The sequence below is a fragment of the Quercus robur genome, chromosome 11, assembly GCF_932294415.1.
Source record: "Quercus robur chromosome 11, dhQueRobu3.1, whole genome shotgun sequence".
In the NCBI taxonomy this organism is placed as follows: Eukaryota; Viridiplantae; Streptophyta; class Magnoliopsida; order Fagales; family Fagaceae; genus Quercus; species Quercus robur.
In genome coordinates, this window is record NC_065544.1 from 39,461,788 (window position 1) to 39,750,145 (window position 288,358).

General features: G+C 36.3%; 13 protein-coding genes across 24 annotated transcripts; 4 read left to right on the forward strand and 9 right to left on the reverse strand.

Annotated features, from left to right (window-relative positions):
* Positions 1 to 41,691: 41,691 nt before the first annotated feature.
* LOC126705671 (probable carboxylesterase 4, mitochondrial) lies at positions 41,692 to 147,496 on the reverse strand. Of its 11 annotated transcripts, XR_007648384.1 has the most exons (3): positions 146,557 to 147,493; positions 130,584 to 130,664; positions 41,692 to 41,805 (listed from the first exon to the last, which is right to left on the reverse strand). XR_007648384.1 is itself a non-coding variant. In XM_050404783.1 (2 exons), the coding sequence occupies exon 1, from the start codon at positions 131,545 to 131,547 to the stop codon at positions 130,585 to 130,587; it is 963 nt and encodes a 320-aa protein (XP_050260740.1). In that variant the 5' UTR covers positions 131,548 to 131,651; the 3' UTR covers positions 41,692 to 41,805; position 130,584. The 11 variants fall into 11 exon arrangements, 9 of the variants coding, with proteins under 9 accessions (XP_050260740.1, XP_050260741.1, XP_050260742.1 ...); XM_050404783.1 differs by lacking the exon at positions 146,557 to 147,493 and having other exon boundaries at positions 130,584 to 131,651; XM_050404784.1 differs by lacking the exons at positions 41,692 to 41,805; positions 146,557 to 147,493 and adding an exon at positions 41,848 to 42,160 and having other exon boundaries at positions 130,584 to 131,651.
* LOC126705672 (2-hydroxyisoflavanone dehydratase-like) lies at positions 41,848 to 43,239 on the reverse strand. The gene has a single exon (XM_050404792.1). The coding sequence runs from the start codon at positions 43,089 to 43,091 to the stop codon at positions 42,162 to 42,164; it is 930 nt and encodes a 309-aa protein (XP_050260749.1). The 5' UTR covers positions 43,092 to 43,239; the 3' UTR covers positions 41,848 to 42,161.
* Positions 49,391 to 50,567, reverse strand: LOC126705673 (probable carboxylesterase 5). The gene has a single exon (XM_050404793.1). The coding sequence runs from the start codon at positions 50,452 to 50,454 to the stop codon at positions 49,540 to 49,542; it is 915 nt and encodes a 304-aa protein (XP_050260750.1). The 5' UTR covers positions 50,455 to 50,567; the 3' UTR covers positions 49,391 to 49,539.
* Positions 56,420 to 59,618, reverse strand: LOC126705674 (probable carboxylesterase 3). The gene is made up of 3 exons (XM_050404794.1): positions 59,308 to 59,618; positions 57,849 to 58,105; positions 56,420 to 56,676 (listed from the first exon to the last, which is right to left on the reverse strand). Exons 1-3 carry the CDS (start codon positions 59,616 to 59,618, stop codon positions 56,420 to 56,422), a joined length of 825 nt encoding a protein of 274 aa, XP_050260751.1.
* LOC126705025 (uncharacterized) lies at positions 82,001 to 83,122 on the forward strand. The gene has a single exon (XM_050403987.1). The coding sequence runs from the start codon at positions 82,001 to 82,003 to the stop codon at positions 83,120 to 83,122; it is 1,122 nt and encodes a 373-aa protein (XP_050259944.1).
* On the reverse strand, positions 107,235 to 108,158 carry LOC126705026 (2-hydroxyisoflavanone dehydratase-like). Its single transcript, XM_050403988.1, has 2 exons — positions 107,680 to 108,158; positions 107,235 to 107,508 (listed from the first exon to the last, which is right to left on the reverse strand). Exons 1-2 carry the CDS (start codon positions 108,156 to 108,158, stop codon positions 107,235 to 107,237), a joined length of 753 nt encoding a protein of 250 aa, XP_050259945.1.
* A 7,279-nt stretch (positions 147,497 to 154,775) lies between the features above and the next one.
* On the reverse strand, positions 154,776 to 155,963 carry LOC126706059 (2-hydroxyisoflavanone dehydratase-like). The gene has a single exon (XM_050405318.1). It carries the CDS (start codon positions 155,820 to 155,822, stop codon positions 154,887 to 154,889), a length of 936 nt encoding a protein of 311 aa, XP_050261275.1. The 5' UTR covers positions 155,823 to 155,963; the 3' UTR covers positions 154,776 to 154,886.
* Positions 155,964 to 164,953: 8,990 nt separating this feature from the next.
* Positions 164,954 to 166,645, reverse strand: LOC126705782 (2-hydroxyisoflavanone dehydratase-like). 2 transcript variants are annotated; one of them, XM_050404981.1, is made up of 2 exons: positions 165,285 to 166,645; positions 164,954 to 165,164 (listed from the first exon to the last, which is right to left on the reverse strand). In XM_050404981.1, the coding sequence occupies exons 1-2, from the start codon at positions 166,161 to 166,163 to the stop codon at positions 165,123 to 165,125; spliced, it is 921 nt and encodes a 306-aa protein (XP_050260938.1). In that variant the 5' UTR covers positions 166,164 to 166,645; the 3' UTR covers positions 164,954 to 165,122. The 2 variants fall into 2 exon arrangements, with proteins under 2 accessions (XP_050260938.1, XP_050260937.1); XM_050404980.1 differs by having other exon boundaries at positions 164,954 to 166,644.
* Positions 166,646 to 185,941: 19,296 nt separating this feature from the next.
* LOC126705781 (probable carboxylesterase 5) lies at positions 185,942 to 187,163 on the reverse strand. Its single transcript, XM_050404979.1, has one exon. The coding sequence runs from the start codon at positions 187,018 to 187,020 to the stop codon at positions 186,100 to 186,102; it is 921 nt and encodes a 306-aa protein (XP_050260936.1). The 5' UTR covers positions 187,021 to 187,163; the 3' UTR covers positions 185,942 to 186,099.
* A 48,134-nt stretch (positions 187,164 to 235,297) lies between these two features.
* On the reverse strand, positions 235,298 to 236,348 carry LOC126706173 (probable carboxylesterase 1). Its single transcript, XM_050405488.1, has one exon. The coding sequence runs from the start codon at positions 236,304 to 236,306 to the stop codon at positions 235,329 to 235,331; it is 978 nt and encodes a 325-aa protein (XP_050261445.1). The 5' UTR covers positions 236,307 to 236,348; the 3' UTR covers positions 235,298 to 235,328.
* A 12,814-nt stretch (positions 236,349 to 249,162) lies between these two features.
* LOC126706267 (uncharacterized) lies at positions 249,163 to 254,906 on the forward strand. The gene is made up of 6 exons (XM_050405661.1): positions 249,163 to 249,643; positions 250,338 to 250,573; positions 250,653 to 250,911; positions 253,802 to 253,981; positions 254,094 to 254,249; positions 254,454 to 254,906. The coding sequence occupies exons 1-6, from the start codon at positions 249,614 to 249,616 to the stop codon at positions 254,625 to 254,627; spliced, it is 1,035 nt and encodes a 344-aa protein (XP_050261618.1). The 5' UTR covers positions 249,163 to 249,613; the 3' UTR covers positions 254,628 to 254,906.
* Positions 254,907 to 261,363: 6,457 nt separating this feature from the next.
* On the forward strand, positions 261,364 to 268,049 carry LOC126706266 (polyadenylate-binding protein RBP47-like). The gene is made up of 6 exons (XM_050405660.1): positions 261,364 to 261,994; positions 263,450 to 263,918; positions 266,043 to 266,125; positions 266,203 to 266,333; positions 267,257 to 267,353; positions 267,579 to 268,049. Exons 1-6 carry the CDS (start codon positions 261,527 to 261,529, stop codon positions 267,708 to 267,710), a joined length of 1,380 nt encoding a protein of 459 aa, XP_050261617.1. The 5' UTR covers positions 261,364 to 261,526; the 3' UTR covers positions 267,711 to 268,049.
* Positions 268,050 to 283,569: 15,520 nt separating this feature from the next.
* Positions 283,570 to 285,177, forward strand: LOC126706326 (uncharacterized). The gene has a single exon (XM_050405736.1). The coding sequence runs from the start codon at positions 283,796 to 283,798 to the stop codon at positions 284,948 to 284,950; it is 1,155 nt and encodes a 384-aa protein (XP_050261693.1). The 5' UTR covers positions 283,570 to 283,795; the 3' UTR covers positions 284,951 to 285,177.
* Positions 285,178 to 288,358: the final 3,181 nt, after the last annotated feature.

The following is a 288,358-nucleotide window of genomic DNA, read 5'->3' on the forward strand; positions in this document are numbered from 1 at the left end:
ATCATCCCTTTATGTTAGTAGGGGAAGCACTAATAAGATGGTGGAGTGGTACAGCCTTCTTGTCCTTGAAACTAAGGGCTATATCCGGGAGGTAGGTTTTGAGCCTATCATTGGTCTTCTTCTGGAGAAGTCTGCAAGTGCTACCTTAGTGCAATGCCTCATTGAGAGGTGGTGGGATACTACCCATACCTTTCATATTGCTGAGCAGGAGATAACAGTGATCCCCTATGACTTTTACCGCATGATTGGCCTTAGCTTTGAAGGGGCCATCATCAATTTGGTCGGTGTGTTGGGCATCTTGCTGGGTCTCGACATGTTGGGGAGGAAGTACTCCACTGAGACCATCTGCTACTTTGACTTGGTGTCGGATTACATGTTTTACCCATAGAGGACCATAGAGGAGTGTGTCCGTATGGCTAGGGCTTTCCTTCTCCATCTACTGGGGGCTTACCTCTTTGCCAATTGTGGGCAAATGGTGTCTTTGAGGTAGTTGACCCTCTTCCAGGACTTTGGAGAGGTGCGTAGGGCCAATTGGGGGCAAGCATGTCTTGCATCGATGGATTGTTAGGTATGGCCTCATAACTCCGAGCATCGATCTAGTTTTGAAGGACTTTCCTCAAGTTAGGGCTCACCTTATGGGGTTAACTTCGGATAAGGTAAGTTTTAAAAGTTATAGTTGTTCATGCTTTTTCATGCATTTCCTTTAGAATGCTCTTCTTCTAACCTTGTGCTATTATAGATAAACTAGGCCTCATGGGCCGACCAGCCCTTGCCTGCTACTCGAGACTTGGAGCTTGTTGCTCTCATTTCTTCGGAGATTACCAAACCCCTTAAAGGAGCGGGCTTGAGTGCGCTATATCTAGTGGAAAGGGTGCGATGTCAGTTGGTGGGTAGGGATGATCCAAAGATTCTGATGGACCCTTTTGAGTTATGCTTGCGCCACACTCCTTGACTGATGCTAAATACAACTCCTGGGGGAGCGGTGTTTCCTATGCCAAGCGGCTTCTTGAGGGGTTGGACTAAGTAGAGTTCAACATCACTCGCCTCATGCCTTCCCTTATTGTTCAAGTACATGCTTAATCTCTTTTTCACTCTTTTATTTCTTTTTTGTTTGTCATAACTTCTAATGTGGGAAATCGTAACAAGGGGGACCTACTACCGGTGAGCCTAATGATCCTCCATATATCCCTTGGACTATTTATGCCTATGGCCCGAATGGCTTTGTTCGGGAGTGTGTTGTGCCCCGCAACCCTAATATCATGGGCTGCCCTTTCCTTCCCAACACTCGAGCGGTGATTTCTTTCTTCCCTTTGTCCTTTCTCTACTTGCCAAATTTCTCTTTTTGCTTCAGTCACTAACCCTTCCTTCTTTGAATTGCAGCCCACTATCTAAGAGCATGAGGAGTTGGTGTGGCTGGCCGGGAATCTCAAGTTAGAGGTGACCAACTACTCGAGGGAGCTGTATTGTCATCTCATTTATTTCTTTTCTTTTTTCTTTGCCATGTAATTTTTGCCCACGACGTCCTTTGAGGAATTTTCGCCATGCCCATGGTTTTTTCCCCTAACTTTTGCCTAGACCGCCCTTTTGGGTTTTCCATCTAGCAAGATTCTTTTGCCTTAATTTTTGCCTAGGCCACCCTTTCAGGTTTTCAACCTAGCACGCTTTTGTTTTCTTCTTCTTATTTTTTTCTTTTAAATGTGGTATTTTCGGAGCCTGTCCATGTTAATGGGGTGAAACATCTCTTCCCCATCTAAATTCATGATTCTTGTAGTACCTCCAGACATGATCTTTTTAATAATAAAAGGCCCAGACCATCTTGGCTTCATTTTTCCTCTTGGGTCAAAAGTCTCGTCTCTAAGCACCTTTAGGACCAAGTCTCCTTCTTTAAGGTTTCTTGGTTTCACTTTCTTGTTGAATGCTCTAGCAATCCTTTTTTGATACCCTTGTGCATAATATTGTGCCCTAGCTCTCTTCTCATCTATCAAAGCCAATTATTCATATCTCACCTTAGCCCAATCCTCTTCTAGGACCTTGGTTTCTACCAATACCCTTAAAGATTGTATCTCCACCTCAATAGGAAGCACCGCCTCATTACCATAAACCAAAGAGTAAGGTGTTGTCCCAGTCGATGTACGAATACAGGTTCTGTAACCCACAAGGCAAACAAAAGCTTCTTGGCCCAATCTTTGTAGGTCACCACCATTTTAGCTAAGATATTCTTTACATTCTTATTAGTTGCTTCTACAGCCTCATTAGCTTATGGTTGATATGGTAAAGACTTGTGATGCTCAATGCCATATTCTTCCATGACCCTTTGGACTTCACCCTCAAAGTGGGAACCATTATTAGAAATGATCTATTAGGGTACCCAAATTGGCATATGATGTTGTTTTCTAAGAACTAAGCCACATGCTTAGCCTTCAATACAAAATAGGAGGCTACGTTCACCCACTTAGTGAAATAGTCGATTGCCACTAAATTGAGAATGGCCATGGAGAAGCTTTAGGAGCTATCTTTCCAATCACATCTATGCCCCAAATTGAGAATGGCCATGGAGAAGTCATTTTATACAACTCACTACGTGGTACATGGTTCAAGTTGGTATGTGTTTGACAATCATGGCAACTTTTCACATAGTCCACACAATCAGTCTCCATTGTATTTCAGTAGTACCCTATCTTTAGGATTTTCTTGGCTAACATTCTTCCATTCATATAAGGGCCACAGATCCCTTGATGAACTTTTTCCATTATCCTCTCGGCTTCTTCTCTCTTCAAGCAACGAAGGTGTACACCATCATAGGACCTTCTATAGAGTTGTCCTCCACATAGGATGTATTATGCTGCCATTGTCCTAATGGAACAACGTTCTCTCTTATTGTTACCATCCAGATATGCCCTTAGTTCCAAGAACCTCATGATATCATAGTACCATGGAGCTTTCTCTCACTCTATGGTCATTACTGAAGCTTCGGTCTTTCTTTTATGCATTTCCTTATAACTTTGCTCAAACTTCAAGGGTCGTGTCCATACTTTCTCGGTTATCTCAACCATGGAGGCTAAGGTAGTTAAGGCATCCGCAAATTGATTTTGAGCTCTAGGGATGATTGTGTATTCAATCTTGTCAAAGGTCTTAGTTAAGTCTTCCAGGTATTGTTGATAAGGCTTCAAATGTTCTTCCTTCACTTTCCACAACTTCTGTGCTTGAGCTATAACCAAAGTTAAATCCCCAAAGACTTTAACCTCTTTTACCCCTAATTCTCGAAGAGCTTCCATTCCAGCAATACAAGCTTCATATTCAGCTAGTTATTTGTATCTTCAAAGTTCAACTTGATTGCCAAGGGTATGTAAGATCCCTCAGGGTGATCAAAAGTACTTCTATCCCATTCTCATATTGGTTCATAGCTCCGTCAAAGTACATATTCATGTTTCTAACTCAACAGTCAAAATGTCCTCATCTAGAAAGCCTTCTTTACCATCTTCCCCCTCTATAGGATTCTTGGCATAGAAATTTGACACGACGCTCCCTTTGATAGTTTTTCTTGCCACATATTTCAAATCGAATTCTGCCAATAAAATCAACCATCTTGACAATCTTCCACTTAAAGCGGGCTTATCAAAGAAGTACTTTAATGGGTCCATTCTTGCCAATACCCATATTTGGAAGGGTAAAATGATATGTTTCAATTTCTGTATGGCCCAAACAAGTGCAAAGCATTACTTTTTTATAGGAGTGTACCTAGTCTGATAATCATGGAACCTTTTGTTCAAGTAGTATATGGTCCTCTCATTCTTCTCATCATCTTCTTGTACTAGCATACTTCCAACTGCATCGCCTATGATGGAGAGGAATAGGAGTAAGGGTTTCCCATGTTGTGGAGGCATTAGGATAGGTGGGTGGAGGAGATATTCCTTGATAAGTTCAAAAGCTTTTTCGCACTCATCATTCCATGTATGTGGTTCATTCTTTCTTAGGAGTTTGAAGATGGGCTCACATGTGATGGTGAGTTTGGCAATGAATCCACTAATGTATTATAATCGACCTAAGAAACCCCTAATCTCTTTCTCACATTTTGGTGGAGGTATCTCCAATATGGCTTTAATATTGCATGGGTCAAATTCTATCCCTTTATCACTCATTAAGAACCCTAACAACTTTCTAGCGGTTATTCCAAAGGTGCACTTTTGTGGGTTCAACCTCAATCTATATTCTTTAATCCTTTCGACGAACTTTCTCAAGTTTGTGGTGTGGCTTTCTCTATCATTGGATTTCACTATCATATCATCAGCATACACCTCTACCTTATTATGCAAAATATCATGTAGCAAGACTGTAGCCATCCTTTGGTAAGTTGCCCTAGCATTCTTGAGGCCAAATGACATTATTGTGTAACAATAGATTCCCCATTCGGTAGTGAAAGTGGTTTTGGTCATGTCCTTGGGGAACCATCTTGATTTGGTTGTATCTCGAAAAACCATCCATGAAAGACATCAAGGCACTTCCCGCCGTGTTATCCACTAAGACATCAATGTGAGGGAGAGGGAAGTCATCCTTAGGGCATGCCTTGTTCAAATCTCTAAAATCCACACACATCCTCACCTTTTCATCCTTCTTAGGTACAGGCATGACATTGGCTATCCATTCGGCTTGGTGCATGGTTTTGATGAACCCTACCATTAATTGCTTAATAACTTCCTCCTTGATCTTTAAGAGCCATTCAGTCCTCATTCTTCTCAATTTTTACTTGACGAGCGCCATATGATCATGAGTATCAATGTGATGTTGAGCTATCTTAGGGTCAATTCTAGGCATATCTTCATAGGACCATGCAAACACCTTTTGAAATTCCATGAGGAGTTTTTGGAGATCTTTTCTTTCTTTTTCATTTAGAGTTGAGCCGATTTTAATTAAATGTGGATTCTTATCATTGCCCAAATTAATATTTTCAAGAGTTTGTTCCGTAGGTTCAATTTTCTTTTCCAATTGTTTATTAATTTCAATTTCAATTTCATTTGAATCATTTAAGTGCAAAATTTCAATGTTATGGGACACATCAAAGTAAAGTAAGCCAAATTAGAATTCATCTTATTGAAAATATTGAAAAGTACATTGGAACTTACATTACAAAACTTTTTCCCTATGTTCTCAGAAAACCCAGCCTAAGTCCAATTATTAAGGGGCCCCATAATAGGCATGATGAATTTGGAAGGATCACTTGGCTCTTCATTGGTGATGGCAAACATGTCCTCACTCGACTTTATCATGGTCTTCATTGCTTCAACATCCATGTAGTTCACCATGTCAACCTCTTCTTGCATCTCTTTGATCACCACAGTAGGCTTTCCTTTAAAAGTGAGTTTTTCATTAAAGAACATCTCCCAACCTGGATACACCCTTCCATCTTTACCTACCCAAGGTTCAGGGAAGCCACAATAGGGGAAGTCTCCTCCTTCTTTCACGAAGTTCCCATTGAGAATGCTATGGTTTTTCTTGATTTCGTCACAACCTTCAAAGAATCCTAGACCCTCCTTTGTCACTTGAGTCTCAATATTGGGGAACTCAACTACCCATTTTCCTTCTCATCCAAGGCCCATGCCAAGCATGTATCCCATATTCTTCATCATTGCAATCACCTTATGGCTATAATATGGGAACAAGTCGGTAGCATACCTCTCATCCTTCAACCCATAGTTAGCCATATTCACGAACTCAAAGCCACTCATTTAAAGCTCATTCCCTCCTTTCTTGAGCCCATAAACTGGCGCTAGAATTTCCCCATCTCCAAGCACTATGGCAATCTCTCCTTTCCATGGGATCTTCATCTTTTGCTATAGTGAGGAGGGGATTACCCCATTGGGTGAAGCCAGGCCCTTCCCAAGAGAAGGTTGTAATTTGGGGTGATGTCCATTACATGGAATTCCACAATGGTTTCCATTGGCCCAATCTTACAAGGAGCCTTGAAAGTACCCATGACCTTCCTTGAAGTGTTATCATATGCCCTTACAATCAAGGGAGAAGGGATGATGATCTCCATGTCTAGGCCAACAGTGAAGGCAATCCTAAAAGGACAAACATTCAAGGCAAATCCATTGTCAATAAGCACCTTTGGTACCTTGGCACCCATGCATTTAATGGTGATTTGCAAGGGTCTAGTGAGTCGCTCCTTAGGGAGGGAGATCTTCATCGGAAAAGGCAAGGAGGGGGTGTGAGGAGCCCTTGACCACCATGAGTGTAAGGTTGAATTTATTCAACCATCTAATTGGCTTTATTCCGTGCAAAATTTGCTTGTATTTCAGCATTTAGTTATCCTGTATTTAGGTGGGTTTGTTGTAAGGGTAGTGAGTGAGATAGAGTGAAGTTTGCTCAAGAGTGTGCAAGAAAACAGAGACTCGCGGCTTGGCCTCGCGGGTGACTCGCGCCTGCAAGCCGCCAAACGCAGCACACGTGCCAAGCATGCCGGAAGGTGAACAGTCATGCTAGCTGGAGCACTACAGGACAAAACAGGACAACTAGCCATACGGTTATCTCGCGATTGGATCTCGCGGCTTGACTAAGTTGCGAGGTCAAGCTGCGAGCCACCCCTGTTTTGTAAAACCTGACATTTCACATTCCTCTCCCACTCCAGTATAAATACCCCTTTTACCCACAGATGTAAGAGAGCTTCTAGAGAGAATTTTGAGAGAGAAACCCTAAAGAAAAACAAGATTGATTCACCCACAATCTATACATTAGTGTCTCTTCAAATTCCTCAACTCTCTTCCTCTCCATTGTCAAATCCTTGAGAGGCTTTTTACCAAACCTTGTTCTCACCATATTCATCACTGTGAGAGGGCTGTTTGGATTTCTGGGAAGCAGTTAGGAAGGAACCAATCTTCATTGGTTGATGCTATGGTCTAGTAGCGGAATCCGAGAAGCTAGAAAAGAAAAAGGTTCAGCGCAATCTCGTTGGAGCAAGAAGCTTGGAGGGCTTAGGTGCACTGGGTAGATTAGGCTTGGAGGGTCTATTGCTGTCCATGTATCCCAACTATATTTTCTAGTGGATTTTTTACCTCTTGGAGGGCGGCGGAGAGGTTTTACGCCGAGGGCTTCGGTTTCCTCTTCGATAACACATCGCGTGTTGTCTTTGTGTTTGCATCTTCCTTCCCTTTTATCTTTGCCTTTTATTAATTGTTGTGGGTTGTGTTTTTAATTTGGCTAAGATAGTTTTTCCAATTCCATATTTTAGCTTATGTTAAGTTTCCGCACACTAGTTGTTTGACATAATGCTTGAATTGGTTAAGTTGTAATTTGGGGGTCTAAACGTTCAAGGGTGTTTATACACATATTTGAACTTTCAATGAGAGACAAAACTTCTTGTGGTGTAGTTTCTACAGGTACTTCTTTTCCATTCAAGGCATCTAAGAGAGCCTTACGATGTTTGAGAGACCATGAATAGGCCCCACACGGACACACAAGCTTAGGTATTTTTCAATTGCATTAAGACCCTATAATTCCCTCCTTTTTCATTGAGGTTCCAAGTGGGAGGTATGGGATTAGGCATGAGTGTGGGGTTTAAAGGCTTGATGAATCCTTTGGAGGATAGGTTTTCATATGCTTGGGTGACGGTCATTCCTAGGTTTGAAAAATCTTGGCGAGCTTTCTTTGGGTAGGCTAGTGTTTTTTGGGGTATGATGGCACTTACATTTATGGGATTGGGTGCTTTAGTGGTGGTTCCCCCTCCAAATGTCTTCTTGGTTGGAGGCATGCTTTCCCCTTTCTCCAATTGTCCATTATTGAGAGCATCTTCGATTCTTGTCCCTGTGGACACAAGGAAAAGTGTTGGAGTCACCACCTAGTTAAATGGTCTAGGAACCATGAATATAGCATCCTTTCAAGGAAGGAGCACTGATCTTACTACCAGAGTATGGGTTCAGAGTTTAGGTACGTTCTTGGGAATGTGTTAGGCACCCAAGACCACCCAACCCTAAGGTTGGCCTCTCATCATTGTGTCTTATATCTTAAACTTAATGTTCAATACTTGTATTCTAACTCACACAGACACTAGCATACACCTAAGCATACAACATGGCATCTTGCATACCAAACAAAGACATAAATATCCATCCATAAAGCATAAGAAACCAATCCGCAAATAAACAACCCTAGCATTTATCTAACATGGTACCAAAGCATATTCAAGGTAGTAACATATATAATTAAATTAAGGCAGAAACATGAGCATAAGGAAAGATTCAAGTAATATATGATTCATCCAAACGTTCACATTTGTCTTTAACACCAAAACAAGATCATATCACAAATTCATGAAAATTTTCAATGAAAGACTTACCTTTTACTTACCTTGCAGCAATATGACATTAATGCATGGGCATGTGAATGCGTGTTCATGGCATTAAAATAAGAAACAACATAAAAAACCCTAATCTAAGCATGCGATAGCAAACAAACATGTGAAAGAGGTAAACTAGAACCTATAAAGCCTAAAACATATATAAAGGAGGCTAGACAGAACAAACATGTGAAGGTAGAGACAAAACAAACAAACAAAAATTTTAGGGTTTCTAGGCAATGGCACCATGCATTCTAGAATAGGTTTGCGTGCACATAATCAAGCCTGCATACGCAAATCCTTACCCAGAAAACCTAAAATGCAGAAACAGAATAGAACTTTAAAACAACAAATATAACAACCTAACACATATTTTAAGCATACAAAAACTTAAACCTAACCTACAACGACATATTAAAACATATTCTAACAACAAACAAGGCAAGCAGGAGGATTTAAAGGTAGAAAGTAAAAGAAAGGAAAAAGAAAAGTTTAGACTCAATACCTCACACAAAAGCTTTCTAAGCTTGATTTTGACTGTTCCCCTTAGTTAAGTCTATTCACAAACCAATAAGAAAGTGATCAGCAACGTTAAACTAAAAGGATTGGAGCTAGAAAAGGTTCGAATCAAGTAAAATTGACTTCAGGGTGTTTTGTGAAAAAATCTCTTTTGATTCACTATTTTCTAGTGAATTTTAGGTTTTTCTTGTGGGATTTTTGTGTGTTTTGAAAATGTACCATGTAAGGCTTTATATAGTGGAAAAAATGGGGTTTGGAATGACTCCCAAATGATATGGGATTCATTTCAAACCTTGGCCATTATTGTAGAAAACTTATCTTTCTTATGCTTCTAAAACCTTAGCTGCGTACGTAAGAATTTGCCTGCGTACGCATGCCTTGGTTCGCATATGCAAGCCGTGACCCACGTACGTAGGCTAAGGGCCACTTTGGTCATTTTATTTCCATAAATAGATTTTTCTCATTTAAAAGGTTATATTTTTCATTTTAATACTCCTCAAGTCAATTTTATATTTGATTAGGCTCTAAACTGGCCTTAGGCCTTAGAGTTCAAGCATCATTGGAAATGGGGCCCCGAGTTGTAAGCAGTACAAAATGCGGTGTCTACAGTCCCACAATCACATAATTCTCCAAATGAGCTAATAGGAGACGACAAAAGCCTACTATTATAAACCAGAAGCAAGTTCTTGATGATCATGTTGATTTGGTCCTTCTCATTTGGCCTATTGACCATTCTAGACTCTTTGGTCTTCCATCTAGTCATGTATTCAGAAAATGTCTCCCCCACACCTTGCTTGTTAGTCTCTAAATCCCTTAGAGTCGCATCAATCATAGTGTTAAAGATGAATTGGTCCACAAACAACCCCACTAGTTCATTCCACACCTTAGTTTTGCTTGGATCAAGGCTATAGTACCACCTTGATGCACCTCCCGTGAGCGAGAGAGGAAACACATGGAAAGTTTGCTTCTCATCTAGCCCTTTCAATTCAGCAATGCTTAGGTATCTTCTTATGTGTTGCTTTGGATCCCTAGCCCCATCAAACTTTTCCGCATCGGAGATCTTGAACTTGGGAGGCAATGCAATAGGAGCCTTTGAACTTACTCCCCCCATGTTATAGAGGTAATCATCCATTCCTTGCGCCTTACGGAAGGCAAGTTGCATCTTCTCCATCTTTTCCCTCATAGCTATGGTTTCCGTGGTAAGCTTCTCAAATTTTTTGTTTCTTTCATATTCCACTTTGCCTTTTTTGTCCCATTCTTCATCTTCCTCCTCATCATCACGGATTTCCACATGTGGAGGTTTCTTGAGCTTAGATTCTTCCAACCTAGTGAGGCGCCCTCCCATTCTCTTAAGGGCTTCTCCATGTTCATCCAAAGCCTTAAGGATCTTTTGTGCCGTTGGGTCTTCCATGGAAGTTATTCATGGTTTCTTGGGGGGTTCCTTCTTCTTGGTGTGTGTCCTCAATCTTGATCAAGCGCCTTCCTTTCTCTCGATTCCAAATGGGGGTGGGGATGTGTTTTCTTGACTTTGGCAATGCAATGATGCCTGAAAAGAAGCCCCATTTTCATTAAGTTCATGTCCCAATTAAAAGTTTCCCTTTACTTTTTTAGATGTTCTTAGAAAATTCTTAAGTTCATTTTAATGAAGGCCCAATTACAATGTCACTCCCCTTCCTTTCATAGATTCTTACCCCTTGTTTCATTGGGTCTTGGTCTATTTACAATAAAGCTTTCATCTTACTTTCATGGGCTTTCATTAGAATGTACTTAGGAATTTTTCAACCCTTTGTCTCAAACTTGGGCTTACAATGTATTTATCACCTTTGGGCTTTTCATTCTTCATTCATCATTTCATCATTTTTTCTTGAAATAGCCCTCTAGCTAGAATACATTGTGGCCTTCCTCTCAAAGTCCATGAAATTCTCATAATTTTAGGCCTAGGCATGCAACAAGGATGCCCAAGATTACGGAGTTTCATTTTGGCTTTGTAGGATTTTGGATGCTAAGTCCATAGCATACTTGTTATCTTAGGCCTAAAGTCCCTTTTTTTTTCAAAAGGGTTTTTTCCACTTAGACTTGTGATAGCAATTAGGCTATGGTCTTATGAACCTTTCGAGTTAAGATATACTTTTGGATTTAGGGACAAGCCTCCTATATGTGAGAACTTCTTTTCTTTTATCCCATGACATCTTAGGGTATACAATAACTTTAGGGCCATCCCTTCCATTTTTATACCTTTGATTTGTCCTTTAGAATTATGTGAACACATGGTATATGGTTGAACAAACAAGAGATATATAAAGGGTTCCCTTTATGATAGGGTCGAGGATCTCTCTAGTGTGGGTAGGCTCCCTAAGGCTAAAGGGATAGACAAGTAGGTCACTCACAACTAGGTGGGCTATGATCTCAATCGAGGGCCTAAGTGGACCCTATAGTGGATTGGTAGCAAATCTTTAACGTACTTAAAGCCCATTATAGGCGATGACACTGATTGTGAGTTTGTGGGATGAACTTCAAAAGATTTGGGCCTGAATGGAGCCTTCCACCTTCCCACTCACCACCAACCGAAGTTAAGGGACAAAAGAACAAGTGATGTGTGTGGAAAACAAGTATTGAAATAATTTTTATTAAGGTTAAGAAAAAAGACACATAGGAATTAAACTCATCATCCCCAGTGGAGTCGCCACTGTGGACACAAGGGGGGGAGTCACCACCTAGTTTTTGCAATGGTCTAGGAACCATATGATAGCATCTCTTCAAGGAAGGACCTTTTGATCTTACTACCAGAGTATGGGTTTGGAGTTTAGATATGCTCTTGGGAAGGTGTTAGGCACCCAAGATCGCCCAACCCTAAGGTTGGCCTCCCATTGTTGTGTCTGATACCTTAACCCTATTAAAAACTAACTCAACACTTATATCCTAGATTCACACATACACTAACATGCATCTAGCACACAACATGGCATCTTTGATCCCAAACAAACATGCTTATCTATCCATCAAACCAAACAGAGCCAAACAAATGAAAGAAATCCTAGCGTTCATCTAAAACAAGGCAGTAAGCATATCACCAAAAGCAAGCAAATCATTTTATGAACAAGGCATTAACTTCATGCATAGATATCAAAGGAAGATTAAACAAATAACATGAATGTTCATATGAATGCATGACTTACCTTACTTACCTTGCAGCAACACAGCACCTATAGCACTGATGAATGGGCATGTGAATGAAGGGTAAGACATCAAAACAAGAAAGAAGCATAAAAACCCTAATCTAAGCACATGATAGCAAACAAGCATATAAAAGAGGTAAACAAGAACCTATAGAGACTAAAACCTATAAAAAAAAAAGGGTAAATAGAACAAACATGTGAAGGCAGAGACAAAACAAACAAACAAAAATTTAGGGTTTTTGGGCAACGACATCATGTTAGAATATGTGCCCTTTAAATCCTATTGTATGATGCTATGTATGATATTATGTATGATATTATGTTGTGATTAATAAAGTTATTTTATTATTATCTAAAATAATGGTAGCATGAATATTTGGACATTATCATATAGTCCATGAGATGCATAGTATGTGATTTAGTCACAGAAGATATAAATCACAAGTTCTTTGTAAACTCAGAATTTTAGTTCGTAGTCAGTGATGAAATTGGGCATTTCATCTGCGAAGATTATAACATATCAACGAAGATGATTTGTCTTGATCATGGAAGTGGAGACTTCTAGTTGATATGTTTTAAGTGTTAAGACATATTGAACTAGACTGCTATGAGATTTATTATTCTACTAACGACTGTTAAATGAATAATAAATCTCACGACTTTTATTTACATGAACTTTCAATCTTGAGAGAATAATGAACCTGATCATGAAGTGTAGGTTGTTTTGATATATCAGGAGTGAGATCTGAAGTCATGATCAAAACTTCAGTATGTTGGGCAGCTGCATTTAATGTTGAAGGAACATATATTCTCAAAATGGAATTCATAATTTCTTAACGGAGATATAAAATATTCCCTTGAGATAAGTTTAATGGGTTTGGTTATTCAAAGTGTTAGGCCTAACCACTTTAGTAAGAAGTTACTAAAGTATATATTTATGAAATTGGATTTCATAAATTTATGATGAATGACTTAAAGAATTAAATTGGGTACTCAATAATTAAGATGTATTTAGTAAGATGTATTACTACATGAAGGGGTTGAATGTATAATAAAGTCTTGGGATGTAATTTATTAATAAGGCCTAGAGTGCAATTATATTTATATAGTGGTATTAAATATAATTAATGATAATTTTGGGCTTGTCAAGAGTTGATAGAAAGACCCAAAACCCATTGGAGCTAGTGTCTTATTTGTCCCTTTTGGTCACACTCCAAGCCGCATACTAAAGCCCAATTGGAATGGCCCAAAAGGCTAGCCCAATTAGATAATCAGTTATATATAAAGAGAGAAACATATAGAATTTTCAGATGCATGAAATGGTGTGTATATGAGTGTAAGCCACTCTCTTATTTTTCCTTGAACACATACATATAAATTGATTGAGAAACCACACCTCTTGGGCATAAGTGGAATTGGAGTGAAGATTAAAAGTGTTCCCAATTACTTCTAATCTTTGGTTTTTGAATTTCACCGCACCAAGGTATGCTCTCTTGTTCTTAAATTCTAAAATTTACATAGTACATGTTATCAGTTGCGAATGAAGTAGATCCATTAATTTTCCGCTGCGTATGCTTTGTATGCGATACAAACTATGTTTTTCCTACACATCACACACACTAGAACAGGCCTGCGTATGCATAATCAAGCCTGTGTGCTCAAGCAAGATTATGTGTATGCAAGTCCTTGCCCTGAAAACCTAAAAACGCATAAATAGAGCAAAACTTTAAAACAAAGATCTAACAACCTAACGTGCACAAAACATGAAAAGAACTCAAAAACTAACTTAGACAGATATACACAAACATAAACTAAAAACAAAATTAAAATGCAGAAAGAAAAGTAGAAAAGAAAAAGAAATAAAGAGAAAGAGTTAGACCCAATACCTTAAGCAAAAACTTTCCAAGCTTGATTTTGACAATTCCCCTCAGTCAAGTCTATTTAGCAACCAGTTAGAAAGTAATTAACAATGTTAAACTAAAAGGATTGGGGCCAAAAAAGGTCCCAATCAAATAAAAATGAGTTGAGGGTGTTTTGTGAAAAACTCCCTTTTAATTCACTATTTTCTATTGAATTTTAGGTTTTTCCTGTGGGATTTTAGTGTATTTTAAAAATGTACCATGTAAGGCTTTTTATAGTTGAAAAAATGGGGTTTGGAATGGCTCCCAAACGATGTGGGATTCATTCAAAACCTCAGCCCCTATTGTAGAAGACTTGTCTTTCTTATGCTTCTAAAACCCTAGTTGTGTACACAGGAATGTGCCTGCGTATACAGGCCGTGACCCACGTATACAAGCCGAGGGCCACTTTAGTCATTTCATTTCCAAAAATAGAATTTTGCTCATTTAAAAGGTTATATTTTTCATTTTAGCACTCCTCAAGTCAATTTAATATCTGATTGGGCTCTAAATTGGCCTTGGGTCTTAAAGTTTGAGCATCATTGGGGAACAGGGGCCCAAGTCGTAAGGGGTACAAAATGCGGTGTCTACACATTTTTGAAGCTTACTCACTCATTGAGTACATTGATGGCACTGTGCCACAACCTAATTAGTTTGTTCTTGATGCTCAAGGTCAATCCACTATGAATCTAGATTTTCTAGCATGGAAGATCAAGGATAAGGCTTTACTTTCCTTGATTAATTCAACCCTCACCCCATAAGTATTCTTACTTGTTGTTGGTATTACCAATTCTCGAGATGTTTGGAACACTCTTGAACAGAGGTTCACTTCAACCTCAAGAGCAAATATCTTGAACTTGAAGCTTGAGCTTCAGAGCCTCAAGAAAGGAAGCAATACTGTGAACTTTCTACAAAAGATCAAGATTAAAAGAGACAAGCTTCTTGCCATTGGTGTTGCTGTTGACAATAAAGAATTGCTTTGTATTGTACTTTGAGGCCTACCAAAGGAATTCCCTCACTTCTATTCAGCAATACGCACCCGAAATACGCACCAGAAGTGATTCTATCACTTATGAACAACTTTCTATTATGTTGCAAAGTGAAGAACAAGCTATGAATGAGAATATGGAGGCTATTTCTTAATCTCTGGCCATGTCTGCTTCAAATTCCAAGCAAAATGGAGGAAATAACTAGAATCAAGGATCTGGTAGAGAAGGAGGCCATAATGGTTCTAACAGATGAAGAGGAGGTGGTAGATATAGCAACAATGGTGGAGGATCATCTAATTAGAATTTTAGTCCACAACAGAATTACTCACATCAGAACCAAAATTTCTCACTTTCTGGAAACCAATCTTCTAACAGTCGTCCAGTATGTCAAATTTGTTGAAAATTTGGACATCTTGCTCTTGACTGCTATCACATGATGGATTTTTCTTAACAAGGAAAAAATACCCCAACAATGCTTGCAACTATGGCTACAGCCTCAAATACTGCTATTACCAATAATCAAGATCCATGGTTGGTTGATTCTGACACTTCAGGCCATCTTACTCCAAATCTGAACAACTTGTCCACTTAATCTCAATACAAGGGCGTTGAACAAGTTACTGTGGGAAATGGTCAGTCCATTCCAATTAATCACATAGGTAACAGTTCTATTAACACTAAGTATCATAAATTCTTACTCAGAAATGTTTTACATGTCCCTAGAATTGCCATGAATGTTTTTTCAATGCATCAATTCTGCTTACATAATAATTGTTCATGCCATTTTGATGCTAATGAATTAAAGATTCATGATATTCCTAAGGGGAGAATCCTCTACAAGGGCTTGAGTGAGAATGGAGTTTATCCTATTTACTCAAAGCTCCATTGACAGCATCCTACATCCCAACATCCTTCATTCTACGCCAGGCTTCACTCATAACATCCTTCACAAGCACATGCATCAGTAGCTATTACTTCAGTGCCTTCTCCTTCTACTTTCAATGTTAATAAGTCAAATAAATGGTTACTTTGGCACCATAGACTAGGTCATCCTAGTGATAAGATTTTACTTTTTGCTATATCCTCCTTTGAAAATACTGATGTACTCAATTTAACTTCTGATGTTGTACAACATTGTATGCACTGCCTTAGTGGTAAGATGCATTAGTTACCTTTCAATAAATCCATTTCTAAAGCTACTAAGCTACTTGAATTAATTCATAGTGATGTTTCGGGCCCAACACCTCTTGTTTCTGTCAATGATTTTGTAAAGTTGTGATTTACAACTATGTTTTATGTTGGCTTTATTCCATGACAAAAAGTGTTGTAATTGCTTTAATTTTGTTCCTTGTATTTTGTGGGATTTTATTGTATTGGGTTTAGTATTAAGTTGGTGAAGACTCAAGCTTAATTGAAGATTAGCGCATTTCGCAACTAGCTCACAAGAAGTTCGCGAGAAGGGTTCCCGTGAAAAGGGCATGTGAGGAGCACATGACTGGAAGTTGAAGAGTCGTGCCAGGCTGTCGTTTTCACGAGTGTCTTGCGGGTAAGGCCTTCCCGCGAGATAGTTGCGAAACATTCTGCTTGGAGGATTTTTAAGTGTGACTTTCTTACCCTTCACCCATACTATATATACCCTCATTACCCACAAATTGTAAGGAGGCCATTCAGAGAGAAAAACACTAGATGGGTTTTCTACAACACACACACCCATCTTTTAGAGAGAGTGCTACTCATCCTTGGTGAGAAATCATTTTAACCTCTTCTCCTTCCCTCTCCCATTGTCATACCTTAAGAGGAGATTTGTACCCAAATACAACCCATACTTATTCAGAGTGTAGAGAGTGTTTTGGAGCTTGGGAAGCTTTGGGGATTTGCCAAAAGAAGCCGGTGAGGCTTGGCGGATGCAATCGGGCGTATTGCGGGATCCGGAAAGTTAGATAAGACACGGTTCCGAGAAACCTCATTGGAGTAGGAGCTTGGAGAGCTTAGGTACATGGGGTAGATTAGGCTTAGAGGGTCTCTTGCAATTCGTGTATCCCAACTTATTGTCTAGTGGATCGACTTACCACTTGGAGGGCGGCGGAGAGGTTTTTCACTGAGTTCTTCGGTTTGCTCTTTGATAACATGCCTCGGTGTTATCTTGTGGTTGCATCTCTCTTCCCTTACTCTTGTGCTTTACTTTTATTGTTTGTTATTCATGTTTATACAATAGAGTAGTTACTGGTTTATTGCACTTCATTTACTCTTGTTCCGCACTTAGATAAGTTAGAGTAAAAGCAATCTAGCCGTAATTTCTTTTAATTGGGGGTCTAAACAAGTTCTTGTGTTTTAACACATTTTTGAGCTCTTAGATTTCAAATATTATCTAGTGTTTGTTGATGATTATTCTAAGTTCTCTTAGATTTATTTGCTCAAATTCAAGTTTGATGTTTTCACTATCTTCAAATACCTTAAAGCAACTGTTGAGAATCAACTTAACTTGAAAATAAAAACTCTTAGAACTGATGGTAGTGGTGAATTTTCATCTAATGCCTTTTTTGAGTTTTGCTTGTCATAAGGCATATCCATCAATTCTCTTATCCACACACTCCAACACTGAATGGTGTGGCAGAAAGAAAACACAGGCACATTGTTGAGTGTTCTCTTACAATGCTATCTCATTCAAACTCCCTCTTACCTATTGGTCCTATGCAGTAGCTACTACCACACAGATCATTAACAGGCTTCCTACTCTGTTATTAAGTCATAAATCTCCTTGAGAACTTCTCTTTCAGTCTTTACCTGATATAACACATCTAAGAGTTTCTGGTTGCAAATGCTTTTCCTTCCTTAAGCCTTATAACACTCATAAGCTCCAACCTTATACCAGTCCTTGCATTTTTCTTAATTATCTTGCATACACCAAGGGATATATTCCTTGATCCGGTCTCCGATTGAATTTATATCTCTAGACATGTCCTTTTTAATGAAAGGGAGTTCTTATCCCCTAAGTCTTTCACTTTATCCATTAGTTCTTCCACTGATACTTCTTCTTTTAATGTTTCTGATTGGATGGCATATCTTTTACACACTTCTCCATCGGTCCCCATCACGTGTCTCTCAAATCTCTACTCCTATAGATACTTCTATTCCTTTTTAGTCCACTTCCCATATCACACCTACTACATCTGATCACACATAATCTACTTCACAGACACAGCATTCCCAAATCACTCCTCACTATTCTACATTTTCACCAAATTCATCTCAGTCTCCCACTACATCACTTGTTCCCTCTCTCCAACCTAACCCGACATCAATTCCATCTCCTATACAACCCTGTGAACCACCTGATCCCCTTCCTTTACAACTTCCAACCATAAACACTCACCCTATGATCACTAGAACCCAAGATGGTATCTTCAAACCAAGAGCCCTGCCACTAATTCTACTCCCATTGATTATACTCTTACTGAGCCTCCTACCTATAAGATTGCAGCTCAGTTCCCACAATGGTGCTCAGCAATGGATGAGGAGTTTGATGCTTTGCAGAGACAGAAAACTTGGATCTTGGTTCCTCCTTCTCCATCTCAGAATGTTGTTGGATGTAAATGGGTGTTTAAGCTTAAACACAATCGTGATGGTTAAATCAGCAGGTATAAGGCACACTTGGTGGCTAAAGGATTTCATCAACAATTTGGGGTTGATTTTGTTGAAACCTTTAGTCTCGTAATCAAGCCTCCAATAGTAAGAATCTTACTTTAGCTGTTCAATTCAATTGGCATCTCAAACAACCTGATGTTTGAAATACCTTTCTCCATGGAATTCTTAAGGAGGAAGTTTACATGACTCAACCCCCTGGTTATGTTGATCCTCAGTATCCTGGTTATGTTTGTAGACTTCAGAAATCTCTATATTGACTCAAACAAGCTCCTCGAGCTTGGTTTGAGAGATTTTCAACTCAGCTATTACATTTGGGATTTCAGGCTTCCTTGGCTGATTCATCTTTGTTCATTTTTAAACAAGGCAAGCTTCAAGCTTTTCTTCTTGTCTATACACTATTTTACTTAATGCCTTGATCAAGCAACTCAGCTAGGAATTTGAGCTTAAGGATCTTGGTAATTTGCATTAACTCCTTTGTCTTCATATAACAAGGAATTCCAAAGGGCTGTTTCTCAATCAAGCCAAATACACTTATGAATTACTCACTAAGCATAATATGCCTACCTCTAAGCCTGCTAAAACACCCTGTACTCCTCATCTCAAACTTATTCCTAATGAAGGTACTCTTCTCTCTGATCCTCATCCTTATCGCAGTCTTGTTGGGTCTTTGCATTATCTAACTTTTACTAAACCAGCTCTTAGCTTTGCTATGAATCAAGTTTGCCAGTTCATGTTAAAGATTACTAATGTACATCTGGTTGCTGCAAAAAAGAATCCTGCGTTATCTCAATGGCACTACTGATTATGGGATTTTTCTTTGACCTGGTCCCTTCAGTCTTTCTGCTTTCTCAAACTCAGATTAGGCTGGTGATCCCTTTGATTGGTGTTCCACAACTAGTTTCTTGGTCTATCTAGGCTATAGTCCTATCACTTGGATTGCCAAGAAATAGCTCACTGTCTCACATTCCTCCAGTGAATCCGAATACCGAGCTCTGGCATCAACAACAGTTCAAAATTGTGTTAGCTTCATCAACTTCTAAAGGATCTGGGCATCTTTTAGTCTACTTCCCCTAAGCTTTGGCGTGACAATGTGTTTGCCCTTGCTATTGCTTTGAATATTGTTTTTCATGTTAGGATGAAACACATTGAAGTGGATTACCACTTTGTGCATTATAGAGTTCTTTGAAAGGATCTTCAAGTCAAATACATAGCCACTGCAGATCAGCTAGCTGACATATTCACCAAGAGTCTTCCTACGGCTTAATTTCATTTTCTCCGTTCCAAAATCATGTTTGCTACCCCCATGATTTTGAGGGGGGAATGAAAAAGGAACATTAGAATCAAGTCTAAAACTGAAACAGGAAGAAGAGATCTTTTGAAATTAAGCCCAACAGCTAGCTAACGGTAACTAGCCAAACGGTGACGTTTCTCATTAAAGGGAAAACAACATCGTTTGGCGTGTCTTTAAGATGAGGTTTTGTTTTAAAAATTCAACACGACACCGTATTGATCATCAACCTCAGAAGTTCTCTTAGGTTGCTCTATCTTCATCTCTTCACTGGTAGCAAGGAATCTTTCCTTCTAGATTTTTCTAGTCTTAGGGTCCGTTTGGATTGAGCTTATTGTTGCTGAAACTGAAAACTGAAAACACTGTAGCAAAATAATTTTTAAATGTGTGAAAAGTACCGTGGGACCCATTTTTAATATTTTTAATGTGTGAACAGTGCTGCTATAGTACGTGAACAGTATTGCTACAGTACATAAACAGTAATTTTTGCCTTTGCACAGTAAATTTACTGTTCATGCGCTGAAAAAAAAAAAAAAAAAGGATAGAAACGCGGAAATGAAAACGTGAACGTTGGTTTCAGCTGAAACCAAACGCTCACTTAAAGTGTAACAGATTAGATATTTATAAAGTTAACAGAATTCTCTTATTTCAATAATCTCTCTAAAGCCTCTCTTCCTCTCTGTTTTCCATAGTTGGTTTTTCAAGCTTTCTTGTTTTCTTTTAGTAACCCCGGTGGGAAGCAGATCCAATAGAAAAACCTCCACCGTACATGTAAACTAGGATAGGGAGTTTCTTATTTGGGTCGGATATCTGGGGCATGAAAACACGGGCTGACACTGCAGGTTCGGGTGAGACTACTACATCTTTGGATCGAACACCCATGTGTGGGTCATCACTAGGGGCCACATGCTTAGCAACCATGAATTTTTCTACACAACCATCTTTGTATACTTTGAAGAACGGGAAGAATTCATGGGCTATCTCATGGTTGCTTGATGGTTCCAGTTGTGAATTGCAAGTAGGATGTGTTTAATGAAATTACAAAAAGAAAGAACGGTGAGATGCTAAAACTGGTGCACATATAATATAGTGTGTGAAGTTTGAGCTAGTCAATATGTCTTATTTGAACCTAGTCCTTCTCTTCTTATTTTTTCTTTTTTATATTTTATGGGAGAACTAGTCCATTTGTTATTAATGGCACTAAGAGCATCTCCAATAGATTAGCTATATCTATTTTTTGGAGAGAAAGCCCCACTATTCACCCTCCAACAGATTCTCTAAATCCAAAACTTTTCCAAATATTTTTTGAAGTTGCTACAGTGCTTCTCTAGATATAGAGAACACTGTAGCAACTCCGAATGAGTTTTTCTACTTAAAAAATTTACCTCAATAATAAAAAATAAAAAAAAGTCTTTCTCTCTCCTCTCATAGCTACAAACACAACAATCTTTCTCTCAAACATCTCTAAACTCAAGCATAATCATATTATCAGAATACAAACTCAAAAAAACAATTTTAAAATTAATCAAATCATAACAACATAAGCCAAAAAAGGAAAAGGACAGAAGAAAAAAGCCATCTAACGCATCTGGACTGCACAGTGACCCATCTCTCTTGTTCTTTCTCTCTATACCTCTTTTCTTTCTTTTCTTATCACAGCGAGAGCTAGTGAATGTTCTGGAATCAAGTAAAAAAAAAAAGAAAAAAAGAAAAAAAGAGAGCTAGAGAAAAAAAAAAAAAAAAAGAGAAGAGAATGAGAGCTCGCTGGAATGTTCTTGAATGAGGGAGAAAAAGAACACAAAAGAAGGGGGGGATAGAGATAGAGGACATGTGCGTGGAGGAGAAAAACAAGAAAAAAAGAAATGAAATGTATGGATGAAAGTGAAATGAAGAAAGTAAAAATAATATAAAGAATAAAAAATCCTAATTGAGAAATGCTACCACAATATTTTCACAATAAATTTTAAGTAACAGATTGTTATTAGTTAATATTAGTGAGTAAAAAAATAATTTTAGTGGTGGGTTCTGAATGTTCAAATAGTGTGTAAAACACCTTGAACGTTTGAACCCCCAAATTACAAATTATCAATTCAAGCTTATTATCAAACAATGTATGTGCGGAATATGAACATAAGCTTAAAACAGAATTGATAAAACAATCTAAACCAAATAAAATCACAACCACAACAGAAATTAAATGGAAAAGATTAAGAGAAAAGAGATGCTAATACAAAAACAGCACAACGATGTGTTATCGAAGAGGAAACCAAAGTCCTCGGCGTAAAACCTCTCCGCCGCCCTCCAAGCGGTCAATAATCCACTAGAGAATGAAGTTGGGATACATGAACAGCAGAAAACCCTCCAAGCCTAATCTACCTAGTGTACCTAAGCCCTCCAAGCTTCTTGCTCCAATGAGGTTATGCCAAACCTTTGTCTTCTCTAGCTTATCGGATCCCGCTATAGCCCATAACATCAACCAATATCAATTGGTCCCTTCCTAACTGCTTCCCAAGCACCAAACAGCCTCTTCACAGATATGGGTATGGTGAGAAAAGGTTTTGGCTAATGGAGAGGGTGAGAGTATAGGAATTTGGAGAATCAAAGGATGAAGATTGTGGATGAGTCAATCTTGTTTTTCTCTAAGGTTTCTCTCTCAAAATTCTCTTTGGAAGCTCTCTACAATACATGGGTATAAGGGGTATTTATATTGGTGTGTGTTTGGAATGCGAAAGGTCAGTTTTTCCCAAACAGAGTGGTTTAGCGACTTGACCTCGCAACTTGACTGAGTCGCAAATTTGAGTCGCGAGCTAACTATTTGGCCAGACTGGAAGTTTTGTCCTATAGCGCTCTAGCTCCTTTGCATGCTCTAGCTCCTCTAGGGGTATGACTTTTTAGCTCTTCTACATGCTTCACACGTGTGCTTGCTTTGGCTACTTGCAAATCGCGAGCCAGTAGCGAGATCCGGTCGCGAGGCCTTGTTGAGTGCACACTCTTGAGCTTTTTCTTCACACTCTCTCACATACTATCCTTACATGATTCCCACATAAATACAGGGTTTCTAAATGCTGAAATACAAGCAAATTTGGCATGGAATAAAGCCAACAAGATGGTTGATTAAATTCAACCTTACAATCTCCGCCTTTGGCTATTCTGTGACAAAACCCTAAAACAAACTCTAGACTTAATATGTGAGTTGAGAACAGTTGAACAAAACTCACTCACACCTAACTCTAACCACTACAATGGCTAGGGGCTGTGGAAACATATATAAAGCCCTCACAGCTCCAATACAAGGTACATAGATACCTCAAAAAGCACTATTAGTTATTTTGATACTCTGTTATTTCCCAAAAGTTTTCTTATACTGGCTTTGGCATTGAAGACGTTGTGGCAGGCACCACACCAGTGACCACTTTAGGGGAATTATCCTACCCTTCTCACGGTGACATTGATGAACATTTGGCTCCATTTGGACGTACTTACAACAACTGACGAATTTGCACTTCATCATTTGATATTTGTCTTTAGTTCAAATGATAAATCACAACTTTCAGATTATGAAATCAACCAACAAAAGTTTAGCAATTTTTTACTCTAGAGATTCAAATATTGCTACAGTGCTGGTGCTACAGTGAAGGCACCCCTCCCATATCTCACTCAATCTGTCTGTCACTCAATTCTATCTCTCAATTTTTTCCGTGTGATATTTATGTACAAATATCCAAAATAAAACGTAAACAGTGACTATTTGTATGAAATATATACACTAATATATGCGTGACAATCTTCATAAATGAAACTGGAAATTTTTAGAAAAAAAGAAAAAGAAATTGAGAATTTTTTATAAGGAGTGATTCGATGCGTTTGCAATCAATATAAGCATGCATGTACTATTGGACCGCCCGGAGTCAAAGAGTAGAAAATAGGAAAAGGATAGCATCACAGTCATCAAGTGCAAGATAGATACATTCATTAGTTAGGTTTTAAATTTTGAAAAAAAAATGGGCCAACTTGTGACCCGCCCGTTTTTTGAGGGCCAATCCGACCCGACCCAACTAACCATAGACTTGACCTAATTTTTAAACTTTTCTTTTTCCTGAAAAATATTTAGACTACATGCCAAGGTTCTAGTTGCATAGACATAGAGACACAAAGTACTGCATTGACACTATTTTTCCCATTTATTAAAAAAAAATACAAAAGGCGAAAGTATCTATAACTACACGTCTACACTACTAAACGTATAACTCTAAGTTAAATACTAAGTAGTGGAGAAAAAAAATACCAAAGGCAAAAGCATTTACAACTACACGTCTATACTACTAAACGTCCAACACTAAGTTAAACACAAAGTAGTAGAGGAAAAAAAATACAAAATGCAAAATCATTTACAACTACAGGTCTACACTCTATACGTTTAACACTAAGTTAAATACTAAGTAGTAGAGTTAATTACTAGGACTAAGTTACTAAAACTATGTCTAAATAGCACAAAACAAAACTAAAGTAAAGGAAAAAGCCCAAAAATCCTTATCATTAGTGAATTTTGAATCTGAAGTGTGTAAACTTAAAATATATACTTTTTGTGCCCCTTAAAATCTATCTCTCTTAAGTTGTAAATTTGTAATTATAAGCATTATGCTTGTGAGTTATTAGCATGGAAGATTTTGTTATTATGAGGGTAAAGAATTTTAGTCATACACAAAACTATCAGAATTGGAAAGATATTGAAAGTTTTATGTTTTGTTTGTTTTTCCCTTCACATGTATAATAGTAACAAAAATAGTCTAATAATAGTAGATGCTCAATTAACGAGAAAAAGAAAAAGAAAAGAAGAAGAAGAGAGGTATTATGTACAATTTGTTTCCTTGATTGATTTGATTCATTCTTTCTAAAAATTTGGCATTTATTTATTTATTTATTTTTATGTTTAAATATGGTTTGCCCGAACCCATCCGACCCGCAAACAACCCGATTGGTCCGACCTATTTTCAACCCGTTTAAATGACCCATTTTTAACCTGACCCATTTGACCTGCAAGCTGATTAACCCAACCCAACCTGACTGTTTACCATGTCTAGGTGTGAGTGGGACACTCAATTGGAGTCTATTGTCACCACAACATGGAATTACTCTTAATAATATATTATACTTTTTTTTTATATATAAGACAACTAATTTTTCTATACACGTGTTGGGTTGGAGTCTCTCTCATCTCCCATAAAAGCCAAGTATTATTGGATCCCCTCTATGTTATTGTCTAGAATATAGCAAAAATGAACAAAAAAAATTTGGGGAAGGATTAGTAGCAAATACGAGTTGCTATAAACAGTGTTATGTGGCAACTTATGAAGATAACATGTGTCCTAAGTTATGTGCATGTCACATGACTAGCTAAAGTAACTAAATTTACTTTACCATAGTTGGCACTTGGCGGTTATATCTCGAACAGCTTGGTTCAACAAAGCGAAAACACTCCTTTATCTGTCAATTTAGTCTTGACTTTTTCACAAAAATAGGAAAATAAAAAATAAATTACTTTTGAGTGTGATTGACTCATGGTTTAATTGGGAAGAATACATGGAAGTTATGGGTGGATTTAGTTGTAAATATAGCATTTGATTTGGATCAAATTTTGTGTTTAGAACTATCAAGGTAAAAAGAAAAGATTTATTTTTTAGCAGTTTGGCTTGAAATGGGGATTGAGAGTACAAAATGGGCCAATTTGTTTCTTGTTTGAAAGGAAAATTTGATTTGTTAAACTACCACAGAAGAAGACAAGTTTTGCTGATCCTAAAGAATGTATATTATGAGTTGTAGAGAGTTTAACAGCATTGGTTCATAGGCACTCGAGTTGCCATAACTACAAACCATACAGGTTTAACAATCAAATGGGGTACTAGAAATATGGCAGATAAGTCTAGTTTGATTCAGAAAATTTAGATCAGCCAATCTAGTGTTATCAAGCAACTTTGGTGCCTTTTTTTTTATAAAGGCGTGGACTAGTCTTCTGCTGACACCTAAAAACAAAACTTCTTGAAAACCATGGTTTCTTACTCTGATGCATGCTTCCACCATGGCTTCAAGCATTGCCCTACATGTTGACCTGGCTACACTACTATCTACACCAAAGAAAATATTATCACCCAGCATATTAACAGCTTCATAGGCAAAAGAACATCTTTTTGGTTTTTTGCATCTTACTTCTGGAATCTTATGATCAACTGCCATTGTCCTGCTGTTGGCTGATGTTCTGCATTTGGTCTTCCTGGACTTCTGTTATAGGTTGGCTGTTCATTGAAGGTTTCCTTGTACCTGCAAGACACAGATTGTGCTGTTAGAATCACATTTTATAGGATTAGGATTTATTCGTTCCTTCATGTACCACCCGATTCCTATGGTTCCAAATGGTCCACAAAGTTGTGAAAATAGCCTGCAAATATTCCATAGAGGTTGCTTCTCGTTTTTTGTATTTGGTGAGAAGAGAAGTCAGCCATTGTTGGACTGTTGTGTTGTTGAAATCAGATAAGTGGATGGCTAAAGTTGAACCATGCCAGCAAGCTCTTGTGAAGAGTGAATTTCAAATATCATATAAAACACTATGAACGTTTAGACCCCCAATTAACAAAATACCAGTTCAAGTTTAATATCAAACAATTAATGTGCGGAATATGAACATAAGCTTAATACAGAATTGATAAACAATCTAAATCAAATAAAATCACATCCACAGCAAAAATTAAATGGCAAAGATTAAGGGAAGAGAAATGTAAACACAAGGACAACACAACGATGTGTTATCGAAGAGGAAACCAAAGCCATCGACGTAAAACCTCTCCGCCGCCCTCCAAGCGGTAAATAATCCACTAAAGAATGTAGTTGGGATACATGAACAGCAAAAGACCCTCTAAGCCTAATCTACCTAGTGTACCTAAGCCCTCCAAACTCCTACTCCAACGAGGTTGCGCTGAACCTTTGTCTTCTTTAGCTTATCGGATTCCGCTATAAACCATAGCATCAACCAATATGAAATTGGTCCCTTCCTAATTGCTTCACAAGCACTGAAAATGTCTTCTCACAGATGTGGGTATGGTGAGAAAAGGTTTTGGTAATGAACCTCTCAAGGATGTAACAATAGAGAGGTTAAGAGTAGAGGAATTTGAAGAGTCTCTATGTGAAGATTGGGGATGAGTCAATCTTGTTTTTTTCTCGGGTTTCTCTCTCAAAATTATCTCTGGAAGCTCTCTACATTTCGTGGGTATAAGGGGTATATATACTAGGGTGAGAGTGGAATGTGAAGAGTCAGTTTTCAAAACAGAGCTGGCTGGCGGCTTGGCCTCGCAACTTAACTGAGCCGCGAGTTCCAACCACGAGGTAACTAAATGGCCAGATTGGACTTTTTGTCCAGTAGTGCTACAGCTGGCATGACAGTTCAGCTTCTCTGAATGCTTGGCACGTGTGCAACTTCTGGCGGCTTGCAAGCCACGAGATCCAGTCGCGAGTCCTTGCTTCTTTACACAATCTTGAGCATTTCTTCACTCTTGAGCATTTCTTCACACTTTCACACACACTACCCTTACATGATTCCCACCTAAATACAGGGTTACTAATTGCTAAAATACAAGCAAATTTGGCACGGAATAAAGCCAACAAGATGATTGATAAAATTCAACCTTACAATCTCCCCCTTTGGCTATTTCGTGACAAAACTCTAAAACAAACTCTATACTTAACATGTGAGTTGGGAACAGTTGAACAAAACTCACTCACACCTAACTCTAGAATCTGTGAAGCTCTTGAATCATATGACCAAGTATCTCCTGAAACACAATAACACAATATGATCATTGTATGTAGAAAAAATTGTAATGCATATGAGGCAAGCACAATGCGATCAAGTAAAATGGAATAAAGTAATAAACCATGGCTTGACCACACAAGCAATCACTACAAAATAGTGACCACAATGCTTATTCATACTTGGAATGAACATCTGAACATACAAGCTAATAAGCTCAATGCAAATCACTTGCATGTCCAACACTCAACCAATGCACAATACATGAAGTATATGCATCTAGGAACAAGATCCTACTAGGGCACAAGAGTGAGAGTACTTAAAGAAAATGCATAACATTTAGCTAGAAGTACTAGGAAACAAAGCATAAAGGCTGCATAAACACAGTACAAACCATAAAAGCCTACAAAACACATGGAAACAAGCCCGAAAAGCTTACAAAAGCAACATGAGTACAAAATGTACCATAAACAAGTACCACAAGATTCAAAAGTTTTAATAAAACAACCATGAGTTTAAACCAAACTATTAACCAAAGTGTAGCAAACTCATAATATAGACAGCATTATCCAAAGCATAAAACCAACACCAACAACAAAAACATAAAGTTAAAACTGAGGTAAAAATTGCTAAATGTAAGTTTTATGCAGGCTCCCCCTCAAACAAGCACTCCCCCTCAAGATCTGCCCTTCAAAAATTCTCCCCCTTTTTGACCGGAATGGCCAAAGGGTCACTGATGAGTGGAAAAGCAATCAAACTTTGCTGAGAGAATGTTCATCTGGTCTTGTATTGCAGCCAGCCTATCAGAATGCTCATTCTGGACATCTCTGAGTCCATCAATCCTCTCTAGGATAATTTGGAATGCATCTGGAGGTACAACTCATAAAGATGAAGCTCTACTCCTCTTGCCTCGACCTCTTGAGCTTGAAGCTTGTCCTGCAGCCTCTGTCTTTGTGTCCATGGGTTCACCTTTAGCTTGGTCACCTTCTTTCTCTTCATCACCTGGGAGACGAACTTGTATCCTTGTGATGGTCAGTTTGTTGATGGCTAAGGGTGTAGGCATGAGACTGATATCTTGAGGGATGGTAATTCCTTTTAGTCTAAAAAGCCTCATAAGAAGGTTGGAAAAAATCAGCTTGGCCCTAGAGGTTGTTCTAGTCTCATCCACAATTGTGTCAAAGATGTGAGAGTTGATGTCAATGAAGGTGTTTTCCTTGAGCTCCATGAGAAATATAGCTCTGGCATCATTGATTGTAGTTAGCTTCCTAACTAGGTACAAGTTGAACATCATGATGGTGGTTAGAGACCTCATGTCAGCTGGGAAGGCAGTAGTGTTGAGGCATCTCCTCTCTCTTGCTCCACTAATGCGAGATTGGACAGTTTCTATGGATAACATCATGTCCTTGTAGTTGGTGAAGTCATGGTCATCTAGTCCTTCAAGACCCAGCACCTTATCTATATCATCAGCATCTACAGTGAATTCCTTTCCTCTAATCCAACAGTTTAACTCATCTTCTCTCAGCAAAGCATTTGCATAAAATTCTCTAATAAAAGGCTCTTACACTCCAGCCAAGTCACTCAGCAACCTTTCCCAACCTCTGCCCTCAAAACAACTTGGAATGAAGGTGTCCTTCAAATCATTGCCCTTAAGTATAAAATCTCTATATCTTTCAAAATGTTGAAGAGACCTGAACTTGGTGTTGTCCATTTTTAGCCTTTTATCACTCTTCTTGGCAGTAGTCTTCTTCTTTGTAGGAGAAGGAGCCATCTGTAAACACAACAGACAATGCCACAAAACAAAGAACAATTGATGGACACTTAGAACATTAGTAACATGTTAGTGTCAAAAGAATATTGCACCAAAACAATCAGTCTAGACATAGTTCAGAGTTAGGTGTTGAATGAGAAAGCTCAAATTAGAAAGGTATAGAACAACCTATCAACACAACAACTCAGATAAGAACACTCTAGGGCACATTCCCAAGCACAAACTTCAACAAGCAATACTCAGCTGTATTGAAGCAGTGCATACCGCATTTATCCAAAAGAAAGTATATGTCTATGAGACATATCTTAATGATTATGATATGATCAAACCAACACAGAGCAGACAGTATCCTTAAGGCAAAAGTAGCATATATGATATCAAGAATCTATAACAACTAAAAGTCAAAACATTATAACCCAACCATCATAACTCAACCATATTGAACCAATTATACTCACAAACAGAGTATATAAAAAAAACAAATAGCATATGACAATGAGACCTATAAACATGGGTATAAGATTTACCAACCAGCATATATTAGTTTACAAACTCTAACAGTGAAATTAAACATGATAACAACCATAATTAGCATCCTAGAAACAAGATCAACCAAGCCCAAACACCCAAACTCAACAAACATGAACCCAGCCCATATCCGAAACCATAGATGTCACAAAACTCAGTAACGACTCACAAATCCAAGAAAACAAAGCTCAAAACATGAAATATGTAGTGAGAGAGAGAAAACCCATACCTTTTTCTTGAAGATTTGAAGTTGAAATGAAGCAAAAATGGAGGTTTTTGAGAGTGACATGGTGAGTTTGAGAGAGAGTTGAAATGGGGAAGACAATGAACAGTCACAAAAGTTCGAGGAAAAACTGAAAATATTTAAAAAATTAACCTATTGGCACAAAACACGTGATTTTCGCGATTGGGTTAAATCGCGAGCAAGTCGCCAGGACCAGTCGCCAGAACACTAAAGACACAAATTTTGAAAAAAAAAATTTCTAAGTGTTTTTCGCGACTGGAAGTTCTACTCGCGAGGTAAGCCGCGAAAATCTCTATGTACTCCTCACAGCTGGACCTTCCACCCGCGAACAAGTCGCCATATTGAGCCGTGAGAAACATAAAGACCCAAATTTTTGAAAAATATTTTAAGTATTTTTCGCAACTGGGACATTGACCCGCCAGTGAGTCGCGAAAAATCTCTGAGTGGGCTCGCGACTGGGGCATGCGACTGGACCAACTCGCAACTGAATCGCCAAAACAGGGTAACACTCTTTTTGAAATTTTGACAATTTTTGTAAAAACAAAATACTTTCCAAAAACGCACAAAAATCTTTTTGTGTTTGGTCAACAAGAATTGAGCATATGAAAACACATTTAATCAAGTACAATCACACAAATGAATATGGCATTCATTAAACATAGACTTGTGTGATGTGTGTGGATATCGTCAATGAGACAATCCTTAGTCTAATGTGAAGCTTCAATGATGAATTCAACCAAGACATACACAATTAGCACTAAATAATGTGACCCATCTCAATTATAGAAATATGCATATATGACCTCCCACAAAACTTGATTACATAACTTTAAAGCTTTTCATTTGGCTCCATATACATCATATCATTTGATCTTTTTGAATCAATATATCTCACTGTGAGATCGATGCCTGAAAATTTCGATATTTCAATTGATGAGCAAGTCTTTGACTTTTTGGGCATCAAACATTTTATTTTAGGTCGCTTTCCCTATTTCCTAGTCAAATACTAGTATGCACGACAGGCTTTTGCAGCTCATTATCTCTTTTCATTTGGAGATTTACATTTAAGAGCTCTTTTAAGCAAAAACAATAAAATAAATGAGTGGGAAGATATATAGGCATAAGTCTATGCATGTCTCAAGATCAACAAAACCATTCACTAATCATTCATGACAAGTTTGAAGATCTATTTACAACAGTCACATAGATGTCAAGAGTTCTCCCACAATGATATAAGTGCATAGGGAACAAGCTATGCTCATAGATGCACAAGGCCATTAGTACAAAGGTACAAGGCAAAACATGCTAAGAGACAAAACTCAACAAAGTCGATCAAACTTTTTGATTTTCTACTTTTATGTGTTTTTGGATTTTTGACACAAAAGGTTAATGATCAAAACCAGCAATGTAAAAGCATTTAAAGCAAAAGCAAACAAACAACCAATAATCAACTCAACAACCAACAGGCACACAACAAAACATAGTCACACAGCATAGAAAGTATTAATGCATGGACCTGTTATAGAGCTTATGCATGAGTACCCTTCATCACCCACACATCACGTGCATTTGGGGTGATATCCCTATAGGATTGGGTATGAGAGTTAGGACTTTCAAACCTTCTAGTGAAGCTTTCTAAGCAGTTGGTGAATGCACCAATCATCTTCATCACGTCCATCATTCCGGGATCACCATTTCGATCTCTTGATGGCTTAACAGCCCAAGTCCTCTTGTCATTTCTTGGTCCTCTTGACCTTTGATCACTTGCATTCCTCAATGCTCTCAGCTTATGACAATTGGGTCAAGTGTGCCCTTGAAGTCCGCAATGATGACACACATGGTTTGTTCTAGGACCTCTTTGCAATCGTGGAAGAGATTTTGCTCTAGCTTCAGATCTGACCACAGATTGATTACGGGGCTTGTTCAACACCCGCTGGTCAGCCACATTCTTCTTCTTCTCAACTTGTGCCTTCGCCACAGTAGGGGCAACTACAACCGGCTCTTTGGCCTTCACAAATTTCACTTCTTTGGAGATGTTCACAGTTGAACTACTTTCTCCGGTGTATCCTAATCTGGTTTTGTTGGAGAAGGTCTTTTGAGAGGAAAGGACATCGTCAAGCTTCTTTGTGGATACTCGCTCTACCTTGGCATTTGCTTGAACCACCTCCTGGTCAAGGAATTTACCTTGGTGTAAGCTTTGGTTAGCTCACCATTTAGCGTCTCTATCTCACACTTAGCCTCCTTATATCTCACTAGGAGACTTCTATAGTCCTCCTTATCTTTCTTCATCTTTTTCACAGCTGTCTTGGCCACTCTTGCATATTCCCTCGACTTCTTAAGGAGTGCATTGTAGTTCTCTTGAAGACCAGCTATATCTTCATCTTCTTCAACATCTAATTCTTCTACGATTCCTATGGATTCCTCATCACTATGCTCCCCAAGCTCTTCCACAAGCAAGTTCAAGTCCTCTGAAGACTCAACATGAGCAACAGTCATGAACGCTGAGAAATTCCCTTCTTCATCATAGTTATCCTCCGAATCAGAGGTGAAGGAATCTGAGTCATTGAGAGTGGTGGCATACGCCTTACCCTTCAATCTCAAGTAATTAGGACATTCCTTTTTGAAATGGCCATGCCCAGTACACTCAAAACAAGTGACTCCTTGAGTAGATTAGGACTCCTTCCCTTCTCTCCTTTTGAAGTCCCTCTCCATTCCGGAACTCATGAATTTCCCTCTATCACCAAATTTCTCACTGTTCTTGAACTTTAGAAATTTGCGGAAATTCTTTGCAAGGTAGGCAACATCCTTTTCGACTACATCCTCATTCGATGAACCGTGAGCGCCCTTTCATTTATCATCTTAAGAGCAAGTGATTTGCTTTTTCTTTGATTTGAAAAAGAAATCTCATATGTTTGGAGAGAACCAATCAACTCTTGGATTTTGATTTCATCAAGGTCCTTGCTCTCCTCAATTGCAGTCACCTTTGCACGGAAGCTCTCCAGCAATGAACGAAGAATTTTTCGTACAACTTTCGAGTCCTCTATTTTCTCTCCCAAGTTAAACTTGCCGAAGACCACTTCATTCAGGTTGCTATAGAAAGAGTCAAAAGACTCATCCTTACTCATTCTCAGCTCCTCAAACCGAGTGGTCAGCATCTGCAATTTGGTGTCTTTAACTTTCTTTGTTCCCTCGTACATGGTCTCCAATATCTGCATGCCTCTTGGCAATGGTCATGTGAGAAATCCGGTGGAACTCATCTGGAGACACGCCACAAAAAATAGCGTTAAGTGCTTTGCTATTAGCATTTGACGCCGCGAGGGCTGCTTTATCCCATGTGGATTTGGTTGCCTCCAGCTTTGTCCAACCTATTTCAACGGCATCCCAAACAACCTCATTTATTGAACACAAAAATGCTCTCATCCGCACCTTCCAAAAGGCATAGTTGCTACCATCAAAATATAGTGGAACATTTAAAGATTGAGACCGGTCCATCACAATGTGGGGTCAAGGATCACACTAAGGTAATGAAACCAATATAAGTGAACCCACTCTGATACCAATTGAATGTTCAAATAACGTATAAAACACTATGAACGTTTAGACCCCCAATTAACAAAATATTAATTCAAGCTTAATATCAAACAATTAATGCGCGGAATATGAACATAAGTTTAATACATAATTGATAAACAATCTAAACCAAATAAAATCACATCCATAGCAGAAATTAAATGGCAAAGATTAAGGAAAGAGAGATGCAAACACAAGGACAACACAATGATGTGTTATTGAAGAGGAAACCGAAGCCCTCGGCATAAAACCTCTCCGCCGCCCTCCAAGCGGTAAATAATCCACTAAAGAATGTAGTTGGGATACATGAACAGCAGAAGACCCTCCAAGCCTAATCTACCCAGTGTACCTAAGCCCTCCAAGCTCCTACTTCAACGAGATTGCGCCAAACCTTTGTCTTCTTAAGTTACTGAATTCCGCTATAAACCATAGCATCAACCAATATGAAATTGGTCCCTTCCTAACTGCTTCCCAAGCACCAAAAGGCCTTCTCACAGATGTGGGTATGGATAGAAAAGGTTTTGGTAATGAACCTCTCAAGAATGTAACAATGGAGAGGGTGAGAGTAAAGGAATTTGAAGAGTCTCTATGTGAAGATTGGGGATAAGTCAATCTTGTTTTTCTCTAGGGTTTCTCTCTCAAAATTCTCTTTGGAAGATCTCTACATTTCATGGGTATAAAGGGTATATATACTAGGGTGAGAATGGAATGCGAAGAGTCAGTTTTTCAAAACAGAGTTGGCTGGTGGCTTGGCCTCGCGACTTGACTGAGCCGCGAGTTCCAGCCGCGAGGTAACTGAATGGCTAGATTGGACTTTTTGTCTTATAGTGCTACAGTTGGCATGACGGTTCAGCTTCTCTGCATGCTTGGCATGTGTGCAACTTCTAGCGGCTTGCAAGTCACGAGCTACCCGTGAGATCCAGTCGCGAGTCCCTGCTTCTTTGCACAATCTTGAGCATTTCTTCACACTCTCTCACACACTACCCTTACATGATTCTCACCTCAATACAGGATTACTAATTACTAAAATACGAGCAAATTTGGCAAGGAATAAAGCTAATAAGATGGTCGATAAAATTCAACCTTACAAAGAGACATAACAGAAAGAGATGTGTTGTAGATTCATCATTTGCATTGCAAAGAGGATGCATGCTTTGGATTGTGATTCCTCTATTATTTAGGCTAAGAAGGTGGGCAATTTGTCATGCATGAGTTTCCACCCAAAGGTATTAATTTTCAAAGGAATTTTAACTCCCCAAATCAAGTTCCACATTCCTTCCTGTGACTGAGTTGCAGAGAGTATTTGGGATGCCCATAAAGTAGTTTCTTTTTCTAGGAAGCATGGAGATGAAGAATTCATTATTTCTTTTGTTTCATTTGCTGTAAGCCTTTAGCTTCAGTTTTATATGTGAAATTCTTTCCTTGGTGATCAATTTGTTACATTGTTGTTAGTCACAATTGTCGAGCCACGCTATTATGGAATGTATTATTTTGATTTGCTACAAATGGCAGTGGGATTAATACTTAAATGATCAGAAGGATGGCAGATTTGAGTAATAAACCTCTGCTTCATTATAAAGCTCTGCCTTTGCAAATATATATATATATATATATATATATATATAAAAGGCCTTAGTTGTTCTTGGCTGTAATTTTTTATGTGGTCCACTTAGTAATTGGATTTGTGTCTTGTGGATGCACATTGAATCACAAGTAATCAAATCTAAAAATATTTTCTCTTTTCTTTTCATTTTTTTAAGAGAATAAAACTAAATGGTGAGAGAATGGCTTAGTTGAGCCGAGCTCATTGTTGTTGCCAAGGGGTGATGGTGGCAAAAAAGAGTGGTGGAGTGAGAGAGAGAAAGGGGCTAGACCGGCAAAAATAGAGGTGGTTGGGGTTTCGTTTTACTTGGGTTGGTTAAGAGAGAGAGAAAGAGAAAGAGAAAAGCTGGTGGTTAAATGCTAACTGTGGTTAACTGAATTTGGTGACTTTGGCTAGTCATGTGACGTGCACATGGCCCAGGACACATGTTAGCTTTATAAGAGCATCCACATCAGTAGAGTTAAAAATTTAGCTATTTAGCACCTACAAAAGTCATTTTATCTATTTGACCTCTTTACTTTACAATGCAGCTAACATTAATGGATCTATATTTTTAGCTATTTGATTAAAATAATATAAAAAACTCATTAAAATAAAATAAAAAATATCCACTGCAACAACCTTTCATCCACCCATAATCACCTCCACTACCACTCCAGCAACAACAACCTCCACAACCACCATCACCAACACAGACAACCAAACCCACAAACAAAATAAAAAACCAAACCACCATCATAGTCACCAATCCAGCACCACAACCACCATCACCACGACAGCCACCAAACCCATAGAAAAAAAAAATTAAAAAACCAAACCACCACCACCACCACCACCACCACCACCACCACCACAGCCAACAAACCCACAAAAAAAAAAAAAAAATCAAACACCGTACCACCACCATAGCCACCACAACCACCATCACAACCAACACACCCAAATTCCAATCTGAGCAAAGAGAAAAGAGATGGATTCAAGGGCAACGGCAAAGGTGTGACTGGCGGAGGCAAGGGCATGATCGGCGGCGGCAAAGGCTTGACCTGATCTGTGAGATGAGAGAGAGGGATGAGAAAGAGAGAGGAGCTTTGGTCTGAGAGAGAGAGAGAGAGAGAGAGAGAGAGAGAGATGAGCTAAAACAGGAAGAGAAAAGAAAAAAGAAAAAAAAAAACATTATTTTAAAATTGGTGGTGTTGAAAATTTTAAATTTAACTCCACTGTTGTAGCCCACTTTTTAGAATTGGTAGTGCTAAAAATAGCTATATAGCTATTTAGCACCACTATTGCTAGTGTTCTAAGTTGCAACATAACACTGTTTGCAGCAAATCCTTACCCAAAATTTTTTATACCATTTCATATTTGCATGCGCAATTATTAGATCCCCTCTACTTTATTGTCTAGCATACAACAAAGATGAACAAAAAAAATTTAGGAAAAATTACATTGTCCATTTGTGATTTATTCGAAAAATATTTTGCCTACTTGCAGTTTAAAAATTGGCACTTTACCCTAAAATCCGTTTATCTCCTATTTCCCACCTCGGTTAAAAATATAGATAAATTTGAATTTTTGTTACTCTTTTTATTTCTCTCTCTTCCTAAAACATAAAAAACTAAAAAAATCAAGAGAAAAAAGATTTAAAAGTTAGAGCATGTTTTGGAGCAATCGGTTATGGATCGTTTGAATGCTTTGGATACTCAATCGAAAAAACATAGAGATGAATTATGAAGTCTCTTAAGTGAGACAAATCAGGAAGAAAAGCTAAGGAAAATCTAGAACAATTGGCAAATCGTGAACACAAACTTGTCTAGATATAGATCTTAGAGTCTATAGGTTTTATTAGACAATGCTCAAGGTGATTCAAGTCAAGATTCAAGAACATACAAGCTGCAGGAAGAAGTTTTCATAATCTGCCTGGTTCGATCGATCGAAAGACAGGCTCGACCGATCGAAAGTCGTATCTGCAGAATTTTAATTAAGCCCAAACAGAAGTTCAAGCCCATTTAGGATTAGGGTTTCTAATCTACTTCTCCCAGTATATAAAGGAAACCCTAAGCACGTTTTTAGGTGGCTTTTCAGAGAGAAAAGAGTGTGCCTCTTTTGTATTTAGGGTATTGTTCCTAAAAAGCTCTCTTATGTCTTTTACCGGTGCTATTCCTTGAAGAATTTCAAGATCCGGTATTGTAGAAGTTGTTGCCTTCTCTTGTCATCAAAGGTGTTGATGATCTAAACCTTCAAGGGTGGTCTTGGAGTCACAAACAGAAGAGTTTGTGTTGCTAAACCTTTGAGTGGGATCTCAAAGTCACAAACGGGGGTGTTTGTGTTTTACAAAGGCCAAAGAAAGAAGGAGTCTGTGGATTCGGAGTTTGCATGTGGTCGTGTCAGTAAGTTCTACTGGTTGGTAGCAATAAGAAGTCGAGCGTGGGGGCTTGTAAGTCTTATTGTATGAACTTCGATTCTTTCAAGATAGTGGATTCAAGTTTACCTTGAGGATAGCTAGGTTAAATCCTGCCCAGGTTTTTACCGGTTTGGTTTCCTGGGTGATCATATCTTGTGTTATTTATTTTCTGCTGCTTTGCATGATTTGATCTTTATTATTGTGATAACCTAGACTTGTTTAATTGGACTAAGTAACAACTTGACTAATTACCTAGGTTTAATCAATTGTTTAAGGGGTCTAAAAACTATCAAAGTATTAATGGCCCAACCATCACTCATGTGATGCATCCAATGATGTGGTTTTGTTCTCTAAGGCCTCTAGAAAAGATGCAGCAAGCCTAGTGAAAACTCTTGAAAAATATTGTAGATGGTTAGGGCAACCTATAAATAGAAATAAGTCAGGTGTTCTCTTCTCCAAGTATACCTAAAACCAAGCCCTAAGGTCTATAAAGGGTATTCTCCAAGTTAAAAGCTTAAAAAAGGATGCGATCTACCTAGGAGCACCGATGTTTTTGTCTAGAGCTCCCTCTAAGGATTTTGCTTTTCTCCAAGGTAAGCTCGAAGCTAAACTTACTGGGTGGAGAAGCAAATGTTTGTCTTGGGCAAGGAGAAAGACCCTAATCAACTTGGTGGCACAATCCATCCCCATCTACACCATGTCCACTTTCAATATCCCCAATAAAGTTTGTGACAAGTTGGACTCGCTAGCTAGAAGGTTTTGGTGGAAACCCTCTTAGCGGGAAGGCAGATTTATAGCTTGAGAGCCTGGGATAATCTTTACTTCCCTAGAAGTGTTGGAGGCCTAGGGTTCAAAAAAACAAAAAGTATCAACTCTGCTTTGTTGGCTAAACTGGCTTGGATGATAGCAGCCAAAAAGGATAGCCTCTGCATGAGGATCCTTAGAGTTAAATACAAGGTCAAAGAGGATTGGCTTTGGGCAAATGCATCTAAGCATGCTTCCCCCACTTGGAAAGCAATTGAGAAAGCAAGGTCAGTGGTCAAGAAAGGTGCCTGCTTCTTTATTGGAGATGGCGAATTCGTCGATATGTGGTTGGACCCTTGGGTGCCTTGGGTTCAAAATTTCATTCCATCTCCAAAGGTGGGGTCTTTGGTACAATCGCCTATGAAGGTAGCCCACCTCATCGATCATGAGCTCCACACTTGGAAAACGTCACTGGTGCTTGACATCTTTAACCCCAATTCAGCACATGCCATTCTGTCCATCCCTTTACCGTCAAGACCTAGACTTGATAAGCTCATATGGATTCCTGAATCCAAAGGTTGCTTCACGGTGAAATCCGCATACAATGAACTAATGCTGAATCTTCCTGCACAAGCTCCCTCTGATATGAATTGGTCCAAAATTTGGAAAATCAGAGACCTGGAAAGATTAAAAATGTTCTTGTGGAGAGTAGCTGTCAATGCTCTTCTCACAAGGGATAACCTTATGTGTCACATGGACATTTCAGACCCTTGTTGTGTCCTATGTAACCAAGAGGTAGAATCTACCATTCACTTGTTCTCTCGATGCCAAGCAGCGAAAGCTCTCTGGTTTGCGGCTTGCTGGGGGTTTAGACCAGATGAAATCCACTTTTCTAGCACTAGTGATATTATAAAGGTCATCCTAAATCCCCATTCAGCCCTCTGCCAATCCCAGGACTTTTGGAGAGTTACACTCAATATGGCACTCACTTTGGAAGAAATTTGGCATACCCAAAATGATGTACTTCATCTTAAAGGTTCTATTGATATTAATGTAGCTTGTTTAAGGATCAACACTAAATTCAAGGAATGCTCTCGGATTTTATCTCCTTGCAAGATTCCCTATCCAAATAAGACCTTTGTCAAGTGGATGCCTCCCCCTGTGGGCACCATCAAGCTTAATGTAGATGCAGCCATCTCCCAATCAAATGCGGCCTTAGTAGTAATTGCCAAAAACAAGCGTGGGGCTGTGCTTAAAGTCTGGGCAAAAATCATACCTCTTTGTTCCCCCCTTTCTTGTTGAATTTGAAGCAATCCTCTAGGCTCTAAACCTTGCTCATGGGGAAAATTGGAGGCATATTACAGTGGAAAGCGATTCAAAAATCAGAATTAATGCCATCTTGGACTCTTCAGGCATCCCCGTGTGGGCTATCTCTACTAAGGTCTTCAACATCAGTCAGTTGGCTAAGTCTTTTTCCTCTTTTCTTTTTGGTTGGATTAATAGAAGTGGAAATGCTATGGCTCATGTGACAGCAAACTACGCACTAGAATGTATAGGCTCTCTCTGTTTTGTACCAAGCAATCTTCCAACCAGTTTGGCTGCTATTTGTGAGGAAGATGCCTTAGTTTGTTTGCCTTTTTGAGTTAATACATTGAAGTTTACCAAAAAAAAAAAAAAAAAGAGGAAAAGGTTGAAGATGGCTTGTTAGAGAGTAATGTGGGACCTGATCCTAGTGCTAAGTCCAGTACCTATGGTGAGATTAAGACCAACCAGAATGCTTTGATTAAAAACTTAAATTTGCATATTAAACACACGAATGCTCTTATTTCCTTGTTAAATATGGTTGGGAGTGTTAGAAACTAAAAAGAATATGGATGGACACCCAAAGTAGGCATGTCCCTCTGTATACCTTAGGATAATTGTAACATCCAAGAGTTATGGAGTAATGGTTTGGATTGTTACTCTACCCCACTCAATATTAATGGAGTGGTGTGTATATAAACACCAAGAGTGGTACCCATTGAACAATGAACAAATTTTGCATTTCTCATAGTGTTTACAGAGTGTTGTGAGGCTCTTAGGTTGTGAGTTATGTTTGCATCATTCTAGTAGTGTGCAACACCGTCAAGAAACATTTTTTGATCTAGGTTATACAAATTGGAATCCAAAACGTATTTGAATAGTTGGTCTACGTGGAGGCTGGCTCTAGACAACATAGAACAATCTCAAAGCTCCTATGTGATCATCGGTTTAAGCCAAGAGAGGTATGCCAAAAAACCAGTTGTTTATACTCCGCTACAAGTCTTTGTTTCTTATAGGGAGTGCAAAGGATAAGACATATAAGGTCATTTTGGAGCTACTCACCTTGGTTTCCGATGAGAGTGATATTATTCGGTATCTATTGGGTAAGATGGGGTAGCGGTGAGGTGAGGTGAGATGCTTCTTCTTCTTTTTTCTTTTTCTTTTTTTAAACTTAACTTTTAGATTTTTTTTTTCTATTGATTTTTTTTAGATTTTTATGTTTAGGGAGGAAAGAGATATAAATGAGTAGCAAAAATACAAATTTACCTCTATTTTTAAAAAATGTGAGTAACGAGAGCCAAATGGAGCTTACTTCAGGTGTGTAAAGTGCCAATTTTTAAACAACAGGTAAGTAAAGTATTTTTCGGACAAACCACAAGCAGACAATAGAGATAGAAATAAATTTATACAATTTCATATTTGCATATGCAATCAAAGACAATAGAGATAAAAGTACGCTTAAGTGTGCTTAAAAATTGAAATTCAAAACTCAAAACTTCAAGGTCTAAACTCCGTTCCAAACAATCTATCATCACTAAAAACCACCAATAATAAAGGATTTTATTCGTAGCTAAAAATAATTAAACATTATGATATACTGACGTTTTTCTAATTGCCAATATAGATGAATGTTGTGCGACAATTTTATATAGAAAACTGCTGTACGTGTTATTTCTCATTTATACCTATATACTTGTAGTAACGAAATCGAAAAAAAAGAAAAAAAAAGGGGGAGAGCGGCAAACCTTTACGCACCCAGGACATCATCACCATATTCACTAAAAAAAATGGAATCCTCTTATCTTAAACTTTAATTTCTTAGGAAATATCCCACGAACTCTATATATAAAGCCAATCCATAAACTAATTAATTGGGGACGCCAAATTCAAAGTACTCAACTAACACATTTATTTAATATCACTAGATAACAAAGACATTCGTAGCTCACCACCAGAGTCCAATTACAACTCAATGTCTTCAAAACATGACAAACCAGCAACATTAACTTAGTTCTGATTTAATAAACTAATTAATTGGGGACGCCAAATTCAAAGTACTCAACTAACACATTTATTTATTTTTTTGAGAAGCCAGATCAGAGACCTGGAAACTTTATTCATCAACCCAATACTAGTGAACATCATGCAAAACTAAAGGGCCAATATCAGTTGGCAAATCATGCAGCCAAATCTGATCCCAACGTTTGACTTAGCTTTCTTAGCGAGAGCATCAGCCACTGAATTACAATTACGACTAACACATTTATTTAATATCACCAGATAACAAAGACATTCGTAGCTCACCACCAGAGTCCAATTACAACGCAATGTCTTCAAAACATGACAAACCAACAACAGTAACTTAGTTCTGATCTATGAAATCAACCATGGCTTTTATCAGTGGCCCAACCCTGTCGCTGCTGGGATTGAACAGAAAAAACCCATGTCCCTCTCCTTCACTCTCAAAATATCCCACACTACCATTCCAATCACTCTTTGCCAAAGTTTCATAATAAGCCACACCTCTATCTTTCAGCCCATCCTTCTCTACCACACAAACCAGCACTTTCTTACCAGCCATCTTCGACAAATTCAGATCCACTTCCGGGTACAGTATCGGATCCTTGAACCCGGCACTTGTTGGGTACATGTAATCAATCATTTTATCATTCTCTTTGCCACCAAAATATGGGTGCAATATGATTGTCCCAATGATATTAGGACCAGCCAATCCCGTAGCGCCAGCTTGGACTGCAACGTAATGGGTTATATTAGCCCCAGCACTCTCACCCCCCACAAAAACCCTCCCGAAATCCGCATACTGGTTCAACCACGGTTCGGGGCCTTGCCCATTTGAGTGGGCTGAAATCCACTGCATCGCGGCCCAAGAATCTTCATGTGCAACTGGTAGAGCATGCTCTGGGGCTCGCCTATAGTCAACGGAAATAACAACCGCACTAGCTTCTGAGGCTAAGGAAACAAGAAAGCTATGAAAGATTTTCATGGAAGGCGATCCAAGACAGAAGCCCCCACCGTGGTAGTGAACGACTAGAGGAAACTTCTGATCTGGGCCGTTGATTTTGGGGATGAAGATTCTGGCTGATACGCCTGATTCGGGTGAAACGACGACGTCTTTGGTTTGGACCCCGGTTTTGGAGTCTAGGCCTGTGGGTTCAACAAGGTCCTGACCTCCGTTGCCAAAACGGTCTGGGTACCTTTCTATGCGACCTTCTTTGTAGACTTTGAAGTATGGTGGGAATTCGTGGGTTGTTTCATTGTTGCTTGAATCCATTTCAAGAAATATGTGGTGGGTGAGTTTTTTTTTTTTGGGGTGAGTGTTTGAGAGAGTGAATGAGATATGGGTTTTGCAAATTGCAATTATTGGGTCCGAAATCGTATCAAAATGAGCATAATACTAAGGAGTAGGGGTGTCAATGTTCGACCCAACCCGCGAACACGACACGAACCCAACACGGGTTTTTTCGGGTTAGGGTTGGGCTTTAATGGGTTTGGGTCATAAACGGGTTGACCCGAAAGCGACACGATAAGAAAAGTGTCATAAGCGGGTCAACCCGCGTAATCCGCAATAGACACGTTTGACACGCCAATTTATTTGTGTCAACCCAAAATGACTCATTTAACACAACCCGTTTAATTCGTATAACAAATTAATATTTATTTTATTTTAGATTTGTCAAATACTTTTTATATCCAACATATATTTTAAATTTAAAAAGAAAAGTGAGTAATTATAAAAATTTACAAGGGATATAATTGGAAATTGAAACTTTACAAACCCTAGAACTACTAATTCTTTTTTTTTTTTTTTTTTTTTTGGCATAGAACTTGCACAAATAAAATTGGATGAGCTTGTGGAAGATGTTATGAATTTGGACATTAACAAAGAATCTATGGATGGTAATTGTGGTCATAGTCTGGATTAGTCTGCTGTTTGCTCAAATTCTTTCAATGTTGATACTTAGCATTTAGCGAGTTCCAAGGATATTATATTTTTGTTGAGCTATGTTATTTTATTTTTGTTAAACTTTGTTATTTTGAATTTGGGTTGAAGTGTATGCATTTCTATGGAGTGTAAAAAACTTATTTCTAGATGAATGTTATATTTTTGTTGAACTATATTATTTTGAATATGGGTTGAAGACTTGAAGTGTATGCACTACTTTTTGGGATGTAAAAAAAATTATTTCTAGATGGATGTTATATTTAATATCATGCAGGTTGAAATAAGTTGTGTTACATTCGTATCAACCCAATACCATTTGTTTATTAAGCGTGTCAAATGGGTTGGGTCAGGTCAACCCGCTTTATTAACAGGTCGAGTTAGGGTTGAAGTATCATGACACGATTATTAAATGGGTTTGGTTAGGGTTGAGCCATTTAGTCGAATACCCCTACCTCGACACGACACAAACCCGACATGCTAACCCAAATTGACACCCCTACTAAGGAGATATAGAAAATCACCAAACAACCAGGATATTAATAAAAGAGAGTAGCATGAAAAGGGTAATAATGTTACATTATTAAATTCCCTTATTAAAAAATGAGGAAACTCAGGAAAGTTAAAAGGTTGAAGATGAAAAAGAGAGGAAGAAGACAAGAAGTGGATGACAATTTTTTTGTAGATAATTCAAATAACAAATATTTTGTACAATTTTTTAAAATTTATTTACGTTTTCTTCCCTCTTTTTCCATTTCATGCAAGATGGAAAGACCACATAAATTTGGGCATGGTAAAATTATATGCTCTGCTGATCCAATCACTGACGTAAAGGACAGTTTTTGTTGTCTACATACAATGTTTCTCTTATCAGAAGGATATCCAATATCCCCATTTCTCTTCGTCTTGCAATTTGATGTGTTTTCTAGATTTCTAATCTACTTGAAGAGGAATGGTTCTACATTTACAAGCACTGAAAAGGTTGGAGTTGAAACACAATGTTTAATGATCCACTTCTATGAAAAGTTGAAAACCCATGGCATATCATTACATTGTTGAGAAAACTCTACTCTAGTCTAATGTGTAAATGATTTTTCCTCATTTAACTTTAAGCAATGTTTGCATGGACGAAACTAGGACTTAAGGTTAGGGGGCAGAAAAAAAAAAATGCACAAAAAATTAATCTACAAATATGTTCAGTAACCTACAAATTATTTAAGTACCATGCACACAACCCAACACTACAAACAACTAACTTTATTAAATCTCAAACAACAAACCAATTAATTTCAAAGTTATCTCAACTTTGATTTAATTTAATTTTTTTTTAAATACACTTACAGACAGGCACTAAGAGACAAGTACAATACATAAATATACCCCAGCTATTTTTAGAGAGGGTTTTACTAATATATATATATATATATATATATATATATATATAACTTTATTAAAGAGAGAAAGATGGAGCATCTTCTATCCCATTGCCTCTCTCTCTCTCTCTCTCTCTCTCTCTCTCTCTCTACTTCTGTGAGTTCAAATATTATAGAGTTCTCTGCCTCTCTTTCTTTTTTTTTCTTTGATATTTGTATTTAGTTCAAATTATAAATCACAACTTAGATTATGAAATCAACCAACAAAAGTTTAGCAATTTTTTACTCTAGAAATTCAAATATTGCTATAGTTAAGGGTGTTCGTGTTACGGTGCAGTATGGTTTTTGACCATTTTTAGTACTGCACTTTGCGGTGCGGTTTAGCCAAAACCATAACCACACTGCACCTTATTTTTGCGATCACATGTGCGATGCAGTGCAGTGTGGTACGGCTCAGAATTTAGCTAAAACCATAACCACACCGCACCTCATTTTTGAAGTCACATGTGCGGTGTGGTATATAAGATGCGGTTTGAATGGTTTGAAGCTGGTATATTTTTCAAATTTTGGACTTTTCCTGCCCAACCCAAAACTGAATTTTCCCTTTATTTTTGGCTAAGTTTTAAACTATTGAGCTAATTTTTCTTTATTTTGGGCTAGCTTTCCTAATCAACACTTGCTAGATTTATTAAACTAATTTTTTTTTTGTTAAAAAATAGGGTTATTAAACTATTAATAATATTTTTAATATTAAAAAAATAAATATATTAATATATAGAGAAGGTGCGGTGCGATGCGGTTTCTTATTATAAAATCGCAAACTGCACTACACCATGTGGTGCGATGTGATTATGTCATTTTGTGGGTAGTTCTGGTGTAGTTTTTATGGTGTGGTGAACACCCCTAGCCACAGTGCTAGTGCTACATTGAAGGTGCCCCTCCCATATCTCACTCAGTCTGTCTGTCACTCCTTCTCTTTAGCCGGTTTTCTTTCTCTTTTTTTTTTTTTCTTTTTTTTTTTTAATATTTATTTTGGTGTCTTGCATGTTATGTGTAATAGTGTGGGTGTTCTCCTAGACATGGTTTTCAAAACTGAACCGGACTAGCAGGTTCAACCGAGAACCGAACCTTAATCTAGTTCGGATATCATCAAAAACCGAAAATTGAAGAAAAACCAAGAAAAACTAGAAAATGCAGGTTCAACTGGAAAAACTAGGAATCAATGTGGTTAAACCGATTCTGGTAACTAAAGGGGGAAAAAAAACTAGAACCAAACTTGCGAAACTTCTTAAATCTACACTAAAATGATATTGGGGAAAATCTTAGATTTGTTAGTGAAAATAAAATGAAAAAGATACTTATGTTGATGAAATGTATGAGAAATCTATGCTTTGAGCCACTAAAATTAGATGTTGAAGAAGAACTTGTCTTGAGAAAGATTGGAGAGAAAGAGTCTGTGAGAGAATCATTGTGTCTTGTGCCATGAGGGGAAAGAAAAATGAAAAGATTTTGAATTTTGAAAGGTTGAAACTTTGAATATAATAAGTCTTAAAACTTAAAAGTACTGACTGATATAATGGTAGTAAGTGGTAACATGTGGTGCTAACTTTTAGGGGCAAGAAAAATAGAAGTAAACCGATATAAACGTGTGTGGTTGGGAAGTGGGGAAGTTGGGTTGGGAAGTCAATGACTTTTCTTGTCATCGTGACATTTGGTTTTTAGTTTTAAAAAAAGAGAGTTAAAGTTAAACTATTAAATTGTTATTTATAAAAAAAATAACAAACTTAGCAAATTATACTTTGTCAAATAATTACTAACTAAAAAAAAAATATTCTAACAAAATTATCTTTATATTTTATATATTTTCATAATATAAGTTATGAAAAATCAAAATTTACATAAAAATTATTTTAATATTTTAATTATATTAATTATGACATCATTGGCATGACCACCGATTTGACCATGGTCGGACTAGAAAACCGATAAACAGTATCTTTTCCAATTTTATGTCCGTACCGGTTTTTAAAACCATGTTCCTAGAGTCCTAATTAGAATCTGCTTAGATTTTTTTCTTTTTTCTTTTTTGTGCATGGGTTTTTTTTGGGTTGTTATTTGGGCTTAACTTTGCTATTGATAAATTTTGTTGTTGGGCTTGTTAAATTTATTTTAGATTTTAGATCAATAATTTTTGTTATAACCTTTAAAAAAATCAATGATATTGTTAAGGGGGAGTTAAGTGCAATTTTATTGAACCAAATTGCTATATATATATATATATATATACACACACACATACTAGTATTAAAAAAAAAAAAAAAAAACACATCCAACCATAGTTCTGTCCCTAAATGTTTGGGACATAAGTTTTTCATAATATCCTTAGGTGATAAGTCGTGATTGATTGAAATAATATTATTTGTTTAGAACATATTAAGGTGATATGTTATGATAGATAATAAGTTGAGATTGAAAAGACTTATTGTTTAAGTTCGTAACAACCCAACCTACCTAACATACCCTTCTTTGTTTCATTACATAGAAAACCTCTTTAGGGAATTAAGCAGATATCTACGAATTTGGATCTAAGTGTCTGAGTATAAATGCTGTTTGCCAAGGACTAATTATCTTGTTGAGGAGCTGTATAAGCCGATTATCTTGTTCAGCTTTGTAAAGTTGTGATTTCCAACTATGTTGTGTTGGTTTTAATTCCATGCTAAATTTGATTGTAATTTCTTCAATCATTTTCCTTGTATATATGTGGGATTAATTGTAAGGGATGAGTGTGAAAGATCGGTGAAGACTCAAGCTTCAAATGATGTACAAGTGGATTTTGCGACTGTCTTACAAGAAGCTTACCCATTAAAAGAGCCACGTGTAGAGCACATGATTGGAAGATGAAGAGTTACGCCAGGCTATACTTTTCGTGAGTGTCTCACAGGTAAGGCCAACCCGCGAAGGACCCGCAAAACATTCTGTTTGGCAAAAAGTTATGTTTTGCTATATATACTCTCATTACCCACAAATTATAAGGAGTGCTTTTTAGAGAGAAAAATTTAGAAAATACACTTGAGGGTTAGAGATTGTCATACCCACAATCATCTACATATTTCCTTGTGGTTTTCCTCAACTCTTACGTCTCCATTTCTATATTCTTGAGAGGTTGCTAGCCCAAATACTTACCACACCCATCCTGAGTGTAAAGTGAGATTTTGTTGCTACTGGGAAGCATTGGAATGAGCCATTTATTGGCAGATGCAATCGGGCAGAATTGCGAGATCTAGAAAGTTAGAGAAGATAAGGCTTCGAAAAGTCAGTTGGTAGCAAGAGCTTGGAGGGTTCAAGTACATGGGGTAGACTAGGCTTGGAAGGTCTTTTGTTAATCGTGTACTTCAACTTTATTCTCTAGTGGATCAATTTCGACTTGGAGGGTTACAGAGAGGTTTTTCGCCGAGTTCTTCGGTTTCCTCTTTGATAACACATCTCGGTGTTATCTTGTGTTTGCATCTCTCTTCCCTACTTTTTAAGCTTTCATTATATTGTCGATGATGGATGAATATGGCTTAGGGTAGTGTTATCGATTCATTGCGCTTATTTATTCTTGTTCCGCACTTAGTCTAAGTTAAAGTAAAAGTAATCTAACCGTAATTTTTAATTGGGGATCTGAACAAGTTCTTGTGTTTTAGCACAAATTTGAGCTTTCAAGCTTATTTTTGCTACTATTCATGAGTTCCACTACACTTTTTGATACTATTTATGAGTCTCACTATACTTTTTGATATTATTTATGAGTCTCACTATACTATTCAGCTTATTTTTTAACATTTTTTCTACACTTTCAACAAAAAGTTTTTAGTTTCAGCTAAATGAACTGTTCCAAATAGACACTAAGAACATATATAGACACTATGCATGCCTAAATGACATTAAGGGTCGATCGTTTTGGGAACAGCTTATTTAACTGAAATTAAAAACTTTTTGCTGAAAGTACTGTAAAAATAAAAAATAAAAAATAAAAAAAATGTAAAAATTAGTTGAATAATACAGTGAGACTCGTAAATAGAACCAAAAAAGGCATTTAGACACATGAATAATTGCAAAAATAAGCTAAAAACTCTAATTTCATCACTTTCCAAACACACTCTAACTTAAATCATTAGGTAAATCTCATAATCTGCTAATATTATAACGCAAAAAAAATTCATTATTGAAATATAATAGCGTGGAAATTCAATTAGGCAGCATTATCTATGTAACTATAAGACAAAACTTTAAGAATTTTATTTATTAGAGGAGAATACTTATTACACTACAAGTTTGAGACAGTACTCAACCAAAAAAGAAAAAAAAAAGAAAAGAAAAACACAAACACAAACACAAACACACAAACAAGACAGCAAGTGGGTCTAATTGTCCTTGATGAAAGAGGCCATACGTTTGACAAGGTCATCAGCCTTGTCACAATTTGGATTAAACAAATGAAAAACATGGTCTTCACCTTCGGTCTCCACAATCTCTACAGTCCCATCCCACCCACTTTTCTTCAGGACCTCATGGTAACTCTTACCCCTATCATTCAACCCATCCTTTTCAGCAACAAAAACCAGGACCTTAGTGCACCCCAATCTTGACAATTCTGAATCCCCAGCTGGGTATATTCTATGATCATCAGGCCCAGTACTTGTTGGAAAAATAAAGTCTAAAAATTTGCTAGGCTCATTATTCCCAAAATAAGGGTGGACCAAGATAATCCCAACAATCTTAACCCCTTCAAGACCATCAACCCCAACTCTCCTCACCATGTTGTGAGCAATAGTAGCACCAGCACTGTCCCCAGCTAAGAAAACTCGATCAAAATCTGCATGTTCATTGAGCCAAGCTTCAGGCCCACCAGAATTTTTGTGTGAAAAAGCCCATTGCATGGCTTCCCAAGTGTCATCGTACGCAATTGGAAGAGGATGTTCTGGGGCCCTTCTGTAATGGATGGACACAGCCACAACGTTTGCTTGAGAAACAAGGAGGTTAAGGTGGTTGTGGTAGTGAGGAGAGAATGGGGATTCGATGCAAAAAGCACCACCATGGATGTAAATAAGGAGAGGAAGCTTTTGGGTCGAGTTGGTAGTGATTTTGGGGAGGTAGATTCGAGCAGATACACCAGGTTCTTGTGAGATTATGATGTCTTTGGATTGGACTCCAGTTATGGGATCTGTGGTGGGTGGAATGGTTTCTGTGCCGAGGAGCCTCTCGACACGGCCGTCTTTGTAGACACGGATGAAGGGAGGAAAGTCATGGGCTACTTCGTTTGTGTTTGTTGAATCCATTGTTGTGATCAGTTTCGATGGAAATTATGTTAGAAATGACTGTCTTCCTTGGTTTATACGACAAAAAACTAACTCTCTCTCTCTCTCTCTCTCTCTCTCTCTCTCTCTCTCTCTCTCTCTCTCTCATATGATATCAATATTCAATAAATGGGCATGAGGCATGAAATTAACTAGCGGAACTCATAATTATGTGTAAGAGAAAAGTATACATTTATGATACACGTGTTAGTGAGTGTTGTTTATTTTTATACACATGCTTCTCATTTATTAAGTTTTGATATAGATGATATGTTATCATTTGATACAAAATATTTTTTCTTCTGTCTAAGATAAGAAGAAAATAGTAAATTTTCTTATTTAGTAAATGGAAAATAAACAAGGAAAAAAATTCTTGCTAGACAATTAATAGTATATACATTTCCTATCCATTGTATTCATAATTACATTTCTAAAAAAAAAAAAAAAATACTATATATATTCAGTATTACTTGTGTGATATTTACAATTTTTGGACAAATTAATATCCACAATAAAACGTAGACAGTGACTATTTGCATGGAATATATATACACTAATAAATGCATGACAATCCTGTTCATAAATGATAAATGAAATTGGAAATTTTCATACAAAAGAAGAAAAAAAAATTGGAAATGTTTAATTTGTAATGAGTGATCCAAGCCTCGATGCGTTTACCAAGGACGAACCTAGGATTTCAAGCTGGGGGCGCCCAGAGGGGGGGGGGGGTGATAAGGAAAAAAAAATTCAAATACGCATCCATATAGTATTAATAAACTATCAACTAAGACAAATACTCAAAAATATTGTTTCTTAATATATTAAGATACAATCATCTACCAACAAAAACAAAAGACACGAAATACAATTGTTTCTTAATACAATCATCTATGAAAAGGGAACTCGACGCTCTTTCAAATCTTCAAAATCATCCACGATTGAATCCAAACTAAATGTAAGAGCTATATCCTTTTCAATGTATAACATCAAAGAGTCCGTCAAAAAATTATTTTCCATTTTGTTTCAAATGTCAGTTTTAACAACTTTCATAGCTAAAAATGCTCACTCTGTAGTAACAGTAGAAACTGAAAGAGTAAGTACAAGTCTTACGATTCTATAAACAAGTTTGTAGTGTTCTGAATTTCTAGTTCTCACTAACCATTGACACAACTTAGATAAACTTTTCAATTTTTTGAACTCAAGATCTTGGACTACATTATGCTCAAAATGATAAAGCTCCTTCTCCAACACTTGTTTATTATAATCTGTGAAATCTTGTGGATATAAATTCTTTACCAACAAACAAAGATCACTATGTCTAAAAGATTTTAATGCCTTTCGACGTTTTAAAGCTGAGCTAAGCCTAAGTAACTCCATTGCATCTTCATTAAACTAATGATTTAATTCATGTAGTTGAGAATATATTGCAGCATAAAAAATATTTACTCGATAATGATGCTCAATTGTAACGTTATCTTGCTGATTACGAGCTCAACCTCGCCTCCCAACATAACAAGCATTCATGTCTAGGACATTTAGGCAATGCTTCTCACAAAATGATATCACAGTGGTGAGTAAGTCATTCGATCCATCATCTTTAAATTTTTGGATAAGTGCTTTAGTAGATGAAACTAAATGCATGGCATTTAAAATGTCTTGAGATTGGCTTTGCAAAGCTTGACAAAGTTTATCAGTGATCTCCATAGTTTCCTTCTCAAGATGCAAGATGAAGACAAATTCAAATGAAGTTAATCCATCATAAGCTGACTTTGCTTTTGCTTGATGTTCTCCATCACTTGCATCATCAATTATATTTAGTAAAACTTCAACAATTGAAGTAAACATCTTTAATAAGCTAGAAACTAATCTAAAATGTGAACTCTAACGTGTTTTTACAGGTCGTTGTAAAGTGCCAATTTGATTAAGTCCACTTCCAGTCCCAAGCTCTTCAACATCAATCAAATGTGCTTTTTCATTAGCATTGGCAACTTTCAGTTGCTCATTACGCTTGCATGAAGCATTAACAGTTTTGATCACCAAAAGCAATTTAAGAAAAAGCCCACTAATGGGGACAACTTATTTTGATACTTTTACTAATGCCAATTGTAAGCGATGTGCAAAACAATTGATGCAGTAAACATATGGGCAATCATTCAAAATCAAAGCTTATAATCCATTCCACATACCTCGCATGTTGCTTGCTCCATCATATCCTTACCCTCGAATATTTTATATATCTAAGCAATGTTGAGATAACAAAGAATATATCCCCCCGTCTTTAGAGTCAAAGCCATAGTGTCAACAACATGAATAAGCCCAAAAAAAGTTCTTTCACAAAGCCTTCTGCATCAACGTATCTAAAAACCATAGCCATTCGCTCTTTCATGGAATCATCACGAGCTTCATCAACCATTATGCAAAACTTTGCATTACCAATTTCTTCCCGAATGGCCTTCTTCACTTTGGCTGAGAAAACATGTAGAATTTCCTTTTGAATCCTAGGTGATGTGTAGGTTGCATTTTTGGGAGCTTTTTTCTATTATTTCAACAACCTTCTCATTCCAAAAAGTCACAATACCCAATGATTCAAGAAAGTTCTCAAGATTAGATGAACTAAAACTTTCATCTCGACCTCTAAAAGCTATAGCTTGAAAGGCAAGATGTCGAACAATAAAAATTGAGGCTTTCAGTTGCAATCGATTATTTGCAATTTGTTCAGTAGTGAAATGATCAACTACCCTTTGTAAATGCTGCCATTGGTTCATCAAATCCTTACACATTTGCTCAGCAACTCTATGAGCTGAGTTAAGATCTTTTCCTATATGACTTTGAAAATAACAATTTTTGTCCCCAACTTTTTTCCAATTTCTAAATCCACCAACAGTGAATGTATTTTGTCCCACAACCCCATTTGGATTATGAAAGACAAAGCAGGGTAGACAATAAATTGCATCTTTCGTAGGAGAATATTCAAGACATGTTGAATAATATTCAAACCAAGAAGCTTGAAAGCTACAATTGTGCTTTCCACTTTTTTTGTATGTCTCTAGAGGAGGTTGGTGCGGACCATTTTTAATGTAAGTCCGTCTAATTTCATCACGTTGATTAACATGATATTCCCATATTTGTTTGCGTGTTCCGGGATCATGATCCAAAGAATCAAGATCAACTTTTTGAAATTGTGTTTGAGAGATATGGTTGTTTTCCGGAATTGGGATATCGGCATTTTCTGGAATTGGGGAATGAATATTTCTTGGGATTGGAACATCGACATTTTCCGGAATTGGGGAATGAATATTTTCTAGAATTGGAACATCCACATTTTCTGGGATTGGAATAGCAACATTAGTTGTTGGCAATCCCACATTGACTTCTAAAGAATTTGAATACTTTCTTTTGAAAAAATCAAACATTGTAGTTGATTTTTTCATGATCTACAAATAAAATAAGAATCACTATTATTTTCTTAAATTTGTGTGACAATTTTCTATATTATATGATTTTTTTTTATTTTATCGTTGGTCTTTGCCTTTATTTATCTCTTTGTCTTTGTCTTGTCTCCATATTTCAGACACTAACCCAATCCCACTATCAACACTATAAATTTATTCAACACTACTAACAAAAACTTTTCTTAACTTTTTTTTTTTTTTTTTTTTTGTCACTTGTCCCTATTGTTGCCCAACTACTTGTCAACAAAGAACAACCAGACAAGCTATACACTATTATATTCTCTAATCTCTACAAACTCTCTCTCTCTCTCTCTCTCTATATATATATATATATATATAATATAATATAATATAATATAATATAAGAGAGAAAGTCACAAACACAATCACAGAGAGTCACAAAGCCAAAAAGCCAAAAAAACACAATCACAGAGTCATAGATTCAATTCACAATCACGGAATCACCAACATCAGTTCATCACTCATCAGTAAAAACACAAACACCACAAGTCCACAACACAAGCATAGATTGTTAGATTTTGAGATTCACAAATATTATATTAGGTTTTGAAGGAAATGATAGATTAAATACCTGTGAACTATGAAGGCTGGAGCAGTGGAGCAACGAAGCTGGGCTGGGTTGGGCAGATCGAGCAACCGACGACGGCGGCAAGATGGGTCTCTAGTTTGGGTATGCCGTATGCGATAGGGAGTTAGGGACGGGTCTTACGTCTACTAGGTAGCAAGAGATGGGTCTCTCTTGCGTGGGCATGGGCAGTGGCATCATAGTGTTAGTGATGGCATCATGGCATGGGACCATGGGAGTGGGACACTCGATCGATTGTAGTCTATTGTCACCATGTTACCTAACCCCAGAATTACTCTCTCTCTCTCTCTCTCTCTCTCTCTCTCTCTCTCTCTCTCTCTCTCTCTCTCTCTCTCTCTCTCTATATATATATATATATAAAGTTTAATCACAAAATTAGTAATAACCTAAAACTATAACCTTATTTAATATTTTTTTATTAGAGGTAAATTTTGACAAATTCACGATTAAATTACATATTCTTTTTATATCAGATATGCTAACTCAATAAAATAAATTGCAAGTTTTGCAGTTTAAAATTATACATAAAATATAGGCTTATAAATCATATACTGAATGATATTCAATTTACATAAAATTTGACATGTGTATTAAGAACGTAAAGAATATACAATTCAGCGGTTAGATTTTTAAAATATATAATAATGTTTATTTTATTGAGTAAGGTTATAGAGTTAGACTACAACTAATTTCGTAACTAAATTTTGTCCAATAAATTATACTTTTTTTTTTTAATATAAGACAACTAATTTATTATACATACAGTGGGTTGGAGTCTATCTCATCTCTCTATACTAGCCTAGTATCATTGCATCCCCTCAACTTTATTGTCTAGCATACAACAAAAATGAACAAAATTTTTTTTATACTATTTCATATTTGCATACGCAATTGAAGGCAATAGAGTTAAAAGTATGTTAAGTGTGCTTCAAGATTGAAATTCAAAACTCAAAACTTCAAGGTCTAAGCTCCGTTTCAAACAATAAATCATCACTAAAGAACCACCAATAGTAATGAATTTTATTCGTAGCTACAACTTTTTTTTTTTTTTTTTTTTGAGAAGCAACCCCCTTGGGTTAATGATTTATTAATGCATCCTTAAAAGATCAAGTTGATAAACATCAAGAATATCTGGAGGAACAGACTCCATCCAGACCAGAAAAGGATCTCTAATAGCCCGTCTAGCAAGTTTGTGGGCAACACAATTCCCTTCCCTATGAATATGCTTGACTGAAATAAAAGAAAAACTAGAAAACAACAACTTAATATCCTGCAAGATCATCCTTAATAACCATCTCAGAGTCACCCTCCAAGATCATCCTGTCAAACCCAAGTTCCTTAGCAAAAACCAGAGCCTGACGAGCCGCTAACACCTCCACCATCTCCACCGAAGCAGGTGATGGAATTTGTTGTGATAAAGCAGCCATAACCAATCCTTGCCCATTCCGGATTTTCAGCCATAAAGCAGCCATAATGCTACAACTATTTAAGCATTATGATGCATCGATATTTTTCTAATTGCCAATATAAGATGAATATTGTGCGACAATTTAATATAGAAAACCGCTATACGTGTTTTTTTTTTTTTTTGCTGACAGCTATATGTGTTATTCCTCATTTATACCTATGTACCCAGACCGTTTTGCTAAAGTCAAGGTACTCAAATAATTAATTGGTGATGCCAAATTCAAAGTACTCAACTAACACATATATTTTATTTTACTAAATAATAATATCAAATACATTCATAGCTCACCACCAGAGTCCAATTATATACAACAATTCGAAAGTCTTCATTAAATGACAAACCAACAACATTAACTTTGGTTCTGATTTATGAAATCAACCATGGCTTTCATCAGTGGCCCCACCTTGTCACTACTGGGATTCAATAGAAAAAACCCATGCCCCTCTCCTTGCTCTCAAAAACTCCTTCACTACCATTCCAACCACTCTTTCTCAGCCAATCCTTCTCCGCCACGCAAACCAGCATTTTCTTACCAGCCATCTTTGACAAATTCGGATCCACTTCCGGGTGCAGTATCGGATCCTTGAACCCAGCACTAGTCGGGTACAAATAATCAATCATTTTATCAGGCTCTTTACCCCCAAAATACGAGTGCAATAAGATTGATTCAATAACATAGACATGGCAAAATGGGTCAGAATTTTCTGACCCGACCTGAAAAATACCCGACTTGAACCTGATTTTTGACCCAGAGCAAAAACGGGTTGACCCGTGACCTAACCCGTGTTTTTGCAGGTCAACCTGACCCGACCCGGACCATTAAAAAAAAAATATTTTGGGGTAAAAAAAATAGTAAAATTAAGACAATATTGGTTTAATTGTTTGTTGTGCGCTTTAAGGAAACAATTGATGTATTTACATAACTGCATGTAAATTAATTGAAAGATAAATGGTTGAGCATTCTGTAATGAATAAAAATTTTTAAATATCAAATAGTAAAGTACATGCCAAGATAATCTAATTACAGTAGAGTTAAAAACATAGATTTAAAATTGTAGACATGTGTGAGAAACGTTCACAAGTGTGAAAATAGTGAAACCAAAGTAACAAATTAGCATAAATTATGAATGCTTAGACCTATTTTTTAACAATTTATGTCCAAAATAAATGGCTTTTCAAAATAAATTATGATATTTACTAGTGTGTGTGTATTGCTTAACAATGAAATGATATTCATAAAAGAGACCATGTATAAATAAGTAAGCAATCAAACTTTAATGTATATCTCAATTGAAATAGAGTGCCAACCACAATTGATAATAGATTATAAAATTAATTTTGAAGATAGTAAATTTCTTATATGTTTTTATTCTTTATCAAATGGGTTATCCAATAAGTCATTTGTAATTTTGTTTTATATTTTGGAATGTTGTTATTGTATAGAAATAAAATTTGTGTATTTGTTTTACTTATCTTTGTATTATTTTGTTTTAGATAGCAATGTTAGGATTTATATAATTTTAAAATTATTGAATAAGAATTAATGAGTTTAACTGAGTTCATTCTTAATATAAGTGGTGAATTCAAAATAATACATTTTATATCAAGTAATTTGTTGCATAACTTTTCAAATGGCAAATACATGTTGTTTTCTTTATTAAAAAAAAAAAAAAAATTTCATGTGAAAAATACGAGTCAACCCGACCCACAACCTGATTGACCCGAATTTGTTTTTAACCTACTTAAAATGACCCGTTTTTTACCTATGACCCGTTTGACCCATAACCCGTTTGACCCGACCTGAATCCGAACTCGACCCACCCGTTTTGCCATGTCTACTAAATAACACTAGGACCAGCCAATCCTTTAACACTAGCTTGGACTGCAACATAATGGGCTATATTAGCCCCAGCACTCTCGCCCGCCATAAAAATCCGCCTGAAATCCACGTACTGGTTCAACCATGGTTTAGGTCCTTGCCCATTTGAGTGGGCTGAAATCCACTGCATTGCGGCCCAGGAATCTTCATATGCACCTGGAAGAGCATGCTTTGGGGCTAGCCTATAATCAACGGAAATAACGACCACATTAGCTTCTGAGGCTAAGAGCATTTGCACTAGGACTTTCATATGCCATATCTTGGCAAATTTTAGCATTTTCGCACAAAAACCAGGCTGCATCCAAGCTGCTAATTGTAAATTTTTTTACAATATTGCTACAGCACCATTTTGCTTATACAAGTCACTGTTCACCCATTATAAACTTAAATTTCATTTTTTTATTACTCACTCTCTCTCCTCTGTCTTTCACGCTCAGCTCAGGCTCAAACACTCCTCTCTTCTCCCTCTTCTCTATCCGTGCAATCTGCTAGCCGTCGTGGTTGATTTCTCTCTCTGGTTGCTGCTGTGGGTCTGATCAGCGTAGTGGGTTTCTTGATCAGCGTGGTGGCATGGCGAAGTGGAGATCAGCGTGGCGGCACCTCCCTCTAACTGTGCTTTTCATTTCTCCCTCTTCTCTATCTGCTTGCCACCGTGGTTGCTTTCTCTCTCTGGTTGCTGCCGTGGGTCTGATTGGTGTAGTGGGTTTGTTGATCGGCGTGGTGGCATGGCGATGTGGAGATCGGCGTGGTGGCATGGCGATGTGGAGATCGGCGTGGCAGCACGATTGAGGTGGAGATTGGCGAGGTGGGTTTAGGTGGGTTCCGATAGGGTTTTTTTGTGGTTGTTGTGGCCTGTGTTTGGGTTTTTGGAGATCAACGTGGAAAGGGTGGCCTGTGTCTGGGTTTGTGGAGATCGGCATGGGCTTGGTTGTTGTTTGGTTTTTGAGTTTGGTGGTGGCATGGGGGCCGGTTTCTTGTGGCTGTGGCTATGGTGTTTGGTTGGTTTTTTCGCGATGGCTTTGTGGGTTTTGTGGGTGGAGGTGGTGGTGGGTTTCTCGTGGCAAATGTGGTGGTGATGGGTTTTTCACGGTGGTAGTGGTGGGTTTTTTGTGGCAAATGTGGTGATATAATGGTTTTTTTTTTTTTTTTTGTGTGGTTATGGTGGTTGTGGGTTTATTGTGGCAGGGGTGGTGGTGGTGGGTGGTTGAAAGAGAGAGCCTGTGAGGAAAAAGATAAAAGTGTGATGGGTGGAGACAGAGATTTGATTATATTATTTTATAGTGTAGATATATTATTTTAATGAATAGAATAGGAAAATAAAAATTGGGATGCTGGATGTATTGTAAAATGGTATTGTATAATTGATAAAGTAACTTTTTAAGATAGTAAAATAGGATAAAGTAGCATTCCCTTATGTGAATGCTCTTTGGAAACAAGAAAGTTATGAAAGACTTTCATGAAAGGTGATCCAATACAGAAGGCCCTACCGTGGTAGTGAACAACTAGAGGAAACTTTTGATTTGGGCCATTGATTTTGGGGATGAAGAGTCTAGTTGATACACCTGATTTGGGTGAAACGACGACGGCTTTGGTTTGGACCCCGGTTTTAGAGTCTAGGCCGGTTGGTACAAGGTCCTGACCTCCGTTGGCAAAACGGTCTGAGTACCTTTTTATTCGACCATCTTTGTAGACTTTGAAAAGTGGGAATTCGTGGGTTGTTTCATTGTTGCTTGAATCCATTGCAAGAAGAAGGTGGTGGGTTAGTTTTTGAGAGAGAGAATGAGACATGGGTTTGCAAACTGCAATTTATTGGGTTTGAAATCGTATCAAATTTGGCATCATCTAATAATATAATAATAATTGTAAATGTAAAATTACCAAACAACCATGAGGATATTAAGGAGAAGAGAAGCATGTAAATGGTAAAAATGTAATATTAATGAATGTGTCAATTTTTTTTTTATAGAGAAAATGTGTCAATTATACGCAGAGGAAATGACTAAAATGAGATAGGCTTACGTTTTAGAGTATTCCCATTAAAGATCTCAAAAAATTTAGCATTTAGCATCTTAAAAACCTACTTTATCTATTTTAACAACTCATTTTACAATTTATCCAACATCAAAGGTTTTATATTTTTTACCACTTCATTAAAAAAAATATATATATATATATATATATTTATATTATTGTGAATCACATCTCTTCCACTCCCCACAACCCACAACCCACAATCACAGCCACCACCACCCACAGTCATAGTCGTCGCCACCACCAGCACCCAACTCCTAACCACCAAAATCACAAACAAAAACAAACTCACAGTCACCACCAGGCAACCCAACCCACAACAAACCCAACCCAGCAAACCCATAGTCACCACCAGCCACCATCACTCACCAACCCACCTGCCACCACCGTACACCCCAACCCAAAATCAACCCACCACTAGCCACCACCACTACAAAACAACCCCTAAATCACAAAACTCAGCCATCAAACAACCAATCACAAAGCAATTACCAAACCCAACCATCACAAATCACCAATTACAAAACAACCATCAAAACCTATCCATTACAAATCACCAAATCACTAATCACTGAACAAAAACCCGGCCACCAAATCACAAAAACAACCACCATTACAAACACAAAATCAAGCCATCACAAAATTTCACCCACCACCAAATCCGATCCACCATCAAACTGTGACCCACAACCCAAACCCATCGTGACTGACCCACAGTGACTGCCGAAGCAATGTAACTCGCACCCATGGGAAACCAATGAGAGAGTGAGGGACGAGCAAGAGAGGGCAAGGGCGAGAGGGTTGGAGAGAGGAAGAAACAGAAAGAACCAATGAGAAAGAAAGAAAAAGGATAGAGGAGAGAAACCAGTGCAAGAGTGAAGAAAATGAGAAAGAAGTGAGAGAAAAGAAAGTCCGGAGAAAGAAGACAAAAGAGAGAATACTGAGAGAGAGAGAAAAGATATTTAATTGAAAACATATTAAAAAAATATTATTTTTATAAGATTTGAGTTACAGTGAATTGTTATAGATAGCAGTCTACTATAGCTCAACTTCTAAAATTTTTAACAATAACACCCTTGTTAGAGTGTGTTTTTTTGGAGTAAGATGCTAAAATTTAGCATTTTTAGCTTTTAACATCTTTAATGGGAATGCTCTTTTGTGTATATTTTAGGATGATCTATTCCCAGGGCACGCCTACTGAAATGGTGACCAAACCAAAACTCTCTTTTGTAAGAAAAAGCAACTACCGGATACTAAATTACACATAGAAAATTATTTACGTATCAAAAGACAGGAACCATAGCCTTTAACTTTTACAATCAAACAAAAGTTATGTTTATTATCTTATTACATGTCCAATAATCTTCTAATAAAAATATTAATTATTGTCCTTAAGATCAATTATTTACTCCATTTTCCTCAACAATATATATATATATATATATATATGTATATATACACTCCTTTGTTTTTTAATCTTAGGGGGCAAGGTAATGCAGGGTAGGCATGTAGAAGCAGTAACACACAATTACTACAACTCTTCCACAAAACCTAAGTTTTATAAGAAAACTAGGCTAGTAGGCAAAATATTAAAGAAAAAATTCCTAACAAACTTTTATTAATAAACTCATAACAATAATCAACCTCTCTATAAAGAGTATTTACAGGAATAGAATTCCTCCTACTTTTTTTAGGAAAAAAAATAATAATAAACCTACTTCCACTTGAGAAAGGAAAAAAAATTTAACTAGGAAAAGAAAAAACAATTAAAATCCTAGTTCAACTAAGAAAAGAATTTTAATTGAACTAGTAAAAACAAATAAATCCTAATTCCACTAGGAAAGAAAAAACAATATAAAATATTTTAATCTCCTTTAACCAATCTACATCATTCTCTTGAGGTTTGGGAAAACTCATCCTCAAATTTTGTGGCAATCTTCCACGATCAATTGGAATCTTGAATAATCCTCTCCATCCTACCCTTCTATGCAAGATAAGACGAATCAATATGCTACTTATCAATTTTTTCTCACTCATAATAAATCTTGATATACGAATTTTTATTCTTGACCTCTTTTGCCATATTGGGATACAAGAAATAAGTACAAAAAAGGAATCCATGCACACCTCCATAAACTTCATATTGCCTCCTCCACAAAGATTACTTAAAATCACTCATTCATGCCTCTTGTTGACTTCTATCAATTATTGTTCAATAAAATCCTCCCAGGTTGGATCAATAAATTTTCCATCAATCATTCCAAATTAATATTAAATACACTATCAAGAAATTTTTTGTTGGGAAGCTCATCAACCTCAATGAAATCATAATGTTTAATGTGTTCAAGTTCAAACTTTAGTAAATTAAAAATTCGCTCATCAATAGAGAATTCATCTATTGATGAACAAACCAATTGTACCAACATATGATTGTAATAAAAGAAATCAATAACCTCTTGTGCTTTAATGATTAAAGTCTCATCGATGATGTGAGTTATGGGCTTACCTTTTATGTATATGACTTTATTTTCATCAAGCCCAATCTTGTCTCCTTGACTATAATCTTTAGGATAGTCATCATAAATTGGTTGAGAATCCCAATTTACTGCACAAACTCTTTCAGTGTATTTATCATCCTCTTCGATATCACAGTCCTCCTCCTCAATATCGAGATATCGAGATCCTCCTCCTCCTTCACATAACATGGATTTGGATGAGAATTTTGAGGTCGATTTCCAACAGCTAAGGCGGTGAGCTGCTTTGAAAGTGCATCAAACCACTCATCTGTTCGTAAAAAGAACGCCTCTAATTGCGCATTGCGTGCAACCTCATCGCGTGCATACACGTCATTTATGGCAACAAGTCTTCCCCCACATGCTCCTCTTTGTGCTATTGTAGGAACCTAGCCTTACTCTAATACCAACATGCAACGTAGGCGTGTAGATGCAAAATCTGTAACACACAATTACTACAACTCTTCCACGAAACCTAGGTTCTACAAGAAAACTAGGCTAGTGGGCAAAATAATAAAGAAAACAATAATACACGCATAACAATAAGTTCTACATCTCTAACGAACTTTTATTAATAAACGTATAACAATAATCAACCTCTCTATAAAAAGTATTTATAGGAATAAAATTTCTTCTAATTATTTTAGGAAAGGAATAATAAACCTACTTCTACTTGAGAAAAGAAAAAAAAAATAACCAAGAAAAGAAAAAACAATTAAAATATTAGTTCAACTAGGAAAAGGATTTCAATTGTGCAAGTGTTACACCTTACCGAGCACATTTTTTAAGAATTGCACACAGATGTTTATGATTGACGAGTTTTAGTGGTGAGATGGTGTGCAGACCTTCTCTAAGTTGTGCATGTATCTAACCCAATATCTGAATCAATACATATTAGCCCATTAATCACTACAATTAAAAAGAATAAAAGAGTCTCTCTCCTTTTCAATGTGAGATTAAACATTCCACTAACTCTTTATCTTCCATATTAACTTCCACATATTTATATTTACGTTATCATATAAATGCATTTTAATTAATTAATATTAAAATGCTCCAACACATTGTTACTTGAATCCATTGTAACAAAAATGTGGTGGGTGAGTTTTTGAGAGAGAGAATGAGAGATGAATTTGCAAATTGCAATTATTGGGTCTGAAATTTAATACAATGATATAGCTAGTTTTAGGATCATAAATTATTCTACAATTTTTTTACTGCAACTCTAACATGGCAGATTAAGAGTGGTTAAGCATCACTTACACATGGATCTATTATATTTTATTCACCAATCACACTATGTTACGTTACAGTTGTGACAAAAACTTTTAAGAAATTTTGTTGTCCTAGACTTTTTCATATAATATATATATATATATATATTTTTTTTTTTTTGATGAATGACTTTTTCATATAATGTGCTGTGATTTGTAACAAATCTAAATTAGCATAATAATAATAATAATATTATTAGAAATGTCAATTATGATTGACAAGTTTTTTAGTGGTAAGATGGTGTGCAGACCTTCTCTAACTTGTGTACGTATCTAGCCCAATATGTGAATCAATATATATTAGCCCATTAATCACCACAATTAAAAAGAATAAAAGAGTCCCTCTCATTTTCAATATGGGATTAAACATTCCACTAACTCCTTATCTTCAATATTAACTTCCACATCTTTACATTTACTTTATCATTTAAATTCATTTTAATTAATTAATATTAAAATACTCCAACACATTGTTACTTGAATTCATTGTAACAAAAATGTGGTGGGTGAGTTTTTGAGAAAGAGAATGAGAGATGAGTTTGCAAATTGCAATTATTGGGTCTGAAATTTAATACAATGGTATAATTTTAAGATTACAAATTATTCCACAATTTTTTTGTTACAACTTTGACATGACAAGTTGAGAGTGGTTAAGTATCACTTACACATGGATCTACTATATTTTATTCACCAAGCACACTCTGTCACGTTAAAGTTGTGGCAAAAACTTTTAAAAATTCTATTGTCCTAGACTTTTTCATATAATATTCTTTTCTTTTCTTTTTTTCTTTCTTTTTTTGATGAATGACTTTTCATATAATGTGCTGTGATTTGTAACGAATCTAAATTAGCATAGTACTAATAAATATTATTTTTAGAAATGCCAATTATAAGTAGGAGGAAATGACTAATGAGATAGGTGCACGTTTTACACGTATATTTTAGGATCATCTAGATCTGTGCCCAGGGCACGGCAACTAAAATGGTGACCAAAATAAAACTCTGTTTTTAAAGAAAGAACAACCACCGGATACTATATTACATATGGAAAATTATTTACATATTAAAAGACATGAACCATGATAAAGCCTTTGACTTTTACAATCAAACAAACGCTATGTTTATTATCTTATTACATGTCCAATAATTTTCTATCAAAAAATATTAATTTTTGTTGTTAAGATCAAGTATATACACCATTTAAAAAAAAAAAAAAAAATTTAGGGGGCAAGGCCTCTCTAGGAACTAATGTAGCTCCATCTCTGATTGTCACTGCATTACTAATACAAAAATTCTAGGATTACAACTGTACATCCTTGAAGTACTCTTTATGTTTGGTATGCTGTAATACCTCCAATAATGGATTAATTATTCATGTGTAATAGAAATTCGGTCATTTGGTTGTATCTTTATTACAAGGATTAATTATTACATTGGAATAAGTATTCTTTCAATTAAAGAATAACTATTCCTCTTTAAAAATGATGTAATAGCTATTCCTTAGTGCATATAATAGGTTTTAAAATTAATATATTTCTAAAAATATAAAATTTCCTTACACATCTTCTTTTACAAGCTTTTCATATATAACAACCAAACTTATGAATAGTAATAGTTATTCTATTACAATGTCTTCTATTCTCAATAATAAAAATTACTATTTGTGGATTCCAGTTAACTCAACTGATAAAGTCTCTGATGGTTGTATAAGAGATCTGGGGTTCAATCCCTTCCTATACCAAAAACTGATTGGTGTCTTAGTTTGATGATAAAGAGCTATCATCAGGAGCGAATGCCATAGGTTGAAACTCTTTCTCAAAAAAAAAAAAAAAGATTACTATTCCTAATGTAATCTACATTCAATGTACTAATATATTATACTTTTTAAAGATATCTTATATATTATACACACATTGGCTTAGAGTATCTCTTTTTTTTTTTTGATAATCAAAAAATGGGGGCTTAGAGTATCTCTTATCGCTGTATACAATCCAAATATTATTGAATCCCCTCTAATTTATAGCCTAGGATACAACAAATGTGATTTTTAGCTGTGGTTAAAACCACGAACCTTAAAAATGTAAAAATCATAGTTAAAAATCCAAAAATGTTTGTACCAATTATTTTTAATTTATATGCGTAACTAAAATTATCTTGAAAAGAACATGAGAATAGGTCTATTAACGACACATAACAGAATTGTTGGTATAACAAAATTTATTTTAACAATCATCTGTAACAACGATTATGATGAGTACTATAGATTGCAAAAAGATCTTTCACATGAGGAATAGCCACGATTTAAAATCATCGCTAAAGAACCACTTATAGTAAGGATTTTATTTGTACCTACAACTACTTAAGCATTATGATATATCACTGCGTTTCCTAATCGAGTGAATTTTTTACGGCGGCATTATATAGAACTACTGTCCCTATGTGCCCAGGGAATCACAAGATTCACAACCGTACACGAACAAAAATTGAATTCTCTTTTCTATAAAAATATCGCACTAGCCCTCTATCTAAAGCAATGAAAAACTTAGGTGTAGACTGTGTAGTGCTGGACTCCTTAACCTAATCCATAAACTAATTAATCTGGGATGCCAATTGCTTCCAAAGAGTTCAACACAAAACTCTAAGAAGCATCATCTTTTTCTAAGACGATCATTTATTGTAAACTATTGGTGCAAACACAATAATAACGGAAATAGCGCAAAGAGAAACTAAATAATACTTTCAAATATTATTTATTTGAGATTAAAACACACACAACACTATTTGAACTGAGGCGCGTCACGTGTCTCTCCCAATATATAACAGCCCAACAAATGTTGTATGGCTAAAACAACTTCTCCACAAAGTATTCAAACTCAAAACTCCATAAAAAAGAACACCCTTCCTTACCAAGAATCTCTCCTAGATTAATTCTGATTAACTAGGGTAATAATTCTAATGTAGTGGGTGTTACAAGATTAATTGCTAGATATAATGCTGGTAGGTTGGAGTTACGCAATTAATGGATGAGATAAGAAGTTTCTAAAGAATGAAAATGCCCAAACAGATAGCCTCCTCCCTTCACCTCCCCTTGCGTACATATCTAGCCAATATCTAAAAAAATACACACATCAGCCCATTAATCACCCAATTAAAATGAATAAAAGAGTCTCTCTCATTTTCAAGATGGGATTAAATATTTCACTAACTCCTTATCTTTCATATTAACTCTTATATATTTACATTTATATTGTCATATAAATTCCTTTTAATTAAATTATATTAAAATGCTCCAACATAAACCAGCTTGGCTAACTAGAATTCCTATGACAATTTTTTACCATCTCTTAAGTTAAGAAAATAGTTTCACCTATAATCCTCCCATGAATAGAGGTAGTTTGATTAGGACTAATAAAATTAGGAATGCGTATTTGGCTTTATTAGTAAGAAGCTTGATCAAGCATTTGTACACAATATTACAACAAGAAATAGACCAAAAATCTAGAACTCACCATTTATTCATTTAGGGTATGTTTGGTTGGAGATGAAATAGAAATGATGAAAAAAAAAAAAGTGGAGAGAAAATATTTTAGGGTGCGTTTGTTTCGGGTGTAAATAGGATTGGGAAATTATTTTACACTATCATGCGTGTTTGGGTGCACATGCAAATAAGGTCAAACTAAAAATCATTTTTAGTTGACTATAAAATACCCCCAACTGACCCGTAAAACCTTTTACACATTTATTTTACATTCATTCTATTTCTGGACTCACACATTTGAAGAGAGAGAGTGAGAGAGAGCTCAAAAGGAACTCCACTTGAAGACAACCCAAGCACATTCGCCGGTCAGATTGCCATCCTCGTCCCTTCCACGCGACGGTGAGTAGTATTTTCCTCTTCTTCCTTTCTTTTCTCTCTTCTTCCTTGGTTTTTCTTCTCTCCTTGTCCATCCTCATCCCCTCCATCTTGCTCAAACCCAACTCCGACAAAGCAAGCCCAGGTCAAGCAATGCCTAAACCCAATCTACCCACCACAACTAATCCACACTGATTTGAGCATCCCAACACCCCATCTATCCCACTCCGACGAACTCCTCAAACCAATCCTTGAAATTTCCCACTTAAACCCACCACACCCCATTTGTCCCACTCTGATGAACTCCTCAAACCCATCTCTGAAATTTCCCACTCAAACCTACCACACCCCATCTGTCCCACTCTAACGAGTCTTCTCAAACCCACCACTCCCCATCCCTGTACCAGATCCGCTATTTATATATATAAATATATATATATATATATATATATATTTATTTAGATATTCATATAAATATATATATTTATTTATTTAGACATTCATATATATATATATATATATTCATAGTTATTTATATATTTATTTCTATATAAATATATGTGCATAATGTTATCTGTAATAGTGTTTATGAAGGTATATGGCAACTTGTGAAATTTTTTGGTAAACTGAATTTAGCATTGTTCTTGAATTGGACTTGTTACAATATTTATGTGAATCTGGATGGTTTAATAAAAACTAGGCATGGCTGTATATACTGATTGTGTTAGAGATTACGTTGTTGTGTTGGTTGACAGGGTGTGCTGTGTTGTTTTGTCATTGTGCTATTCTATACACTGTGTAATGTCTTAAATAGAACGCTTGTTTATGTACCTCTTATAGCATAGTGTTTGTTATTTTTAGATGAAGAGAAAAACCAAAGCAGCAATTCTTGTCTCAGTTGCATCTATCCTCCTTGTGGGGCTTGCATTGTTAAGGAAATTGCAGCGTAATCGGCTATGTAGGGCACCTTATGTTAATCATGCAGCTGAAAGAGAGCATTACATAAATAGTATTTTGCACGAAAGTGAGAGACATTGTGTAAGTCAAATTAGGATGAAGCCTATAGCTTTCCACCAATTATGTGACATCCTTACTTAGGGGCAGCACATACGACTAACTATTCACATGTCCGTTAGGGAGCAAGTGCAAATTTTCTTACACATAATTGGTCATAATGTGAGGTTCTGTGTAATTGGTAGTTAGTTCCATAAATCGACTGAGATTGTTCATAGATATTTTAGGGTCGTCCTTAGGAGGATTTTGAAATTATATAGAGCTCTAATAAGACTGCCTAGCGAATATACACCCCGAGAGATAAGGGATAGCATAACGTTCTACCCATATTTTAAGGTAAATATTAGAACTTTTGTGTATTTTTGTAATTGTGAAGATTTTGTGTATTTTTTAAACCATTATATCTGTTGAAAATTAGGATTGTATTGGAGCAATAGATGGTACACATATTCGTGCATCTATCCCACCTAAAATACAAGGAAGCTTTTGTGGTCGCAAAAATGGAACCACTGAAAATGTTTTACCTGCCATTAGTTTTGACTTGAAGTTCACTTATGTATTGGCTGGATGGGAAGGTAATGCATATGATTTGCGTGTATTAAATGATGCATTCGCTAGACTAGAGGGATTTTCAATTCCCGAAGGTATTATAGGATTACTTCACATTTTAGGTTTTAGTTTTATTAAATTTTGTTCATTTTACTAAAGAATAGTAGTGATTTCGGTTTATTTTCAATATATGTAGGTAAATATTATCTTGGTGATGCTGGGTATGGTAATAAAAATGGAATTTCGTCACCTTATTGGAGTGTTTGATATCACTTGAAAGAGTTTAGTGATCTTCCTCCTGAGAATGAACGTAAATTGTTCAACCTCCGTCACTCATCCTTGAGAACTAGCATTGAGTGAGGGTTTGGAGTATTGAAGAAACGTTTTCGAGTCTTGGATGCAGAACCATTTTGGTCTTTTGAAACCCAAGTGGAAGTAGTGTTAGCATATTGTATGATTCATAATCACATTATGGGGGTTGATCCTACTGATTATATGATGGAAGTTGCAATGAACCAATTAGAGTCTAGCGGTGGAGAAGCGGAAACACATTCATGTCAGGACTCCACTGTAGAAAATAGACTGTGAAATGTTAAGAGAGATGAGATATGCCAAGCCATGTGGTCGATTATACCAGGAGTGGAGAGTAGTACTTTAAATATGTGTGATTCAGAATTCTATAGTTGTAATATGTAATGTTTTTTTTTTCTATAATTGATGACACTTAGAATGATTTTTCTATAATTATCTGTTGTGTAAAGACAATGTATTTATTATAGACTTATGGTGGTGAAAGGATAATTATTTTCAGTATTACATTGTTATTTCCAATAGTTGTTTTGTTTTTTGTGCATATCTGTAGGCTCATTGATGTTAATGCGTTTTTTCCTCAAATAAGCATGGTTGTATGTGTGTTTGTTTTGTTATTCATATGCACAGTAATTATTAAATGTTACTCTCACTATACAATTTTTACATGTAGCAATGTCGAAAGAGAAAGAGAAGGAGAAGGAGAAGGTGGGCTCTAAGCAATTCAGGTGGTTACCCCTAATGCACACTACCATGCTTACCCTACTTCCTGAAGAGCCTATGAAGGGCAACAAGCCCTCAAACACTTTCAAGGCAGGCTCCTTTGTCACTGTAGCAAAGGCCATCTTTACTCAGTTTGGGGTAAAGTGCTACCCCTCGTTTATGGAGAACCGGTTATGTATGTTGAGGACTATGTGGAGTACCATCTAGACTCTTCAGAAGAAGAGTGGATTTGGATGGAACGACAACCTTAAGATGATCACATGCAATGCCAAGACTTATCAGAAGGAAGTTATGGAATGGCTTTCAACAATATTTTGTTAATATAGTCTTGTTTTGATGCTTCTGTGATGTGTACTGAGTTATGTTAGTAAATATTGATTAATATGAGTGAATATGGCATCTATATGAGTCAATTCTAATTATTGAAGTGAATATTGAATTTTCTACGTTCCTTTCTCCCTTACGGGCACATCGTGAGCATGTCGAGTTTTTGAACAAGAGGATATAAATGTATGATGAGTTGGCCATTGTAGTGGGTAAGGATATGGCCACAAGCAGCTCTACTAAGTCATACGTTGATCTTGACACACAGCAAGAGAATGATGATAACGCTGAGATTGTGGGCGATGGCGAGGAGGGTGTGATGGATAAGGGGGAGAAGGGAAAGAATATGGTAGAATCATCCACCACCGGATTCATAGCTTCAAAGTCCTGTAAGAGAGGCCGTGCACCTCCCAGTGATGATAGTGTTCTCACTAATCTGTCTAATTAGCTTAAGGAAACTGTTGTGGCCTTGAAAGAAATCAACCAAGGGCCTGTTGATTACACCAGTCTTTACTCTGAGGTGATGGCCATGGCGTCGGATGGGTATAGTGAAGATATGCTCGCAACTACCTCTGATCATCTGTGTAATAAGAAGGCAGCTAGGGGATTTCTGGCCAAGAATGCTAAGTTGAGGAAGCTTTAGATGGATAGTTATTTTTTTACTTGGCTCTGACGAATCTGTTTGGTGTTGACTGTGATGGTAGTTTTTGGATTTGGTAATATGTTGTAGTACTAGTATTCACCTCTGATTGTACCATATATGTGACAGCATTGTATTATCTGTAAACATTAGCTAGTATAAGCAGGCTATGTATGTATTTCTAACCATGGACATGTGATGATGGTACGCATATTTTGTGGACTGTTATGCTCCAAGGGATAAAAGTTACGTACCTTGACTATAGGATGTAGTATTTTGTGTGCTTGGGATGATACAATTACCCAAGTTATGTATATTCAGTGTAAGCATGTAGGGCACATGTGTACTGTTCAGATACCACGTGTAGGCATCATTTTGGTAGAACGTAGAGGCCCACCTCCAATGGTGAATGCTATATTATGTGCTTATTAATATGAATATTATGAAACTATTTATCAGATGCTCTTTGTTCATGTTGAAGTGGATGAGTTCAATATTTGTGTAGATTGTTATAGGAATGCATGTTTTTCATCCTCCCAACTAAACACAAATGAGAGAAAACTAAGAGCCCATTTGGTTTAGACATGACTCAGTTTTCATAACTCAGTATTCATAACATATAACTCAAACTCAAAACCCATAACTCATAACTCAAAACCCACTATCATTCAAAAACTCCAAAAGTTTTGTTTGCTAACAAAACCCAGTCACATATCTCAACTTTTAAGTCCACTTTTTGCAAAAATGGTGTAGCCCACTGTAAACTCTCAATTTTGCACCCATAATTTAATCAAGGAGAATGACTTGAATGACAATCCATGTACCACAAATTGCATCACATGCATCAATTGGTTCTTGCATTACATGAATCAACTTGCCTTTGCATTACATGCATTAATTCATTCATTACATATCATAAAAATGATTTTGAGATTCTAATGGTCGCAACGGTGTTTCTGGTTTCCAAATCAGGCCATTAGATCGAAAGATATCACATGATCAAGTTTGCACGGTCAACATGTATTGTGTCTAGGTAAGGTCGACCACACATGATTAGTTTAAATTAATTCTGATTGGTTAAGATATTATAATTAATTAAATAATTTTGTGATTGGGTGATAATTAGTGTTTAAAATAGGATTGCATGCATCGGAATAAAAGGGATGATTGGATAACAATAAAAATGTGGATAATTTGAACTTTATCAAGATTTATTTTAGGGTATTTATCTATAAGATAATTGTTCTTAAATAGCCTGAATTATCCAAAAAAGAGATGAAAAATCATAAACGGATGATGAAAACACGTCTAGGTACACAGGACCGGCCAAAAAACCCTAGGAGAGGAGTCCAAACGGCACCCAAACACGAAAGAGTGTTCGGAGTCCAAAGGGCAATTCGGCACTTTTGGAGTGCCAAACAGCACTCTAAAAGGGCCGAATTTTCTCCTTGTGGGATTTGGCCCAATGGCCTTCGAGTGATGATAAGGCACACCCTTTTCAATCTTTTCGCAAAAGGATTAGTCTGGATTCAAACTATAATCTTTTGGCCCAATGATCTTTAGAGTCTTTTGGCCACTATAAATAGAGATTGAAACTCATAACTCAACACCTTTTTTTTACGCTCTGAGAGGCACACGTTTTGAGGCTTTCAAATTGCTGATATTTACTAATCCTCTTTGAGATTTGCTGTTTAAATTAGGGTTTTTTAGGTTTCAAAGATAACTGAATAAGTTTCTTTGAACCCTAAAACATCCTCTCAAGAACAAGGAGTGCTTATGCAAGAGGTTGTTTTCAGTCGCCCTCTCTTTCTTATGCTATCTTTTTATGGCGATGAATGTTTTATCCATAGCATGAATTGTTAATTGTTGTTTTGTTTAAAGCATGATTGTGTGTTTTTTTTTTTTTTTTATGTGATTGTTATAATCTCTTTCTTGAATGTCAATAATCTACATGTGAGCAATTCTTTTTCTTTAAAAAAAAAAAAAAAAAAAAAATTCTACATCCTTATTAGGTGTAGATCTGGATTTTTCTTGAAATAAAACAGATCTACATCATTATTAGATGTAGATCTGATTTTTCCTCAATACAAAAACAGATCTGCATCTTTCTTAGATGTAGATCTGAATTTTTCCCTAATAAAAACGTATCAGCATCTTTATGAGATGTAGATCTGAATTTTTCTCAATTAAAAACTGATTTGTATCTTTCTTAGATATAGATCTGACTTTTCTTTAATATATGTAGATTTGAAATAAAGGAAAAGATTAATCAAGATCGTGTTTATGTTTGTTTTGTTTAATTCATGATTTCATAAATTCAAATTATGAGTGAAACTCTCTTCTTAAAAAACCTTTTTCATTTTTTAACATATAAAAAAACAGATCTGATTTTTCTATTATTCAAAAACAATTTTTTGTTATCTCAAAACAGATCTGATATTTTACAAATCAAAAAACCATTTTTTTAAGTTCTTACAAAATAGATCTGATATTTTTTTTAAACCAAAAGACTTTATTTTATGTAATAAAAATAGATCTGAATTTTTATCTCCAAAAACCATTTTTTTCTACATACTACAAAATAGATCTGGTATTTTGACCAATCAAAATCAATTTTTTTACCAATCAAAACAGATCTAAATTTTTTTTAAACAAAAGAAGAGACTTAATTCATAAATAAATTTGTGTGATTTGATTTTTTTTTTATTCACATGTTCAACATATCATTCATGACATGCATAAAAAAGTACATTGGTCACAAGAGTCTAGAAGACCAGACTCTGTCTAACGGAAATAGGTGCCTAACACCTTCCCATTCCATAACCTAGCTTCCAGATTTAGGTAATTGGTTAAGTAGATCTAGCATTGTCTTTATTTATTTATTTTTTTGGGTAGAATGTAACTAGGACAAAAGCCATGTATTTTTGGTAGATTGTAACTAGGACTCAAAGCTATGTAATTTTAAAGTTTTTCAAGATATATAATTTCTTTTATTCAATCAATGAAGAGAACAATTCAGTCATGTATTTGTATATATTTAGTTTTTCTTATTTTTTTGTATAAAAAAAAAAAAATAAATGAGTGGTGACTCCATACTATTTACCCAAAAATAGAGGTGCCCTAAAAGATACCCGAATCTCTTTTTTGAGGGATGCTTTTGTCGAGGTCTCTCACAGTGGCAACTCTACTAGGGATGTCGAGGGCTAAGTTTCGTATTAGACTTAAGTGACCAAATATGTACCCTTGTTTTGCATTGTCTTGAATGATATAGTTGTTGTTTGTTTATTTATGTTTAATGGAATGTTGAATGATATTTTGGTGCATGGAATTTGTTGTTTGTATTGTTTGTTAAAAGCTTTCCCTAATTGTCATTGTGTGTGCCTTTCAAACAATAATGAATGCACCCCTTTTCAACAATTTTGTGGTGGTAGTAACCATGGATCATTGGTCTTCATTAGATTCGGGTACCCAGTGGCGAACTCACCAACTCATAGCCTACAGTCACTAGATCATTTCCTGTTGATTGTAACCGACAAACCATGCCATTTGGACCAACGCAATGTTCATTACATTACAAGTTGGGAGGTGTAACGTTCTAGCTATGGGAAAAAATGAAACAACAAACCCACCTTTCAACATAATGACTTAGAACCGACCCTTAGGTCGGTCCCGGTTAAAATTGCATTGCATGTTGTGTGTATTTGTTTTGATTGATTGATGGATGTGGATAGGGTCTTAGCTTTGATTAACCTGACCAAGCCTGTCATTAGGGGAGAATCTAGTCAAGATCTGAAGGAAGGCTGCAAAGAGAACCAAAGCCCAACACTCAAGCTAGTAGCTCCAATTCCAAGCCCGTCACTCCCATCACAATACTGAAGCCTTCAAGCATAAAAGAGACTCCACTACTGCAATATCACAATCCCATCTTTGACCTCCAAGATAGTTCAAGCCACAAGAAGTTTAAAGCTCCTAGCAACATGGCAGAAAAGGGAGAACATCCAAACACAGAGGAACCCATGAACACCCAAGAGCTACTCAACACCATGGTAGCTAGTCAGATTCAGCTAAGGGAAGACATGAACCGTATGATGCAACAATTTTAGAATTTAAAGGGTAATCAAGAGGAGGACAAGACTGATCATGATTCCCCAGCCCTAGAGAATGAGAAGAAGAGAGGATGAATAAAATGGAGGAGATGATTAGAAGAGCCCGTAAGATGGATGAACTTATGGACTACGATTCTCTCTCCCTATTCCCCAATGCAAGGGTGCCACCTAAGTTAAAGATGCCAACTCTAGGAGAAATTATACAGTCCTCTAGTGGACCACGTCACTTGTCTACCACGTCAATTGTCTACCATTCCACTAAAAGACTCTCACTTGTTTAAAATTACTGAGTTAATAATCAGTTTTTGTTAAAAAAAATTTCTAATTCAGCAATTTTAAACAGGTATGAATCTTTTAGTGGAATGGTGGATCACGTCACTTGTCCACCATGTAAACCTCATAATTTCTCCAACTCTAGACAAGTTTGATGGGACTGGTTGCCCAAAGTCCCATCTAAAGATGCATATGAGGGCTATGCAGCCCTTAGGCGCAACCAAGGAAGTGCTTGCTCAGATGTTTCAAAACACACTGACTGGAGCCGCTCTTAGGTGGTTCCTCAACCTGGATGATGCAAGAGCCAGAAGTTGGGAGGACATTTGCCGAGAGTTTCACAAGAAATACAAGTACAATATGGAAGTGGATATCACAAGGAGAGACCTTGAGACTACCAAGCAAAAGCCGAAAGAATCCCTCTCTACTTTCATTACCAAGGGGAGAGCCAAGGCCGCACAGATGATGAGTAGGCCAAGTGAGGAAGAACAATTAGCCATGGTTGTAAAGAATTTATTGCATGTATACCATAAATACTTGTTTGCACAATATTTTCCCAATATTTAAAGCTTTAATTGTTGCTGGAACCCAAATTGAGGATGCTATAAACAATGGCACTATAAAGACTGATGACCTTCCAAGGTTTAGAAAGAATGTAGGGTCTAATTCTAAGGCTGCAGAAAATGATCCATATTAATTGATTGCGCCCATTGCACCTGTGCAAGTACCCCAAGGACCTAGACCTAAGAGAGAATTTCATGAGTTGTATATGCCCATTAGCCAAGTGTTTGATAAGCTAAAAGCAAAAGGGTTACTGAAGCCCTTAGACCCAAGACCAATTCCGAACCCCTTGCCCCCAAGGTTTGATGTGAATAAAAGATGTGCCTACCACCAAGTCCCTAGTCATAAAATTAACCGTTGTTTCACCCTTCGTCATGCAATTCAAGACTTAATAGACAACAAAGTGATTGCGCTGCCTACAAGGCCTAGCATCACTAAAAATCCCTTGCCCAATCACAATTTTGGGAAAGGACCAAGGATTAATTGCTTGATGACCAAAGAAGAGAATAAGGAAGACCCGTCCACCTTGATCCATGACCTACCCAAGTGCTTCATGATAACATGGGAAGAATTAATGGATAGGACCTCTACTACCACTATAGGATATGACATATGGAATGAAATAGCACAACAAAAAAACAATCAAACATCCACAAATGAGGGGAGACACTTCAAACCCCAAGAGAACAGCCAAGCACCTACAAATGGGGGGAGACACTTCAAACCCCAAGCAAATGGCCAAACACTCACAAATGGAGGGAAACAGTTCAAACCCCAAGACACTAATCCCAATGACTCAACTAAAATTGCCCACATCACAAGGGGGGAGACACTTCAAACCCCTACATTTACAGACCGACAACCCAGTGGAAGCTTTGAATAGATCTACCCAACAAATACTTGCCGTGGAAGATGAAGTTCTCAAGCAACTACAGAAGACACAAGCCAACATATCCTTATAGGGTTTACTTATGGCCTCATACAAACATCGACAAAACCTAGAAAACCTGCTCAACCAAATCCAAGTCCCTACAACCACAACCTCCTAGGATCTGAATGCTATGATTGGATCCATCAATAGGGAACTCGCTATTTCCTATTCTGACAAGGATCTAACCAAGAAGGGGAAGCACCACTACGATCCATTACATATCACTGTAGATGCCATGGGGAAGAGAATACTGATGGTTTTGGTAGATGATGGAAGTGCCTTGAACGTGTGTCCTTTGAAGACTGCAAGCTACCTTGGCCTGAGCATTGAAGACTTTGTGCCTACTGATCAACATGTGAGGGCATACGACAACAGTAGAAGAGAGGTCTTGGGAACCATAACATTAGAGCTTACCATAGGACCAAAGGTCAAGAAGGTGGATTTTCAAGTCCTTCATATAGCCTCATGCTTCAATATGCTCCTTAGGTGACCATGGATCCATGACACAGAAGTCGTACCTTCTTCCCTATATTAAAAGGTTCGGTTTTCATATAAAAGGACTATTGTGACCATCTATGGGGATACTTTGACTGTATCTTAACCTGTTTATGGTATTCATTCTGAGAAAGAGCCATTGACTTTGGATGGCTTTGAGATTGAGAGGCTTGGTTTTGAAAAGAGAGAAGAAGAAGTCGAGAAGATCCCAATAGACTTCGCTCCTTATGGTAACAACAATGTGGTAGCAATGATGAGAAGAATGAATTACTTTCCTGGGATGAATTTGGGGAGAGCTATGAAGAAACCAACTATTCAAGACTTGGCAATTCCTACTGCCACACCACCTTTTAGGCTAGGCTAAAAGCCCACTGATGATGATTTGCTAGAGATGGAAGTAAGAAGGATGGCTCAAGCCAAAGCCAAAGCAAAAGGACTCCCTTGTCCTCCAAAACCACTAAAGCCCTACACTCCTACATTGAATGGGAAGTTTGTAAAAGCTGGAAAAAGTCAACAATATTGGGGATTCCCGGAACCAAAATTTGATCCTGTGATAAAGACAATGGTGCCCAATTTCGAGATACTACTTGATTGCAACAATGAGGTTCCAAAATTGAAAAAGGAAGATACAACTTAGGTCCCTACTGATTGGGCTGATCACTTGGATCCTAATGCCATGATTACACTCCTTGGAGATCCAATTTGCAATATTGAAGAAGAAGAATATTGGGAGGCCTGCTAGCATACATTGAAGAGCCTATATGAACTAAGAGCCAGTGATGAAGATGAGGAAGGAGGAACAGCCTCTAGTGATGAAGAAGATGAAAGTGAAGACAGGAGTGATAGTAGTAGTGACAACAGTAACAATGATGGTGGACATGATGATGATGACAACAACACCAATAGTGACGACAACAGCAGTAGAAGTTATGATAGCCCATACAGTGGAGATGATTGCGGTGAACCCCCTAGTGATAGAGAAGATGAAGATGCAGACCTATTCTATGAGGAATATGACAGTGATATGGACTATTATGATGAAGACATAAAAGACGATGTCAAAGCCAACAGGTGGAGCGACACTAATAGTGACCAATACAGGTTGATAAATGTGTTAGAGGAGAATGCACAAGCCAATCAAATGTATCATGATGGATATCCCTATGGGCATCTTTCAGATTGGAGTGATATCACCAATGTCAGTTCAAGGTCTGGCCCTAGGTATGATAAGCATGGAAGAGAAGTTCTAGAATTGGTGTCCTATCATGATTCAAAACCAAGTACACCTACCTTACATACTGTAAAGGAGGATGATATAGAAGCAGGCTGGTCGTTCTAGACCAAAAGATAATGGTCCACAGTCTCAAAATCATGACACTTGAGAATGCAAAACATAATGAGGAGAAAATAGAAGAAAGTAAGTTAGAAAATCTCCCTCAGTCCACTAACTTGTGCAATAGAAGCAAATAGATCTATTTGATGAATGGATGGATAGCATAGAGTGCCTAGATGCTTTTGTGACCGACAAGCCCAAAGACATGGAGGTTGAAGAAGAAATTACAGATGATATGGATGTAGATCCCACAGTACTGATGCTTGGGGAAGAATGAGCTTACTGGAAGCCACCTACAATTGTGGAAGCGACAACCGAGTTAAAGAACTGGGCATGGGAGGGAGTTGCCCACCCCATGGAAGACTCTGTAAGGAAGATCAAGACCGTCAAGTCAGTCACCTTTGCAAAGAAGATCAAGACCGCCGAGCCAGTCACTCCTGCCAAGAACATTGTTTCTGTTCCTATTGATTCTATTTCTACTAGTGTTTCTATTCCTGTTAAGTCTGTTTGTGATAGTTTTCCAATTGAGTCTATAGTCTGTTAAAAACTCTTTCCCTTTTAATATGATTTCTGATTCTGCTTATTTGCTGGCTTTGAATGTTTTTATTTCTGAAATTGGTAAAGAAACTCTTAATAATAAGGAATTAAAACATGGATACCTAGAACCTATAAAAGAAGAAACCCAACCTATTAACCTGAGAACCGATGATGAGCCCAAAATGATCCAAGTAGGCAATATCCTAACCACCTCAGAGAAAGATGCATTAGTGGCACTACTGACTGAGTTCAATGAAGTCTTTGTCTGGTTATATGAAGACATGCCCGGGATTGATACAGATATAGTACAACATTGCATTCCAACAAATCCAACCATGAAGCCAGTCAAGTAGAAGTTAAGAAGAATGAAGCTGGAATGGACTTTCAAGATCAAGGAAAAAGTAGAAAATAGTACAATGTAGGATTTCTAAGAGTGGTCAACTATCTAGAATGGTTAGCTAATGTGGTTCCGGTACTGAAGAAAGATGGGAAGTTCCGAATGTGTGTAGATTTTCGAGATCTGAACAAGGCCAGCCCGAAAGATGACTTTCCATTGCCTCACATTGACGTCCTGGTTGACAACACAGCAGGGCATGCGCTATCTCGTTTATGGAAGGATTTTCAGTATACAATCTGTAAGGTTGAATTTATTCAACCATCTAATTGGCTTTATTCCGTGCCAAATTTGCTTGTAATTCAGCATTTAGTAACCCTGTATTTAGGTGGGTTTGTTGTAAGGGTAGTGAGTGAGATAGAGTGAAGATTGCTCAAGAGTGTGCAAGAAAACAGAGTGTCGCGGCTGGGACTCGCGGGTGGACTCGCGGCTGCAAGCCGCCAGAAGCTGCACACGTGCCAAGCATGCTGGAAGATGAACAGTCATGCTAGCTGGAGCACTACAGGACAAAACAGGACAACTGGCCATACGGTTAACTCGCGACTGGATCTCGCGACTTGGTCAAGCCGCGAGCCACCCCTGTTTTGGAAAAACCTGACGTTTCACATTCCTCTTCACTCCAGTATAAATACCCCTTTAACCCACGATTGAAAGAGAGCTTCCAGAGAGAATTTTGAGAGAGAAACCCTAAAGAAAAACAAGATTGTTTCACACACAATCCCTACCTTAGAGTCTCATCATATTCCTCAACTCTCTTCCTCTCCATTGTCAAAACCTTGAGAGGCATTATACCAAACCTGGTTCTCACCATTATCATCTCTGTGAGACAGTCGTTTGGAGTTCTGGGAAGTAGTTAGGAAGGAGCCAATCTTCATTGGTTGATGCTACGGTGCAGTAGCGGAATCCGGAAAGCTAGAAAAGAAAAAGGTTCGGCGCAACCTCGTTGGAGCAAGAAGCTTGGAGGGCTTAGGTGCACTGGGTAGATTAGGCTTGGAGGGTCTATTGCTGTCCTTGTATCCCAACTGTATTTTCTAGTGGATTGACTACCGCTTGGAGGGCGGCGGAGAGGTTTTTCGCCGAGGTCTTCGGTTTCCTCTTCGATAACACATCGGGTGTTATCTCTGTGTTTGCATCTTCCTTCCTCTCTATCTCTGCCTTTACATTATCTGCTGTGGTTTATTTTGTTATGGCTTAGATAGTTGTTTAACCAATTTCATATTATAGCATATGTTAAGTTTCCGCACACTTGTTGTTTGACATATTGCTTGTGTTGGTTAAGTTGGTTTTTGGGGGTCTAAACGTTCAAAAGTGTTTTTGTACACGTTTTTGAACTTTCACAATCATATTAAGATGGCTCCAGAAGATATGGAAAAAACCTCCTTTATCACTCCATAGGGGACATATTGTTACAGGGTCATGTCGTTTGGCCTTAAAAATGCTGGTGCTACTTACCAACGAGCAGCCACCACTTTGTTGCATGATTTGATCCACAAAGAAGTATAGGTTTATGTTGATGACATGATAGTGAACCAAAGACCAGGAAGGGCACATACCAGCTTTAAGGAAGTTCTTTGAAAGAATCCGATTCTACAAGTTGCGGTTGAATCTAAAGAAGTGTACTTTCGGAGTTACATACGGAAAACTATTAGGGTTTATGGTAAGCAAAAGGGAAATAGAAGTTGATCTTGACAAAATAATGGCAATTATAGAGATGAAGCCTCCAAGGACTGAAAAGGAGATCCGAGGATTTCTGGGGAGGATACAGTACATCAGCAGGTTCATAGCCCAACTCACTATAACATGTGAACCAATCTTCCGACTACTCAAGAAAGAAGTCCCTACAGTGTGGAATGAACAATGCCAAGAAGCTTTCAAGAAGATCAAGAGTTATTTGATAAACCACCTATACTTGTCCCGCCAATTCCTGAAAAACCATTGTTGTTGTAGCTCACCACTATAGATATAGCAATGGGGGCTTTACTTGCTCAATACCTAGAGGAGACTAGAAAAGAGAATGCGATTTACTACATCAACAAGAAGATGTTGCCTTATGAAGAGAAGTATTCACCATTAGAAAAGACATGTATAGCACTAGTATGGGCAACTCATAAATTTAGACATTACATGCTTGTTTACAAGGTCCGGTTGATTGCAAGAATGGATCCTTTGAAGTACTTAATGGAAAAACCTGTGCAAGATGGAAAGACTGCTAAATGGGTTTTACTTCTGTCAGAATTTGATATTAAGTATGTGACTTAGAAATCCATGAAGGGGAGAGCAATTGCCGATCACCTAGCCCATTATTCACTAGAAGAAGCTGAAGAAACCCAAGGAGACTTTCTGGATGAAGACATCATGGGGATTGAAGTAGAATCATGGAAGATGTATTTTGATGGAGTAACAAATCAAAACGGAAGTGGAATTGGAGTTCTCTTAATTTCTCCAAAAGGGACACACATTCCATTTTCTGGCAAACTCAACTTTCCTGCCACCAATAATGCCACAGAATATGAAGCTTGCATCATGGGTCTACAAGCAGCCCTAGACCTTGGAGTAAAAGAGTTGGAGGTGTACGGTGACTCAGCATTAATAATCTCTCAAGTACATAATAAATGGAAGATCAAAGAAGAAAAGCTGATGCCTTATCATGAATGTCTTCAGAAGTGGGCATCAAAATTCAGCAAGATCCAATATCAGTATGTGCTAAGGATGCAAAATCAAATCGCAGATGCTTTAGCAACCATGGCATCCATAATGGATAGGCTAAAAGAAGATAAAGCTAGGCCGATAGTGTTGGAACAAAAAGAAGAACCAACCTATTGCATGACAATAGAAGAAGATAAGGGAAAGAATGGGGAAGGTGAATGTTATTTAGACATCCTACAATATCTCAAGGATGGGACCTACTCGAAGTTTGCAGACAAGAATGATCAGTTAACCATCCGAAGGTTGTCTACTAATTACATCAATTGTGGAGAAAAGCTTTACAGAAGATCATATGATGGAATTCACCTCCTTTGTGTAACTAATAAGGAAGCACAGCAAATAATTGAAGAGGTTCATAAGTTAAGTTATAGGCCACATATGAATGCACACATGTTGTTAAGGAAGATAATAAGACAGGGTTACTACTGGACTACCATGGAAGCCGACTGTGCTTCTCATGTTCTTTACCGTCAATACCAAGTCCATGAAGATCTAAAACATATGCCACCTATGCCACTACATACTATGACATCACCCTGGCCGTTCTCTACACGGGGAATAGACATTATTGGGAAGATTCACCCAACAACATCCAATGGCCATGAATTCATACTTATAGCCATTGACTACTTTACTAAATGGGTAGAAGCTTGGTGTGTTGTCACAGGCAACCAAAAATAAAACCTATACTCCTAAAAATATATGTAGTAGTGCGAGTAAGGATCGTTCCCACGGAGAGTATCTAGCCTAATTTTATGCTATGTGAACAAGGAGGGGGGGGGTGGAGTATAATGAAAACAATTTTAAGAAAGAAAAAAAAAATAAGGAACAATTCAAATTAAAGTATCAAAATTAATCAAAAGAACAAACCTTGGTCTAAGTCAACATCCACCATTGGAATTTTACAACTGATCATCGATGCAAGTATATATCAATTCACACTTTGAATATTCACCATCGGAACAATTTTCCTATCTCTCCTTAGTTGTAGTTAATTAGAGAACGAGCGATCTAATAAACCCTAACTACTAAACAACCCAAGACAAGGGCTATAGGTTTAATCTAGTAGCAGCCTTAAGAATTAGAGAGATCGATGAAACTAAACAACACAAACACAAGCGGTTGCATTTAATTTAGTCGAGCATTCTTCCTAAGATCTAATAATTTATGACGTAGCAAATCATCAAATGTTGGTTGCTTCACAAGTTAGAGAGATCAAACAATTATGGATTTGATATCTAACCTAGCAGTAGATTGCAACGAACAATAAACTAGTAGGCCTCCTAGTAATTAAACGAGACATTCATGAAAATAGGCACACAAGAAAATTCGATATTCAAAGCATAAATTGAACAATAAAAACAAATTAGATCTCACAGTTTTATTGATTCCCAGGCTTCAGTTTCCTTCGACCAAGTATAAAAGTTTAGCCAAGTAGGGCCATGATGAAAACTCAAAGGAAAAAAATCATAAAAGAGGGGAGAGAGAGGCATGTGTGTCCAATTTTGATTTCTCCTTCCCCCTTTCCCAAGCCTACAAAATCTCCTAAAAATATTCTCAATAATAATATCCAAATCTAACTAATTAAGGAAAAATATTAAAAATAAAACAAAGTCCTAATATGACTTGGAAAGTGGTGTTTTTCAACTGGGAATTTCGTGCACCAGATCTGAAAGCTTTTGAAAATAAACCCCATCAGATCTGCGTATTAGAATTGCAGGCAAAGGAACATTCCAAAACGTCAGCAGTGCAGGTGCAGCAAATTCAAGCCCGATTTCAACCTTGATGCATCCCGTATCTCTCAAAACTCAAAACATGAACGTTGTAGATCTTTGTCTTGGCGTTCCATATCATCTTGAATCATCTCAATCGGAGCTTGTATGAGAGAGTTAGGACCAGATTACGAAGCGATGTCAAAGCTGTCCAGAATCGCCCAATTAGCTACGTTTTGCACTTAATGCCTCCATTTGCATCCTGAATCAAAATATAAGAATAATGATACATTTAGGCACCAAATAAATATAAAAGACTAAACATTAAGGGAGAAAAATATGACAATTTGCATTCTCATCAAAGCTACTTCATCCAAAGTCTTGAATTCAAAGAAAGTTGCTCAATTCATTCATATCAATATCATCTGCAGATATGGGGTACCGCATGAAATTATCTCAGACATTGAGTTGCACTTTAAAAGAGAAACAGAGAAGCTGCTATGACAGTTCAACATTCAAGACCACAAGTCTTCATCTTACCGTCCTCAGACTAATGGAGCAATTGAGGCTACTAATAAAAACATAAGGTGAATCTTGAAGAAGAGCACAAAGAACTACAAGGACTGGCACCTACAGTTGCCCTATGCAATTTGGGGGTATAGAACATCAATTCGATCTTCCACAGGAGCCACTCCTTATTCATTGGTGTATGGGATGGAAGCAGTCCTTCCTATTGAGATGGGTGTCCGTTCATTAAGGACAGTACTAGAGAGTGAAATCTTTGAAGCAAATTGGTTGCAAAGCAGATATGATTAGTTATGCATGCTAGATGAGAAGAGACTCAAAACCTTGTATCACATTCAAGATTATCAGAGGACGCTTAGGAAAGCTTTTGACAAGAAGGTGAGAACTAGAGATTTGAAGTTGGGGGATTTAGTGTTGAAGGAAATCCGAGACCTGGTTTAAGATGTAAATGGGAAGTTCAAGCAACATTGGGCAAGCCCATACATTATCAAGTAGATATACTCTGGGGGAGCAGTAAGATTGATGGACTTGGATGCAAACCCTTTCACTAAACCAACCAACATGGATCAATTGAAGAAATACCATGTCTGAGGTGGTAGTCTGAAAGCACCACGACTGAAGTGGTTGTAAATTATGTTATTTCCCTGCCTAGGTTTGACTAAAAAAGACCAAAAAAAAAAAAAAAAACAAAACAAAAGAAGAAGAAGAAGAAGAAGATAGGTTGAAAACCCAAAAGGGCAATCTATGCAAAAGGAGAGTTAAAAAAATAAAAAAAAATAAATAAATAAAAAAAGAAGAAGAAGAAGAAGGAAGTGAGAGAGCTTGCTAAGTTGAAAACCCAAAAGGGTGACCTAGGCAAAAGTTAAGGCAATAAAAATAAATAAATAAATAAATAAAAAATCCATCATCATAAATGACTACGTGATGACCTGATCCATCTATTAAGGGGGTACATAGGCAACCATGCATTGGTTCGGTCACAATTTCCCAAAACCCACAATTTACCCATTAACCAAAATTACCAAAAATTCAACCATTCCCTTAAACCATGCCATTACATAAAATCCAAAAACCCAAACCCTAAACCAAATCATAAAAATTCCAAACCCCAAAAGCCTACACTTTAAACAGAATCCTCAACCTGCAAATCCTAAATAATTCCTAAACATAAGAGTTTTATGTCAACTTCTAAAATAAGCAAGTTCAAAGCCAAAAAAAATAAGAAAGTCACTTTGTCTTCAATCTTTTCTTTTTCTGTTGGTCATTAATTTCTTTTGTGATAGGCACTTCATCATTTCTGTCCCTTCTTTTGAATTCATAGTTGTCTTCATCAGGTCTTTCTCAGTTGTCTCTGAGAAATTGTTCTCTCATAGCAATCCTTTCAGTTTCCTTGTCAACAATCTTGTCTATCAACCAGTTAGAGTATTCTATATTCATCTTGTGAGAGTGAACCTTGACAAAAGATTAGTCCACTCGGTCAGCCATCTTTAACCCAATAACATGTTCTATACAGAAGTAGTATTTGTGTCCACAGGAGAGAAAGGTCTTCTTCTTTTGCCACCAGGCATTCCTTGCTCATATTTGAATTGCCTCAAAAGTCTGTCTCCCTTGTAGAAAGTTGCCCTCCATAACCCAATAAGGAAGATGTGGTCCGATCCTAGAGACCTCAATAAAGGGGGTAGGCACTTCCACCAATAACAGTGTCATTAAATTGAGGTACTGGATTTCTTGTCTAAGAACTTCACCCAGTCACTCAGTTTGGCATTCAGTCTTGATTACAACCCTGCTAAGAAAACTGCTAGGCCCATAGTTACTGGTTGTAAGCTTGGTAATCATGTCCAGTCACTCCATCAGCCATATCTGCAAAGTCAAAGGACTCCCTAAGAAGTTCTGAGTTTCTCTACCATGAAATATAGCATCCAGTCCTAGAAGAGTTTTTGCCAATATCAAAGAAATGGGATTATCACCATCCTTAATTTGATTCACAACACTTATAGCTCAAGCATCCACAAAGCTATGTCTTCCAGAGCAAAGCAAAAGTTCTCCCACAAAGCATAAAGCCAAACTGAAGTTTTTCTGCATGTTGTCGATCACTCCATAGGTGCGTTTGTCAATTAGCCAAGAGATAATGGCACGAAGATTCACCATATGACCTTCAATCATACTATCAGTAATGGAAGTAGAAAGACCGAGAGCATCAGACAAAGATTCCTTATACCGGGGATCACAAGAAACTATTATAGATTTTTTGTTGGGATCATAGCCCAGGATAGCGAAAAATTCTTCAAATGTCAGACAGAGTTCAGCAGTGTTAAACCGAAACACATGTTCTTCGAGATCCCAGAATTTCATACCAGCATGGAGGAAGTTCCACTTGATCTTTACATTCCGCAGAGCCTTAATTCCATCTAATTTATAGGCTGTAAAATTGGTTTTGGTACTGAAATCAAAGCTACGAACCCATCTGTTGATATCATGAATTGTTGAATGAGAAATGTTATGATTGCTAGCCATGGATGATGTTTGCTTGTGATTATTGTGTTTTACTAACCTTTATGCAGAGATTTGTCGCAAGAGAATTCGTTTAAATAAGCTACATCAATTCCTAATTAGGTTTGAAATAGGTTTTAGAGAGTTTGTAGCTGACTAGGAGAGTGTTTCATGATCACAAACGAAGTAAAAATCTTTCAAAAAATGCAAAACGGGCATTGGAAAAGTGTGAGGTGTCAGCCCACCATGGCGTAAGCGTCGTGGTGTGGCCAAGTGCAATTCGGCACTTTAAAAGTGCCGAACGGCACTTCAAAAGTGTCGAATGGCACTCTTCATTTGCCAAGTGGCACGCAGCCCCTTAGTCCTACACTCATGCAATTCCATGCAGTTTTACGTTCCTAATTAGGTTTGAAATAGGTTTCAGAGAGTTTGCAACTGACTAGGAGAGTGTTTCACGATCACAAACGAAGTAGAAATCTTTCAAAAAATGTGAAACGCAAATTGGAAAAGCGTGAGGTGTCGGCCCACCATGGCGTAAGTGTCGCGGCGTGGCCAAGTGCAATTCGGCACTTTAAAAGTGCCGAATGGCACTCTTCATTTGCTAAGTGGCACGTAGCCCCTCAGTCCTACACTCATGCAATTCCATGCAGTTTTACGTTCTCGTGTAATTTTTTTAAGACCGTTTGACACTCAAAAAGATTTTTTCTGATCAAATTGTGACATTTTGACGTGTCTAACCCACTTGTTTTCAAAAATCATCAATTGCACCATTGTTTTCAAAAAAAAAATTATCAAATCAATTTTTTTTTAAGACTCATGGATTTATGTTCCAAACTAGGGGCATTCGCCTATGTCTCAATTTTCAAAGAAAAAAAAAAAAATATATATATATATATATCATTGAGATTTTCAAGAATCATATATCCTGTTGTATACTAGGGGCATTCGCCCATGGCTCATTTTTCAAAAAGATCACCATCATCATTTTTCTAGAAAAAATCATCATCACCAAGATTTCCAAAAAATCATGCATTCATTTTAAACTAGGGGCATTCGGCTCCACCTCATTCATGTAAGTGCAAACTCCAACAGAGCCAAGTAAGATAAGTTTAAATTAGTACTACACGATCTCATCAAGTGAATTCTAAAATTGTCTTAGTTAAAGTCTCTACATGGTGCCAAGAAGCAAGAGTTAAACATGGGAAATAATATAAGATTGTCTAAGGAACACTTCCTTTTGTTTTGCAGGAAAAACAAAAATACAGATTATGCATCATTAAGACTCCAATTCTGCCTGCATGAGGATCTCCTTGATCCACCTTAAGAGGAGCCACCTTCAATATTTCCTTCCTGACTTGCGAAAAAGCGAGGATCGTACTGAAGATTTTCAATTTCGAGGCTCCTGATCCTTTCCTCTAAAGTTCTTCTAGCAGCATCAGCAGTTTCCATTCGATGTGCCTGAAAAGTTAGCAAAATCAAGTGTTAATTGCACCATCAAGCACAGTTGAAGCAAGAGATGCTCAGAAAGCAAAGTGGCATACCCAGTTTGAATCATTGAGCACATATTGGGAGGACTGAGTGCGAGCCAATGACTGTAAGCCTCCAATCATCCACATGCTTTCTTCCACAAAATCCACACCAACCTAAAGCAACTCTACCAGATTAAGAGCCATTCATTTAGTTAAGAAGAAAATAAGGACAAAGAACTGAACATTCAAGAACATATTGGATCGGGCCAAGGAACATTTGGTACGTGCTCTGGCCTTGTCAAAGGCATGGAACTATACGTTCCATCAGGATTCATCACATCATACTACGATGCCAGAAAATGAGGATAAGTCTCTGTGAAAGAACTAGAAGAGCTACAGCATAGTGAGGAGAGGGAATCTCTTCCTCTTCCTCTCCCTCTTCCTCTCCTTCAAAAGCAGGAGGCTAAAAGTCCAACATGCAAATATTGTTACCAAGCAAAAATATGGAAAGGGAATTTGGAGAACAAAAATTTGATCTTAGAAGGGAAGAGAAATACTGTTCTACCAACCAAGCAACCTTGTAGATGATCCTGGACAAAGTCAGAGTAATTTCCTTCTACTCCTGCAACAATATAGCCATCAGGGCCCGAGCAATCTCTTCATCAACCAAAAGGTTAGCCAACCAAATAGTGTGCCAAGGAGGAGTTGGAATTGTGGTATAAGGATACACATGTTCAACTTAGGGCGACACCCGATCACCATGATACCAGTACTTTCCATCCCACATTCAAACAATACTTGGCGGCCATTCAATTCTAGAGCCTGCTCACACTGAGCATACCCCTCACATCTAGCCCAAGGATTTAAGTTCATTTGAAAAATCACAAAAAGGAACTCAGAAAGAGAAGGGACTGAAGCATAACCAAGTGCCAAAGATTTGAAAAGGAGAAAGAAGAAAGTGCTCACTTCATCAATTGTCAGGTTGTCAATCACTAAGCGCCAAATCTCCAAAGAAAGTCTGGAGATGTTTGGGCAACCAACGGAGAAATCTAGGAAAAATGCCAGCAACTTCCTCTCGAATTTCAGGACCAACTCCAAAATACTCATACATCCAGACCTGAAAAATTCACAATACCATTACCACATAGCCAAAATAACCCATACATAGCCAAAATAATTTTCACCACCAACACGTAGCCAAAATAAATATCAAACCTCACCTGCCAAACAAATGGAGCCCCACCCAAGCTTGAAAGGCTTTGCCTAGAGAGCTGGGTCATGAAATGCATCAGAGTAGCATAGGCCATGCCACCCCAGTCATAACTCCGAATTTGTTCAATTTTTCTGAAGCTCCCTAAGTAGCGCAGATTCACAGTACTGCCTAAATCTGGACATAGAAAGATCCCAATAAAAAGAAGCATGAACATGCGGGCACTCTTTGCCCCAGTCTCACATTAGGGAATACTCTCATATAGCCAAGACAAATGAATATTGTTACTCCTTATTTTAGAAGGCACTATACCTAGAAGTTTCTTGAGCTCAATGGAAGTAAAGGAATCATTGACAAGAATTCTCTTACCACCTAACCTTAGACCAGTAATAACAGAGAAGTCATAAGGTGTCAACATTACCTCCTCAGTGCCTGGAAAATGGAAGGTATAGGTAGTGTCCCAAAAGCACTCTGCTAAGACAAGAAGTAACTGAAAATCTTTGTACTCATGTGTGTCATGATTTAACAAAACTTTGAAGAAAGTACCGAAACCTGCTTCATTGATGATATTTTTGATGCTAGGAAACAATGGTGCCCGTGCATTTTTCAACATTTGGAGGCTGCTTCGACTTTTAAGACTCTACAACATAAAAGTTCAGCTTATCAATTTCCATAACCAAAACCCACATGTCCAAAAATTCTCATGCACCCAAAAAAGTCAATGTCCCACAACGAAAAATCAATGCCCCACCAAAATGTCACCACTACCAAATTTTACCACAACCAAAATTTTTGACATATCTATACACAACTACCAAAAATTTTCCATAGCCATGCAAAAAGAAAAAATTCCTAGATGATGAAGATAAAAATTCCCACAAGTTCATGCACAAAGAAATTCTCACCTAGCCAAAATCATAACCATACAAGTTTTCCAAGAACCAACATAGCATATCCAACAAAATTTTTTACAAATCAAAATTTCATACCCACAAAAGTTTGCCAATACCCATATATATGTCCATGCACATACCCACAAAATTTTGCCGTGTCCATAAAACAAAGTTTACATATGCCAATAAACTTCTCCCGCATACACCATGAACATATTCATATAAGCCTAACCCAAAATTTTCACAATGCCAATACTCCGAAAATCCAAACCAAAGTTCATCCAACAACATCACAATCTACCTACACTGTCAAAATTCCATAAGCCACCAACATTGTCCAAATTGCACCATAAAAAATAAATAAATAAATAAAAAACCCTTCAAGAATGCTCCAAAGCCAACATTTCTAAAACATGATCAATCACACAATGCCCCCAAAATTTCAAAATAACTAAATGACAATATCTCACCATAAAACTTTCAATGAAACATGTAACAATATTTTTCAAAGCAAAGAAACCAAAGAAAACCTCACCTTGGTGTCTACATGAAAATATGGAGCATGGGTCCTAGGGTCTTGAAGAAGTCCATTATCATCATGCCACTCAAATGTTGGATCATATTTCTTACCATGAGAAGCTAGAAAAGAAGATCCCTTGGAGGAAGAAGCCATTTTAATGCACAGAAAATGGGTATTGGAAAATGGGTGTGGGATGAAAATGCTCAAAACACAAAGATCTAAAGAAATATTGATGGAAATGGATGAGGGAGAGTTAAGAAGCTTAGAAAAGTGTTTTCTGTGAGACGAAATGGTGAAATGAAGAAAAAAAATCAAAAGGAAGAAGAAGGTGAATAGTGCCAATGGAGGAAGAGAAGAAGATGAAGCAAAAAAGTAAAAAGAGAAGAGACAAAGAAGTGGGGCGCAAAAAATTTCGGCCCCCACACTTAAACCCAGCCAAAAGCTGAGTCAACTCAGTTTGATTGAGTTGACTCAATCAACCCAAAAAAAAAAAAAATCATTTTTCAAAGTTTCAAATAAGTATCTTTCAAAATCCAAATTTTCAATTCAAAATTTTTCATTCCCAAGCTTTCAATTTCACATTCTCAATGCCCAAATTTTAAACTCAAATCTTCAATTTTCAAAAATTCAAACTTCATATTTCATGATCAAAATTCCAAGCCTTAATGTTCAAAATTCTAAGGCTCAAAATTTCAAATTTTAAATTACAGATTTCAAGTAAAAATATTTAGGTTCCAAAGTCTCAAAATTTGAAATAAAATTTTCAAAATTTCCAAAGTATCAAAAATCAAATGTTTCTCAAAAGAGAAAATTTTTTGTCAAATAAATTTTTCTTGACAAAGTTCAAATCAAGAGTAAGCAAATGAAAATCACACATCTTAGAAACAGTGGGACCATGAAGCACTTATCAGTTAAAGTCTAATTCTAAATTTTGACCTTTTGCAAGTAGCAATTCCAGATCAAAGTAGAAGAAGACCTTTGATCGACATTACAACTCCAGATCGAAGTAGAAGAGGACTTTTAATCACCATTCCCAATCCAGATTATCAAAGTAGAAGAGGACCTTTGATCGTCATTCCACTTCAGATCAGAGTAGAAGAGGACCTTTGATCATCATTCCATTCTAGATCAAAGTAGAAGAAGACCTTTGATCGCCATTCCCATCCCAAATTTTCAAAGTAGATAAAGTAGAAGAGTACCTTTGATCGTCATTCCATTCCAGATCAAAATAGAAGAAGACCTTTGATCATCCTTCTAACAATTCCAGATCAAAGTAGAACAAGACCTTTGATCGACATCAAAGTAAAAGAAGACCTTTGATCATCACTCCATTCCAGATCAGAGTAGAAGAAGACCTCTGATCGACATTACAACTCCAGAATAAAGTAGAAGAAGACCTTTGATCGTCATTACACTCTAGATCAAAGTAGAAGAAGACCTTTGATCAACATCAAAGCAAAAGAAAACCTTTGATCGTCATTCCATTCCAAATTATCAAAGTAGAAGAGGACCTTTGATCGCCATTTCAATTCCAGATCAGAGTAAAAGAGGACATTTAATCGTCATTCCATTCCAGATCGAAGTAGAAGATGACTTTTGATCGCCATTCCCATTCCAGATTATCAACGTAGAAGAGAACCTTTGATCGTCATTCCATTCCAGATCGAAGTAGAAGAGGACCTTTGATCACCATTCCCATTCCAGATTATCAAAGTAGAGGAGGACCTTTGATCGTCATTCCACTCCAGATCGAAGTAGAAGAAAACCTTTGATCGACATCAAAGTAGAAGAGGATCTTTGATCATCATTCCATTCCAAATCGAAGTAGAAGAGAACTTCTGATCATCATTCCATTCTAGATCAAAGTAGAAGAAGACTTTTGATTGTCATTCCAGGTAACTCCAGATTAGGATTGGAAAGTTTCCTAGTCACCCAACTTGTCAAGAATTATTTCCAAAATCATCAATTACTAGCTAAGTTCGGTATTTTCCATTTTTGTTAAAAGATAAGGCACTAGTTCTATGTTCCAAAGTTTCAAGTTCGAGGGCTAGGTAATCTTTGAAAATTCAACCTCAAATTAAATCATGGTCACTAAAATCAGTGTCTTTGTTTTACATTGACATTTTCTTTTCAAACTCTATCAATGAGGCGCATTTTGTAGACACTTAATTTTGCACCCATAATTTAATTAAGGAGAATGACTTCAATAACCATCCATGTACCACAAATTACATTACATATATCAATTGGTTCTTGCATTACATTCATCAACTTGTCTTTGGATTACATGCATTAATTCATTCATTACATATCATAAAAATGATCTTGAGATTCTAACGGTCGCAACGATGTTTCCGATTTTCAAATCGGGCCATCGAATCGAAAGATATCGCATGATCAAGTTTACACGGTCAACATGCATTGTGTCTAGGTAAGGTTGACCACACATGATTAGTTTAAATTAATTTTGATTGGTTAAGCCATTAAAATTAATTAAATAATTTTGTGATTGGTTGATAATTAGTGTTTAAAATAGGATTGCACGCATAGGAATAAAAGGGATGATTGGATAACAATAAAATTGTGGATAATCTGAACTTTATCAATATTTATTTTAGGGTATTTATCTACAAGATAATTGTTCTTAAATAGCCTGAATTATCCAAAAAAGAGGTGAAAAATCATAAACAGATGATGAAAACACGTCTAGGTACAAAGACCACCCAAAAAACCCTAGGAGAGGAGTCTAAACGGCACCCGAATACAAAAGAATGTTCGGAGTCCAAAGGGCAATTCGGCACTTTTGGAGTGCTGAACGAAACTCTAAAAGGGCCGAATTTTCTCCTTGTGGGCTTTGGCCTAATGGCTTTCGGGTGATAATAAGGCACATCCTTTTCGACCTTTTCGCAAAAGGATGCGACCAAATTCAAACCCTAATCGTTTGTGCCTATTTTTTAGAGTCTTCTAGCCACTATAAATAGAGATTGAACCTCATAATTTAGCACCCTTCTTTTTATGCTCTGAGAGGCACACGTTTTGAGGCTTTCAAATTGCTAATATTTGCTGATCCTCTCTAAGATTTGCTGCTTAAATTAGGTTTTTTAGGTTTCAAAGATAACTAAATAAGTTTCTTTGAACCCTAAAACACCCTCTCAAGAACAAGGAGTGTTCATGCAAGAGGTTATTTTCAATCGCCCTCCCTTTCTTAAGCTATCTTTTTATGGTGATGAATGTTTTATCCATAGCATGAATTGTTAATTGTTGTTTTGTTTAAAGCATGATTGTTTTTTTTTATGTGATTGTTATAATCTTTATTTTGAATGTCAATAATCTGCATGTGAGCAATTCTTTTTCTTAAAATAAAACAGATCTACATCTTTATTAGGTGTAGATCTGGATTTTTCTTGAAATAAAACAGATCTACATTATTTGTTTTTAGACCCCTTAAAATACAATTGGATTAACCTAGTTAATTAGCCAAGTGATTACTTAGTCCAAATTCAGATCTAGGTTAACACACAATCATATAATCATATCAATGTAAAGTGCGGAATATAAAGAACACAAAGATATGATGACCCAGGAAACCACACCGGTAAAAACCTGGGGAAGATTTAACCTAGCTATCCTCAAGGTAAACTTGAATCCACTATGAAAGAATCGAAGTTTTAAAATAGCAACTTAGACCACTAACATCCTATTGCTACCCACCAGTAGAAACTTACTGACACGACCACGTGCAATCTCCGAGACCACGGACTTCTTCTTTCTTGGATTCTCCAGCAAGTACAAGCACTCCCGCTTGTATATCTTTAAGCTCTTAATGCAGCAACTGAATCGATCACCAAGTTCTTGACACAATCTTGAATCTTGGAAACCCTAAGTATGTGTGAAGGCAACCGCCTCTTGATCTCACAAAAGATTCACACACACAGCATAAGGAGCCACCAAAAACGGGCTAGGGTTTTCTCTTTTATACTTAAGACAAAACATAAAACCCTACATGTCAAACGGCTTGGGCTAAATTGGAAAATTCTGCAGAAAAACATTCTGCCCGAGTTTCGATCGATCGAGTCTAATTCTCGATCAGTCGAGCCAAACAGAATTGCACAATAAATTTTGCAGTAACTCAATTCCAACTTTACATAAAACACATACACTTTGAGCAATTCTAAACAAGACTAAAACCTGTTTTGATCATGGTTTGCCAACAATACAAATTAGAGTTCTAATACATTAGTTCCTAATCCTTAGAACCTAACATACATCATTATTAGATGTAGATCTGATTTTTCCTCAATACAAAAACAGATCCACATTTTTCTTAGATGTAGATCTGAATTTTTTCCTAATAAAAACGAATCGGCATCTTTATGACATGCATATCTGAATTTTTCTCAATTAAAAACTGATTAGATACAAATCTGACTTTTCATTAATACATGCAGATTCATAATAAAGGAAAAGATTAAACATGATCGTGTTTGTGTTTGTTTTGTTTTGTTTAATTCATGATTGCATAAATTTGAATTATGAGTGAAATTCTCTTCTTAAAAAATCTTTTTCATTTTTTAACATATAAAAAAACAAATCTGATTTTTCTGTTATTAAAAAACAAATTTTTGTTATCTCAAAACAGATCTGATCTTTTACAAATCAAAAAACCATTTTTTTAAGTTCTTACAAAATAGATATGATATTATTTTTTCAAACCAAAAGACTTTATTTTATGTAATAAAACATATCTAAATTTTTATATCCAAAAACCACTTTTTTCTATGTACTACAAAACAGATCTGGTATTTTGACAAATCAAAATCAATTTTTTTACCAATCAAAACAAATCTGAATTTTTTTAAAACAAAAGAGACTTCATTCATAAATAAATTTGTGTGATTTGATTTTTTTTATTCACATGTTCAACATATCATTCATGACATGCATAAAAAAGTACATTGGTCACAAGAGTCTAGAATACCAGACTCTATCTGGGCGGAATGGGTGTCTAACACCTTCCCATTCCGTAACCTAGCCTTCGGATTTAGGTCATTGGTTAAGTAGATCTAGTCTCTTCTTTATTTATTTATTAATTTTTATTTTGGTACAATGTAATTAGGACAAAAGCCATGTATTTTTGGTAGATTGTAACTAGGACCCAAAGCTATGTAATTTTAAAGTTTTTCAAGATATGTAATTTCTTTTATTCAATCAATGAAGAGAACAATTCAGTCGTGTATTTGTATATATTTAGTTTTTCTTATTTTTTTGTATAAAAAAAAAAAAAAAAAAGTGGCGACTCAATACCACTTACCCAAAAAGGGAGGTACCCTAAAAGGTACCCGAATCTCTTTTTTGAGGGACGCTTTTGTCGAGATCTCTCACACCCACTGATCAGTCTTTTTCAACTATCTTCTTCCCTTACCCATGTGACTCTACACGAAGAACATGAAACCCACACCCAAACCCAGTTTCATCACCACCACCAACAGCAAACCCAAATTCCACTACCATCAACACCACTAACAGCCATACAAAAAAATCCAAAAGAATGCACAAGAAACCAAAAACCACAACCAAAATCTAAACCCAATAACTACCCTCAACCACAATCACAACCTTCCACAAAAAATCCAAACAAATGTACAAGCAACCTCTACCACTGCCTAAGCCTTACCAACCACAACCAAAAATCCAAACCCACCAACACACAAATTCACAAGAAACCTAAACCACAAACATAGCAAACCCAAACTCAGAATCCTTAGATCGAAGGCCCAAATCATGAAATTAGACACAGAGATGAACCGATTTGGCAAAAGGGATGAGAGAGAGAAAAAACGACTGAAAGAGAAATTGGTCTGGTAAAGGGAGCAGAGAGAGAGAGAGAACGAATGCCCGATCTGGGTTGAGCTTGAACTGATCTCACGATGGCTTGTGGTGGTTGCTTATGATGGCGACGACTAGTGTGGTGGTGGTGGCTTGTGGAGGAGTAATGAAGGTTCAATGAGAAGAGAGATCTTTGGGAAAAAGAAAAAAAAAATGAAGAAGGAGAAAAGACAGAGAGAAGAACGGGTTGGAGTGAGAATGCCAAACTGATTTTTGGAGAGAGACGTTATGTGATGGGACAAGTCATACGGGTGGGTCCCATTATTTGCTTAATTTTACAAAAATGCCACGAAAACTCTATTCTCAAAAACTAAAAACATCAAAAATTTATTTTCAGTTTTCATAACTCAAACTCATTTTTTTGAGTATTAAGTAATGGAAATTGAGTTATGAAACTGATCTAAACAAACAGAATTAGTGTGGGGCCCACAAAATTTAGAAAATATGGAAACTGAAAATTGGGTGATGAAAACCTATAAACCAAACAAGTTCTAAATCTCTTCTATCTTCCCACTTTTTTATCCTCCTCTTTTTCTACCCTTCCAACCAAACAGTCCCAAAATCGTTGGAATTGGAACTTCAGTCATTAGAGTTAAAATTTGTTGCATTGTCTTCCTCCACTAGAAGCTACAAAGAAAGATCCAAAACTTACAACATTAATGCACAATGGCCCAGTAGGGCTGGAAAAGAAGGCCATAAACCCATGACCGTGAGGACCTAGAGATTTATCTACATTGAAGTTCAACACAGTGAGTTTAGCTTTTTCTATTTACTATTATTACAAATTAACTTATAAATAGAGCCAGCATATTTTGCTGTGTTTAAAATTTTAAATCTCACTTATGTTGGTGATTTAAAGTTTAAGTCACCAACATATAAGTTATTTCAAATGAGGTCTAGTCTCTTCTCTAGTGACTTTCCTAGTAAGAGCTAGAATTGGACTTCGAGAAATGAGAATAAATAATAACAGTGCAAAACACTTTTTTTAGTATAAAAAAAAAATTAATCTTCAAAATAGCAAAATTTAAGAGCAATTCCTCCTGTGTAATTATTTATTATACTTCTAAACACATGATTGTAATAAACAATGAAGTAAAAATAATATTATTATCTTTAAGGATAATCAATTCAATACAGATATATATTTGAATTTATTTGAAAAATCTAATATATTGTATCGAATGAACTATATTCAAATTTACCTTGGTTAAAATTAGTTTAAGCTTCATTGCGCACCTTACTAGACCGGAAATTGGTTTTCCATTTCTCGTATCACTTAGAGGGATTTTTTTCACATTGTTTATTTCAGATACACATAGTATACATTATTAGGAAAAAAAAATCCCTTTTTATATATATTTTTAGGATAATTTGTTGAAATTACTCACTCTTCCTAGTGGTTTGTCCTCCCAACCTTTTTTTTTTTTTTTCTTGGTTTACATTTTTCACGGCAAGAAAATTGTTAGATATTTTGCTGCATGTACAGGTGGGCATGGGTCTGATTGATGAATTTTTTTTTTCAATCCAACCCACCATAGTCGAGTTAAAATAACTCAACTTAACCCCCGTAAATCAGGTTGGATTAAGTTGGACCCATAAATTGGACAACTTTAAAAAAAAAAAAAAACAAATTGAACATTAGAACAGCATGTTTATAAAATTATCAATAAAATTAACAGAAGTTTTATAATCCTTTTTTATAGGATTTAAAATCTTAATTGTGTTGGTTTGTTGCGCTAATCAAACTTGAGCATAGCACCAATCCAACACAAATAACCACAAATTTATAACCATACAAACCTAAGTATAGTACCAAACCAACACAAATAATTTGCAATTGAAATGAAATGAGAAAACAAGTTAAGGGTTTTTTTTTTTTTTTTTTTTTGATAGAAGTTAAGGGTTTATATTAGTGGGAGAGGGGCAACGAGAGTAAGCAACAAAACCATATAATACATATTTTAAATATTAGTGGGTCAAGTTCATGGTTTTCAGACCTAGATCGTTCAAAAAACCGTAAAAGAGAAAGGTTTAAGGTTTTCAAGATTGGACCGAAGTCGAACTTAAGTTGAACTGTGATGATGTCATAATTAATTTAATAATTATTTAAAATATAAATATTGTGGGAGGATGAGAAACCGAGGACAGGAATGAGTGAGAACAGGTCAACACCAAAAGGGCACCCCTCGAGAAGTTCTATTAAAGAGTCCTCAGAGCAAATATGTTAACACAACCACAAACCCAGGGAGATTGGAGTGCCAGAGAATCATGAGGATATTGATATGTCCTCGGAAGGGCCAAAGTCTAGTTCTGAAGACCACCAGACACATACCGAGGAAAGGAAGGAAGGTTTGTCATTTACAAATGAAGGAAGAGTATAGATAAAGCATCCATCACCTCCGCATTCAATACTCTGCACCCACTTAGTTGGCCACATTAATGGTGGAATGACTCCTAAACAGTGTCATCATAGCTCACAACCTAATAAGGAAACCTTCTAGTAAGGCTCTGATGGGACAAGTATCAAAGGAAATAAGCCTTGGCCCTCCAAGTGGAAGGCCAGGATACAACCTAGATGACTATATAAAAGAAAGAGATCCCTGAGAAGAAGTGGATCAAGGAGTGCGAGGAAGAGAAACATAGAGAAAGAGAGAGTGATAGTATTGTCATACAAGAACAAGTGTAAATCTTCACCTCGGACTAAAATCAAGGAGCATTATTAGATCAATCAAAGACTTATATTATTCAGTTTTCCTTGATTTACATATATTCCAAGCACATATTCCAATATCACTTGATTAATTTGTTTAAAAAAAAGGGTAATTAAGATTGATTGGCATCCTATCTCTATAAATAAATTGTGCAAGGTTGAAGTTTAGCTTAACCAATTTTGACCCGCCACAAATATATATATTTATATATATATATATATATTTAATAAAAATTGACTAAAATAGTCCAAATAAATATAAATCTCTATCTTTTAAATGTATTTTTAATATCATAACTTTCATAAGACAAATAAGAAATATTACTTCTTAAGCAAACATAAATTGATTTTGAATTTTTTTAATGAGAGATATGAAATATTTTAATACAGATCAATATCGATATACTGTTTCGAAATTACCACATATATATATATATGTGTGTGTGTGTGTGTGTGTGTTTTTTATTAGAGCTCAATATATATATTTTTTTTATGTAAGCTTATGTCTAAATTACCTAAAGCTCATTTGATATGCTAACTAACTGTTTTTTTAGACCAAATAAAAAGGTTAAGAGAGACAATAAATGGTCAAGTATTTTCCCATAAAAAAAAGTATTAAAAAAAAAATTGAAGCTTTAACAGTGGCGGTCCACCGATTGATCCAACCCACATGTCAACCCCCTGGAAAACGGTCCAAATGCGTCGCACCCGGACACGTGGACGTCCATCTAAGACAACTCCACGCGGTAAAAACAACTTACCCGATCCTTACCCTTTGAATCAACCACGTGGTCTGACTTCATCATTGCATGCACAGTGGCTGCGCACTCACCAAACTGAGTCGGTGATGGGACTAAAACTCAATAGTGCGAAGCAGCCAACTGGTTTTTACTGTGGCGAGGTGGCATCCATGGGTAAAAACTTTCACTTACTGCAGCCACGTGAAGAAGAACAACAGCGCATGCACGAACCAGGAGACGCCGGTTGTTCCAGTCTACCACTCCAACCGAGTGACGTGGCTATGGATTACATGCGCACTCCTTGCATGGCTAGCTGTCCTGATGAACACCATTCTCCTCATGCTCAAACCATGTAGCAAGTGCACGATAAAACACATGCTCTTCTGTCTGCACCAATCCCTTCTGATACAAACCAAACCAATGGCTCCCTCATCAGACCAAGCCTTATCCTCACCCACACCAACGAACCCCGACCTGAGCCTCACACCAATACCTCAAAGCAACCCACCTCTCTCAGCCATACCCCACTTGAACAACCACTCCTCTACTCACCAAGCCTACGAGCAGGAGATGGAGAATCTAGAAAAACTTTGGAGCAAACTGTCTCTAGAAAAAACTCTCGACGGGACATTAAGCTATGTCTACATACCGGTTCATCCACGGATAGCCATGAACTGGAACCAAGTGATGCAAACTCTGAGCCTGCCACTGAGGCTCGACCTACCTCCCCATTCCAACCCCTACCACAGCCACCGGTCCCATGTCCGAGTCAAAAAGTCCGGCCACCCTTATCACACCCAGGCAAGGCGGACACAAGCTCCACCGATCAGGCAGCGGAGCATGCTGGCAAGCTCCTCCAGTGTAGACTCCCTGGCCCCATTGCCCGCAGCCATTTTCCGCTTCTTGGATCGCGGCGAAATAAACATCTCCATGCGGGAAGACGAGTCCAACCTATACATAGTCATGTTCTCAAATCGCAGCCTACCATTCGTCGTGTCCGGCACGCACTGGGCCAAGCTCGGTGATGTGGAAGCACTGCATCGCATCATGACCACTACGGTGAGGCATCAGTGCCTCCCTTTGCTGACAGCGAGGATTCCCTCAACATGGGAAGAGGTTAGTTCCAGGCGATCATCTTCATGGATGTGGAAAAGGGAGTGATATGTTTCGTAAGAGGTTATTTTCAAGGTTATTTTCATAAGAGGCATCAGTCCCTCACTCCCTTTTCTACATCCATGAAGATGATCGCTTGGAACTGTCAAGGCGCTGGAAATGATATGTTTCGTGCCCATGCCTCTGAGCTCTACCGTAGGCATCGCCCTAATATCTTGGTCATTATCGAGCCCCGCATTGCTGAAGCTAGGGCTCAAGGGGTGATAGACACACTCCCGTACTCTCACTCACGCCGTGTGGACCCAGCTGGCTTCTCTGGCGGCATCTGGCTGCTTTGGAATGAAGGCCCCTCCTTTAGTGTCAAGATTATCACCTGCAGCGAACACAGTATTCACGCTTTTGTGAAGGTACCTTCTCCACCCCTTTCTTTTTTACTTACTGCTATGTACGCCCCTCCCCAATTTTATAAGCACAAACCGTTTTGGGATTATTTAGAAAACCTTGCTATGAATATCTCCTTTCCATGAATCCTTCTAGGGGATTTTAATGATATGATTTCTGAGGAAAAAAACTAGGAGGTGTACCGGTTAATAGAACCCGCATTGTAGCCTTTAGAAATTGCTTAGATAAATGTGGGCTCATAGACCTAGGTTTTCATGGCCCCCGGTTAACGTGGACCAATAAAAGCCCGGTTTGGCAGTCCACCATTAAGGAGAGGTTAGATAGAGTTCTGGGCAATGCCGACTGGACTTTGCTCTTTCCTACAGCTGAAATTCACCATCTCCCTAGGGTCAAGTCTAACCATTGCCCTATTATGCTTAACACTGACCAATCGGAACCAAAACCCCCCAAACCCTTTCGATTTGAGCAAATGTGGTTGACCGATCCCACTTTCCCTTCCCTCGTGGAGGACAGCTGGCAAGCCTCAGAACTTATCCCTTCTACTTCCTCCTCCTTATCGAGGTTCCCTCGGCGCCTGGATGCGTTGATGGAAAACATCCGCTCCTGGAACAAAACCCATTTTGGCAATGTATTTCATCGCAAAAACAGCCTGGTAGCCAAACTTAGAGGTATCCAAGTGGCCTTAGCTAGGAAACCCTCCGCCTATTTGTACTCGCTCGAGAGCCAGCTCACTTAGGAGTACAATATAGTACTCCATCAAGAATATTTATATTGGCGTCTCAAATCTCGAATCATGTGGTTAAACTATGGGGATGCCAATACTAAATATTTTCACATCAAAACCATCCAACGTCGTAGTCACTTACGAGTGATAACTTTAAAAGATGGCACGGGATTATGGCTCACTGGAGAGCCACTAACCCATCTCATTCACATTGCCTTCAAAACTTTGTTCCTAGCCTCATCACAGTATCGCCGCTTCACTCCTGGCAATGAGAGGCTATACTGTCCCAATAGTCCCTTCCTTACCCATGCTCAGGTTCTAACTAGGATTCCCCAACCTAATGAAATTCTTCAGACCCTTTAGGCTCTCCCCCCCCCCCCCTTAAAGGCCCCCGAACCAGATGGCTATCATGCTCTTTTTTTCCAAACAAACTGGTCTAGTTTGGGTCCGAGCATCATTCAAGTTATTCAAGACATATTTGAGCATCTCACTATACCTCCTAACTGGGGGGTCACAAACTTGGTCCTTATTCCGAAAGTTGCCCACCCCGAATTGATCACGCAATTTCGTCTTATCAATCTCTGCAATACCCTCTACAAATTACTATCTCGTATTATTGTGCATCGTCTCAAACCCTTCATGGCAGAAGCCATCAATCCATGTCAAGCGGGATTTGTGCCGAGCCATCGTACGAGCGATAATATCATCATTTTTCAGGAGGTTATTCAGACTCTTATTTCTCGACGAGGTCAGACGGGGTACGTTGCTTTTAAACTGGATCTCGAAAAAGCGTATGATCGTCTCGAATGGTCCTTTATCCAGGAAACCCTTAAATTCTTTCAAGTGCCTCCTAATCTCATTGCCCTTATCATGAATATGATCTCCTCTACTCGATTCCATATTCTATGAAATAGATCCCTTCTCCCGGAAGTGGTGCCCAGCCGGGGCATCCGATAGGGTGACCCCCTCTCCCCATACCTGTTTATCCTTTGCTTGGAGAGACTGTCCATTAAGTTGAATGAGGTTGTCCGAGATAAACTTATCCACCCTATAAACTTCAAAACCGGGGTCCGCCTCTCGCACCTATTTTTTGTTGATGACATTTTCTTGTTTACGAGAGCCATAGCCAGGGACTGCAAAAATCTTAGCAGACTCTTACTTGATTTCTATGAGTCGTCCGGCCAGCTTATGAGTGCCACCAAATCGAAAACTTGGTTCTCTCCCCGCACACCTAGGCGTATAAAAGATCAAGTGGTAGGTATCCTTGGCCTCCCCACCATGGACCGCATAGGAACCTATCTTGGAACGCCCATTTTTACCACCCGTCGAACTGCTAGCTCCTATCAATATTTGGTGGACAATATCTAAGCGAATAGAAGGATGGCAAGCTAGGTATCTTTCGATGGCTGGCAAGGCCACCCTCATCAAAGCTTCAGTCACCTCTGTCCCATTATTCGCAATGCAAACCACACTTCTCCCGCAAAAGATCTGCCACAACATAGATAAACTAAGCTGTCACTTCCTCTGGGGAGACACCAATCATCACAGGGGTTGCCACACTGTTAACTGGGAGACTGTCACGCTTCCCAAAGAGGCTAGAGGGTTGGGCATATCCTCCACTCGGCACAGAAACCAGGCTATCCTCGTGAACCAAGCCTGGCGCCTCTATTCCAATCCCACTTCGCTCTAGGCCAAGGTCCTTAAAGCTAAATATTTCCACATGCTATCGTGTTTACCAGTCCCCGAACATCAAGAGGATCACATATTTGGACCGCTCTCTCGCTAGGGGCCGAGTTACTTCTTGAGGGCATGCAGTGGATTGTAGGAGACGAACGGACTATTCGAATTTGGAAAGATCATTGGCTTCCTAACGGCTCCCTGCGTAGAAATATTGAGGGTCCTCTCCTCCCCCAGGAGGAAGACCGTCGGGTCAACTCTCTTTGGTCAAACCAGGCTTGGTCTTTCGACTCTCTTAACCTCCCCCTCTCCCCCCAGCTCCAAGACCTTCTTCAAGGTATTCCTGTGGCCCACTTTGCTAGCCTTACTGACTCCTTTCTATGGCCCCACAATAAGGGCATGTGTTTCGTCAAATCCACGTCAAAATTCCTTTTTCAGCGCCAATAGGCCCCTTGGAACAAAGCACTTTGGCACTGGATCTGGATTTCCCCTTGCCCCAAAAAGATCAAAATTTTTCTATGGAAGGCTCTACGCGACCGACTCCCCACCAAAACATACCTATCCTTTGGACGTCCATCTGTGGATACCCGTTGTCCCAGATGCCAGTCACCAGAAACGACTATACACATTCTTCGTGACTGTCCTTGGGCAAAAGAGGTCTGGCACCAATCCCCAGGTATCCTGCCCAAGTCCTTCTTCCAACTACCGCTTCAAGACTGGCTGAGATATAATGCTATGGTGGTTAGGGCTTCCTTACCCCACCACCCCCCATGGCAAGTCTATTTCCCCTTCACCTGTTGGAAACTCTAGTTAGCACGAAATGAAAGAATATTCAAAAACCAATCCCGCTCCCAACATTGCCTTATCTACTCATCTGTACAAGCGGCAATAGAATTTCATTTCCTCGCCGGTACCACCAAACGACCCTTGGACCTAGTTCCTCAACTTATCAGTTGGCAAACGTGCCTTACCCCTTTCTTAAACTTAACATCGATGGTAGTGCCCTAGATAACCCTGGTCTGGCCGAAGCAGGGGGTGTTCTTCGAGATCACCAGGGCCAATGGATTTCAGGATTCGCAGCGCATGTGGGCCTCGCAACAAACAATATGGCTGAGTTGGCTGCAGTCAGACAGGGACTAGCAATGGCGTGGAATATGGGCGTGAAGCTCCTTCAGTTGGAGTTAGATTCTAAAGTGGTCCTAACCTGGCTAACAAATACAAATATGAACTATCCCACTAATATGCTGCCTTTTATTTGTGATTGCAGGAACCTCTTAGATCAGGAATGGGAAGTACACGTGCAACACGTGTACCATGAGGCACATGGCTGTGCAGATGCTTTAGCAAAGCAGGGGATCCACCACCGGAATCTGATGACTTTGTATAGCGTATGTCCCACTTTTGTTTATGTATCATATGTGAGGAACTTGACTGGCCTGGGGGAAACTCGGCTTTGTGCCCCCAGCACAGTTGTTGGTGTTGTATGAACTTAGTTTGGTATTAAAGAAAACCTCCTGCTTTCCACCAAAAAAAAAAAAACTTTATTGTGAGCCCAATAAAACTTCCACTATTCCACATTTCCCATAAGATTTTAAAAATAAATAAATACAAAAACTAGAAGAGTGGGAGGCAGCTGGAACCTGGGAGCATTGGTGACCACTTATTTGAAATCTAATCGTACAAAAACAAAGTCCAAGAAAATGTTAAGTGGTTCACAGTAAATCAAAGCTCAAGAAAATATTAACTGGCTAACAGTATAACATTGAGCAAACCAAAGAGAAGAAAAATTCGAAGAAAGTAAGAAACAACAAAAAGCATATAGAACGAGAGAGAGAGAGAGAGAGAGAGAGAGAGAGAGAGAGAGAGAGAGAGAGAGAGAGAGAGAGAGAGAGAAGAAGAAGAAGAAGAAGAAAAAGATAATTAAGAAGAAACAACAGAAACAACGACAGAGAGAGACAAAGAAGAAGAAGTGCTTGAAGTTTCAACAATTGCCATAAGGTGTGTAACTCTAAGCCAAGCCAAGTACAGTTTTTTTTTTTAGAGCACTGATCTAAACCGTGAGAACTGTCCACGGTTCTCAAACCCGGACAGTTCGACCTCAGTTGATACGATTCACTGATTTTTCTACTTAGGCTGATTTATAGGATTAAAAAACCTTTTTAGTGAACGGTTCACAGTTATCCGAGTTAGGTCGTACGGTTCGGTATGAGTATCAAAACCGTGGTCGAATTGGATTAAGCGAATTTATGAATTTGCTGTCCATATCCAACCCAAGTACCCAACTCATTATAAAAAATAATAATAATAATAAAAAATTAAAAAAAATTGGCAATCCACCACTCCTATAAACCAAACCGACCAAACCCACAGGTTGGGTTCAATTTGGTAGCTAATGGTGAATCGGTGGATTAACTGTAAATAAAAAAAAAAACTAAACTGTACATTCAGTACATCCCTAGCTACCATTGTTTTTTACACTATCAGAGCGGTCTGGTTAGAGATTCAATTTAAAAAGTGAGAATGATTGATTAAACACATGTACCAAACACCTTCTCATCCCCCCTCCCACAAAAAACAAAACAAAACAAAACCATCAAGCAAAAAGCTAACACATTTATTTCATATCACTAAATATCAAAGACATTCATAGCGCACCACCAAAGTCCAATTTACAACTAAAAGTCTTCATAAAATGAAAAACCAACAAGGCAACAACATTACCTTAGTTCTGATTTATGAAATCAACCATGGCTTTGATCAGTGGCTCCACCTTGTCGCTACTTGGATTCAACAGAAAAAACCCATGTCCCTCTCCTTCACTCTCAAAATATCCCACACTACCATTCCAACCACTCTTTCTCAATGTTTCACAATAACCCAAACCTCTATCTTTTAGCCGATCTTTCTCCGCCACACAAACCAGCACTTTCTTACCTGCCATCTTTGACAAATTCGGATCCGCTTCCGAGTACAATAACAGATCTTTGAACCCGATACTAGTCGGGTATATATAATTAGTCATTTTATCAGAATCTTTCCCCCCAAAATGTGGGTGCAATATGATTGACCCAATAACATTAGGACCAGCCAATCCTGTAGCGCCAGCTTGGACTGCAACGTAATGGGCTATATTAGCCCCAGCACTCTCACCCGCCACAAAAACTCACCCGAAATCCGCATACTGGTTCAACCAAGGTTCGAGTCCTTGCCCATTTGAGTGGGTTGAAATCCACTGCATCGCAGCCCAAGAATCTTCATGTGCAACTAGTAGAGCATGCTCTGGGGCTAGCCTATAGTCAACGGAAATAACGACCACATTGGCTTCTGAGGCTAAGGAAACAAGGAAGTTGTGAAAGGGTTTCATGAAAGGTGATCCAAGGCAGAAGCCCCCACCATGGTCGTGAACAACTAGAGGGAACTTTTGATCTGGGCTGTTGATTTTGGGGATGAAGAGTCTAGCTGATACACCTGATTCGGGCAAAACGACAACGTCTTTGGTTTGGACCCCGGTTTTGGAGTCTAGGCCTGCGGGTGCAAGGTGGTTACCTCCGGTGTCTGGGGCCATGTACCTTTCAACACGACCATCTTTGTAGACTTTGAAGTATGGTGGGAATTCGTGGGTTGTTTCATTGTTACTTGAATGCATTGTTAGGAAAAAAAAATTGTGGTGGGTGAGTTTTTGAGAGAAAGAAAGAAAATGAAAGATGAGTTTGCAAATTGCAATTATTGGGTCACACTTATGATGCCTGTTTGGAAGTTTAAAAAAAGAGACGGAGTAGAGTAAAGGGAGGGAGAGTAATTCAATTACCTTATTTGGAAGTTTTTTAAGGAACAAGGGGGAGGGGTTTGGAGGGGTTTCGACCATCTCTAACCCTTCATTTTTAATTCTTCCAAATTGGAGAGATTTGGAGGGAGAGTAGAGTAGATAAATTATTTTCTAGATAAATTTCTCAATTTACTCTTTCTAAATTAATAATAGACCAATATTGTAAGTCCATTTTCAAATAGGGGTAAATTTGTCTATTTTAATCATTTCCTCTCTTCTCCATCCTAATTTTTAAACATCCAAACAAGGGGAATGGCTAATTAGTCTCTTCCTCCTTACTAATTTTAAAAACATCCAAACAAGGTGGAGGGAAACTATTCTCCTCAACTTTCCTTCCCACTACTCTCCTCCCCTCTACTCTCCTCCCCTTCTAAACTTCCAAACAGGCCATTAATATATTGGTATAGTCGGAGTAGTTTTATGACCCCTAATTTTTTATGGATTTTACCAATGTGTGTTCTAAGGGCACATAATAATTAATTAATTATTTTTTTAAAATATTTTTTCAGAAATTGAAAACGTATTAACAGCTTTTTCAATTCCCGAGAAAATGTTTTCAAAAATTGATGACTTAAGGGCACACATTAACCAGACCCATTTTTTATTGGGTCACACTTATTGGATGATAAATTTTTTATTACAATTCTGACATCACAATTATTTTATAATAATTTTGGCATTTCAATTTATAAGCAGTTAACTATCACTTACACATGAATTTATTATTTTTTCTTTATCAGTACACTTTGCCATGTTACTGTTGTGGCAGAAAGTAGTGAAAAATTTAGGAGGTGTTTGGTAATGTGTTCGGAAACATGTATTTTGTTGTTTAAAAATTTATATGGATGAAAAAGTGTATAAAAATGCGTGTAATGTTATTTAAAAACTGAAAACATGTGTTTAAACAAGTTTACCAAACAACCCCTTAATAGTTTTAGACTTTTTCATATAATCGTGATGTGATTTGTAACTTATCAAAATTAGCATAATACTAATAATAATTATTAATATTATTGTGGATAAGCATTGAGGTGGTTGTTCATCTATAATCTCCAAATTGATGGTCTAAAAGGGTGCAGATTTTTTTATCAAAATAAATAAATAAATAAATAAAAGGGTGCAGATCTAAAATCACCAAAAAACCATGAGAATTAGAGGTGGCAAATTAATCCCAAACCCATTTGCCCACTCAAACTCATCTACTTTAATTGAACCCAAAACCACTCAATTATTAGTTGGGTTAAATGGACATTAACTCAATTAGACCCAGTGAATATTGGGTTTTAATTAAAAACCCATTGAACCCAAAAACAATATATCCAAATTCAACCCAAACCTTCACATTAAAAAAAAAAAAAAAAAAAAAAAAAAAAAAAAAAAAAGCCTAATCCACTATGTTTCACAAGGGTTTTCATTTTCCATCATTTTCTTGGCCTCCAAACACTTCTCTCTCTCTCTCTCTCTCTCTCTCTCTCTCTCTCTAGCTCTTCACACCGTTGCACTCACACTCTATACAAATCCACTTGTCATGGCTCAAAACCTGGCGGCCAGCTCTGACTCCGGGGCAACCGTTGTGGAAGCCGCGCTCCCAGCCATCGTAGATGACTACTTGGCCTTTAACCTCAGGCCCACCACACACACCACAAGCACTAGAGGCGCGGCGCACATGGTTGATATTGCCAGCGCTGGCGTCATTCTTTGCACCGGGAGTTCCACAGGGCCTCCTAGCAACGATAAAGGGTTGTCGTGAAATTTTTTACGGCAGCAGTATATAGAACTACAGTCCTTATGTGCCCAGGGAATCACAAGATTCACAACCGTACACTAACAAAAATTGAATTCTCTTTTCTATAAAAATATCGCACTAGTCCTCTATCTAAAGCAATGAAAAACTTAGGTGTAGACTTTGTAGTACTAGTCTCCTAAACCTAATCCATAATCTAATTAATTTGGGATGCCAATTGCTTCCAAAGAGTTCAATGCAAAACTCTAAGAAGCATCATTTTTTTCTAAAACGATCATTTATTGTAAATTGTTGGTGCAAACACAATAGTAACGGAAATAATACAAAGAGAAACTATATAATACTTTTAAATATTATTTATTTAAGATTAAAAAATACATAACACTTGTAGGGATAAGGGCTCAAGATCATATATTGGGCCTTGGGCTTTGTCCGAGAACATTGATAAGTTCGAGGAGGAACAAATAGTTGTTAGGGGTTCCCATTTAAAGTCTCATAAGTAGTGAACGAATGGAGGGTGATCCGAGGAGGAACTCCTCCTCAAATACGATGAATGCAGCTCAAGTATCTATTCTAGCGATTAGAATGATCTTCCAGAAAGCCCCATTGATAGGTACAAGCTTCATGAACATACAAGAAAGAAGGAAATCCAAAAATATCTAAGGAAAAGTTGCTACCACCGCATTAAATGCACTGCAGCTACTTTTCTAGCTGCATTTATGTGGAGAAGACCTCTGAATAGTGCTGCCTTAGCTATCACAACTCACAAAAAGCCAAAGAAGGTATCTAATGGGACAGGTATTCAAGTAAGGGCTCAGACGATCAACAAGTGTAGGATCAAGATGATCTTAAGGGAGCTATATAATGTGAGAGATCCTTCATATCCAGGGGAACGAGAAAATAGAGAGAGAACACTGTAGCAATCTAAATTGTTCTTGTATTAAATTGTAACCAATTTATATAAGTTTAACCTCCTCAGACGGTGAAGTCATTCAACTTTACTTTCTTTGTTCTTGCTTGATCATCTTCTATATCCATACTAGCCGTTGTCAAATTCATTAAAGCCTAGTTCTTCGACCTACTCTCTACAAATTTATTGTATTGGGCTCATTGGGCCAAGATCTCATTCATTTTGGGCTTAGACTGTAAATTATGTCCCTACAATTGGCACCGTCTGTGGGAAGAACTTGTGTGGTAGTGAAAACAACGGTCAACGATGGTAGGTTCAAGTCCACACCAAGCAGAATCCATAGCATCCTAACATGAAAATTCTTTTGCCAACCTTGAGCGTAGGAGAGATCAAGAGGGCAACGTGCACACTACGCATACAAGCAAAAGCCACTCTCGAGTTGGGAGTCACGTCTCTCAAGAGCAACATAATAAAGCCATGCAAAGGGAAATCGACCATCTAAAAAAGAAGTTACGCCATGCACAATGAAGACGAACTCCTACCCCATCTGATTCCTCTTCCAACGATGAGAAGGATAGCAATTATCGACATAGATTAAGGACTCCTAGTGAATCCTTCTCATATGAAGAAAAGCATCACCGTGAATGCAGATGCAAGAGCCCAACATGCAGAAGGCTGGGAAATGATGCTTTGAGCAAATCTTTGAACCAGATTTCCAAGTCGCTCTTCACACATAGGATTGAAGGGGCAACTCTTCCTCGGTGTTTCCATCAGCCAACATTCACCATCTACAATAGGCGAACAGACCCAGTGGAGCATGTGAGCCATTTCAATCAAAAAATGGCTGTCTATTCTAAGGACGAAGGCTTGATGTGTAAGGTGTTCACATCCAGTCTGGGACCCGTAGCAATGAGATGGTTCGACGGCCTAAAGGCAGATTACATAGGATCCTTCAAGGAGCTCACTTGGGCATTTGGCTCTCATTTTATTACATGTACCAGGGTCCCTCGGCCCTTAGACTCCCTATTGTCTTTGTCCATGCGAGAAGGGGAAACCCTGAAAGCATACTCGGACAAGTACTGGGAGACATATAATGAGATAGATGGTGACTTTGATGACATCGCCATCAGTGCTTTCAAAAGTGGCCTCCCAACCGAGCATGGTTTAAGGAAGTCCCTAACTGGAAAGCCTGTCACTAGCCTGCGCCAACTCATAGACCGGATTAACAAGTATAAAAGAGTTGAGGAAGACCAGCAACTAAGTAAAGGAAAGGCTAAAGTTATCCCTCAGGAGAGGAGGGATTTCAGGTCGGATCGATTCAATAACAACCGACCTCGAAGAGATTTTTCTGGACAATCAGGGTCCACCAACACCCAAATTGTTAATACAGTATTCAGAGAACCGGTGCATCAGGTTCTAGAGAAGATTAAGAACGAGCCATTCTTCAAATGGCCGAACAAGATGGCTAGAAACCCTATGAGACGCAACCAGAGCCTTTATTGCCAATACCATCAAGATTAGGGGCACACTATAGAAAATTGCAGGAATTTGTGGGACCATCTGGACCAGTTGGTCCGAGAAGGAAAGTTAAAGCAACTGTTGTACCATTCCAATGGCCAAGCGGGGCAGACAAGTTCAAATCCCTGGAGAGATGCTTCTTCAAGACCTCCTTTGGAAACGAACAATGTCATCTTCACTGCCCCTGGTAGAACCGGTTCTTGTCCCTCCAGAGTGATGTCTGTGACTCGACTGTCTACTGAGGACAGCAATTCAGAGCCAAAAATAGCCAAAATAGAGACCCCACTGGATCTGGGCTTTTCGGCCGAGGATAAAATTGGAACTATCCAATCCCATGACGATGCTTTGGTGGTCACACTCAGGATAAGGGGTATGATGTGAAGAGAATGTTGGTAGACCAGGAAAATGCTATCGAGATAATGTACCCCGACCTGTACAAGAGCCTGAATTTGAAACCCAAGGACCTAACGGCGTACGATTCCCCTCTAGTAAGTTTCGAGGGGAAGACTGTTACTCCAAGAGGTCAGATTAGACTACTTATACAGACCAGTTCAGACGTGGTGGAAGTGGATTTCATTGTGGTGGACGCTTACTCACCCTACACAGCTATAATGGCTAAACCTTGGCTTCATGCCTTAAAAGCCGTCTCTTCTACCCTGCACCAAAAGGTGAAATATCTGTCCAATGGCCAGGTTAAAGAGATTGTGGGGAATCAGTCCATGGCTAACCAGTGCATGGTGGCTACCATCTTACATTGGCCCAATGCTGAGTCCTTGACATCTGCTAAAAGGGGCTTATAGCAATCAAAAACTCTGGTATTGCCCAATAATGGATCAACTGAGGAAGCGAAGTGCGAAGATTTAGAAAAGGTCATTGTTGGCGATAATTCGGAGAAGTTCTTCCAGATCAGCTCCCAACTACCTCCCCAAGAGAGAGATGAGCTAATTGAGTTCCTTAAAAAAAATGTGGATGTATTCGCGTGGAATGCCTATGAAGCTCCGGGGGTGGACCCAAACTTCATTTGCCACCATTTGAATGTCAATCCATCTATTACCCCAAAAAAACAGCCTCATCGGCGCTCATCTAGAGACCATTCTGATGGTAGGCAGGGGCTATCAAAGAAGTTTTCTACCCTAAGTGGCTGGCCAACACTGTGGTAGTGAAGAAAAAGAATGGGAAATGACGAGTATGTGTGGATTTCACAGATTTAAACAAGGCTTACCCAAAAGATCCCTTTCCTATGCCTCAAATAGACCAACTGGTGGATGCCACTGTTGGCCATCCTCGAATGAGTTTCTTAGATGCCTTTCAAGGATATCATCAAATACCACTAGCCCTGGATGATAAGAGAAGACAGCCTTTGTCACGCCCACTGGAAACTACCATTACAAAGTAATGCCCTGCAGGATCCACCTATCAAAGGATGATGACTAAGATGTTTGAACCGCAGTTGGGCAAGAGTATTAAGGCCTATATAGATGACATGGTGGTGAAGAGCAAGGTGGTATCCGAGCATGTGGGAGACCTTGGAAACATATTTGAAATTTTAAGGAAACACAACCTACGCCTTAACGCTTCCAAGTGCTCTTTTGGTGTGGGATCAGGCAAATTTCTGGGCTATATGGTGACTCACCGAGGGATTGAGGTTAATCCCAAAAAGATTAAAGCGATGAACAGTCTACAACCACCTCGAAACTCAAAAGAAGTTTAGAAACTAACCGAAATGACTGTTGCCTTGAATCGGTTTATCTCCCGGTCAGCGGATAGATGCAGACCCTTCTTCTTATTGATGAATAAACGAAAGGGATTTGAGTGGATCGAGGAATGTGCTTTGGCCTTCCAACAACTTAAGGAATATCTCTCTCATCCACCTATCATGTCCAGCCCTAGGATGGATGAAATTATATTTGCTTATATTGCTGTGGCCCCTCATGCTGTGAGTTTGGTGTTGATACGAGTTGACAGTGGCATACAACGGCCAGTTTATTACGTGAGTAAGTCACTACATGAGGCCGAGGTTCATTACTTACCACTGGAAAAAGCCATCCTAGCAGTGGTGCATGGTACACGAAAGCTTCCCCATTACTTCCTAGCACATACAGTTGTCGTCCTAACTCAGCTTCCACTCAAGGCCATACTTCGAAGTGCTGATTACACGAAAAGGATTGCTAAATGGGGCACAGTTCTAGAGGTTTTTGACATCAAATACATGCCTCATACCTCTGTCAAAGGCCAGGTCCTTGTGGACCTGGTGGCTGAGTTTACTGAACCCCCATCAGAAGAAGTAGTAGCGACATAGAACATGGATGGAAAATCGGTTGGTACAATCTCCCTACAAGAACCTTTATTTTGGAAGGTATATGTTGATGGTGTAGCAAATCAAAGAGGTTCTGGAGTGGGGCTAGTTCTAATCTCCCTTGAAAAGCTCACCATTGAGAAATCATTAAGATTGGGCTTTTCGGCCACAAATAATGAAGTTGAATATGAAGCTTTGCTAGAGGGAATGTCCATGGTTCAAAGAATGGGAAGAAAGTCAGTAAAGACGTTCTCGGACTCTAGACTAGTTGTCGGCCAGGTGAAGGGCGAACTAGGGGCAAGAGATGAGAGGATGCAAGGGTATTTAAGTCAAGTTAGGCATTTGCAATCAGGATTTAAATCCTTTAGCCTACTGCATGTCCCCAGAAGTGGAAACACACATGCCAATTCCTTAGCCACGCTTGCAACCTCCTCGGCGCAGAGCCTACCTCGAGTTATCCTTATATAAAACTTGTGAAAACCCACAGAGATAAAGGGAAAGGTGGTTCATGTTCACCAAGTCAGAGTAGGGCCTAGTTGGATGGACCCTATAATATTATTTCTGAGAGAGGACATCTTGCCGGAGGATAAAATAGAAGCTGACAAAATATAGAGAAAGGCGCCTCGTTTCTAGCTATCCGAGGACCAAAAACTATACAAGCGCTCTTTATTTGGGCTGTATCTACTTTGCGTTCACCCTAAGGCATTAAAGCTACTCCTTGAGGAATTACATAAAGGAATTTGTCGAAGCCACACAAGAGGCAGATCTTTATCTCACAGAGCCATCACTCAGGACTATTGGTGGCCGAATATGCAGAAAGGAGCGCAAGAATATATGAGGAAGTGTGATCAATGACAAAGATTTACACCAAATATACATCAACCAGGAGGAAGCCTTAACCCCCCATCTAGCCCTTGGCCTTTTGCTCAGTGGGGCTTAGATATCATCGGTCCATTCCCCAAGGTCCGCAGGGAACAAGAGGTACTTGCTGGTCGGCACAGACTACTTTACTAAATGGGTTGAAACTGAGCCCTTGGCGAATATTAGAGACGTGGACGCCAAGAAATTTTCTAGAAAAACATTTTTACTTGGTTCGGGGTCTCTCGCATCCTCATCTCAGACAATGGCCTTTAATTTGATAGCAAATCTTTCAGCAAATACTGCTGTGATTTGGGAATTATGAACAAATATTCTACACCAGCTTATCCCCAAGGGAATGGACAAACCAAGGCTGTTAATAAGGTCATAGTGAATGGACTCAAGAAGAGGTTGGAAGATGCGAAAGGAAAATGGGTGGAAAAATTGTCACAAGTCTTGTGGACATATCGAACCACACCTCGGAGGTCAACAGGGGAGACCCCCTTTTCAATGACTTTTGGAGCAGAGGTTGTCATTCCTTTAGAAACTGGTTTCCCAACGCTTAAGACCAGCTCATTCAGTCCGAGCAGTAACAATGAGTTGCTAGAGAAGAGCTTAGATTTTATTGAAGAAAAAAGAGAAAGTGCAATGGTTCAGTTGGCATACTACCAACACAAACTCAAGCAAGGTTATGATGCCAACGTAAAGCTGAGGCCATTAGTGCCTAGTGACTTGGTATTGAGAAAAATTCTGGGTAATGCAAAAGAACCCAGCATGGGGAAAGCTAGGGCCCAATTGGAAAGGACTATATCGCATCACCTCAGTGGTTGGTATAGGAGCATATTTTTTAGAAGACTTAGATGAAAATGTAATACGGCGCCCTTGGAATGTAAACAACCTGAAAATGTATTATTAATGATGAAAGTTTCCTTTATCAATATGTTCATTTGTTGTATAAAGGCATTACACTTCCCATTATTTGTTCTTCTTTATAAGTGTTAAACAGATCCTAAGTTATGTTAGGCCTCTCAGACCACATACTTAAGTGAAATTAATACTCAATGGCATCTTTATAAGTGTTTAAACAGAGCCTTAGTCATGCCTAGGTCCTCGAACCAGATGCTTTAGGGAAATTAACACACTATGACATCTATCTAAGTGTTTAAACAAAACCTTAGTCATGCCTGGGTCCTCGAACCAGATACTTTGAGGAAATTAACACACTATGACATTTATCTAAGTGTTTAAACAGAACCTTAGTCATGCATGGGTCTTCAAACCAGATGTTTTGGGGAAATTAACACACTATGACATCTATCTATGTGTTTAAATAAAACCTTAGTCATGCCTAAGTTCTCGGACCAGATGCTTTGGTAAAATTAACACTCAAGGGCATCTTTATAAGTGTTAGACAGATCCTAGGTTATGCCAGGTCTCTCAGGCCACATACTTGGGTGAAAGTAACATTCAATATCTAACCCTCGCTAAGTGTCAAAATAGATCCAAGATTATGCACAACTCATCGGATTGATGGCTTTGAGTAAGTTAAGGACCTTGATTATTTATACAAGTGTTGAATCATTTCACAGTGCAAGCATAGGGTAAACCTTTTTGTTACTGATACACAGTTATTTCCAGTTTTTATTAAAGTTAGCACAGCAACAGTTCGATACTATTATGATAGTCATAAGTTTCGAAGCACATAAAAGTAAAGGTATGAGAGATAAAAAAAAAGAAAAAATTTTTTCATTAAACAAAAGAGGGAATACATTGTCAGAAGGCAGAACACCACTACAAAAAGTTAAAAAAAAACAAAACAAAACAAAAAAAAAAAAAAAAAAAAAAAAAAAAACAACAACAACAACAACAACAAAAAAAACTACTACAAAAGAAAACCCTATATCTGGGATCCTAGGCCTTGGCTTAGGAAGGGTCTTCCTAGGGATCAGCAATCTCGGAGTGGACATCACCAGTTTTAGACATAGCCTCTGCATCCTTGGCTTGGGAGACCACATCCCTGATTGTAAGGGCATCCTCAGAGGGGTTGGGCTTCACCAAAGGCTGAGCCTCCTCACCCACTCCAGCCCCTTTAGAGATTTCAGCTTCGGGATGGGAAGCTTGGGTGGTAGGGAGTTGCTCAGAAGGAGGAACTGTACTTAGAATTTCTTGAATATCCTCTAGGAAGAAGATACTCTCGGCTATCCTCAGCTCGGAGTCTGTAGGGACTCTCGCCCAATCCATTGCTACTCCCCAAGACTCGGTGCAGTAGTCCCTGCACACTACAGCCACCTCCTCTGCCAGGCGAGCCTCCATGTTTAGCACCCCACATTCATAGAATGCGGCCATCGTGGCCTCAGCGGCTTCCCTAGCCACCCAAGCAGCATCTTTAGCTTTCTGTAGCTCAGTTTTAAGATCTAAAACATTTTGCTTTTCGGTGGCCAGATTTATCTCAGTTACATGCAGTTTCTAGCGCTGATCCTCTATTTGCCTCTTTGTGGTTTTTAGGCCCGCCTCGGTGCTTAAGTGAGCCTTGTCCGCCTCCTTTAATTTTTTAGATAGTTGGGCATGTTCTTCTTTAAGGGCCCCGAGGGCCTTCTCAACTTCAATACGAGAATGGGCCTCAGCTTTGACTTCGTCACAAGCGTTCCTGACCCATTCCTCGGCCACGTAAACCTGCTGAGTAGGCTACATGTCAATAGCAAAATGATCAAATATATGCATAAGAATAAATAAGAATCCTTGCGTTAAACTCATAAAAGTGTTGACTGATTTACCATAGCAAGGTCCTTCTTAAATGACATAAAGAGGTCGGGTTGCCTGGTACGCCTAAGGCCCTCCATATCCCGGGGGAGAAATAGACGTTGCTCTAGAGCCTCGGCGAGGACGGTGGCGTACCCCCTTTGGGACTCCCAAATCATGGCATCCAAAGGAATAGGAGTACCATCCACCTCTAGCAGAGGGGCTCATAAGTGCTGCCCTCGGCGTACTTCAACTTTATCACGACTCTCCACCAATTTGGCTTTTTTGTCATAGGGATCCTTGCCCTTCTTTTGTTACTTGGCCCCCTTTTGAGGCGCCACCTTGCCTTCTTCCAGGTCTTCAACTGGCCTTTTCTTCCTCAAGTTGGGAATGGCCTTCATTCTGAGGTCTGTAGGTGTAGGAGGAAGAGGAAGAGGGAGACTGGGAGGAACTTGGGTCTTAGGAACTTCCTTTGACGTGGACACTTTGTTCTTGTTTGCCAGCAACCCCTTTAAGCCGGACCTAGGCTTCAAATCCATTCCTTCTTCTTCGATTTCTGAGCTAGTGTAGACCCGAGCGACAATTAGCTTCAGAGGATGAGCTGTAGAGAATCTTTCGGACTCGTGTTCAGAATCCGAGAGCTTTACAGGTCTTTCTGGTGCTCCTTCCTCCTTGAAGCGGAACTGATCGATCTCAGCGTCAAGGGTATGTCAAGAAGAGGCTGACTCCTCTCTCAAAGCAGCTACCTGAGGAGGAGCGCGTTGAACAAGCAATTCAACGGGTGATAGATCTCTCTGAGCCAAAAACCCTGGCCTAGATACGTCTATGCGGTTCAGCCTAGAGTCACCAACTCTTATCACTTGCCTCGCGTCCTGGAATTGACGAGACAAAGGCTCGTAATCTAAAATCAGTTGAGCAGCTTTTAATTGTCTGTCTTCGCTTATAAATACTTCAGACCTCAAGAACTTGTTGAGACTTGGTACGTTGACAAGACCTAGTCTCAGGGCGACATGGTTTTTATCTGTAAAAAGTGTCTGAGAAGGAGATTACGGTTAGATCAATTGAGACTATTATCCGAGAAGACGGAATGTTAAGGCAGGGTTTTAAAAAAAAAAAAATTTAAAAAAAAGAAAGAAAAATTTTATAAAAAGAAAAAAATTAAGAGAGCTAAAATCCCCTGCCAAAGGGACTGATCCTAGAGGTACCCCACCTGGCTCTCCCGCTCAAGTTGAGCAATGAAAACCGTTGTTCCACTCCCCGGAGACAATCAGGTAGTTGTCCTTCATGCCCTTATTAGATTTGGGGAGACAAGATATCAACCTAACGACCTCGGATCGGGATTTGATAGTATCCCACACCCTAAACCCATCTGCTCATACATGTGAACCACATCATGCCACATGAGCCCTAAGCCCATCTGCTTGTTGAGAGCATCTACGCAGCCCAAAACCCTAAATAGGTTTGGGGCGCATTGATGGGGGGTCAGTCTGTGGTTAATCAGGTAGCCCTTGGTTATCCTACCCATGGGAAGCGTCATTCCTCCCTCTATGAAACCGATCATAGGAACAACGACTTCACCCACCTCTCTATTAGTATGAATTTGGTCTGGAGCACAATATGACAGGGCTACTCCCTGTGGGATTTGATATTTGGCCCTAAAGCCCTCCATGCCAGCCGGAGAGTCAACTAAATGTTTAAATCTACCCATTTAAACAAACTAAGAAGATGTGAAAGAAATTTTTTTTGAAGAGAAAGAAGGCCGAGGGGTTGGCCGAGGAGGAGAAGAAGAATGTAAAGAGACAGAAACTTACGAAAGTAAGTGTATTAATCTTGATCCTTTAGAAATGGTCTTTCGAAAAACTTCTTAAGAACAGAGTTATAAAGTCTTAGGAACTTAGAATATTTTGTGGGTTGGAGCGCTGGGATTCTCTGGAACACTTGAAGATTTGTGAAGTAAAGAAGAAAATGAGTACTCTCAAGACTTTATATAAAGGGAGAAAATAAGTGGGAATACTCCCGCTCAAAATTCTAGGAAAAATTTCAGCCATTGGATTGGCACCTCACCATTGGATACGGGAAACATAAAGCCGCCTAGAGTAATTAATAACGCCTCGTGGGCTACGAAGCATCAGTAGCAATTATGAGGTGCATAAAACCGCACTCCCGCACGTGTGAATCAAGGAATCAGTTGGTCTTATCTCTTAAAAATCAAAACACCACTTTTTCTCCTCGGATGAGAGGGAAAAACCAGAATTTTGAGGGGCTATTGTAGGGATAAGGGCCCAAGATCATATATTGGGCCTTGGGCTTTGTCTGAGGACATTGATAAGTCCAAAGAGGAACAAATAATTGTTAGGGGTTCCCATTTAAAGTCTCATAAGTAGGAAACGAATGGAGGGTGATCCAGGAGGAACTTCTCCTCAAATACGATAAATGCAGCTCAAGTATCTATTCCAGTGATTAGAGTGATCTTCTAGAAGGCCCCATTGATAAAGACATGCCTCAAGAACATACGAGAAAGAAGGAAACCCAAAAATATCTAAGAAAAAGCTACTACCACCTCATTAAATGCACTACAGCTACTTTTCTGACCACATTTATGTGGAGAAGACCTCCAAACAGTACTGCCTTGGCTATCATAACTCACAGAAAGCCAAAGAAGGTGTCTGATGAGACAGGTACTCAAGTAAGGGATCAGACAATCAACAAGTTTAGGATCAAGATGATCCCAAGGGAGCTATATAATGTGAGAGATCCTCCATATCTAGGGAATCGGGAAAATAGAGAGAGAACACTGTAGCAATCTAAATTGTTCCTGTATTAAATTGTAACCAATTTATATAAGTTTGACCTCCTCAGACAGTGAAGTCGTTCAGCTTTACTTTCTTTGTTCTTGCTTGATCATCTTCCATACCCATACTAGCCGTTGTCAAATTCATTAGGGCCTAGTTCTTCGACCTACTCTCTACAATTTTTTTGTATTGGACTCATTGGGCCAAGATCCCGTACATTTTAGGCTTGGGCTGTAAATCGTGTCCCTACAATACTATTTGAATTGAGGCGTGTCACTTGTCTCCCACAAGATATAACAACCCAACAAATGTCATATGGCTAAAACAACTTCTTCACAAAGTGTTGAAACTCAAAACTCCATCAGAAAGAACACCCTTCCTTACCAAGAATCCCTCCCAGATTAATTCTAATTAATTAGGTAATAATTCTAATGTAGTGGGTGTTACAAGATTAATTGCTAGATATAATGCTGATGGGCTAGAGTTACACAATCAATAGATGAGATAAAAAGCTTCTAAAGAATGAAAATGACCAAATAGATAGCCTCCTCACTTCACCTCCCCTTGCGTACGTATCTAGCCAATATCTGAATCAATACACACGTCAGCCCATTAATCACCCCAATTAAAAAGAATAAAAGAGTCTTTCTCATTTTCAAGGTGGGATTAAACATTTCATAACTCCTTATCTTTCATATTAACTCTCATATATTTACATTTATATTGTCATATAAATTCATTTTAATTAAATAATATTAAAATGCCCCAACATAAACCAGCTTGGCTAACTAGAACTCCTATGTCAATTTTTTACCACCTCTTAAATTAAGAAAATAGTTTCACCTATATTCCACCCATGAATAGAGGTAGTTTGATTAGGACTAATAAAATCAGGAATGCATAGTTGGCTTTATAAGTAAGAATAAGGATGGCCATACCCATTAGGTAATGGATATCCTACCCTACCCGATCCAGATGTTTTAGGTAATACCCAATTCTTCATGGGTAGAACCTAATCGGGTAGGGCATGGATATTACCCGAATAGTTCAGGTAGGGTATGGATAATATCCATACCCGACCCATATATAAAAATAAAAACCTGAATTCTCTCACTTTCACTCTCTCTCTCTCACTTGAGCCTCCATCCTCACCGTCACTCTCTCTCTTTCTCTCACCCGAGCCACCATGGCCAAGTACCTTGAACTCATCACTCCGATCACCAGCACCACCACTATGATGGTCTTCTTCATCTCCAAATAAACTCTCTCAACCTCGAAATCTCTTTGTAATCCTCAAATCTGAACATTCTCTCTATCTCAGACGACCTTGGTCGAAGCCTCTCTCGATCCGGATCAATCTCAACCTCTCTTCAATCTAAACGAGGCACAACCTACTAGCTCTATCGTGAAGCCCAATCGCCGCCACCAAGATGGTGGTTCCCAACCTCTTATCCTTTCTCTCTCTAAACTCGAGCCAAACACTTCATATGAATTGATGTTGCCGAGGTTAAAGGCTTCACGGATCTGCCAAGAATCGTGGCTGTGGTGGCGTGTGAGCGCATGAACAACACAGGTATGATAGAGGGTAAGCTACTGGGTACATGTGAACAACCGTGCTCTGTGTTTGTGAGGCTTTGTAAGCATGTATCAAAGAGTGTATAATAAAATTTTATCTAATAAAATTTCTATCTACCATTAAAAAAAAAAAAAAAAAAAAAGAAGTAGATACGTCTGATTTCAAAGTTATTGATCAGTTTTTTTTTTTTTTTTAAGATAAAGTTACTAGTTAGTTTTTAAGTTAAAATGTTTTTGGATTTAAAAAAGAAAAAATTAAATGGGTTTCGAGTAGGGTATGGATATCCGTGGATAATAAATCCGAGTAAGAATTGGGTATGGATAATAATGGGTACAGGTATCCAGGTATTCATGGGCAAACATTTCGGGTAGGATATGGGTATGCCCGATCCATACCCTACCCATGGCCATCCCTAAGTAAGAAGCTTGATCAAGCATTTGTACACAATATTACAACAAGAAATAAACCGAAAGTCTAGAACTCACCATTTATTCATTTAGGATATGTTTGGTTGGAGATGAAATAGAAATGATGAAAAAAAAAAGTGGCGAGAAAATATTTTAGTGGGTGTTTGATTTGAAGGAGGAAAGGAAAATAATTTGGTAGGGCCCAGGTATTTTCACTCGGGCCCACCAAAATAAGATGACTCCAAATCGGAAAGAAAATAGGGAAGAGAACTGAGAATGAACCAAAAATTACCATTTCATCCTTACTTACCAACACCTGCTTTGTATGCTTACTTTTTCTCTCATCAAAACAGAATCTTCTCCTTCTTCATTCATTCTTTGCCTGAGCTTTTTTCTTTCATTGCCTTTGCTTGTTTTTTTTTTTTTTTTTTGGTTCTTCTTTCTTTGCCTTTCGTTCTCCGCCAGTTTCTAGCTAAGAACGAAAGAGTGCTAGTCATTGAATCTAGATTTTGATGTGCCTGGATACATACTAATTAAAGATGTGTTTTGGTTTTATTTTATGTGGTTATGGTTTAATTTTAGCCAATCACTACTCCTTTTTTGAATTTTGTTTTTTTTTTTAGAAACGTCAGCCACTATTCTTATCTTCTATTTAATCTTCTTTGCAATGTATTTTACTCTTTATCATCATAGTTTATTGACATTTTTTACGATTGTAAAGTGAAGTGTCCATATAATTTTTTTTTAATAAAAATAATGCTACTTTTTGTTTTATTAATAGGGATATAATTGTAAATCTATATCAACTTTGTTTTCCATCAACTCATTTTTCTTCTCAACCAAACAAATGAGTTTTCCATCTTTTCACTTTTTCATCCTCCCAACTAAACATAAATGAGAGAAAACTAAGAGCCCGTTTGGTTTAGATATGACTCAGTTTTCATAACTCATAACTTAAACTCAAAACCCATAACTCATAACTTAAAACCCACTATCATTCAAAAACAACAAAATTTTTGTTTGATAACAAAACTCAGTCACATATCTCAACTTTTAAGTCTACTTTTTTCCAAAATGGTGGAGCCCACCGATTAGTCATTTTCAACTGTCCTCTTCCCTTACTCACGTGACTCTACACGAAGAACATGAAACCCACACCCAAACCCAGTTTCATCACCACCACCAACGGCAAACCCAGATTCCACTACCATCAACACCACCAACAACCACACAAAAAATCCCAAAGAATGCACAGGAAACCCATAACCACAACCGAAAATCTAAACCCACCAATAGCCCTCAAACATAATCACAACCTTCCACAAAAAATCCAAACAATGTACAAGCAACCTCTACCACTGCCTAAGCCTCACCAACCACAACCAAAAATCCAAACCCACCAACACACAAATGCACAGGAAACCCAAACCACAAACATAGCAAACCCAAACTCAGAATCCTTAGATCAGAGACCCAAATCACGAAATTAGACACCGAGATGAACCAATCTGGCAAAAGGGATGAGAGAAAAATACGATTGAGAGAGAAATCGATTTGGCAAAGGGAGGAAAGAGAGACAGAGAGAAAAAACAGAGGCCCGATTTGGGCTGAGCTTTAACTGATCTCACGGTGGATCGTGGTGGTTGCTCATGATGGCGACGACTAGTGTGGTGGTGGTGGCTTGTGGAGGAGTAATGAAGGTTCAATGAGAAGAGAGAGCTCTGGGTAAAAGGGAAAAAAAATGAAGAAGGAGAAGAGATAGAGAGAAGAACGGGTTGGAGTGAGAATGCGAAACTGATTTTTGGAGAGAGACGTTCTGTGATAGGACAAGTCATACGGGTGGGTCCCATTATTTGCTTAATTTTACAAAAATGCCACAAAAACTCAATTCTCAAAAATTGAAAACATCAAAAAAAAAAAAAAAAATTCAATTTTCATAACTCAAAACTCATTTTTTTTTTAATATTGAGTAATGGAAATTAAGTTAAGAAACTGATCCAAACAAACAAAATTGGTGTGGGGCCCACAAAATTCAGAAAATATGGAAACTGAAAATTGGGTGATGAAAACTCATAAACCAAATGGGCTCTAAATCTCTTCTATCTTCCCTCTTTTCTATCTTTTCCCTTTTTCTATCCTCCCCTTTTCCACCCTTCCAACCAAACAGACGCTTTTAAAGTTGGAATTGGAACTTCAGTCATTAGAGTTAAAATTTGTTGCATTGTCTTCCCCCACTAGCTTAAAAGCTGCAAAGAAACATCCAAAACTTAAAATATCAATGCACAATGGCCTAGTAGGGCTTGAAAAGAAGGCCAATAAACCCATGACTGTGAGGACCTAGAGATTTATCTGCATTGAAGTTCAACATAGTGAGTTTATTTGCTTTTTTATCTGCTTTTTTATTTTTATTTTTTATTATTACAAATTAACTTATAAATGGAGCCAGCATATTTTGCTGTGTTTAAAATTTTAAATCTCACTTATGTTGGTGATTTAAAGTTTAAGTCACCAACATAAGTTATTTCAAATGAGGTCTAGTCTCTTCTTTGGTGACTTTCCTAGTAAGAGCTAGAATTGAACTTTGAGAAATGGGAATAGTTATTAACAGTGCAAAACACTTTTTTTAGTATTAAAAAAAAAATTAACCTTCAAAATAGAAAAATTTAAGTACAATTCCTCTTTTATAGTTATTTATTATATTTCTAAACACATGATTGTAATAAACAATGAAGTAAAAATAATATTATTATCTTTAAGGATAATTAATTCAATACAGTTATATATTTGAATTTATTTGAAAAAGCTAATATATTGTATTGAATGAACTATATCCAAAATTTACCCCGGTTAAAATTAGTTTAAGCTTCATTGCGCACCTTACTAGACCTCAAATTGGTCTTCCATTTCTTGTATCGCTTAGAGGGATTTTTTTTTTTTTTTTCACACTGTTTATTTCACATACACATAGTATACATTCTCAAAAAAAAAAAAAAAAAATCCCATTTTATATATATTTTAGGATAATTTGTTGAAATTACTCAGTCTTCCTAGTGGTTTGTCCTCCCAACTTTTTTTTCTTGGTTTACATTTTTTACGGCAAGAAAATTGTTGTACAAGTGGGTATGGGTCTGATTGATGAATTTTTTGAAATCCGGCCCACCATGGTTGAGTCAAAATAACTCAACCCAACCCCCGTAAATCAGGTTGGATTAAGTTGGACCCACAAATTGGGCAATTTTTTTTTTAAAAAAAAAACAAACTAAACATTAGAACAACATGTTTATAAAATTATCAATAAAATGAACAGAAGATTTATAATCCTTTTTTATAGGATTTATAATCTTACTTGTGTTGGTTTGTTGCACTAATCAAACTTGAGCATAGCACCAATCCAACACAAATAACCACAAATTTATAACCTTACAAACCTAGGTATTGTACCAAACCAACACAAATAATTTGCAATTGAAATGGAATGAGAAAACAAGTTAAGGGTTTATATTAGGGGGAGAGGGGCAACGAGAGTAAGCAACATAACCATATAATACATATTTTAAATATTAATGGGTCAAGTTCATGGTTTTCAGACCCAGATCGTTCAAAGAACCATAAAAGAGAGAGGTTTAAGGTTTTCAAGATAGGACCGAGGTCAAACCTAGGTTGAACCGTTATGATGTCATAATTAATTTAATAATTATTTAAAATTGAAATATTGTGGGAGGATGAGAAACTAAGGATAGGGAGAAGTTCTATCAAAGAGTCCTCAGAGCAAATATGATAACACAACCACAAACCCAGGGAGATTGGAGTGCTCGAGAATCCCGAGGATACTGATACATTCTCAGAAGGGCTGAAATCTAGTTCTGAAGACCACTAGACACATTCCAAGTAAAGGGTGGAAGGTTTGTCATTAACAAATGAAGGAAGAGTATAGATAAAACATTCATCACCTTCGTATTCAATACTCTACACCCACTAAGCTGGCCGCATTAATGGTGGAATGACCTCTGAACAGTGTCATCACAGCTTACAACCTAATAGGGAAACCTTCTTGTAAGGCCCTGATGGGACAAGTATCAGAGGAAATAAGCCTTAAACCTCCTAGTGGAAGTCCAGGATACAACCTGAATGACTATATAAAAGAAAGAGATCCCTACGAAGAAGTGGATCAAGGATTGCAAGGAAGAGAAATAGAGAGAAAGAGAGAGTGATAGTATTGTCATACAAGAAAAAGTGTAAACTTTCACCTCGGACTAAAACTGAGGAGCATTATTAGATCAATCCAAGACTTGTTTTATTCAATTTTCCTTGATTTACATATATTCCAAGCACACATTCTAATATCATTTGATTAACTTGTTTTAAAAAAAAAATGGTAACTGAGGTTGATTGGCATCCTATCTCTATAACTAAATTGTGCAAGGTTGAAGTTTAGCTTAACCAAATTTGACCCGCCACAAATATAAATATAAATATATATAATTAATTAATAAAAATTGACTAAAATAGTCCAAATTAATATAAATCTCTATCTTTTAAATGTATTTTTAATATCATAACTTTCATAAGACAAATAAGAAATATTACTTCCTAAGCAAACATAAATTGATTTTGAGTTTTTTTAATGAGAGATATGAAATATTTTAATACATATCAATATTGATATACTGTTTCGAAATAACCGCATATATATATATATATATGTATATATATATATATATATATGTATATGTGTGTGTGTGTTTTTATTAGAGCTCAATATATATATATATATATATTTTATGCAAGCTTATGTCTAAATTACCTAAAGCTCATTTGATATGCTAATTAACTGTTTTTTTAGACCAAATAAAAAGGATAAGAGAGACAATAAATGGTCAAGTATTTTCCCATGACAAATAAAGTAAAAAAATTGAAGCTTTAACAGTGGTTTGTCCGCCCACTCAACTTTATTGTGAGCCCAATAAAACTTCTACTATTCCACATTTCCCAAGAAATTTTAAAAATAAATAAATACAAAAACTTGAAGAGTAGGAGGCAGCTGAACGTGGGAGCATTGGTGACCACTCATTTGAAATCTAATAGTACAAAATCAAAGTCCGAGAAAATGTAAAGTGGTTCATAGTAAATCAAAGCTCAAGAAAATATTAACTAGCTAAGATCACCTATAACAGTGGATCTATAATTTTAATTATTTAGCATAAATAAAAATTATTTTATTTATTATACCTACAAACATGCTACAGTAGTGGATCTATTTTAATTTTCAACACAATAAAATAATATAAATATCACAATAAAATAATATAACTACTTCAATAAAATAATATATTTCACTACCCAAAAAAACATACACAGCACCATCTACCTCTACCATCAGTCACAGTCACAACCACACCCACAACCACAACCACCCCCACCACCACCACCACCACCACCGGCCACAACTACCACTCTACTTTAGCAATCACAACACAACATAGAAAAAAAAATCAAAAAAAAAAAAAAAAAAAAAACAAAACCACAACCACAACCACAATCACAACCCCATCGCCACCAGTCACCACAAACCACCAGCCATAACAACCAACCATGATAACCACAACCACAACTCATTGCCATTGTCACAACCACAACCACAACCACAACTATAAACCACATAACTCATAGCCAAAATACACAAAACCCACTGCCAAAGCCAAAATCATCCATCACCACCACAACCAAAATCCACAAACCCACTGTCAAAATCATCCACCACCACTACCATAGCCAAAATCAACCACCATCACCACCATAGCCACCAAACCCATATGAAAATACATTTAAAAAAAAATAAAAAACAAACAAACTCAATCACAACAAAGAGAATAGAGAGATGGGCGGCAGCAGTGGCTTGCGACTTGGGGAGGACAGTGTCGGCGTGGGTCTGATCGGAGGACTGGGTGGAGGCGTGGATCGGCGGCTTGGGGCTTGGGTCGGCTTGGGCCGGTGACATTGAGGCTGGCGGAGGCGTGGGTCGGAGACGTTGAGAGAGAGAGGGGTGAGAGTGACTAAGAGAGAGAGAGGGGTGAGAGTGACTAAGAGAGAGAGAGGCATGGACTGGGCGATGGCGCTTAGGGAGATCGGCGATGGGGCTTGGGGTGGGTCGGCAAGTTGGGTCAGCGAAGCAGATCGGCGATAAGGGAGCTGGCCAGCGAGCTAAGGGATGAGGGAGATGAAGGAGCTGGTCGACGAGCTAGAGAGAAAAAAAAATTGAGGAAGAAAGAAGAGAAGCCAGAGAGAGAGAGAGAAAGAGAGAGAGAAAGAGAAGGAAATGTTTATTTAATGAGAGAAGAAAAAGAAGTGTAATTTTTTTTTTTTTTTTTACCTTTGAGCTACAGTGCACATCTAAAGATAGATGTGCACTGTAGCTGAGGAGCTAAATCTTTTAGATTTAGCTCCACTGCTGTATCATGGTTTTTTGTGATTGAGAACTAAAAAAATATCATTATACCTATATAGCACCATTGCTGTGAGTGCTCTAACAATATAACATTGAGCAAACCAAAGAAGAAAAATTCAAAGAAAGTAAGAAACAACAAAAAGGGGAGAGAGAGAGAGAGAGAGAGAGAGAAGAAGAAGAAGAAGAAGAAGAAGAAGATGATTAAGAAGAAACAGCAGAAACAATGACAGAGAGAGACAAAGAAGAATAAGTGCTTGAAGTTTCAACAATAGCCATAAGGTGTGTAACTCTAAGCCAAGCCAAGCACAATTTTTTTTTTTTTTTTTTATTTAAAGCACTGATCTAAACCATGAGAACTGTCCACGGTTCTCAAACCCGGATGGTTCGACCTCAGTTAATACGAATCACTGATTTTTCTACTTAGGCCAATTTATAGGATTAAAAAACCTTTTCAGTGAACAATTCACAATTATCCGAGTTAAGTCATACGGTTCGGTTTGAGTTTCAAAACCTTGGGTGAATTGGATTAAGCGAACTTATGAATTTGCTGACTATATCCAACCCAAGCACCCAACTCATACCCTTAAAAACCAAACCCACCAGGTTGGGTTCAATTTGGTAACTGATGGTGAATCGGTGGATTAATTGTAAAATAAAATTTAAAAAAAAAAAAACTGTACATTCAATACATCCCTAGCTACAATTGTTTTTTACACAAGTATTTATACGTGTTGTAGTAATTAATGAATGAAAATTGTGGATTAAACACTTATACCAAACACCTTCTGAATTTCTGAAATTACACTCCCCCACAAAAAACAAAACAAAACCATCAAGCAAAAAGCTAACACATTTATTTCATATCACTAAATAACAAAGACATTCGTAGCGCACCACGAAAGTCCAGTTTACAACTAAAAGTCTTCATAAAATGAAAAACCAACAAGGCAACAACATTACCTTAGTTCTGATTTATGAAATCAGCCATGGCTTTGATCAGTGGCCCCACCTTGTCGCTACTTGGATTCAACAGAAAAAACCCTTGTCCCTCTCCTTCACTCTCAAAATATCCCACACTACCATTCCAACCACTCTTTCTCAATGTTTCACAATAACCCAAACCTCTATCTTTTAGCCGATCTTTCTCCGCCACACAAACCAGCACTTTCTTACCTGCCATCTTTGACAAATTCGGATCCGCTTCCGGGTACAGTATCGGATCTTTGAACCCGACAGTAGTCGGGTATATATAATTAGTCATTTTATCAGGTTCTTTGCCCCCAAAATATGGGTGCAATATGATTGACCCAATAACATTAGGACCAGCCAATCCTGTAGCGCCAGCTTTGCTCCAAAAAAAAAAAAAAAATCCTGTAGCGCCAGCTTGGACTGCAACGTAATGGGCTATGTTAGCCCCAGCACTCTCACCCGCCACAAAAACCCGCCCGAAATCCGCATACTGGTTCAACCAAGGCTCGGGTCCTTGCCCATATGAGTGGGCTGAAATCCACTGCATCGCAGCCCAAGAATCTTCATGTGCAACTGGTAGAGCATGCTCTGGGGCTAGCCTATAGTCAACGGAAATAACGACCACGTTGGCTTCTGAGACTAAGGAAACAAGAAAGTTGTGAAAGGGTTTCATGAAAGGTGATCCAAGGCAGAAGCCCCCACCGTGGTAGTGAACAACTAGAGGGAACTTTTGATCTGGGCCGTTGATTTTGGGGATGAAGAGTCTAGCTGATACACCTGATTCGGGAAAAACGACGACGTCTTTGGTTTGGACCCCGGTTTTGGAGTCTAGGCCTGCGGGTGCAAGGTGGTTACCTCCGGTGTCTGGGGCCATGTACCTTTCAACGCGACCATCTTTGTAGACTTTGAAGTATGGTGGGAATTCGTGGGTTGTTTCATTGTTACTTGAATCCATTGTCAGGGAAAAAAAAATGCGGTGGGTGAGTTTTTGAGAGAGAGAGAGAATGATGGATGAGCCGATGAGGTTGCAAATTGCAATTATTGGGTCATACTTAATACGCTGATGTAGTCGGAGTAGTTTTAACCACTAATTTTTTATTGGGTCACACTTATTGGATGATAAATTTTTTATCATAATTCTGACCTCACCAATTTTTTTATTATAATTTTGATGTGTCAAATTACAAGTAGTTAATTATCATTTACATATTCTCAAAAAAAAAAAAATCAGTTACACATGAATTTATTATTTTTTCTTAATTAGTACACTCTGTTATGTTACAATTGTGGCAGAAAGTAATGAAAAATTTAGGAAGTGTTTGGTACATGTGTTTGAAAACATGTATTTTGTTGTTTTGAAATATATATGAGTGAAAAAGTGTATAAAAATGGGTGTAACGTTATTTAAAAACTGAAAACTAAACTTAAACAAGTCTACCAAATAATCCCTTAATAGATTTATACTTTTTTTTTTTTATACAAAATAGAATTCTACTCTAACTTAATCTAAGTGTATATTTGTGTGAAACTCCCTCCTAGAGATTTGAACCCCGACCCTTGTCCCCCACACCCCACAAGCACTTATACTTGTGAAATGATCATCGCACTAAGGGTGTACGGTGGTATTTATACTTTTTCATATAATCGTGACGTGTGTTGTGGCAGAAAGTATTGAAAAATTTAGTAGTTTTAGACTTTTTCATATTATCGTGATGTGATTTGTAACTTATCAAAATTAGCATAATACTAATTATAATTATTATTATTGTGGATAAGCAGTGAGATGGTTGGTCATCAATAATCTCCAAATTGATGGTCTAAAAGCATCTCCAGTAAATTCATCAATTTTTTGTACTATTTGGATAATGAACAGTGACTTTTACCTTTTATCTATCTACTTTTTCAAATACACTTTCCAACAGATTTTCCATCTCATTTAAATATTATTTCTTCATTCATTATTTATTCTTTTTTTAACAACTATACATCTTCCAACATTTTTTTATTCAACAGCTGATTATTATAATAAAGAAAAAAATTTTGAAGAATGAACAGTGGCCCATCAGACTTGATGAGCTATTGTTCATGAGCCAAAAAAAAATTTTGGGTATAGAGAATCCATTGGAGTGGCTTTTTTTGGTCTCATTCTCTATTATAGAGAATATTTTGCTTTTGCATAGATCATTGGAGATGCTCTAAAAAGGTGCAGATCTTTTTATCAAAAAAATAAAATAAAAGGGTGCAAATTTAAAATCACCAAACAACCATGAGAAATATTAGAGGAGACAAATTAAGCACAAATTCATTTGCCCACCCAAACCCACCCACTCTAATTGAACTCAAACTCACCCAATTATTAGTTGGGTTAAATGGGCATTAACTCAATTAGACCCAGTGATTATTGGGTTTTAACTAAAAACTCATTGAACCCCATTTAACCCAAAAACAATATATCTAAATTCAACCCAGCCCTTCTTATAAAAAAATTAAAAAAAAAAAAAAAAAAACCCAACCCTCAGTGTTTCGCGAGGGTTTTCATTTTCCTTCATTTTCTCGGCCTCCAAACCCTTCTCTCTCTCTTGCGTGCTCTCTCTTTCTCTTTTTAGCTCTTCACACCGCTGCACTTGCACTCCATACAAATCCACTTGTCGTGGCTCAAAACCTGGCGGCCAACTCTCGCTCTAGCGCAGCAGATGTGGAAGCCACGCTCGCAGCCATCACAGATGACTACTTGGCCTTTAACCTCAAGCCCACTGCACGCACCACAAGCTCCAGAGGAGTGGCACGCGTGGTTGATATTGCTGGCGCCGGCATCGTTCTCTGCACCAGGGAGTTCTGCAAGGCCCCCTAGCGGTGGCGGAGGGTTGTCGTGGAATTTTTTACGACGGCATTATATAGAACTACTGTCCATATGTGCCTTGGGAATCACAAGATTCACAACCGTACACTAACAAAATTTGAATTCTCTTTTCTATAAAAATATTGCACTAGTCCTCCCTCTAAAGCAATGAAAAACTTAGGTGTAGACTCTGTAGTACTAGACTCCTAAACCTAATCCATAAACTAATTGATTTGGGATGCCAATTGCTTCCAAAGAGTTCAACGCAAAACTCTAAGAAGCATAACCTTTTTCTAAGACGATCATTTATTGTAAATTGTTGGTGCAAACACAATAATAATGGAAATAATACAAAAAGAAACTAAATAATACTTTTAGATATTATTTATTTGAGATTAAAAAATACACAACACTATTTGAACTGAGGCACGTCACTTGTCTCCCCCAAAATATAACAGCCCAACAAATGTCGTATGGCTAAAGCAACTTCTCTACAAAGTGTTGAAACTCAAAACTCCATCAGAAAGAACACCCTTCCTTACCAAGAATCCCTCCCAGATTAATTTTGATTAATTAGGTAATAATTCTAATGTAGTGGGTGTTACAAGATTAATTGCTAGATATAATACTGATGGGCTGGAGTTACACAATTAATAGATGAGATAAGAGTTTCTAAAGAATGAAAACGCCCAAACAGATAGCCTCCTCCCTTCACCTCCCCTTGCGTATGTATCTAGCCAATATTTGAATCACTACACACGTCAGCCCATTAATCATACCAATTAAAAAGAATAAAAGAGTTTCTCTCATTTTCAAGGTGAGATTAAACATTTCATTAACTCCCTATCTTTCATATTAACCCTCATATATTTACATTTATATTGTCATATAAATTCATTTTAATTAAATAATATTAAAATGCTCCAACATAAACCAGCTTGGCTAACTAGAATTCCTATGTCAATTTTATACCATCTCTTAAGTTAAGAAAATAGTTTCACCTATATTCCTCCCATGAATAGAGGTAGTTTGATTGGGACTAATAAAATCAGGAATGCGTAGTTGGCTTTATTAGTAAGATAGGGATGTCCATACCCATTGGGTAATAGATATTCTACCCTACCCGATCTAAATGTTTTGGGTAATACCCGGTTCTTCATGGGTAGAACCTAATTGAGTAGGGTATGAATATTACCTGAATAGTTCAGGTAGGGTATGGATAATATCCATACCCAACCCATATATATATATAAAAAAAAATAAATAAAAAACCCTAACTCTCTCACTTTCACTCTCTCTCTCTCTCTCTCACTTGAACCTCTATCCTCACCGTCACTCTCTCTCTTTCTCTCACCCGAGCCTCCATGGCCCAGTACCTTGAACTCATCACTCCGATCACCAGCACCACCACTATGGTGGTCTTCTTCATCTCCAAATAAACTCTCTCAACCTCGAAATCTCTTTGTAATCCTCAGATCTGAACATTCTCTCTATCTTAGATGACCATGGCTGAAGCCTCTCTCAATCTGGATCAATCTCACCCTCTCCTCGATCTAAACGAGGCACAACCTACTAGCTCTATCATGAAGCCCAATCGCCACCACCAAGATGGTGGTTCCCAACCTCTCATCCTTTCTCTCTCTAAACTCGAGCCAGACACTTAATATGAATCGGTGTTACGGAGGTTAAAGGCTTCACAGATTTGCCAAGAATCATGGCTGTGGTGGCACGTGAACGCGTGAATAGCACAGGTATGACAAAGGGTAAGCTACTAGGTACACGTGAACAACCGTGCTCTGTGTTTGTGAGGCTTTGTGAGCATGTATCAGAGAGTGTATAATAAAATTTTATCTAATAAAATTTCTATCTATCCTTTTTCTTTTTTTTTTAAAAAAGGAAAAAAAGAAAAAGAAAAGAAGTAGATACGTCTGATTTCAAAGTTATTGATTAGTTTTTTCATTTTTAAGATAAAGTTACTGGTTAGTTTTTAAGTTAAAATGTTTGGGGATTTTAAAAAGAAAAAATTAAATGGGTTTCGAGTAGGGTATAGATATCCATGGATAATAAATTCGAGTAAGAATTGGATATGGATAATAATGGGTATTGGTATTAGGGTATCTATGGGCAAACTTTTCATGTAGGATATGAGTATATCCGATCCATACCCTACCGATAGCCATCCCTAAGAAGCTTGATCATGCATTTGTACACAATATTACAAGTTTACAACAAAAAATAGACCGAAAGTCAAGAAAACACCATTTATTCATTTAGGATATGTTTGGTTGGAGATGAAATAGAAATGAAAAAAAATAAAAATAAAAAGTGGTGAAAAAATATTTTAGTGGGTGTTTGATTTGATGGAGGAGAGGAAAATAATTTGTTGGTGGGGCCCAGGTATTTTTCTCCCGGGCCCACCAAAATAAGATGACTGCAAATCAGACAGAAAATGGGGAAGAGAACTAAGAATGAACCAAAAATTACCATTTCGTCCTTACTTACCAACACCTGCTTTGTATGCTTACTTTTTCCCTAATCAAAACAGAATCTTCTTTTTCTTCATTAATTCTTTGCCTAAGCTTTTTTCTTTCATTGCCTTTGCTTTTTTTGTTTTTTCGTTCTCCTTTCTTTGCCTTTCGTTCTCCGCCAGTTTCTAGCTAAGAATGGAAGAGTGCTAGTCATTGAGTCTAGATTTTAATGTGCCTGGATATATATATTAATTAAAGATGTGTTTTGGTTTTATTTTATGTGGTTGTGGTTTAATTTGAGCCAATCACTACTCCTTTTTTTATTTTATATTTTTTTAGAAACGTCAGCCACTATTCTTATCTTCTATTTAATCTTCTTTGCAATGTATTTTTTTTTTTTTTTTTGGTTGCCTGCCACGGTATCCGGGGCTTCGCCCCGACTAATCCGTTGGTCGACCCGGGTCGCACACCTGGCTGTGGTGGGTGAGTCTCCCAACAGGGCATTCTGCATACACAAGGTCTCGAACCCGAGACCTTGCTTAAGCGACACAAGCTGCTTACCACTTGAGCCAACCCATGTTGGTAATGTATTTTACTCTTTGTCATCACAATTTATTGACATTTTTTACTATTGTAACGTGAAGTTTCCAAATAATTTTTTTTTTAATAAAAATAATGCTACTTTTGTTTTATTAATAGGGATATAATTGTAAATCTATACCAACATTATTTTCCATCATCTCATTTTTCTTCTCAACCAAACAAATGAGTTTTCCATCTTTTTACTTTTTCATCCTCCCAACTAAACACAAATGGTAGAAAACTAAGAGCCCGTTTGGTTTAAACATGACTCAGTTTTCATAACTCAATATTCATAACTTATAACTCAAACTCAAACTCAAAACCCACTATCATTCAAAAACTCAAAAATTTTTGTTTAGTAACAAAACCCAGTCACATAACTCAACTTTTAAGTCCACTTTTTGCCAAAATGGTGGAGCCCACAGATCAATCTTTTTCAACTGTCTTCTTCCCTTACCCGCGTGACTCTACACGAAGAACATGAAACCCACACCCAAAACAAGTTTCATCACCACCACCAACGGCAAACCCAGATTCCACTACCATCAACACCACCAACAGCCACACACAAAATCCCAAAGAATGCACAGGAAACCCATAACCACAACCGAAAATCTAAATCCACCAATAGCCTTCAACCAAAATCACAACCTTCCACAAAAAATCCAAAAAAAATGTACAAGCAACCTCTACCATTGCCTAAGCCTCACCAACCACAACCAAAAATCCAAACCCACCAACACACAAATGCACAGGAAACCCAGACCACAAACATAGCAAACCCAAACTCAGAATTCTTAGATCAGAGACCTAAATCACGAAATTAGACACAGAGATGAACCGATCTGGCAAAAGGGATGAGGGAGAAAAAAATGACTGAGAGAGAAATCGATCTGGCAAAGGGAGGAAAGAGAGACAGAGAGAAAAAACAAAGACCCAATTTGGGCTGAGCTTGAACTAATCTCACAGTGGCTCGTGGTGGTTGCTCATGATGGTGACGACTAGTGTGGTGATGGTGGCTTGTGGAGGTGTAATGAAGGTTCAATGAGAAGAGAGAGCTCTAGGTAAAAGAAAAAAAAAATGAAGAAGGAGAAGAGATAGAGAGAAGAACGGGATGGAGTGAGAATGCGAAACTGATTTTTGGAGAGAGACCTTATGTAATGGGACAAGTCATACGAGTGGTCCCATTATTTGCTTAATTTTACAAAAATGCCACTAAAACTCAATTCTCAAAAACTGAAAATATCAAACATTTGTTTTCAGTTTTCATAACTCAAACTCATTTTTTTGAATATTAAGTAATGGAAATTGAGTTAAGAAATTGATCCAAACAAACAAAATTGGTGTGGGGCCCACAAAATTTAGAAAATATGGATACTGAAAATTGGGCGATGAAAACTCATAAACCAAACGGGCTCTAAATCTCTTCTATCTACCCACTTTTCTATCCTTCCCATATTCCACCCTTCCAACCAAACAGACGTCTTTATCGTTGGAATTGGAACTTCAGTCATTAGAGTTAAATTTTGTTGCATAGTCTTCCCCCACTAGCATAAAAACTACAAAGAAACATCCAAAACTTACAACATCAATGCACAATTGCCCAGTAGGGCTTGAAAAGAAGGCCAATAAACTCATGACCGTGAGGACCTAGAGATTTATCTACATTGAAGTTCAACACAGTGAGTTTAGCTTTTTTATTTTTTATTTATTATTATTACAGATTAACTTATAAATAGAGCTAGCATATTTTGCTGTGTTTAAAATTTTAAATCTCACTTATGTCGGTGATTTAAAGTTTAAGTCACCAGCATAAGTTATTTCAAATGAGATCTAGTCTCTTCTTTGGTGACTTTCCTAGTAAGAGCTAGAATTGGACTTTGAGAAATGGGAATAGTTATTAACAGTGCAAAAACACTTTTTTTTAGTATAAAAAAAAATTTAATCTTCAAAATAGCAAAATTTAAGTACAATTCCTCCTTTTTAGTTATTTATTATATTTCTAAACACATGATTGTAATAAACAATGAAGTAAAAATAATATTATTATCTTTAAGGATAATTAATTCAATACAGTTATATATTTGAATTTATTTGAAAAATCAAATATATTGTATCGAATGAACTATATCCAAAATTTACCCAGGTTAAAATTAGTTTAAGCTTCATTGCGCACCTTACTAGACCTGAAATTGGTTTTCCATTTCTCGTATCACTTAGAGGGATTTTTTTTTTCACACTATTTATTTCACGTACACGTAGTATACATTCTCAAAAAAAATAATATTTATAATAATAATTCCTTTTTTATATATATTTTAGGATAATTTGTTGAAATTACTCACTCTTCCTAGTGGTTTGTCCTCCTAACCTTTTTTTTCCTTGGTTTACATTTTTTACGGCAAGAAAATTGTTAGATATTCTACTACATGTACGAGTGGGCATGGGTCTGATTGATGAATTTTTTTTTCAATTCAACCCACCACAGTTGAGTCAAAATAACTCAATCCAACCCCCGTAAATCAGGTTGGATTAAGTTGGACCCACAAATTGGACAACTTTTTTTTTTTTTTTTAACAAACTGAACATTAGATCAACATGTTTATAAAATTATTAATAAAATGAACAGAAGATTTATAATCTTACTTGTGGTTGTTTGTTGCGCTAATCAAACTTAAGCATAGCACCAATCCAACACAAATAACCACAAATTTATAACCTTACAAACCTAAGTATAGTACCAAACCAACACAAATAATTTGCAATTGAAATGAAATGAGAAAACAAGTTAAGGGTTTATATTAGGGGGAGAGGGGCAACGAGAGTAAGCAACAAAACCATATAATACATATTTTAAATATTAATGGGTCAAGTTCATGGTTTTCAAACCCAGATCATTCAAAGAACCGTAAAAAAAAAGAGGTTCAAGGTTTTCAAGATTAGATCGAGGTCAAACCTAGGTTGAACCGTGATGATGTCATAATTAATTTAATAATTATTTAAAATAGAAATATTGTGGGGGGATGAGAAACTGAGGACAGGAATGAGTGAGAAGAGGTCAACACCAAAAAGGCACCCCTTAAGAAGTTCTATCAAAGAGTCCTCAGAGCAAATATGACAACACAACCACAAACTTAGGGAGATTGGAGTGCCCGAGAATCCCAAGGATACTGATATGTTCTCGGAAGGGCCGAAGTCTAGTTCTGACCAGACACATTCCGAGGAAAGGGTGGAAGGTTTGTCATTAATAAATGAAGGAAGAGTATAGATAAAACATTCATCACCTCTACATTCAATGCTCTGCACCTACTAAGCTAGCCGCATTAATGGTAGAATGACTCCTAAACAGTGTCATCACAGCTCACAACCTACTAGGAAAACCTTCTAGTAAGGCCCTGATGGGATAATTATCAAAGGAAATAAGCCTTGGCCCTCCAAGTGGAAGGCCAGGATACAACCTAGATGACTATATAAATGAAAGAGATCCCTATGAAGAAGTGGATCAAAGATTGCGAGGAAGAGAAACGAAGAGAAAGAGAGAGTGATAGTATTGTCATACAAGAACAAGTGTAAACCTTTACCTCGGACTAAAACCAAGGAGCATTATTAGATCAATCCAAGACTTGTATTATTCAATTTTCCTTGATTTACATATATTCCAAGCACACATTCCAATATCACTTGATTAACTTGTATTTTTTTTTTTTTTTTAAAAAAAAGGTAACTAAGGTTGATTGGCATCTCATCTCTATAAGTAAATTGTGCAAGGTTGAAGTTTAGCTTAACCAATTTTGACCCACCACAAATATAAATATAAATATATAATTAATAAAAATTGTCTAAAATAGTCCAAATAAATATAAATCTCTATCTTTTAAATGTATTTTTAATATCATAACTTTCATAAGACAAATAAGAAATATTACTTCCTAAGTAAACATAAATTGATTTTTAGTTTTCTTAATGAGGGATATGAAATAATTTAATACAAATCAATATCGATATATTGTTTCGAAATTATCCCATATATATATATATATATATATGTGTGTGTGTGTTTTTATTAGATCTCAATTATTTATTTATTTTTTTTTATGCAAGCTTATGTCTAAATTACGTAAAGCTCATTTGATATGCTAACTAACTGTCTTTTTAGACCAAATAAAAAGGTTAAGAGAGACAATAAATGGTCAAGTATTTCTATAAAAAAAAATGGTCAAGTATATTCCCATGACAAAAAAAGTAAAAAAATTGAAGCTTTAACAGTGGTGGACATTGGTTTGTCCGCCCACTCAACTTTATTGTGAGCCCAATAAAACTTCAACTATTCCCAATGGCGGAGCTACGTTTTACAATGGGGGGCCATGGCCTCCCAACAATGCTCAATAATTTATTATAGCTACAAAAAATAGGTTATGCAGAATTGGTGTAAGAGTTGGCTCCTCAAAATTAAAGTAACTTGCCCTCCTATGTGTCTTTAACTACTTGTTTCATTCATATTTACTTAATTACTTTGACTTTTTTTAGTCTTTCCTTCATCTCTCCTCCCCCAACACATCAACAAGCCCACAACTTTTATAAGTGTTACATTTTCTCACTTTTACTATTAGCTTCTCTTTTTAATATGTATTTTCCAATGTTCTACTTTCCAGTGCTTTCCAAAAGTGCTTTCCAAAAGAACTCATCACTCAATGCAAATGTTCTCATTGTCTTACACTAACTCTCTTCAATCTCTTTACAAAAGTTTATTAGAGCATTGATGAGTGGGTCATACATACATTTTACACATATATATATTTTTTGTGAATCAATATGATTATTTATCTTGACCGGCCTCTCTAAAGATAAATTTCTAGTTCCGCTTCTGACTATTCCGCATTTCCTAAGAAATTTTAAAAATAAATAAATACAAAAACTAGAAGAATGGGAAGCAGCTGGAACCTGGGAGCATTGGTGACCACTCATTTGAAATCTAATAGTACAAAATCAAAGTCCAAGCAAATGTAAAGTGGTTCACAGTAAATCAAAGCTCAAGAAAATATTAACTGGCTAACAGTATAACATTGAGCAAACCAGAGGGAAGACAATTTCGAAGAAAGTAAGAAACAACAGAAAGCAGAAAGAACGAGAGAGAGAGAGAGAAGAAGAAAATGATTAAGAAGAAACAGCAGAAACAATGACATAGAGAGACAAAGAAGAAGAAGTGCTTGATGTTTCAACAATGGCCATAAGGTGTGTAACTCTAAGGCTAAGCCAAGCCAAGTACAGTTAATTAGTTTTTTTTTTTTTTTTTTTCTTTTTTTCTTGGGCACTGATCTAAACCGTGAGAACTATCCACGGTTCTCAAATCCGAATGGTTTGACCTCAATTGATACGGTTCACTAATTTTTCTACATAGGCCGATTTATAGGATTAAAAAACCTTTTTAGCGAACGGTTCATAGTTATCCGAGTTAAGTTGTATGGCTTGGTTTGAGTTTCAAAACCTTGGTTATATTGGATTAAGCAAATTTCTAAATTTGCTGACCATAGCCAACCCAAGTACCCAACTCTTTAGCCAATGGCCTCATAGCCAAGTGGCACCCGGGTTCCTTTATAATCTATTGCTCGAGCAGTCTATCTCGGCACTTACCAAGTAAAAAAAAAAAAAAAAAAAGGTAAAAAAAAAAAAGACAAAAATACAAAATTGACCCTTTCACTTTTAGTCTTTTTTATTTCAGTGTTTTAACTTTTAATTTTGTCATTTCAGTTATCTAACTTTCAATTTTTGTCAATGCAGAACTTTGTTAGAACTTAGTTAGGGGCTGCTATTAATTGAGTCAAAACAACGTTGTTTTGGTTTTTTTTTTTTTTTTAAATAAATTTCGGAATTTGAAGAAAAAAATCTGTAAAAAAAAAAAAAAAAAAAAAAAAAAAAAAAAACCGATTCAGAACTCCATCACCGAATTGAGCTCATTCTCGCCAAGCTGGATAATGTACTTCTTTCTCACTTGGTGATTCTTTGCAATATCTGACAAATTATATACCATCTCAGAGCGCTTCAATTTCAGACGTGCATAAAAAGTAAAAACTCTGAAATTAAAAAAAAAAAATTCAAACAAAAATCAATTTATTAGCACATAGTGTGTTACTGTAATGAAAATAGCCTTGCACAGCTAAGACGAGGATTTTCTCATACTAATAAGAGTTAGTTACTGAATCAATACAGTAATCTAGCAAGTACAACAAGGAATAAGCACAAACTAAAGTCATAGAACATCTAGCATATGAGAACCCATCTTCCTAATCACACAAACCCCATTAATCTCTCACAAACATCGAAATCAATCTAGCCATCGCTGACCCAAATTTGGGTGTAAATACTAATACCATATAATTAAAAAAATACATTTGCTGAGATCGTTAGATTTGGCTAAAAAATAGCGTTGTAGCTCTCGAATAACGGTTGAGGAAGACATTTGTGTGTGCTGCTTCTTCTTCTTCTGGTTTCTGACTCTCGCTGCTACTGAGTTCTCTGGTTTGGGTTTTTTTTTTTTTTTTAAGAGATTTTTCTTTTTCTTTTTTTCTTTAAATTCCGAAATTTATTATAATAATAATAATAAAAAAAAGCCAAAATGACGTCATTTTGGCTCAATTAACGGCAGCCCTTAACTGAGTTCTAACGGAGTCCTACATTGACAAAAATTGAAAATTAAATGACTAAAATGACAAAAATGAAAATTAGAGAACTAAAATGAAAAAGATTGAAAGTTAAAGGGACAATTCTGTATTTTTACCTAAAAAAAAAATTTGGCAATCCACCACTCCTAAAAACCAAACCCACCAGGTTGGGTTCAATTTGGTAACCGATGGTGAATCGGTGGATTAACTGAAAGAAAAAATAATAATAATAAAAAATAAAAAAAACTTACATTCAGTACATCCCTAGCTATAGTTGTTTTTTACACAATCAGAGCTGTCTAATTAGAGATTTTGTTTAAGAGTTGGAAAAAAAAGTAGAGTGAAAATACAGGTTTCAGTGTTTAAAAATCGGTTGATTAAGGGGTTGTTTGGTTTACATGTTTTCATCATCCAATACTCAGTTTTCATCACTTAATTTCTGAATTTTGTGGACCCCACAACAAGTTGCTTTGTTTGGATGAGTTTCCAAACTCAATTTCCGTAACTCAATTCTCAAAAAAATGAGAATGAGTCACGGAAATTGAAAATAACTTTCAGTTGTTTTCAATTTCTGAAAAACGAGTAATGTGGCAATATTATAAATACATGCATCTTTGTGGGACTCGCATCAGGGACATGTCTACATCAAGTCCTCAACACCAATGACTTTCTCTTTCTCTCTTTCCCTTTCTCTTTCTTCTTTCCCCTTTCCCTTTTCTCCTTCTCCCAGCAACAAACCAACATTTCTTCATAAATTTTTTACTCCTTTCTCTCTTGTCCTATCTATACTTTTCCCATTTGCATCTAAAGAACAATAATACCCAGGCGAAAATCTCCATGTAAAAGAAAACCCAAAAACCCAGCAACTGTGAAGAATGAAACCCAGCAACCAAAGACTACCCAAATCTCTCCATTTGAAAGAAAACCTAGAAACCCAGTAGCAGTTGTGAAGACCAAAACCCATCAGCTAACGGAAGCTCTCCCTCTCTCTCTTGTGAAGACCCATCAGACTGAAACCCATCAGCTGTGAAGACCGAAGCTCTCCCTCCACCGGATTTGCATAGTTCTCTCTATCTCCTTGGCAAGATCAAAAAAAATTTTCTCTCTCTATCTTGTGGATGCGAAGTTTGGATTTGAGATGTGGTTATAGGGTTTTGATTTTTGAGACATAGGTGTGTGTGGGGTTCAAATTTGTGGTGTGGCTGTGGTGGGTTTAGATCTTAGATGTGGGTGGTTGTTATGGGTTCAGATTTGTGGTGTGGGTTCGGATTTGATTTGGGCATCTTTAGTGTTGAAGATGGATAAAAGCTATCAAGTTTAGTGCCAAAGATGAAATGGAGTACCTAAGCAGCGACACTCCTCGAGCCATGGACTTTGTTTTTAGCTGTTTTCAGGCTTGTATTTGATACTGGTATTAGAGGTCTACATCTTCCCCTGGGCGAAAATGGCCAAATGGCCTTAAAAACCAAACTATCTAGTTAGTAGGCAAGACTTAGAAACATATTTCATTTATAGCATCTCGAGTCTTAAAGACTCGATTTTGGGCTTCAAAATCGAGTCTTTAAGGCTCGGTTTGTATGCTTGACCACGTCTGATGTGGCAGAATTGCCATCTGGCATTAACATGGAAATCGAGTCTCTTAGACTCGATTTCCACGTGTATTCCAACCGGAAATCGAGTCTTAGAGACTCGATTTCAATCCCAAAATTTTTAAAAAAATTTCTAAACCTCTACATGCCAAAATACCCAAACGCAGATCAGATCAAAAGGAGAGAAAGAGAAACACACAGCTACTCAAATCAGATCAGATCAGATCAGAGGGAGAGAAACAGAGAACCTCACTGCCAAACCTCACCAGCGCGGCCAGGGGCTCGCGCGAGACTCAGGCTGTGCGCGACCCAGGCTCGCGCGAGCCCCAGGTCGCGCGCGGCCTGACTCGCGCGAGCCCCAGGCCGCGCGCGAGCCTGCCTGGGGCTCGCGCGAGACTCAGGCCGTGCGCGACCCAGGCTCGCGCGAGCCCCAGGCCGCGCGCGACCCAGGCTCGCGCGAGCCCCAGGCCGCGCGCGACCCAGGCCGCGCGAGCCCCAGGCCGCGCGACCCCCTGGCCGCGCTCGACGCTGGCCGGCGAGAGCCCCTGGCCGCCTGGGTCGCTGGTCGCCTGGATCTCGATCTTCTCTTCCTCTCTGTTTCTGGTTTTCTTTTCTTTTTTCTTTTTTTTTTTTCTCTGGGTTTTTCCTCCTCTGGTGTTTGGTGTGAGTGTTATATATAGGGGTTAGAAATCGAGTCTAAGAGACTCGATTTCCATGTCAATGCCAGATGGCAACACTGCCACATCAGACGTGGTCAAGCATACAAACCGAGCCTTAAAGACTCGATTTTGAAGCCCAAAATCGAGTCTTTAAGACTCGAGATGCTATAAATGAAATATGTTTCTAAGTCTTGCCTACTAACTAGATAGTTTGGTTTTTAAGGCCATTTGGCCATTTTCGCCCTTCCCCTGTTTCGAATGTGCTTAAACAGGGCTTATACATTTTTCCAATCCATAATGAGGGTCTATATTTGATACATTTTTCTTGGTAATATTTCTATCCTTTACCTCAAAAAGAGGGTTTGTATTTGTGATTTTTGATTTGGGTATTTATGGGTTTTGATTTGAACATCTGTGGGTTCCTATAAGTTTATGTTTGTATTCATTTGTGTTTGTATGTTTATGATGGTTTAGCCGTAGGTTTGGGATAGGATTGTTCTTGTTGATGTGTGTGTACATGAGAAATGAAAGAGAAAGAGGACAGCTTTAGTGAGAGTGACAGGGCAATGGAGACTGAAGGGGAAGAAAATGAAATGAAGAAACTGAGGGTGAGGCGGGTAGGCTAACAGAACTCATGACAGGGTGCTCAGGCATGGGTCTCACAAAAAGTAGAAAAAATTGAGTGGTGAGAAACTAAAAATATGTGCCAAAAAGGTGGAGTAAGAAATTGGAGTATTTTGAGTGATGAATGATGAGGGATGAGTGATGGATGATGAAAATTGAGTAACCATTTTTTAAAACAAACAAGCCCTAAACATTTTTATCAAACACCTTCTCACAAAAAACAAAATAAAACCATCAAGCAAAAAGCTAACACATTTATTTCATATCACTAAATATCAAAGACATTCATAGCGCACCACCAAAGTCCAGTTTACAACTAAAAGTCTTCATAAAATGAAAAACCAACAAGGCCCCATCAAAAAAGAAAAAAAAAAAAAACCAACAAGGCAACAACATAAAATGAAAAACCAACAAGGCCCCATCAAAAAAGAAAAAAAAAAAAACCAACAAGGCAACAACATTACCTTAGTTCTGATTTATGAAATCAACCATGGCTTTGATCAGTGGCCCCACCTTGTCGCTACTTGGGTTCAACAGAAAAAACCCATGTCCCTCTCCTTCACTCTCAAAATATCCCACACTACCATTCCAACCACTCTTTCTCAATGTTTCACAATAACCCAAACCTCTATCTTTTAGCCAATCTTTCTCCGCCACACAAACCAGCACTTTCTTACCTGCCATCTTTGACAAATTCGGATCCGCTTCCGGGTACAGTATCGGATCTTTGAACCCGACACTAGTCGGGTACATATAATTAATCATTTTATCAGGCTCTTTGCCCCCAAAATATGGGTGCAATATGATTGACCCAATAACATTAGGACCAGCCAATCCTGTAGCGCCAGCTTGGACTGCAACGTAATGGGCTATGTTAGCCCCTGCACTCTCACCCGCCACAAAAACCCGCCCGAAATCCGCATACTGGTTCAACCAAGGTTCGGGTCCTTGCCCATTTGAGTGGGCTGAAATCCACTGCATCGCAGCCCAAGAATCTTCATGTGCAACTGGTAGAGCCTGCTCTGGGGCTAGCCTATAGTCAACGGAAATAACAACCACTTTGGCTTCTGAGACTAAGGAAACAAGAAAGTTGTGAAAGGTTTTCATGAAAGGTGATCCAAGGCAGAAGCCCCCACCGTGGTAGTGAACAACTAGAGGGAACTTTTGATCTGGGCCGTTGATTTTGGGGATGAAGAGTCTAGCTGAGACACCTGATTCGGGCAAAACGACGACGTCTTTGGTTTGGACCCCAGTTTTGGAGTCTAGGCCTGCGGGTGCAAGGTGGTTACCTCCGCTATCTGGGACCATGTACCTTTCAATGCGACCATCTTTGTAGACTTTGAAGTATGGTGGGAATTCGTGGGTTGTTTCATTGTTACTTGAATCCATTGTTAGGGAAAAAAAAATTGCGGTGGGTGAGTTTTTGAGAGAAAGAAAGAGAATGATAGATGAGTTTGAATTGCAGTTATTGGGTCACACTTAATTCATTGATATATTTTATCACAAAATTTTTAAGACCACTAATTATCACAAATTTCTTATTATAATTCTGACATCATGAAAAGGGTGCAGATTTAGAATCACCAAACAACCATGAGAATACTAAGGAGAAGATTATCATGAAGAGGGTAATAATGTAATATTATTAAAAATGTCAATTATAAATTGCAGTAAATGATTAATGAGATAGGTGCACCGTGCACGTTTACATGCATATTTTATTATTATTTTAGGATGATCTGCCCCACTCACGCCAACTAAAATTCAATGGTGACTTTTTGTTTCTTAAAAAAATAATAATAATAAAATGCAATGGTGACCTAAACAAAAATCTGTTTTTATAAGAAAGCACAACTACCAGTGTCCACGAGCTTTGAGTTGACTTGGTAGGTTACTACGTGCTAGGTTGATTCTCCTCCCGAAATAAAACATTTAATGTAATTAAATTATAAAACTCTTTTTTTCAAAAAAAAATATATATAAAACTCTTATTCTTTTAAATTAATTTCTTTACCAAGGTTACTACTTACTAGGTTGATTCTCCTCCTAATAGAACATTCAATGTTATTAAATTATAAAACTCTTATTCTTTTAAATTAATTTCTCTGCTTCGTATGTGGGTTGTTATAAGAATGATAAGTAAATATGGTTCATTATTTGTATGTCAAGAAAAAAATGTTTAATTACAATCTTACATGCCATGGTAGGAAAATGATGGTTATTTATTTAGTCATTAATGATAATTGATAAAAACTAAAATTAAAGTTGCGGATTTTGTTCTAGTGACCATTTCGATTTAGCCATAGGACAATATTGGTTTATTCCATTATACTGTTTTGAGATTATTTTTAAAATTATTTTATACATAGATATGCATATACATTGCAAAATATATGTTCCTAAATCTTTGTAACCTATTGTTATACCATATTAAATTATTAAATCAAAATCAATAAATATACATTCTATCGAGCTTAATAACGTAAGCTTGTAACCAAGTTAGGGCGTTAAAGTTGTTAAATGTATGCTGAGATTGCCTAGGTGAGATGTGGTTAATATATTGATTTGTCCAATATATGGAGTCAATATTCTGCATGCCTTTTGCCATTGGGTTAAAGGGCACCCCCACCCACAATGAATGGGTAGCCCACATCTCAAAAAAAAAAAAAAAAAATATATATATATATATATATACACACATTCTTAATAACATCATTATATAACATAACATGTCATATATGAGATTAAAGGATGAGCAAACAAGACATAGTTACTAAATTATTACCAAGTACTACCTAAAAAGTTACCATGGAAGTATGATTAGCTAACATGACATTAACTTAAATCATCAGACAACTCCCATAATCTGCTAATATTTTAATCCAAAAAAAATATACAATTATTCTTTATTTTTTATCAATCCTAAGATCTATCTATTTCTTTGATCCAACGTTCCTACGTCAAAGTAATTGAACTACCAGTGAAATACCAGTGAAACTAATTTTTTTTTTTTTTTTTTGAAAGTGTACTTGAATTTCATTAAACCAGATATAGAATTACAAACATAAAAGGATTTGCAGAAGCATAACCAAAATGACTAAGCACTACAATACATCAGATTGGATTAACAAAGAAACAAATGGAGGAGTAACACCCTTCCATAGGTGGGAGTTTTATGTCCTGCAAGCATGCTAAGCTAACTCATGAGCAACTTGATTGTAGTCTTTGCATATGTACTAGAAAGTACAAGACTCAAAGGAGCTTCAAAATTTGAAGAATTTCCTGGATGAGATGACCTAAGCTACTACCCATGGATTTGTCATTAATAGCTTGGATTGCTGCAAGCGCATCAGACTTCATAATGACCCAAGGTAGATGCAATTCTTGGGCTAGCAGAACACCTTGTAACAGGGTCATAATCTCCACAAATTCTACAGAATAGCATGCTTTTAGAGTATTCTCATTAGGTGTGTCAAATGCCAAATATTTGGCATTTGACACACCAAACACCCAAAAACCACTCTCATCTGGTGTTCTAAATGCCAAAATATTTGGCATGAGTGAACAGTGCCGTCTCAAATATAGAAGTGTACGGACAACAATTCTATAAATTTTTTTTTTATGATCTTTTCTCTCTCCTCTCTCATCACTTTATTCCTTTTTTAATTCTTACTTTTCTCTCTCCCATCTGCTTGAGTCTTTCTTCCTCACTCATTCTCACTCTTAGCTTCTCCTTTCTTCCTTTCTCTAGAGCACACCACCGTCCTCATCAAGCTGCAGCCGATCTCACCAAGTAGCAGATCTCACCAAGCCGCCACCTAGCCATGACCCATGAACCTGACCACCAACACAACCACACCGACCCATCCCAACCGTCACAAGCCGACCCACCACATCCACAGCAACCCATGGCTGGAGCTTCAAGCCAGGCCAATCTCTATGGCAGTGGTTTCTTTTTTCTTTTTCTTTTTTTTGGTTTTGTTGTGATTTGATGGTGGATTCGACACCAAGTGGTTGTGGGTTGATTTTCATGGGTTTTGATGGGCTAATGTTGGTGGGTGGCAGCGGTTGTGGGTTGATTTTGGATTTTGCTTATGGTGGGCGGTGGTAGATCCCTCTTCCCTCTCCCCTCTCCCCTCTCCCCTTTGTTCGCCCTTCACTCTGCCTCTCTCTGGTTGTGGGTTTTTTTTTTTTTTTTTTTTTTTTTTTTTTTTTTTTTTTTTTTTTTTTTTTGCTTCAATTTGAGCTGATCTGATATTGGTAATTGTAGTGGTTGTGGGTTGATTGTGGTGGTTATTTTTTGGGTTGTTGTGGATTTTTTTTAATAAGGTGGTGTTGGTGGATGTGGGTTTGTGCCGGTGGCGACTGTCAGTGTTGTTGCGGTAGTGGTTGTTGGTGGCTGTTATTGCGGCAGTGGTGGTTGTGCCGTTGTTGTTGTTAATGATGATGATGGAGACTGGGGAGGAGTTTAATATATTATTTTAATGTGTTGTAAATATTATTTTAATGTATAGAAGTGAAGAATAAAACCTCTGATAAATGAGATGTTGTAAAATAATGTGGTAAAATAATAAAGTAGGCTTTTGGTGTGTCAAAATTGCATTTTTTATAGAAGAGCTAATGAGAATGCTCTTAGAAGTTTACAGTTGGCGTCAATTGTCTGGCCAGTGCAGTCTCTAACAATTATTCCAATACTAAAGTTCCCACCATGGTCCGAGGTTGCCCCATCAACGTTTACCTTGAAGATTCTTGGAGGTGGGGGGTTCCATTTAACAGGAAGAGGTCTTGGTTGGGAGAAGTCTCAATCAACAGTATTGCTAAAATCCTCCACCACACTTTTAGCCATTTGCCAAACTTGTTAGTGGGAGAGACAGCTTTCCTCATGGACCACCTTATTCCTGTTGTACCAAATGGCCCAAGAAATTCCAAAGAAAAATTCCAGGTCTTGTTGAGAGTGATGGGAGAGGATGAACATGGCTGAGTCTAGGAAAGACCACCAGATCTCTTGAGTGCCAAAGGGGTTTTCAGGCAATTGATTCCAGATGAGGGTGGAGAATTCGCAGCTGAGGAGGTTATGAAATACCAGTGAAACTCAATTAGGCAACAACCATTTCTGTAATTAAGACTAAGTGTAAAACAGTACTTAACCAAAATAAAACACACACACACATATAAGACAGCAGGTGGATCTAATTCTCCTTAATGAATTCGTCTCTACAATCTCTACAATCCCATCCCACCCACTTTTCTTCAAAACCTCATAGTAACTCTAACCCCTATCTTTTTAATCCATCATTTTCAGAAAACTGTTGTTTAAGTTTTCAGTACACCCTAGTATTGACAATTCTAAATCGCCAACTTGGTATATCCTATGATCATTAGGCCTAGTACTCATTGGAAAAATAGGCTCCTTGTCCCCAAACTAGGAAAATGCTGAGACCATCGAAAATGGCACAACCTTGTGCCACAACTCGCCACGTGGCGAGTTGTAATTGGTGAAGGTGTGTCCCCACATAGTCCACAGACACTCTTTCACCAATCACAACTTGCCACATGGCGAGTTATGACACAAAGTTTTGCCATTTTTGGTGGTCCAAGCACAACTCCCCAAAATTGTACTCAACCAAAATAAAACACACACACACACACACACACACACACACATACAAGACAGCAGGTGGATCTAATTCTCCTTAATGAATTTGTCTCTGCAATCTCTACAATCCCATCCCACCCACTTTTCTTCAAAACCTCATAGTAACTCTAACCCCTATCTTTTCAATCCATCATTTTCAGAAAACTATTGTTTAAGTTTTCAATGCACCTTAGTATTGACAATTTTGAATCGCCAGCTGAGTATATCCTATGATCATTAGGCCAGGTACTCATTGGAAAAATAGGCTCATTGTCCCCAAAATAGGAAAATGCTGAGACCACCGAAAATGGCACAACCTTGTGCCACAACTCGCCATATGGCTAGTTGTAATTGGTGAAGGTGTGTCCCCACATGGCCCACAAACACTCCACCAATCACAACTCGCCACATGGCGAGTTATGGCACAAAGTTGTGCCATTTTTGGTGGTCCTAGCACAACTCTCCAAAATAAGGATGGACAAAAATAATCCCAACAACAACAATCCCCAAAATAATAAATAGTATAAACTGTTGATTTATTATAAAACACTATTCTTAAGGGGTTTTTTTTTTTTTGGAAGCCATAGGATACTATAATTCACATAGAAAATTATTTACATATCAAAAGACATGAACTGTGATAAAGCCTTTTCCTTTTACAATCAAACAAAAGTTATGTTTGCTATCTTAATATATGTCTGTGGGGTACAGGAATTTAAATAAGGTAATTGCGCCACGTGTTATACCCATTGCCAAGAGGGCCATTATCGTGCCGAGGAGGACACACCCTCGGACAATAAGGCCATGTCAATGACACGTTACCAGAGGAGATCACACTATAGAAAAAGAGTTCGGAGAAGGGGTTAACCTTGACATGACTGAGAGGATGGTAGATGCCACCACATATAATGCATCCCACCAAACCTTCTGGCTGTATTTATGTGGAGAGATCCCTGAATAGTGCTGCCTTGACTGTTGCAACTCACAAGGGGTTTGGGAAGATGTCTAATGGGACAAACACTCAAGTAGTGGCCTGAACGATCAACAAATGGAAGGCCAAGATCATCTAAAGGAAGCTATATAATGTAAGAGACCCTCTAGGGGAAGGGAGGGTAAAATCAATAAAGAAAACACTGTAACAATAAGAACTAAAAATTGCATCCCAATTTAAAAGAAATATACATTAGGACCGCTCTCCTCAAATTTTGCCGAGGAAGGGTTTCTTTGCATAGAGCTTGTTTTTCTTCACTTTCATACTATCTTTGATTCACTGTGTGCGCTGTTGGTTCCATTGAAGCCTAGCTTTTAAGTCCATTTTCTACAAATTCATTGTGTTGGGCTTTTTGAGCCCTAATCCATTTATCTTTTGGGCTTAGGAGTCAAAACCTGCCCTTACAATGTCCAATAATCTTCTAACAAAAATATTAATTATTGTTGTTGAAATCAATTATTAATGCTTAGTAAAAAACAATGCAAAAATATATATATATATATAAAAATCCGAAAAACAAAGGACAAATCACAAATAGATAGACAAAAAGAGGAGAGTTTTATATAAAATTGGTTAATAAGATTAATTATTTGAATCTAAATTCTCTTTGTCTCTTTGATTTAAAGATGCTAAGCTAAAAGACAACACGATAATTGTGTTCTTTATCATTAAACTAAGACATCAATCGGTTTTTTGTGTGGATGGGGATTGATCCACATATCTCTTATTTAACTATCAGAAACTTTACTAGTTGAGCTAACTGGAACCCATAAACACTATATTAATTATTCTAACTATTAAAACAAACTCAACTTTACTTTATTAATCAAAACAATAAAATTGAACAACTAACTAGTCATACCAACTTTACTCATTCAACATTATCAAATAAAACTTTACCCATTCAACAAAAAATCCAAAAATACTATAAGTTTATCTTTACTCTCTAAAAAGAGAGTTACTCATTTAACTTTGCTCATTTAGAGAAAGAGTCACACACACACACACACAGAGGCCAAATTGGGGTAGTGAGGGTGATGTCGAATGACACGCATGGTATTGATGCAAATTTGATGGAATTGATGGAGCTAGGAAAATTGGTAGTGTGGACGGGGCGATTTGGCGGCGATATCGCTCAAACTCAATACTTAGTCATTATCATCTGTCATGCTATGTGGATAACATATGACACTTTCTCTCTTTTATATTGGTAAATTTTAGGATTCTGATTTTGCATTTAGTGAAGGATCTAAACTAAGTGAATATGATATGGCAGTATTGGGCATATTTTGTTAATTTTTTGTTGATAAATCGTTAATTGAACTAATTTTTTCTTTGTTTTTCAAATGGTAAAATTTTGTTGTTGGATTAATTTTTATTTTATTTAATTTTTTTAAATAAGGACCAAGGATTTTGTTGGGGGAGGCCAAGTTTTTGGACGTAGGGAGGTCAAAGTCTAATTTTTCAAATAGAATTAAGGCCTAATATATATACTCCATTTTTTTAAATCTCAGTTGGCAGTGCCTCTTCAGGCCCTAGTGTGGTTCCAACCCTGATTGTCACGTCAATACTAACACAAAAATCCTAAGACTACACATCTACACCCTAGTACTCTTACTAATATATTATACTTTTTTTTATATAAGATTACCTATATATTATACACACATTGGGTTTTTATTTTTTTTGGACTCTACACACATTGGGTTGGAGTATCTCTTATCACTCTATACAAGCCAAGTATTATTGAATCCCCTCTAATTTATAACCTCTCATACAGCAAATGTGATTTTTAGCTGCTGTTAAATCCACGGACCGTAAAATTGTAGAAATTGTAGATAAAAATCCAAAATGTTTGTTACAACTGGTTTTATATATGTAACTAAAATTATTGTGAAAATGTGGATTTCAATTAACTCAATTAGTAAAATCTCTAATAATTTGTATAAGAGATCTGAGGCTTAGATCAAAAACTAATTAATGTCTTGGTGTAACTTTATTTATTTATTTATTTATTTTCACAAAATCGTTGGAATAACATAAATACACTGCTACAAGTGTTTTTACCATTACAATTTCTGGAATTACACCCCCAAAAAAAAGCAGCAATATAAATGCAAAGGAACCCATTTCGAAGTACTCAACAAACGCATTTATTTTCACATAACAAAATATCAAAAGACACTCATAGCTCACCAACTTACGATTCAAAGTCTACATAGAAGGACAAACCAACAACATTATTAACTTAGTTCTGATTTATGAAATCAACCATGACTTTCAACAGTGGCCCCACCTTGTCACTACTGGGATTCAACAGAAAAAACCCATGCCCCTCTTCTTCACTCTCAAAAAATCCCACAGTACCATTCCAACCACTTTTTTTCAATGTTTCACAATAACCCGTACCTCTATCTTTCAGCCCATCCTTCTCTGCCACACAAACCAGCACTTTCTTACCAGCCATCTTCGACAAATTCGGATCCACTTCCGGGTACAGTATCGGATCCTTGAACCCGGCACTTGTTGGGTACATGTAATCAATCATTTTATCATTCTCTTTGCCACCAAAATATGGGTGCAATATGATTGTCCCAATGATATTAGGACCAGCCAATCCCGTAGCGCCAGCTTGGACTGCCACGTAATGAACAATATTAGCTCCAGCGCTCTCACCAGCCACAAAAACCCGCCCGAAATCCGCGTACTGGTTCAACCACGGTTCGGGTCCTTGCCCATTTGAGTGGGCTGAGATCCACTGCATCGCGGCCCAGGAATCTTCATGTGCGATTGGTAGAGCATGCTCTGGGGCCAGCCTATAGTCAACGGAAATAACGACCACATTGGCTTCTGAGGCTAAGGAAACAAGAAAGTTGTGAAAGGTTTTCATGAAAGGTGATCCAAGGCAGAAGCCTCCACCGTGGTAGTGAACGACTAGAGGAAACTTCTGATCTGGGCCGTTGATCTTGGGGATGAAGAGTCTGGCTGATACGCCTGAGTCCGGCGAAACGACGACGTCTTTGGATTGAACTCCGGTTTCGGAGTCTAGCCCTGTGGGTGCACGGAGGTGACCACCGGTGGCAGCACGTTCTGGGGTCATGTACCTTTCAACGTGACCATCTTTGTAGACTTTGAAGAAAGGTGGGAATTCGTGGGTTGTTTCGTTGTTGGTGCTTGAATCCATTGTAAGAAAAAAAAAACAAAGATGTGGTGACTGAGTTTTTGAGAGAAAAGAGAATGAGAGATAGGTTTGGAATTATAGGGTCCGGAATTCGATACCTTAATATAATCGTGCTGTGATTTGAAACGTATCAAAATTAGTATAATATATAATAAATTAATAATAATAGTAATGTGGATGAGCAGTGAGAGAGGTGGGTCATCTATAAATGAGAAATTGATGGTGTAAAAGGTTGCCGATATAAAATCACCAAACAACCATGAGGATATTAAGGAGAAGTGTAGTATGAAAAGGGGTAATGATGTAACATAGCATATATAAGAGACAATTATAAGTAGGAGGGATAGGGATAGGGATAGGGAATGACTAATGAGACGGGTGCATTACGAGAGAAAGTATACCATATTTTGGAACTACCAACTCAGCATCAATTTTGGTATTTTCTACCCAATAAATGAGTGATATTTATTTCAAAAAACAACATTAAACTACTCCAATAAATTAATCACAATCTTCTATATTATTAGAAAGATAAATTAATCATTTATTGGAGTAGTCTGATGTAGTTTTTTGAAATAAGTGTCACTCATTTATTAGATAGGAAATACCAAAACAGATGTTGAGTTTGTATTATCAAAATATGGTATACTTTCTCCTGTGATATATACTTGTCAAGTTGTCATATCTTTTAGTTTTAAGAGGATTTTGTACGAGTTCTTTTTAGTATTGGAGACTAGGTCAAAATGACCATAAACCATTTTTGGCAAAATATTTGGGAAATATTTAACAATTTATCACATTTTTGAAACTCGAATTTGCCGTAAAACTCGAGTTTCAGAAACTCGAATTCTTTGAAAAAATAGTCTTCAAATTTGTCATTTATGGAACTAGAACTCGAGTTCCATCAAAAATTTTCCAAAGAACTCAAGTGTATGAAACTTGAGTTACCTGGTAAATTTGAGTTTCACAAACTCGAGTTTTAAAAAAGTGGTAGATCCCTAATTATTTCACAAACAATGATAGATCTCACGACGTTCTGAACCCAGCTCACGTACCGCTTTAATGGGCGAACAACCCAACCCTTGGAACATACTACAGCCCCAGGTGGCGAAGAGCCGACATCGAGGTGCCAAACCTTCCCGTCGATGTGAGCTCTTGACCTGTGCCTGTTTGAACAGCCTCAGTTAATCCTGTTTTTCTTTGATAAGAATCAATACGATCTTTGTAAGATTCCTCTTCCAACGGAAATTCAATGGTATCCACAGAGACCATATCTTCATCCATAGGAACCCAAGTACCTGGATCTTTTACTATAACTTTCTTATATTGCAAACTATGATTTTGTAAAAGGATGAAATTATGAATTATTTAGGGGGATTTTGTATTCATTTTAAAATGATTTGCCCCCACGACACGATAACTAATGGTTACTGTTTCTTTTGTTTTTTATTAACAAGGAAAACAAAATTTGTTTTTGTAAGAAAGAACAACCACTAGTGTGCACAAGCTTAGAGTAGCCTTGGTAGGATGATTTATTTTCAAATGAGTGGTTTAGTTTTAAATTTTCCTATGGATTTGATGGTTGTCAAGTAATTCGCAAGAAAAATTCCTTTCAAATTGATTCTTCACCTAAAATCAAACATGCAATTCCATTAAACTATAAAACTGTTAGTCTTTTAAGTTGATTTCTTAATTCATAAGTGGGTTGAAATTGAAGGATAAGTAAATATGGTACATTATTTATATGTCAAGTGGAAATGTTTAATTGCGGGATTATAGTTACGGTGCATTGTAGGTCAATTGGTGGTTGTTTAGTCATTAATGATAATCGATAAATAACAAAAACTAAAGTTTTTAAATCCACTTTAACGACCGTTTCAGTTTATCCATTTGAATGAAATATTTTTAGAATCGATTTATTCTTGAATACCATTTCGAGATTACCTCTAAACTTTTATATATACACATATATTTCAAAATATATATTCCATAATCTTTGTAATATTTTCAATGCATAACATATCATATATGAGATTAAAAGTAAATGAAATAAAAATCTGAATTAAAAAAAAATGTTATATGTGAGTAAAGTGAATGAAAAAAACACATTATTAATTAAAGTAATAATAAAATTATCACATAGTGCAAAAAAAAAAAAAAAAAAGGTTTCGTAATCAAAATAATGATTTGTTTACCTATCAGTTGAAATCACCATATTGGTTGAAATTTAATGGAATTGACTAAAATGAATAGAATGGACTAGAAATTAGGAAGAAAAGGAATAGAGAGGTAACTTGTAGTAAATCACTAACCGAAATAGAATTTTTCAGTTGTTCTAGACGGAACATAATGAAATGGATAATAGTGACAAAATAGTAACATAATAATGTTTTTAACAAGTATTACTTGACTAGAATAGTAAATGGATCGCATCAAAAAAAAGAAAAAAAAAGAATAGTAAATGGAAATTTACCATTAAGAAAAAAGGTACCAAAATTGATTCAATTGCTCTATTTGACATCGATAAAAATGGGGGATTATACGTAGTTGGTTAGTCATTAATAATAATTAGTAAATAATCATTAAAAAAAATGAAATGATAATGTTGTTAGCAAGTAATGTGTGACAAGAATAGTAACTGAAGATTTACCATTTAGAACAAATGTACCAAATTAATTCAACTTCACTATTTAACATTAATCAGAAATGGGGATGAAAGATGGAAGATATGAACTATTAAATAAGTAATTATCCAGTACTTGGAAAGTCTAGTGAGGTGATACTCTCTTTTATCACATGAATAATAAGTATCACTAAAGGAAAATCACATTTTAAGTCGTGGGTTCGAATTAGCTTAACTGGTAAAGTCTAAAAAATAAGAGATTTGGAGTTCAATCATTGTCTACACCAAAAATCAATTGGTGTATTGATCTGATGATAAATAACTATTATCAGATTCAAATTGCACCTAATGCAATGGTAATACTTGCACCTGATCTGAATCCATGCAAATGAAACCAAAAAGCGGCAAAGAAAAAATAGTAGTGTATGTTTAAGTGATGGTTAATCAATAATAGTCTACCTTATTAAAATTGTGACAAATAAATTGTTAAATAATTTATGATATTAGAACTACTTGAATGAAACTTTTAGAAGCCTTGGGCAAACATGAAGATAATCCTAAATATTAAGGGCAAAAAAGTGTACTTTAATTTTTTTTTTTTTTTTTTTTTTAAGTTTTGAAAAAGTGCCAAACTTGTAAGTGATTATGTCAATAGTTTGGATCCATTTGAGATCTACTTATTTTGTTAAAATTGAAATTTTGTTGTTAAAAGTATTATAAATAAAAGAAAAAGTTAGTTGTATAACAGTAAGATTTATGAATAGTATCAAAAAGTATAGTGAGACTTATAAATAGTAACTAAAATACGCTAAATAATAAAATAAGTTAACAAAAATAATATTTACCAAACATCTACTTAAAAAATCAACCTCCCTTCTTCCTCCATTTGCCTTCTTGATATAGATGTTTGGAAAATGGATGGTTTAAATATTTTTATATACTGCTACAGTGGTCTACCTACTATCTAAGACTGTCAGCGTGCGTGGAAAGCAAAGTTAATAAAAGTTCCCAGGTTTGAGGACCAAAGAAAGCAGAGAAAGAATGATTTCAAGTGATCTTGGGAAGTTTGTCTAGTGAGTAGCATGGGTCTTGGAATTCAATGGTTGAAAATTTGGACCCATATATACGACCCTAATGGAAGGTAAGACTAAGACCACAAAGTCTTCATCTTGGAGCCAGGTTTTCAGATGCAAGGTCTCACGGGAAGATGCCTTTGAAATCACAAGTTTTGAAAACTGTAATTAATTTATGTGTACTTTCATGGGAAATATGTCAAGAGTCAAGACCCTTCGAGCACTTAATAGGGGTTGCTATACAGAAGGATACTTTGACAACTGAACCAAAAGTAGGTGTGCAAATGAAACCAAAAAGAGGGCGAGAGAAAAAATTGTAAGTGGTTAATCAATTACCGTCTATCATATCAGATTATGACAAATAAATTGTAGAATAATTTATTATCTTAAAACTACTTGAAACTTTTAGAATTTTTGGACAAACATGAAGATAATTCTAAATATGAGAGGCAAAAAAGTGTACTTTAATTTATTAATTTAAAAAAAAAAAGGTTTTGAAAAAGTGTAAGACTCGGAAGTTATTATGCCAATAGATAGCTAAAAATCAACATCCCTTCTTTGCTCCATTTGTCTTCTTGATATAGATGCTTGGAAAATGGATGCTTTGAATGGAATATTTTTAGAATCTATTTATTCTAGAATACCATTTTGAGATTACCTCTAAACTTTTATATATACATATATATTTCAAAATGTATATATCATAATCTTTGTAATATTTTCATTACATAACATATCATATATGAGATTATAATTAAATGAACAAAAAATCTTAATTAAAAAAAATGTTATATGTAAGTAATGTGAATGAAAAAAAACACATTATTAATTAAAGTAATAATCAAATTATCACATAGTGCAAAAAAATAAAAGGGGGTTTAGTAAGCAAAATAATGATTTGTTTACCCATCAGTTGAAATCACCATACTTGTTGAAATTTAGTAAAATGGACTAAAATGGATAGAGTGGACTGGAAACTAGGATGAAATGGAATAAAAAGGTAACTTGTAGTAAATCACTAACCAAAATGGAATTTTTCGGTTGTTTTAGACAGAACATAACGAAATGGATAATATTGACAAAATAGTAACATAATAATGTTTTTAACAAGTATTGCTCAACTAGAATAGTAAATGAAAATTTAACATTAAGAACAAAGGTACCAAAATTGATTCAACTGCTCTATTTGATATTGATAAAAATGGAAGATTGTAGTTGGTTAGTCATTAATAATAATCAGTAAATAATCATAAAAAAATGATAATGTTGTTAGCAACTAATGTCTGACGAGTATAGTGAATGAAGATTTACCATTTAGAACAAATGTACCAATTTAATTCAACTTCACTATTTAACATTAATCAAAAATAAAGATGAAAGATGGAAGATATGGACTATTAAATGAGTAATTATCCAGTACTTAGAAAGTCTAGTGAGGTGATACTCCCTTTTATCACATGAATAATAAGTCTCACTAAAGGAAAATCACATTTCAAGTTGTGAGTTCAAATTAGCTTAACTGGTAAAGTCTCTAAAATAAGAAATTTTGAGTTCAATTATCGCCTACACAAAAAACCAATTAATATATTGGTTTAATGATAACGAGTTATTAGGTCGCCATAAATTGAAATTCTTTCAAAAACATTTTCAAAGTCATTTCCAATATTGGGGTCAAAAAGAAAAAAGAAAAAGTCATTTACAATTACAATCCATTACTTCCTCACTATTAAGCCATTCGTTGAGCAAGATTGTTGAAAAGGTTTTTGTTAAATCCTGTTAGGCGACGGTCGTGATGTCTCTATTGATAAATTAATGGCAATTAATGGGCGGCAAACAGTAAAAAGACTTTGAGCAGACTTTGCTCCTAAAGCACTTTCTAGAAACTAACACTTTATTGCTCCTTAAAAAGTCTTGCAATGTAGCCTCATATTATTACTCTTTTCTTTTCCTAATATTATTAATATATCACAACAAACCCTTTACTCATACCGACACTGTTCATCAAAAAATCATTATACCGACACTAACAAATGCGTTTTTTTTGGTTGGTTGAGAGAAAAAGATGTGTAATGATTACGTGTAGTGCCCCACACTTGTGAAACCCAATACACATGAAGGGGGCTGCATATATAACCGTTACATAAAATAAAAATTTGTTCATACCAACCTTGAGCTCTATTTATGTTCAATCATTTTTCAATATATTTGAGCATCTCCATCTCTAATTTTTCACTAAAATTTGGAGGGAAGATGCATTTTTATTTTCTTTACCTACTTTTTAAAATATATTCTCCAACATACTATCGATTCTTAGTCTATCTCATTCAAATATTAAGTCTTCGTTCATGGTAGATCATTTATTTTTTGCTTGGACAAAAAAGAGTACCCAACTGGAGGGGCCGTTAAAGAGAGATTTTATAGTTTCATGTCCCAGCTAGAGGGGAAATTTTCTTTTAACTAAAGTATACTTTTGGCCGATAATGTTTAGATTTGATTTCACTTTAGCCTCTTAACTTTTCAAAAGTTTCATTTTGGCCTTTTAGTGTTTGGTTTCATTTTCAAAAATGTCATGTCGTCCATTTCTGGTAGTAGTCCTATACTTCCATGTCATCTGTGACTTATTTTGAGAGAGACTCATCTAAAACGACGTTGTGTGCTTAGGGAGGAAAATAAACTGAGTTGTTTAATAAAAACTACAAAAAGCAACATTATACATAGATTTATATGGGAAGATGCCTTTAAAATCACAAGCTTTGAAAACTATACTTTCATGGGTGATGTGTCAAGATCAAGCACTTAATAGGGGTAGGGGTGAGCATTAGTCGGGTTGAGGGGATTTTTTGACTAAACTCACCATGGTGGATTAAAAAAATCCAACCCAACCTAACCCATCACAAGGGTTCAAACCAACCCAACCCAACACACGTGGATCGGGTTGAACCCATGGGTTGGACAATTTTTTTTATTACTATTATTATTAAATTGAGCAGAAAAAAAAAATATCTCACTTGCCACTAGGGCTGTCCAAACCCATCAGGAGACCTAACCCACCCGAAGAACCTGACCAAAACCAATTCGACCCGACTACTTTGGTGGTTGGCGGTGAGTCTTCTCCACCAGAAATTGACTCCAGTGGGTCGGTTTCGGTTTCTCTCCCCCCAAAACCTAAAAAACCCAACTTCCGGCAAGAAACCCATATTCCGATGAAAAAAATTCCAGATTCCAGCGAAAAAACCTAGATTCAAGCGATATTTCACGTAAATTCTGTGAGATTTTGACTGGATCTGGCAAAATCTCATCGAATCCGGTGAGATTTCAGCTGGATCTAGCGAAATCTCAGAGATTCCGATGAGATTTTCGCTGAATCTAGGTTTTTGTCACTGTTTTCTTACAGCTTCCTCACCATTTTCTCGTCATTTTCTCAGATCTAAGTCGCCGACTGACCTGCCCGCTACCCCTGATCCGCTTGACCCGTCTACTCCGACGGTCGGGAGTGGGTGAGATTTTTTGCCACCCAATTCTGTTGGGTTGGTTTCGGGTTGGGCACAAACCCGACTCGGACCATCCCATGGACAGTCTTACTTTCCACCTCATTTGATAAACAAAATATACGTGAACTATTATTCCAACTCAGTTATAACAAAATATATCCAACTAAGTTGATAAACAAAATATACATAAACTAATATCACAACTTAGTTATAAACAAAAAAGAGTAGGAGTGGAAGGCAGCAGAGAGAGAAATAAGATTATTAGGTTTGCGAGGTAATAGGAAGAGCCGAATAGGAGAAAAATTGGAAAAAAAAATTAATTATATAATATATATTAAATATATAATTTAAATTTTCAATATATAGATTGGTCAGGTCCTTACCCAGCAGGTTTGTGATTGTTATGACCCGAACCCAACCCGACCCGCTATTAAAAAAAAAAATTCATAACCCATCAACTCCTAAAAACCGACCTAAGCCAGCAGGTTGGGTTGGGTTGAATTTGTTTTAGCGGGTTGATGGGTTGGCTACACACCTCTAAACAGAGAGTTGCTAACATAATTGGGCGGTAGGATACTTTGAAAACTGAACCAAAAATTAAGTGTCAAAATGTAAGGAAAAAGTCTAGGAATACATAAATTTTCACAAATTCTTACCACAACTATGATATGGTAGAATGTGATTGATAAAAAAAAATTGTGGGTTTATGTGTAAGTAATTGTTAACCAATTATAGTTTATCATGTCAAAATTGTGACAAAAAAAATAGTGAAATAATTTATAGTCTTAAAACTACTCAAATGAAACTTTTAGAAGTCTTGGACAAATCTGAAGATAATCCTAAATATTAAGGGCAAAAAAGTGTACTTCAATTTATTAATAAAAAAAAATTGTTTTGAAAAAGCGCCATAGACTTGGAGATGCTGATAACAATCTACTAAAAACCGAGGCCCGTGAAATGTAACTGGTAAGCGATTATGCCAATAGTTCGCTAAAAATCAACATCCCTTCTTTTTGTGTCTTCTAGATACAGATGTTTGGAAAATGATGCTTTGAATAATTTTATGTACTGCTACAGTGGTGTACCGACTATCTATGACTGTCGGTGTGCGTGGAAAGCAAGTTCATAAAAGTTCCTAGGTTTGAGGACCATAGAAAGCAGAGAAAGAATAATTCCAAGTGCTCTTGGGAAGTTTGTCTGGTGTGTAGCATGGGTCTTGGAATTCAAGGTTGTTGATTCAATGGTTGAAGATTCGGACCCATATATACGAAGACTAAGACCACAAAGTCTTCATCTTGGAGCCAGGTTTTCAGATTCAAGGTCTCATGGTTTAGTTTGTTTTGATTAGTACAGGGTTTCGGACCCAAGTGCACGTCACTACAAGACTACATTTCTTCACGACTGCGGGGAGGGAGTCCGATAGGTGTATAGAGAGTATAGACAAATTAGCCAAGAAGAGCGAAATGAAACACCTTTTTATTTACATTTTTTTAAGAAAAAAACTATTTTTTTATACTATTTCTTATGATGATTCTTGTGTCTTAATTCGTATTTTTTAGTATTTTCAATAGAAATATTTGGAATTTAAATCTCCTTTTACCCTTATAACTATCAAATTTAAATAATTAAAAAAAATTATGCTAATCCTTAGGAATTTTATTGTAATTTTTTTAAAATTTACTTTATTTTTTAAAGTTATGATTTTTTTTTTTTTTTTAAACCAAGAGAAATAGTTGATATAAATTCAATAGTTATAATAAGAGAGTGATATTTGAATCTTAAATATTTTTACTGAAAATGTTAAAAAGTGCTAGTTGAACTACAAAACTCTTAATACTTAACACTTAATTTATATATTTTGGGGGTGGTGGTGGTGAAGCCACTAAGAACATACTTATTTTGTTGGAAAATGGTACTAACAATTTCGTGTTAAGAACAAAAACCAAATTGTGCACAAAGCATATTACCAAACTGGCAAACTCGCATTCATCAATTATATTATTCATTACGTGATAATCACATCAAAACATGGGTACAACTACCACGGCCGAATTATTATAACTCATGACTCAAACACACTTCCTTTTGGGATCAAATAATGAATAAACACTCTAGTCTATTCCACTATAATAAAATCAACTAACTTCTTCAACAAGACCTTAGAGTTTTCACGATCAGCATTCATCAAATGAAAGCAATGGTCTTCTCCTTTAGTCTCAAAGAATTCCACACTAGTCTATTCCACTATAATAAAATCAACTAACTTCTTCAACAAGACCTTAGAGTTTTCACTATCAGCATTCATCAAATGAAAGCAATGGTCTTCTCCTTTAGTCTCAAAGAATTCCACACTACCACCCCACCCACTCTTACCCAAAGTCTCATAATAAGCCACCCCTCTATCTTTCAACCAATCCTTCTCTGCCACGCACACAAGAACCTTAGCACACCCCAACCTAGACAAATCCGGATCCACTGCCGGGTTCAATTTCGGGTCATCATCACACCCGGAACTTGTAGGACACATAAACTTGTACATCTCATCACACTCTTTGCCCCCAAAGAAAGGGTGCACTATAAGCACCCCAACAATCTTCAACCCAGCCAATCCCGCGGCGCCAGCTCGGACTGCCACGTAGTGGGATATATTAGCTCCAGCACTCTCACCCGCCAAGAAAACCCGCCCGAAATCTGCGTACTCGTTTAGCCACGGTTCGGGTCCTTGGTTATTAGAGTGAGTAGCAATCCACTGCAACGCGGCCAATGAATCATCATATGCAATCGGTAGTGGGTGCTCTGGGGCTAGCCTATAATCAACGGCAACAACAATCATATTGGCTTGGGAAATCAATGATGTGAAATATTTTTGAGCAGTTGTATCGAACGGTGATCCAAAGCAGAAGCCACCACCATGGTAGTGGATGAATAGTGGTAACTTTTGATCTGGGCCGTTGATTTTGGGGATGAAGATTCGGGCTGATAAACCGGTTTCGGGCGAGATGACCACGTCTTTGGATTGGATCCCAGTATTTGGGTCAAGCCCAGTGGGGATATGATGATTGGAAATGGGAAAAGAGTACCTCTCTATGCGGCCATCTTTGAATACTTTGAAGAATGGTGGGAAATCATGGGTTAGCTCATTGGTGGTTGAAGCCATTGCAATTAAGATCGAAGAGAGATGGGCAAATGGGTTCGGAATTTCCTTAAAGGATGATAATGATCAGGCTCTGAAATAAAGAGGAGTGTCGGGAATTATATTTATGGAGCAAGAAGTCTAGGTTGGAAAGGTTGGTTAAAACTTAAAATGTAAGGCAGGTGTAGAGGCATCATGATGTAGAATATGCTACAGGATTAGGTACGAACGTTGGCCAACAATGAGTAAACAATGACAATGAGCATTGCAAAAATTAAAGCATTAAAGAATATATAAATAATGGGCTTACTTGGTGGACTGCAGGTGGTTGCTAAACAGGCTGCCTCAAGCCACGGTGAAGCATGTGTTTCAGGAAGCTAATCATTGCGCCGATGCTCTAGCAAAGAATGGATGTAATCTCGATGTAGAATTCTGTGTTTTTGATGTTCCTCCATCTTTTGTTACTGCTCTAATCTGCTCTGATGTAAATGGGACTAACTATTGTAGGCTTACAGCCGCAAACCTAGCTACTTTGGCTTCTTAGTTTTATATATATTATCCCTTTAACCAAAAATAATAATAATAATAATGGGCCTGCAAATATTAAAAGAATATCCTACAATATAGCATTGCAAAAATTAGTGTCTATTTTTATGCATGAACCTTACTTCTTTTATATATATATATATATATATATATATATACATCCACTGTTCCAAAAATACAAATATCAAATTATTTATTCTGCACGCTATTTTATTAAATAATTATTTTTCATTTTTTTTTGTTTATTATTATCTTCCTAAAGAGATTAGGGGAGAATTTGATGAGAGCAAAAGTTTAGAGAAAAAAATTATAAATAATGAAATATAAATAATTTAGCAACTTTGCAAATTTATATATTTTTAACATGACTGATGTTGATGATTTTGATTTTAAATTCGGAGTAAAATTGATTTATTCTTCCATTTTTTATTGTATGAGGCAAATGCCCACTCTTAACCTATAAAATAGCTTTCTTTCTTCCTATATATATAATATAAAACGGACATCAAATATTGTCTTTGCCAAACTCAATTTCTACGTCGGGAACAAAGAAAAGGTCATAATGCTATGAAATTAATGCCCCATAGATAATGTTGCTGAACATTATTACAATATATTTTTGAAAATTTCTGAATATATATTACAGAAAATTGCTAGCTGTTTTGACCACTTTTCATTAAACCAAATAGTAAATACTTGTGTATGTATGGTAACTGTGGGGATTTCCCGCACAAGCTGTTTATCCGCTTTGGGGAGCTAAGCCTGCATGGTTTTGTACTCAAGGACAAGTATGGGAAGACTCTGGGTGTAGTCCTACATCGGCAAGAAATGCGCCCCATTCATGCCTTATAAGCGCTTGGCACAAGCATGAGTGTACCACAACCATACATGTGTGAGGCACATCTCTTGCCGATGTGGGACTGCACCTAGAGTCTTCCCATACTCGTCCTTGAGAACAAAACCGTGCGGGCTTGGCTCTCCAAAGTGGACAAACAGCTTGTGTGGGAAATCCCCCACAAAAAGGCACTTTTGAGGACAGTGCCCATCAAAGGTATTGTCCACTTTGGGTGGCAGTCTTTGAGACACGTCCGACCGCACGACTTTGTTACCCCGAAGGGCATGCCTCCCCACTATAGACAGCATGCGCTAGTAGTTTTTGAGACTTACCACTACCACACATGTGTAGTAGTGGTACACTCATGCTTGTGCCAAGCGCTTCTAAGGCATGAGTGGGGCGCATCTCTTGCCGATGTGGGATTGCACCCAGAGGAGTCTTCCCATACTCGTCCTTGAGAACAAAACCATGCAAGCTTGGCTCCCCAAAGCGGACAAACAGCTTGTGCGGGAAATCCCCCACAATAACTTATTATAACATAAAATAATTCAGCAATAGTTGTACACTTAAGTGCTGAAAAATCTTCCATATATGATGTTACTATGTCATATTCAAATAAGAACGTTTGAATACAAAACATTTAGAATGGAAAGTATATATTTGTAAAAAAAAGAGAAGAAGCAAATATGTTGACAATGATGGTATTAATATCACGTTAATATTTAGAGATTTCCTAATTAAAAACTATTAACAATAGCTATTTAAATTTTGAATTATATTTGAATTTCAAAATTTAGCAATCAATGTATCTGTCATTAAGGGATAATTATTTCCTCAATTCACATAAATGAGTATTAAAATAAATATGATATTTTTTATAAAAATATCCAACAATCTCCCACTTATTTTTATAAAAAATAAATAGGTAAATATATATATATAAGAAAATTTTTCTAGGTTAAGTAAAACATTATGCATAATGAGAGTGCCAATGGCTACATGGTGTTTTATTTTTCAAACCTTTATCTAGAGTTATGTTTTGATACACCAATGACCTCTTTTATCTAAATGAGATCTCCTTAAAAATGAGTGGAGAGTCATGAAGATTTAATATTAAAAGTCTTAATGGATAAAAAGGATAAAGACAATTGTTAGAAAAAAAATTATTAGTTCAAGCAAATAGTTGCATGATCATATTAAGATTTGAATTCCTTTTCATGATGTAGATTTAATATTAATTGCTATAATAGCAATTGTAGTTGCACGATTTTCCTGGCCCAAACCCTTTTGATCAGGCCCTGGCCCAAAGTGCAACACACAATAAATGTTTGTAGAGGATGGGTGAAAGAACTTAGCCTCAGTGAACCTAGTCGGACTTAGGTATGGAGAAGGTTGTTGCAAGGATAAAAACACCAGAATGAATATTCCCCAGAAGCTTTTATTTCCTAAGTGATGAATACAGTTTTTCTCGTCCCCCTCTTTGAGAGACTCTATTACATTATATAGCTCTATTATTCTTATCTGAACCTTACACTTGTTGATCATCTAAGCCCCCACTTGAGCACCTGTCCTATCAGACACCTTTATCATCCCCTTGTGAGTTGCAGTGGTCAAGGTAGTACTGTTCAGGGGTCTTTTCCTCATTAATGCGGCCAAGAGGGTGGTTGTGACACATTTAATGTGGCGGTAGCAGCTTTCCATGAGATATTTTGGGTTTTATTCTTTTTATATGCTTGGGGGATGAGTTGCAGTGGTAGGGGCGAGCTCTTGGCCTGGACTTCGTAGCGTCCGAGGAGATGTTACTCCTCGGACAGGTTTCTTTTACCGTAGTTGGGCTTGAATAACGTTTTGGCTATGACTTCTCCTCGGACATGATGCTTTTCGGACGGGCCTGTGTTTAGGTAGCCCATTGTTTTGGGCCGGGCCCCACAGCAATCTTGTGAAGGAATATGTTGTTGATATTTATAACATGCTATGTTAAAAAAAAATTTTAATTTCATGAATACTTTTTAAATGTGGTGTGGGTGATAATTATAGGTATGGATATTGATATTTGTAAAAACCAAAATAAAAATTAATTATAGTGAAATTTAAAATAATAAAAAAAGTTACATGCTCATAATGTTAGAAAATTTCTTTTGCACACATATAATATCATTAACAACAAAAATAAAAATGAGAAATAATAATGTAAAAATTTTACTTCTAAAGAAAATTAATTTAATCTAATAACACACATATAAACATAACACAAATACAAATGGAACCCTTATTGTAGGAGAGAATACAAAATTTGTAATTCTTAAATAATATTTATGGAGGTTTATATGATAGATTTCATGGATTTAAAAATTCATTTATGACTCATAAGCAAAACCTAAAAAAATAAAAAAATAAAAAAACAAAGAAGAGAAATACATACTAGTAATAGTTTGAATGGTAGGTTTGATAAAGACTTTTACTATGGATTTCACAACAAAGGAGAGTTAGTGTGAGAGACCGCAACCCCAGCCCCTTTTTTTGGATGTTGGGCCAAACTCACGTGAATGGGTGGAGTCATGTTATTGCCTCTCAAAATGGAGGTTCGACTGATTATATTTTCCCTTTTAGATTAAGGGTTTTACAATGGAGTTGCTACTTATTTAATTATTGAAATAAATAAGAAAACCAAAATTGAAAAATTCCTCATTTTATTAATTTGAAATTGAATTTACATTGATCATAGGAAATTACATGGTTTTGGTCCTAGATACAATCTAATATAAAGTACATGGTTTTGTTTCCTAGTTACAATCTAGAAATTGAAAATTATAAGGATAAGCATCGATCCCTTGATCTAAGCTTGGAGGCTATGTTACAAGGTGAGAAGGTGTTAGGCACCCACCTTTCCCGGTGAAAAAGGTCTTCTAGACTATGGTGGCCAACATGTATATTATATCATCCAATATGTCAATCAATTTGCATGTTGAATTTAATGTGAATAAATCCTAATTCCATTTATTAAGCATTACATTTAGATTGAAAAATAAATTCTAGTGAAAATGTGTGGACTAGATTTAAGGATTTGAAATAATTATGAAACAAATTTCTTTTTCATTTTTTTATATGTGGATTTAAGATAAAAGCTAGTGTTATGCATGAACATGTGATGAACAACCAAGAACATATGAAGAACACATAAGATTATTTAAGAAAATTCAAACATATTCACAGAATTTAGATAAATATTAGCATGCTCTAATCTTAAATTAACATTATAGCGACATGAAAAACGAGTTAAGGATAGAGATTATACTTGCATGCAAGATCCACACCATGGAGGGTAGAAGTCCTAAGGGTGGAGTACAAAAGAATAACTAGGACAAGGAGAGTAAGTTTTACTCAATACCTTGAGTCTCAGGAAGATCAAGATATGATAAGACTACTCAACTTTATTAGAACTCAAGAGAAGAGAAGAGAGAGTGTTTCCGACTGTTTAGGAATAGAGGAGAAGATGAGTTTATATAGTAGTGATGGAGAAAATATGAATGAAATGTTATTTAATGAGGGTTGACAAAGGATCAAAAAGAATCATGAACTTAGACCTTATTTTAGACTTTGGAGAAATCTGGTGCATTAAATGTAGAGATCGGTAGGAGTAAGGAGCAAGTAAAATTCGGTTTTTTCGTAACTATTGTAATAGTTTGTAGACCCAAATTTGAAAAATCATATCTTACTCAATTTTGATCGGAATTGTCTTGTTTTTGTGCTCAAATTGAAGCCCAGGATATCTAGTTTCTGGAAAAATTAACCTCATTCACAGATTCAAAATATTCTGAGAGATATCAACAAAATGATGAGAAAAGGTTATTTGTTAGAAAATAATTTCAGCACAATTAATATTAATAGGTCTCAAATTAGTTTTCAATTAACATTAATATGCTCCAATCACTCCCATTTCAGATTTAATTAGTTCCAAATTTACCCTAATTAAAGAGATAATTGCACAAATTACTCATTGAATAATTAAGTTTGACTATCTAATTAATTAAATATATGTAACCTTACCATAAAATGTAGTTTTAGCCAATTAAATTATGACACGTCATTAATCTCAAATTGATTATAATTATAACCAATTGTTTATAATCACATATAGTCAGACTCAATTTGTGATAGCGCATCTCAACCATTAAAACTTGATTTGATGATAACTTTAAATTGTTGACACCCCATTTTGCAACCCGCATTTAACCTCACATGGAGGGTAAAAAGGTAATTTTGCCTTGGAAATATGCATCTTGATTCTGGTCACTATATCCTTAATCTCATTTCACCAAAATGATCTTGATGCTGTAACGATCAAATCGACTGGTCATAAGCCCTAATTGGATCATCAGATTGAAAGTTATCATCAAATCAAGTTTTAATGGCCGAGATGTACTATCACAAATTGAGTCTAATTATACGCGATTATAAACAATTGATTCCAATTGACTATAATTATAATTAATTTGAGATTGATAATGTGTCATAATTTGGTTAGTTAGGACTACATTTTATGGCAAAGTTGCACACACCTAATTAATTAGATAGTTAAATATTAATTATTCAATGAGTAATTTATACAATTATATTTTAATTAGGGTAAATTTGGAACCAATTAAGTTTGAAATGGGAGTGATTTGAGTCATTTAATGTTATTTGGGGGCTAATTTGGGACATATTAATGTTAATTGTGCTGAAATCATTTTCTAACAAATGACCTCTGCTTACCATTTCATCGATATCTCTCAGAATATTTTGAATCTGTGAATAAGGTTAATTTTCCCAGAAACTACACATCTGGGGCTTCAATTTGAGTACAAGAACGAGACAATTCCGATCAGAATTAAGTCAAATATGATTTTCGAAATTGGCTCTACAGGCTGTTGCAGCAGCTACAGAAAAACCGAATTTTGACTTGCTTCTCACTCCCACCAATCTCTACATTTAATACATCAGATTTTTCCCAAGGCTAAAATGAGGTCTAGATTCATGATTTTTTGTCAACCCTCATTAAATGACCTTCCATTCATATTTCCTCGACCACTACTATATAAACCATCCCCTCCTTTATTCCAAAACACACAAAACCCCCTTCTCTTTCCCTCTCTTGAGTTCTAGTGAAGTTGAGTAATCTTGTCATATCTTGGTCTTCTTGAGACTTAAAGTATTGAGTGAAACTCACTCTTTCTCTCCTAACTCTTTTTTTCCTCAATCCTTAGAACCTTTACCAAGAGTCTCCTCCTCCACCATATGGATCTTGCATGAAAGTGTAATCTATTTCCCTAACTTGTTTTTTGTGTTGCCATGATGAGAATTTAGGATTAAAGCATGGTAGTAACTATTTAAATTCTCTTGAATATGTTTGAATGTTCTTAAATGTTCTTATATGTTCTTGGTTGTTCATCACATGTTCATGCATAACACTAGTTTCGATCTTAAATTCACATAAAAAAACATGAAAAAGATGTTTGTTTAATAATTCTTTTAAATTCTTAAATCTAGGATATCACCATTCACACACATTCACTAGAGTTTATTTTTCAATTCAAATGCAATGTTAAATAAATTTAGTCAGGGTTTATCACATGCACACACTTTAAATTCAACATGCAAATTGATTGATAACATATTGGATGATGTGATATGAATGTTGGCCACCATAGTCTAGAAGACCGGTTTCACCGAGCAAGGTGGGTGCCTAACACCTTCCCACCTTGTAACATAGCCTCCGAGCTTAGATCAAGGCTTAGTAGATCAAATGCTTATCCATGTAATTTTTTATTTTTAAATTGTAACTAGGAAACAAAACCATGTACTTTATCTTATATTGTATCTAGGACCAAAGCCATTTAATTTTCTTATGATCAATGTAAATTCAATTGAAAATTAATAAAATAAGGAATTTTTCAATTTTGGTTTTCTTATTTATCCCAATAATTAAATAAGTGGCAACTCCATTGTAAAACCCTAAATCTAGAGGGGAAAATATAACTAGTCGAACCTCCATTTTAAGAGGCAATAACAAAACTCTACCCATTTACGTGGGTTTGGCCCAACATCCTATAAAACGGGTTGAGGGTGCAGTCTCTCACAGTGGCAACTCCACTGGGGATATTGAGGACTAAGCTTCAATTAGGTTATGGTGGCCAACCATGTCATTGTTTGTTTATTACTTTTTGTATATAATATGTCTAATATGTCATTATATTGCATGTTATGCATCATTTGCTTGAATAAAATTTATTTTATTTGTGTGCTAGCCTGAAAGCCCGGTAGTATTAGCCGTGGATTGTGGTCTTCCTGAGACTCACATACCCAACAATGAACCTACCAGCCACCGCGACAAGGATCATCATGGTCATGCCATGGTGGTTCATAGGGACAAACTGTACCGTTTGGACCAACGCAGCGCTCCTGGCGTCACAAGTTGGGAGGTACGACGTTCTAGCTTGTGGGAACCTTTAACCTACCTTCTACCCATGTTGTAATGACCAACATAACCTACCTTTAGGTCGGTCCATGTAAATTGCATTGCATTACACGTGTATGGACGTTGTTTGAACCATGATGACTCAAGTCCAACGCTTGAGCCCATCATAATTGTTTGAACCTTTTATGCTATGAATGAACTCAAGCCCAAAAGCCTACGATTGAACTCTACTTGGTATGGAAACCCAAAATTGTTCCTTGAATCATTCTAAGCCCACCACTTGAGCCCATCAAAGGTGTATACGCATGATCAACATCAAAGGCCAAAAGCTCACAAGATGCATGCCTTCCAAGTGTAAGGTTCAAGCCTTCCAAAAGATCATAATCAAGGTTCAAGCCATTTCAAGCAAATACCGAAAGATCAGAATCAAGGCTCAAGCTTTCCAAGTGCATGCCCAAGCCATTTCAAGCAAAGACCATTTCATCAAAATCAAGGTTCTAGCATACCAAGTCTCAAGCATCCTAAATGGACCAAGAAGAAGCAAGTGGCCCAACTTTGCCTCACTCCACATTTGGTTTGTGACATCATGGTTAAGATTAAAGTTTGTTGGTTTATTCCATGTTTCTATGTTTCTTTGAATTCTAAAAATCCATGTAGCATTTGATGTACTTTGTTCATGTATATATTTGAAAAAAAAAAAAAAAAAAAAAACCAAGATTCCTAAATCTTCCAAAAAAAAAAAAATTCAAATGAGAAAGTGTTTGGACTAGGGGCATTGGGCCTTTGAGTCATTTAAAAAAAAAAATCTTTGAACTAGGGCCATTGAATTTCCTGGTGACTTTTTCAAAAAGACCCAATTTTTTTTCTCTTTCAAGATCAAAAAAAGAAAAAAAGAAAAAAAAAAGTCTCCTTTTCAAAATGGTACATGAGGATCCCTTGGACAAAACATTTTCTAAATCTTGATGTTTAAAGGCTTGAGAAATCAACTTGTACCAAGGAATGATTAATTTCATTTGATCTATGTAAAGATTTTTGCTACTTGACTTAGAATATAAGAAGAAATGGTCTCAAAAGGCAATCAAAAAGAACCCATCCATCGGGAAATCCCAAGAATCCATGCACTTGATCCAATTTTCAAAAGTCTTTTGTTTCACAACATTAGAGCATTCATACTTTTTCTTTTAAGATGAATTTATTAAAAGAGCTTAAGTCATTGTGCCTACAAGCAAGCATTACTAGTGATAGGAGGCCATCTTTGGTTAAAGAAGATTATTCCCTAATACCTAGAACGATCATTATCCATTGCTAGCCTTGTAGCCCATTTGAGCCTTCAAACACTTAGCCTCTTTTTCACATGAACCCACTAAAATCTAAACCTAGGGTGGGAAAAATTCAAAGTATGCATGCTTAAATCTCACGTTAAGGAGGAGTCGACCTTGTAGCTTTGAAGCTAATTGATAAAGCTCTCCTAGAAGACATGAAAAACAAGTAGAGAATTCATTAAGCTAAATGAGCTTTCACTCAATCAAGGAAAGAGAAATGAAATTCCATTAATGTGAGAGAAAGCAAAATGTGCATCAAGTTTGAAGAACCTAAAATTCATCATGCCAAGAAGAGTAGAAGGTTCATCCAATAGAAAGTTCATCAAAAACGGAAAAGATTTATCAAGCACAGAAAGTGCAAGTGCATTGAGGCAAGAAAGAAGTTTAGAGAGTGCATCAAAATGACCGAAAATCTTTAAGCTGAGAAATACAAGGAGGGCAAAAGGTCCCCAAAAGTTCATTCAATCAAGAGATTTAAGACCCAAAAAAGAAAAAAAGCCCGCTAGGCTGAAAACCCAAAAGAGTGGTCTCGGCAAAAGCTAGGGCAAAAAAAAAAAAAAAAAAAAAAAAAAAAAAAGAAACAAAAAGAAGCCCGCTAGGCTGAAAACCCAAAAGGGTGGTCTAGGCAAAAGTTAGGGCCAAAGAAAAGAAAAAAAAAATGGAAGATCCTACCAAATTGGAAACTTGAAGATGCAACCTAAAAAGAGAATAATTTTATAAGATGAAAGTCTAAAGGTATGATTCAAGAGGAATGAGCACAAAAATGATTGTTGATACAAGTGACCAATGAAGACTAGTGAGAAGATGACAAAGAAGAAATGGGAAAACTCCTCCAATATTTGATTTTTGAGTAATGCATACTTGGGGGAAACATCATAGGGAATTTTGAGCCTTTTATATCTTTCATAGTTTCATTTCATAACCCAAACCCAACCTACATTACAACCCATGAATAAGACCTCCTTGAAATGTTGCTAATTGTAGGCTCATCTTAAACTCTAATAATATTTTCTCTTCAATTAAAAAGAAAAAATGCTTAAAATTGTCAAACCCCGCAAGATGACATGTCCGAGAAAAAATTTCTCAAATTCTCAAAATGACTCAAAAGAACTTCCAAACTTGGAGCACTCTCCTAGTTTGCACCCAATAATGTGATTCATAAATATTATCACATTTCATTTCTTGATTGCCTTTGGAGACTTAATCTGATGATGTTCAAAAGGATGAAGCAAATTTGATTACATGAGTTTAATGATCTTGATCCTTCCTAATCAAAGAGATTTGTTTAATTCTTAAACACTTTGATTTGCCAAAATGGTTGTTCAAAAGATCACCTCTTGTTCCCCAAAAAAAAAAAAAAAAAGAGAAGTGAAATCTCATTTCCCAAAAAAAAAAATCATTCTTTTTCAAAATCCAGTTCTCTTTAACTATGTCTTGACCTGATCCTTTATGACAGAGGTACGTAGGTAGCCTTGCAAAGGCTCGGTCCCATTCACCCAAACAACCTTGGAGAACAAAGTCAAAACAATGTGACAAAATTGTTTGGGTGCATGTTAGGTTAAGCCCATTTGTTTGCATTAAGCATGTTTAAACTTGGTGCGTTAGCCTATTTATATTGTGTGCAAGTTTTCACAATGTCGGGGGCGAAAAAGTTTCCTTCCCGAAAATAAGATTTAAGTTGGGTCGGAGGGTCTAAACCGAAACTCGACGATGGGCTTGATGCATGGCCCAAAGGCTATCGGTGAAGATTCAAGAAGTCCACTATATTTCATGCCTTGGGCTTAGATTGGAACTGTCAAGAGTGGCTCATGAACAATCCCTACAGCGAACACGTCAGCATGGTTGAAAAACATACTGTAAGAAATAACCCAGCAGTAAAGTATTTCTGCAGGAAAAAGCCCAGCGGTAAAAATGTTTTTGCAGAAAAAGGTCCAGCTGTTAAGGTATTCCTGTAGAAAATAGCCTAGCAGTAAAGTAAAACAAAACAAAATAAGTCTCCAGCTGTTAGTTACTTTACAGACTAAGGGAAATATCTATATTTTCGGACTCATCATCCGTTAGCTCTGGAGATGAGTCTTCTAATACAACAATATGAGGGAAAAACTTTATGGTAACAGTCACATCATAACCATTGATAGTAAATGAGTAGATAAATATCGTAAGTTCCATAATAATAAATAATGAAGAAGACTTAGTATGAGATGAAGGGAGAGAGAGAGATCCCAGCTAGCGCAGCAAGATCATTATGTTGTCATGGCATGCTCATGAATATAATATATGTAGTTAGTAGAGAGGATTATTTGTGAGTAGTATGAGTAATGAGTGAGAGTGTATAGTAGTACTACTAGAATGTTCTACTGGGGCAAGTAAGTGTTTAAGAGTAGAGTTATGAGAAAGTATTTGTGAGTTAGGAGTTGGGGAACTTAGTTTCCATGCTTGAAACTAAGAACTTAGAGGCTTTTTCAGAGCTTAGAGAAAACTTAAGCAGAGAGGTTAAGGCAGAATCTTTTCTGGTGTATGTCTTAGTGTGTTGTTGGTTGGTTGAAGCATTAATGGAGAGCTCCATTTATATTAGGGTTTTTAGGGGGTGATTAGCAAATAATCTTTGTTAAATCTTCCTCAATCTCTAGAAAATCCTTAGAGAATTGTTCTTAAGATTTTTAGCTAAGGGTAGTAAGCTTAACTTTAGAAGGTTTCTGCTGTTTTGGGCAATAACAACTAGGTTTCTGGCTTTAGCATTGAATGCTGATTAGCCTTGGCTGATGGGATTAGAGCATGCTTTAGGCTAATGATCTTGGATATGCTGCAACTAGAATCAGAGTTCCCTAGGGCAGATTGGACCACCCCAAGCCAGGTGTCAACCTTGGAGCCCTTGTTGGGAACTCTGCTGGGATCCCTTTAGTGCCCTTCAAACCACATTTCCCTAAGTTTCCCCATTTGGGGTTCATGTGCTTAGTTCATGAACCAGAGAATACATATTTTTAGTATGAAAATGAGCTGATTTTTGTGTCGTTTCAGGAGCTTCACTGGTCTGGTCATGGCAGCTTTGGTTTCTTGACTAAATGAGCTGAAGGAGAAAGAAGTAACAGCTGGCTGAAGCTTTCCCAGCTTTCCCAGCTTTTTATCACATCACCTTTAACTTTATGTCACTTGAGAGATGATGGGATTTCAGCATGTGGAGAAAGGATTCATCCCCTGGTGGACACGTGTCTGTTTTCTGATCTGATTAGACATGTTGGGACTTGATGGGAAGGGCCTCCAGCTGTTTAATTATTGCTGAAATTTGGCTGATCAGTTCACGTGTTCTTCAATTGTTGAGATTTGTGTGTGGGCTGGCCTGACCCAGCTGGGCTTTGTTGATAAGCTTGCTTGGGCTTGGTTAACCCTACAAGATGAGTAGTTTTGCCATGGGTGATATTCATGGGCTTTATAGTTAGTTGATTATGGAAATAATAGACATAGTTCCCATAAAATTTTGTGAAAGAGATATTCTTTTGAGAGATGAGTAATTTGTATTTCCCATGAGTTAGGGATTTAATAAATGTTAAAATAATATTTGAATTTAGTAAATATGTCTCAAAGTAGAATTTGAGCTTCATGAAATAGTTGCCAAAAGATTATTTGGGCTTTGCAAAATAAGTGCCAAATCAACATTTGAGCTTTGAGTATAAAGTAATTGTTTTTTGCCAAAATTTTATTTTGGGCTTTGTAAGATAATTGCTAAAATGGTTTTGGGCTTTGTAGAATAGATGCCAAATTAGCATTTGGGCTTTTATAAAAATAGTGTGAAGATAATTGCCAAATTAATACTTGGGCTTTATGAAAGAATTGCCAAAATAATATTTGGGCTTTATAAAATAGTGCCAAATTAGTATTTTGGGCTTTGTAAAATTGTGCTAAATTAGAATTTGGGCTTTGTAAAAATAGATGCCAAATAAGCATTTGGGCTTTGTAAAAATAGATGCCAAATAAGAATTTGGGCTTTGTAAAAATAGATAAGAATTTGGGTTTTGTTAAATAGTGCCAAATTAGTATTTGGGCTTTGTGAAAATAGATGTCAAATAAGTATTTCGGCTTTGTGAAAATGATTTTGAGATTTTGTAAAGTATTTCCGTGTAGCAACGAGCTTTGTAAATAGTGTCGCATCATAGCGGGTTTTGTAAATAGTGCCGCATCGTAGCGGGCTTTGAAATTAGCCACATCATAATGGGACTTTTGGAATTAGCCACATCGTAGTGGGACTTTGGAATTGGTCACATCGTAGTGGGACCTTGGAATTAGCCACGTCATAGTGGGACTTTTGGAATTAGCCACATCGTAGTGGGACTTTGAAATTAGCCACATCGTAGTGGGACTTTGGAATTTGGGCTTTGTGTGGGGATAGTGTAATTTTGCGGCCCAATTTTGGTAGTGATATGATGAGCATATTTTGTGGAGAATTTAAGTTGGATGATATGTGGGATATAATAGGCAATATTTGTGAGAGGATCCATGGCATTTATGGGCTTGGGTATGGAGTATTTGTGAAAGCCTAATAATATGGAGAATATTTGGGTAATACATATGGGAAATATTTATGTGGGTTTTAAATAATGTGTGGGCTCATATGGGTATTTTATGAGTGGACCAATAAAATCAAGGCCCGAAAATTTGTACTTCAACACACGATAGTTGGTTTCTAACAAGCTAGAGAAAGAAAGCCTTTTTGTAGGAATCAAGGATGGCGGACCATGATCTTCTTTCATGTACCCCAATGGTCACAACATCAAATGAATTCAGTTTCAATCTAAGCATGGAATATGCCCCAGACTAGGGGCATTGGGAATTGAGCAAGGACTTATCCAGCAATCCGCATCAACTTCCAACCAAAGTTATTCTCATTCAAAATCTAGTTTTTTTTTTTTTTTTTTTTTTTTTTTTTTTTTTTTTTTTAAATCATCATCATTCTTGCCTCATGAATAAATCTTCATCATTTCTTGTCCAACTTCATCTTCTTCACTTTGTGATCATAAAAAATCTCCATTTTCAAAAGGAATATTCTCCATTTTTCAAAGGAAAAATCTCCAAAATCATAAATCTCCAATGAACAAATCTTCAATAAAAATTTCCAAAACTTAAATGGAAAAATCTCTAAGAATAAATCTTCAAGGAAAAATCTCCATGAACAAATCTTCATTAAATTTTTTCAAAAGTTCAATCTCCAGAATAAATCTTCAAGGAAAAATCTCCACGAACAAATCTTCAAAAGGAAAAATCTCCATTTTTCAAAGGAAAAATATCCAAAACCATATTCCAAAGGAAAAATCTCCATGAACAAATCTTCTTAAAAAATTTTCAAAAATCCAATGGAAAAATCTCCAAAATAAATCTTTAAGGAAAAATCTCCATGAACAAATCTTCAAAAGGAAAAATCTCCAATGAATAAATCTTCTTTAAAAATTTTCACATCATCAAAGGAAAAATCTCCTATGAACAAATCTTCATTAAATTTTTTCAAAATTGCAATGGAAAAATCTCCAGAATGAATCTTCAAGGAAAAATCTCCATATTTCAAAGGAAAAATCTTCATGAATAAATCTTTTTAAATTTTTATTTTCAAATGTTTAAAGGATAAATCTTCAAGATAACTCTTCAAAAAAATTCTCAAATTTTCAAGGAAAAATCTCTAGTGAATAAATCTTCATGGGAAAAATCTCCAATGAACAAATCTTCATTAAAAATTTTGAAAACTTCAATGAAAAAATCTCTAGAGTCAAAGCTTCAAAGGATAAATCTCTTGAGCATAGCTTCAAATGAAAGATCTCCAAAACAAATGGTAGATTGCGATCTCCTTCCATATTCTCCAGTGGTCGCAACAGCAAGTTAGCTATCCACACTCAACATTCATCATAACATGTAAGATGTCCCAAACTAGGGGCATTGGCTTGGTATGTCCAATTTCTTTCAATGAATAACTCTGTTACTAATTGAAAATATTTATTTTGTAGGAACTAGGGTAAAGGACCCATACACATTGGCACAAATATCACCTTTCACAAATCCATTAGACCTCTAGGAAGCATGTCCAAACTTCAAATCCATCAGACCTCTGCGTAGCACGTCCAAACTTCAAATCTATTGAACCTCTGGGAAGCACGTCCAAAATTCAAATCCTTGGACCTTTGGGAAGTACGTCAAAAATTCAAGATCGTTGGTCCTTTGGAAAGCACGACTGAAATCCACATTTTGTCCTGACCACTGGTAAGCATGTCTTGTACTCATTCAAAAAAAAAAAAAAAAAAAAAAATTTGCATGCATGAACTACGTTTAGACCTGATCCTCCCACCAAGAGGTACGTAGGCAATCTCCCTCAAGATTCGGTCCAAATTTTGATCCACAACACGACCATTTGCATTTTTATTTACATGCATCATACATTCATCACAGTTAAATACTGACTGCAAAGTTAAGTGTCTCTTTCATACATTGACATTCGCTTTTCAAGCTTTGCCAATGAGGGGCATTCTGTTGACACCCCATTTTACAACCCGCATTTAACCTCACATGGAGGGTAAAAGGGTAATTTTGCCTTGGAAATATGCATCTTGATTCTGGTCACTTTATCCTTAATCTCATTTTACCAAAATGATCTTGATACTGTAATGATCAAATTGACTGGTCATAAGCCCTAATCGAACTATCAAATTGAAAGTTATCATCAAATCAAGTTTTAATGGCCGAGATACACTATCATAAATTGAGTCTAATTATATGCGATTATGAACGATTGATTCCAATTAGTTATAATTATAATCAATTTGAGATTAATAATGTGTCATAATTTGAATGGTTAGGACTACATTTTATGGTAAGGTTGCACACACCTAATTAATTAGATATTTAGACATTAATTATTCAATGAATAATTTATACAATTATCTTTTAATTAGGGTAAATTTGGAACCAATTAAATCTGAAATGGGAGTGATTGGAGTCATTTAATGTTATTTGGGGGCTAATTTGGGACCTATTAATGTTAATTGTGTTGAAATCATTTTCTAACAAATGACCTCTGCTCACCATTTCGTCGATATCTCTCAGAATATTTTGAATCTGTGAATGAAGTTAATTTTCCTAGAAACTAAACATTTGGGGCTTCAATTTGAGCATAAGAACTAAACAATTTCGATCAGAATTGAGTCAGATATGAGTTTTCAAAATTGGCTCTACAGGCTGTTGCAGCAGCTACGGAAAAACCAAATTTTGGCTTGCTCCTTACTCCCACCAATCTCTACATTTAATGAACCAGATTTTTCTCAAGACTAAAATGAGGTTTAGGTTAATGATTCTTTGTCAACCCTTATTAAATGGCCTTCCATTCATATTTCCTCGACCACCACTATATAAACTCCCCTCTCATTCATTCCAAAACACACAAAAACCCCCTCTCTTCCCCTCTCTTGAGTTCTAGTAAAGTTGAATAGTTTTGTCATATCTTGGTCTTCCCGAGACTCAAGGTATTGAGTGAGACTCACTCTTCCTCTCCTAACTCTTCTTTTCCTCCACCCTTAGAACCTCTACCAAGAGTTTCCTCCTCCACCATATGGATTTTGCATGAAGGTATAATCTTTTTCCCTAACTTGTTTTTTGTATTGCCATGACGAGAATTTAGGATTAAAGCATGATAGTAACTATTTAAATTATCTTGAATATGTTTGAATGTTCTTAAATGTTCTTATGTGTTCTTCATAAGTTCTTGGTTGTTCATCACATGCTCATGCATAACACTAGTTTTGATCTTAAATCCACATAAAAAAACATGAAAAAGATGTTTGTTTAATAATTCTTTTAAATTCTTGAATCTAGGATATCATCATCCACACACATTCACTAGAGTTTATTTTTCAATCCAAATGCAATGCTTAATAAATTGAGTTAGGGTTTATCACATGCACACATTTTAAACTCAACATGCAAATTGATTGATAACATATTGGATAATGTGATATGAATATTGGCTATCATAGTTTAGAAGACCGATTTCACTGGGCAAGGTGGGTGCCTAACACCTTCTCACCTTGTAACATAGCATCCGAGTTTAGATCAAGGGTTAATAGCTCAAATGCTTATCCATGTAATTTTCGATTTTTAGATTATAACTAGGAAACAAAGCCATATACTTTATCTTAGATTGTATCTAGGACCAAAGCCACGTAATTTTCCTATGATCAATGTAAATTCAATTGAAAATTAATAAAATGAGGAATTTTCAATTTTGGTTTTCTTATTTATCACAATAATTAAATAAGTGACGACTCCATTGTAAAATCCTTAATCTAGAGAGGACAATATAACTAGTCAAACCTCCATTTTGAGAGGCAATAACACGACTCCACCCATTCACATGGGTTTGGCCCAACATCCTATAAAATGGGCTGGGGGCGCGGTCTCTCACATCAATCTGATGGTCTGATTAGAGCTTATGACCAGTCGTGTTGATCATTATAACATCAAAATATTTTGACGAAATGAAATTAAAGATCTAATGGCCATAATTAAGATACCTATTGCTAATGTGAAATTATCATTTTACTCTCCATGTGAGATTAAATGCAGGATGTAGAATAGGGTGTCAACAGTTAGATTTCTAAACAATATAGAAATTGTAAGAGAATGAGAATTATTGATAATGGGGGAGAGAGAAAAGAATAAGAAGAAGTTGTGCCTAAGAATATATAAAAATACACTGAAAAACATTTTATATATATATATGTGTGTGTGTGTGTGTGTGTGTGTGTGTGTGTGTGTGTGGAGAGAGAGAGAGAGAGAATTTTTAATTGTGAGGAACTTAGATTTCTAATCGTTCTAGAAATTATAAGAGAAGAAGAAGTAACTTAGGATTTATGTTTATCCTAAAAAAAAATGTCATATGGTCATTAAACGTAACGTATTAAAAAAGAAAAAGAAAAAAGAAGTAAGTAAACGTGAATAGCAATAAGGAAATAGGATAGAATTTTTTTTTTTTTTTAACTCAACGTAACCTTATCCAAAAAAGTGATAAAGTCATAGAAGACAAAGTTGATAATAACAAAATTTTATATATATATATATATATATATATAACTTCAAAATAACTTTATCCAAAAAAGTGAAAGTCATAGAAGAAAAGTTGATAATAACAAAATTATATCTATAAATTTCTGCATGTGTAGTATGTTGCTGTGTTTTTTTTTTTTATTAAGATTTTTTAATAACGTGTCGTATGTTGCTTTTTTTTTTTTTTAATTAAGAATTTTAATAAATGATTAGATGAAAAATTTGGATTGTAATCCAATTAAGATAGAATTTGAATTGTAATCAAAGTAAGATTTTTATCAACTTAGAAATTATAAGAGAAGAAAAATTATATCTATTTTTCTTAAAATCTAAAAAAAATTTTGCAATTTGGTGAAGCTACTTGGTACAACCATGGCATTTAAGCCTAATTTTTATTATATGATTTATGATGATTCTTGTACCTTAATTGGTATTTCTTGGTCTTTCAATAGACACATTCGGGATTCAAATCCCCTTTATCCTTATAACTATCTAATTTAAATAATAAAAAAAGTTATGCTAATCCTTGAAAAATTGATTGTGATTTTTTTTTTAATTTACTTTATTTTTTATGTTTTATTTTATTATTATTTTTAACCAAGAGAAATAGTTGATATAAATTTAATAGTTACAATAAGAGAGTGATATTTGAATTTTAAATATTTTTATTGAAAATATTAAAAAGTGTCAACAGTTAGATTTCTAAACAACATAGAAATTGTAAGAGAATGAGAATTATTGATAATGGGGGGGGGGGGGGGGGAGAAAAGAACAAGAAGAAGTTGTGCCTAAGAATATATAAAAATACATTGAAAAACATTATATATATATATATAGAGAGAGAGAGAGAGAGAATTTTTAATTGTGTGAGGAATTTAGATTTCTAATCGTTCTAGAAATTATAAGAGAAGAAGAAGTAACTTAAGATATATGTTTATCCTAAAAAAAATGTCATATGGTCATTGAACGTAATGTATTTAAAAAAAAAAAAAAAGAAGTAAGTAAACGTGAATAGCAATAAGGAAATAGGATAGAATTTTTTTTTAACTCAACATAACCTTATCCAAAAAAGTGATAAAGTCATAGAAGAAAAAGTTGATAATAACAAAATTATATATATATATATATATATAACTTGAAAATAACTTTATCCGAAAAAGTGATAAAGTCATAGAAGAAAAGTTGATAATAACAAAACTATATCTATAAATTTCTGCATGTGTAGTTTGTTGCTGTGTGTTTTTTTTTTTAATTATTTTTATTGAAAATATTAAAAGGTGTCAATTAAACTACATAACTCTTAACACTTAATTGATTATTAAATCGTGAATATCTTAATTGCGAAACTCTTGGCATTTGGCATTTAACTGATTATCTAAACATATCTTAATTGCGAAACTCTTGGCATTTGGCATTTAACTGATTATCTAAACATGTAGTAGTAGTAGTGTGTGTTGTTTTGGGGGGTGTTGTGTGGTAAAAGGCACTAAAAGAACATACATATTTTGTTGGAAAATGGTACTAACAATTTCGTGTTAATAACAAAAACCAAATTGTGCACAAAACATATTGTCAAAACTGGCAAACTCGCATTCATCAATTATATCATTCATTACGTGGTAATCACATCAAAACATGGGTACAACAACCACAGCCGATTTATCATAATTCATAACATAAACACACTTTTCTTTTTGGATTCAAATGATGAATAAACACTCTAGTCTAGTCCCCTATAATAAAATCAACAAACTTTTTCAACAAGACCTTAGAGTTTTCACTATCAGCATTCGCCATATGAAAGGCATGGTCCTCTCCTTTAGTCTCAAAGAATTCCACGCTACCACCCCACCCACTCTTACCCAAAGTCTCATAGTATGCCACCCCTCTATCTTTTAACCAATCCTTCTCTGCCACGCACACAAGAACCTTAGCGCACCCCATCCTAGACAAATCCGGATCCACTGCCGGGTTCAATTTCGGGTCATCATCACACCCGGAACTTGTAGGACACATAAACTTGTACATCTCATCACACTCTTTGCCCCCAAAGAAAGGGTGCACTATAAGCACCCCAACAATCTTCAACCCAGCCAATCCCGTGGCGCCAGCTCGGACTGCCACGTAGTGGGATATATTAGCTCCAGCACTCTCACCCGCCAAGAAAACCCGCCCGAAATCCGCGTACTCGTTTAGCCACGGTTCGGGTCCTTGGTTATTAGAGTGAGTAGCAATCCACTGCAACGCGGCCAATGAATCATCATATGCAATCGGTAGTGGGTGCTCTGGGGCTAGCCTATAATCAACGGCAACAACAATCATATTGGCTTGGGAAATCAATGATGTGATAAATTTTTTAGCAACTGCATCGAACGGTGATCCAGCGATGAAGCCACCACCATGGTAGTAGATGACTAGTGGTAACTTTTGATCAGGGCCGTTGATATTGGGGATGAAGATTCGGGCTGATAAACCGGTTTCGGGAGAGATGACCACGTCTTTGGATTGGATCCCAGTATTTGGATCAAGCTCAGCGGGGACATGGTGATTGGGAATGGGAAAAGGGTACCTCTCTACGTGGCCATCTTTGAATACTTTGAAGAATGGTGGGAAATCATGGGTTAGCTCATTAGTGCTTGAAGCCATTGCAATTAGGATCGAAGAGAGACAATGAAAGAGATGGGCAAATGGGTTCTGAATTTCCTTAAAGGATGATAATGGTCAGGCTCTGAAATAAAGAGGAGTGTCGGGAAGAATCATATCTGTACTGACACCCAAAAAAAAATCTGTGGAGCATGAGGGCAAATGTAGACCACGCATCATGATGTGTCATGCACTACAGTCCACAAGTGTAGAATATGCTAGACGGTTAGGTAGGAACGTTGGACAACACTGAGTAAATCAAGGCAACATTTCCTTTATATGTAGTAAAACTGTAAAAGAACATAAGCATTGCAAAAATTAAAGCATCAAAGAATATAAAAAATAATGGGCCTACACATTTACCCCAGTGGGCAAGTATTAAAAGAATATCCTAATGATCAAAAAAAAAAAAAAAAAAATTCCTACAATATATAAATAATGGGCGAACAAGTATTAAAAGAGTATTAAAGCATTGCAAAAATTAGTGTCTATTTTAATATATGAATCTACTTTTTTTTTTAATACATCCACTTTTCTAAAATTACAAATATCAAATTATTTATTCTGCATGCTATTTTATTTAAATAATTAGGGGAGAATTTGATGAGAGCAAAGGGTTAGAGAAACAAAATTATAAATAATGAAATGTAAATAGTATAGTAACTTTACAAATTTACATATTTTTAACTTGATTGATGGTGATGATTTTGGAATTTAAATACAGAGTAAAATTGATTTATTCTTCCATTTTGTATTGTACTAGTCGGAAACCCGTGCAACGCACGGGAACTTACCTATTTATAATAGACTAAAATAATTTTATAAAATTTTAAATTGATTATGAAACTATACTATTGCGTGAATTGCTCCTATCTTTTTGAGTTACAATTTGATGAATAAGCCATTGCTTGAACATGCAATGGGTTGCAAAAAATCTTGCTAACAAATTTAGATATTGAAAAAAAATAACTAAAAAATTCTAATGTTAAAACTTAAAATGTCCGAAAGGAAAAAAAAAATTAGAAAATTTACTGGCACTGCCTAAAAATTATTGAAACAAAACAAAATATATATGACTACCAAATGGAGAAATATAAGAGAAAGATAGGTTACCTTCAAGAGAATAATCCATAATTATAACAGTTGAAATTTGCTAAACTATTTCAAATATTGCAAAAAATTGAACCCAAAAATTTAGATGGTCAAACTTTCAAAAGACAATCCAATTCTTCCTAATTGATGAAAAAATTGGTTCAAACATTGTCAAACACTTTGAAGGTGCAAATAATATAGGCTTCTAACATAATCTTTAATTAATAAACAAAGAAGCATGACACCATAAGAGAAAACATAAGATAACATATCGTGCATATACTTTACTCCACAGCTGTGAAAAAATATCCACACAAAAGGAATTGAAAACTTGTACAACAAATGCAATAAGCTACTTTTGATGTGAGACAACCTAGCATACGTCTCCATAAGGTAAAACTTAAGGTTATATAATCTAAAATAATATAGAATATAACATCTTTGAACCACACAAAAAGTTAGCAAACTTACTACAATACTTGTAGTTATACTATATATTGTAAAGTACTACTCCATCGCCAATGAAAGTCATGTAAAATCTCATGGGGCCTGGAAGAACAGACAGCCGCAAGATCACCTCCACCAGACACAAAACAAAAGCAAAAAAAACTTATTCACAAAAAAAGAGAAAAAGTAATAGCAAGCGTACCAAAGAAATTGAAGTTTAGGGTTTTCTCTCTTAGTAGAGACGGACAAGGAAGATTGTTTTAGGGTTTTCAAAGATTTTGTCTCTTATATATATACATATATATATATATATATATATATGAGACTCCTGTTAGTACTTTCTCACTATTTAGTTTTAAAAATTAAAATTTTTTAAAATTAAAATGATGATATAGAAAATTGTGGGAGTTTCAAAGGTTTCGGTTTTATATATATATATATTTATATATTTAGTTTTAAAAATTAAAATTTTAATTAAAATGATGATGTGGAAAATTGTGGGAGTTTCAAAGGTTTCGGTTTTATATATATATATATATATATATATATATTTAGTTTTAAAAATTAAAATTTTAATTAAAATGATGATGTGGAAAATTGTGGAAGTTTCAAAAGTTTCGGTTATATATATATATATAGATTAATATGATGATGTGAAAAATTGTGAGAGTTTCAAAGATTTTGGTTTTATATAGAATATAGATTAGGCAAATGCCCCCTCTTAACCTAATAAGTGGGTAAATATGTTACGTGGTCGGCAGTGGACTAGTGGGCTTAGTTGCTTCTTTGTCTTTTCGGGCCTAGTTGCTTTTTTTCTTTTTCTTTTTCTTTTTGTATGCGTGTGTGTGGCCCTAGGAGCTAGTAAGAAACAAAACAAAATGGAAATTGGTGTTATTTGCTTGACTTGAATGATCCTGCTCATTTGACAGTAAAAAATTGCCACTTCCTTTAGTTGTTGTGAAATGAATATTGTTGTGATTTTGTTATACAAATAAATTATTGTAACTTGTGGAGACATGTATGTTTAGTTTTTTGGGACTAAATTTTGCTACAATAGAATTATAAGATAGAAAAGTAATGAAATTCAAAGATCTCACATCAAACATGGTCCATACCAACATTTTCAAACAAGCTACAAAAGATATGAATTCGAAAGTCGTATAGTATTGGTAGCTTTAAAAATTCAACAACCTTACATTAACCCTGTTTGTTTTTTTTTTTTTTTTTTTTTTTTTTTTTTTAAATTTATGCAATGGATCACAAAAGCATATACTGCTTAGCTCATGTATTTAAGACCTTACATCTTCATCTCGAGCCACTACAATCAATGTTGTAAATTTATTAGTGACAGCATCAAATTTTAGCTTTACTACTTCTGTTTGAGGAAGGCCATTGCATTTCTTGTCTAAAACTTGGGCTTGACTTTGTTTAAGGTCTAAAGTTAGCATATATTCTCCCACCTTATTATTGATGTTATTGATAATGATAAGAATATTCACATTTTCTCTCTGGTGAATAGCAAAATTCATAAGGTTTCATATGGGCCTCCAGTTATAGCTGATGGAGAACCAAAAAAAATGGACTATCTCCAGTTCGTCGATCATGTCGTCCAAGACCAGAAAGGTCATCCACCTGATATATTAAATGTTCAGAATTGCAATAGAGATTTAACCTATGAGTGCCTCTGAAGGAGGTCGTCCAAGTGCAAGATGGAATCACCTGGACGACTACCCAACACTTAGAAATTTTTAGAGAAAATCTCTATCCAAAAGCTTATAATTCTGACCACATTCTACTATTCTGAAGTGGGAGCGAAATCCTTATTCATCGCTCTAACTTCCCATTAAGTTCTTAACTTCCAATAGCAGTTGTAGAAGTTAAATCTAAACCTTCTAACTTCCACCCACATTGGGGAAGTTACTAAACAAATAACCACTTCAAAATTCACTATAAAAGGACTCAGCCATATCAAATTAAGGTAAGTGTTCACCACTTATAGAGTTGGAATTCCTGAATTTGAGAGAGAAAACTAACTTAAGTATCGGAAGGTTTTTAGCCGGTTCACCCTAGTCACCTTTAATCTTGTGCTTCTTTCTTTTCAAGCCTTCCAAGCAACCTCAAGCCCATTAAAGCCCGGAGCATTCAGCCTACTGATTTTCTGTGTATCATTAGTTGACGCCGTCTGCGGGAAAGTTAAATTTGTGCTTTGCAATTTATCTTTCTTTGACTAAAGGTTGCATGGTTCGGACAAGGTCAATGGCCACTAGTCTAGGCCACCAGGAAAGTGGAATTGCTTCCAGCCACCCCAATCACGCTCAACAGTCCGCACCTATTATGCAACCGCCTTCTGTCTAAATGTAGTCCATGGTAGTTGCCATGGCAGATTTAACCCGTCAAAATTAGGAGTTAACTTGGGAGATCAATCAAAGAAGACAACGCCATGGACGGTGTGTGGAAGGGCTAGCTCAGAGTCGAAAAGCTAGAGAAGGAGAAAATGTTAAGCATGAGAATTACTTAAAGGGTACCGTTTCACGCGGGGTGCCACACTTGGAAAAGGAGATGGATCAAATGAGGAGAACCATGGAAGAGATAAGGGAAAATATGAGAAGGACGAATCATGTAGATGACTTAGTTCATCAAACTGATTCCCCTTTCATAACATCCATCAACAATCATCCCCTGCCTTCCAAGTTCAAGATGCCTATGTTAGACTCATATGATGAAACGCGTGACCTATGTGATCACATTGCTACCTTCAAGACCACGATGCACCTTCAAGGGGTTCCGGACGAGATAATGTGTAGGGCCTTCCTAACCACCCTTAAAGGGCCAGCACAAGTGTGGTTTAGTAAGATACCTCCAAATACCATTAGTTCATTCAAAGAGTTGAGTAGGTTGTTTGTCAATAATTTCATTGGAGGTCAGAGGCATAAGCGCTTCTCATCTAGCTTGCTGACTATAGAGCAAGGAGATAATGAAAGTTTACGGTCCTTCATCACTCGCTTCAACAAGGAAGCCTTGACGGTAGACGAAATGGATGGCAAGTTGTTGTTAGCAGCCTTCCACAATGGAGTTAGTTCAGATTTATTCATCCACAAGCTCGATGATCAAGAACCACAGACCATAGCTGAACTCGTCCACTCAGCCCAAAGATTCATGAATGTAGAAGATGCGATCATTGCCAAGAAGAGGTAGAGAGCAAAGTGGATGGAGGCGGAGCTCCCACGTCATTCTAAACAAGCCCTCGTCCAAAGAAGGCTTGGACAGGAGAAAAGAAGGATATTGACAATAGGAAGGCAGGTTCATCTTCAGAACGAAGTCTACATTACACACCCTTGAACATTCTGCTTGTTCAAGTGCTTGTGTAGATCAAGGATGACTCATCCTTAAAGTGGCCAGAGAAGATGAAGGGAGATCCTAATAAGCGCAATAAGAACAAATATTGTCGCTTCCATAGAGATCACGGGTATGACACGGAAGAATGCTATGACTTGAAGCAACAAATTAAGAATCTCATCAAGAAAGGAAAGTTGAGGAATTTTCTTGGACGAGATCATAAGGACGAGAAGTTAAAGGAGAAGGTAGAAGAGCCATCACAGCCCTCACTTGGAGAAATAAGAGTTATTCTAGGAGGAACTTCAACAAGACGACCCTCCAAGTCAAGGAAGACCTACTTGAAGTTGGTGCAGAACGTTCAACTCTCTAAATGACCACCAAGGACTGAGGGGGCAAACAAGCAAGCTATCACCTTCATGGACGAGGATGCTAGAAAGGTCCATCATCCACATGACGATGCAATTGTCATAACCTTGCTCATAGTAGATTACACAACTAAAAGGGTACTAATAGATAATTGGAGTTCAACAGATATCCTATATTATCCCACCTTCCAACAGATGAGGTTTGGAAGAGGTCAACTTTGTTCAGTGAACGCACCCTTAGTTGGATTCGAAGTAATGGAGGTACGACCAGTGGGCACTATTACTCTACCCGTCGTGGTAAGGGCATATCCACAACACATAGCTAAAGAGGTGAATTTCCTCGTCGTAGATTGCTCTTTTTTCTACAATGCCATCATTGGACGACCAACTCTGAATAGTTGGAAGGCAGTGACGTCCACCTACCACCTATCTATCAAGTTTCCAACAAATTATGGAATAGGACAAGTACAAAAAGATCAATTAGCAGCTAGAGAATATTACTTAGCCATGTTGGCTATGGACGAGCATGTGCAAATGATGAATATAGAAGAGAGAAGGGTTGCTGCAAAGCCCACTGAAGCACTGGAAGACATTCCTTTGGATGAAAGTAACCCTGAAAGGTTTACCAAGATTGGAGCAAGCATGGAAGAGAAGACAAAGCAAGACCTCATCTAGTTCTTAAGGAAGAGCATTGATGTTTTCGCATGGATTCATGAAGACATGCTAGGGATTGACCTAAGTGTCATTACCCATCGTTTGAATGTATATCCTTCCTCCAAGCTTGTCCGTCAGAAGAAGAAGGTCTTCACTCCTGAACGAGATAATGCTATCAAGGAAGAGATCCAGAAGTTAACCACAGCAAAGTTTATTTGGGAAGTTTATTACCCGGATTAGTTAGCTAATGTGGTGATGGTAAAAAAGGCTAACGGCAAATGGAGGATGTGTGTGGACTTCACCGATTTAAACAAGACTTGCCCCAAGATAGCTATCCATTGCCATGTATTGACCAGCTAGTAGACTCAATAGTGGGTCATAAGTTGCTAAGTTTCATGGACGCCTTCTCAAGTTATAACTAGATAAGGATTGACGAGGTAGATCAAAAGAAGATATCCTTCATTACCAGTCAAGGCCTGTTTTGCTACAAAGTGATGTCCTTCAGTTTGAAGAACGCGGGGGCAACCTATCAGAGGCTAGTCAATCATATGTTTCATCTATAGATAGGACGGAATGTAGAAGTATATGTGGATGACATGTTGATGAAAAGCTTGGACGAGAAGAAGCATCTGGACAACCTTCAGGAGACCTTTGACACGCTTAGACGATATAACATGAAGCTGAATCCAAGCAAGTGTGCCTTTGGAGTTTCATTAGGGAAATTCCTAGGGTTTATGGTTTCGCATAGGGGAATCAAAGTAAATCCCGATAAGATCCAAACAATACTAAACATGGAGCGACCAAGGAAAATCAAGGAAGTCCAGTCTCTTACTGGACGAGTTGCCGCCCTTAGCAAGTTTGTCTCAAAAGCTATTGACAAATATTTGCCATTTTTCAAGGTTCTCAAGAAGGCATTTGAATGGACAGACGAGTGTCAAAAGGCCTTCCAAGACCTTAAGGCCTACCTCACAATAACTCCTCTACTAAGCCCATCTATACCAGATGAGGAATTGTATTTATACTTAGTAGTGTCCCCACATGCAGTGAGTTCAACACTAATCAGAGAAGAAGGGAAGATACAGAAGCCTGTTTATTATACAAGCAGAGTGCTAAAGGGAGTCGAGGGACGGTATCCTATGATGGAGAAACTGGCCTTTACATTGGTAACATCTTCCAGGAAGCTAAGGCCTTACTTCCAGGCTCATGTCATCAATGCCTTGACAGATCATCCACTTAAGAAGGCAATGAACAAGTTGGAAGCCGCAGGATAACTCCTCCACACAATATGTAGGAGGCATAGGGGTTATACTAAAATCTCCGAAAGGGGATAAGTTAAAATATGCAGCTCGTCTATAGTACTAGACGACCAACAACGAAGTTGAATATGAAGCCCTCTTTAAAGGGCTAGAATTGGCCAAGTCCTTAGGGGCAAAGTCAATAGTTGTCCAAGAAGACTCTCAATTAATCATGGGTCAAGTGAATGGAACATGTGAAACTAAGTAAGAATGGATCAAGAAGTATCTCAATAAGGTGAAGCTGCTTGTCAAGAAATTAAAGGAAGCCAGTTTTCTTCAAGTTCTATGAGAGGAAAACAAGAAAGTAGATGCCTTAGCAAAGGTAGTGTTGGTAGATAGGTTAGTGGACGAGTATGACAAAGTCCAATACATGCCAAGCATAGATCTTCCAGAGGTGCATCAAATTGAAGAAGAAGAAAATTGGACAACTCTAATAGTGGCTTACCTCAGGGATGGAAGTCTTCTAGAAGATAGGGACGAAGCCAAAAAGCTAAGGGTCAGAGTAGCTAAGTATGTCCTCATAGACGAGGTACTATATAAAAGAGGCTTCTCTTAGCCTTACCTAAGGTGCTTAGCTCCAGATGAATCAAACTATGTATTGAGGGAAGTTCATGAAGGAGTATGTGGAAAACACTCAGGAGCAAGAGCTCTCGTCCATAAGATCATCCATGCAAGTCATTATTGGCTAACCATTCAGGCAAATGCTAAGGCTTATGTTAAGGTGTGCGATTAGTGTCAACGCTTCAATAATATCCCTAGATGACCTTCGGAGTACATCACCCCAATGATGGCCTCATGGCCCTTTGCATAATGAGGATTGGATATCTTGGGTCCCTTTCCAATAGGGACCAGGCAGATGAAGTTTTCAGTAGTGGGGATTGATTACTTCACTAAATGGGTGGAAGTTGAACCCTTAGCTTAGATTACATAGCAGAACGTCAAGAACTTTGTCTAGAAGAACATCGTCTACTGATTTGGGGTTCCTAGGGTACTAGTGTCAGATAATGGAAGGTAGTTTGATAACACACCCTTCAGAGATTTCTGTAAGCAACTTGGAATAAGGAATCATTATTCCTCACCCTCCCACCCACAAGCAAATGGACAAGCTAAAGTTGCAAATCGATTCTTGTTGAAGATCATCAAGACTCGGCTTGAAGGGGCAAAGCAAGTATGGCCAGACAAGCTACCAAGTGTTCTATGGGCCTACAGGATGACTGTGAGGGCCCCCACAGGGGAAACTCCTTTCAAACTAGCCTATGGAAGTGAAGCGGTCATACCTGCAGAAGTACACATGACTAACCACAGGGTGATAAAATATAAGGACAAGGAAAATGAAGAACAACTTTGTCTTGACCTTGATTTGATAGACAAGGTAAGGATAGATGCAGAAGAGAGAACAACAAGGTATAAAAACCACATGGCCAGACAATATGATACGATGGTGAAACCCAAGTGCTTCAACATTGGGGACCTTGTCCTAAAAAGGGTCTCCTTGGCAACCAGAAACCCAGCCCACAGAAAACTAGGGCCTAATTAGAAAGGACCCTACAGGGTTATTAATTGCAAAAGGTAGGGATCATACTACTTGGAAGCCCTAGATGGACAAAAGTTAGAGCACCCTTGGAATGTTGAGCATTTAAGAAGATATTATCAGTGAAGTATCAGCCTGGACGAGTATCATCCTAGATGAGCTTAAGTTATGTGTCACTTTCCATTACTTATGTTTACCTGCATTTGTTACTAGTACTTCACGTATTTTAGTATTTCAATTCCCTAAAGTGTACTAGCTTCTAGCTTGTGCACCGTCTATGGACAAAGTCATGATGGACGAAGTCAGGAGCTTAGTCCGTTTGTACATAAAGTATTTTCAATTCCCTAAAGGCACTAGCTTCTAAGCATATAACATGCTTGTGGATGATGTTTATGCTATGTAAATACAGTTTGGATTTCCAATGTATATAAGTTGTGTGAATTTTCAATCTTAATATTGTTGAAGTTCTCATTAAAGCTAATCCACAAGAATGTCAAAGGCCTAAGATGAGTAAAAATCTCTGGACGCAGGGATGTAACGTCTATATGCTTTCCTTAAACAAGGTGAAAGCAAAATAAAATAAACCTATGGTATCTTCATCTAACTAATGGACGAGGCAAAGCATGCATGTAAGAATATTTGAAATCTATGGATAAATATAACCAACTAAACAATCCAATCTCTAGACGAGTAAATGCTGGAAGCATCTTGCCCAAAGATGAATAATGAGCCATCCAGCCTACGAATGAAGATTAATGAAAGCTATAAGTCAAACCTATGGACAAAGAAAGTGTAGACACTTAATTTTGCACCTATGATTTAATCAAGGAGAATGACTTGAATGACCATCCACGTATCCTAAAAATCATGATTGCATTACATGCATCAATTTGTCTTTACATTACATGCATTAATTCATTCATTGCATATTATAAAAATAATCTTGAGATTCTAACGGTCATAATGGTGTGTCCGGTTTCCAAATCGGACCATCGGATCGAAAGATATCGCATGATCAAATTTACACGGTCAACATGCATTGTGTCTAAGTAGGGTTGATCACACATGATTAATTTAAATTAACTCTGATTGGTTAAGCAATTAAAATTAATTAAATAATCTTGTGATTGGTTGATAATTAGTGTTTAAAATAAGGATGCATGCATAGGAATAAAAGGGATTATTGGATAACAATAAAATTGTGGATAATCTGAATTTTATCAAGATTTATTTTAGGATATTTATCTACAAGATCATTGTTCTTTAAAAAAAAAAAAAAAAAAAGCCTGAATTATCCAAAAAAGAGATAAAAAAATCATAGACGGAGGATGAAAACACGTCTAGGTGTAAGGACCGGTCCAAAAACCCTAGAAGAGAAGTCTAAATGGCACCTGAACACGAAAGAGCGTTCGGAGTCCAGGAGCTAATTCGGCACTTTTGGAGTGCCAAATGGCACTCTAAAAAGGCTGAATTTTCTCCTTTTGGGCTTTGGCCCAATCGCCTTTGGGTGATGATAAGACACACCCTTTTCGATCTTCTTGCAAAAGGATGCATCCGAATTCACATCCTAATCGTCCATGCCTATTTTTTAGAGTCTTCTGTCCTCTATAAATAGAGACTGAACCTCATAATTCAGCACATTTTTTTTTTTTTTTACGCTCTGAGAGGCATACATTTTAGGATTTCAAATTGCTCATATTTTCTGATCTCCTTTCTGATTTTCTGTTGAAGCTAGGGTTTTTAGATTTCAAAGATAATTACATAAGTTTCTTTAAACCCTAAAACATCCTCTCAAGAAGAAGAGTGCTCATGCAAGAGGTTGCCTTCTAACCCTTTCGTTTTTATGCTTCTCTTATCATGATGACACATGTTTAATTGTTTCAAATATTCATATTATACCTTGTTAATTCAGTTTATGAAAATATGTTCTTGATTCCTTTATTGTTGCTATAATTTGTTTCTTAGTTTTAAAGACCTGCATGTAATTAACTCTTTTTCGTCAAAATAAAACAAATCTGCATCTTCCTTAGATGTGGATCTGAATTTTTCTTCAAAATAAAACAGATATGCATCTTCCTTAGATGTAGATCTAAATTTTTCTTCATAGTAAAATAGATCTACATCTTCCTTAGATGTAGATCTGAATTTTTCTCTAACATAAAATGGATTTGCTTCTTCGTTAGATGTAGATCTTGGTTTTTCTTAATCAAAACCGGTTTGTGTCTTCATTAGATGCAAGTTTGAACATTTTTTATCAAAAAAACTGATTTGTATCTTCCTTAGATACAAATCTGATTTTTTTATGTATGCATATTTTTGAAATAAAGAAAAAGATTAAACATGATTGTGTTTGCTTTATTTAATTCATGTTGCATGAATTTAAATTATGAGTGAAACTCTCTTCTTAAAAAATCTTTTTCATTCTTTCAAAACATATAAAAAAACAGATTTGATTTTTCTATTGTCAAAACCATTTTTTTTAATCATCACAACACAAATCTGGATTTTTATCTCCAAAAACCACTTTTCTCCACATACCAACCAAAATAGATCTGAATTTTTTAAAAACAAAAGAAGAGACTTCATTCATAAATAAATTTGTGTGATTTAATTTTAGTGTCACATGTTCAACATATCATTCATAACATGCATAAAAAGGTACATTGGTCACTAGAGTTTAAAAGATTAGACTTTGTCTGGGCAAAATGGGTGCCTAACACCTTCTCATTCCATAACCTAGCCTCTGAATTTAGGTCTTTGGCTAAGTAGATCTAGCTTTGTCTTTATTTATTTATTTATTTTGGGTAAAATGTAACTAGGACAAAAAGCCATGTAATTATTTGGTAGTTTGTAACTAGGACCCAAAGCCATGTAATTTTTCAATTTTCCAAATATGTAATTCTTTATTCAATCAATGAAGAGAACGATTCAGTCATGTATTTATTTTTTCTTATTTTTTTTGTATAAAAAAATAAGTGGCGACTCCATACCACTTACCCAAAAGGAGAGGTGCCCTAAAAAGCACACACAAAAAATCTCTTTTTTTTAGAGGCACTACTTTTGAGGGGTTTCACAGTGGCGACTCCAATGGGGATATCGAGGGCTAAGTTTCGTATGACTTAAGTGACCAAATACATACCTTTGTTTTGCATGGTCTTGCATGATATTGTTGGTTGTTTGTTTGTTTATTTTTGTTTGATGAGATGTTATATAATATATTTTTGTATGATATTTTGTATTGTTTGTTAAAATCTTTCCCTAACTATCATAGTGTGTGCCATTCGAACAATATGTATGCACCCCTTTTCAACAACTTATGGTGGTAGTAACCATGGATTACCGGTCTTCATTAGATTCGGGTACCTAGTGGCAAACTCACCAACTCATAGCCCAAAGTCACTAGATCATTTATTGTTAACTATAAAGGATAGACCATGCCGTTCGAACCAACGTAATGTTCATTACATTACAAGTTGGGAGGTGTAACGTCCTAGCTATGGGAAACAATGAAACAACAAACCCACCTTACAACATAATGACTTAGAACCTACCCTTAGGTCGGTTCCGGTTAAAATTGCATTGCATGTTGTGTGTGTTTGTTTTGGATGATTGATGGATGTGGATGGGGTCTTAGCTTTGATTAACCCAACCTATCCTTTCATTAGGGGAGAATCTGGTCAAGATTTGAAGGAAGGCTACAAAGAGAACCTAAGCCCGACACTCAAGCTAGTAGCTCCAGTTCCAAGTCTATCACTCCCATCACAATATTAAAGCCCTCAAGCATAGAAGAGACTCCACCGCTGCAACATCTCAACCCCATCTTCGACCTCCTAGATAGTTCAAGCCACAAAAAGCCCGAAGTTCCTAGCTATAGGGTAGAAGAGGGAGAACATCCAAACATAAAGGAACCCATGAACACCCAAGAGCTACTCAACACCATGGTAGCTAGCCAGATTTAGTTGAAGGAAGACATGAATCATATGATGCAACAATTTCAGAATTCAAAGAGTAATCAAGAGGATAAGATTGATCATGATCCACCAGTTGAAGATAGTGAGAAGAGGATCAACGAGAGGATGAATAAAATGGAGGAGATGATTAGAAAAGCCTGTAAGATGGAGGAACTTATGGATTATGATTCTCTCTCCCTGTTCCCTAATGCAATGTTGTCACCTAAGTTCAAGATGCCAACCTTGGACAAGTTTGATGGGATTGGCTACCCAAAGTCCCATCTAGAGATGTATATGAGGGCTATGCAGCCCTTAGGCGTGATTGAGGAAGTACTTGTTCAGATGTTCCAAAACACATTGGAGCCATTCTTAGGTGATTCCTCAACTTGGATGATGCAAGAGTAAGAAGTTGGGAGGACATCTGCCGAGAGTTTTACAAGCAATACAAGTACAATATGGAAGTGGATATCACAAGAAGAGACCTTGAGACTACCAAGTAAGAGCCGAAAGAATCCTTCTCTACTTTCATTACTAAGTGGAGAGCTAAGGCCACACAGATGATAAGTAGGCCAAGTGAGAAAGAACAGTTAACCATGGTTGTAAAGAATTTATTGCCTATATACCATAAATATTTGTTTGCACAATATTTTCCCAATTTTAAAACTTTAATTGTTGCTGGAACCCAAATTGAGGATGCAATAAACAATGGCACTATAAAGACTGATGACCTTCCAAAGTTTAGAAAGAACGTAGAGTCTAATTCTAAGGCTACAGAAATTTCTAATATCCATAAAAATGATCCTTATCAATTGATTACACCCATTGCAACTGTGCAAGTACCCCAAGGGCCTAAACCCAAGAGAGAATTTCATGAGTTGTACATGCCCATAAGCCAAGTGTATGACAAGTTAAAAGTAAAAGGGTTATTGAAACCCTTAGGCCCAAGACCAATTCCAAACCCTTTGCCCTCAAGGTTTGATTTGAATAAGAGGTGTGCTTATCACCAAGGCCTTAGCCATGAAACTGACCGTTGTTTCACCCGTTGTCATGCAATTCAAGACCTAATAGACAGCAAGGTGATTGCACCGCCTACAAGGCCTAGCATCACTAACAATCCTTTCCCCAATCATAATTTTAGGAAAGGACCAAGGATTAATTGCCTGATGATCGAAGAGGAAAGTAAAGAAGACCCATCTGACCTGATCTATGACCTACCCGAATGTTTTATGATGACATGGGAAGAATTAATGGATAGCACATCTACCACCACCATAGAATATGATATATGGAATGAAGAAATACCAGAACCTGAGAATTACCAAATACCCATAAATGGGGGGAGACACTTCGAACCCCAATCAAGTTATCCAACATCCACAAATGGGGGGAGACACTTCGAACCCCAATCAAGTTATCTAAAACCCACAAATGAGGGGAGACATTTCAAACCTGCCAATCCTAATGACCCAACAAAAATTGCCCACATCACAAGGAGGGGAGACACTTTAAACCCCCACATTTGGAGACTGACAACCCAATAGGAGCCTTGAATAGATCTACCCAACAAACACCTGCCGAGGAAGATGAAGTCCTCAAGCAACTACAGAAGACACAAGCCAAAATATCCTTTTAGGGTTTATTCATGGCCTCATACAAACAGTGTCAAAACCTAGTAGACCTGCTCAACCAAATCCAAGTCCATATAACCACAACTTCCCAAGATCTGAATGCTATGATTGGGTCCATAAATAGGGAACTCACTATTTCCTATTTTGACAATGATTTGACCAAGAAGAGGAAGCACCTCGACGACCCGTTGCATATCACTAGAGATGCCATGGGGAAGAGGATACCGATGGTTTTGGTAGATGATGGAAGTGCCTTGAACGTATGTCCTTTGAAGACTACAAGTTGCCTCGGCTTGAGCATTGAAGACTTTGTGCCTACTGATCAACATGTGAAGGCATACGACAATAGTAGAAGAGAAGTCTTGGGAACCATAACATTAGAGCTTACCATCGGACTGATGGTCAAGAAGGTGGATTTTCAAGTCCTTAATATAGCCTCATGCTTCAATATGCTCCTTGGACGACCATGGATCCATGACATAGAAGCCGTACCTTCCTCTCTATATCAAAAGGTTTGGTTTCTACATGACAGGGCTATTGTGACCATTTATGGGGATACTTTGACTATGCCTAAACCTGTTTATGGTATTGATTCTGAAAAAGAGCCATTGACTTTGGATGACTTTGAGATTGAGAGGCCCGGTTTTGAAAAGAGAGAAGAAGAAGTTGAGAAGATCCCAGTGGACTTTGCTCCCTATGGTAACAAAAATATGGTAGCAATGATGAAGAGAATGAACTACCTTCCTAGGATGAATTTGGGGAGAGCTGTGAAGAAGCCAACTATTCAAGACTTGGCAATTCCTACTGCCACACCAACTTTTAGGCTAGGCTATAAGCCCAATAATGATGACTTGTTAGAGATAGAAGTGAGAAAGATGACCCAAGCTAAAGCCAAAGCAAAAGGACTCCCTTGTCCTCCAGAACCTCTGAAGCCCTATACTCCTACATCGAATGGAAAGTTTGTCAAAGCTGGAGAAAGTCAACATTATTGGGGATTCCCTAAACCGAGATTTGATCTTGTGAAAAAGACAATGGTGCCTAGGTTTGAGATACTACTTGACTGCAACAACAAGGTTCTAAAGCCAAAGAAGGAAGATATAACTTGGGTTCCTACTGATTGGGCTGATTACATGGATTTTGATGCCATGACTACGCTCCTTGGAGATGCCATTTGCAACATAGAAGAAGAAGAATACTGGAAGGCTTATTGTTATGCATTGAAAAGCTCGTATGAACTAAGAACCAATGATGAAGACAGAAGGGGGAGCAACCCCTAGTGATGATGAGGATGGAAGTGACGACAAGAGTGATAGTAGGAGTGATAGCAACAGCAACAACAGCGATAGTGGACATGATGATGACGACAGCAACACTGATAGTGAGAGTGACAACAGTAGAGATTATGATAGCCCGTACAGTGACAATGATTGGGGTGAACCCCCTAGTGATAGAGAAGATGAAGATGCATACCTATTCTATGAGGAATATGACAATGATGTGGACCATTATGATGAGGACATTAAAGATGATGCCAAAGCCAATAGGTGGAGCAACACTGATAGTTATCAATACAGGCTGATAAATGTGTTAGAGAATGCAAAAGAGGAGAATACACAAGCCAATCAAATGTATCGTGATGAATACCCCCATAGGCACCTTTCAGATTGGAGCAATATCACTAATGTCAGTTCAAGGTCTGGCCCTAAGTATGGCAAGCATGGACGAGAGGTTCTGGAATTAGGATAGTATTATGATTCAGAACCAAGTTTACTAACCTCACATACTAAAGAAAAGGATGACATGGATGCCAGGTTGGTCGCTTTAGACCAAAAGTTGATGGTCCATAGTTTTAGAATCATGACACTTGAGAATATTGAATGTAATGAGGAAAGAATGGAAGAAGCTAAGTCAGAGTATCTCCCTCAACCCATCTACTTGGGTAACTAAGGCAAGGACGACCTATTTGATGAATGGATGGATAGCATACAGTGTCTGGATGCTTTTGTGACCGACAAACCTACAGACATGGAGGTTGAAGAAGAAGCTACAGATTATATGGATATAGATCCCGCATTGCTAATGCTGAGGGAAGAAGGAGCTTATTGGGAGCCACCTGCCACTGTGGAAGCCACGACCGAGTTGAAGAACACGACATGGGAGGGAGCTACCCACCCCATGGAGGACTTCGTGAAGAAGATCAAGACCGTCAAGTCAGTCACTTTTGCAAAGAAGATCAAGACTGCCTAGCCAGTCACTCCTACCAAGAACATTGTTTCCATTCCTATTGAGTCTACTTTTGCTAGTGTTTTTATTCCTATTAAATCTATTTGTGATAGTTTTCAAGTTGAGTCAGTAGAGTCTGTTAAAAACTCTTTCCCTTTTAATATGATTTCTGATTCTACTTATTTGCTTGCTTTGAATGTTTTTATTTCTGAAATTGGTAAAGAAACTCTTAATAATAAGGAATTAAAACATAGATACCTAGAACCTATAAAAGAAGAAACTCAACCCATTAACCTAGGAACTGATGATGAGCTCAAAATAATCCAAATGGGCCTTAACCGCCTCAAAGAAAGATGCATTAGTGGCGTTGTTGACAAATTTCAAGGAGGTCTTTGCCTAGTCATACGAAGACATGCCTGGGATTGATACAGATATAGTATAACACTATATTCCAACAGATCCAACCATGAAGCCAGTCAAGCAGAAGTTAAGAAGAATGAAGCTAGAGTGGACTCTTAAGATCAAAGAAGAAGTAGAGAAACAGTACAATGCAGGATTCCTGAGAGTGGTCAACTATCTAGAGTGGTTAGCTAATGTGGTTCCGGTACCGAAGAAAGATGGGAAGGTTAGAATGTGTGTAGATTTTCGAGATCTAAATAAGGCCAGCCGAAAGATGACTTTCCATCGCCTCACATTGACGTCTTGGTTGACAATACAGCAAGGCATGCTTTGCTCTCGTTTATGGATGGATTTTCGGGATACAATTAGATTAAGATGGCTCTAGAAGATATGGAGAAAACCTCCTTTGTTACACCATGGGGGACATACTGCTACAAGGTCATGCCATTTGGCCTTAAAAATGCTGGTGCTATTTACCAACGTCCAGCCACTACTTTGTTGCATGACTTGATCCACAAAGAAGTAGAAGTTTATGTGGATGATATGATAGTGAAGTCCAAAGACTGAGAGGGGCACATACCAGCTTTGAGAAAGTTCTTTGAAAGAATCCAGTTCTATAAGTTGCGGATAAATCCAAAGAAACGTACTTTTGGAGTCACATTTGGAAAACTGTTAGGGTTTATGGTAAGCCAGAGGGGAATAGAAGTTGATTTTGACAAAATCAAGGCAATAATAGAGATGAAACTTTAAAGAACTAAAAAGGAGATCCGGGGATTTCTGGGAAGAATACAGTACATCAGTAGGTTTATAGCTCAACTCACTATGACATGTGAACCAATCTTCAGATTGCTAAAGAAGGAAGTCCCTACAGTGTGGAATAAGCAATGCCAAAAAGCCTTTGAGAAGATCAAGAGTTATCTGATGAAACAACCAATACTTGTCCCATCGGTTCCCGAAAAGCCATTATTGTTGTATCTCACTACTACAAATACAGCAATGGGGGCTTTACCTACTCAATACCTAGACGAGACTAGAAAGGAGAATGCAATTTACTACATCAGCAAGAAGATGTTGCCTTATGAAGAAAAGTTCTCACCATTAGAAAAGACATGTGTAGCACTTGTATGGGCAACCTGTAAACTCAAACATTATATGCTTGCTTACAAGGTTCTGTTGATTGCAAGAATGGATCCTTTGAAGTACTTAATGGTAAAACCTATGCAAGATGGGAAGACAGCTAAATGAGGTTTTCTTTCTATTAGAATTTGATATTAAGTATATGACTTAGAAATCTGTAAAGGGAAGAACAATTGCCGACCACTTAGCCCATTGTTCACCAGAAGAAGCTAAAGAGATTCAAGGAGATTTTCCAGATGAAGACATCATGGAGATTGAAGTAGAATCATGGAAGATGTATTTTGATGGAGCAACAAATCAAAATGGAAGTGGAATTGGAGTTCTCTTAATTTCTCCAAAAGGGGTACACATTCCATTTTCTGGCAGACTTAATTTCCTTGCCACCAACAATGCCATAGAATATGAAGCTTGCATTATGGGCTTACAAGCTGCCTTAGGCCTAGGAGTGAAAGAGTTGGAGGTGGATGGAGACTCAGCCTTAATAATCTCTTAGATTTAGAATAAATGGAAGATCAAAGAAGAAAGGTTGATGCCTTATCATCAATGTCTGCAGAAGTGGGAATCAAAATTCAACAAGATCCAATATCAGTATGTGTCGAGGATGCATAATCAAATTGCAGATGTTTTAGCAACCATGGCATCCATGATGGAGGGCCTAAAAGAAGATGAAGCTAGACCAATAGTGTTGGAGCAAAAAGAAGAACCAACCTATTGCATGATAATAGAAGAATATGAGGAAAAAAGTGGGAAAGGTGAATGGTATTCAGACATCTTACAATACCTCAAGGAAAGGACATACCCAAAGTCTGCAGTCAAGAATGATCAATTAACCATCCGAAGGTTGTCTACTAATTACATCATTTGTGGTGAAAGGCTTTACAGAAGATCATATGATGGAATTCATCTCCTTTGTGTAACCGCCAAGGAAGTATAACAAATAATTGAAGAGGTTCACGAGTCAAGTTATGGGCCACAAATGAATGCACACATGCTATCAAGGAAGATCATGAGACAAGGTTATTACTGGACTACTATGGAAGCCGACTATGTGACTTATGTTCGAAAGTGCCATCAATGCCAAGTCCATGGAGATTTGAAACATATGCCACCAATGCCATTACATACTATGACATCACCCTGGCCATTATCTAGATGGGGGATAGACATTATCGAGAAGATTCACTCAACAGCATCCAACGACCATGAATTCATACTTGTAGCCATTGACTACTTTACTAAATGGGTAGAAGCTGCTTCATACAAAGTCCTGAATTCAAAGAAAGTTACTCAGTTCATTCAAACTAATATCAGCTACAAATACAGAGTACCACATGAAATTATCTCAGACAATGGGCAACATTTCAAGGGAGAAACAGAGAAGCTGCTACGACAGTTCAATATTCAACACCACAAGTCTTCACCTTACCGTCCTCAAACCAATGGAGCAGTTGAGGCTGCTAATAAAAACATAGGGCGAATCTCGAAGAAGAGCACAAAGAACTACAAGGATTGGCACCTACAGTTGCCCTATGTACTCTGGGGTTACAGATATCAATTTGATCTTCCACAAGAGCCACTCCTTATTCATTGGTGTATGGGATGGAAGCAATCCTTCCCATTGAGATGGGTGTCCGTTCACTAAGGACAGTATTGGAAAGTGAAATACTTGAAGCAGATTGGTTATAGAGCAAATACGATCAGTTGTGCATGCTAGATGAAAAAAGACTCAAGGCTTGTATCATATTCAAGGATATCAGAGGAGGCTTAGGAAAGATTTTGAAAAGAAAGTAAGAACTCGAGTTTTGAAGTTGGGGGACTTAGTGTTGAAACAAATCCAAGCCCCAGTTCAAGATGCAAACGGGAAGTTCAAGCAAAATTAGGTAGGCCTATATATCATCAAGTAGATATACTCTGGTGGAGCAATAAGATTGATGGACTTCGACGCAAACCCTTACGCTAATCCAACCAACATGGACCAGTTGAAGAACTACCATGTCTGAGGTGGTAATTGTATAAATTATGTTATTTCCCTTCCTAGGTTTGACTAAAAAAAAAAAAAAAGAGATAGGTTGAAAACCCGAAAGGGCAATCTATGTAAAAGGAGAGTTAGAAAAAAAAAAAAATGAGAGCCTACTAGGTTGAAAACCTGAAAGGGTGACCTAGGCAAAAATTAAGGCAAATTAAAAATCCATGAACTACATGATGACCTAATCCTTCTATCAAGGGGGTATGTAGGCAACCATGCATTGGTTTAGTCACAATTTCCCAAAAATTCAATCATTCCATTAAACCATGTCATTACACAAAACCTCAAGAACCCAAACCCTAAGCCAAACCATTTAAAAAAAAAAAAAAAAAAACCAAACCCCAAAAAGCCTATACCTTAAACAGAATCCCTAACCTTACAAATCCTAAATAATTCCCAAACATAAGAGTTTTTACATCAACTTTTTAAATAAACATGTTCAAAGCCAAAAAATAAGATCACTTTGTCTTCAATCTTTTCTCTTTTTGTTAATCACTAATTTCTTCCGTGATAGGTACTTGGTCATCCATGTCCCTCTTTTGAATTCATAGTTGTTTTCATCGGGTCTTTCCCAGTTATCTATGAGAAACTGCTTTCTCTTGGCAACCATCTCAGCTTCCTTGTCAACAATCTTGTTCACCAACAAGTTAAAGTATTCCGTAGTCATCCTGTGATAGTGAACCTTGAAAAAAGATAGGTCCACTCAGTCAGCCATCTCTAGACCCAATAGTTCTTCATAGAAGTAGGATTTGTGTCCACAGGAGTGAAAGGTCTTCTTCTTTTGCTGCCAAACATTCCTTGTTCATATTTGAATTGCCCCAAGAGTCTATCTCCCTTGTAGAAAGTTGCCCTCCACAACCTAACAAAGGAAGATGTGGTCTAATCTTGGAGACCTCAGTAGAAAGGGTGGACACTTCCACCAATAACAGTCTCATTGAATTAAGGTACTAGATATCTTGTTTAAGAACCTCACCCAATCACTCTCAGTTTGGCACTCAGTCTTGATTATAGCCCTACTAAGAAAGCTGCTAGGCCAGTAATTACTGGTTGTAGGCTTAGCAATCATGTCCAGTTGCTCCATCAGCCATATTTGCAATGTCAAAGGACTCCCTAAGAAGTTCTGAGTTTCTCTACCATGAAATACAGCATCCAGTCCTAGAAGAGTTTTTGCCAAGATCAAAGAAACAAGGTTATCACCATCCTTAATTTGATTCATAACACTTATGGCTCTAGCATCCACAAAACCGCGCCTTTCGTAACAAAGCAAAAGTTCTCCCACCGTGCATAAAGCCAAACCGAAGTTTTTCTGCATATTGTTAGTCACTCCATAGGTGCGTTTGTCAATCAGCTGAGAGATAATTGCGCAAAGATTCACCATATGACCTTCAATCATACAATCAGTAATGGAAGTATGAAGACCGAGAGCATTAGATAAAGATTCCTTATGCCTAGGATCACAAGAAACCACTACGGATTTCTTGCTTGGATCATAGCCCAGGAGAGTAGAAAATTCTTCAATTGTCAGACAAAGTTCAGCAGTATTAAACAGAAACACATGATCTTCGAGATCCCAGAATTTCACGACAGCATGAAGAAAGCCCCACCTGATTTTAACATTCCTCAGAGCCTCAATTCCCTCTAGTTTGAAGGCTGGAAAATTGGTCTTGGTGCTGAAATCAAAGCTATGAACCTATCTATTGATATCATGAATTGTTGAATGAGGAAAATTATGATTACTAGCCAAGGATGTCTTTTGCTTGTGATTATTATGTTTTACTAACCTTTATGCAGAGATTTGTCGCAAGAGAATTCATTTATATAAGCTGCATTAATTCCTAATCAGGTTTGAAATAGGTTTTAGAGAGTTTGTAACTGACTAGGAGAGTGTTTCATGGTCACAAACAAAGTAAATGTTTTTCAAAAAACACGAAAACGTGAAACGCGCATTGGAAAAGCGTAAGGAGTTGGCCCACCATGGTGTGAGCGTCGCGGCATGGTCGGGTGCCATTCGGCACTCTAAAAGTGCCGAACAGCACTCCGAAAGTGCCAAATGGCAATCCTCTCGTGCCAAGTGGCACGCAACCCCTCCATCATACATTCATGCAATTTCGCACTCTCGGACATTTTTTTAAGATTGATTAACATTCAAAAAGTTTTTTTTTTTTTTTTTTTTGTGTGGTCAAACTAAAGGCATTTTGACGTGTCTAACTCACTTGTTTTCAAAAAAATCATCACTTATATCATTGTTTTCAAAAATTGATCAAATCAAGTTTTTTTAAGACTCATGGATTCATGTTCCAAACTAAGGGCATTCGCCCATGCCTCATTCATTTTCAAAGAATCAAAAAATCACCATCATCATCTTTTCAAAAAAAAAAAATCATCCTAACCAAGATTTCCTAAAATCATGCATTCACTTTAAACTGGGGCATTTATCTCCCCCTTCATTTAAGTAAGTGTAGACTCCATCAGAACCAATCAAGATAAGTTTAAATTAGTGCTACAAGATTTCATCAGGTGAATTCTAAACCTGTCTTAATTAAAGTTTCTACATGATCCAAGGTGACTCAAAGGACAAAGAGCTAAACATGGGAATTAATACAAGATTGTTTAAAGAACACTTCCTTTTCTTTTACGAGAAAATTAAAATACAAGTCATGCATCATTAGGACTCCTAGTTTGCTTGTGTGAAGATCTCCTTGATCCACCCCTGGAGGAGCCACCTTCAGTATTTCCTTCTTAACTTGCGAAGAAGCGAGGATCGTACTGACGATTTTCAAGTTCAAGGTTCCTAATCCTTTCCTCTAAAGTTCTCCTGGCAGCATCAGCAGTTTCCATTCTATATGCCTGAAAAGCCAGCAGAATCAAGTATTAATTCCACCATCAAGCAAAGCTTAAGCAAAAGATACTCAAAAAGCAACATGGCATACCTAGCTCATATCATTGAGCACATATTGGGAGGACTGAGTGTGAGCCAATGACTACAAGCCTCCAATCATCCGTATGCTTTCCTCCACAAGATCCACATCAACCTGAAGCGCAACTCTACCAGGTTAGAAGCCATTCATCAAGCTAAGAAGAAATAAGGACAAAGAACTGAACATTCAAGAACATACCGAATCGGGCCAAGGAACATTTGGTACATGCTCTGGCCTAGTTAGAGGCATGGAACTATACGTTCCATCAAGATTCATTACATCATACTGCCATGCCAGAAAATGACGATAAGTCTCCATGAAGGAACTTGAAGAACTACCAGCATAGTAAGGAGAGGGAATCTCTTCCTTTCCCCCTTCCTCTCCTTCAGAAGATGGAGGCTAAAAATCCAACATGCAAGTATTGTTACCAAGCAGAAATATGAAAAGGAATTTGTAGAATAAAAGTTTGATCTTAGAAGGAAAGAGAAATACCATTCTGCCAACCAAGCAGCCTTGCAAATGGTCCTGAACAAATTCAGAATAATTCCCTTCTACTCCTGCAACAATATAGCCATCACGGGCCCGAGCAATCTCTTCATCGGCCAAAAAGTCAGCCAACCGAACAGTGTGACAAAGAGGAGTTGGAATTGTGGTAAGAGGACACACATGTTCAACTTGGGGCAACACCCGATCACCAAGATACCAGTATTTTCCATGCCCACACTCAATCAATACTTGGCGGCCATTCAATTCTAGAGCCCGCTCACACTCAGCATACCTCTCACATCCAGCCCAAGGATTTAAGTTCATTTGAAAGTCACAAAGGAACTCAGAATGAGAAATGACCAAGCCATAACCAAGTGCCAAAAATTTTAAAAGGAGAAGGAAGAAAGAACTCACATCATTAATAGTCAAATTATCAATCACCAAGCGCCAAATTTCCAAAGAACGCCTGGAAGGTATAGACAAACAATGTTTGGCTAACTAACGCAAATATCTAGGAAAGATGCCAACAACTTCTTCCTGGATTTCAAGACCAACCCCAAAGTACTTATACATCCAAACCTGAAAAATTAACAACTTCATTACCACATAGCCAAAAAAAATTTCCACAACCAACACATAGCCAAAATAAATACCAAAACTCACCTAACATACAAATGGAGCCCCACCCAAGCTTGAAAGGCTCCTCTTGGAGAGTTAGGTCATGAAATGCATCAGAGTAGCATAGGCCATGTTGCCCTAATCATAATTCTGGATTTGTTCAATTTTTCTCAAGCTCCCCAAGTAGTGTAGATTCACAGTACTGCCTAAATCCAGACACAAGAAAGTTCCAATAAAAAGAAGCATGAACATGCGGGCACCCTTGGCCATAGCCTCACATTGGGGAATATTCTCACATAGCCAAGACAAAGGAATATTGTTACTCTTCATTCTAGAAAGCACTACACCTAGAAGTTTCTTGAGCTCGGCTGAAGTAAGGGAATCATTGACAATAATTCTTTTACCACCCAACCTTAGACCGGTGATAACAGAGAAGTCATAAGGTGTCAACATTACCTCCCTAATACCTAGAAAGTGGGAAGGTACAGGTAGTGTCCCAGAAGTGCTCTGCCAAGGCAAGAAGTAACTGAAGATCTTTGTAATCATGTGTCTCATGATTTAACAGAGCTTCAAAGAAAGTGCCAAAACCTACTTCATTGATGATGTTTTTTATGTTTGTAGACAATGCTGCCCATGCACTTTTCAACATTCGGAGATTACCTCGACTCTTGAGGCTCTGCAACACAAAAGTTCAGCTCATCAATTTCCATGACCAAAACCCACATGACCAAAAAATTCCATACCCAAAAAATATTCTTACAACCAATGCCCCACCACCACAAAAGAAAATCAATGCCCCACCAAAATTTTACCACAATCAAAAATTTTTCACATATCCATACACAACTACCAAATTTTTCCATAGTCATGCCAAAAAAAAAAAAAAAAAAATTCCCACATGACCAAGATATCCATAAAAAAAATTCCCACAAGCTTATGCACAAATAAATTCTCACATAGCCAAAATCATAACCACACAAATTTTCCAACAATCACATCACATATCCAACCAAATTTTTCCCATGTCCAAAATTTTTTCATACCCACAAAATTATCCACAACATTTTGCCATGTCCATAAAACAAAGTTCACTTATACCAATAAACTTTTCCCACATATATTATGAACACATTCATATAAGCCTAACACAAATTTTTCATAATGCCACTACTCCCAAAATCCAAACCAAAATTCATCCGACAACATCACAATCTACCATTATTGTCCAAGTTGCACCATGATCAAAGAAAAAACAACACTTCAAGAATGCTCCAAAGTCAACATTTTCAAACATGGCCAATCATACAATGCCCCAAAAATTTCAAAATAACCAAATGACAATATCTCACCATGAAACTTTCAATGAAACATGCAACAACATTTTTCCAAGCAAAAAAACCAAAGAAAAACTCACCCTGGTGTCTACATAACAATACAGAGCATGGGTCCTAGGGTGTTGAAGAAGTCCATCATCATCATTCCACTTAAATATTGGATCATATTTCTTACCATGAAAAGAAAGAAAAGAAGGCCCCTTGGAGGAAGAAGCCATTTTGATGCAAAGAAAATGAGTTTAGAAAATGGGTTTCACCAAATATGGGTGTGTGATGAAAAAGCTCAAAACACAAGGATCTAAAGAAATATTGATAGAGATGGATGAGGGAAGGTCAAGAAGCTTAGAAAAGTGCTTTTTGTAAGAAGAAATAGTGAGATGAAGAAGAAAAATCAAGGGGAAGGAGAAGGTGAATAGTGTTAGAGCAAGAGAAGTTGATGGAAGATGAAGCAAAAAAGAAAAAAGAAAGAGCTGAGTCAACTCAGTCAAACTAAATTGACTCAGTTAACCCAAAATAAAATCTTTTTCAAAGTTTTCAAGTATCTTTCAAAATCCAAATTTTCAATTCAAAATTTTCATTCCCAAATTTTCAATTCCACATTCTCAATGCCCAATTTCTAAATCCAAACCTTCAGTTTTCAAAATTTCAAGTTGCAAATTTTTTTTAAAAAATCTCAAATTCCAAATTTCAAGTTTCAAGTTTCAAAATTTCAAGTTGCAAATTTTCAAAATCCCAAGTTTCAATTTTTCAAAATTTCAAGTTTCAAATCTTTCAAGATCTCAAGTTTCAAAAATTCAAAATTCAATTTCAAAACCTTTAGTTTTCAAAACTTCCAGAAAAAAATTCAAACCTCAGATTTCATGATCAAAATTTCAAGCCTTAATTTTCAAAATCCTAAATCTCAAAATTTCAAATTTCAAGTTCCAAATTTCAATTCAAAATCTCAAAGTTTCAAAGTCTCAAATTTTTTTAAATGTCAATTTCAAAACTTCCAAGTTTCAAAAATCAAATGTCTCTCAAAAATAGAATCTTTTGTCAATCAAACTTTTCTTGATAAAGCTCAAGTCAAGAAGGAACAAATGGAAATCACTCATCCCAAAAGCAATGGGACCACAAAGAACTCATCATTAAAGTCTAATCTCAAATTTTGACTTTTTGTAGTCAACAACTCCAGATTGAAGTAGAGAAGACCTTGGAAGACATTTCAGATTTCCAGCTCTAAATGGAGAAGTCCTAGATCAACATTTTAGATTTCCGGATCGAAGTAGAGAAGCCCTAGATCAACATTTCAAAACTCCAGATCTAAGTAAAGAAGACCTTGGTCGACATTTCAAAAATCCAAATCTAAGTAGAGAAGCCCTAGATCAACATTTCAGAACCCCAAATCGAAGTAGAGAAGCCCTAGATCAACATTTCAAAACTCCAAATCGAAGTAGAGAAACCCTAGATCAACATTTCAGAACCCCAGATTGAAGTAGAGAAGACCTTTGATCGACATTTCAGTAGTCCAGATCGAAGTAGAGAAGTCCTTGGGTTGTAGATAGCTCAAAATCAAGGTAGAGAAGTCCTTAGGTCACAGACAGCTCTAGTTTCAAGGTAGAGAAGTCCTTTGGTTACCTTTTTTCAAGATCTAGGTAGAGAAGTCCTTAGGTCGCAGACAGCTCCAATTTCAAGGTAGAGAAGTCCTTTGATTGCCTTTTGTCAAGATCGAGGTAAAGAAGCCCTTAGGTCACAAACAGCTCCAGTTTCAAGGTAGATGATAGGCTAAAAACGAATTGACCCCTTGTGATAAATTAACCAATTAATTTAGCCAAGTGAATTAATTAAGTTAATTAATCATGCAAACGCGTGGTAGCACAAACAAATCACCAATAAACTAATTATGCAGCGGAAAATAAATAGCACGGTGATTTGTTTACGAATGAGGAAAATCTAACGGTAAAAACCCCATCGGGTGATTTTCAGGTCACCACTCCTGAAATTCCACTATTATCAAAACAAGCGGTTACAAGTAAAGGAATCCTAGATACCAATCTATAATTGAACCCTTACCGCAATACCCAATTAGACTTATTCTGTAGTGACTCCCCTTTTGATGCACGGCTCCCAAGTACATGATTAATCAATGCACAGATCCCAGTACGCAACTTCAATCACCAACTAGAGAAGGTTGTTGGCTGCAAAATTCTTCAGTTCATCCCAACGATGAAGATCAGGAAGATGCTTGGTCATAAAACCCTACGGTGCACATACACAGCAACTTCTTCATAAGAATGATGAACTAGGGCAAAACTTTGTCTCCAGTTACAAATTGCTTGAACAAATTTTGCTCAACACTTGTGCAACTTGTATCCACTTTGACGGCCCTTAAAATAAACCCTTTATCTGTCTAGGGTTAGAAGAAAAGAAGGCTCAAACACATAATCACAGATTAGAGTCAAAACAAAACTGGAATTCTGTTTTTCATAAAGCTCGACAGATACCTGTCTGTCGAGATACTGTCAAGCAACTGTCGAGCCTTGGGGTTGGAACAGCAGCTTCTTAAGCTCGATGGATAGCTAGCTGTTGAGCTAGTTGTCAACCTTTAATGAACATCACTTCTTCAGCTTGAATCTTGAGCAGACTTGCATGTCTTCAACACTTGATCTTGAAACACAGTTTCTTGAAGTATTAAACACATCCTAGATCTACCCAAATACAAGTAAAGTGTGTTTTGTCAAAGGATATGTCAATTACATAAAATAGTGACATATGTTCCTAACAAGTGAATCACATATGTCCTAACAATCTCTCCCTTTGGCAATTCGTGACAAAACCACAACAAACAAATGAACATATGAGAGAAGTCATAAATCACTCAACTCATATTCACTTGTTGAATACAATAAAATCTATCCTAGCACAAACTTTTGAAAAACTTTGCAAGAAGAGAGTTTATGGCAAGTAGACTTTGACAACCTGTATTTCTGAAACACTTTAAACAAAACTCATCAAGGTATCTTTGTGTGAAACAGAAATAATAGATTTCATACATGTAATAAGAAGCATGTGTATAAAGAGAGAAAAGAAACAACACATGTAAGGGTAGGTGAAAGAAACATACATCAACATATATAAAGAAGATAAGTACAATGTATGTCAAAAAATTGGTCACAAGACCCGTGTACAAGAACACGTGTATTTAAAATAGAGAAAAGAAAAAGATACAAGTAATCCTTACTACATCCTTCAGATATCATCACTCCCCCTAACAAAATGTCCTATACTAACTCTTCCCCTAAGAATAACTACTCTCCTAAAACTACTCCCCCTTTTTGTCACGAGTGACAAAGGGTAAGAGTATCAAGTAGACATCTCATCGGTTGAGCTAGCATCTCCATCATCATCATCCGAAGCATCATCGTCATCACCACCATCATTATCCTCATCCTCAGACTCAGAAGCCACTAGAGGAGGTGGTGGAGGAGAATCCTCAGGAGCAAAACCACCCATGGTCGCCTGTCGCCGTGCAATACGACCGACACGAACGTTCACCTAATACAACTCTGTAGAGAGTGTATCAAGGCGAGCATCCATGCACTGCAACTGCGCCATGATGTCTCCTAGAGTCACATTGCCCGAAGAAGACGAAGGAGCGGATGTGGATAGAGCAGAATGGGAGGGAGGAGCTGTTGAATCTAACTACCGAGACCAAAACTACGTCTCGCTACGTTTAACGGTAGTGTAGTCTATGGCACACATGAAAGAAAAATGGTCGGAAGAGGGTAAAGGAACAGAAAAATGGCATAGAATCCGCATGATAGCCAAAGGGAAAATGAGCTTATCACTGGTAGTCGTATCCCTATACATATCTAAGATAGAAAGAATAAAATGTGAAGGAAAATCTATAATGAGGTGCTCTAACAAAGAAAGCAAAAATCGAGCACGAGGCTCTATGATAGAGTTATAGTGAGAGAGTGGGTGTAAAACAAAATTCATCACTATGTTCATGAATCTAGGACCTTTAGCAAAGGGCCTACATGGTGTGAACTGACGATCACCCCAATCTGCGAGACGCTCACAGAAAGCGGAAATCATCTCATCTTTGGACACAGTCCTCAGACGCTTACAACCGAGGTAGTCAGGATGCTCTACCCTCGGAACATGAAGCACATCCGCAACAAGTTGCAGTGTGACTACAATACGCGTACCTCGAACGCAAGTAGAAAAGAGAGATACTGAAAACTCAAAACCATGCATGTTGAAGTAAAACTTCTGGATCAGCACGGTTGGACAAGTGACTGAGACGTCACACAATGACTCTCATCCTCGACTATGAATGATAGTGGGAAGGTTAATGTTGGCGAAGTCCGCCAAAATGACTCGGCGTTCCGAATGAACACCTCGTCGAGAAAAGTTCTCCAAGAAGTCCTTTCGGCATCCTCATCACGGAACCGAATATGAGAAGAAGTAGGATCAGAAGAAGACGATGACCTAGAATGCAAAGGGTTCTGGGACGGAGCTGACTTACGCTTAGGTGCCATAGACACGACTAATGTAAACAGAAAGAGAGGGAGAGATAGAGAGGCAATCAGAAAAGTCTCAAAGCAATTCAAATATAACAAGTATATTGAAAAAAGAGTACATATGCATGGGGAATGCATGAACATATGATATGCAAAAGAAATTGCATCATGGGCTCAGCCCAATCCAATCCTACTAGTACACAATCAATTTGCACACATCTAAATGCATGATAATATTGTTATTATGCTAATGTGATGCAATGCATGAGATTTTAAACTCATTTAAGTAAAAACCCATACCAAAATTTCAACAAACACTCATCAATTTTGAAAAACCCTAAAAATTTTCAAAAACCCCAAAACCTAGGTTTCAAAACATGAATATGCATGTAAATGAAGGAGATTAGAAGCTTACCAAGTGAAGGAAAACTTGAAAAATCTTGAAAAATCACTTGGGAAAAGGTTTGGAGTGAGAGAGATAGTGTTTGGGAGATGAACAGGTGCGGACAGGTCGAGAGAGATCAAAGAAATAAAAACTGGATCGAGAAGAAAGAATGTATAGATCCTCAGTAATTCTTGAAAGATAGTGTCACGCCCCAAACCCAACTATAAAGATAGGCACGTGACAACCGCCACACGCTTATAAAGTAAGCCCTTTTCAAGTGTGCAAGGCCTTCTTAGTAACTAAAATTTATCCTTAAAATTAAATAAATCAAATAAATCCAAAATGCCTCAACAATTTCATTATGAATAGATCTCCAATATTTAATAGGAACAAAATCCAAACCTTATGTACATAAGGCCAATTGGCCAATAAATATAAAACTATTCGAAGACCATTCAATCCCAAAATCACTAAGCTTCTTTTCCCACTCACTTCACAACATTAGAACTCCTAAAACTTATTATTCTTCATAATCTGAAATTGGAGGGAAAAAAAAAAGGGTGAGTTGACAACTCAATAAGTAACCAAAATCCTCATAGGTTCTATCAAGCTATAAATCTGTAAAGAAATAAGATGTAATAAGAGTTTTCAAAAGTTATAATATGCTATGCCTTTCCAAGAATAACTAAGAAGTTTCATAGTCTTAAAATAATAAGTTGCAAATAGATAACGTACTTTAACCTTACAATATATATCATAGATGGTTTAGAAATTAGTCAATTTTCCATATATCAGAAGCTATAACTTACAATAGTTTCCAAAAATACATAAGCAGTTTAAGTGACTCAAATAGTTAAATACTCAAACATTTCCAAAATCACATATGTAGTTTTAAAGAATCAAGCGGTTCAAATACTCAAACGTAATTTATATTCTTAAAAATCTTATGACTATGGTCACGCTATATCCTTGTAACTGGGCATCAGAGTACCAATGAATAACCCCCATTGGCTGGGTATCAGAGTACCAATGAATAACCCCCATTGGTTTGGGTATCAAAATACCGATGAATAACCCCCATTGGCTGGGTATCAGAGTACCAACGAATAACCCCCATTGGTTTGGGTATCAAAATTAATTCATAGTCAAATTGTCCATAATCATATGTATAAAATCATAACTTCTAACAAAAATATATCTTATTTAAATACGTATATATAATCATATATTCAATAATCAAATATATTTGTGATATTTCTATATTCTTATTTTAAATCAATATAGCTAACAAATATCAATTAAATAAAATAAATCTTATATTCAGTGCTCATAGGTATTTGTGAAAATTCTTTATTCGTTACTTTGAATCAGTATAGCTTAAAACAATTAAATAAAATACATCATATATTCAGTAATCAAATCTATTTGTGATAATTCTTTACTTGAAATCAGTAATACAATAGAAATAAAATTGTAATAACTGTATACAAATTTCAGGAGTTAAAATACTCAAAATAAAACCAATTAGGATAAGGTTACTTACCTCCAAAAGCCATACCAAAAGAAACTTCACCCTAACACTTCTTCAAAAAATCCTTAGATATCATCACCTAAAACAATTTTGCAGGTATCATTTACTCAATAATCAAATAATTTAAGAATGACTTATAACAGTATCGGGCCAACAGATTGACTGCTAGAAATAACTAATAATTTCTTTTTATTATCTCAAAGTAAAAGTCCTTGAATGTATCCTCTACTGCCTCTAATAAAACCTAGGATACGTATTGTCATATAGGGTCCAAAGCATGGCCTAGCCCATGTTCCATGATCACTTGCTGACTTCACCATACGCCTCAGTTACCAAACCAATGAACTAATAATAATAATAATAATAACAACTAGTCGCTAACCCGTGCGATGCACGGGATAGTTAAACAAAATTTATACACATTCACTTTTATTGGTACAATCATTTGAAAATAATTCTAACTAATACCCAAATGTAAGAGACACATTGACTTACTATTTAAAATAGCCTTCTGAAGAATTTACACATATTGTGCAACTGAGCCTTAATTTCTCATCAACAATAAAAACATGGAAATTCAAAACATGGAAAGAAAATAAAAATTACAACAATTAATTCCATTATCTTTCATGCTATACTTTGTAATTGTACGAAATTAAGTCAACTCAATTTAAGTAGTTGTAATAAAATTGGCTTCTACTATTCTCTATTCTATAGAGATATGAACATATTGGATTTCTCAAACAATTACTGGCATTGCAATAAAATGATTTATTATTGAAAATAAGAAACAAAGAAAATCTGTCTATAGCTTAAGAAACACAATATAATAAAATTAAAGAGATAAAATTTTCGGAGGACAAAATATTATAGATAATTTTAGAAACAGATTATACACTTAAAAGGGTTAGTAATTTATAGCACTTACCCCCCCCCCCACTATTAGTATACAGATACCAAGTGCGATCGTCGTAACCCTTTGAAAGAACTTTCCCCAATTGGACCCTATCAAAAAAAAAAAAAAAAAAAACACCCAATTAACAAAATTGATCCAAAAGGGTCTAAAAAGCACACAAAATCAATTCAAAAAACAAAAATATGAGACAAAGTAATTACTTTCCGTTGCCAATGAAATCATCTTTTGTATTGTTGTTCCAAATTGCAACACTTATCTCTCTAAGGCCTTCAATTAATGAAAACACAAACTTTTATTGGAATACCGGAGTATTATGACCATCTAAACACAAAAAAAAAAAAAAAAACAAAAACAAAAAAACAAAATCAGTATAACTCAATAGAAGCCTCAAAAATATAAAGAGAAATTAAAGGGGTTGAATTTGATATTTACGTTTGGAGAGAGAGAATTTGCAAAAACTGTGGCTTTATATTTCTTAACTTGAGAGAGGGATAAGGTTGCTAGGGTTTTGAGGGTAAGGTTGCTAGGGTCAGTGTTATAATGTTTTTTTTTTTTTTTTTTTTTTTTAAAATATTGTGCTGACGTGGAAAATTGTGATGCCAGCAGAGGTTTCGGTTTTATATATATATAGATAATATTAGAAGGAAGCTGGCGTTGCTATGATGGATTTATATATATATATATATATATATATGCCACTACCGCCTCTAGCATTCTTTTGGCATGAGGACAAATCACACAAATCAAGCCCTGACACAAGCTTTTATGGAAACACTATTCTTCCTCTACCAAATCAATAAACAAATAATAATAACTCATAAAGAAGTTGTTGTTCCTTCTTTTCGTCAAGCGTTTCTTCACCTTCTTCTTTTTTTTTTTTTTCAAATTCCATCAATCTGGTACTATTCCTTTAAGAAAATTATGCACAACAGACCCATGCGGCCATGTCTAAAGAAATTCACACTATTGACCAAAATACTCACATAAAAAAATACTTTAATTCTAAATAATACTTAGATTTGACAAGAACGAGATTCCTAAGCTCTTACCTCAAAGGTATAGTCAATCATTCTCTACTTCAATCTTCTGGGTAGTCTCCTCTCTCAAAATATCTCTCCATATACGTTAACTTAATAAACTTATATTTATAGCTAGGGTTTCAACCTTATTTTCTATATACTCTCTTATAATTATAAATTATAAAATTGACCACACAAAATTTACTTAAATACCCATCCTTTTAAATCCTTTTTTTTTTCTCGGGTATTACAGATAGAGGTGTCAAGAGGTGTTAAGCCATCTGTCGAGGAAGGTATCGAGAAAAACAACGTCGACAGATACAGCTGTCGAGAAGGTGTCGAGAAACAAAGCAAAGACACAAGAAGAGAAGCTCGATTGATCCACCAGCTATCGAGAAGCTATCGAGGATCCAGGAACTTTCTCGTTCGGTCCACTAGCTGTCGAGGATTTGTCAAGATTGCGATAAGAAAAGACCTTAAGAGCTCGACAAATAGCCAAGTGTCGAGGAGGTATCGAGGAGGTGTCGAGATTGCTTAAAAACTGTTTTTTAAGATGGGAAAAACACAAATATGAATGCAATCAAGCATGTAACTCAACCAAAGATCCAATCAACATATTCAACTCTCAAAATTATCTCTCAATAAAAATTTAAGCACAAAGGATCCCAAAAACACACACACACACTAAACAAGTCTAACCAATTTTATATTTAAAAAACAAGTCAAGACAGTTTAGTGAGCATACATTAACGCATGTAAAACCTTGTGATGACCAAATCACATTGTACTTGCACATGTATCAAAAGTAGCAAAGAATATTGCGTGTTGTGTGTGAAAAACATCGCAAGATTGCATAAGTGTATACATGCTATGACAATTTGAGATATGAGAAAATCACTTTAACTCATACACAATCATAACTGTTTAATGGGAACTATCACATTTGAGGTACATCCTATAACTCCCATATCTCCTAGAATACACGCTTGCAATCATATTTAAAGAATTTTTGATCTTTTTGCTTTTCATTTTCTTTGCATATTTTTATTTAAGCAAATCATGCATGGGCATATAAGAGAGAAAAAAGAAATATCCAATTATGGTAAGCATTTGACATTCCAATTTTGCTATGCTGAAGCACACAAATGTCATTGACACTGCACTTTTGCTATGCCGAAGTATACATGTATCATATTATGATTGGCGGACAACAGTGGTGAGATGGTTATTTACGCCTTTCTCTTAGGATTTTCTAGTCCTTCCAATCAAAAAGAGTGATACGAGTGTTAAGTACAAGAGATAACTTAATCTTACTCATCACAAAACAAGAGCCATAAAGCTCATTTGCTTAGTTGTGCATAGAGATGCTCATCTAAGCTACAAGAAATACAAAGTTTAGAAAATTTTGTTTCAATGGCCATCCAAGGTACACAAGTACCAATGTACACATAACACACACTGTTTTTGTATTTTTCTGATTTTTTTCAATTTTTTTTAAATTTTTTATATTAAAAAAACAAAATAAACAAAAGTGAAAACAAACAAACAAAAACATGTTAAACAATGCAAAGTATAAAAACTAGAGTAACTCAAAACTTGAAAGAAAAACACACAAGTAATGCACACACAAAAACAAGAAGAGAGAAAAAGAAAAGTGATAGAATCACTTGGAGCCTTTTTCCTTCCACACCCTGGAAGAACCTTTCCTTTGATTAAACCCTTGAACCGGCGGTGAGGGGGAAGAATTAAAACCGTTCAAGTTCGAAAGGAACATGAGGGCTTTAAGAAGATCTCCAAGGGGAGCAAGAAAGCATTGAAACTGATTCTAGCTTCCAGATGCTATCATACCATTGCTCTATTGAGTGGGAAGCCACTTATAGCAATTTGATCGAGTATGACCGACAACTTCACAATGATGACAGAGATGCTGCTTCTTTTGTTTAGGCTTTTAAGAGTTAGCCTTCTTAGCCCTAGGGTTCTTAGCTTCCTTCTTATCTTGTTTAGGGGGTGCTCCTAAGATAGATTTACCTCTGTCTAAGTTTCCACTAGCTAAATCAGTTTTAACATCATTGTTCTCAATTTCAACATTATTGCTAGGAGGAACAAAAACAGTAGTACTAGTAGAAGCAGTATTAGAGGAAGAGAGACCATACCCTAAACCTGTTCGACCAGAAGCAGATTTCTGAAGAATAAGCATCTCATCAAGCTTTGTACTTGAAATCCTCTCCAATTGAGCTCTGACTTGAAACAGCTCTGCTTCAAGCTTCTTGGTCTTCTCAGCCAAGAAATTGTTCTCGAACCTCAGTGCTCTAATAGTCTGATTAGCTTCATCAAACTTTGTGGAAAGCTCTTCATGATTAAGTTCCACATCACTGAGCTTCTTGGTGGTCAACTTGTAAAGTTTCTCATGTTTCTTAGAAAGCTTGTATAATTTCTCATAGGCTATATGGATATCATCTTGATCATCCATCTTCTCAAACTTGGACTCCACCAATTCCTCTTCTTCAACCACATCTTCAACAATCCCATCAATAGGATTGACAGTGGCAGTGAAGGCGTTCAAGATTTCTTCATCCTCATTGTCGGAATCATCCTCAGGCTTAGTGTCGCTCAAGGTAGTAGCAAGTGTCTTGCTCTTCCCAATGCTCTTGAGATATGTAGGACACTCTTGTTTCATGTAATCAAAGCTTTGACACCCAAAGCACTTAGATCCTACGGGAACAATGTACCGATCGCCATCCTTTGCATCCTTCTTCCCTTTGTCTTGGATCTTGAATTGAGAAGAACTGGATTGCCTACGATCCTTGTCGAAGCCCTTCCCATTGGAATGCTTCATAAACTTCTTGAACTGCCTGGTGATCTAGGACTTCATCTTAGAATCTTCATCATCTGAAGACTCATCCGTCTCACTGCTCTTGGCCTTTAGTGCCATGCTCTTGCCTTTACCTGTCTTGCCAATCCTAGTCAACCCTAGCTCGTAGGTCTGCAGATTTCCAACCAACTTTGTCAAAGGAATCTTGTCAATGTCCTTTGATTCCTCGATTACCGTGATCTTGGCATGGAATCTCTCTGGTAAAGATCTGAGCACCTTTCTCACAATCTTGGGTTCAGGAATGGTTTCCCTAAGATTGAAAGCTGAGTTCACTATGTCCTTGAACTTGGCATAAAACTCATCGAACAACTCATCCTCCTCCATCTTAATCTCTTCAAAGCTTGTAGTGAGCCTCTGAAACTTTGAATCCTTAACAGCCTTTATTCCCTCATAGGTTGTTTGGAGGATGGTCCATGCTTCCTTAGCAGTTTTAGTGGAGGATATCTTCTTGAACTCCTCATTGGTGACCGCACTGAATAAGGCATTCAACACTCTGCTGTTAAAGTTTGCCGCCTTGATCTTGGCATCATCCCAGTCGGCCGGCGCTTCCTTTGGCTTAGTCTAGCCTATCTCAACAACTTGCCACACTTTCTCATCTAAAAACTGCAAGAAAGCTTTTATGCGTACTTTCCAGTATGTATAGTTAGTGTCATCAAATAAAGGAGATATGATTAACAACTGTCCTCTATCCATGACAAATAGGGGTCAATGGATCAACACAGTAAAGATTAAACCCTAATCAGAGTGTGTCTGCTCTAATACCACTTGATAGGCCAAAAACGAATTGACCCCTTGTGATAAATTAACCAATTAATTTAGCCAAGTAAATTAATTAAGTTAATTAATCATGAAAACGCGTGATAGCACAAACAAATCACCAATAAACTAATTATGCAGCGGAAAATAAATAACACGGTGATTTGTTTACGAATGGGGAAAACCTAACGGCAAAAACCCCACCAGGTGATTTTCAGGTCACCACTCTCGAAATTCCACTATTGTTAAAACAAGCGGTTACAAGTAAAGGGATCCTATTACCTTATACCAACCTACAGTTGAACCCTTACCCCAATACCCAATTGGACCTATTCTGTAGTGACAATTTCCCCTTTTGATGCACAACTACGTGACTAACCAACGCACGGATCCCAGTACGCGACTTCAATCACCAATTAGAGAAGGCTGTTGGCTGCAAAGTTCTTTAGTTCATCCCAACGATGAAGATTAAGAAGATGCTTGGTCACAAAACCCTACGGTGCACATACACAGCAACTTCTTCACAAGAATGATGAACTAGGGCAAAACTTTGTCTCTGGTTACAAATTGCTTGAACAAACTTTTTTCAACACTTGTGCAACTTGTATCCACTTTGACGGCCTTTAAAATAATCCTTTTATATGTCTAGGGTTAAAAGAAAAGAAGGCCCAAACACATAATCACGAATTAGAGTCAAAACAGAATTGGAATTCTGTTTTTCATAAAGCTCGACAGATACCTATCTGTTGAGATGCTGTTGAGCAGCTGTCGAGCCTCGGGGCTAGAACAGTTTCTTAAGCTTGATGGATAGCTAGCTGTCGAGCTAGCTGTCAAGCTTTAATGAACAACACTTCTTCAGCTTGAATCTTGGACAGACTTGCATGTCTTCAACACTTAATCTTGAAACACAGTTTCTTGAAGTATTAAACACATCCTAGATCTACCCAAATACAAGTAAAGTGCGTTTTGTCAAAGGATATGCCAATTACATAAAATAGTGACATATTTCCTAACAAGTGAATCACATATGTCCTAACAGTAGAGAAGTCCTTTGGTTACCTTTTGTCAAGATCGAGGTAGAGAAGTCCTTGGTTCTCAGACAGCTCCAGTTTCAAGGTAGAGAAGTCCTTTTGTTACCTTTTGTCAAGATCGAGGTAGAGAAGTCTTGAGGTTGCAGACAGCTCCAATTTCAAGGTAAAGAAGTCCTTTAGTTACCTTTTGTCAAGATCGAGGTAGAGAAGTTCTTGGGTCGCAGACAGCTCTAGTTTCAAGGTAGAAAAGTCCTTTGGTTACCTTTTGTCAAGATCGAGGTAGAGAAGTCCTTGGAACGCAGACAGCTCCAGTTTCAAGGTAGAGAAGTCCTTTTGTTACCTTTCGTCAAGAACGAGGTAGAGAAGTCCTTGGATCGCATACAAATCTATTTTCAAGAACAGGATGGAAAAGCTTCTTGGTCACCCCACTTGTCGAGAATCATTTCTAGAGTCATCAACTACTAGCTAACTTTGGTATTTTCATTCTTTTTGTCAAAAGATAAGGCTAGTTCTATGTTCCAAGGTTTTAGGTTCAAAGGCTAGGTAGTCTTTGAAAATTCAACCTCAATTAAATCATGATCGCTAAAATAATTGTCTTTGTTTTACATTGACATTCTCCCTTCAAGCTCTGTCAATGAAGGGCATTCTGTAGAAACTTAATTTTGTACCCATGATTTAATCAAGGAGGACGACTTGAATAACCATCCACGTACCCTAGAAATCATGATTGCATTACATGCATCAATTTGTCTTTGCATTGCATGCATCAATTTGTCTTTGCATTACATACATTAATTCATTCATTGCATACCATAAAAATGATCTTGAGATTCTAATGGTCATACTGGTGTGTCCGATTTCCAAATTGGACCATCAGATTAAAAGATATTGCATGATCAAGTTTGCATCAACATGCATTGTGTCTTGGTAGGGTTGACCACACATGATTAATTTAAATTAATTTTGATTGGTTAAGCAATTAAAATTAATTAAATAATGTTGTGATTGGTTGAAAATTAGTGTTTAAAATAAGGCTGCATGCATAGGAATAAAATGGATGATTGGATAACAAAAAAATTGTGGATAATCTGAACTTTATCAAGATTTATTTTAAGATATTTATCTACAAGACAATTGTTCTTAAAAAAAAGCCTCAATTATCTGAAAAGAGATAATAAATAAATAAATAAATCATAGATGGAGGATGAAAATGCGTCTAGATGCAAGGACCGGTCAAAAAACCCTAGAAGAGGAGTCTAAACGGCACCCGAACACGAAAGAGCGTTAAGTGTCCAAGAGCCAATTTGGCACTTTTGGAGTGCCGAGCGGCACTCTAAAAGGGCCAAATTTTCTCCTTTTGGGCTTTGGCCCAATGGCCTTCGAGTGACGATAAGGTACACTCTTTTCAATCTTCTTGCAAAATGATGCATCCGGATTCACATCCTAATTGTCCGTGCCTATTTTTAGAGTCTTCTGGCCTCTATAAATAGAGACTAAACCTCATAATCCAGTACCTTTTTTTATACTCTGAGAGGCATACGTTTTAGGCTTTCAAATTGCCCATATTTTCTGATCCCCTCTCTAATTTTCTGTTAAAGCTAGGGATTTTAGGTTTCAAAGATAATTGCATAAGTTTCTTTGAACCCTAAAACATCCCCTCAAGAAGAAGAGTGCTCATGCAAGAGGTTGCCTTCTAACCCTTTTGTTTTTATGCTTCGCTTATCATGATGATGCATGTTTAATTGTTTCAAATATTCATATTTTACCTTGTTAATTCAGTTTATGAAAATATGTTCTTGATTCCTTCATTGTTGCTATAATCTGTTTCTTAGTTTTAAAGATCTACATGTAATTAACTCTTTTTCTTGAAAATAAAACAGATCTGCATCTTCCTTAGATGTAGATTTGAATTTTTCTTCAAAATAAAACAGATCTGCATCTTCCTTAGATGTAAATCTGAATTTTTCTTCACAATAAAACAAATCTGCATCTTTCTTAGATGTAGATCTGAATTTTTCTCCAACATAAAATGGATCTACTTCTTCCTTAGATGTAGATCTTGGTTTTTCTAATCAAAACCGGTTTGTGTCTTCATTAGATGCAAATCCGAACATTTTTTATCAGAAAAACTTATTTGTATCTTCCTTAGATACAAATCTGATTTTTTTATGTATGTAGATTTTTGAAATAAAGAAAAAGATTAAACATGATTGTGTTTGTTTTATTTAATCCATGTTGCATGAATTTAAATTATGAGTGAAACTCTCTTCTAAAAAAATCTTTTTCATTCTTTCAAAACATATAAAAAAAAACAGATCTGATTTTTCTATTGTCAAAAACATTCTTTTTATCATCACAACATAGATCTGGATTTTTATCTCCAAAAACCACTTTTCTCCACATACCAACCAAAACATATCTAAATTTTTTTTTAAAAAAAAGAAGAGACTTCATTCATAAATAAATTTGTGTGATTTAATTTTAGTGTCACATGTTCAACATATCATTCATAACATGCATAAAAAGGTACATTGGTCACAAAAGTCTAGAGGACCAGACTTTGTTTGGGTGGAATGGGTGCCTAACCCCTTCCCATTTCGTAACCTAGCCTTTGGATTTAGGTCTTTGGCTAAGTAAATCTAGCTTTGTCTTTATTTATTTTGGGTAGAATGTAACTAGGACAAAAAGCCTTGTAATTATTTGGTAGTTTGTAACTAGGACCCAAAGCCATATAATTTTTCAATTTTCCAAATATGAAATTCTTTATTCAATCAATGAAGAGAACAATTCAATCATGTATTTATTTTTTCTTATTTTTTTGTATAAAAAAAAAATAAGTGGCGACTCCATACCACTTACCCCAAAAGAGAGGTGCCCTAAAAAGCACACACAAAAAATCTCTCTTTTTTTGAGAGGCACTACTTTTGAGGTCTTTCACAGAAAGCTGGCAATAGAAATTTCATTCATAGATGAGTTACACTAAATCTAATAATTATGATATGAGCGGTAGAATGTTGAGCATGAAAAAGTTGTCTAACATAGACGAATTAAATACCTTCACAGGTGGACGGACCACACTTAAATAACCATTGGATATAACGTGGACAATGTAAACTAAAGAAAATTCATTCATGCACAAAATATAGTATGTTCAACAATGGACAATCCACTGCACACCCTTGATGCGATGGTCACTCCACAAATATAAATGTTTATGGGGTGTGGGGGGCAAGGGCCAGGGTTCAAGTCTCTAGGAGGGAGCTTCACACACATATACACTTAGATTTAGCTAAAGTAAAATTCTATCTTGTATTTTAAAAAAAAAATGGACAAAGAATGAAGGTGGAAATAAATATTCATTCATAAAAGTCTAAGAAAGGGTAGATAACCATCATCCAAAAACCCTTATACTGTTTAAGCTAATAAAGGTTATTGTATCTGTTATACGTCCATAAACTTGGATGAGAGAATTGTATTTAAATAAGTTTTAAGATAAAAACCCAAAATAACGGGCATTCCCAATAAAACAAGAAAATAAATTTTTCTAAAGGAAATATAAATTACTAAGATAAACCACTAGGGCCATTCTCCCCAGACTTAGGGTCGTCCTTGGCGGGCTCAGCATCTTCTTTAACAGGCTCAGTTAAAGCATCATCCATGATGTTGACGTACTCGGAGCTCGTCTGAAGCAAAGAGCTTTCTGCTGCAATAGGAACTTTAAAGGAATTGAAGTCCATCCCAGGATAGGCCTCCTTAGCATCAGAGCGAAAATCTTTATAGCCAGCAACATAGTTTTGGTCAAGATGACTAGTGAAGTCATCTAACTTCATGTAAGTTGCAATGGCATCCTTCTTGGCATTCTCCAAGGATGAGGTAAGCTCTTGACATTTCCCTACGAAGTGACTAATACAAGTCTCCTTCTCAATGGAGTTTGTCCTAAGCTCCTCCACTTGGTTCCTTAGTTCCTTCTCTATTCCCTGAAGATGAGTGAGCTCCTCGGTCAACCTGATCCCTTCCCCTTTCTTCAAAAGAAGCTCATCCTCCAATTCCTTGTTCTTTGTCCTAAGGACCTTAGCCTCGTCACTAAGCTCCTTGGCTTGGCTAGACGCGGTATAAAACTTTGCCATGGCCTTAAATACAGATGGACGAAGGAGAGTTAGAAATTTTCCTTAAATTTCATAGAAAAATGAAATAGAATTAATGAGAAAACTAAATACCTTAAAAAGATCGTGGATGGTAGAGTGTTCAAAGTCTCTCACTGACATGTTGTAACATGCACTCACCTCTCCGTCAGAGATGATCCCTTTGAACGTCTTCCAAGCATGATCTTCGTCCAGTACCATGTTAGGAGGATGTTTGGTTGGAATTGAAGGATGAACCATATGAGGAACTCTAGTTGCAAAGGGAACAGAAGTTTCAAGCTGGACGACTGAAGGAGAGACTTAAGGGAGCACCAAGTTCATTGCTAGGTCGTCCAGGTCTACCATTGCGTCCTGAGGCTTTGAAACTTTGGAAAGAGGGGTTTTGTCATATTTTTGCTTCTTAAGACCTTAGTGTCTTGGAATACTTCCAAGGTCTATGTTGCTTGAAATGCCTTTCCTCTTCCCAGCAGTAGTCTGAACAGCAGACTTCTGGATGGCCAATGGAGCTGGCTCGTCTTGAACCTAGACGTCCTCCTCTTTGGTGCCACTAGCCATATTCTTGCCCTTATTTTCCTTCATGGTGGCTAACCTTGCAATAAAGAAAAGTAAAAAGTTAGACACAAAAAAAGAAGAAGAGTGAAAGACGACACATACTTCGACAAGTTGTCTCCTCGTGTGCAAGGTTCTCTTTAGTGGGCTTAGGACCAAGCCCCCAAGCAGCAAGACGACGTAAAGTCACCAAGCTATGGAAGGACCTCTCTAGATGAGCACGATCTCTATCAATACGTTCTAAGTAAAATGTGTCCAAACGTGGACGAGTGATAGCTTCATAAAAGAAAGGCATGATTAAATGAGTGAAAAAAATAAATAAAATGGACGAAGTAAAGTTGATGAAAGGCGTACCCTCAGGACAAAGGCAACCTAGGGCACTGGTAAAGGGAGGAAAGAGGGCACGATTTACATCATATGGGTCCCTAGCCCAATTTCTAGAAAAAAAAAAAAAAAAAAAAAAAAAAAAAACTCTCTTCCACAACCTATCTGAAAAACTATGACCCCTAATTAAACTAAATTGCGGGCCCCTAAACAAAAACTGGTAAAAACCAACAGATTGTTTGATTTCTGAGGATTTATAGCAAAAGAGGAACTCGTCCATTATGATTGGATGATTCCCCTTAAACACCTCACGCCATAGCACTTGCATGGCCACTATCGTCCTCCAACCATTAAGGCTGAGCTAGTTTGGTCCAATACCCAACCTATGGAAGAGGTCTCTACAAAAAGAATTAAGGGGAAATCTAAGACCTGCTAATAAGTAAGAAACATATACACCAAAACCGAAAAAAGGAGAACAACACCACTGTTCACTCTCAGGTAGACGAGGGTTGAACTCAAGTGGAATTTGTTATTTACCTACAAGGGTTGTTAATCTCTTTGCATCTAAGGTGGATGCAACTTCTGGAGCACAGCTATAGATAACATTAGCATTTTCTTCCTCGTCTTGAGGAGGGGGACTAGATAACTTGTCCCTTCTGGGCGAGCTAACCTCAGCCCCAGAAGCTGCCCTACGTTGCATTTCCTCCTGGAAGACCTTTAAAGGAATTTCTAGGACCCCAGACAAATAATGCTCATCTTGGGAACTACTGTTACTACTACTCTCAAATCTACCACTACTACCATTTGACTTATCCTGATACTTGTCTTTCTCTTAGTACTACCACTAGACGAAGACATATTTATAAGAATATATAAATAATTTCTTAAAGACGAAAACCTAAGAACGAAGAAAAGGAAGTACCTGACGAGAGTCTAGGGACGAGGATGACTAGACAAGGCTCTTGGACGAGATGGCAAAAAGGAGAATATCAGAAAAGTAAGAGGGTAAGAAAGAGAGTATACATATTTATAGGCCCTAAGGGTGGGTTAATGAAGCGACATGGACCAACCAGAAATTGACATGTGGCACATCAATTGATCATTGAAACATTGACATGTGTCAAAAGTAAATAGTGAATCAAGGTTTCGCTACAATGGTCAGGACGACCCTTGGACAAGAGGGCAACTGATGGTGAACCAAAAAAAAAATTGGACTATCTCCAATTCGCCCATCGTGTCGTCCAAGACCAGAAAGGTTGTCCACCTGATATATTAAATTTTTAGAATTGCAATAGAGATTTAACCTATGAGTGCCTTCGAAGGAGGTTGTCCAAGTGCAAGAAGGTCGTCCAACATGGAGTCACCTGGATGACCGCCCAACGCTTAGAATTTTTTAGAGTAAATCTCTATCCAAAAGCTTATAATTTGGACCACGTTCTACTATTCTGAAGTGGGAGTGGAATCCTTATTCATCACTCTAAATTCCCACTAAGTTCTTAACTTCCAATAGCAGTTGTAGAAGTTAAGTTAGAACTTTCTAACTTCCACCCATGTTAAGGAAGCTACTAAACAAGTAACCACTCCAAAACTCACTATGAAAGGACTCAGCCATATCAAATTAATGTAAGTTTTCACCACTTAAGAGTTGGAATTCCTGAGTTCGAGAGAGAAAACTAATTTAAGCATCAGAGGGTTCTTGGCCAGTTCACCCTGGTCACCTTTGATCTTGTGCTTCTTTCTTTTCAGGCCTTCCAAGCAACCTCAAGCCCATTGAAGCCCAAAGCATTTAGCCTACTGATTTTTTGTGTATCATCAATAGCCATAAGTAAAGTGAATTGTTCATATCCCACATTTGTTGGAATTAATTTTTTTATAAACACTATGCTAATAAGTTGTCTGAAAACTACAAGATATCCAAATGGAAACTAAAATGTCCATGGTTTGAGGACCAATATATTTAGAGAGAGAATAACCATAAAATAATTATTTCATGCCAGTGTTGCACTAACATGATGTTGGAATTTAAGGTTGTTGAATGTTAATCAAATGGTCGAAAATTTTGACCCATATGCCAAGAGGTAACAAGTGGGATGGGTGGGAAGTCATGGTGTTTTTTAGTAGTGCATGAATATAGTATTGTAAAACATCAAAGTAGGAATGGCCAAACCCATTAGGTAATAGATACTTGATTTGAAAGTTATAGGTAATACCTAGACCCCGGTTCATCATGGGTAAACAATAATTGGGTTAGGATTGTATATTACCCAAAATTCTTGAGTTAAGTTTGGATATTAGCCGAATTCGACTCGTACTAAAAAAAAAAAAACCCTAAATCAAACGTTTCAGACTTTTAGCCTTCATCCTTTTGTAACTTCACCTTCTCTCTCTCTCCACAGAGCTCTCCTTCACCCTCCCTCCCTTTTCCATGAGTATCCATGGGTAAGAGATCCACGTAACAATCGGGTATAAGTGCTAATTGGATAAGGAAATTGGGTATCCACAGGTAAAATTATATGATTAGGTTTGGCCCGTTTGGGTATACCCAATCCGTGGCCATCCTTACATGAAAGCATACTTAATTGATGATCTAAAAAATCACATAGAACTAAGCTAAAAGTCATCACTTATTAGTAGGGGGGGGAAAAAAGCAAATAGTCATTAGGAACATATACAATTGCACAAAATCTTATTACCAAACTCACATTCAGTGGGGAGTACAAACAACAATTTGTGGTTTTGATTTTTCACTAATTAAGTATATTCCGCTTTTATTGTGTTAAGCTTAAAATTAATCAAGATGTAACTTGTTTTTGGGGGTTTTAAATAGCTCTAGTTATTAAACTAGCGAGCTTTCAACATTTTTTTTTTTAAAGGGAAACAGCATTCATTTATTTATAAAAGGCAAGCATCGTGATACAATTGTTCAATGACTGGAGGAGGGGAATCCTCTATCCAATACAAATCCTCAATACTAGTTCTAGCATGTTGCGCTAACACATGAGCCACCTTATTACCACTACGCCTTGTGTGAGAAATAGATACCCACTGCAGGCCCCTAATAAGATGTTTAATATCTTCCACAACAGTCCCCAACAGAGATATGTTGGCTTCTTGTGATGAAATAGCTTGCATTACATTAACATTGTCTCCCTCAAGAACCAACCTGGAAAAACCTACGTCAATAGCAAATTCAACAGCCTTTCGACATGCTAACAGCTCACCTTCCTCACTACTATGTACTGCTGGCCCTCTTGCCGACATGGCTGCCATGACTTCGCCCTTGTAGCTACGGATTATAACCCCAACACCAATTCTGTTCAACTTAGAAAAAATTGTTGCATCAAAGTTCAGCTTAAAAGCCGATTCTGGAGGTGGTTCCCAAACTGTCCTACTATTCTGCATAACCGGTTCTGCATAAGTTGCTGTTGAGCATGTTTGTACTCTTCTAAATACTCTGCTGCCATCTGATTAATAGTCCCTGGATCAATGAATCTGCCACCATGAATAACGCTGTTGCGCCTATTCCATATGAGCCAAGCTTGAATCAAAAAGACTTCAACTTCCTCCAAAGACAATCAGTCTAGAAGGTACTCCAATAAGTGCAGCAAATCAGTCTAACCCGTACATCCCTTCTGCAGAATTTTAACACTACTAGCCCATACATCCTGTGCAGCGGCACACTCCCAAAGCGCATGAATTGTTGATTCTGGACATCTACAACAAATCAGACACCTATTATCTGATATAATCCTTCGCTTGGTCAGGTTTAATCTTGTCGGCAGAATATCATGACACGCTCTCCAGCCAAACACTTTGATCTTGTTTGGAATTTTGAGCTTTCACAAGACAGCCCAAACTTGCTTCCCATACCCCCCATTTGAACTTTCAGCCCCTCTCCCCACCTTTAAAACCTGTTGTGCAACCCTATATGCTGATTTAACAGTGAACTTGCCATTCTTATTATGCAGCCATGTAATGGAATCAGCCACACTCCTATGACTAAGGGGAATTTTACATATTGCATTAGCCTCCTCCTCATGAAATAATGTCGTCACTACATCAATCCTCCATTCATGTAATTCATGATCAATGAGGTCAGCCACAACCCAACCTTCAACATCTTCATTGGGCGGATGGAGTAATCTATGTGATGGAAAATTAGGAATCCACTTGTCACCTTGAACCCTGATTGAATAACCATTCCCCACTCTCCAAAAATGACCGGACTTGAGGATTGGTAGGGCTGCCAGCATGCTTTTCCATACATAGGAACTATTTGGTGATTCAACTGCCTCAAGAAAAGAAGTCCGTGGGAAGTATCTCGCTTTAAAACATCAATAGAGCAATGAGTCAGTTTCTTAGATCATTCTCCATCCTTGCTTGGCTAGCATGGCTAGATTAAATGCTCTAAGATCACGAAAGCCCATTCCGCCATCTTTCTTTGAGATTGACAACTTATCCCAACTTCTCCAATGAATTTTTCTTTCATTCCCAACTTGTCCCCACCAAAACTTCACACAAAAAGCATCTAGTTCATCACATAATTTCATTGGGATTTGAAATATACTCATCGTATAAGTGAGAATAGACTGAACCACCGCATTTATGAGAATTTCTTTACCAGCTCTAGATAGAAGCATACCTTTGTTTGTTTGTTTGTTTTTTTTTTTTTTTTTTTTTTTTTTTTTTTTTTTTTTTACCAAGCCTTATAATTCAAGAAACACATCTTTGTGTTTTCAACAAAAACATATAAAATTTAAATTTTTCCTCTTCATTTGTAATTATTGAATTATATAAAAAAAAAAAGGAACTACGATTGCAATTTATCATAACATAAACACTTTAATCCCTTAAAATGAAGTCAACAAACTTTTTCATCAGGGGCCTAAAGTTTTCACCATCAGCATTGAACAAATGAAAGCAGTGGTCCTCCCCTTTACTCTCCAACAATTCCACGCTACCACCCCACCCACTCTTGCCCAAAATCTCACAGTAAGTCACCCCTCTATCTTTCAACCAATCCTTCTCTGCCACGCACACAAGAACCTTAGAACACCCCAAGCTAGACAAATCCGGATCCACCGCCGGGTTCAATTTCGGGTCATCATCACACCCGGAACTTGTAGGACACAAAAACTTGTACATCTCATCACGCTCTTTGTCCCCAAAGAAAGGGTGAATTATAATTAACCCAACAATCTTCAACCCAGCCAATCCAGTAGCGCCAGCTCGGACTGCCACGTAGTGTGTTATATTAGCTCCAGCACTCTCACCCGCCAAGAAAACCCGCCCGAAATCCACATACTCGTTTAACCACGGTTCGGGTCCTTGGTGATTAGAGTGAGTAGCAATCCACTGCAACGCGGCCCACGAATCATCATATGCAATCGGTAGTGGGTGCTCTGGGGCTAGCCTATAATCAACGGTGATAACAACAACATTGGCTTGGGAAATCAAAGATATGATGAATTTGTGAAGGACAGTTTCGTACGGTGATCCAGCACAGAAGCCTCCACCATGGTAGTGGACGAGAAGTGGTAACTTTTGATCTGGGCCGTTGATTTTGGGGGTGTAGATTCGGGCTGATAAACCGGTTTCGGGTGAGATGACCACGTCTTTGGATTGGATACCGGTGTTTGGGTCGAGCCCAGCTGGGAAATGGTCATGGGTCATGTACCTTTCTATGTGGCCATCTTTGAATGCTTTGAAGAATGGTGGGAAATCATGGATGATCTCATTGCTGTTGGTGCTTGAAGCCATTGCAATAAGAGAGTGATAAAATTGGGTTCTGATTTTTTTTTTGGGGGAAGGATAAGGCATTGAAATTAAATAAAGAGTATGTGGAGCTAGAAGTCACGGGTGGAATGGCAGGTGAAATGTGGTAGATCGTGAATCTTCATGTGGTAGATGAATTATGAATATAAAACTATTGTTGACGTTTAGGATAAGAATGAGTACATTAGGGTAATATTCCCTTTTTCTTTTCACTTTCTTGTCCAAATAATTTAGTTTCTAAAAAAAATATATTGTTTTCTCAACTGCATCAATTTGTTTTAAGACTAAATAAAACTTGTGAAAACTATTGAAAACTGAACTCTAAGAAAATTTTGGTTCGTTTTTCTTATTCTGCTGAATATTTATTTTCTTCTTTTCGTTTTTTAATACGAGATGTTACATTAAGTTGGAGTTTGGAGCATGTGCCACTCAACATATTATGAGTTTAGTTTAGCAAAAAAAAAGACTTTGCATAAATGCATGAGATGCTTAAAAATAGCATGTGCCATTAATAATATATATACACTTTGCAAGAGAACATTTTAAATAAAAAATTTGAACAGTTGTAATAAATTTAAAAATAAAATAGAAATACTATTTATAAAATATTGTAATTACGCACGTCTTTATTTTTCTGTTTTTTGGATACAAACACACACATAAGGAGAAAAAAAATGATGTTTTAACCCAAAGTCATGTCACACGCTTTGCATAAACTGGATTAAACCATTACTATTGCACAAATTTCTATAATTGCTAAAATAAATATGCATAATTTCATGGAAACAACTAGTATTAATTAATAGACTGTTTTGACTCATCAAAAAAAAAAAAAAAAAAAAAAAAAAAAAAAAAAATAGACTGTTTTGAAAGGCTGCATTCTAAAGAGGCAATTTTGATAGCTCACAATCTCTCAAGCTAGGCCTACTCCAGTTTGAGTTGGGCCAGGGGGGAAAAATGAACAGCTACATGTTTTAAGGGTTGGGCCAAGGCATGGCATTCCCTCAATTCTCACTCACCAGGACTTTTATTATTTCTAACCTTGCAATTTTGCAATGGAGTTTAACTGTTCAAGCACTAGTGAAGTCATCCACTCATACATGATATCATCCCTTCTTCGAAAATAACAAGCTTAAAGAGGTTAGCAATGAATGTGTCAATGAATATGTAATGTTGGGCCTTGATTCCATGAATGGGGTCCAATTCGTTTTACTTGCATTTCAACCCAACCCAGCATCAAAGCTCGGCTCTTTGTCACCAGAATTGCCGGCCCATAGTATTATGTTAAAGACTAATAAATTTAAATCGAGTCTTTTTATATTTTTCAAGCATATATACAGGAATTTGCATGTAAATTAAAATGTGAAAACACTTGGTATCAAATTATAAGGCAATTTGAATGACACTTAACACAAAATTGGAGTTGAATTAAAATTTGGTTTAGATTCTTAATTGAGCTTCCACTTTAATATATTATATACGAATAGTTCTACTTTTCCCCCTCTTTATGATTGAGTTAATTGGTTATATAATAATAATAATAATAATAAATTTCTTGCATTTTCTGTCAATTTGAATCGACAACTTAGCATTGCAATATAGTTAAAAATATAGAGAGATAAAGCCTAACATTTGAAAATTTTGAGTTTCATTGATAATTGCCTTAAATAGAGGTAGTATTTTGTTATTTACCTTAATTTTAATAAACCACTACTTCGTAGGCGAGAAACTTAATCTATGTATTATCTATTAAAGTGGAAGCTCAATCAAGATTTAAAACATATTCAAGTTGTACTTCAATTTCGTAGTAAGTGTCTTAATTGCTCTAATTTGATGCCAAGTATATTTAAATTTTAAATGCATTTTAATTTTGTACCAAACGCCCTTCGAATTACACTATAATTTTGTGTCAAGTGCTTTTATACGTGAATTTATACATCCAAATCATGATTTTAAAAGCGAAAACGATCAAAGAATCAGAAAAGGACCCGTTATTAACTTGGTTTTTGCTGGTTTTCCCATTATTACCAGACCGATTTAGGGCCTGGTTCTTGATTGAACCTGTCGAGTCAGCGGGTCCGATTCTATTTGATTTCTAAAACAATGATCTAAACATATAAATATAAAAAGATTAAATTAAAATTTTGCTCTACTTCTAGTTCTATGCAAATGCAATTAATACTATAAGCTATAAATATATATTGTCTATTGCTTATTAGTTAGAAACGTATTAATATTGTGTAGTTATTCTTAATTGTAGTCATGCACAAACACGATATTATTAGCTGGTGTAATGTATAAGTTTATGTGCCCGATTAGCTGTGGAATTGAAAATGACCCGAGAATAAATCTGGCAGTGGATCCGAATTTGACAAGTCGGGTGGAACAAGAGATGCAAGGATTGCTTACTTGGAGTCATATATATATATATATGAGTCACGACTTATTGATTAAGATAATGAGGGTGGGTGGTCCAGGGTGGATGTTTTGAAATTAAAGGAAAGAGTAATAAGGACCATGCATGTGTTTTACTTCAACATGTTCATGGCTACCACGTGTGATAAATTGGTCGTTAATTAAGGCTCTGATGGAGATGCTAGCTGTAGTTTCTGTCAATATTTATGAGAAGTACTAGTCCATGAGGTACCATGGTCGTGTTTGGTATAATGTTCTTATCAAATTTGAGCATTTGGGGTCGCATTATTGCATTGGTTGGCAAAGAAAGCATGCATGGTAATCTTGGTTTTCTTGGTTTTTGCGAAGTACAGGCATTGGCGGGTCCAAGTTAGAGTCAGGGTGGTCCTATGACCATCTGGCCTGAAAATATATATACATATATATATATATATATATATTATTATATATAAAATTTAAAAATTTTATGATTTTTTTATCTTAAAAAAATGTGACCACCTTAAATTTTTTTAGGTCCAATATAATTAAACTTTGGACAAAATTTAGCAACAAACCTGGTTGTAAATTAAGGTTATAACTCCACTCAATATTTTTTTATTATATGTGAATTTTAACAATTCCACAATTAGATTACATTTTTTTTCTTATATCCTCCATATTTGCAAAACTTCAAGAATGTTAAAAATAAATAGCTTTTGTCATCAATCAAATGTTTAATTTTTGAGTTTTTGTAATCTAAAATTATACACAAAAAATAAGTTTATAGATCAAATAGTAAATAACATTCGATTAACATGAAACTTGACATGTGTTTCATAAACATAAAAAACATACAATTTAATGGTTAGATTTTCAAAATATGTAGTCATGTTAATTTGTTTAGTGAAAATTGTAGTCTTAGGCTACAACTAAGTTTGTAGTCAAATTTTGGTTCTTTTAACAATATATTGGGCCTTTACAAATAAAAAGAAAAATCCAAGAAAAATTTCATTCGACTAAAATTTTGAAAGAGATATACCTTGCAGTATTGAGAATGAGATATAATTATCTTTTTTATTAAATATTGTATAATTTAAGTTTCTTAATGACCACCCTGAAAAAAATTTCTAGACCCACCACTGAGTACAGGGTAGTGATGTTTTCAAAATTGTCATAACCTAACAAGTAACGTTGCAAAAATTCTTAGGTACTCTCGAAGTATGGATAAATGGTGTTACTTTCTCTCACATTCATGGTAGATCCTATCATAAATTTAATTGGTAAACTCCACTATGAATATAAAAAGAAAGAGCGACATTCTCTATGTTCTAAGAATACCTATGTATTACTCGTAACAATACATGTCTTTCTAGAGAAGAAGAAGCAGAGTTATCACGCAGCAACAAAAAAGTAAAAGATGGTCGCCATGCTAACTTTAGTGATGGTCCAGGTGAAGACACTTCATCACAAGGCAACTAGAGCTCTTGGAATGCAGCTAGAGCCTCCTTTAAAGACAAGCTTGTGGGTGAGATACCGGGGGCTTTTGCTTAAGCCTTCGATTTTTCGGACTCCATGGAAGCTGATTTTGAATCGGATGATGATGTGACGGAAGAGGAAGCTCGAGATGGAAAAGTCCCAATCAAGCTAACTCGGGAAACAAAAATCAAGATTAGGGGGCCATGGTCCAAAGCCATTATCGTCAAGCTTGTGGGCAGAACAACAGGTTTCAGCTACATCCAAACAAAACTCAACCAGCTGTGGAAACCTTCAAGTAGAATGGATTGTGTTGACCTTGGGTATGGGTTCTTCTTGATTCGTTTCTATGCTAAGGAAGACTTGGATTTTGTTCTATAGTGGGGTCCTTGGTTCATAGGTGACCATTTCCTGTCGTTGAGACCTTGGGAGCCATTTTTCAAACCCTCCACAGCAAACGTAGATTCGGTTGCGGTCTGGGTGAGGTTGAATGAGTTGCCCATTGAGTTGTATGAAAGGGATGTGCTTAGGCAGATTGGTGAGGCGATTGGAAAGGTGTTGAGGATTGACACTCATACAGCCATGGAAGCTCGGGGTAAGTATGCGAGGTTGTGTGTCCAAGTTGATACGAGTAAGCCACTGACAAACACCGTTGTCATCGGACGCTTTAATCAACCAGTCATGTATGAGGGTATCCATAGCTTATGCTTCTCCTGTGGACGCGTTGGACATCAGAAGGATGATTGTCCGTTCATTATTAGGAAAGATAAGGAGGTTCTAGTGCCGCCAGACTCGACGGAAGAAGGACAGGTGAAGAACTCACGTAGGATGCATGATTCTAATAGTACTGACACCTCTAGCAAAGAGACAAAAGATAGTGGCACAGAAGAGGAGGGGTTGTATGGACCTTGGATGGTAGTGTCCAGGAAAAGAAATGGGTACAAGGCGACAAATAAAGGGACCAATCTCGAAGTGATCACAGGTACTGGCTGGAGGCCGACACGCTCCCACTCCTTTGAGGGTCCCAGTCACGTGACCAAATAAAACTCTGGATCATCTATAAACTCGGCTGGGCCAAAAGTGACCATGCTTCATCCCATGTTGGGCCAATAGACTCCTAATGGGCCTCAGAATAAACCAAATGCCATGAAATCCTCGTTTGGTGCTTCCCAAGCCCAGAGGTTGAAATTGAGAGATTCTGTCAGGGGTAAGAAAGACATTACTCGGGGAAGATTAAGCTCACCCAATACAAAGAGCGTCGTTGACTCCCATCCAGGTACATCTCCTCTCCAACTTGCTTCCATTCTCAATAATGGACCTGAGCTACTCTTTGGAGCTCCTTTCAAGTTCACGGCCAATACTGAAGCTGAGGTGGGTCAACAATCTGAAGGGAGAGGGGTTAGAGATGCCGGAGATCATAAGGTGGAGATTTCTAGTGAAGGGCCTGTCACCAAAGGAGAAAAGAGCGCAGAGGTGGTTGGTGGTTCCACTACTCACCATGATCCCGACTCTATGCAATATGGACCCAGCCATGGGGATTTGTCTCTTCATCAAGTTGATTCTTGTATCCAAGTTAACTGTGATGCTCAATCTACACGCTCTAGCTTGGGAGGTAAGGAGGGGACTGTCTCTCAGTCATGGGTTCGGCCAATTGAAGGGGTTGATGGAGATGATAGGATGGAAGCTGAGGATGGGAGCGGAGCTACTCCCTCCTGCTGATGTCTATCTCATTCCGAATCATCTATTTATCATGAATATTATCATTTGGAACAGCAGGGGCGCTTTGAAGCCCAATTTTCAGAACCATGTTCGGGAACTCGCTCGCAGTCATGATCTAGCCATTTTTGTGGTCATGAAAACTAAATTAGAAGGTGAAAGAGCTAGGGAGATCATTGACAGACTCCCCTTTGATGGGGCCATACACACGGACACTATCGGCTACGCGGGTGGTCTCTGGTTATTATGGAATTCTGATAAAGTGGAGGTTTAAGCTCTTGCCAACACGGAACAGGAAATTCATGTGGAGGTTAAGGTACGTTCTACTAACTCTGCTTGGTTATTTTCAGCAATTTATGCTAGTCCTAGAAGTGAGGAGAGGCAGGTCTTATGGAATAATTTGGCTAAAGTGGCTGAGCTACACAATAAGCCCTGGATCATGACAGGGGACTTTAATGAACCTCTGATAGAAGGGGATAAATTTGGGGGGAGAGGTGTGAGTCTTAATCGCTCCCTTTTATTTAAAGAGTGTTTGGATAGGTGTAATATGATTGATATGGGGTTTTCAGGTCCTCGATATACCTGGACAAACAAAAGAGACATAGATAACCTTATTCTTGAAAGGATTGATCGGTTCTTCATGAATCCCAGCTGGTGTGTCTTGTATCCGGATGCCAAGGTTTCCCATTTGCCCAGGTGTCATTCTGATCATTGTCCAGTCCTCATGGAAGCCTTTCCAACCCAAGCTATCAGACTTAGTCGACCCTTCCGCTTCTAGAGTTTTTGGTTATCTGATTTGTCCTTTCCGAAGGTAGTTTCTAAGGCTTGGAGCCACAATAGAAGTCTGGTTGATTCCATTGATACTTTCACCAAAGATGCTGCCCTGTGGAATAAAAATAGCTACGGGAACATTCATGCTAAGAGAAAAAGAGTCCTTGCAAGACTCTATGGGGCTCAACGAGCTTTATCAAATAGGTCGAGTGCTCCTCTTATCGAGCTAGAGAAATCTCTCTATCTAGAATTGGAGACACTTCTGGATCAGGAACGAGATTTATGGGCTTTGAAATCCAGAATTAATTGGATGATTCAAGGAGACCGCAACACCTCCTTTTACCATATATCTGCTCTAGCCAGGAGAAAGCGGAATCACATTGCTTCGGTAAAAAATAGTGCAGGGGATTGGCTCACAGAGGAGAGGGATGTTATGGAGTATTTTAGAACTAGGTTTATTTCCCTATACACAACTTCTCATTCCAAAGTTGATTGGGGTACCAAGAAAATTTCAAGTTGGCAAATTCAGCTTTATGAGGAGGATAAATGTAATCTTGCTGAAATGGTGTCTCCTGCGGAGATAAAAGAGGCTCTTTGGTCTATGAAAGCTTACAAAGCCCCAGGTTCGGATGGTTTGCATGCTGGGTTCTTTCAAAGATTTTGGCTTGTAGTAGGAGACTCGGTGAAGGAGGAAGTGATGAAGGTGTTTAGGGATAGGAAGGTCCCTAAATATCTAAACCATACCCTTATAGTTCTTATTCCGAAAATCCAAGGGCCCGAGACTATTGGTAATTATAAACCAATAAGTTTATGCAACTCAGTTTATAAGATTATTACAAAAGTCATTATTGCTAGGATAAGACCGCACTTGGATAGCTTGATCTCTCCGCTTCAAGTGGCTTTTGTCCCAGGAAGAAGGGGTGTGGACAACACCATCTTGGTTCAAGAACTTATCCATTCTATGGGGAGAGCTAAAGGGAGGAATGGATATATGGCAATAAAAATAGATCTAGAGAAGGCTTATGACAAACTTGAATGGGGTTTTATCAGAGAGATGCTTATACGGTTTAATTTTCCAGAAAATCTTATTGAGCTCATCATGAGCTGCATCTCTTCAGTGTCTACCTCCTTACTTTTCAATGGTGGTTGCATGGACCCCTTCTGGCCTTCTAGGGGCATTAGACAAGGAGACCCGCTATCTCCGTATCTCTTCATTCTATGCATGGAGTTCCTTGGGCAACTTATTGAAGAAAAATGCAGTAAGAAGCTGTGGGCAAAGGTTAAAACTTCAAAGAGCGGGCCTGCCTTCTCCCACCTTTTCTTTGCCGATGATTTGGTCCTTTTTGCTCATGCCAACCTTGAGAATTGTAATACAATCAAAGGGGTCCTCCAGGAGTTTTGTACCAGATCTGGACAGGTTGTTAGTGAAGCTAAGTCTTGGATTTATTTTTCTCCAAATGTAGATCCTGACCAAAGGGTTTTCCTAGCAGACACCCTCGAGTTCCAAACCACCCCCAACCTTGGAAAATATCTAGGATTTCCTTTGAAGCACTCTAGGAGCCGTAGGCATGATTTTGATTTTGTCCTTGATAGAGTGAAGCTAAAGCTTGCAGGGTGGAAAAGTAATCTTCTCTCAATGGCTGGACGAACAGTCTTGATCCAAGCTGCTTCCTCCACCATACCAGCCTACACCATGCAAAATGTTTACCTCCCGAACAAAATACTTGAGGGTATTGATAGAGTTAACAGAAACTTCTTATGGGGGTCCGACTGAAACTGAAAGGAAAATGCATTGGGTTAATTGGGAGAAGGTTACTAAGCCAAAAGACCTTGGAGGGTTGGGACTCCAAACTGCTAAAGGTAGAAACATAGCCTTGTTAGCCAAACTTAATTGGAGGCTTAACACGGAACCTGACGCTCTGTGGGTGAGAGTTCTTAAGAAGAAGTATTGCACTCAACGGAGAATTAATTCTAACCGAGAAGCAAGGCTGCCAGCTTCCCCCACTTGGAAAGGTATTAGAAGAGGTGAGGATACCTTTATAAAGGGGATTAAGTGGAATCCGGGTCGGGATAGTATTTTAAATTTCTAGACAGATGCCTGGACAAATCTTGGTCCCATTAGGAATCTCATTCAGGGTCTGTTGCCTCAATTGAGTCTTGATCTCAAAGTAAGGGATGTCATCACTCCCTATGGTTGTTGGGATTGGTCCTTGATTCCATTTGAGCTGCCCCAGAATATTAAAGCAGAAATTCAAGGCACTCCTATTCCTATCATGGCGAGGGGAGGTGATAAACTGGTTTGGAAATTCTCTCCAAAAGGTGGTTTTGAGATGAGAAGTGCTTATTTGCTCACCACAAACTCCCTGGAAGCCCCCTCCTTCTCTGGAAGCTGGATTTGGAAAGCCCATACTCTCCCAAGGATCCAAACTTTTGTTTGGAAATGCATGCATGAAAGCATTGGAGTTAAAAATTGTCTAGCTGGAAGGGATATGATGTTAGATACTACTTGCCCTTTATGCTAATTAGAGGTGGAAACAATCACTCATGCCCTGCGAGATTGCAATATGGTTAAAGCTGTCTGGCATCAGTTGGGAGTCCAAGCTTCTAACAGTGCCTTTTTCACTCAAAACTTAAGGGATTGGCTCAATACCAATGGCAAATGGATGCAAAACCATAATCCCACGAGCCTACCATGGAATGTAGTTTTTCTGTTTGCTGTCTGGGGGATTTGGAGACAAAGGAACAACCATGTGTTTAAGCGTAGTAGCAGCAACCCGAATCTAGCACGAGACATTGTAGCGCAAGCCTCAGAATTCTTCCTGTGTGCTGATCAAGCTAGGAGTACCAGCGGCAAAAGCATCAGAAAAATCAGGTGGGAAAAGCCGGAGGTAGGCTGGATGAAGATTAATACTGATGGAGCCTTGAATTCGTTGCTGGGTTTAGCTGGTGGAGGAGGTCTGATAAGGGATGAAGCTGGCAGATGGGTTGTAGGATTTGCGAGAAAAATTGGGAAGGCTAACAGCTTCCTTGTGGAGCTATGGGCTCTTCGAGATGGCCTTTTGCTGTGCCAACAGATGAATGTGACTGCCCTTGTTATAGAAGTGGATGCAAAAGCTCTAGTTGACGCTCTCATTAATCCAAGCTATTCAAATGCCATCGTTTGTGGTCTGTTTGAAGACTGTAGGCAGTTGGTCAACCGGCTTCCCCAATTTCGAATCAAACATGTCTTCCGCGAGGCCAACATGTGTGCTGATCAACTTGCTAGATTAGGCTGCTTACTAGTCTCAGATTTCACCTTGTATTCCTGTCCGCCTGTGGACATCATGAAAATTTTTGAGGCTGATAGCCAGGGTCTGTTTTCAAGCAGGCTATGTACTGATCCTTTTTAGTTTAATGCAAGTCTCCCTTCTTACCAAAAAAAAAAAAAAAAACAATACATGTCTTTCCTGTGCTACTTATTACTTCTTTTCCAAAAAAACAAAATTGTAAAACCAGGACTGCATTGCTTACTTGTAATCAGCGTTGAATCAGGTACTTTAGTGTTTTTTTTTTAACTTGTTTTGTGCTCACTAATGCAACCACCTTGCTTTGTTTTCTCCGATTGCATCATACCTAACAGACTGAAACATGTGAAGTATTATCATAATTTCTTCAACATCTCCGTCTCTCGATCGATGTGATTTGTCAACAATTTCTGTACGATGTAATTGATGATTAATCTGAAGTTGGGCTGCGATGGAATTTAAACCAGCAATGACATATCAAACGCAAACATAGAAATGAAAAGCAGTTTCTAATAAACTGTCTAAAACAAGTGGATTTGATTTCATTAATTTGTACCATGTTTGAGATGAAAATATTCGTAGTCTTAAGTGTTAGTTTGGATAGCAACGCGTTTGTGTTTGTGTGGGGGTCTGCATTTTTTGGTTGGGTCTTGTGCACTGTTCACGGGACCTGCAGGTACAGAAAAATATAAATTTAGCTTTAAAATTGGGTTCCATGGCATTATTTACACTTTTAAAAATTATTTTGCTACAATATTTTTAGCAATAAATTTTCAGTTTTTAACAATAAGCGGTATCCAAACACATCATAAATCTCTCTTTCTTTTTTTTTTTTTTGGGTGGAGAATCTAGTCTTAAGCCTCTTAACATCCAACAACTAGCTTCTTCTCACAAAAATACAAATAAAAACACAACCACTACAAGCTGAGATTTTTTAGTCTTTTAACCTAATTATTTTACATTTCAAATATTGTAACATATTAATAAGTTTTTTTTTTTTTTTGAAAAGTGAGACATAAACGTGACATAATGTGAAAATTTTAATAATAAAAGAAAATATTTTTATATGTCCTATGAAATTCTATAACAAACTAATGCAATTGGAACAATTTTAATTTAATAATTACAGTATTTGGAACAAACGTTTAGAGTTCAGATGAATAGAGAAAATGCATTCTTTTGCACTTGATCCACAAAACTATTATCAAAATTTGGTATATACAAAGTTTAATTTTATTCAGGAAAATTTATTTATGGGAAAATTTATGGTATATACGTATGTAGTATGTACCATAACGTATGTTAGATTTACCTACATTTTTTTATTAAAAAAAATCTCACTTATCACATAAAAAAAAAAAATTTGAAAATATGTGTTCTACAATTAATTTGTAAATGTTGTGCATTTGTATAAATCACATTAATTTAGAATTAGGATATATTGAACAAATCAACGAAAAATGCATTGGAAGTTGGAAAATATGATCAATGATGGAGAAAAAGAATGAGTTGAAAACTTGAATATTTTTTTTTTTAAGAGAGTTTCAACCTATAGCGGGGATTGAACCTTAGATTTCTTATTCAACCTGGAACCCATTGAAAACTTGAAAGTTGAATACCATGAATTAAAATTTGCCCCCAAGAATGGCTTAGGAGCTCACTCATAGCATGTGCAAAATGGGTGGTAAGAGTTTCATTTTAATTTGTAATATTCTATGTGTATCTAATTTTTTTTAATTTCATTTCTGCATTTTATGAATTGTTTAAATATTTTGTTAATATCTTAAACGGAGTGAAAACACTTACATATTATATAACGCTCACCACATTAACAATTTGTAAAATATTTTATAAAAAAGTTTATAATTTTAGCATTTTCCTATATTATTTATACTATATATTACTAAATATACTTTCAATTCAGCCATTCTTGGAGATGACTCAAGCTTTGTTGTATATTCACTTAGAAATCAAGCTCCCTCACTGGCTTCTTTTGTACACCCTTTTTTTTTTTAAGTGTTGTTTTGAACCTCTGATACAATATGTTAAAGTTTTTGTAAATTAATTTTTCTCATGTAAGTTGTGAAGACAACTTTGTAATTCATAGTCTTGCTCGGCATGCAATACATATCACACTCACTTCTGTTAAAGAAAGATGTTTTACCTCATTTTTAGTTTTATGCTGTAATTCAAGTCCACTTGGCAACTATTTCATAATAAAATTTACAATTTAAAAAAAAATAATAATAATTGCAATTAGTATTCCCAAAACGACAAAAGGATTTCCGGTAAGGTCGAAAAGTTGGGCCTTGGCCTAGGCCCCAGACCCAAGGGAAGAATCCGGCTATACAATTCAAAATTTTAAATAAAGTAATGAACACGGTTGTGCCCCTCTTTTTTTAGAAAAAAAAAAAAAATATATATATATATATATATATATCCCTTTAATAAAGTAAACAAAGAAACATTAGGATATATATTTATTTATGCCCATATCAAGGATGTAATTACGCTATCCCCAGTCTTTTTCTTCCCCAAAAAAACTCACAATCTTTCTTTTCTTTTTTAATATTATATTATTTTCTGGACGAAATCATCGCTCTCTCACACCCTCCCTCCTTAAAAAAATGAAAAGAAAAGAAATTATAGCCTTCATCTTTGGCTACAGCATTCAAAAATTGACTTTTAGACAAATCAAATAATGGACAATTGTTTGTGAAGCAAAGATAAGAAAAACGTAAAAGCACAAGTCAAGAACACAGCAACCGTCATGACACATTAACGTTTAATTTGTTAAGTTTGTTAACTAATCAAATCTTTTCTTAACAACCCTTTTATTGACCCCCAAAAAAAAAAAAGCCCTTTTATTGCTCTCCAATATTTGAAGCTTTCAATAGGAACACATTTTATGTTCAAAATAATTAAATATAATATTTTTATAATAATTTCACAAAAATTAGATTGTTATTTGTTTTAAACTGAAATTATTATTAGTTTTAAACTGAATCTATTACTAATATCTGACATTACTTTTTTTACCTGGTAATAACAAACTTATCAGTATTACCTATAATTTTGTACAAAATTGTTACAAACATAGCATTTTTTTAACAATAAATCATAACAAAAAGAAAAAACTTTTTCAAAATAATTTGTCAACGCCCAAGCCGTTTTTGTGGGGGGTGGGAGTCATGCTGTCCAGTCAGGACTAAACCAATTCAGAACGACATCGTTGTGAATATATGATCAAAATCCAATTCATTCAGTCATTCAATAGTTTCCAAATTCCACCGCATGTGTTTTGAGTTTGAGTTGTAGCCGTACACCAAATACAACTTATAGTTGCGCAAAATCTGTTTGTGAAAATCCCTGAACCAAAAAAACCAAAAAATTTAGGAAACAAAAACACAAACATAAGCAAAACACAAAACACAAAAAACAAGAAAAACCACAAAGTTAAATAAACAGAAGAGAGCCGGTGAGCGTGTGCAACGGTCGAAGCATCTAATCATTTTGTTCTTCACGAGAAAAAGCATCAAAACGGCCTTTTCTTCCTCTTTCTCTCTCTTCTTCCTTTTTCTTTTTTATGGCTTAAAATTATGAGAGAGAAAAAAAGCTAAAAGAAAAACAATAAAATAAAAGGGTAAGAAAGAAACTAAGAAAGAACTGCCCCAAATGCCTTTTCTTCCGCTTCCTTTTTGATCTTCAAAAACAATGGCTGACGATCTCTGTTCCTTCACCAAGGTCTGTGAAATTTCTTTCTTCTTTTTAACATTATTTTTTTGTCTCTATTTTTTATTTTTTATTTTTCGGGGTGGTAAATTGCAAGTGGGTTTGGTTTTTAGTTAATTTGTGATTAGAGGATTCTTGGTATAAGATTCTCTTTTTTTTTTTTTTTTTTCTGATAATTTTTTAATGAATTTTCTGATTCATGTGTTGAAGGAACATTTTTGGGTCTAACATTTTTAATGAATAATTTTTTAGTCTAACATTTTTATTTTGCTTTCTTTGCTATGTTTTTTTTTTTTTTTTTTTTTCAATATGTTGCAGCTGAAGCAAACCGAGGTTTCCTTTTTGAAAGTATATTCAGATTGATATAAAAAAAAATGGAAATGGAGTCATATTATTGTATAAATTTTTGTCTGCTTTAACGAATTGTGCTTTTAGTATGGCATTAATTTTCTTCTTTGTACGGAATCAATGGGTCTTGTTCTAGCTCAATCATGTTAAATTATCAATCCTAGGCATTATTTATTTAGACCCATATCATGTATTCTTGTTATGAACCTATTTTGAACATCTGGGTAGCTCAATCAGGTGGGGTTATGAATTTCGGCTTTTTTTGGAGCCAATTTAGTAGATTCTCATATCATTGTGTGTGTGTGTGTGTGTGAGTGAGTATATGCTTTTTTAACATTAGTTAGTTCATACATTACAGGATGTATTTATCACAAAGGCACCAAAAAAATCTCCGTTGGTGTTGAGGATGATTGTCTTGGTCTTTGCAATGGTATGTGGTGTGTATATATGCTCAATTTGTGTAAAGCAAATTAGCACACGCAGCAAGGCCGGATTTCTGAATATCCCAGTGATCCAAAAGGCGTGTCCAGAACCTAATATTGAACCATGGGAGATTCCTTATGTGCACTACCCTAAACCTAAAACTTATAGCAGGTAATTATTTGTTTCTTTAAATTGAATTAAGGTTTTAATTGCAATTCACTGATAGAAATTTTTGTGTGTGCATATTTAGGGCTGAATGTGCATGTAATCCTGTGAGATATTTCGCCATTTTGTCAATGCAGAGATCCGGAAGTGGATGGTTTGAGACATTGTTAAACAATCATACTAACGTAAGCTCTAATGGGGAGATTTTCTCTGTTAAAGTTAGGAGGAGTAATATTTCAACAATCGTTGAGACTTTAGATAAAATCTATAATCTAGATTGGCTCAGTAGTGCTTCAAAGAATGAATGCACAGCTGCGGTTGGCTTAAAGTGGATGCTTAATCAGGTGAGTGCCATCTCATGCATACTTATTTATGTATATTTTCTGCAATTTAGAAGTGCACTAATGTTTTGGGTGATAGCCATAGCATGCATATATATACATCTCTTCCTATATATCAGATGCATTTTTAGATGCTAATTTTCTTCTCCCTCATGATATAGGAAGTTATTGGCTTAGCTTTACTTTTAGCTCATTAGCACAACAATATGGGTTCATCCCCCATTGTGCTTTAATATATTGTAACTGCTATGAAGATTTCTGTAAACATTGTAATGTCATTAGTCATTTAAAGAAGATAGTTTTATTGTAAATTTTCACAATTGGTTTGCACCAAAGTTAATTGTGGTCATGGAAAGTGATATGATCTCCAGCTAACTTATAAAAGAAAGAGAATAAAATTTTCACACGAATGTAACGCATGGTGCTTTTAGGGTAAAGAGCTTAGCATGGTTAAGCTGAAATATCTATTCCTGAAGTCCTTGTATGAGTGGACTTTGTTGCAAATTTCAGTTGAGGGGTTCCTTTATTATTTGGCCTCCTTGAATGTTTCATAGATTTTGTTTCTCTTTTCTTGCTTATTTTTTCTTTCTTCCTTGTCCTAGTGTGTCCGCTGTATACAGCTAGTGTATTGGGTGACATTTTTTTATAATAAACTAGTTACCTATATATATATGTATAGAGAGAGAGAGAGAGAGAGAGAGAGAGAGAGAGAGAATAAGTTCATTTATTGAAAAATTGTCTTCAAATTTCATAAGGGTAACTAGCAACTCAAATCTCTATAGTTCAAACCCACTTTAACCCATGAACGTCCTGTTTCTTCAAACCTTGAGTCATTGTTCCTTCAACAAAAAATTTTACACTGGCTGCCAGCTCCTTTGCTTAGTTGATCTTTCTGGAGGAAGAGGGTCGCCCTACCTCGTCATAATATCTCTGTCCTTAAGATGCATTTTCAGCTGTGTGTGAGGTCATGACCAGTTGAGCTGCCTTCTATAGTTTATCCCATTAATCATATGTTGAAAACTCTATTAGGATATTCTTGAAGAGGATCAGCCTGCCTTGACTGTTATTTAAAAAAGAGAGCCTTCTGATGTGTTAAATTTACTGATTTTCATTTTATCTTGATAATATTAAACAACCCACCAGCCCTCCCCCCCCCCCCCCCCCCCCCCCCACACACACACACACCTTGATCCCTAAGATGCGTTTCAGTTGTGATGCAAGATTTTGAGCTGGATTTTCTCCTTTTTTTGGGTCATTGTGCTGAATATTCTAATTTTGAGCTGTTAGATTTTTAGCTGAATACTTTAGAAGCATGCTCTTGAAGAAGGTCCACTTGTAATTACAAAGCAAGAAATACTCTAATATTTCTTGTTGGAATATTTTGTATTCTGGCTATAAATAGTTTTCCCCCCTCTTTGAGGTTCTTTTTGGAGCAATCAAATCATTGCTCAATAATTGGAATATAGTTCATTTATTGGAAAAGATGGAGCCTAAATGAAGCGGGACAAGTGGTGTTGCTTCTGAATAGTGTAGTAAAGAAGGAAAATACAGCTAATTTTTTAATATCTCTTTGCCTGTCTGGGTTTCAGTCTTGTGGGTTTAGAGCTCATGAGGACCACTTTTGCTAAGGAACACTACAGTAGATTCAAACAAGTGGAGTATCTGCCATAAAGGATTAAGGATTTAAATTGGTCAATAATGATGCAGACTTAGATTCTTCTAATCTTATTGTGTCACTATTCCGTGAAGAGACAATTGTCAGCAATGAATAAAACTAGAAGTGGGATTGCAAGTGCTTCAATGTATTATTTCTCTTGATGAAGCTTTTTTTTAAATCAGAATTTGGAAGTGGATCTTTCAGGCATATAGTGACTAGCAGCATCCCCAATAAGGTTGCTAAGTTGACTAAAAAGTCAATTTAGCAACCTATTCCCTAAAAATGTTTATGAAGCAAAGAAGTATACCCAAAACAAATTGAGTTTGAGCTACAGTGAGCTGCTAGAGATAGCAGCTCTCTGTAGCTTACACTTAAAACAACCAAAAAAAAAAAAAAAAGGGTTTTTTAATGTGGGGTGTTAAGAAAAAAAATAGTATTTTAATGTGTTGATGGTTGTGGTTGTTGTTTATTGTGTTGGATATATTATTTTATTATGTTATTTATATTATTTTAATGTGATGAATGTTAAAATAAAACCTCTGATGTTGGGTGTAGTATAAAGTGGGATATTAAAATAGATAAAGTAGTGATTTGAGTTGCTAAAAGCTATATATTTTTTAGCAACATTACTGTGGATGCTCAACAGAGTAAAAGTTGAAACATCCTTAACACAAGAGAAAGGGGATTGGGAGGATAGGACAGCACTACCCATTATTCCTTATCCAACAAGTGGAGTTAAAGCACCCGTTATAACTTTGAAGTTAGACTCAATTTGACTAACATAGTAACTTACTAGCATTCTACAATCCTTTGTCCCAGAAGGTAATTTTTTTTTCCAATAATGTAATAAATTTGGTTGTGTAAGGCATTTGCTATAGTATAATTACAAAACAAGCTCAATTTTGTGTACATTCAAGATCTTAGTTATACCCCAATTAAAGTAGCTTCTCACTGGTGTTAGTGAAAGAGAATCTAAGAAATCAGTTAGTCTTCCAGATCTTGTAGGGTCTCAGTATTTTTTCAGAGCTATTGCTTTGGAGTAAGGTTCCAATGTAATTGCTTTTCTTTTGACATGTATGTATGTGTGTTTTTGTGTGCTGTACTGGCTGAGTTTCATTCTGCTGACTAACATTTGGCCTGGGTAGGCATTTCTTTGCATAAGTTCACAAGACTCTGTGCAATGTTATTCTATTCTGTTTTACCATAGAGTTAATGTATACTACTATATTGTTTCAGGGTCTCATGCAGCATCATACAGAAATAGTAGAGTACTTCAATACTCGGGGGGTTTCAATTATATTTCTCTTCCGAAGGAATCTACTGCGTAGGATGATTTCAGTTCTGGCAAATTTGTATGATCGAGATGCTAAGCTATTAAATGGGACCCACAAGTCTCATGTGCATTCCCCTCATGAGGTCTCTCTCTCTCTCTCTTGCTCTCTCTCAAGGCTTTCAACATCAATTTTTTTCTTTTTTTAATTGTATATCCGTATGTAAAATCTTCTACTTATAAGAGAAATGGCTTCAGGCAGACATACTTGCAAAATACAAGCCCACAATCAATGCAACATTGCTGATACCCAATCTGAAGCAAGTAGAAGAGACTACTGCCAAAGCTTTGGAGTACTTCAATAGCACTCGGCACATCATCCTATACTATGAAGATGTAGTAAAAAACCGCACTGTAAGTCCAACTGATTGAACACACAGCTGCTTTTCCTGTACTGTTTCTGACAGTGTATGCATTATGAAATTCTATTTATTACTCTAAAATCAGGTTTAACGTTTGAACTCAAACCACCCCCCCCCCCCCCCAAAAAAAAAAAAGAAAATGAAAAAAAAGAGTAGAAGAAACCCTCTAAAGTTTGATATTTTTACATGTTTGCAGAAGTTAACAGACGTTCAAGATTTCTTGAAGGTTCCACGTAGGGAATTAAAGAGTCGGCAGGTGAAGATACACAAAGGTTCTCTTTCTCAACAGGTTGAGAATTGGGATGATCTCAAAAAGGTGATCAACGGAACTCATTATGAAAGTTTCCTCCAAGCAGATTATCGAAAGTAAAGCAAGGATTGTGTATATAACATGCTCCATTCTCTCTTTCTTCACTCACTCACTCACTCACTTCTCTCTCTCTTTTCTTTTTTCTTTAGATTTTTGCCACAGGAGCCAACAGGACATTTGTCCTGTTGAAATTTTGGCTGTGGCACTTGTGTTGTGCCTTCGACTTATTTGATTTTTACCCCTCCTACTAATATTCTATTGATTCTTTTTTATCCTCCCTTTTTGGATGAAATTTGTTGTATTTCAGCTGATCAAGAAAGAAAAATGCAGTTTCACTGAGTTACTTGTCTCCATATACACTTCTATAATTTTTTTTTTTTTTTTTGGTGGCAAGTAAATTTGAAGATGAGAGATTTGACAAATTGACAAGACTCAAATTTCAGGTTTCGTTTAGAGCATTCCCATCAAACATTCTAAAAAATTTAACATTTATCATCTCAAAAACCAATTTTAGAACCTATAACACATCACTTTACAATATCCTTTACATCAAAACTTTTATTTTTTTAACAATTCACTTAAATATTTTTTTCTTTATCATTATATATTATTTTTTATTCATCTATCTGTGTCTTTGTCTCCTCTGTGTCTCTCTTTCTCAACCTAGTGCCGCCGGCCACCATATCCACACACCATATCACAACCACCACATCCACCCACCATCATTGCCACCAGCTAGATCTACCATAACCACAAACAACAGCAGAGGAAAAAAAAAAAAAAAAAAAACACTTCACATCTGCCCACTACATCCACATCCACCCATAACACAACCACCACATCCATCCACCATTGTCGCCACCAGCCACTAGCTAGATCCGCCGCAACCACAAATAACAGCAACCAAAAAAAAAAAAAAATTAGACCTAGACCCACTACCTCCACAACCTAGAACCAAACCCAGACCCACTACATCTGCCTCACTCACCTCTCCAATGAGATCAACAGCCACACCACCATCCACCCACCACATCCTCTCGCTCAACCACATCCTCTATATATTAAAATAATATTTACTACACATTAAAATAATATATTTACCCAAAACCCAGCAAATATACAAATGCATAGCCTGTGGTAATCGCCACCACCTAAGAACCAATAGCCACCGCTACAACCACCGCCACAGCAACAACTACCACTACAACCACAATCACCAGATCCTCTAACAAATTCCAAATCCAAAAACCTCAACAAAATATAAATAAAAAACTCAAAATCTTCAACAAAACCCCAACCCAACAGATTAATCAATGACCAAACTCAACCAACTGTTAGCGGCGAGATCAGCGACAAGAGCTATAGAGGACGACGAGCAAAGATCGACGACTGCCCCTGGGCGAGCAGAGCTTCAGATTGGCGAGCAGAGGTTCAGATTGGCGAGCTTAATCGGCGAGCTCTGCTTCAGATCGAAATCGCCTTCTTCTTCGTGACAGGAAAAGAAAGAGAGAGAGAGAGAGAGAGAGGTGCAAAGACGATAATATCGAAATGCAGAGAGAGAGGAAGAGAGTGAGAGATAAAAAAAAAAATGAAAGTGAGAAAGAAATAGGGAGCAACGGAGAGATGGAGACCAGAGAGGAGAGAGAGAGAGAGAGTTGTGTTGCAGACAGAGAGAGATATGTGTTGGGAGGAGAGAGAAAAGTAAATAAAATAATCAAAAAAATTATAGCATTTCTATCCGTACGCTCTCAAGCATATTGTAGCATGTCTCATAATTTTGAGACATTTAGCACAACTCATGAGGGGCTGTTTTTGGTGTTTGGTGTGCCAAATGCCACCTAATGAGAATGCTCTTAAGAACTTATTGAAGAAAATTAATGTAATTTGGTTGCAACTCATAATTTTTTTTTTCTCCCTTTCTGAAAGCAAGTCATAATTGTTATTTGCAGTGGAGTTTATTAAAAAAAAAAAAAAAAACCACATGGACCATCTTTGAAGGCAAAGCAATATAGTATCATTTCAAAAGATCTACCAAGACAAAGGTTTGCTGCAATATTTGGTTATAAACTGATTACACATCATAAGGTAGTTACATGAAAGGTTGTCCTTGGCATTAGTTAATTACATGATTTTTAAAACAAATTTGGGCCTATTAAGGTTTGTAAATAATGCCATCCAAGCTATGTTGGTCTTTGTTTCTGCCATGTGAGGAATGTGGGTGCATGAACTCTAACAATACTTAGAGAGAGGAAAACAAAGATTCAGAATCCGCGTAATGAAGTTTTCAAAGGTCCAAAAGAGAGGGGACATTGACTAGTAAAACACGACAATTGGGGGGTCCAATTCCAAATGGGCATAAGTTGACTCGACCATGTTCATGAATCAGGACCGCTTTATTTACCAAAAAAAAAGAAAGAAAGAAAGAATCAGGACCTCTTTCTTCTTCTTTTCCTCTCTTTGGGTGAAGATGGAATGATAACGATCACACGTTTCCAGTTCAGGAAAGAACAAGTGTGCGTGGCAGCCGCACTCAATCTTAACTCTCATGAACAATATCTGTTTTAATATTCATTTTTTTTAATAAATACAATATTATTTTAATTTATAGCATTTACTTCATGATTTGAACCCCAGATATGGACTAATGTATTTATGAACATTGTCTCCAATTTTTTTTTAAAATACTAGTATATAATCATATATAGTTACTGATTTTAGCAACTTCATTCAATAAAATTACACTTTGGCCCCTTAAATAATATTGTTGATTATTTTAAGAGTAATGCTCAACTACAAACTTTTTTATAGTATTTTTACAACTATTGAGGTATCAAATTCTTACTGGTTTGCATATGAGCCCACCATTTACATTACTTTTTCACTTACTAATAACCATTTATAATAATAATAATAAAAAAATTGTAACTCTAGCATTTTTCTCCTTTCAAAACACCATAAAAAAATTAATAGATTTTGAAACAAAGTAATTTTGTCCTTATCAATTTAACAGTAGACACACAATACAAAAAACAAAAACAAAAGACTAAGAGTAATTATGTCCATATCACTTTCCCTCTCTATCATGAATCCAATCCCATCTCTCTTCTCTATATGAATATCTCTTGAATATGACTCTAAGAGTAAATTTTTTTTTTTTTTTTTGGAGAAATCCATCCAAACCATTCTTATTAAATTAGCATATGCAATCTGTCATGGTTAACAAGAGGAGAAACATTCACATGAATGTTCTCTATTTCTTATAAATTTATATTATGTGTGTGAGTGTGTGTTTGATATTAATCGTATACGTTATTTTTACTTTTTGTTATAATGTTATTTGTGTGAATTGATTAGTGTGAATGTGTGTGTATGGTATCAATGTAATATAACTTTATATAATTTAATAATTAGGAAATACATAAGGTTGTTACATGCATGAGTATTGTTATTATGTATGGTATCAATGTAATAGCTTACAAAACCAAAAGCTTCCAACAAATGGGTCGAACCTGAGGTTAAGTACCCACAATTTCAAAATATAAAAACTTATAGAAGATAATTGTAAAACTTCATACATTTGCATTTTCTCTTTTTGTTGATATTAAGATTCAATTTTTTTTTTAATATTAGATTCTGTTTGATTTAAGTTTCTTAATAACCCCTAAAAAAAAATGTTCATAAAACCACCACTAATAACAAAAGTCTTTTAATTTAAGTGGTATTTCCAATTTTCCAATAGATACATCCGTGATTCTGAATCACCATCGTAATCCATAGAACTCATGTCGGTTTAAGAGAGAAGCTACATGAGAGCTGTGAGCAACACCTTCCACAATGATTGGTTTGTATTTTTGGTCTCTTTGTCAACAAGGTATATCACATCATATTCGAGTAATCGCCTAGGAATTTTCACTACAACTAACCCACGTGAAAATTGAGTATCAACTATCAACTACATAATCTCGAGTTTTAATTGAAAAAGACAATTGGGAAATGTTCTCAACTGGGTCAAATGAGCTAGCTGGTAGGCGGTGACGCGGTGTCAGCGGCAGCTGTGGCCTGCCCTATTCGTGGGTTTGAAAGGGGACTCAATCAAATAACACCCATTGATATCTACTTTCACTGTACAACACTCAATTTTGAGTCTAAACCCAAACTTGATGGTTGCAAATCGAGTTTTGTTGCATGATAAATTTAAAATTCTTAAAGTCCTCAGACAAAGTATAGTGGAAGTTATAACTGGATGTTCAGAAAACATTTATAAAATTTGTATTACACATTGAGAAAAATATAATAACTCAATAAGTACCTTTAATTTACTATATATTTATATATTTTTTTATTATTATTCAAAATGTGTGCCTTTATTTTTTTTTTCATTCATCTTGGAAAAGTGATATTTCTATAAATTTTTTATTTATTTATAAAAGTTAAAAAGATTTTTTTTTTCGAGGAATAGAAAGATATTTCTATACTTTATATATATATAAAAAAAAGAATATAGAATTTAGAATATTCAAAAAAATTCAAAAGAAAAATTTGCGAACCGAAAAAAAAAAAGCAATTATAATTTAGAACCTCCTCCCTCTTGTCGGCACACGATGACTTTTGCTTAATTTACCACAAACAAAAAGAAAACGATGACTTTGGATTCTGATAGATGGCTCACTCACTTTTTTATATTTTGGTCAAACCTTAATCAATATGTGATCATGTTTAAAGAAGTTTGGATTTTGGACAATTGGAACTTCTACCAAAAGAAGAAGAATATATGTCACTAAATTATATGTCCACTCTCATGATTCCAAAGCAAGCCGGAAGATCTCTAATTTAAATTCAGATGCCTTGAATTGATCCTTTTGATCCTTAAGTTTTTGATTTGAGCTCTGACTACACTTCAGTTTGGTTTTCAAAAATACTTAATGTGGCTCTTATGTATAATCTATATAAATTCGAAGACATTTAACTATTAATTGACTTCATAAGATTCTATCGTATAAGCTTTTGAAGCCTCACAATTTTATAACTGAAAATGTTTAAGTTTTGAATGACCTCATAATATTGTGCCATATAAGCATTTGAAGTTTCATAATCTTATATGCCATTATTTTAATATATATTTTTAATTGAATTTAAATCATATTCTATATTTATACTCACCATTGATTCTCAATATATATATATATAAACTCTCCACTAAAATTTTGACATATCATATATTTCTTTAGATTGTATAATATATAATTCTATATACAAACACAATCATAATGAATACACCTATTCTAATAACTATCGTAATTATTATATTTCAATATTTTATATTTTAAAAAAAAATCATATTATGTTACTTTCCCATACATTGTAAGGGTATCTAATTAATTTACAATCTAAAGGTAGGAGAAAAGATAAAACTAATTCAACTATTAGTCAAAATTAAAGTTTGAAACTCATCTACTTAACCTCTTTTGGTTAGAGATGAATTAAAATTAAATTATTCTTTATATCTAATCCCTCCATTAAATTATTTCCCCACAATAAAAATAAATAATAAATAATGCCACAATTACCCATTAATAACTATTGTAATTAATGAATTTCATATTTAAAAAAAAAAAACTAATAATAACCACTTTAATTATCAAATTTCATATTTAGAAAAAAAAAAATAAAAGAAGAAAATATAAATTTTATATTTTGTTAAACTTTTTCGTACATTATATTAGTTATAACCGATTAGTGAATTAGGAAAATGAAAACTTGCTTGTTTGTATTTTTTCGGAGAATGCTCCTGGAATATTGTTACTTATGATTTTGATTCTCACTCAATTAATGAAATTAATTATCTTTCACCAAAAAAAAAAAAGGCACTCTCAATTCTTCTCAAACCATTTGTAATGATTTTCTTAAAAGAAAAAAAAATTTAAATCACTATTTTGACATTAGAAAAATAAGAGATAAATTCACTTTCTAAATATTTCTCTCTCTTCTATTAAATTCAAGAAAATTTTTTTTTATAAGAATAATACTAGAAATATAAACTATTTTACAAAATTTTTTACAAACTGCTGATGTGGTGAATGATTATTAGTAAATAAAAAAAGTGATATTAATGGGTTGCCTACATCAGCAGTTTGTAAAAATGTTGTAAAATAGTTTGTGATAGTAACATTACTCTTATTATAATTGCTTAATAAATTTTTTTTGACTGAAAGAGGTAAAATAAATTATTATTAATACAAACATTTTTGTTTTTATTATCATACATATTAAAGAAGTTTAAAGAAACTAATAATAATGTGAAAGATTAGATAAGTATTAACCGTTAAGATAACATCAAATTCTACATTTCTTAACATTAAATTTACAACATAACATAAATGATTCAACATAATTTAATAAGATTAAAGAACAGTTCTCACTTCTCACAAGTCATAACCAAATAAACAGTTTTTATTTTAATAATGATGATTAGATACAACCACTGTATTTTAAAATGAAAAACGAAATGAAAACTTATGAATAGTACAAAACAAACACACTCACACAAACCCTACAAATGAAAATTTTCATGTAATACTTATAAATGTAAGGTAAAAAAATCCAAGTGGGCAAAGCCAGAATTGAATCTAGACCGTCCATTGATTGGTGGGACACACAAAAAATGAGGGACCCACAAGTCACGGACGGTAATGATGTAATCTGACGTTGTAACCGAGGGTCCAAAGTTTCGAAGTTATGGAACCCCTCAAGACTCCAAAGACTCAGATCCGCCGCCTCCTTTTTAAACCCATCATAAACCATTTCACAACTCCTCTTTTGGTCTCTCTCTCTCTTTCTCTCTCTCTCTCTGTCTCTGTGTCTCTCTCTCTCACAGACCCAAAAAACCAAAACTTTAACAAAGAGGGAGAGAGAAACCAAACCCAAATCCCACAAAACCTGAAACTTTGAGCAAAACCCATATGGCTCAACAACAGACCAATGGTTCTGCTGATATAAATACACAGCCACAGCAGCAACAACAGCAGCCACAACAACAGCCACAGCCACAACAACAGCAGCATCAACAGCAGTGGATGCAGCAGCAGCAGCATCAGCAGCAACAATGGATGGCTATGCAGTATCCGGCGGTGGCGATGGCGATGATGCAGCAACATCAGCAGCAGCAAATGATGATGTACAATTACATGCCTTATGCTACTGCAGCTGCTCATCCTTATCATCATCAGCATCAGCAACAACAGCAAGTTCATGTTCAACAACAACACCATCAGAATCAGAATCAGGGTCAGAAGTATCAGAATCAGAAACAACAGCAACAGCAGCAGCAGCTGGGGTCCACTGAAGAGGCCAAAACTATTTGGATCGGCGACCTACACCATTGGATGGATGAAACTTACCTCCACACCTGCTTTTCTCATACTTCTGAGGTCTTTTCTATCTCTAAATATATTTATTTTTTGTTTTTTGGTTTGATTGGAAATTTGAGATAATTTATGCATTTTAGAGTAATGGGTTGTCGGAGATTATGACTTTGGATAGAATAGAATGGTGAAAAAGCAAAACAAACAATACATGTGGTCGACGTTGACTAGTCTGTTGAGGATCTATAGCCAACCCCAGAATTTGGGAGTAAGGTTTTTGGTTGTTGTTGGTGGTGGTGCGGAGAATTACGTGCTGTATGTTATATGTTTGAGAGTTCAAGTTGTGGGTCTTAATTGATTATAAGTTATGGGGTATTTGAATGAACCCTTTTAAGGGTTTTTGTAGAACTTGAAAGCAGAAATGATTATTATGGAATGGATTCAATACTTGTTAAATCGTGTTAACCTTTTTGTGAAAGATTTAAATGGTATTGAAACCTAATGTTGAGGATTGTGAAGAGATGCAACACTTAACGATTCAGTTTATGTTACATGCTTATAATATTATGCTTGTATATTCTAGTATTGAGTATTTGGAATTTGCATGTATTATGTTGCTGCTTAAATTTTGAATGAATACAGAAGAGGGTTTTACAAAACTTGTGCACTTTGCCATTTTGATTTTTTGAAGAGAGAATTGGATAGTGTGCAATTTTACTTCTACCTTGCTACATTTTAGTGACTGACGATATTAATAAATGGTTGCACGGATTCAGCTTTAATCATATTTGACAATATTCAGTGCGAATTGACTTGTTTACCAAACTTCTTAAGTGAATGTGCAAAAAATTACCTTATCTCCCAGTACACTAGCCCCTAACACAATCGACATATCCATCCTGTTAATGTTCTTTGGATTTCTTCCAACAATTTGTTATTGGGCAACAATTCCCCTTGGTTGGCACATCAAATGTTAACATGATCTTTATTTTTTATTTTTGGATTCCTTACAACAGTGCAAATTGGCTTTGTTTACTTTGCAATTGTGTAGATGGTTAGCAATGTGTTAACTAATGGCCACCATCTTGTTGATGGTGGCTTAGAGTTGCAGGGTAAAATGTTAGTTCTTTATTGTTTTCGTTTCGGCATCTAAAGTGATTTTAATGCATCTTGAAATCTCACTTTATTTTAGTAATTAGCCTCCAAATTCTATTTTCTTGGGGGAGATTGCTTCAGACTTGATAGCTTATGATTGCATCTGAGTATGGTTTGCATTTAATATGCTCAATTGACATGTTATAATGTACAACATTTATCTTGTTAGAAACCATAGTTTTCAATCGTTACCAATGTCATTTGTAGTATGTGTAGGGAATTGACTCATCTCTCTCCCTCTCTCTCTTTCTCTCTCTCTCTCTCTCTCTCTCATACACACACACACATCTTAATTTCAATGAGATGAATTTCCATCACTCCTCACAATGCTATTGCTTTCTAACTTTGGTGCTACAAAATATGCAGGTCTCCTCAGCAAAGGTCATACGCAATAAGCAAACTGGTCAATCAGAGGGATATGGTTTTGTTGAGTTCTATTCTCATGAAACCGCTGAGAAAATTCTGCAGAGCTATAACGGTACAGTTATGCCAAATACAGAGCAGCCCTTCCGTCTAAACTGGGCAACCTTTAGCGCTGGTGATAAACGATCAGAGGCTGGATCTGATCTATCCATATTTGTAGGGGATTTGGCAACAGATGTAACTGATACTATATTGCAGGAAACCTTTGCTTCTAGATATCCATCTGTTAAAGGAGCAAAAGTGGTTTTTGATTCCAACACTGGTCGATCAAAAGGTTATGGTTTTGTTCGGTTTGGTGATGAAAATGAGAGGTCAAGGGCTATTACTGAAATGAACGGCATGTATTGTTCAAGTAGGCCAATGCGTGTAGGTGTTGCAACTCCCAAGAAATCATCTGGATACTCTTCACAAGGTACCTTGTAAACCTCCCATCTGTTACTGGTGCTTGTAAAACTTTTATGTTCAGGTCAGACTTCAATATTGATCACCAATGGCTTCATTGTTGATTACTATAGTACTTCTGCTTATTCCAGACATTTAAGTTCCAACATGGTGAATTGTAAAGTTATATTTGATATATGAGTCAATATTCTCTTTCAATTGGTTTTAATATTCTAATTTGCTTGTTGCATAAATGCGAACAACCCTCTGCCCCCCCACCCCCAACACACACACACACACACAAAGAAAGAAACACTGAAAACAGGAAAAAGGAAGAAAAGAGAAAGGAGGGGGGGGGGGGGGGGGGATGACAAAGCATTTGTTTATTTTGTGTCACCTTACTCCAGCTGCTCCTGCTTTTAAATCTCTACTGCATTCCCACTATATGTTTTGTTGTTTACTTGAGGAATTTATGTGCTAGTTGGTCTTCCTTTTCATTAATGTTTTCTATTGTTCTATAATGTGAGGCAACCACGACATGGCTGTAGATTGGAGGCACAGAGGGAATTGGAAGGGATTATGAGTTTTGTCATCATTCTTCAAACTAACATGTGGGTGTCCTGCCAAGAGCCTTGTAGCTCAATGGCATTCAGTGGTCTCCTTTGTGAGAACCTGGGTTCAAATCTCCCCTCCTTCACTTGTGACAATTAATAAAAAAACAACCATATGGGTGTCCTCCCTAAAAAATAACAACATAGGGGGTGTTCTCCCTTAAAAAATATATATGTATGCTGCCAAGAGCCTTTATTACTGATAGCATTTCTTTTCCTCATTGACTTACTGCAATAACAACAACAATGCTACCATTACACTGCACTGCTTTAAGGTTTAAAAATGCCTCTAACAGTTCTCCACTTTGAACAAAGTTCTTTCTTTACCAGCAGTTGTCATTACTCAAATGATTTAGCAGCTGTCATTTTATATTATATATAAAAGACAACACACCTAGTAGATCTTGAACCCATCTTTCTTATAAGAGGAGGAGGTTCCATTTGACCTAGAGCTCCTTGAATATTAAATCTTTAGATTTTATTTTTTTATTTATTAGTTTTTATTTATTTATTTTTTTTAATTTTTTTTTGTGATAAGTCTTTCATATCTTTTAACTTTATGTGAGCATTTACCAAACTTTGAATTCAACTGCTTTGTTCATCTTCCTAGTCTACTTCACCTCATCTCCTTGTTTTATGTTTTCACCTATTCCTTATGGAACTACTTCCTGTATGCTAACCTATGCTAACACTACCGTTCCTTAACAAATTGGCTGTGGCTGATACAATGTCTACCACTTGTATAGTATGTAGAATAAAATTCTCCTGTGCTATCTACCCAACCTTCCTTATTGGAGGAGGAGGTTCCATTTTTGAGCTAGAGCTCATTGACTCTTTTATATTTTTGACTTTACATAAAGACTTATCTAACTTCGAATGCAAATGCTTTCCTTATATGCCTAATCTTCTACACACTTGATATCCTTGTTTTCTGTTTCTTTTACCTATTCTTTATGGAACTACTTATATTCTTTCCTTTCATGCTTTCCTTCTATTCTTTCTGAATGCTAACCTATGCTAACAAATAACCATTCCTCAACAACATGGCACTGGCGGTGGCTGATACAATATCTATCCCTTCTATAGTATCTAGAAAAAATTCTCCTGTGCTACTGATAGTGTTGAGTGCCTCATGTTCTTGTTCAGTCTAAGGGGGATTAATAATATTTTTTGAAATCATTTAGATTTAACTACTAGGCCTTGTCATGTTCAAATTAAAATTGTCTTCCAAAGGTGTTATTATTTTATGCTTCTGATCTGGAACTTTACAAATGACTACCTTCATGTTTGTTAATTCATTGTGTGGCTACATTTTCTTTCTCTTTTTTTCCCCTCTCCAGACATGTCTATGTTGTGTTATTTATCAATGGGATCCTACCATAGGTCAACATGTGCTTATGTTGTATTTTCTTGTTTGTTGACATTATAGCTGTTTATTTAGTTAACTGTAACTCACAAAGATTATCTTTCAAAGGTAGTGCATTCCATATCTTACTCTTGAATTTTTTTTTATTTAAAAATCTTATTCTATTTTCTTTGAATAGCTGTGGTTTTGGCTGGTGGGCATGCATCAAATGGTGTTATCACCCAAGGCTCCCAATCTGATGGCGAGTCAACTAACACAACCGTGAGTCCATTTTTGACTCTTCTATGTGAACTGTAATGAACCACATTTGTATATTTTTAACCCATGTTTTATTGTAGATATTTGTTGGAGGGCTAGACTCTGATGTCACTGATGAAGATCTTAGGCAGCCATTTTCTCAGTTCGGTGAGATTGTCTCTGTGAAAATACCAATTAAAAAAGGATGTGGGTTTGTGCAATTTGCTAACAGGTGCTCTTTCAGCTTTCTTTAAGTTATTACACCATCTTACTAATAATTAGTCTTGTTAAAATTGTGCTTCGGCACACTAAGTGGCAAGGAGCCCCAAACTGCTTAAGAAAAATGGATCTTGTGTTTTCACTGCAAGCAGCAGAAACACAAGATACCGCCTCCTGCTGAAGGGCTTTGCTTGCCTGAAGTGAAGCGCAATCACAGGCGTGCACTTTTTTTTTTTTTTTGGGGTGCTTTTACAAAAATTCCAAAGCACAAAAGATGATGCTTTTTCTAATTTGTTGGTCTAAACCTTAAAACCTAAAACAGTAGATCCTTGCTTAGAAGTCCTAATTTTTACTATTTTGGTGCTTCTTGCTACTTTCAGTTTGGTTATATTTTGATAAAACCATGTACTTCAATTTTGATAATTGCTATCATGGTTGTGTATATGTTGTAAAGTGCAAGAGAATTGTGTAACATATCATGTTTAAATTTTATATGATTAATTTATCTTGTTATCCATTGATAATATTTTGTAAATGTCCTAGAGACTATAAGAAATTGAAATAGCCTATAGTTATTTGAAATTTTGAATCTATAACCTTTGTGCAATAGCAGAATGCTCTAACCATTTGATATATGTTATGAATAATTTTATTAGAAGTAATACTACTTTACATTTTTTATTTATTTTGAAAAGTGTGCTTTAATTCAATTAAGCCCCACACTTGTGCATTGTGCTTTGTGCCTAGGCTTTAGGAGACCTTTGCACATAAGTGCATCTTGCACTTCTAATAATACTGCTAATGATAAATTTTAATTAATTTGATCAAATTATGTTCTGGGAGTGTGCTACAAAGTACGTATATACAAATTTAACATCTTTATATGTAACCTATGTTGCCATGTAATGACTCCCTTCTGTTTGTCTCTGGTCATAGGAAGAATGCTGAGGATGCAATGCAAAGCTTGAATGGGGCAGTCATTGGCAAGCAAACAGTTCGTCTTTCTTGGGGCCGCAGTCCAGCAAGCAAGCAGGTAATTTTTCTTAATATTTGTTCAAGTGTTTTTTATTGGTTGAATAATATCATGAGTTGTAGATACTTCACAGTATGACAGCATATGTATTCTTCAAATTCCCCCCCACACCCCCCCCCCCCCCCCCACCCTAAAAAATAAAATAAAATAAAATAAAATCTCTCTCCCTCATTTGTCTCTCTTCTGGAACCGAAATTTATTCATTTTTTTCTTAAAACTTGGCAGTGGAGAGATCACAGTAACCAGTGGAATGGGACACATAATGGAGGCCAAGGCTATGGTGGGTATGGATATGCTGTGCCACAGACTCAGGGTCTAGGCATGTATGCTACAGCTGCTGTTCATGGAGCATCCTAATAGGGCGGGTGTGGCTATTACCAACGACAGGTATTCTGATATCATGGGAGTGGTTTGTTATTTAGTAGTCAGACAAGATTGAAGTAGGATGGCTTAAGCTGCACTTCCTGTAGCTGGATTGAATTTTGATTTCTTGGTCTTGTTTTATGGTTGTATTAATACTTTATTTATGATTTTGGGTCTTTGTGGAAAGATAACTTGATGGATGGAACCCTTTTTTTTTTTTTTTTTTCTTTTCTTTTTGGGGAATATTTCAGAGTTAAACTCAGAGGGAGGGAAATTCCAAATGATTTCAAACACCTATTGGGTCGTCAGTAATGCAGCAGAGGTCTTCTGAAATCATTGTTTTTTCCTATATATTATTATTATTATTTTTAATTAATCAGCCTGAGAGTACATTAGTTCATAACTGTGAGGATCCTTAAACTGAATTTTGGTGATTTAGAGCCCCGTACATGTACTGCATGTCTTAACTCCATCTATTCAAAAATTAACTTTCTTCAATAAATTATGTTGGTCATTTTTAATTTATATAAGTAATGATAGAATTCATAAGTATGCTTTACTAGTGCTTGCGCAGTTCAAGTGTTTTGACCGGAGGGAAACTACATTGGCCTTAATTTTTTTGGTGGGTTTATGTAAACCGCTTTAGCTTTGTTGCATATAGAACCCTGGTTGCAACGTTAAATTCTTCACAATTGAAAGTATGATGAGAATATAAGATGAAATCATGGTGCTTAGAAGTCTGCCTAAACATGCTCAAGTAATTAGTCATGGCAGGCTGGATTTAAATTTGATATAGCTCACTGTCTAGAACGTTGTTACGGCAGCCTATGTTTTAATGGAGTGGAGCACAGATCTGACTTTCTCCTTGAATTTCTTTGTCTTGATGGGAAAACAGAGAAAACAAGTTTATTTTGTTTTCCTAACCTCACTTTGGTTGTCAACAAAGACCGAGTTCAATAATGGAAAATGTGGAACACTACGAGTCTGCCACCAAATCACTAAGTCAAGCAGGCAATTGTGTGGGGCATCATAGTAAACCTTCAATGCCTGAGTTTGAAGATGATGCATTCATGGTCATTGCTTCTGCACAGAACTTAAATAAGTTCCTCATTCATGAAAGAAAGTAGCACTTGCTCATTACTAGGTGAATGATGTTAGAGAGATACTATAAATTTTATTACATTGAGTTTACAAATTAGCGTGTCATCAGCAAAAATTAGTAACTCCAAACATTCATGTATTAGGTTGTTAAATCCCACCAATAATATTCATTACTAGAAATGCACGCATTTAGCATAGGAATTAGGAATTGAGTGCTTTTCTGGCATGTTGAGTTCGTTGAAATGGGTGTTTGATCTCTCTCACATGAAGAGAACCTGCATCAAGAATACCCTGGCGGTCTAAACAGGAATTTAATCAATGGGATATTTACTATTAATTATGATTGTACTTTGAAATTTACTTTCCTAATGCTAAATTAGAGAAGTCATGATAAGTATCTGCTCAGTTTTTAACCTTATTATTTATATGTAAATTGAGTACATAAAGTTGTCTTTGAAAAGGACCAAAATCATTCACCAAGACTTAAATGAAACACTGCTTTAATGATTGCATTCAAAATCATGAAGTTGATTCAAGATATTGTGAAATCCACAAAGTGGTCGTTTCTAGTGGTGGCTTCATAAATTTTTTTTTTGAGGATTGTCATTAAGAAACCTAAATTATACAAAATTTAATATAAAAAAAGAACTTCATATATTGACAAAAAAAATAAAATACACAAACACATGCATCTATGTAAAGTCTTACGTAACGAAACAGCTAAAAGTACTTCATACAAAAACTAACCGGGTACAAAAGATTTACAAACAAAGCCAATAATAAGATCATGAGTAAACTATCCTTTTCATTCAGTGTACGCCAACCCATTTCCATGACTTTATAAAGATTGTTTCCAAACGATGGATATAGTTGTGATAGCTAAAATTATTACTGGAGCAATATTGAAAAATTCAAATTAAAAGCATTTTTTAAAATTACTGTCATTTAATCGTCTTTTACTATTATAATTGAAAATAAAAATTCACAAAAATAAATAACAAATTCTATGCATATGTCATATGTATGACAATTTTACTTGTGTAAATGACATTTTTTTCCCACTTGTTTTTGGGATTGGAGAATGCAATGGATCAATGAGGTGAAAAAAGAGGGGTAAAAAAATAGAAATAAATATCAGTCACCAATCATCATGCCCTAAAAAGCTTTTTTTTTTTTTTTTTTGATGAACCCTGCCCTAAAAAGCTTATAAAAGAGGATTGAACATTTTTGTACAGTTGTGAAGGTAATCTGTTAAGACAACATTGCCATATTTACTTATGGTTTTGTAGACTCATCAAGGGTTATATAATAACTTTATGTTTAAATAGAGGGAGATGGGAAAGGGAAGATGAGAAGAGAAGGTGACCATAATGTACTAAATTTTAACATGTTTCAACCATTTCTCCATTTTCTCTCCTCTCCTCTCCTTTTAGTCTTTCACCATCACTCTTCATTCCAAACATACCCTAAAATTACAATTAGTATAAATTAATGCAACAAGAATATAAACGAGATAATGATATAATGATATAATGTCTTAGTATTTTTTAACAATAGTCAATCGCTATAAAATGTGTCTGAGTGTTTGTGAGGGCAACTTAAGGTTTGTAACGGTGAAATAATGTAGAAGCCTTGAAATTATTTTATACTTGATGTCTTTTCGAGATTTTTTTTAAAAAAATTCATATAGCTTTTGAAATCTGCATGCGTATGATGACAAAATGTTTAAAGAAATTTATCCGCTGTATTGACTTCAGATTAAAATGCATATCAATCAACACAACTGGTAAAATCTCTGATGGTTGAATAACAGATTTGGGGTTTAATCCCTGCCTACACCAAAAACTGATTGGTGTTTTGGTTTGATGATAAAGAGCTATCATCAGGAGTGGACGCCATAGGTTGAAATTCTCTAAAAAATAAAAAGATAATGTAAAATAAGATCCAATAATTTACTGTAATAAAAACAATGACATATATACTTATACATAAGATTGGGTGGGGGGTGGTTAAATTACTAGTTCTAATAGCAAGTCCAATAAGAAATAACCAAATTGAAATTTTTTTTTGCGTGTCTATGTTGTTTGGATTTCCACAAATTCCACCTTCCCCTTTGGCACTTTTTCTTTTCTCTCAATTGTAAGTTAAGTGAAATAATAACAACCACACTACTTGTTTTTGTTCTCATTTTTCTTAATGAAAAAGAAAAAAAAAAGTACAATTTTAAAGAACAATGATAGAAAGATGTGAATCAAAATAATTTACATATTTTATTACTCAATAAACTAAATACGACATATTGTAAACCCTCATTTTTTACATCTTCTAAATTCTAATAGCACTTAAGGTCTATTTGAAAATAACTTATTTAGCTAAAATTGAAAACTTTTTACTGAAAATACTGTAGATAAATGTAAAAACTAACTGAAATAGTAAAGTAGGACCCATGAATGATACCAAAAAATGCAGTGAGATTCATGAATAATAGCAAAAATAAGCTAAATAGTAAAATAAGCTGGCTTTATAATTTGTTCCCAAATGCAATCTTAGTGTCTGTTTAGAAACAACTTATTTAGCTGAAACTGAAAACTTTTTACTGAAACTACTGTAAATAAAGATAAAAAGTAGCTGAAATAGTAAAGTGAAACTCATAAATAGTATCAAAAAGTGCAATGAGACTCATAAATAGTAGCAAAAATAATCTCAAAAGTATAAAATAAAAAATAAAAAATAAAAAAATTGTCTTTTTAAGCCAATACCAAACGCACACTTAATCACATCATCATTTTTCATATACTTACATCCATATGACATCTCTAAGCTTAATTTTTATAGTTAATGTTAAAAACAAAAAAACAAAACAAAAGAGACGTGGGGATCCACCTTTGAAGAGAGGATATGGGCTCTTAACTTTTTTTTTAAGTAAATATAAATTCTAATATGAATGTTTGTTTGTCTGTTTGAGTATTTTGACATGTCAAGGTCGATGATTTGATTAGACATTATAGAGTGTAAAATGGGAAAAACAATAAGGTGTTCTAGATGTATGTATTTTCACACTCACATAAAAGTAGGTCTCAAAACGGGTCAAAGTATGAGACTTACTTTCATATAATTGTGAAGATATATACATCTTAAATATTTTATTAGTAAAATGGGAGTTTACACCCGAGTTTTTACTGCATTAATTCTATTAACTACGACTAAACAGTTCTGCCGCTTATCCTAAAAAAACTACGACTAAACAGTAAACAATAGGCATAGGGATGGAATATTTTTTGCAACTTTTTTTCTTAGGATGCAGCTTGTGTCAATCGCTTTTTTCTCCGGGCACGATAAAATTGAAAATGTTACTGTATCGTGTTCAATATTAAAAAAAAAAATACTGGATACAAGCTTCGCCATTTTTCTTAAATGTTGGCACGACACAAAATATATATAAAAATATATTTTAGCGTTGGACAAACGTATGAAAGAAATATTGCATAAATTAATTTTTTTTCATTTTAACATGTGAAAAAGTTGGTAAAGATTGTCGTGTCTTTTCCCTTGGGACTGCTCCATCAACATAAAAGTTGGTAAAGATTGTCGTGTCTTCACCCTCTAGTTTCTCCATACTTCTGAGTTTTGACAATCTCCAAACAAATTATTTATTTACTCTGTTCTGGATGTCTCATCCTGGGATGCACGGACGCGGCTCCCAGGCCGGCGTACCCGCGTCCGACGCGGCGGGACGCGGCGACGCGGGAGGGACGCCGCAGACCGCGCGTCCGTCCCGCGTCGTGCCGCGTCGCGCCACGTGGCGGATCCCGAATCGGGCCGACGCGGGCCGACGCGGCCAAAGTCGGCGCCGACGCGGCCGAAATCGGCGCCGACGCGGCCGAAATCGGGCCGACTCGGTCCGTATCGGCCGTATCGGCCTGTATCGGCCGAAACGGCCGAAACGGCCGAGTCAGGCCGAAATTCAAAAAAAAAAAAAAAAAAAAAAAAAAAAGGTGCAAACGCACCGTTTATAAATTATTAGTAAAATATTTGGTTCAATATTTGTTTATAAATATTTGTTTATAAATATTTGGTTAAATATTAGTTTATAAATATTTGTTTATAAATATTTATATTTGTTTATAAATATTTGGTTAAATATTTGGTTAAATATTTGTTTATAAATATTTGTTTATAAATATTTGGTTAAATATTTGTTTATAAATATTTGGTTAAATATTAGTAAAATATTTGTTTATAAATATTAGTAAAATATTTGTTTATAAATTATTAGTAAAATATTTGTTTATATAATGTGAAAAAGTAAAAGTATGCTTAGCAATATATTAAACATATATTATAAAAATATTTTTAATAATTTTTTAATCGCCGAGTCCTGCCGCACCCGCACCCACCTTTTTCAAAAATTGCCGAGTCCCGCACCCGCACCCGCACCCGCACCCGAGTCCCGAAACGCACCCGTGCTTCATAGGTCTCATCAATTTGTTATTTTTACGTTAAGGCAGACACAGTTAAATACAAGAACTGTTGCACAAAAAGTTGAAGTTGAACAGAGTTTAGTCATAGATTTGAATTTTTGTTCCACCTCCCAAGCTTCTGCTATACGTAAATTCAGAATCTCAGAATTTGTTCTGGCTTTCCTAATACAGATCTTGAAAAGTTGAGGCAATATCTTCTCTCATAGTATTATATATCCGACATAGTACATTTTTTTTTTTATAGGCAAACGGTCTGGATTTGTAGTTGTACACCCATTGGAGTAGGCTATGGAATCTCTGTGCTTTTTGATGGGTCATAGGTGAGAAACTTTTTTTATTTTTTGATGAGATGGGTGAGAAACTTTATTTATTTATTTATTTTTGATAAGATAGCTGAGAAACTTTTGGTCAGCCATGTGTACGTCCCCAAAAATAATAAAGCAGGGAATAAAGACAATTTATTAAGATTAAAATTTAATTTAGTTAACAAAAAATTTAACTAAAATTATTTATTTAGTTTACTATTTAATATATCTTACATGTGAGTTTCAATTAGTTTAACTGGTAAAATTTTTGAATTCAATATTTCCTTATACTAAAAGCTGATCAATATCTTATATAGTCTGATGATAAAGAACATAATTATTAGAAACAGACGTTATAAGTTGAAACTTTATAAATAAAAAATTTAAGAAAAAAATTAGCCAATATTTTAAAAGCATTGATTTAAGAAATATTTTTAAAAACTTTATATGAGAGAAAAAAAATTAATTTTATATTAGTTTTTTATATTTTTCATAAAAGTTGTATCAATTTAAAAAAAAAAATTCATTAATAAAATACCCTAATAGCATTTATTAATACGACCTCTCTCTCTCTCTCTCTATTTAAACAACTTCACTAAACATTTCCAATAAAAAAATTCAACAAATAAGTATCTAGTGTATATGAATTTAATATTTCATTTTAAGCAATTAATAAATCTAAGGTGTTCATGCACTTACACACGCAATTTTGACATGCCTTGGAAATTTCTGTGCAAGCTGTATAATATATCATAATATCAATCACATGTTTTAAATGGTTCTTTTTTTTTCTTTTTTCTTTTTTCATTCAGAATATTTTTTCTGGGTCAAATTGGATGAATTGAAAGACTGCGATTTTGGGCTATAATATTTGCCCACTAAGCGTCATCACCGGTGGACCAATGGCATGTAGATATTTATAAGAGTCCAGCTGCCATGATGCAAAGTCAAATAAAAAAATGGAGTATTTATAGCTACGAAAACGATCCTAAAGACAAGATTGCTTTACTTTTAAGATGAATTAAGATTAACATCTGTAGATTACGGTTTGCTAATTTCTTTTCGTCAAAGATTTCAGGTTCAATAGCCTACACCAAATAAAATCAATTAGTATTTTGATCGGAGGATAAAAAGTAATTAGCTTACACCAAATAAAATTAATTAGTATTTTGATCTGATAATAAAAAGTAATTATTAAAATCAAACGTCATAAGTTGAAACTCTCTTAAAAAAAAATCATCTATAACTATGTTAAAAAGAAGAAGGTTAACATCTATAACTGTTTACGTACGTGGACTCTTCTTCCACCAAATCTCTTGCTTATATGAAAGAATAACAAAAGTCAAATAAAACAAAGACATGGATTAGTTAAATGGTTGCATCATTATAGAAGAATTTTCGTGTGTTGATTGCAATTATCTCCATGGTTTCGATTTTTATACCATTTTACAATGTTTTCTAAGGTGAGGCGTATCTAACTTGCTTTTGTTCTCTTCAAAAAGTGATTTTACTTGGGAAATGTCCAAATGAGAAAATGAAACATCAACCTTGATGCCAACTTGCATATTTTGGCAAAACAATAAGAAATTCATTAAATGTATTAACTGGTCAAGATCATATATATCGAGTAGGGTAGTAAAAAAACGAAGCCGACACACTGAGCCTGCAAATTACAACAAGCTTCACTCATCATATAGAAAAAAAATCTTTATTTTATATATGAGAGAGAGAGTCTTTTTTTTTGGTTTTTGTGAGGATAAGTTGAGAAAAGGACACTTAGACACATGACACAAAAAATAAAAATTTTTTAGTATATTTTTAGTGTTACGTTTATTATACCTTAAAAAATGTAAGAATTCAAAAACTTTATATATTTTTAGAAAAAAATCTATAAAAAAAACCTATAATTATATACATATATAAAAAATTAAATCTTATATTTTTACTTGTGATAATTAAAATCCCCCTTCCATTCCATTAAATTCTACCAAGAAATTTGGAACCCACACACAAACAAAAGGGCACTATTTTTCTGACGACAGCTAAGGTAAATTATTATTTTTGTTGAATTAAGAGTGACAGAAACAACAGTAATACTTTATAGATGAGTTTTTGCCTTCATAGTAAATAAATGGTGTATTATATAAATCAATAAAACAATGTCTTTTTCTTTTGTGTATTGGTGTTAGATTTCTCACGTAGAATTAAACTGAGGGATGATTTATTGTCACGATAATGAAAATGTAAGATTTAAATTGCCAAAATTTTGGTAGTAAAATTGAGTAATGCTATGTCGATCTATAGTGTTTTTACAATAATTTTACAACAAATTTTAGGTGTCTTTCTCAAAAAAAAAAAAAAAAAAATTCTAGGTGTCAAGCTATTACTAATTTTAGACTAAAGGTGCGTTTGGGAAGTGCATTTTGCGCTTCCCATGTCTACGTTTATTGGTTTTCAGCCTTTTTTTTTTTTTGGGACCAGCGCCTGGTACACTGTTCATGGGACGTGAACAATGCAATCAGGCTAATAAACAGTAAGTTTATTAATGAACAGTAACTAAAATATTTTTTTTTTATTGTTTTTAATTTTCAGCAAAATAAGCGGTATCCAAATGCACATTAAACCTACTATGAATATTAATTTTTTATCTATCAATAACGACATGTCACCTATTATTTATTGTGAGCTTGTCGTGAAAATGTTGTAGACATAATATTTCTTTATAAAATTATAATCTTTTCTACCTTTCACCTTTTTTTAAATTTTTTTATTTATTAAAAGAATGAGTAGGAGCTAAACCAAACATGCTCTTTTGGCTCCGGCAAAAACATTCAAAGATGACAAAACATAAATCTATCTAGCCACGAATTAGATCTACATGCAATTACCACATGCATACTTGTCTAGGATTTTTACTTACATTTAGTGTTTATTTATTATGTCATTCTTTTTTTTTTTGTTTTTATTTATTATGTCATTCTAAAATTACATCATTTGTCACAACTTTATGAAATTAATTATTTTTACGCGGATCAACTATTTTTATTCTATCATTAATAATCGATCACAAAAGTTATGTTTCGATACTTATTTCTTTGTCCAGAGACTTAGGATCCGTTTGGTATATGCGTTTAAACACATATTTTCAATTTTTAAACAACATTATATATATTTTTACAAGTTTTTTTCACCTATATAATTTCCAAAAATACTGAAAATTATTATTTAAACACAAATATTAAATAGCTTTTTATGTTTTTTGAATCAGACAAGCAGAATACTGACAAAGAGAAAATAGGTGGCTAGAAAAGAGACAAAAGAGTACCGTTGAGTGGCCGAAATTAAAGACCGTAGCTAGCCCTACCAATATTGTCTGTGAAAAATTATTCATATATAAAATGCAGAGGCGGCCATGGCATGCAGGGGCTGAGCTTAAGCTTATAATCAGTTGGAGACTTGGAGGTCTTAATTTAAAATTTAATTTCACAAACACTAATCTGTGTGCGAATCTTCAACCTTAGCCGTCACATTTGATGTTTCGTCACATTCTAGAATTTTTTATTTTATTTTATTTATTTATTTATTTTTTGTAGTGAGGTTGCTATAACATAATAAGTGAGTCTGTGTTAGATTGGATGATGTGAAACCAGTTAGCCACAATTGGGTGTGTGTTAGATTGTTGAATTACAATATGGTTTTATCAAGGTTATTAGATTGTATCACTCTAATCAATAATTTAACAGATAAAGATAATGGCATGACAGATTGACAATAGCACAAATTCTTTATTTCAATTTGCAACTTTTTTAGGGGCTGTTAGTTTTAGATGGGATCTTTTTGACTGGTGGGCTTTACAATGGATTTTGATAATTTGATACATCTCCATCACCCAATTTCTTATACTGAGCAACATCCCTCTAGACCAGAGGTGATAGAACTATTAACATATCACTTTCCTGTTATAAAACTAAAATAATTAGCCTTTATTATAATAGGTTTGGATTGGGTGCAATACCTAGAATATTGTACCTGGTGCAATTACCCTATATTCCTCACAAATTTTTTTACCATTCTTAAATTTTAACTTTAACATTTTTTACTTTTTTTTTCCTTTTTTTTTATTTAATTTTTTTTATTTAATTTTAATGGTTGAGATTTAAAGTTGCTTTTTCAACTTTAAATCTCAGCCCTTCACAACTAGATCTCAATTCTATTATAACAACTTGGCTGAGTTGGATAGTTTTCACTTAATGATGGTTATTTTTGAACCTTCTTCTTTGAAAGAAGAAAAAATACCACAGAATTTACTAATTCACGTAAAAACAAGCACAAATATGTATTATCTAGAGCACATTATTCCAAAAATAACCATAATATATATATATTAGGCTCTAAAAACATACATCATCAAATTTCTACCCAAAAAGAAGTAGGTGGAAATCACATTTTTGTTCCTACATTTTCAGGCGATTCTCACTTTGGTCTCCAGATTTTTTTTTTTACTGCTTTTAGTCCATATCCTGAAAAACGTTTCCCGTTTTGGTCCTTACAGTTACATCAGAGACGAAAATGCACACGTAACAAACGGCAGAATTAAAAAAATATTTAAAATATTTTATTTTATTTTAAAATAAAATAAAATTTTAGTTATCAATAATTTTAAAATAAAAATATTAAAAACTTTAGTTAAAAATAATTGTTCTTCATGTTCTTCCCCCAAGAACATGGTTGCCCAGAAAATAGAAATTCAAGATTTTCTTCTCTTTTATTTTATTTTCTCAGCATCCAAACACGCAAAAACATATACAAAATCATGATCAAACTCAAATACCCACAACAAAAATTCAAAGCAGAACCAAAACTAAAACCCAATCTGAGAGAGAGAATTGGAACACCCATTGCCACCAAATTGCCACCCACATCTATAGCAACCTATATAAACCCACAGTGAACCCATCCCCACCAACAAGATAGCAACCCCCCACCACCGCCACCATAAATCTGGCATCAATACCCACAACAAAAATTCAAAGCAAAACTAAAACCCACATCCAATTTGAGAGAGAGAATTGGAGTGAGAGAAAGAGAATATCGGAATGAGAGAAAGAGAATCCACCGTTGCCACAGCTCCAAACCACCACGGTATCACCGTCAATCCCTAAACCACCACCCTATCATCGTCGATCTTCAGTCCATACTGCCAATGTTGATCTCTAGTCCACGCCAATCTAAGAGAGACACCAAATTAGAGAGAGGGGAGAGAGAAAGGAAGATGAGAAATTAAAAGAGAGGAGTGACTGTATGATTGAAAGAAGAGAGAAAGAAGTGATAATTTAATAAAATAATTTTTTTTTTGTTTACATCCTCAGCTACAGTAGGTTCTAAATACACAATCCAACTGTTCATAGTTGCTAATTTTTTATTTATTTATTTATTTATTTTTTTGGGTTTTGTTAGTTGATTGTGTTAGAATATTTGAGTTTGATCATGGTTTTGTATATATTTTTGCTTGTTTGGATGCTAAGAAAATGAAATAAAAGAGAAGAAAATCTTGAATTTCTTATTTTCTGGGCAACCATGTTTTTGGGGGAAGAACATGAAGAACAATTATTTTTAATTAAATTTTTTAATATTTTTATTTTAAAATTATTGATAACTAAAATTTTATTTTATTTTAAAATAAAATAAAATATTTTTAATATTTTTTTAATTCTGCCGTTTGCCATGTGTGCATTTTCCGTTTTTAATGTAACAGCAGGAACCAAAACGGGGAGCATTTTTCAAAATAGAGACTAAAAGCGGAGACCAAAGTAAGAATCGCCTGAAAATGTAGGAATAAAAATGTGATTTCCACCAAGGAAGTAAAAAGAAAAAAGAAAGCCTTTATTAACAATGCTTTTGTCCCTCCCATTGGAGACATCTAATAAAATTGGAACATACCGAGAAGAGATGACAATACTTTTCTTCCTATAAATATATATATATATATATTTTTTTTTTTTTTGCGACTTTACTTTTCCACCACTTTAATATATACCACAACAGGGTTTATCAAAAAATATATATATATATATATATATATATACACACACCACAACAGGTCATCCATAGGAGCTAGTCTACAAAAAATGCAATGGAGTACTTACTTCCACAGCAAATCTATAGGCACCAATACCACACTGCATTGTTACACTCGTTGTGGTCGACCAAGTGAATTTGAACACAGACGAGAGTACTGGTGTGGTCTGGTTCGAGAACATTTTGGAAACTGGTTAAAAACCAATCTCACAGTTGAATCATGAATGTATGTTCTACACTGTGGACAAATATACTTGTTGTTGTTGTTGTTTGTTTGTTTTTTTTTTTTTTTAATTGTTGGACATACTCGCTAGGGGCTGGAAGATCGAGGTAAAACATGTTGGACATACTTGCACGGAAGCCAACTTTTGTTTAAACCAAATAATTAAGGGCTCATGGTGGGGCAGAGTGAATAACTACACTCTTATAAATTAGGGTTTGTTTGGTACATGTATTCAAAAATATGTTTTCAATTTTTAAACAAGATTACATATATTTTTATACATAGCCTCTGATGGACAATAAGTAATTTTTTTTTGCTTGGTAAATGCGGGGGCTTGAACCCTCGAGTAATAGGTCACTTACATAACCGGGTACCAACTCGCCTAGAAGTGGCGGTGGTGATGGACAATAAATAATTAATCAATAACTCTTATTTTACCCCCCGCCAAAAAAAAAAAAAAAAAAAAAAATTCTTGATAAAGCAAATCACAAATGACTTTGAGTGATTTACTCCATGAAAAATTCTAATTGTATTAATAATTTTCTTATAAAATACTTACCAATTCATGTGACAATAATAATATGAATAGTGTTATATCAATAACTTAAAACTTTATAAATTGCTTGAATTGAAATATTTTCTAAAATTTTCAAACTCCCAAGATTATAATAGTCAACTTAAGATACCTTTTAAAGTCTCACTTAAAAATTTCTGCTAACCAACCCATCACACACTTTATAAAATTTGTAGTAACTTGATATTATTCCAATATTCCTTACTCCATTCCCCAATAAAAACATGTTACAGAAAGTCAAAAAGTTTTGCCACAAGTGGGGAAATCCTGTTGGCTAAAAAGTTCAGAGTCTTGTTCAAGCCCGCATGCCTCCCCAAGAAAAAGTCAGAAAATTAAAAACAAATTAAAATGAAAGATAAATCCAATAATATCTAAAAATGAAATCAAAAGCAGTCATCAAACAGTTGCACTCTGCTGAGGCCTTTCCATATTAGGAATGTTTTGAAGCATTGGTCATAGCAAAAATGTGAAATTAGCAATAGCGTACAAGAGCCTGTTTAGTTGGATATTTTTAGTAACGTTATTTAAATTTTGTGAAAATATGTGCGAATGAAAAAATGTGTAAAAATACGTGTTGTAGTGTTTAAATAACAGTTTTCATTATTTAAACACCATTACCAAACGGAACTTAAACTGTACATATAATAGAAAATATGAGCAAAATCTTTTGTCAAGTAATCATAATACTATTTTCACTCCTAACTAGTCTTTGAGAATGGCGTACAGATTAGGTCCAATAGGGTGTACTCCTATTTAGATGTAATTCTTGTTTTTAGTCTAATGATAAGAAATTAGGAAGTGTTTAGAGCAATTTGTGCCCTTTTTTAAAATAATAATAATAAACTCACTCGCACAGAGATAGAGGGAAGGGGATCGTGCAGGTGTATTTGAAAATGCTTATTTGCTACTAGTTTATTTGTTTAAATGTGAGATATAAAAACGAGTTAAGTTAATAAATTGAGTAAAATTGACTTATTTATTTATACGTTAAAATTGACTTATTTATTTAGAGTCATCTTTTGTTTCACCATTAAGCAAATTAACTTAATAGAAACCTATTTATTGGGAATATAGAATTAATTTAATAGAAATTAAAAATCATTTGTGTATAGAAGTAATTTTTTCTTGTAAAACAGATAACCAATAAAATAAATACAAATTTCATATACCACTTTTCATTAATTAAACATATGATAAATTATGATTGATACAACATAAATTAGAACACATAAAATGTTATACAGAGAATTTTTATTTCACAATAAGCACATTCCAGTTCTCTCTTAGTTCAATTATGTGTTCCATGCACTTCCGTGTAACATTGCTATTTAAATCTGGCAGCAATATCTAAACCGATTACCTTAAAATATCACTGTCAGATAAATGAGCACCACTTTGATTCATGTCTCATTTTAATAATTTTCCCAAACAAAAGGAAAAGAATCAAAAGATTTAACAAAACGGTAATATAGAAGCAGCCATTTTAGCCGCCTAACTTATTTGATGAAAAGAACCTCACTACACTTTCGTGAAAAAGACACAGCCACACGGTCCATTTATCAAGCGACAACACACTTCACCTTTTCTTTTTCCATTTTACTTTTTATCAGTAAATTTACACTTCAATTCAATTTAAAGCTCTTCAAAATACTATCTCAGATTCTCAGTACATTTACACTTCCATTTTACTTTTTATCAGTACATTAAATAAAAAGCAGGATTATGTTGGTTTCTCCAAAAAAAATAAAAATAAAAACAAAACTATCTAATTTATAAAGTTAAGGAACTTTTTTATTTTTTTGAGAAGTATAGTTAAAGAAACTTGGGTAAGTTACCAATGGACCATGGTTTTTATCAAAATCTACGCATTATAGTTTGATGTTTTCAATGAAGACGTATATAATTTAATTTCCTTCTCTCTCTAATGTAATTATTTAATTATTACAAAAATTAATTATAAATGTTAACGAATGTCTTAATGAATAATGATAGATGTTAAAATGTATTTAGCTTTACATTAATTAACGAATGTCCAAATATCATATATAAAGTGTTGAATTATTAGCCATAATGCAAAATTTTCAGAAAGAAAACAAATAGCTATAGGGAATAACAAAATATTTTATTATTTATTTTTTTACATTTTAAGAGAAAGTAAAATTATATACAAATATCAAGAAAAGCACCTAAAATTTATATTGAATTTGTATACATGAGATCTGTACAACTAATAAACCACTTAAATCGATTGAAAAAAAAAAAAAGTCCGAATTTGGTAAGGATGAAATGTAAAACTTATGTTTTACACCATCCAATAAAAAATTGTCATATCACCATTTTATTTAAAATTCAATACATCTTACCACACCTAATAACATTTCAATAAATTCTTAATTTGGTTAGATTTATATATGAGTATTAAAATTGATTGAGTGTAGTTATGCTTATTCTTAAATATGTGATAAGATAATGTAACATGTTGAGATTTGAGAGGTAAAACATAAGTTTTACACCACATTCTTACTGAATTTAATCTCTAAAAAAAAACACTTACATAATATGTGTTGTTTGGTTTAGATTGTTTTCCTTGTAAAAGGAAAACTGTAGTTTTTAAAAATATGACACTTGTTCTAAAATACCATGCGTCGATTCCATATCTTGTCGAATACATAAACTAAATGAAAGTCTTATCAGATGAAAATAAATTCATCCAATTGCAAACTTTAACATTTTTCTAATAACAAGCCAAAAAGGTTCCTAGCAAGATTTGAGGACAAACAAATTTATGTTGAAGAGCCAATTAATTAAAAATTCAATTGGCTAAGATTTATAGTCATTCAAAATATAATGGTAAAAAAAATTAATAAATAAAAAAGTGCAAACTCAAATGATAGAATATGTCTAACAATACGTATTGGTAAGAAAATGTATAAAAATATGTGTACTATTATTTAAAAACTAAAAACATACTTTAAACTCCAATATCAAACGACACCTCATTTATCCTAGAGAAAACACAGGCCTAACCCACAAGGGTTGAAAATTATAATGTCGGAGCAGTAGGTAGATTTATAAAGACAACTTCCTTTACCATGAGTTAACCAATCCTGTTCCTCTACTCAGTCTCCTAGTCAAATTCCTCACCCCCACACTCAGCTTCTTCCCCTCTCCTTCCTCTCTCTCTCTCTCTCTCTATAAGGCCTTACAGTCCCAACATTTCCCAGTTCCCACCTTCTCAAAGACTCAAAACCACAAAAAACACCTCAAAACTTCTTCAACTATAGCACACCAAGCCAAGCCAAGCCATAATCCAAAGCATGGAGATGGAAGTAGTTTTACCAGTCCCTCCTGTAGATTTCAACTTCGACAGTAATTGCTCCTCTCCATACATCACAGCACCTTCAAGCCCCCAAAGATTTGGCAACTTCTTCTTCAGCGCCCCAACTAGTCCTTCTCGTGCCTCTACTTTCTACCAAGACCTGCAATCTCTTCATGATATACCAAGAAACTCTGCCTCCTCTGTTATCCCCTTCAATTGGGAAGAAAAGCCTGGAATTCCCAAATCCAATAACAGCAACAATGATGATGATGATGATGAAGATGAAGATTTTGCATTTGATTTTAGTGGGCAATTAGAGAGGCCTTCTTTGTCAGCAGACGAGCTTTTTGATGGTGGCAAGATTAAACCTTTGAAGCCCCCACCTCGTTTACAAGTTGGAGGTAATGATTCGGGTTCCAATGTTTCCTCTCCAAGGTCTCCAAGATCTCCAAGATCAAGAATTTCTCAAGGGAAAAGAATGGTCCAGGAAGCACTATCACCACGTCACAAGAAAGATTTTGATCCATTTGCAGCTGCTTTAGAAGAAACTCGTAAGGAAGGACAAGAACAACATGAACAAAAGCGAGGCAGAGAAAGAAAATCTAAAGGGTCATCTTCTTCTTTTTCTTCTTCAACAAGTTTTTTACGTAAAGGAACAAGATCTCTGTCTCCTCTGAGAGTTTCTGACATTGTCTTTGGAGGGGAAGAGAATTCACAACCCAAAGTCATTTCTTCAACAACAAGCAACTCTAAACCTTCTACTTCTCCTTATTCTTCATTCTTGTCATCTATTTCATTCACTAAAGGTTACAGAAAATGGAGGCTCAAAGATTTTCTCTTATTTCGAAGTGCCTCAGAGGGTCGAGCAACAGGTAAAGATCCATTAACAAAGTACGCAGTTTTGTCCAAAAACAAGGTAGCTGAAGATGTCAAAAACTCGAGCTTTCGATCCACAGACAGTACTGGCTCTTCAGTCTCGAGCTCAAGAAGGAGAGGACCAGTTTCTGCACACGAATTGCATTACACAATGAATCGAGCTGTGTCGGAGGAGATGAGGAAGAAAACTTTCTTGCCTTACAAACAGGGACTATTGGGTTGCTTGGGGTTCAACCCTGGTCTGCATGAGGTTTCAAGGGGTTTGGGGGGTCTTTGACACGTGGATCAAGATGATGATGATGATGCTCCAGATACCTCATCTGGGTCCCTTGTTTGATATATATAAAAATTTTCGTTTTAGTTTATGTAATTTTATGGTTAGCTTGATATGAATAGCTTTGATATTTTTGTTCTTTAATTTGTGTCTCTATCTATAGAGGGACTGAAATTGTATGAAAATTGTTTCTTTCAATTTATACAAGGACATATAAGAGTTATAGAGGAGTGTTTGATTGCGTATATTATTGGAGTGCAAGCAAACATTTCCACCTTTGAAATTTCAATGATTCATTATTTAAACACTAGGAAACTGCAATTCTTATCAGCTAAATTGACACATCAAGCTCAAAAAACCAAAATAAATTGACACATAGCACTAAATTGTTAACACAGCATTTTGGCTATGGCCCTCCCCAAAAATAAGACACAACATTTCTGCCAGACTGATATAGGAATGAACTTGATACTAAAATATTTGTCATAACTTCCCTAATAGGATAAAAAATAATTTTCTTTAGGTAAATAGAGAGGATGGATGTTGTACAAAAGAGCATGTTAGTACAATTAGGCTAACCATTTGAACCAAAATGTAATCATTTTATAGTGAAAAAAGTCTAGGAACACACCAGTTTTGCTTTTAATGTGAGAACTGAGATGCAAAAGAGAGAAATTAATGTGTCAGCCAAATTTGGCTGGACTTTCTGGACGGAAAGTTGATTTTTTTTATCTATGACACTGCTTAAATTACCTGTAATAATTTCCGCCGAAAAAACTTAAAAGTATAGCTCTTAGGCTTTAGTTTGTATGCATTATTATATGAAATAATGTTTTATATATAGCCTTTACAACTCTCTCTCTGGGGTAAAATGATCTGAAAACCTTCTTTTGCCGTAGTATCACTTTCTGCTTGTCTGGACTTTTAGTTTTACCATAGTTTATTTGTTTCCAGTGGAAAAGTAGTTGATTTTGCTTCAGTTTTACTCTCAAATAGTACTCTCTCTCTCTTTTTTTTTTTTTTTTTTTTTTTTTTTTTAATGCATTCCCAGGTAGTTAAAATTATCTAGGAAAGTCGAAATGTCGGAGAATGATAACACCTACATGGCTTAGACAGAAGAAAAAAAAATAATAATAGAGGGGTGTGGAGGCAAAAGATGTTAGCTAGCATCACATGCGATTAAAGAAAATTCTACAAATATAATCATTAGGTTGTGGAACAATCATGGTATTGATGCTGTACAGTGTAAAGTTGGGTGATTGAGTTTTAGCACCAACAATCAATCAAAAGGTGGACGAATTAGCGAATAGAAAATTCAAACAAGCAAAATTAAACAAACGAAATATATACCTTTCTCTTCCATTGGTGAACAAATTGCAATGATTCTAACGAGAAGTAAAAGAAAGAGAGGGTTTCAAAGTAGACAACAGAACTTACACTGCCAAAAAAGAAAGAAAAAGAAATAGGAGACAGCATAACTTCAAAAGACCTTTGCATTTATGCAAGTGCGTTTGGTAAATCCCAAAAAAAAAAAAAAAAAAAATTAATAATAATAATTCAGTATTTTTGGGTTTTTCAAGCTTATTATTTTGACATATTTCATACTTGACTTCACTTTTTTTTACTATACTTTTAACAAATAAGCAATTAACAAAACATGCTAAAAAAAGGCAATTAATAAAACACATCGTATCTGTTTTGCAGCAAATTTTTTAGCTTTTTGTTTTTTGTCTCAATTTTTTTTTTCAAAATAAACTATTTTAAATTTTTTCACACATTTAAAATGAAAGTTACTAAAACCAGAGGCGGAGCCAGGGGGGGTCGAGGGGGGGCCACTGCCCCCCCTAGCCCACCCATTTTTTTTTTTTTTTGATACTATCATTTTTATTTTCAGTTTTGAAGGTGAGAACAGTTGTTGGTTTTTTTTTTTTTTTTTTTTTTTTTAATTGACTCGTTTTGGTTGCTGATGAAGTTGTGAAAAATGAAATATATGTATATATATTTTATACTTGTTTTCCTAATCATTAATGGAACAAAATCACCTTAGCTACTTAACATATTTGTTGTTTCTATTTTTTTTCTTTTTACATACATAAGATATATGTGCATAAAATGCATATATCTTATACAAGTTTTGCCCCCCCTCAACTCAAATTCTAGCTCCGCCACTGACTAAAACCTATATTTTTTGATAAATATTACGCCAATAAACTACCAAAAACCATAGGATTACTCAAACGGAATATATTATAATTATGTGTCCACTAACCATAAGTAGGGAAGCCCATAAAGCTCAATATCAAGAGAAAGGCTCACATGAAATTTAATTTTGAATCACTCAATCACATGCCTTGTTCTAGTGCATATATTCATACATTCTCCAATAATTTATTTATTAGTTTTTGTGTTACTTATATGCCTAGCAAAAGTCTTATACTCTTTTTATGTGGGGCATGTTTATTAAAAAAGACACAAAATTACTTTATTTACATATCTATAATGAATTTGTAATATATACATACATATATATTTATATATATATATATATATATATATTAAAATAAAAGCTCAATCAAGAATTCAAATTATATTCTAATTGCATTTAAATTTTTTCCAATTTCCTTAGAAAATATTTCTTTTTGAAAAAAAAAAAAACTTAGAATATATATATAAATTTATTGGAATTTATTATATAATACTTATTAGGTATAAATGTTATATATATATATATATATATATAGGGACACGTTTTGAAGCCAAAACCCAAAATGTAAAGGGATATTGGCCCAATGAACCCAATACAATAAATTTGTAGAGAGTGGATTAGAGAACTAGGCCCTAATGAGTTGGACAACAGATATAATGGGTTTGAAAGGTAATCAAACAAAAGCAAGAGAAATTGATCCAAATAAGTTTGCTCTCGGCCCGGTCTGAGGAGGTGAGTTCTAATATAAATCAATTGAACATATTACAAATACAATTTTGATTGCTACAATCCTTTCTTTCTCTCCTTTTTTCGATCCTCTATCCATGGAGGATCTCTTACATTATATAGTTCTTTTTGGACAATCTTGATCCTACACTTGTTGATCATTTGAGCCATTACTTGAGTGCTTGTCCAATCAGACACCCTCTCTGGCTTTCTGTGAGTTGTGGTAGCCAAGACAACACTGTTCAAAGATCTTCTCTACATAAATGTGGCCAGAAAATTAGCTGCAAGACATTCAATGCAGTGGCAACAGCTTTTCCTTAGATATTTCATAGCTTCCACTCTTCTAGTACGTTCACGATGCATGTCCCTTTCAGCGAAATTTCCTAAAAGGTCACTTTGAGTAATAGAATATACATTTGATCAGTGCTTTGTTTATCCAAGGAGACACTCTTCCTCAGACCACATTTCCTAACCTTTCC

Bases quoted from the DNA above. Each gene is read 5' to 3' on its own strand.
- LOC126705672 (XM_050404792.1), bottom strand. From the start codon at position 43,091: ATGGATTCAAGCAACAATGAAACAACCCACGAATTCCCACCATACTTC.
- LOC126705673 (XM_050404793.1), bottom strand. From the start codon at position 50,454: ATGGATTCAACAAACACAAACGAAGTAGCCCATGACTTTCCTCCCTTC.
- LOC126705674 (XM_050404794.1), bottom strand. From the start codon at position 59,618: ATGGATTCAAGCAACAATGAAACAACCCACGAATTCCCACTTTTCAAA. The intron at 58,106-59,307 runs CAAAGAGCATTC...AGTGCAAATGCT, and splicing joins TTTCATAACTTTCTTGTTTC to CTTAGCCTCAGAAGCTAATG. The intron at 56,677-57,848 runs GTGTTATTTAGT...TTTGCCATGTCT, and splicing joins TAAAGGATTGGCTGGTCCTA to ATGTTATTGAATCAATCTTA.
- LOC126705025 (XM_050403987.1), top strand. From the start codon at position 82,001: ATGAAGGGGAGAGCAATTGCCGATCACCTAGCCCATTATTCACTAGAA.
- LOC126705026 (XM_050403988.1), bottom strand. From the start codon at position 108,158: ATGCATTCAAGTAACAATGAAACAACCCACGAATTCCCACCATACTTC. The intron at 107,509-107,679 runs GTGAGTTTTTGT...ATACCCGACTAG, and splicing joins AACCAGTATGCGGATTTCGG to TATCGGGTTCAAAGATCTGT.
- LOC126705671 (XM_050404783.1), bottom strand. From the start codon at position 131,547: ATGGATTCAAGTAACAATGAAACAACCCACGAATTCCCACCATACTTC.
- LOC126706059 (XM_050405318.1), bottom strand. From the start codon at position 155,822: ATGGATTCAAGCACCAACAACGAAACAACCCACGAATTCCCACCTTTC.
- LOC126705782 (XM_050404981.1), bottom strand. From the start codon at position 166,163: ATGGCTTCAACCACCAATGAGCTAACCCATGATTTCCCACCATTCTTC. The intron at 165,165-165,284 runs GTCTTGTTGAAG...GAAAACTCTAAG, and splicing joins CTGATAGTGAAAACTCTAAG to GTCTTGTTGAAGAAGTTAGT.
- LOC126705781 (XM_050404979.1), bottom strand. From the start codon at position 187,020: ATGGCTTCAAGCACTAATGAGCTAACCCATGATTTCCCACCATTCTTC.
- LOC126706173 (XM_050405488.1), bottom strand. From the start codon at position 236,306: ATGCCTTATCCTTCCCCCAAAAAAAAAATCAGAACCCAATTTTATCAC.
- LOC126706267 (XM_050405661.1), top strand. From the start codon at position 249,614: ATGGCTGACGATCTCTGTTCCTTCACCAAG. The intron at 249,644-250,337 runs GTCTGTGAAATT...CATACATTACAG, and splicing joins ATCTCTGTTCCTTCACCAAG to GATGTATTTATCACAAAGGC. The intron at 250,912-253,801 runs GTGAGTGCCATC...ATATTGTTTCAG, and splicing joins TAAAGTGGATGCTTAATCAG to GGTCTCATGCAGCATCATAC.
- LOC126706266 (XM_050405660.1), top strand. From the start codon at position 261,527: ATGGCTCAACAACAGACCAATGGTTCTGCTGATATAAATACACAGCCA. The intron at 263,919-266,042 runs GTACCTTGTAAA...TTCTTTGAATAG, and splicing joins ATCTGGATACTCTTCACAAG to CTGTGGTTTTGGCTGGTGGG. The intron at 267,354-267,578 runs GTAATTTTTCTT...AAAACTTGGCAG, and splicing joins GCAGTCCAGCAAGCAAGCAG to TGGAGAGATCACAGTAACCA.
- LOC126706326 (XM_050405736.1), top strand. From the start codon at position 283,796: ATGGAGATGGAAGTAGTTTTACCAGTCCCTCCTGTAGATTTCAACTTC.